The following is a 288,358-nucleotide window of genomic DNA, read 5'->3' on the forward strand; positions in this document are numbered from 1 at the left end:
AAAGGGCTGGAAAATTGAATTCAGATACTTTGGTTTTAAATAGCATTGAAGAGAGGTCTGACGTGGTTTGTGTCTTATAAAAACCCTCAAAATTTCAACAACACTTTTTTAAAATAAAAGTTTGGCAAAATTATTAAAAATACAGAGAAAATAAACCTTTCTTCTGTGTAGTCCACTTCCTAATGCAGATTTGAGTAATCATAATGAGTCCACTGAATGACACTCACGTTTTGGCACATGTGAGATTGAAAATAAAAAACCTGTGAAAGTACATAGTACATTTAATATATTTTAAGGATTTTTGCTTGAGGTTTATTTCCTAATGACTTTGCATAGAAGTTTTTTCCATGTAACTAAAGCCATACTTAGAAATTTATTTTTCACAGCTAAGAATGTCATCATAACTTCAATTTTGCCTTAAAAATAATGGTGAGATTTGACTTTTTATATGCTTTTATTTCTTCAGGATTATAAACAGCGATTTTTTAAATTTCTCTCTGCTATTGAGATGTGTCAAAGAATTTCAAAGACAAACAAAATTTTGCCATTGAAAGCAAAATTCCTACACTGTCAGGCAACCCTTGTTTTAGACGTTAAGGCTGAGTTTTTATTTTGCAAATTATTTGTGTAAGAGAAAGCATGAAAAAGCCCAACTCAGTTATATTCAGACTCAGTTTAACAAGGCACTATGCACCCTGAACTAGTATAAAAGCTGATCCAATTATGAGCAGGAGGTTGTACTACAGGAGGGCTCCAGAGGTCCCTTCCAACCCAAATTATTCTATGTTGCTAAAATAAAATATTTTAACTTCACAATTTCTATTTTTTCTAGACTTATGTGAATTTAGACTTCTTCCAGATTTTAACAATTAAAAAAAATCAAAACTAGGCTCAGAGTTCATTAATCTTTTCATTATTACCAGTTACAATAAATAAATCTGCTACCTTCAACTGGAGGGCTAGAAAATAATTAAAAATTACAAGACCTCTTGGTATCACTTTAAGAAGAGTGAACAAATTCTGAAGAGGAATCTTCACAAGCTATTTTGCTAATTCACTTACTGTGTAAGAAGGCATAACAGAACGAGCAAGACGTCTTGGATCATATCATAGCCAAGCTTTATTCTGTAGCAGCTTCAATATACTAAGAAAAACCTTACGTCTTTATTGCTCAAAACCATTGCGCTGCAGCGAACTGAAATTGCCTGGTACTTTAAACATACTTGCATGGAGAAATTTCTGTAATATGAGTTTTTCACTTGATATTATCAATCAATGGAACATTTAAGAATACAAAAAGAGGAGAAGCGTGGCAGAGCAGGTTGAGGTGGGCTCCCAAGTACAGAGCTGAGGTCTCCCTTTTGCCTGCACTTAGGGAATGCACCATTGCACACATACAGTCCCCAGAGGAGTCAAGCAGGAGGCAAGTCTTATTTATTCCAGAATCCATGAATAAGTGGAAATTGTTTGTTTTGTTAAGCCATAGATCAATCTTCAAAGCCTATTTCTTTTAGCATGGCTCCTGTGGGTTTTCAGGAGCTAGAACTATCCCGCCTGTGACTGAGAGTGACCTAGAGTGACTGTTTCTGTGTCTCAGGCACAAAGAGTTGTTATCAGAAGATGAAAGGACAAAAATTGCAATAACATTTACTGATTACATGGCCTCATCACTTTTCTTTTGAATGCACATTCAACGCTATGCCAAGATGTCATCCAGTGTCAGTGTCTACGATTCCTTTTGGTCCACATGACTTCTCCATTCATTTGCTCTCCTATGGGTTAAGGTTCTGCCTTGTCTACAAATACAGAACCAGAGGAGGAGAAAAAAAGCAGTTATCCAGACAGGATAAGAGAAGTTGTGTTCCCATCCTGTATACATGGAAACCTGAGAGAAATTTGTACCAGGCCAGGATGAAGTTTACAGCATCAAAATTCCACAAAAGTCCTAACACCTAATGTTTACTGTTGGACATTTGTTCATCTCCTGAAAAACACTGGTTAAAAAACCCGACACCAATACTTTTTAACTTCATCTCCCTAATCCCTAATTATAAAATGTGATTATCAAAGAACAAAGAATTTTCTCTACTGTCTTTATAATGTACAATTTACATATTACCCCATCGTCCCAGTACACTAATTTTTAAAGGGCACTAAAATATGATAATAACAAGTATTATGCTTGCTGATGTATTATGAAATGTATCCCATTAGTCACTTTATATCTGAAAGGCAGAAAAAATTTCAGCCTAGCAACAGAAAGGCTTTTAGGATTAAAAAAATATTTGGCAGGCAGTAGGCGTGTTAAACTATGCCAGGAGGAACCCAATTGGAGGTTTCTAGAGACAACAGGAGCATAAATAAGTTGCCATCCATGTCGCCCACTACAGAGCTGGAAGTCAAAGCTTTGTCACCTGAAGGAGCAGAAGAAAAGAAAAGGACAGCCTGGTGGCAGCTGTGGCCTGGCTCTGAGATCCTTGGGAGGAACTGCTGCCCTCCAAAGCCACAGAGAGAAACAAGGCAGCAGATATTCTAGCTCACCTGAGCCCCACTGTGCCATGCTCCTGCTTGTCATGTGGGCCACAATAAAGATACCTCGCTTCCTTATCTTAGAAAACCTGATCCACTACCAAAAATGCTTAATTAATGATGGTGCTGATGAGACAGACTGAGGGATTCTTGCTAATGGTTCTTTTTTCCCTCCTACATAGGAAAATAGTTAGTGCTAGAGATTTTACTGGAAAGCAGAGCAAGCAGAACACTTCCATTTTGGACACAAAGCAAGCCAGGCAAAGGGCAAGAATTTTTCCTGCTCTTTATTTATATCAATAATTACCTAGAAAAGTTTGGGTTTTTTTTGCTGTGATCTCTAACTTATTCTGGAGCAGGAATGTCCTTGATTAGCCAAGCAAAGGCTTTTCCCATGAGAAATGTGTTTTAATCACACTAAAAATTTAATTCAATCCTTTTTGGTTTGGACAAGGAGCTCTTTCAGCAGAAGAGGAGCATGCAACCAGCGAGACTCCATGTATAGCTTAAGACTGACCTGCTAAAGAGAAATAGGCAGCAAAATTTCATTTTCCAGGTGTGTCCAAGCTCAGGACCAAGCAGTTCAGAAGGAAGACAGGGAACTTCTACAGGCTTTATTGAAGATGAGAAATTGAAGATGAGGATATTCAAAGCAGGACACATACCTCAGCCACACGGTGCTATATTCCCTAAAGTCATCATAAAAGGTGATAGAAACATTGCTTTCTCCACTTTTGAAGGAACACTGCTTTCATGTCTGAACACAGCAAGTAAAATGAGCAAAATGAATATCAACTGGAAGGATATAAACCTATTAGAAAGCATCCAGAGGAAGACCACCAAGACTATTAGAGGGATGGAGCACTCTCCCCTGAGGAAAGGCTAGAAGAATTGGGATTTTTTCATCCTGGAAAAGAGAAGGTTTTGGGATGACCCAGTCGTGACCTTCCATCACCTAAAAGAAGCCTACAGGAAAGATGGAGAGAGACTCTTTACTAGAAAATGTAGTGACAGGATAAGGGGAATTGGCTTTTAGCTGAAGAGAATAAATTTAGGTTAGGTATTGGGAAGAAATTTTTTATTGTGAGGGTGGTGAGGCACTGGAACAGGTTGTCCAGAGAAGCTGTTGATGCCCCATTCCTCAAAGTATTCAAGGACAGGTTGGAAGGAGCTGGAAGCAATTTGGTCTACTGGAAGGTGCCCCTGCCCACAGCAGGGAGGTTGGAACTAAATGATCTTTAAGGTCCCTTCCAACCCAAAACATTCTGTGGACCTGTGATTCCATCGAATGAGCATAATGAATGCATGTCACCCTCAGTCCTGGGGAGAGCTGGCCTATTCAAGGACACTCTTTCTGCTTCACACTGCAGGCCAGCAGAAGGAGGAAGGAGGCCTGAGAAAGGACAAGCTACACCTGCAGGAGTCAATGTTCCTGCTCTCAGTGGGAGAGGAAGGTGTTTGCCTTATTTCACTGGCAGTGAGTGACAGTATTTGTGCCAAATCTTTGGGAAAGGCTCTATGCTGCACAAGAGGGCAGCAGGGTTACTGAACTGAGTGTTTCACAACACTGACAAACAAAGAAACACTGTCTGTGCCCCTTGCAACCTGGCTCCCAAATGCCAAGCACAAGTGGCCTGGTGGCACCCCCATGAAGGATTCCAGTGAACAAAACAGCACTGGGCAGGGGAAAATGGTCTGCTGTTGGTTATCTGAGAAGCTTTCAGATGCTTCTTTACTTATTTCCACTTAGTAAAGAGGGTGCTGGAACTGATAAACCTCTGCCTGGAGTGAAACCCTTCCCACCTTCTTATGTTAAACAAAACCCACTTTACTCTAGTTTGGAGACAAGTCGTAAGCAGTAATTTGAGGACATCTAAAATGGCTGTGCACTTTCCTTCTGTTCAGCCCAGTCTTTGTGTTCCCTATCATGACTTAGGTAGGGCAAACACAGGCAGACAAAACACGGGCTGAAACCTGCCATCAGAGCTCGGCCCCATCACACAACCAGTGCCCGAGGCTGGAATTCGATCATGAGAGAGCTAATAATAACAACACACAGCAAAGAGCAGAGTACCTTGCTGCTGTTGCTGAAAGCATGAAAAATACCATCTTAATTTAGAGACTTATTATGGCATATTATGGCAGGGCATGCTGACAAACATGGAGCAAGCTAGAAGTGCTATGCTATGGTACGTACTCTTATTGCAATAATAATAATGATAATAATACTGATAAAAATACCTGATGAAAATACAGAAAAAAAAAAAAAAGGAAATTCTGCTGTTTATTCAACAATAAAGAGGAAAACTATTACATCCACAAAATACTCTCTCTTTATAGTGGGCAAAAATAAACTGAAATAAGTAACTTTTCTGCTTTTGAAAGCCTGTTAAATGCCCCCTTGGCCTGAAGAATATTTCACACAAATTATTCTGATCTTTTTCAGATTTGTATTTCATCATTGTTCATATATCCATTTTGCTAAATTTTATTTTTAAAACCAGTAAAGCTCACACTCAAAGAAACCCAGGAACTTCAAAGCCTGGTGGCATTTCATGGCTTTCATTTTATCTAGATTTGAGAAAAAAAAACTTTTAAACTCTTAAGACATTGCTGTGAGCTTAGTTAGGATGCAGTGCTTGCATACATGTCAGAGGCAGCAGCACATGTGCAGGACCCCTCAGTTTGCTAGGCTGCCTTCTTGTGCTGCTCCAGCTGGGGAAGCAGAGGGGTGCTGAAGATCTGATGCTGGGTTGAAGTAGGATCTCAGCTTCACCCAGCCTGAAATTCCTTGCTTCTCCCTGCCCTTGGCTCTCAGCAAACCAGGAACAGGACAGGTGAAGAAACTTAGGCATATCATGGGGTTCCTGTCTTTGGACATCCCTCAAGGCCATCACTGGTACTCTGCACCAGGACTCCCCAGTGCCATGCTGGATTCAGGCTGTTCTTTGCTTTTTCATAGGATCTCCTATAAAGCCACTGTAGTACAGGAGAAGGTTGCACCACCACCAGCACTGTCTGAGCTTTCCACATGCACCCTGGGAGGTGACCTGCATTTCATTTAACAGCAGCTTATAATTATTATCTGGGGTTTCTTAGCGAAATACTAGAGAAATCCTAAATTTGGTTGGAAAAAGATCAGCCTTTTCTGTTTGCAGTTACTTGCTGAAGAGATTATTCTCGGGAGTTATAAACCATTCTCCAGCAAGGAAGGAGTGTTTGGGATTTCCAGCATTAATGCTCCTAAGAAATCATTTGGCTGTCACTAACGTTATGTAAATAGATGGTTCATGTTTATATTCTACAAAATGCATTTACAAGAAAAAGGCTGACTAATTCAGAGGTCAGCTTCTAATTCAAGGTTAGTGCTCAACAGTTTTTTAACCCTGCCAAATAAAACCACTAAAGGCTAAATTAAAACCACGTGCTCTAACTTACCTTTATGTAGTTAGTGATATAAAGAGGGTGGAAGCAATTTTGCTGTCAAATTTAATGCCTCTGTCCAAGTAGTGAAGTAAAACATCCTACAGGAGCTTTTGCACAAGGACACACATCAAGGGTGCCTGACCTAGAACGTGTCAAGTGCTTGAGTACGTGAAAACCACATTTCAATGACCTGCCACTGTTATAGACTAGAAGCTTTATTTCCTAGGAATACATTGAAATAAATAGCAATTTAATGAACAAATCATCTTGGTATAGGGAAAAAAAATATCAGCATGAAGACATTTGACCCATACTATATGGTAATATTGGAGATGGTTGCCAATTTTCTGAAAATACCAGCTTCTAAAGTTTGTACCAGCATTTTATTCTTCCTTCTAGCCATTTATTTATTACTGCTTAAATGTTATACAGTCTTTGAAATTTCACTTAAAACTGAAATGAAAACTAAACTCCACTCCTTTTCATTAGATTCTCTGGTGTAAACAAAACTTTAAATTCATCTATCACCTAAAAACATTTTGCCTGGAGAGAGTGAGAGTGCTCATCTGCGGACTTGAGCAGAAAGTCAGTGATGCTGTTCAACTTCTGCCAGAATACAAGCAGGGTGCAATGTTTCTGTTCAGCTCCATGAACATGCTCCCAAATGGTTCAAGGACTGAGGTCTAGCTGGCCCCACCTCTCAGTCCCTCTGTGTCTAAGAAACATTTGGCCCAGGACTGTGAATGTGTGTCAGGGTGACAAAAACCCAAGCAGATGTAGTGCTTGCTGAGCAGTGGGACTGAGGTATGCAGGCAACTCCCATGCAGAGCCAGCCTGGTCAGGAGCTTCCCAGCTCCTTGGCTTCTGAGCTCTGGACTCTGCTTGGGGTCATGTAACCTCCCTCACAGGTCCCAAACAACACTTCTGGTGCTTACAGTTGCAGAAGAAAACCTTTGGTTTATGAATGGAGAATTCAGCTGTGTGGCATTCATCTGTAGAGCCAGTCAGCTCAGAAAGGTTTCTTTCTGGCAAAATTATTGTGGTTATCTGACTTTGAAGTGTATAAAATACAAGTTGGATTATGAAAAAAATAAAAAAATGTTTTCACTTCATGGCCTCAGTAAAAACAATCACTTAGATTGTATTATGGAAGTTTGCATCTGTTCCACAGCATCAAAAATGTCACCTGTCCAAGAGCTCAAGTTTCCCACAAAGTCCAGTTGTTATAAAACGCTTAAATATCTCAGTGGCCCAGTGCATACTACAGACTACAGGTGCTGAAGGAAATACAAATCACAGCCAACTGTAGAATGTGTCTCCAATTCAGTGAAGGCCAGGAAATAAAGAACATCCATTTCTTTAACTGCACTGGGCAAGGACAGCATGGGCATATGGTGGCTGAATGCAGGGCTGGGTTTGCAGTGCTGGCAGCCTGCTTCCACCTGGGTCAGGACTCCTCTGCAGGAGGGCTCCTTGCACAGGCAGTGCAAGGGTGGATGTGTCAAATGATTCTCCCAGGTGCTGGGTATTTGTGTTACCTGGAGATGCATCCTGCTTGAAATAGAAATAACAGGGATGGCTCCAGGTTCAAGGCACTGGCTCAGACACTGAAGTGACACCACAGCCTGAAAATGACTGAATCTGTTCAGAGCAAAACAAAGATCTCACAACTAAGTGCTAAGTATTCACCCTCTCAAAATGATTTCTCAGATGCTGAACCTCATGTTTCTGCTGAAGTCTCTCTTATTTCCCAAACCTTTGTCTCACTTCAGACTTTATGTTCACATTGTACCTTTAAACCCAATGAATCCTATATTTCTTTGCTAAACTGAACTATCACTGAATGTAAAAAGATCCAGTATGTGCCCAGACTAGATGTGGTGACACCCCAAGAACTGCTGCTACAGTCATCTCATATGCAAATGTTTTTGTCTCTAAAAATGGTGACCACATGCTTTTATTGTAGGCTCAGTACTGTCTGTAGGTCAACCACAGGGGTGGGACCCAGCACTGAAGGAGAATAATCAGAGGATTTATTATCTAACATTGAGCCTATATAACTTTAATAACTCTCATTGCATCTGTACCCAGATTCTGACCATGACTATAGTGGTAACATGACTTCCATGATGCAGGATATGCTGACTGCAAAGGAAGAGCTTTAGGTTTTTGGATTAAGTGGAGAAACGGTTTTGAGTGGATCAGCCAAGATAGCAATAATTGTTATGAGGCTTAACGTAGCTTGTGCAGAAAATATTTCTCAATTGCTTATGGTGGATTGTCAGATGTAAGAGCAGGCAAATTGAGCAGATTGTGAAAATAATCTTAGCGTAGCTTCCAACAACAGAAGTTAAACTTTTCTGTTGCTAAGAAATGTGAAATTACAAAAAGCAGTAATACCAGTTGTTCAGTACCAACAAAAGCATAAAATATTGTTAGCTGCAGTTATTCATTATACATTATCTGATTAAAAGAACTTGATAAGTAGCATTTTCCAAGGCTTGCCCTTAGATAAAATTATGTTTTGGCAGAAAAGGTGTTCTGTATTGACATATATTGCATACTGAGAAAACAGTTTTAAAAACTTTACTGAAGAGAGCATATTTTTCCTGCTGCTCACTAAAGACTCACATCATATTAAAACACTTCCAAAGGTTTTTCATTACTTGAAAACACTTCCAAAGGTTTTTCATTATTTGAACAGGGACTCATCACTTATTTGTCTGAGCAATTTCAATATGGTAATGTAGCAGTGATAGAAATTAGAAAAAAAAACCCCCAAACAATAAACAAGATTACAACCAAATTATATGTATTTCAATACTATCCTTAGCTGTAGATGCCAGTATTAATTCTGGGAGTTGCTACTTTCTAAAAATTTAATGAAAAATGAGAGTAAATGATTGCTGCCAGGTACCTGTTGAAATTATATATATTGCATACATCCATAATAGATGATCATTTAATCTTCATTTAATCTTGAAGATTATTCTTAGCTTTTAATCATTTAGGGTGTTTAATTATCTCTCCAAATGTCAGAATTACCAACCTTTGTCAAACTTCAGTTTACAGGAGTGATAAGGCAAGCCTTCACACGGCAGTTTATCTCTATACCCTAAAGTTGAAAGATCTTAAAATGTTTTCCAGCTAATAGAAGTTCTTTTTGTACAGTAGTTAAGAATTGCTCAATTGTAATTTTAAAAATTCCTTAAGGATGAGTTAGACGGTGATGAAGGAAAGACATTTTTGGTGACTGAATACTCCTTATCTTCACCTCACACTATCCTAAAAGTTTGACTGCTCTAATTTTCAAGCTATCAAATCTTTTATGTGCTAAAGCATAAATCATGCATTATTAGAAGTATGAATTACAAGAATAGTTCATTTATTTGGTGTTCTATATACTCTTTATCTAAAATGCATTATATGGTTAATTTTTTTTCATTTGGTAATATTCATTAAGTCTCAAACTCTTCTTTCAGAGAATAAAATTGTTTCAACCTGATTGAGACATTTTATCTGGGGAGAGAAAAGAGTTACTCTCTTAAAAAAATCCACAATAATCAGAAAATGTTTTGATACTTGAATGGGATGCTTGATGCTTGAATCCTGTGTATAAGGGATGTTCTTTACTGGGAGATCCATTCAAGAGAGTGTGCAGGCCTCAGGAGTCTCCCAATGGAAAACAGTCACATATTCTTCCTTCAGAAATGTGAGTTTTTCAATTTCTTAGAACATGTGAAATGTGTTATATTCCTTTCACTGTTGCATCTGAGGCTGTGACTATTTTCTTCATATGCACATAGCTGGAAAGAGTGTGGAAATCTATTGAAGGCGAACTCTATTTAATGTTGAGCTTTCAAATTAAATGATCTTCATTATAGAAGTAAATAATTTTATCACTTAATTTTTTTTTGTAAATATATGATTATAGCACTAAGACAATGCATATAATTTTACCAATAAAGTGAACCTTATCAGAGTGGAATGCCACAGTGGAGACAAGGGGACATTTCCACCTTGAAGAAAATCAGACAAAACTTGAAAGGCAAAATAGAATTTTTCTGAAATGTCCTTTAAAATAATGTTCCTAATTCCTACCTGAAATGGTGGCCTACCTGCCCAAGAATGCTACTTTCAGGACAGATGATTTGTTCTACAATGAAAACACAGTGTAAGCCTGCACTCATGCTTTTTAGTTTAGTCCTAGGACCTGGGGATTTGTTTTTTGTTTTCAAGTGTCACTAAATCTTTCTCCCTGCCCCTCTGCTGCAAGATTAATTATTTTCTGTACAAGGGCCCTTCTTTCAAAGTCCTCCATTATTCTGTTTTGACCATTCTGGGGAACTTATCCAAGTCAACAGAAAGACAGCCTTTATCTCAGAGAGGCTGTTCATGAAGTGGATGGTTTCATATATTGCTGGGAGAGAATTGCCTTAACATCGCTTATTCACACTGCTGTGCCAGGTGCATCCACTTACATGGCTCAAAATGCTGCTACCACCACATCCTCTGCTGCCAAGACCATTATGTGCTCCGAGAGATGGAGCAAGAGGCAGGACTTAGATCTTCTCTGCTGGGAAGCAGAGGGAGAGAGACCGATCTTTGTGTCTCAAAAGAAAAAAAAATCTGCTGTAGGAAGCCTTTTAACTCGCTGCGGCTCTGCTACTGTGAGCGCTTCGGAAGAAGATGGGGAGGAAAATAGCAGGAGTTTAGAACAAGATTCTGCTCTGCATCACTGCCCCAAGATACTGTAAAGAGGACAAAGGGAAACTGGGATATAAATAGAGAATGACATTTTCCTTGCATTGTCCACAATGAATACATTTGTACATGAACAAAATCGTTGGAACGAGTCAACATGCATGCCTGATGCTGAAGAAAAGCTTGTTTGTGCTCAGTACATTGAAGACATTGTTCGAAAATAGTTCATCCTTTTGTAAATATTGCCTCGGCATTGGTGCCAGGGTCGCTGTTGCTTTGCGCTATCAGCTGAATAAGTGTCAGTCATGCACATGCTGCTGGGAGAAATTTTAATACGGGCACCAGATTTAAAAGCAGAAAAATATCCTCTTAAGGACTGTCCCCTTCATTTGTAGTTAATACTCCCTGCTTTACCCTTAGTCTTCTTTCTTCAAAACTTACACAATTTTCTCAAAACTAAAGGGTGTTTCATACATGTCACCAGGAAGTAAAACTTGCCCTATCCCTCAGGCACTGCTAATGTACGTACAGAAAGCAGATTTCCCTTTCTGACAAAACCCTGGTAGGAGGAAACCTTGCCTTTGCTTTTCATCTGCAGTGAAACAACTACAGCAGACACAGGCAATGCTCCCTCCTTGTGCTAAGTGGCTGAGGTCAGCTGAGTGGTGCCACGATGGAAATCTTGGCTCTTCAGTTTGTTTGCTGTTTTCTGGAAAGATATTTACGTGGTAACAACCCTTTTCTTCAGAAGTTTTGAGAATCCAGCAAAACAAAAACTTGCACCACATGTAAAACCAAATCTACAAAATTAATACAGTATGTTCTGCATCCTGCAAAAGCTTTCTTGTATCCCTGAGCAGAAGGAAAATATGATGAACAAGATATATCCGTATTCATCCCCATACCCAGATTTTTTGGCAAAATAAACCAAAATCTGAAACTACAAAATATGTACGATCCTCCAGCATCTCACACTATCCCTATGATAAAGTCAAATAGATGAGGGGAAAGTGAACTAGTGACTTGGAAAGAAAAAGAAAAAAAATAAATGGAAAAGCTGAAAATTATACCTTGAAAACATTCTATGGTGTCCAGGCAAGTTTGAAAATGTTTCTCTGCCCTAAATAAGGTATAGTTCAATTTCAAATAAGATGTGGTAGAAGCTATTCTAACAGGCTTACACAGTGTCTGAATATAATGATGCCACACATCCTGAAGATTACTATACTCTGCCACTCTGTGCTTTTATCTCTATGGCCATGCCCCAGGGTTAAAAAGGTTCAGATCCTCCAGGCCTCCAGATATTTTGCAGGTGGAAAAGGGAGTTTCATTAGGCTGACAGAAAAGGGACATCACATGTGTTTTTCTTGCAGCCTAGTTAAGTTGTACTGTGCTCACCCACCTTCACCTGGGCAAAAGAGCGAGACACCCAATCTGCTCCTGGCTGGTAGGACAGGGCTGAGGGAATACAAGTCCTGCTGTGCTGCTGGCTTGCTTGGAGACAGTGGGCAACTTCTGAGAGAGCCCTCTGGGAAGGATGGTGGAGTTGCTCGGAAGCTGGGGAGGCTGGAACCAAGTACTCTTTAAGGTCCTCTTCAACCTGCCCCACTCCATGATTCCATGATCCGTGATCACCCCAGGAATCCCATTTTCTGAGTGCTTTAGTTCAACAACTGCTTTTATGCATTTGAACTCTGCCTGCATTTATGGCACAGAAGATGTACTGTTCTGGCCGTTCCCAGTTCAGATAGACTTGTCCTGTTACCACTTTGTTTACAGCTGTGGTGGGTTTTTGCTATGTTATTTCCTTTTGTTTTTTGACATGTTAATACAATAATAAAGTTTTCACATTGTGCTGTCTCCTAAAAAAAGGGTAAAATAATCTATAGATCAAGGATGAATGTCCAAAGATTGTACTAATTAATTAATGGAAAATTTACTTCATATCTTGTAATAATGATTTCCTACAAATTACTCCAACATATATCACTTAAGGCTTTCTGATAAATACTTTAATTAAAGCAATTTTTATGTTTTCTAATTCAGGTCTGCCATCCAGTAGCAGTTTGGAGATTATGAAATACTAGATAATTGCCTGCAAAACTGTTGCACCTATTTGTTAGTCTAGAAGTAGTATCACAGTGCACCCCAAACTAAAACATGCATGTGCTTTCACACATGAGTCAACTAACAATGGTAAAAAGTATATAATTGAAAAAAATAAAGGCAGGCCACTAAAATTCATGGTTTGGTCTTTATTATTACTATTACTTAAATAATTTGTGGCTACTGCACCAGGTGATGAATGGATTTTTTTTTTTTAGATTGGTTCTGTAAGTTTTGGAACTAAAATGACTGCTCAAAACCAGCTACACTAGCCAAATTGCTTTTGTTTGAGCTCTGGACACCTTGAGCTCTCATTTCAGTGTAGGTCTCTGCACATTTTCCAGCACTGAAATGGGCCTAGGATTCCATCCTTCTTCTCTCAATGGTTCAAAAATAATAAGAAAACCTAGGGGTTAAAGCAAAATCCTTTTGCAGTTGAATTATGTTGACTAGAAATGTGAATTTAAATCAGAACAAGAATCCATTTCTGTAGCAATCACTGCAGTGATTGGCTTTTGTATATGGTAGAATTTAGCAGACTTTTTGAGTAAAATTTGTAAATTTTATTCAAAAAAATTCGAGTGAAAAAGTTCCTTCAGTACAGCAGAAAACAGAAGATCAAGAAGTTGCCATTGTAGAAGTGAGGACTGATTACTCATTGTGGACTGAGTAATCAAGGAGACAGTATATATCTATCTTAAGTAGGTATAGCTTGCCTTCCTAATTGCATTTTGCAGTGGGAATAGAGCCTCAACCTTCTTCTGTATTTCTGATAAGCAGAATGGAATTTTATCCATATCTTCATAGGACAGAATGATAGCAAAAATATTGCAATACAATGGAGTTATTTCAAAATACTGCTTCTCTCAGTATTAGGTGATTCATCGATAACCATAAATGCAAATATTCAGGAGAAAGTAGTCTCAACAAAGGAACATCCTATCCTATGCCCTGGGAGTGATTTAAAGTAAACCATTTTATTAATAGGATTCCAGCAGTAGCCTATACAATGCTTTACCACTGTCTTTAGATGACACTCTGACATCACAAATACAATATATTATTAATTATAATTTGCTTTTAGCATCCAGGTGTCCCACTTCAGACCAGGGACCTTTCCTCTAAGCACTGTAAAAATTCATTAAAAATGTGTCTTGAAAGATTAAGATGAGTATCTGGCTACATCTTGGCCTTGATTGCAAAAGAGCACTGTCAAGCATCTTAATAACGTATTTACTGATGTTCAACTAGATGCTAGAGAACAAAATTGATCACCACACTTAAAAATATTTGCTGCTGCCTTACAGTAGTGAAAAATGTTACTATTCATCATGCATATGGCAGAACCCTTGGCTTAACACCAGTTCCTGCAATCACCCTCCACACCTTGTGGAGGAGCTGCCAAGTGCATCCAACCCTGCTTCTCCTCAGCTACAGTTTTCCATGTGTCCCTGAGCAGCTATGACAGGGAATGTTGTTGAAGTCTGAGAACAGAAGCCCCTCAAAAAACTATGCCCTCCCTGTCCATCTACAGGTTAACAGATTGAATGGTCTCTCTTGCTTATCAATAGTTTTTAGCATGGCATTGAACAACTGCTTTACCTTTATAGATTTGATGAACGAGGATAAAAGAGGGGAAAAGGGGTGCAAATGGGAGTCAAACTATGATCAGACTATTCTGCATACTCACCTTCATCAATCCTTATCACGTTACCAGTAGTGCCATAGCTATCTCCTCTTATGTTGATTTTTTTTCCTTTTGGCTTTTCTGAAGGTGGGGAAAAAGCCTGTGAAGCCAACTTGTTTTCCTTTAGTGCAGTGGGTATTCTTTGTTTGTCTGATATAGGCTTTCTAGCATTTATTTTGCAATGTTTTTTAAACACATGTGTTGCCATGCCTTTGCGCTGAAGGCAGACAAACCAAAGAAACATGCGCAACACTTAGAAAGTAGTAAAGTTTCACACAGCACTATGAGTTTTGGTTTTTTTTGGGTTTTTTTTTTTTTTTTAGATTTTGCTCCCTGTCCCTTTCTTTGCAATTCCTTATGTTTTGCATGCTTTTTGAACTACTGCCAAGTTGTGCGTTGATGTTTTTGTGGCAGCATTTATTGGAGCCTCACAAAGCTGCTCTGGAGGGGTAGGAGCTAGCCAAGACCTCTCTGTGTATTACAGGGCATTTATCCACAGCAAGGCTCATCTGCTATTTTCTTGCTCAGTCACTCCCTTTTACAGCCACATCCCTCATCCTCTCCTCATGCTCACAGTAATCTATGCATTTTCATTCTTGCCCCCTCACAGAACATTTCTGAGCATGGTGGTGAAGGGGCTCTGCTACTGGACTCCTATCACTGCAAAAAAGTGATCATTTGTTTCTGACCTTTGCTTCCTCTCTTTTGTGTGATGTTTGTCCATGTGAGAAGCTGTCTCTTTGCCTATGCAGCTTAAGGTTTTTGAGACCCTCTGGTAAAAAATGTAAATTGTCTTTCTTTAATACCAGATCTCCCCTCTGCACAGAGGGACTTGTGAGGCGTTGCCTCCCTTTGCAAAAGCTGCCTGCCTCTTCTCCTGTATCATACTGGTTTTCTTCAAAATACTTTTTTGATATAGTTAATAGTGGTTATTTATATATATATATATATATATGTAACCAGCCAGCTAGATGTTCTTTTCTGATATCTCTATTTGGGCATAACTTCAGGTTTTTAAAGGATGCTTTTTAACTTGTAGCAACCCTGACCAAGTTGGTTAGCTATGTTCACATTCTTTTTAAGACTTTGTAAAACCTCCAAGATATGATTAGCCCTGGGCTGGAATAGAAGTGAAGTGTGAAAGTCTTGGAGAAGTAAATTGCAGGATTTAGAGATTCTTATATGTATGGTCTTCTCAGCTATATGCTGAAGACTCCAAGAAAATCCATGTTTTACTGTCTCTGTGAGTGAGCTTCACTGTGAATCCTTTTGTTGGAGGCGAAATGGCAAAAAAAATTAAGTTTTGTTCTGAGTTTCTTTATTTCTGGGTAGGCAAACTTGGTCCTTGAATCCAAGCACAAGAGCAGTCACCTCAACTAAGATTTTAGAAGTAATGAAAGTTTAAGAGGAGGAAAAACTGGGACGGCCCATCAAAAACTTGGATGGAAGGATGTGTGGGATAAAACTGGGTAAACAGAAGAAAAGATAAACACTACAAAGCTTTCCTAATAACAGATTATGACACACTAGCCAGACACAAAAATGCACCAAACTCTACTTTCTACATCAAGGAAGTGAGTCAACCTAATCTGACTGGACTTCAGGAAAACATTTGTTAGTATGCTACTTGAAAAAAAAAAAAATAAACTGAGGAAGATAGCAGTTGCTAAATTAACTCTTAATATGAATAAAAGCTTGCAAAGTAGTTTGTAAGGGAAAGTCTCAAGGTAGCCGAAAGTAGATAGTGAATTTCCTTAAGGAACAATCTCAGATAGATCTTATTAGCTATTTTCACTGACAACTTTAAATTTGGAATGATCAACTGAGGATACAAAGCTGGGGTACTGCCTGCACAAAGTGGGGCTGGAATATTGTATAACAATGGGCATGAAAGTCATTTTACATTATGAGCTTGACTCAGTACCCTGGAACTCTGCCTATACCAAACTTAGGAAAAGTTCTTCAGTATGGTATTTTCACTATAAAGACAAACCAAGTGGTTTAGTAGTTCCACAGGCACAGAAGTAAAATATATAAAATAAAATTACTATATAAAAATTCCACAATAGAAATGTCATGTACCCAGTTCCAAGGGAAGGCAAAAACCCCAAAATATAAAAAAAACCCCTATTTTTGATTGCTTAATTAGAGACAGTCATAATGGTAGCTAACTTCCACAAACATGACAAAAATCCTCCAGATTCTTCTATTAAAAGAAGCAAAAAAGAAAATTCTTATTTTTAGATGTTATTCAAGAGTGCCACACAAGCCTTGTACATCCGTTCCTCCTTCAATTTCACAGGCATCACCTGTAAACTGGAGATTAACCTACAAGATTAACAGAAACAATATAATGAGACACTAAGTCCATCTCCTCTGTTGTTCCTATAAAAATATTTCAGAATTTGGTCGCTTGCTCCCAGAGCTGTCAAATGAAGCCAGTGCAGGACAATGAGTCAGAAGTGCTGTACAAATTCTGGAAGGCTTACCTGAACTAACACACTGTGATGTGCTGAAGGTAACCTAATCCTGGACACAGCTCTGTTTCATGAGCCAAGCTAGCTCACCTGCAGTGCCCTGTGCTGTATCGTGTGTGTGTTCCAGCTCACGTCCATAGTCGTGCAAAGTGCAGAGATTCCCAAACAAATCTGGACATGCCAGGAAATTCAGGGGAAGCCCGTGGCTTGTATGAGAATGATGGCACCCTTTCATTAAAAAAACCTTTTGACACCCTTGTCATGCAATACCAGTATGATAGTGCACAGGTCAAGGTCACAAGCTAGGAATGAAGAATGTTTGCTGTCATCCATAAAAAAAGGTTAAGTTGGATGTTTCGGTCAATCCTTAAGACTTTTAAGATGTTGAAAGCAGATAGCTTTAACATAAAAATAAATATATTAAAAATCAAAATATTAGTTGCTTTGTATCTAGAAGGCATAGGAAGGTATTAACGACACCGTAAGAGGCAGTAGCAACATCTCATCTGGATCACTGTGCTTACTTCTAACCCCACAGATTAAAAAAGATTACTGGAATTTGAGATAAAAAGGAGGGTTAGAAGAACGGTTAGTGAAAAGCACCCTTCTCTGTGATAGGTACAGCACAGCTGGTTTGGCTGAACTCAGGCTGAGCAGGTTTTGGCAGTAAACTGAAAAACCCAGGGGAGGACACACGGAAACGGATTTTATACCAGGTGAGAGAAATGCTCTTTAAACTGAAGTTGAAGACCTTGCAGAATGTGAGAAGTTTAACTGGTCATGATACATATGATCTGAAATCTTTAACCGTGAAGAGGAACAAATAAACAGGCAAGCTGATGGCAGGGGATAGCTTCAAGATGGAGTCCAGTGTCTCTGCATGTTAAGTTGAAGAGTGCAACACGGCTGCCTGCGATAGAGAGGATTAGCCCCACAGCAGAGGAGGTCTTCTCCAGTCCTGCCCACTTTGTCAAGGACAAAGCTGGCTATGAAAGTTCTGATTTTCAAAACACTTATCAAATTTACCCACTTGTCACCGGCCAGTTTATCACCACCCGCTATCTTATACTCAGTGTTACACAAGAGTGTAAATTAATGTGGAGTGCAATACTCCTAATTATTACAGTTGGAACAAATGGGGCCATGCATATGCAAATATCCAATTAGTCACATTGTGGTTGTCTGTCTGTAGAAATACCCTGTGTGACTATGAAATCATACTGCCTGCTTTGGCTTATACAATGATGTGTGTTGCTGCGAGTCTTGCATAAGGAGAATTAGTCCTTCTGTTTTAATAATACTGTACCATTCTGCTCAATTCTGAGCCCTTAATCTTGCATCACAGTGCAACACTGTAACAGCAACACATAATTGCCTATTTTTCCAATTTTCTATTTTGTTAAATGCTAATTCCTGACCTCTGCTGAATGTATACAGTGGCCTATCTTGACACAATATTAGATTAATCTTAACTGAAAAGAGTTTCAGTGCAGCTGTAATAGAAAAAAGAATATGACTTCACCTACCCAGGAATTTCGGGTTTCAGTCTCCTTTTCTCAGAAGAATGTAATTGTTTCACTATGACACATTTGTAGTTTCATGAGTTCTGTTTGTTTTAGCCTGAGATGACCTGGCCTTATTAGTTCCTTCTACACCCTCCAGTTTTGGTGGGGTCCCAAGGGCCTCCTTAGTGGTATTGCAAAAGGAAATCCCCATAAACCACATGAATCCCTAAAAAAAGCTGATGGCACAACTGAGCATCTCTGTTCGGGCAGGCAGCGTCCTCCCCTTGCGCAGCGCTGCCACGGGTGTTGATCACAGCCCTGCAGAGACAGAGGACAGCACAGCAGCCTGTAGGTTCTGCTTGCTCTCCAAGACTGAAAGGCCACCCTCACCCAGAGCACTTTTTCTGTATTTCCTCAATTTTAAGATACCTCTTTGCTGTGATTTGCAACATCATCACTGTGGTGCTTCTGTAATTTACAGATAAAGGATGACAGAAATGTGGTTTGGAGGACTGGGTACGATATAGGGTTGTGTTCACTAAGGCTGGCATGATACCTGCCTTTCTGCTCAATTTGTAGGGCTAACTGGTTTCTGAATTATCACTACTTTGTTTTGAGGAGCATCAGCAATGGATTGATAAATAAATGTGTTTCTGTCGTTTTATAAATACCTCTACCTTTTCTCCAGAATACAATAATTCCTTATCTTACTGCTTATACACAGCAATTTAGATTACTCCTAATTACTAACTAATTTTATGGTTAATGTCACCTCCTTCCTCCTCTCCCTAGATGCAGACATGTATATTCTTACATACATACGCATACCTCATCAAAATTATTTCAGCATAAGCATGAATACCACGAACCAAAAGTTTGGCATCCCTGCTACAGTGAAAGATGACTGCCACCTATGGGTAAGAGCTCATGTTAACATATTTTGGTAAAATTTTAATATTATTCTTTTTAGTTAATTCAGTTTGTAATTATCTATCAGGACAGAGTTCTGATTAATTTGCTTATATTTTGTCAACAACAATCACTGAAAATCATCCTCTGAAAGTTAGGTATTAAACCAACTCCCATATGAAGGAGCATCAGCTTTATGATGAATAAAAAAATAGGGTACGACGTTCTTATTTTTCTTATTGTGAATAAAGACTACATTGAAGTGCTCTAATTCCCTATGCAAAGAAAAACGATTTATTGCTATGCAGGTAGGTACAACATGTTAGATAAAGCTGTATTTAATGACGACTATAATTTTAAAGTTAGCCATCTCAAGGTTTTAATATTTTGCTTGCTGTTTCTTTTACTAAATACATACAACTAGCTTAGATGTGCAGTTCCATGAGAATGTATGTATAATCAGCATGTCATAGTAATTTTATTTTCAAAATTTTTCATTTTTCATAGTAAAATGAAAGCTAAGTGGGGGAAGGGAGGCAGTAGAAAAATATATGTCCCGATTACGTAAGCCTCAATTTTTCTGATAATCAATCTGCACAGCATTTACCTAGAAAATTCAAAAGAAAGTACAGACTGGAAAGAAAAATTTATCATATCAAAAATACTTTTTTCTGATTCAGTTTTCAGGTGCATAAAAGCAAACAGCCTGATAATTCTGTATATCCGACTACCAAAGAGAAAAGCGCTCGATTACGGCTGCTATACTGTGGTAAGCTGCATTAAAATGGACATTACAATCTCTTTCTCAGAAATACCATACATAAAAATTGCTGGAAGTCTAGCAAATTAATACACATATTTCAGTTTGGGAAAAAATCTTTTTGCTCCAGTAAACAGAAACTAATTGTAGCCATAATATTTCTCCCTTTCGGGGCTGGGACATAGTATTTCTGAAGGAAGAGAGACAAACTTAACAAAAGAGAAAACTATATTAAAAGAGAGAGCAACAAATACAAACAAAGAATAAGTCCAATACTGATTTTTTTTTAAATCTCCCTTTTAAAGTAATCTTAGTCCCGGGCTCCAGTAAACAGAAACTAATTGTAGTCATAATATTTCTCCCTTTCAGGGCTGGGACATAGTATTTCTGAAGGAAGAGAGACAAACTTAACAAAAGAGAAAACTATATTAAAAGAGAGAGCAACAAATACAAACAAAGAATAAGTCCAATACTGATTTTTTTTTAAATCTCCCTTTTAAAGTAATCTTAGTCCCGGGCCTTCTCATTTGTATTGTACTTTGCTAAATATGATAATTGGCCTACCTACAAAACCCCACATCAGTATTACACTAGTGCTTATCTCCTCCATTTTCACAACATAAAATTAATACTGTAATAAATTAATACTATATTATAAACATGCCAAATATTGTAAAAGTGGTTAGTAAATGTTGCTCAGATATCTGAGGTTCACACATCACCATTTCATGCTTGCTTTCTAACGGCATTGGTACCCTTTATAATCTACGTAACTCAGACGCCTGCGGTAAAATCTTTGTGCTTCATAGAAAAAAAAAACATCTTCTAGGTAAAGTCACTGCTCCACAGTACTATATTAATGATGTATTTTCCTGACGTATTTTAGGCCAAAAATAGCATTCTTCAATTTACTTCCTTGTGTCCACTTTGGCTACCAAATCAAACTGTCACCAGTCCAGTAACATTTCCCTGTATTTTCAAACCATGTTTAAACTTAAACCACTCAGTCTCCTTTGATGGGAACTTCATATCAGACAGAAATTACTCCTTAGCACATTTGATGAATCCAGCTTAAAATAAAACACCAGAACTGCATGAACGTCTGTGACAAATTACTTGCCTCAGTCATCTTGCTCTTTTTTATTTAATCTCCCACTGGAGTACACTATTTCATAGGTACACTATTTTTTAGTGCAGACCTCCTCCCACCAACCTACTGCTTGCAAAAGGAATTAAAAAAAATATTTTCCATGTGTTATACCAAAATCTGAACAGATTATACTTTAACCTTCCAAAATAACTAGAAGTAGGAAAATGGAAATAAACAAATAAGCTAGTAACTCAAATTTACAAAAGCAACAAAAAGGTAAAGAAATGTAGAAATGCAATAAAGCATTGTTAAATTAAAAGATCTGCTAATGGAATATGAAACAAACTCTCCTTTCCTGGTGACACGTTGCTGAGTTACTACCTGCATATCCTACTAGTAAAAAGGAAGAGAAAATATTTTTTAGTCAGTATGACAAATTTTGAGATATTCCTGTTTCAGTCTCTTTAAAACCAAGGCCATCTTAAAAGACAGGGTATTCAACAAGATCTACATTATATTGGAAAACCCAGAAAGGTTTTTCCTGATTTTTTGCCGCCAGTGATCTCTGTGTTTTACAGAGGGGAAAAAAAAATATCCACAAATAAGGCGGCATTCTTAATTCTCTGAAGTGCTTGCTGTTAATTTTATACCCTTACAGAATGACCAGTAAAATTCACCTTTCCAAGTAAGGAAATACAGAACATTGTATCATAGCTTTTAAAAATGATACTTTCAGTTCTATAGAGATGTCTCATCAATTTCACTTGAATGCTGCTTATACTATATAACACAGATTTTACTTTAAATAATAGTACTTAATGCCCATATGGATTTTTTGTTACCTAATAGCTTTGCTAGATTGGTCATGGATTTTTTTACTGTGCTATGTCTTTTTTCAGTACTTAGTTATATGCCTGCATTCTCCAACAGACATTCAAAATACTACTGCATTCTGGTCTATGTCACTGTTTTGACACTGAAGTGCATTCAGATACTCATAATGTCCTTATAGAGGCAAGTAAACAAATAAACAAAAAAAACAAACAACAGGTTACCTTTTGATGTTCTGGAATGAATGGGATTTATTCTAATGGGATAAAACCTGTTTGTTCATAATAACTTAGTTTGTAGCTGAGAAAGAGAGCAACACCCCTGGAATCACTTCACTGAAAATTCCAGAAATGCAAGGAGTTTTACAAAAAGTCTGCAGTTACCTTGTATTGAAAGTAACCATGCAGAGCTGACAGTAGCAAGGACTTGCATAACAAGGACTTGGAGGAAGGCTTAGTACTATCCATGCCGGAGTGATTTAAAGAGAATGAAGGCACGTATTTCTTTATGATGCATTATGTAACAACAGAGAGGGTAATGTGAGGCATTCAAAAAACTGCAGGACCCACACTTGATCTCATTCTTGTTATTTATCAGACAAATATTTAATAGTTCTTCTAGAAGAAGGCTTATGAAACACCAAGCATAGGAATGTTATCCGGTATAAATTAGTATGAAATGTTTTAGGTGACGTAGTCTATGTTTTGTACATCTTTAGGAAAATGTAATAGGCCCTATAATTCATCTGCTTCAAACTTCTGCAATACATGCAATCTCAGATAAAAATGTCAAAATCAGTGATAGCTGGACCTTCTGGTTCACATTAGTGAAGAAAAAACTGCTGTTGAGCTGACACATTGATAGATTACGAGTTCTGCTGGAGAATAGCTAAAAATGGTGATTCAATCTTGTCGCTACTATGTAAGAAGAATAACAGAAGTGGTGATGATACTCATGATATCATGTCTTTTATCAAACTCCTAAAGGGTATTGGTGCATTGAACATATTCTCTTCCTGAGAGCTTCTGGTTCCAAAAAAATACCTGTGTAAGTAAATGAAACTAAATAAGCCTATTAAAAACCAGGATCACTTTGTGCCCTAAATTTATTTAAACATTAATATAAATAGCAGATTGTAAAAAGACTTTTTTTTCTTGCGGGGTGGGGGGGGGTCCTCTCTCTTTCTCTCTCACCGTTTTTTTTTTTTTTTACAGTAGAGATGCTGGTCTTGTAATGACAAAATGGAGAGCTAGGAGGATTATGAAACACAAGTAACATGAAGGGCAAATCTGACTGAAAGAGAGGGAGAATATTATTCCAACTATTTAAAACTTCACTGTGTTTCTTTACTAACTTAAATCAATACAGGTCCCCTGAAATCTATATGGTGATACCGATGCATCCAAGATGCATGCAAGATAATGCGAATCATCATCTTCTGTTAGGACAGTAAATAAAAACACTTGTATAATCATCTTTTCTGAACAGCTCCCAAATCTTTAGTTATGCAAAACAGAACTTTTAAATCAGGCACCTTAAGTGCTTCTGCTATTCTACCCATGGTCCTCTGTTACGTGAAACTTATGTGGTCGTTAATGCTGAAGTGAAGTCAGGTTTAAACACTGACTTCTGTTCCTCGGTGCTTCATACTTCCCTGTGCTGCTGCAAATCACCATGGAAAGCTCAAGATGGAGGGAACAGGGCCTGGGTGGCTTTTGCCTTCCTCCCACAAAGATCACAAAATGCTCCTGGCGCTTGCTTCCGACACATCCAAGGAGTTCTGCAACATCAGAAGGGGAAACAGGGCTTCACAGTCCTCATCTTTCACTGACAGGAAAAACAGGTAAGGAGAAGGAGGAAACAGAAACATGGGGGAGGATGGGGGTAACGATTTCAATTTAGAGGCTCCCCTTTTCTAAAGGGAAAGAAACCTTGACACAAACTTCATCACATCAAAGAGACGTAGACAGGTAGGCACCTCAGATTTCTGATAACTCGGTGGGTTTGTTTCAGGGAAAGATTAAGCATTCATTTGATTTTTAGTTTTACATTTACTGGGGCATCTACAGCAAGAATTTGCAGCTTCTCCTGCAATAATTAATGTTTCATGTTGCATAGAAATTTCTGATTACATAAAATAAACCCTCTCCAACAAAACTGTGACTTAAGCTGTGTTCTTAATTTGATGATGAATGGAGAAGAAAAGCAGCAAGGCAGAAAGTTTATCACCCTACACTAAAATATTGGGAGAACCAGAAACTGAAATCAATTTTAAAAAAGCAAAAATGTCTCAGCCTTGTTCCATATTTTTCCTGCAATTCTTACACATGCATTTGCCTTTTGAGTATGCAGGCCGACATCTTTAGGATATTCAGGCAACGAATTAACACACTGTAGATACGGGAAAGAATTAAGTCAGAAATATTTGTGGAGCGTGAAGCAGTAAACAGTAACCAAGAAGAAATATTTTACGTAATGCTATCATGGCTTGACAGCAAAGTAGATTTATACCGTGTTCTTTCAAGCTAGTAAGCTTGGTAACAAGTGAAATGGGTTAAATTTTCTGAGTTTGGAATGCAACTGATTTATGTTTGTTCCACAGTGCTACGCAGCTCTTAAATGTACGAGCTCCTGCGGATGAAAGTCTGCTTTTAGGACAGGCCCCGCAGTGACAGGCTGCGGCACGGCAGGGAGAAGCCCAGGTAATTCTGGCGGGGCAGCGGCTGGCGATGCAGGACGCAGCAGGTACCCAGCCATCCAGCCAGCCCGCTTTACGTAAGGACTTCATTTTCGTTCGGCTACATCTCGCCGCCGCGCGAGGCACGGGAGAGAAGGCTATTCCATCTCCCCGTGCAGCCCCATCCCCTGTGCCAGGCCCAATGACCGCATCCTCGCACGTTTTAATTTTTTAATTTTTTTTTTTTTTTTCTCCTCTCCAAACAGCACATCTACACAGTGGCGTTTACCTATTCGCTCGCGCCGTGGCTGCCACGCAACCTATCTGGGCGGCCGGCTGGCACAGCCCGCGGTCACCGGAGCGATGCCGAAGAGGAAACTCCCGGTCCCCCTCCGGGCGAGGGGCGCGCTGCCGGCCGGCTCCGGGCGGGCCGCTCTCCCTCCTCGGCGGCGGGTGTGCTCCGCTCCGCGGCCAGCGGCGGCCAGCGTCCATTGCAGTCGGCGGCTCCGCGTCCGGAGTCCAGGGGCTCCGGCAGCCAGCGGGGGCACCCGGCCCCCGCTCCCCTAAACACCGCTGGCCAGGTGCGTTTATTTCTCAGCCCGTCCTCTTCCCACAAATCCACCGTCTGCGGCCGCCGGGCCCCAGCAGCAGCCCGGCCAGCCCCCGAGTCAGCACCGATCGCTCTCCCCTCTCGCTCTCTCTTTCCCTCTCGTTTCAAGCTCTCCCCGAGGAGGAAAGAGCACGGCGGGGCCGCTCGTCCTGCATTTCACCGCGCGGGAGACGCCGCCGCCGCCGGAGCGCTTAAAACAAAGCGGAGAACAGTCACTTTCCACACTGCTCCCTTCCTCCCCGCGCCGAGTAACGCGGCTGGAGAGGGGAGCTCGCCTAGTAGGGCTGAAAACCAAGGGGGGGGCGAAGGCAGGAGAACCCACCCACCCAGCCCGGAGCCCCCCGGCTGCTCCCCGTTCCCGGCGCATCCCGGCGCACCTGACAGCCCGCCGCGCGCGCTGTATTTCCCTCCCTTAGCGACAGGGGAGGCGCGCGCCGGCCGCGGCCCCGCCATTGGCGGAGCGCGGCGGCGCGGCGCGGCCATTGGCTGCGGCGGCGGCCAATGGGGCGCGCTGTATCCGGGAGGCAGCGGCTGCGGAGCTATTTAAATCCTGCCCGGTGATGTCAGCGCGGGCGGCGCGGGGGGAGCGCCGGGCAGGGCCGCGGGAGCGCCGGCGGCCGCCGCCCCGCCTGTCAGGCCGCGTTAGGAGCGGCGCGGCCGCCGCCCCCTCCGCGGGCAGCGGAGCGGGAGGGGCCCGGCGCACCTGCGCGGCCGGCCCGCCTGCCTCACCGACCTGGCCGCGCTCCGCTCCCCGCCTTCACGTCCCCGCTGACTTGCCGCGGTGTCGCTCCTGGAGGGCGCGGGTTAATCCGGGGGGGCTGGGTGCGATCGCTGGTTGCGCGAGTGTCGCGCTAAGCCCTCGCTCGCAGAGAAAGCAGAATGGCAACTCCGCGCTGAGTACACTTCTGCCAGCTGTTCTGCGCGGAGGTGCCCTCGCTGTGCTTTATTTGTCCCTAGTGCCTCTGTGACACTGAGCCCCCCAACTCAGAAAGGACATTGAGGGTCTGAGTCCAGAGAAGGGCAATGCAGCTGGTGAAGGGTCTGCAACATCAGTCCTGTGAGGAGCAGCTGAGGGAGCTGGGGGTGCTTAGCCTGGAGAAAAGGAGGCTCAGGGAGGGCTTATTGCTCTCTAGAGCCACCTGAAATAAGGATGTAGGCAGGTGGGGTCGGTCTCTTCTCCCAGGCAACCACTGGCAAGATAAGGCGCAGCCTCAAGCTGTGCCAGGGGAGGTTTAGACAACACGAAGAATTTCTTCACAGAAATGTTGATTAGACATTGGAATAGACTGCTAAGGGACAGGGTGGAATCACTGCCCCTGGAATTGTGATGGAAACTTCCCCATGCTGTGACCAAAATGCAGGCATCTTACTTTACACAAAGGTGTGTCACCCACGATGGGAACACACAGCTACAAGATTTTCTCAGTTTGCAGATGGTAGTGTGTTGTGACTATAGATTTTTGGCCCATTTAACTACAACCATTTTGGTTGCCCAAAAATGTGTGTTAAGCTATGTTGCTGCAGAAGGTCAGGTGACATGTGGAAGTGGTTCCCTAGAAGCAATCCTGTGATATGATTGAGATAAATGCAGAGGAGGTCACTGAGCTGAATATTGTTGATGCCAAAAAAAGATTTATCACAAAGAATTTAGGACCAAAAGCCAGGAAGAAGGAGGCTGTTACTGAAAGCATGTTTGTTTCTTTGCTGTAGCAAGGTATGGCAACAGAGGTAGAGGATGACAGAAGAAGACTGATCATGGAGGTGGCTTCTGTGAGGTTAGGGATGGCATGTCATAACGTGGGGTCCTCAAGATTATATTCTTTTAAGGACATTCTTCCACTGAGAGTCAGATGGAAGAATGCAAGAGCCTCTTTCAGGAATTGACTCCATGTGCCTTTTCAGTCCCATTGGTATTTCCTTGTTTTCCCTATTTGGGAGGCTGCTTGGAATAAAGATTAACTCACTACACTGAGTGTGTTGTTTATGTATTGTATTTGTCCATTAATGCCACCATACTCCAGATTTTCTGTAAGTTACGAACAAGACTCAGGAATAATATTTTTTGTTGTTTTGACTGTACTTCCCCCCCCCCCCCCCTTGAACCCCCCCCATCGTCCCCCCAGTTCCCAGCTCTATGATTTCCAGGGGAAGCATTACCTTCCTCTAAAATATCAAATCAGCATTGGCAAGAGATGAAAAGCTGGGTAGAGGTTTTCATGGTGGCCCTGCTCTTGACACATGCATCTTGCTCAAATGCTTAGAGCTAGTGATGAGATCTGATTTGAGAAGAAATTCTTCTTTAACGTGGCCTGTTGCATTTGAGGTTAAAAAAAAAAAAAAAGGGTAAGAGGGAAGCATTCACCCTACTCAGCAAGATGGAATGTGGTTAATTTTGTAAAAGAAACTTGGGTATTTTGGGGACAAGAACTTCTGGAGAGAGCCCTCACCCTGGAGCAGTATAAACCTTAAATCTGTTGGCAGAACAGTGGAGTGGAAGAGGTTAATATATGTAAATGGAAGACAAATGGATATTTCTGGACTTTACAGCTATGGCATAAACTTACAGGGGTGGGAAAGAATATGAAGAGTTCATCTCATCTATCCCATGATTTTACTACCATAAAGCATGATCCAATCTCTCCATCTCTTTCCTGGTAAATACCCAAATTATGCAAATACATTTAGGGATGAAACTTAATAACCTCCCCATGCATCTGTTTGAGTTCTCTGCTTTCCTTAGGTTAGGACAGTCTAGTTCTCTTTTTATGACCCTGAGAGACTGGAATCTCTGACTCTTCCCCATTTAGTTCCACGCATCTGCTTAAGAAAGGTGTGGAGAAAAAGACCAGTAGTTATGTCAACATTTTGTTATGGTTTTATTTTTTTTGTTCCTAAACAAGCATGGTGAATTAGCAAAATTAATGGCAGGTGAAATTTACAGCCCTGGGAAAGTAGCACACACTACAGGGGAAGATGGATGGATGGTGATGAAGTGATGATGTCAGCTCTAAAGAGAAAGGTAGGGACAGCTGAGTGCAGCGCCACTGAAAAAAGGAAAAGAAAAATCCCAACCTCCAAATTTTAGCATTTGTAAGGAAAGGGATGCTGAATTATGAGCAATAAAATGCTACTGTAAATGATACTCCCTGGACATTACAGTGTGTACCAGTACCTCAGCTTCAGAGTTTTGAAAGGTGTACAAAGATCACTGCTAGAGCTAGGTAAACAGAGACATGGAGAAACTAGAAAGGCATATGAGTAGCTGAAGCTCAGATGAGGCAGAACTCATCTGGAAATCCTTTCCCAGTCTAGACACTGCTTCTTCCTGGCCAATCTTTAGAAATCATTCCTGCTCCAGACTAGTGATACATAATACTGTCGTTTTTCCTGTTAAGAACACATTTTGCAGAAGGGTCTATAACATGGTATAGGATTCAGCTGAATTCAGGCTGCAAGATGGGGTCACTGCAGTCCTCTGCTTTAAAACATTGCCGATAAAAATCTTACTTTAAATTTTCTGGTCAGGACTAGTGAAGCTTTTTAATTTTTAAATGTGTTTTGTGTGGAAAATCCCTCTGTTAAATAATTAGCAAATGCTCTGAGCATTACTGCATATTTTATATTTCATCTGCCTGGAAGAAATGGACAGTTCTGTTGCTATAGATTAACCACCATTTATTTTGTAATCCTCTGCTGGAAGAGAGAGACTTCTTATTTTTTCTTATTTCTTTTGCATACAGTTACTCAAGAAATGGGGCTGGACAGATGAAGGGTTTAGCCATACCTTTTCTTCTATTCCCAGCCCCAGTGGACATCTGAGTTTACAAAAAAAAAAAAAAAATCTGCATAAACTGCAAATGTGAAAACCAGAGACTGAGTGGTTCAGCAGTACAAAGGATTCAAGTGCTTGATCTTATTCTCTTGGCAGGCATTGGCTAGGATGGCTTGTTTATTTTACCTTTTACATAGCCTTATTCCACATTTTAGTGTAAATTTTCCTCAGGCAGAAAAAAATCATTGTGGTTGCATGAATTAGTCTTAGGTACCAATGGACACTAATTGTGTTTAAAAGGAAGAATTCCACATAAAAAGCTGTTCAGATTTAACCCTTTTTTCTCTCAGAAGTGGTGTTACAAACTATTCTTTTAATGGAACGAAGAATAAGATCACCTTTCAAGTAATTTTGATTATCAGATCTGTGTTCCTGAGGCTCTTTGAATGGGAGGTTGTGTCAGAAGTGTGGCCCTGGCTCTGCTGTGGGCATTTCTGTACATCTCATTTCTGTTAGGCTATACCAGCAGGTCTTGGTGTGGCAGAGTGGTAACTGTCACATCTGTTTTCCTAGAGAGTTGTTTTATCCCATCTTCAAGACAAACTTTGAATTCTGACATAGTTTTATATCCTTAGCACTGCAATGGGCAGCACCATTCCTGAAGGAAAAAGTGCTTAAATTTTCATGTGTGTTGGACCCAACAGCCCTCCTGGCAGTCTGCAGGAGCCTTTAGTCTGCCAGGAGATGCAGGTGTGGGTTCCTCAGCCTGAAGGAATTGCTCTAGATTGCAGAACATAGACAAACATTGATTAACCAAACATGCCTACAACACACAGAAGTTCTCTAAGAGTATAAGCTAACTTTCTAGTCTTCTCCCATAGTGTAGCACCAATAGCTCAAGTCTCTAAGCAGACCTCTACTTATTTTTACAGGCCCTGCTAAGGTGGCTGCTCCAGTTTGGTTTGTAAGCTGTGTTACACAGAAAGTGGTTGCCTATGGGTGCTGTCTCTGCACTGGGGCTCAGTCATGTATTTTGCCCACATCAGTTTCTTCCACAATGTTGCCTGGTTAGCACTTGCAACAAGCATCCTGTGAAGCCTTTGGAAAAGTCTCTTCCAGCTTGCTGGAACACACTGGTTGCTTTTGACCATCATGGAATATAAAGGGGATGTTTGCAGTGGTTCTCAGTGGTCTGTGAAGGACCAGGTCCCTAGTCAGGCCAATGAGGATTGCAGGGAAGAATCAAGGGCTTGGATAAAATTAATTCTCCATTCTGGCAATCAGACTGGGGAAATGTGTGTTTCCTTGCAGCCCTGCTGCAGTTTGTGCAATCTCTTCTATATCCAAAACACTGCTGAGACTGATGCCAATGAAAATAACAGGCAGAAACATTTTTAACATTTATGCTGCTCATTTGCAATTCAAGTATGATGAACTCCTGAGTGCTGAAAAGCAGGGAGCAGAATAGAATGGACAGATCTGTTTATGAGGACTTCAGAAGTTATTTACTCTGAGATTTAGACGATTGTTTTAATGTTATCAATCAGCATTTCCAAAATAATGTTGAACTGTAACTTTCCTGTTGTGATAAAGCTGAATGACTAGAATCTGGATGCTTTTTTTGTTATTAGGTTGGCTCCACATATCAAAAGGCATGGGACACCAAAGAAACCTGTAAGAATGTGTTTGAAATAGCATAAGGAGGAATTCTACGTAGTATTTCCTAGGTACGATGTTCCTAAAGAAATTAAAAATTTTACTTTATTCTTTCACAAAACTTAGCTCTATGTGTATAACAAAGTCTGTTTTTAAGTATTGGCTTGTTTGAGCAACTACTTTTAGATTTGGGATGAAGTATAATGTGATGTGATAGCATGTCAGTGGGCAGTATTAATCTCTGCATAATTTTCCATAAAGGGTATGGAACTTGAGAGAAATGTCCTTTTACAATCCCCTATAATGAAGGGGGAAGCTTGTCAGCTGATTTGCCCAGTATGTGGATTATTTTTGTTTATAAGAGTTAGCTGTCACATTGCACTGTGGTCTTTCTTCTCCTCACAATCCTGAAAAACAGATTATTCAATCACTAGCATAAAATTTTAAGTCCAGAGATGACTCTTACAGTAAATACCAGTGTGACATTTAATATAAATTCTTGCCTAAAAATATCTGCAATATATCTTAGATCCTATAGGTATGCATATGTATGTATTGGTACTAGAGGATGATGTAGTTGGACAGTTGAGCACCATGTTCCAAAAAAGTAAAGCCATGTAAAGTACTCATCACCTCTTCATCATCTGAGCATATGCAGACACCTACCATTTTTGTGACACTGTTTTAATCCTATGTGGAATGTCTTCATGAAGGCAGCTGCATTTTTAGCATACATGGAAGATTACTGAGCTCATCACCGAGCTATTTCCAGTCAAGAATGCAAAACAGCAGAGATGGTTATTGTCCACTTCTTTCCTAATGGACATATATTTAGAGGATAGAGTACTTGGTGAGGAAATCAGACTTTCAGCACCATCAGACAACAATTCCCACTTATTACATGACGGATTTCACCTTAGTGGCATGAGTGGAATCATGACACATCCTCTTCCATGGTTTTCAGAGTTGATTTATAGTCTCTACCATGATTGCACAGGACTGTTTTCCTTTCTATGACCACTTAAAATGCCATTCTCTTCTGGTTTCTGTGGAATTCAAGGTTTGTAGTAAGGAAAGGGATAATTTTAACACAAGAGCTGAAATTGTGTCTGACTCTTGAACAGATAGAGAAGAATATCTCTAGTGCTATTTCCATAAGTCTTTAATTTCTAAGATAAAACTATATATTTATTCTCTGGTACCAACTTCTCTTGCATCCTTTAAATAACTCTTCTGTTAGGAGTTTTAAAGCACACAGTGCTTTTAATTTAATTCAATTCAGCATGAGGGAGAAGTGTGTATCAAATTTAAGGACCCAAATGGAATCATCAACCACTCACAAGGCAAGAAAGCATTTACAGCTTCTTCTCCTGGGCAATAATCCAGAACACTGACAAGCTACTGGGTTAACTTGTCCCACCCAATACAGAAGCCCCTGGAGTGAATCCAGCATTATTTAAGTGTGAGCTGTGTCCATGCGTTTGATTGGTGTGTTGTTTTGTTTTTCCACAGGAATCATAACTCATTTGCACAAACAATCCCTTGTCCATAATGAATACACATACCAGGATTTATAACAGATAAATTAAATGAGATGTGCTCAGAAGACAGCAAAGCATGCAGTAGAAGAAAGGAAAAGAAGTGCCCTTTTCATTCTGCCTGATAAGAATGATCACTCAGAGCAGGATATAATTTTAATTTCTAAGTTATCGAAATGCCCAGATCAAAAAAGGAAAACAAAGAGAAAACAGGTCACTATGGGCACATAGGTATCACAAATGCTTTGGTATCTTGCTTTTGTGTTGCATTCAATATCCGATTGTACAGCATACAGCACTAAAGCACACAGCATTTATAAAGATGTCATTAAAGAATGAGACAGTCTAGGCTGCAGGAAACAGAAAGAAAAAACCTATTTCCACTTAATAATTTGCCTGAATCTTACATGACTTTTTCCAGGGCAAGAAAAACAATGACTGTTAAACAAGTGGGAATTGAGCTGCTGCTCAAAGAAAGGGGTGCAACTCTATATGGCATCATTAAAAAATGAGAGCCAAAGAAGTAGTGATCTGCTGCAGACAGCTGAGGGTGTGTGTTACTCTTCAAATTAATTTAGGTAAATTTAATTTATCCATAAATCAGCTATGATAAGATGCTGGAGATGGATAACCATGTTATAGGTGTGGGTGGGAATAATAAGCACAGCAAAATAAGCTGGTTAGGTATGTGGAGAAGTGTGTTGTTGGACCATCCTGTGAGACGCTTCATCTACCTGAATTCTCATATATAAACTTGCGTCATGTGCTGTTGATCAGGCAGAATTCAAATTCTGAAAAGTCTGAGCTGTGGCAGTCTCTGGCTTTGTGTGATTGCCAAAAAACACCCAGTATGGAGCACTTGGTAGCATCCTAACCTCTATTTTCTATTTGTTATGACTACATGGTGCTGTTTCATGGCAATTTGGAAGTTATTTGAAGGACTCTGGAGAAGGGAGGCTGAATGGCATATGGCATTAGAGTGGACCCAGCAACTGCTGGAAGATACAAGAGGATTCACAGGGGAGGAGAAGAGCAGAAGGCATTGGAGAGAAGCCAAAGTGAACAAGCATGGAGTGCAAAGAATGAACAGAGGGGTACCATTATGGTATAGTTTAAGATGTTACCCAGGGCTCCTTGGACCTCTGGGAAGCTGAACAGTCCTCTTTGCTTAGCATGGCGACCTAATTGTCTATGTGTTTTATCTGTAGTATTTCTAGAATACAAGTAATGTGCAAGCTGTACTGCAATGTGGAGATAAGTAATAAAGGCAATTCATCTGCTGGATCTGCAGATGCTGATGCCTGAGGTCACTCATAACCTTCTCTGTGCCCAGCAGGAGAGGAGGAAGTGTAGTAAAGAAGAGTCATACTGCACTTGGTTCCATGGTTCAAACAGCTACAGCTGTCAAACAATAGTGTTTCTTGTTTTGGAGTTAGCTTGGGCTAAAACTCTTCAGGCCTACTTTCCTGGGGCAAGCCTCCAAGCTACAATGCTGTTAGGAATTTGCAGCTTAAATCTCCTTGGCAGAAGTTGCCATTTTTCAGCTTTTGTGGCAGCGGAGTAGGTTCCTGAGAATGGTAAAGGAAATCTCAGAAGGTATTCGTGAGACACCTGGGCGATACCTGTGGGGAAGAAATCTGTGAGAAGCCAGCAGGATGTCATGGGTCTGCAGTAGACCTGCAATGAAAGGGAGGCTTTACTCAGTTTCTTTCCCTTTTCTCAATATGTTCTCATCTTTTCCTCTTCAGGGGTGGCTCCTCATGTTCTTGGGAGATTTGAGCTTTTTTCTGAGGCCCACAACTGTCTACTTCCCACCTTATAGCTGTTTTCCTCTGTCAAGTCATGTGTACCTTGAAAAGCCTTCCTTGTGGCTCTAATATTAATAGCCTCTAATAGAACCTGTAGTCTCTAATTAATCTCTGCTGAAAAGAAGAGAATGTTGGTGTGGCTCCTGTTACAGAGCAAAGAGGAGGAAAAAGGTGAATGGGGATTATTTAGGCCAGAACAGCAGGTTCTGTATCCCAAGGCACAGTCCCTTACAGTCTTCAGCTGCCCCTGCTGGGCAGACCACACACAAGTAGTAAAACTAATGTTGGAGGCTCACAGTTCAATCTTCATTATGTTGCTGTGTAGTTGTCAGGGATTAACTTTTGTTAGGTAAAGCATGAGCAGGCAAGTCTTATTAAGAAAGCATGACTGGTAGCAGTAGCAGAACTAACCTAATACAAGAACACTTGCTCAATGACTCAGTGTACCCATCATCAAACAACACTAGAATGAAGAATGAAGCTACAGCCAGTAAAAATCAGCCAACCTGGATGGTGCTCTCTACCTCATGAAACTCATCTTCCTCAACCTGAAGGGCAGTAACAGAGCCCTACCTTCAGAGACATCTGCGACCAAGCCTGTGTAGCTGGAACCTGCACAATTAATGCTGCTCCTCCCATCTATTGACAATTACTGGTCTTGTCAGCAAGGAGAGGGGAAGTAGAGATAGCCACTCTTCCATAACTTTGTAGTGTCCTTTGCGTTATTAATCACTCATTCATAGAGGTAATGAACAGTAACACTCCTTCCCACATATCCAGTTATTGCACAATAATTATTGTGCAATTCAGCCCATCCTGACCTAAACCACAAGATGCTGAAGTCTCTTGAGTCAGTTTAAGACTGTCTTGTAGGTTTCAACTAGGATCAATTAATGGTAGGTATTTTCTGCATGCTCTCTGCAAACTCCTGTTCCAGTTCCTGCCCTTTGCCTTTGAGGTCTGTTTTCCAGTGGAGTGATGGGCAGGCAGTGGTGGGTATTGGATACACCAGGACCATAGCTCAGTGGAAAGAGCCCTGATGGACACAGTAGCCTCTTTTATATCTACACCTTTGTGTGTAAGTAGAGGTTACATTTATATAGCTTTGCATCTAGATTAAATGTGCAGCATCCACTTGCTAACTCAATGTGCATGGATGGAATAAAACATTTTCCTCTTCATTCCAGACCTGTTTTCTAGCCAAACTAGAATCTTGGCCAGTTGATGTATCTACCTCATGGATAATGTCCACTGTCTCCCAGCATAAACAAACCATAGCTATATGTATTTCCTGCTAGTTAAACTGATTTAAATGACTAATCATCTCTTCTAATTCATGTATTGCCTTTGGTCCTCATAACCTTGTTAGAATCAGGTGGGATGGTTTTCTTTATCTCTTCCACAACCCATCCTCCCTCTGGGGAGCTATCTTCTGTTAATGAGCCATTGAGTCTCACTGGTAAAATTACATCATTCTGTTGTGAGATGCTCCACCCAGGGGGAGGAGCCAAGCATCCCAACCTGGATATAATCTGAGATCTGGAATACCTTTTGGAATTTCCTTTGGAAATCCAAAGGATTTCCTCTGGGAATCCTTTTCCACTGGATTCCCAGAGGAACAGCCTTTTTTCTACTAGATTCTCAGAGGAAGACCAGGCCCATGTACACCAGCACTGGACCTTCAGAGGAAAACCACATCTTTCTACAGAATCACTGCTTCAACATCTCTCACTCCAGGAGGACTGCAGCCATCATTTAATCAGGCTGCTACCAACACCCTGACCAACAAGGTGTCAAGTCATATTCTGTCAGTGTTGTTTGTATTTCTGCATTTTTATTTTTCCTAATACAGAACTGTTATTCCTACTCACGTATCTTTGCCTGACAGCCCCTTAATTTCAAAATTATAATAATTCAGAAGGAGGGGATTTACATTTTCTATTCCAAGAGAGGCTCCTGACTTCCTTAGCAGACACCTGTCTTTTCAAACCAAGACATCATAGTAGTTACTTCATAGATACCATCTCTTTCTACCTCTGTATCTACCTCTCCTTTTCCTAATAATTAAATTGCAAAATCTTTGTGACTGAGAACCTTGTCATGTTGCTCTCTATTTAGAGAGATGTCTATTACAATTGGCTTATCAGTCATGACTGGAATTCTTAGGTGGTAGTGAAATAAATTTTTTTAAAAAAATTAATTATGTATTTATTCAAAAATACCATGTATTTTAAGGGAGTATTTTAGGATATTTGAGTGGAATATTCCTGAAAATACAAATGTCAGTGATTCAGGATTCTATCCATAAAATGGTTTCTCTATCACTCCAATTGCCATGAAGTTTTTCTTTTTACTTTGTTTGTAAAGTCAATATTAAACACTTTTAGTGTTTATCTGGACTCTCACCATAGGACTATAAACTGGATCAACCTTCACTGTGGGAATGCAGTGGTATTAGGACAGAGCAGTTGCAAAAGCTCAGCAACTGTGTATTCTTTTAGATACTTAAAGTAATAGAATTTCTAAGCTGTATAATCTCACCAGATTCTTAAAGGACACCATCTGTCTGTACCATCACAAAAGTCCAAGTATGCCCTCCCCCTCCCAAAAAATGCAAGATGTTTTTAATCATAACTGTTGAATGTATTTTCACAATTCAAGAAATTTAACAATGTTTTTGAAGATGAAAGAACACCAACAAAACTGAGAAACAGATTGTGGGCCTTTCTTCCCTAGACCTGATGGGAATGTGGAATTTGAATAATGTTTGTCCTCCTTTGTTCTCCCAGCTCAGGAACACCATTCTTCCTGTACTACGGACAAAATCATAATATAGATCTCTCGATGTACTGTGGGAATAACAGAGCAGGAAACAGAAGTTAAATATTTACAGCTGACTGAGTCCTACTCTGCTTGTCTGTATCCAAGATAGCAAAGGAGCCATTCTCAGAATGTTGTGTTCCTTGTCAGAGAGGCTTCCTATACTCTCAGACACCATCACTCCATCTCCTTTCTCAACAGTACCATTAAATTGTGTGCTGGCATGGCTTTCTGTGGAAATCCCTTATGCACAAAAATGAGTAGAATGATAATGACAGCAAAGTGCCTCAAGCTGAAGTATCAGGATGCAGTTTCACAATTCGCCTACACTGCTCTTAGTCCATTTTGCTATATCCTTCCCCTGTGCCCTACACCTGCCAGCAGCAAAAGTGGTCCTACAATTACATACAGACTGATCAGCCACGCTAGACATACAAATCTGGCAAAGCCAGCTGATTTTGGAGAGGGCAGAATCTGTTTTCTGTTTAGGCAGATCCCTTGCCCCCTACACAGCCCTGTGAGAGTCAGCACCAACACAACAAGAGGGCAGGGACAGGACATAAGGTTGTCTGTATCTTTAGCAGCAATGCAGATGACTTAAGTTGGTAAAATCTCCCACTAGAAAAGGCATGAGAACAGACTGATAAAAATGAATTTAGAAATTGCCAGGACTTGACAGTATCTATTCTTCAATTTCAGCATGGTTAAAATATGAAACTGCTCTATTACTTTTTGTGGTGTCCACTTGAATTGGGAGCAGGAATTGAAGATGAAGGCCTTGTGATATTTTTGGTAAGCATAAGCCAATATATCTGATTTCTGCACAAAGAAAATAAACTAAAACTATAACCAAAACTAGAACTAGTGTATACAGCAGGTGGATAGAACATGAAGAGTCAATATGGATTTATCACAGGGAAGTTGTACTTCAAAAATCTATTAGAGTCCTTTATGCTGAGTGTATGAAAGTAAACAAGGAGCTGAGAGGGGATCCACTTTGGCTTTCAAAATACTGTTGACCAGGTCCCTCAGTAAAAGCCAATAAAAAATAAGTTTGATGAAGCAAGAAACTGTGCAGCAATGGATAAAAATACAAGTGTTTACACAATAAAGATTTGCTTCAATGTCACTGTTATTAGCTTTTCATTACCCAGTGAAAAGGTGAAGAATACTATATAGTGATGAGGTTTACTGATGATACTAAGTTCTTTAGCATACTAAAATCAAAAGCCAGGTATAAGGTGTTGCAAGAGAGCACTACGAATTGCTGAATGAGAAAAGAGCCAACAAAATTAGGTAAACATAAGCAAATCTTAACTTTTCAATACAGACTAGTAGTTTCTAAACATCACTAACATTCAAGAAGGAGGCTATAGAATCATTTTGACCAGTTTGATTAAAATAGTCACTGTTCAAAGGTAACCACAAGGAAAGAAACTGAGATTAAGCAGAAAAGCATTGTTAAAGCACTCTACTTTTCTCTATCTCAGATTTTTCTAGGTTACAATGAAGATCAAGAGGAATGATAAAGCTGTGGAACATTTTCATCTGAGGAGATAGTAAATGAAAAGTAAACAGACAAAGATGTTTCTATTTGGAGAAAGGGTAATTGAAGGGATACTATGAAGGAAATCTATGAAATTGTTACTGGTATTACTGCAGATAGAGAGCAATCACATAGAACTTCTCACAATAAGATAATTGAATGGGAGTCTATAAAATTGTCATTTGGCAGGTTCAAAACACAAGGAAGTATTTTTTTCCATAAAATAGAATTGAATGTAGAATAAACCTGTTGTTTATGGTAATAAAACTGAGAATGTAGGTTAAAAAAGGAATCAGAGCCATCTTGGAGACAAGCCCATTGAAGACTATTATGCAGTGGTTTAGAAATAAATCTCCAACTTGGAACTGTTGGGAGCTACAGGATATACCCTGGAAAGAATTGATTTGTATGTCTAATGAGCTTTTCATTAGCATCCACAATTGGCCACTGTGGGAAAGAGGGAACTGACCTACAAAGACCTCTGGTCTGTCCAAGTACAGACATTTTAACCTCTACTTTCCAAACACAGTAAATTACTTTAATGAGGCCTCTAATATCAGCCACATAATGTGAGGTTAGCACAGGTAGGCAATATTTTAGATATTACTCCATATTGCCTTGATTAACAGCTACGAAATATCCAAAGGGCATTCTTCAGCATCATTCAAGTGGAACTGGTCTTATGCCATGGATGCAACAAACCCCTGTATGAGACCAGAGCACTTTCTCCTGGTAAACACCATGACATATGTTTTTATCAGGCACTAATTCGGGGGAGAATTAATTTTTATAAAGTTATTACATTTGAGTGTCCTAGTTATGTCAAAATATAGAGCTGGGGGCTTCTTAATTTATACAAATGTTGCTAAACATTTATTTTCAGGTTTTCAGTCTGGTGGATAATAAAAAAATGACTACTCACCAAACTTGGAGCATTAAATTGAGGCTGTTTTTTTGGCAGCTCTTCATAGAGGGATTAATATTACTGGAAAAGCTTTGTTTCTCAGCAATACCTCCTTAAAAACAGCTTCCTCTGAACACATATTTCTATTTTATTGAGAAAAGGAAATACAGTATTAGAAATCAATGTTTTTAAAGGGTAATTTAAAGAAATCTATCTTGGCAGATGCTGAAATATTTTCAATTTAAAACAAATAGTATTTCTGTCATCCAGTTGGATTTTTTAAATTAGACCATTACTCCTTGATAAGTTAATTAAAAAACAGAAAGATACTCAACCAATCTAAAAAAGCATATTGATGAAAGTATAGAGCACATGTCTAAAAACTACTTTTACTGATTTATGGGTGAAATTTTACTTTTTTAGATGAAAAAACCTTGTCTCCAATGTCTTAAATCATAGGGGAAAATGCTCAATTTTTCACCCTATCACACCTAATGTTTTACATTGGTACACTGATGGACTATTGTTTCCCTGTGCTATCATCCATTATAAAAAGTGACAGCATCATAATTGAAATTATTTAAAATATGTTGCATTTAGATAATTCTTTACTTTGCTATAAATATGACTACACAAGGAATGCTGCTACTGGAAATTGCTAGGATGAGCTACCAAAATGGAATTATTGCTCAGTAGGCCATATTCCTCTGGGAGTAGGAAATGAAAAATATCAGAACCTCCTTTGAAACGCAGAAAGGTCAGAAGAATGGAATGAACATTTTTTATTGTGTCTGAGATGCAGACAAGGGAAGCATGGAGTATGTTGCAACCATGGATTGAAATGTTTCCAGATCCATCAAATGAATCCGGGTCTCACCAAAATCCCTGATAAGTCTTTCAGCTGAGTGAAGTTACAATATCACCCCAAAGATTTTGGGGTAAAAGGAAGTAAAACTTAAAAAAAAAAATTGCACTGTGTGATTAGCTTCGTAATCTCTGCCCATGGATGTCCCTGTAACTGTGATGCATGGCTGCATTTTGTGCTTTTTACAGTAAGAACTTGCCAAGGTACCCCGTGGGAATCCTTCTGGATTAGTGCTGGGGTCTGAGCCAAAGTCATGACAGGTATCAGTCTAAGAATTTAACAAAATAAATAGTGGCAAGCCAGAACCCAAATTAAATGCCATCTATGAGCAACTTACCCATATAGAAACTGTCCCACAGAGCCAACAGCTATTGCTGTCCTAAAGTGAACAGGCAGATTTAGCATTTTCAGATACTGTAATATTTTACAGAATTTCACACAACTGGGCAACTGGTGAAAAAGAACCTGGCCAACTTCAGAAAAATGGCAGAAATAACAAATCTTTGGATGTTACGTCCATGAAACTGTACAGTATCTGAAAAGGCTAAATTTATTTGTCCACTTTAGGGCAGCAAGATCTTGGAGTAAGAAAATATTTATCATATTATAAATGTATTCAACAGAACTGGCCCTAGAATTGAATCTGGAGGAACACTGCTGGTGACTGGTCACCAGCCAGTTTTAAGCACACCCCTTTAATAAAAATCCTTAGACTGTTCAACACCAGGTGAAATCCTATGAAACTTTAACAAAAAAGCTTTCACAGAAAACTTCTGTACTTCAAATACAGGAAAGAAAGAAAGGGGAAAAAAGTATGGGATACAACAAAAACCACAATTTTCAATATACTGTCTACTGATAATTTTAAAAACACAGAACTTTTGAAAAAGCAGGCAATTTTATTAATTAGATGTGAAGTCTCCTTTATATAAAGCTTTCCATATTGCTGCTCACATCAATACTATCTCATAGAAAACAGCAACCTACAAATTACAATATTGCTTACTTTCCTAAATGTGGAGTAAAATTTAGGCAGACACTATGCCTTGGTTGTACACCTCCATTCCCTCCTTCTGACAAACAGTAATACAAGTACCACTGTAAAGTTTGTAACTTTATGCTGTTATATGAGAATAATCAAGGGACAAATTTTCTCCATTATCAGAAAGGATCCAGTTGTGTCCAGCATCATCTCCAGATGTTTAGCCACATCTACACCTCAGTGTATGCTGCAATAGGAGATTTAAGATTGACCAGTCTGGCCATTTATTTAAAAGTTGTATGGCAGGTGAACATATTTTACCATGTATACCTGCAATTATGAAAGTAATTAAGTAGCACAGGTAAGCCCAAGAAGCCCCTCAAATAAAACCCCTTGGACTCACAATGTTATTGTAATTAGCTGTCTGTCTTAGTAGGTTGTCTGTTTTTTCCATCTGCCCTGTGTGCTAGGAATGACAACCCATAATTTGACAAAAAATATTTTACATGATTTCTTACTGAGACAAGGACTTATTTTCATTTTTTCCCAGTTCTTTCTTTCCTTTGCTTTTAATTACAAATCTTCATGGTAGTGAGAGACAAAGTAATGATCTTCACTCCTTCCATTTAAAGAGAAAACCTGTCTGGTGATATTAGTTTTATCTTTACCTTACAAAGTGACATAGTCTAAGGACCCTGAAAGGCAGGTATGTCAGCTCTGCGGTTTTGGTTTGGGATTGTTCCAGGTTAGACAACTTTACAAATACCCTAATTACAACTGTGGAACAGTTTGCATTTTGATATAAATTAAATCCCTGTCTGTAAGCGTGGACTTCTAATTTCCACAGAGGAAAAATGGAAGTCAGTAGTTCTATATGAAAAATAAACATAAGCTGCATTGAAAATTGGACTTTGGATCATTATTCAATGGTTCACATTAACATGCATTAGGGAAGTTACTGTGAGCATGGTAGCAGCATTGTGAGTCCAGGTTCCAGTTCTGTCACTTGCTTGTGGCTTTTCAGAAGGAGTTTCTTGTGTTGCTTCATGGTGGAGCAATGTGCAAGGTCAAGTGGGGAGTGTCACTGAAATTCTGTGTTAGGCACTGTGCCTGGGTTAGGAGAATGTGGCTGAGTCCATTATCAGGGATTTGACTCCTTTATTTATCATAGTTATTAATGTACCAACTCAAAAGGTCAAGTGACTCACATGAGAATCTCACTTTTCATTTGAAGAAAAATGTGTCCCTAGACTTGTGCTTATGGAGAAAAGATAAAAATGTAAATGTGCAAAGGCTTAAGAAGTAGAACGATACTTTAAAAATCATTAAAAGACACACTAAACATGAAGAGTTTTTGATGTGACGTTATGATCTAGGGGATGAATTAATGACTTTTGAGTCAAGGATAGAAAATAATTGGATAGACAATAGAAAAAGAAGTGGAGCAATCTCCCAAAATACTAATTAGTTAAAGAGCTGTTCCCACGTGTTTAAAACTTGAGATAATATTTTATTGTCTGCTGCTGTAGACTGTGACCCTTCTGGCTGTTATCTCACTTCAGTCAGCCGTAATTTTGCTGACCAATAACTTGGCATTTGTAGATCCACAACAGTAGATCCACAAAAGACACATTTGTCCATGCAGCACCAAATAGCTCTTCCACAAAGGCCTCAAGACCTGCTTCAGGGCTGGTGCCTCTCACCAATCAATTAAATAAGCTTATTTTTATTTTAAAAATTAACTCAGATTTTACATGAAATACAGGAGAGCTGTGTGATATGGTTTGCTATGCAATATCTATCCATGGTCAGGCCTGAAATAAAATTTTGGTTAGAGTTTGTTCTGAATAGTGAAATGCTGGAGCAAAACGTGAAGTAGTTTAGTGAGCTTTCAGCTACTACAAAGATCTAGTAGAAAGAAAAGAGGCTGAAGAACTTGACTGAATGTGAGAACTCTGGGTAAAATTTTCACAGTTGCCCCTACTCCAGCTTTTTGCAAGTCCTAAGTCTCTTGGTACAACTCTAACTAATCTGTTGCTGAAAGCATTCCTGTTCCACCTCTGAGTATCCTGTCAAGAGCTTCCCACAGGCTTGGTGATGGAACAGTCAGGTACAAATCATGGTATCTTGCAAAGTGAAGTGTTTTCTTATTAGCACTTGACATTGCTGGCTGAGTATGAAGAGAGAATTTCTCTACCAACCTTGATGACTCCAAAATTCCCTTTTGATCAACCAGTGGTTTGATTTTGAAGGGAAGGGCATAGCTGTTTCAAAAGTGAAGTTTAGTGGTTCTTCATAAATGCCTTCCATTTCACATCCTTTCATGTCAGGCGAAACCTCAATATCTCAGAAGTTTCCAAAAGTTGCTTTCTAAAAATCACGTAATTAGAAATTTTCTTTTAGTGACTATATATCCGTACTTTTGACTTTGAACCACTTCTCTGTGGTTCTGCTTAATTTTTTTGGTTCATCTATCACTTGCAGACTGATAACACCTTGGTGTCTAGTCATGGCCAACTGGGTCTTTATAATGTGAGATGATGATGATGTATAAACACACTTAGCAAAATGATGTTCTATCCCAGAGACAACTGTTGTTGAAAACAATCCTAAATATGACTGTACACCTGAGAAAGGAAGAGGATTATTGGTCAACAGACTACCATAAAACAAAAGAGACTGTCTTTAGCTTGGCAGAAATTTATCTTTTGTCACATATTTGCAGCCTCAGGGTTGCCGCTGTGCGATAAAAGATCCTTATTTGCTTCTTACATTTATTAATATTATGTCGTTCTACTCGCATCACAGCTGGAGAATGTTAGAAAGTATTTGGGAGCTTACTGAACAAAACTCTTTCTGTCTTTCCCTTCTGTGGGCTTCATCCAGGAGCAGTAAGTGGAGAGCTGAAATGTAGAAAAGAACTGTCTGTAAAAGATGTGTGATAAAAGAAGACAGCTAAGAGAAATACTGGAACTTTTAAACCCCTCCCACTTAGCAATGTTGTTTCTTGCACCTTCAGTTTCATCTGCTTCTCACAGACTATCTATCCTACCAAATATGCCTACCTTTCAAAATTACCCCAGCTTTGGACTGGAGGTAGCAGCAGCTGCAAGACCCCATAGGGTGTGATTATCTGTCTCCTGTTGATTATGTTTAAACATATGCTAAACTGCAAAGGTAATTTTTCTAGCGTGACTCTGGAGTACACTAAATGATAGTCTTGTTACCAACTGACCTCCTGTACCTGACAGAGATGAAACATCTTGGGCAAATTTTCATTGCTTGAATCTTTGCCAAATCCTTTTAATATGTGAAGGACTTGATCACTTTTAAACTGGTGATGTAGTACAAGCAAGATTCAGTTGTTTGATGCCAAGACGTCTGCTTGATTTTTGCAGTAAAGGAGCAGAAATTCAAAACCACTATGGGAAGGGCAAAAGAAAACATATCTGTACAGATCTTTGTCAATAGCGTAATCTGATTCCTCAGTACATCCTGCCTGGAAAAGGTTGAGTGATGCTGCAGCAGCCAGCAATACAATGGCCATGCTACCTCACGTGATGAAAAGCCACTATCTGTGTCCATGGCTTATCATGAGAAGCATAACCTCAACTTTCAAAATAAAGAATATACTTTTTAAAGTATTCATACTGAGGAAATTAAAGTAAATTAGATCATGTTGTAGTGTTGGTTTTAGCAACTTGTACTTACTCTGCTTTGAACATATATAGACTTAAACATACCTGAAAAATCTCACTAAATCTACAGTAGGGCTATTTTGGAGTTTCTTTCATGCTCCATTGGCTATTAACATTTCACAGCATGTCACAACAGGCCATTCTGATTCTAGTGAGCCTTGCTGAATGGGAATTTTTGTATTATTTAAGAGCAATTCATGGCACTGCCTATGTTCTTTATCACGTCCTCAGAAATAGGAATGATGATAGGTTATGTCTCAAAAGATAAGGAATCTTCCACTACATACCCTCTGTCTACAGTGAGTTCTCTAGATGTTGCACATGAGGTTCACCAGGAAAATTCATCATGGCATGTTACCTACTTTATTTATCCATTCCACTTGATACACCTACTAAAAATAGTTGTTCTTGAATGAATGAGTCTTGCACTCTCACATGTGTCAGTCTACAGGATCTAATTCTGTAGATAATTTTACAAAATTGAAGAGTCATAAGATGAATGGGCTGCATTCACCTACTAAATGGGAAACTATATCCTCCAGGGATATTTTGATGATTTAAAAATATCTTAGGATACACGTCAATTAAAAGGAAAAAGGAAGAGAAAGAATTCCATACACCCTTTCATGCTTATTTCCTCTTCTTCATTGTTGTTTCCCTTTTATTGCATCTATCCTCAGATAACCTTTCTGTCACCAAATCAATTTTGCCATTTTATATATTTTCTTTTGTCTTCTTTACTTTTGCATCTTTGTTGTGGTTTAATCTGACAAACAGCTAAACATCACACAGCCACTCGCTCACTCACTCACTCACTCACTCACTCACTCACTCACTCACTCACTCTTCCCCACCTCAGTGGGATGGTGGAGGGAGCTGGATAAGAAAAATAAAATTCATAGGCTGAGATAAAGATGGGTTTTATAGGATAGAAAAAGAAAAAAAAAATTAAAAGACTATGCAAAACAAATGTTGTGCCATGCAGTTGCTCTCCACCTGCTGACTGATGCCCAGCCAGTTCCTGAGTAGCAGCTCCTGGCCACCTTTCCCCCTGGTTTATAAACTGAGCATGACACTATGTGGTACAGAACGTTCCCTTTGCCAATTCACCTTGTGCAGTTGTGTCTCCTCCCAGCTTCTTGTGCCCTCTGGCCTGCTTGCTGGTAGGATGGTGGGAGAAGCAGAAAAGGCCTTCCTTGTCTTTGTATAGCAACATCTAAAGCATCTCCATGTTATCAACATCATTCTCATCCTAAATCCAAGCCAGCACACTGTGGCAGTTACTAGGAAGAAAATCAACTCTATCCCAGCTCAAACCAGTACAATGTTCTAGATTACACTACAGCTATGTGAGAAAATATTTCTACTTATTTCCAGGCATTCTCTGTATTTTTATTATTAATAACAATGAAATTGGAACCAAGTTCAGCATCAACCAATAGCTGATTAGTGGTCGTAGTATTTCTGATAAAAATGAGCAGATAACAGTGAAACTTTGATGGAGAGGGTAATGATTATAAAATTTTGCTCATGTTTTCAGCTTTTGTTGATACTTTAAGTAAAGAAATAGATAGCTGAATTTAACAGCTTCTCACCACTAGAATGGTTTTCTTGACACTATGACTGAAAACTGCAGAGAGGAGACCACAGAAAAACTTGCAAAACCTAAGCTTTAGGTTTAACATTGGCTTAACATTTAAGCTTGGTTTAACATTGACAATAAATGTTCTGTGCACTGAGACAGAAAGAATGGGACAAATTGTGATTTGCTGGGCATAGGAACAAGGACAGAAGGAAAAATAAGTCTTTCACACAGTCTTTCCTTTCTGTGCTCAGAGGCAGGTTGTAGAATACAAGAAATGATGAAAAACAGCAGCTGCAAAAATACTGAGCAGGCCAGCCTTTCTTCAGAGGTGGTGCTGAGCAGGTCAGCAAGGCTGCAAACTGAGGTGGGTTTAGAACAAGTATGAAAAGAATACATCTGCAACAGTCACAAGGTCATGCAAATACCACTCAAGTATCCATGAATATTTGAACTGCAACTGATGCCAGAAATTAAACTGGTTTTTCTTTCAATGTAATTCTACAGGTTAAAATATATTTTTGTACAGAGGATCAATCCCCACAGGAAAGTGTATGTTCCAAAATGACAAAGAACGCCCTTTTCCTAAGTTTATTTATCATGGGATAGAAATGTCCACACAGGCAACTTTACATTCATAATTATATTGTAAGATTTTTAGTGGTTCATTTTTTCAATAAGTCAAGTCTCAAAATGATTACTTGATGGAAAACCCCCAAATCTTTGAGGAAGAACAGGAACAATATTAATATTGCTCTGTTCTGGAGATGGTACCCTTGTGTGCAAAATCCATTGCCCTCTTTGGCAAATCTGGACCATCACACAAAGCACTGTCACCAATAAAGCACTGTGATTGGCAATTTAGGAGAGAAATGTGATGCCATCAGAAAGGAACCCGAAGAAGCAGCAAAGATGGTAGCCAGAAAATTATATATCAACAGTACTATTTCTACAAATAATGGTTTCCAAACTTTTCCATGAGGCATTAACAGCTCTTTAAGGGATAATCTTTATTGCTTTGTAATGTACAAAGCAATAAACAGCTGCTGAGATTGATTAATAGCCAAAGCAAAGTTGAGGCATGTAATCAATCTAAAAAGCCATTTATGGTGAATATACTACAAAGCAATAGAGATTATTGCTGTTGCACAACAAACCATAACAGAAAACACACACACACACACACACACACACACACACACACACACACACACACACAGAGTTGTTTTTTTTTTAAGGCTTGCAGTGCTAGGCTGCCTTTTACTTGAGCTTTTCTCTTTAACGAAGGCAGGCAACTGGCCTATAGCAAGCAATCTAATGGGAAAGGTAATGCTTTAAGAACTTCAGTGTTATCTAAAGGAGAAATAATATTTAGTTTTTTAGTTCTATAGCTAGAAATACAAAATTCCAAATTCCACAGTTATTCCCCATGTCCTTGGTAATGGTACTGCTATTCATATTACCAGGAAAAAAAAAATTATTAGCTTACCAATCAAAAAATCATCTAATTCATGCAAATGCAGTGCTTATTTAGAAATGAAGGCTGTTTACTTTTGTGGGATATTTTTATGAATGGCTACTAAATCACTTCAATTTTTTTTCAGAATAACACTGAATGAAACAACAGGCTTTCAGCTTCAGTTATTTCCAGCAACTTCCCCACCTCATTCTTTTAATAGAACTTTAATACAGCTCTTATTATAGTTTGGTTTATGACTCCTCTAGTCTTCCTGGGAGGCTGTTTCAGAGTCTTATCTCTCTACTAGTTTTAAACCTTTTAAAAAATTTGCATTCTGATTTTTCCAGGTCAGATAATGCTCATTTGTTCCTGAACATAAATAAAGTATAAATTGCTTTTTATCTTCTTTAAAGAGATGGTATGAACAGAGTCTCTCACCCTTCCCTTTGGCAGAATAAACAAGCTGTGCCACTGTAACTTTATGGCATGAATTTTACAGGCTTGTCCCTGGATCAGTCTCACCACCCTCCTGTACACTCATCCCAGTCTCAGTCTCGCTCCTGGATGTGGGTGCTCTGGATGGCACCGAGCTACAGAGGTAGTGCCTCCTCCTTACACACACTACTGGAAATATCTAGTAGACCTAAGGATCAAATTTGCCTTTTCCACATCCCCTTAACATTTGAAGCCAGTGGTTAACTTGTACTTCCAGGCACAACTCGCATATTTCTGTTTCTGAACTGATGACCTTGCAGCTTATGACAGAAATTTGTATTAGTACAGAAGGGCACAAGCTTGCAATTTACGCTATTACGTTTCAGTCCATTTTTATTACTCTAGTTCTCAAGGTTATTCGGGTCTTCCTTTATCATATTGCCATCCCTTTCCTTATTAACTATGTCTCCCACTTCCATGTCATCAGCAAATTTTATTAACAAATTCTGTCTTCCTATTCTAAGGTAATGAATAAAAATATGACTGAAGAGTTATCCTTGAAGAACTCTTGGTAAAATACCACTCAAAGTCAGGCATCACAACAGTAGGAACTGAGTTCTCCAATTTCACAATTACAAGAAATACAATTCAGCTCAATGAAAATTAATTTTTGGATCCTAGTGGATCTAAACGTTCCGAACTGTTGTCTTCAAAAATCTGAAACTACTTCATATCTGTAACTACCAAAATTCTAATAACACCTATTTAAAATAATAAAATAAGGATTTTCATAAATACATGTACATACCTCTTTTCTGATATAAAAATTTGGAGTATAAGAATTGTACTCATGATGTAGTGGTCCCTTTGGTTGTTTCTAAGCATTTGACTCTGTTAAAACAATTGTTTTAAAGTTATTATTGCCATAGCAGGCAATTTTTCCATTTATTCTGCCTTTTATTTAATTTTTATCACCTTCATACTATTCCTGCAAGTCACAACTTCCCTGCAGAAGACCATCTCCAGATTTGAGATTACATTCTTCATGAATTCCTTTTCTCTGTGGATCTGAAATTTGAAATTTTCTCATGTTTCCATTTTCAGCAGCCATACTATTCTTCTTTCAGGAAATACTGGACTGGACCTAGATTCATGGCCTTCGTAGCCCTTCTCTACTTTTTATCTTTTTTTTTTTCTTTTTCCAGCTGGGGAGTTCAGTGTCAGCAAAATCAATTACAATCTTTTGATAATTATCAGTGATATTTCTTTTGTTCCTGCTGGTATTTATTGTCAAAGGGATTGTCACAGAAGTGCATGACCTTTTGTCAAAAATTTTAGAGAAAATTCCCACTTACAGCAGCCAAAGTGAAGCTCATACCTATCTCTGCTGTGTCTAACCCTACACTTGTGCTCAGGAGGCATCCCAAGGCTGTGCACACCACCGCTGCTGCTGCTGCTGGCTTTGTTTGAACTAGAAAGTTCTAGTAGCAGAAGTTCTGCTGGCATGTGGCACTGACATAGCTGTTTTGGCAGGATATGTTCACATTTGGCTGTTTTTTAAAGATGCAGTATGTCCTCAGATCATCAGGATTTTATCAGCAAGAGAAATCTGGTGCTGTGGGAGATAAACCCAGAGTACCTTGTGCCACATTTTGTAGATTGCTTTCTGGTAATTCTTTGCAGCATGTTGTGGAGCTGCACTGTATACTGTGAGGTACAATGTCCCATCTTAAAGTCTCTGTAAATACTGGGTCAGATTTAAAAATGCTTTTCTGTCTTGTACAATAACCTATTATTATATGCATTGTTTCTCCATATTGCAGACTTCTCACTGCCAGAAACCAAGATTATTCAACAGCAGAGCTCTCTTGTTCATTTAGGACACATGAAAGAAGTCTTTCATATCCAAACAGGAGCTTAAAATATTGGGTACTGTGGGCAAGTGGGATATAGATACAATGAATGATAGCTAACTATTTGTAGTAAAAATTTGTTGAACTACAAAACCAAACTGTAGATTCAAGACATACTCTAAACACTGGATGAGGGAAAGTTTCAGGGTTGGATGTAAAGTTTGTGTTATCCTCACAGCACATTCACTCTGAGTTAACAGCTGCTTACAGAAAAGACAGTGGGGAAATAGGTGGTGCAGCATTCTGGAAAGTGGTGCCTGTCTGGGCATTTTGGCATTATTTGAGGTGCTCAGACTCCAGTAAGATACACAAAATTAAGTATTTCCTGCTGCACAGTCTTTTCATGCTGGGTAATGTACTGGAAATCAGAGATGAACTTGATATGAGCTTTGCTGATTGTGGTGGAACAGTAAATAAGGTTTATGTCCAGTTCGGTCCCTTCTTGTTTTGAATACATAAAATGAAAGCCGTGCTTCTCAATGGTGATCTCTCTAGAGAGCATTTTATATTAATGTTGTTTGTGAGAAAGCCCATGCTCTCCTTTCCATCTATACTGTTGTCATTAATAGAGCTACAAAGCCAACCCTGGCAGCAAAGACAAGGCAGATCTGGTTGGCAAATGTTTGTGAAAAAAACCCCACTGTATCTGGAAAAAATAACACCGAACCACAAACCTTTAATTTAGCAATCTTCTGCAAAACACATGAAGGGTCTCATAGGGTCCCTGCATTTCAGTAGAGTTTCATCCTGTTTCCTGAATTCAACACAAAGACCGTGGAAATGCTTTGTATTTTTCCATAACATTTCCAGGTATTAGAGACAAGTGTGTGAGAGACGTCCAAAGTTTCCTTCATTTGCTTCACGTCTGTCGCAAGGGCTCTGAAGACCCCTAACAGGAGTTCTGGCCTGGCCGAGGTGGATACGGACGCTTGCCAAGTGACTGTTTGCAGGTGCACTCGCTGTGCTTCTACAGAACGTTGCATTTAAGCAGGTTGTGACATGCAGTGGCTTGTCCCTGCATGCCAGCACCTGCTTCACAGACCAAAGGGCTCTTCACAATAGCCCATCAATCTTCCCCACCTTCTGGCCAGAGGCCACTCGCTTTGGCTAAACACTATATAAACTGTAACCTTTTGGGAAGACTTTGGTTAACCCCCACGGATGACGACGAATCCATGTGGCTGGCCCACTGAGGACCTCGTCTTGGTGGTGGTAGCTATATTCCCTTTCCCCTCTTTTCCCTCTATTCTTTACTTCCTTTTCCTCTCCCCTCTATCGCATTTGTTGTTGGTACCAAAATAAAGGTGCATTTGTTGTGATTAAACTGATAGTCTCCTGCCATTTGCCTTTTTGCACTTTTGGGATCAGTTAACAAACCATCACGACACCCCGCATGAGTGGATCGTGACACAACTGGATTCCTTAGATAGCTATTATAGATGTATAATATACAACTGGATGGAAAACACATAGAGCTTAGAGACCAGCATGGAACCTACTGGACTTGTGCTTAACCACACCTGTAAAGCAAGTTCCAAACAATGAGACTGACATGTTATAGACCTGCAGCACGTGTGGTCTGCAGGCAGCCTCTGTGTACATGAAAATAGGCCGAGAGAGTTGGGTTGTTCAGCCAGTAGAAGAGAAGGCTCTGGGGAGACCTTATGGCATTTTCCAGTACCTAAAGAGGGCTACAAGAAATCTGGAGAGGATCTTTTTAAAAGGGTATGTAATTTCTAACCCCCATATCTCAAGTGGATAAAGGGGAATGGCTTTAAACTGGAAGAGAACAGGTTTAGATTAGATTTTAGGAAGAAACTCTTTACTGTGAGGGTGGTGAGACACTAGAACAGGTTGCTCATAGAAGTTGTGGATGCCCCATCCCTGAAAGTGTTCAAGGCCAGATTAGATGGGGCTTGGAGCAATCTGGTCAAGTGGAAGATGCTCCTGCCCATTGCAGGGAGTTGGAACTAGATGATGTTTAAGGTCCTTTCCAACCCAAACCATTCTATGGTCCTATGACTTTTTGAACTTTGACTGAAAACTACTATTTCAGCAATCTTAACATGCTCTCCCACCAGATACAATTTGACAGGAGAATCTGTTTGGAGGAAAGGCAAGAGATGCTGATGTAGATACCTTGAGAAAGCAAGTAAGATCACCGTGTTGTGTTACACCATGGTGTTTATGCACCAGCTCTATTCAGCGAATCTCCTTACTCAGTTAGCTCCTTAATGGGTTCTGTGTCTCAACAGTTTTGACTTTATCCACATCTCTGTGCCCAAAAATCCATTCCAATTTAGTCAGTTCTTGGTCTTCATCACAGGCTTCTGTGAATTTTAAGTGCACTGTCCGAGCTCATTATGCTCCATAATGCATGCACAGCCATTGTAAGTTGTGCAAACAACAAAATGCTCATGAAAGATACACTTTGTATCACTAAACTTAAGGTTGTGTCTTGTGACAAAAAAAATGCCCTTTCTTTTTCAGCCTTCACTGGTTCTTAATTTGCTCTTTAGGCTCTACTTTGGATTGCAACCTTCACATTTTTCTTCCAAATTTATTTATTCTTCAAAAAAAAAGTCTGTTTCTCCAATACTTCTTCCTGTTTGGCTTGAAGAAATTTGGGTCTTAAATTGACAAGGAGCACCAAAGTCATGGGGAGTTCTGTTGATCTAGCTTTTTCAAAAGGCAGAGTAGAGGAAAATCAAGCATTTCACTAACATGCCAGGGATTTCCAGTCACTGGCAGAGGCAGCAGAAATATCAGGAAATCCATGAAAGCAATCATTGATGTAGGGACAATTGCATAGTGGGTGTGCAGCTGGTAGATTGCTCAGAATGCTTAGTTAGCTGGTACAAGAAGTCTTTGCATACTGTGTGTCAGCACAAACATGGGTAAAACTGAAGCACATTTTACTTGGGAAGCTGGAGAAATCTCAGCTTTTGGCTGGAGGGTTGAGTACTGAGCATGGAGGGAATCAACTGCTGGTCAGAGAGAGGGTAAGGGGTAGAGTTTTCAGGATGCAGTGGTCAAACCACACTAAGCAATACAAGGTAGAGATTGATCATGACTATTTCCAAAATCTAAAATTTCAGCCAAATCTGAATAAGATTTTAAGAATTTTTTTTATGTTTACATCACAGAATCTTTAAGGTTTGAAAAAATCTCTGGAGATCACCTAGTCCAACCCCCTTGCTCAAAGTAGTTACCTAGATAAGGTTGCTCAGGGACTTTTTCAATCAATTTTTAATATCACCAAAGGTGGAGACCATACAAGCTCTATGAACAACCTGATTTAGTGCTTGAGATGTTTAGAGATAACCATTGCCATCACAGAAATTTGGTTTCATGGAGTTCCATGTATTTCAATTTGTGCCTTCTTTCTTTTGTTCTTTCACTGTGCAACACCAAGAAGTCTGTCTCCATCTTCTTTGCACCCTTCCTTCAGATACACACGGATAAGTCCCCACCAGAGCTTCCTCTTCTCCAGGCTAAACAGTCCCAGCTCTCTCAACCTTTCCTCATACTAAAGATGCTTCATTCCCTTAGTCATCTTAGTGGCCCTTCTCCAGACTGCAGTATGTCCCTGGTGTACTGGGGACACCATGACTGGACCCAGCACTGCAGCTCTGGCCTCACTGGTGCTGCACAGAAGGAAAGGATCACTTTTGTCTACCTTCTGGCAGTGCTTTTCCTAATGCAGCCCAAGAGGCTGTTGGCCACATCTGCAGCAAGTGGCAAATTGCTGGTTCAATTTATGTCAGCTTGCATCCCCAGGTCGTTTTCTGCCAAGCTTCTTTCCAGCCAGTTGACCCCCAGCATGTACTGGTGCACGGGGTTATTCCCCTCGAGGTGCAGGACTTCACATTTCCCTTTTTTGTGCTTCTTGAGATCCCTCTTGGCCAGTTCTCCAGCCTGTTCAGGTCCCTTTGAATGGCAGCACAGGCATCTGACATACCAGTCACTCCACCCTCTTTTATACAATCTGTAAACTTGCTGAGGGCACACCCTGAGGATGAATGGTCCCCAGCTGCATTTTGTGTGGCCAATCTCAACCCTTTGAGCTCTGCAGTTCTGCCAAATTTAGTGCAGCTCCATATCCATCCTAATAGCTCATGCTTCATCAGTTTGTCTGTCAGAGTGTAATGGGATACAATCAAAAGCCTTACTTAAGATAAACAGCGTACACTGCTTTCTCTTTACCCATCAACTAGTCATCTCATCATATACCCAGCTCTCTTTCCTGTGACAGATTTCCCTGCTGCATGTAATGGAGATCTTCATAAACTTGCTTTGTTAAGACTTATTAGGCCACTTGATATAGGAGTTGCTTCTAACTGATAAAAAATGAACAGCTCCACCTGCCTTTGTAATGATCTACAAGTGATACAAAACATTGAGCTTATTTAACAGCACATACCAGATGGTTTATGCAAGGTTGAATATGACAGTAAGATTTTTGTCCAGATTGGGGGTGGGACTGTTGTTTTATTTTGAAAAAGAGGAAAGAAATACGGACAAATGGGGGATGCATTGCCACTTGTGTTGCTCAAATTGTACTGGAGGCTGCTTTTACAGGTCAGCAGCTAGAAGCAGTAAATGTGGTCAATGAACTCTCAGTGGGCAAAGTGCTTAACACTGTTAACTCATTCTGAATTGCACTGGTATGTTTGGATATTTAGGTAAGTTTCATCTCTATACAGATTTAAGTTAGTCAGACCAAAACCTGAGACTGGATACCGGCACAAAATCCCTTTCATTATTTTCAAATCAAACAAAAACTTTTTTAAAAAAGCAATTTGAATGAATATGACATAATTGAATACTTTTTCATTAAATATTTTTTCATTAGTGAGGCAGAAATGTTCAGAACACACTGCTTTTACCTTAGCAATCACTTCAGCAAATACTAGCTTACCTAGACCAAGTCAATTTATAGGCTTTGATGATACTTCCATCCTAGAGCACTGTTACTGCCAACAAGACTTAATTATGTATCCACATTTAAAAGTGGTGCTGAGAGAGCTCCTTCAATAAAAAGCACAGGATAGAAAGGATTTAAGTGAGAAAGCTATAACAGTTGAGACATAGCCGAGACATCACAAAAGAAATATTTGCTATAATTGCTAAAGCTCAGCAAATGAATAAAATTTAACTCTTCAAATTGATGACCTAGAAAATAGAGAGGAGAAATAATGTGCATATGAAAAGGATTACAAAAGAAGCCAAGAAAGGAGGCTTAGTGGGTTTAACTGGGTGGATTTAAAAATTGTTTAAAGAATGATGAGATAACAGTAATAAGAAATTCAAACTGGCTTTACCAGGAAACAGATCTACACATTTTTCTGTGAAACTTCCCTTGTATTATTTCAATAAAAGATAAGTTCAGAAGAAAGTAACAGAAAATGAGCTAACTGTGAATGATCTGAAAATAGCATAAATACATGCACGCACACACATTCTTTTGGCTTTTAAAGAAGAATATATAGAGAAAAGCAGGTACAATAATAACAAGGTTTTCATTACTTCTGAGGTATTGAACTTGGCTGCCAAAGAAAGAGGACTAGATGTCTAATAATTAGAGATAAAGTAGAAGCTAGCAGAGATAATAGCATGTGTTATGTAAACCAGGTAGCGTTACACACGGAGATCTTTTTACTGCTATCATAAAGCCTGTCAGAATCAAAAAAGGAACTAGAAGAGGATATTTTTCTAGAACAGAGGGGCATAACAAAACTTGTAATAAAAATCAGAAAGACAAATTTAAAATATCCACAAGGTTCTTATGTAGCAAACAAGAAAAAGTTACATTAGCAAGCGATTAGTAAAAGGAACTTCAAACTGGTAAGAGAGAGATATACATTTACATATAAATATATGTAGAGGATGAATTTATTCAGGGAGTGCTTTTGGATATATCTGAAGTATATAATAAAGGAACAAAGGAAGAAATTTGGTCAGATGGAGCTGTATTTGTTGTGCTTTTCTATTATTCACAGAGGTAACAACTATCCTCCTACAGCAGTTTTTAGATAAATTTCAAAACGCATTCAGAGATAGTGAACAAAGTCAGCCACAAACAACCCACTTGCCACAAAAGGCCTGTCTTTGTTGCTGCTACATGTCTGGAGATTTTCTGATACAAGCTGTGATCACATTACTCATTGCAAAAAAAAACAGGAGGGACACGAGGGAGCTGTTCAGGGAGCATCTGGTTCACCTGACCAACGGGACCCAAACCTGGAGGTAGATGCATTTTTGGTGAGACCTTGGCAGGAGGCAGCCTGGGGAAGCCACTGCAAGTGACCCATTTGTGCCACTCCAACAAAGCTATCTGGCATGTGGGACACATGTATGTGAAGCTCTGCTACAGCCAATGCAAAAATGTCCATCTTTTGGCCCTCCAGAGAACAGGAGGCAAGTGGGAGATATGACAGCACTTCTGGCCTGCCAGAGAATCAGTAACGTGAGCAATCCAACCTTCACTGCCTGACCAGAATGATCCCAGGTACAGGACAGGAGTTTATGGCTGCAGCTACACCGTGTCTCAGACCCTGATTTCTTACTTTGGAAAACTTTCAATGTCTCCATTTTGGACCTGTAAATCTGAGCTCAGAGAGAAGATATTACGATGATGCTGACACCTGAAGAGTCAGAAATAGCCAACAACTCACCCAGAGAGTTACAGAGAATGAGAAGGGGGTTGGGAAACAGTCTTGTCTTATCAGTGAAACAGGCATCATAGTATAGCTTTAAAGGACTGACCCTGAACACAGGATCACCTGGGCTTTTATCCAATAGTCTGGGGTCATCCTGTGAGTGTTCAGCTCCTGCTGTGTCATCTGTCTATTGTCACTTGCTGGGTCTTTGGTCACCTGTCTGGCCACAGGTCCAGTGCCCTTTATAATGCAAGGAATCAGTGTCAGTTCACAGCCTCTTGATTCTAGCCACCATGGAGACTCAACCACCACTGACCACCAACTTAAGAAACCCACCAACTCAAAAGAAATGAAAGATTGAGCATGAGGACTAATTAGCATGAGAAGCAAGAAAATCATTAAACCAATAGAAGGTTAAATACTAATAGAAGAATTTGCCAATGAACAGTGATTTGTTTGCTAAAATGTACATTTAGTGTAAGTGAAATGGATTGCCCATGGTGGTGGTGGAGTCCCTGACACTTTGAGTGACACTTAATGCCATGGTCTAGTTGACCTGGTGGTATTCAGTCGTAAGTTGGACTCAATGACCTCAGAAGTCTTCTCCAAGCTAATTGATTCTGTGATTCCGTAAATTTTTGAGAATCTGAGTTGATTTATGTAACACTTCCACCTTGCACTCTGCAAAGGACCAAGAACGTCTCCTGGCTAAACTGGACCCCGTATTTGTATTTAGCATCCCTAAACTGGCAACAACAGCAGGTCACCCCGAGTAACTTCTGCCAGCTATGCCCTGGGTTTGTGCCAGCCGCCACCATGCTGTCCATAAACGTGGGCCAGGACTGGCCACGGGGGAGAGAGAGCGCTACACCAGGAACCCCCTGTCCTGCGGGCCAGTGACGCGGCAGAAGCACGCACGGGCACTGCCCCTGGGACCTGGGCACGCCGTCCCGGGGATGCGGGCACGCCGTGCCTGGGATCCGGGCCCGCCGTGCCTGGGATGCGGGCACGCCGTGCCTGGGATGTGGGCACATCCTCCCTGCGATGCGGGCACGCCGTGCCTGGGATCCGGGCCCGCCGTGCCTGGGATGCGGGCACGCCGTGCCTGGGATGTGGGCACATCCTCCCTGCGATGCGGGCACGCCGTGCCTGGGATCCGGGCCCGCCGTGCCTGGGATGCGGGCACGCCGTCCCGGGGATGTGGGCACATCCTCCCTGCGATCCGGGCATGCCGTCCCGGGGATGTGGGCACATCCTCCCTGCGATCCGGGCATGCGGTCCCGGGAATGCGGGCACATCCTCCCTGGGATGCGGGCATGCCGTCCCGGGGATGCGGGCACATCCTCCCTGGGATGCGGGCATGCCGTCCCGGGGATGCGGGCACATCCTCCCTGGGATGCGGGCATGCCGTCCCGGGAATGCGAGCACATCCTCCCAGGGATGCGGGCACATCCTCCCTGGGATGCGGGCATGCCGTCCCGGGAATGCGGGCACATCCTCCCTGGGATGCGGGCATGCCGTCCCGGGAATGCGGGCACATCCTCCCTGGGATGCGGGCATGCCGTCCCGGGAATGCGGGCACATCCTCCCTGGGATGCGGGCCCGCCGTTGCCAGCAGGCAGCGGCCGCGCCGCGCACGCGCCCGCAGGTGGCCGCGCATGCGCGTCGGGCGGCCCCGCGGCGCGCGCGGTTGCCGTGGGAACGGCGGGCGGCCGGGCGAGGCCGGGGCCCTGCGGAGGCGCCGGCGGGCCCCGACCGAGCGCGCCGGGCAGCGCCCGCTCCCCCCCGGCCGTAGTGCTCGTCCCTGGGGTGCCGCCCGGCCGGGCGGGGGCGAAGGGCGGACTGTTGCGGTAAGTCGGGCGGGAGGCTTTGAAAAGCGGCCCGGAGACCGATAATCCCTGTGCCGCTTCCCGGCAGCTTTCCCGTGCTCGGGAGAGAAGCATGATTGCCAGGTGTGGGCTGGGACAGCGTTACTCCACAGGTGCTGCTTATTTTGGGGGGTTCCTCTGGGACGTGTTGTCCCACGGCTGCCCTGGAAACCTAACTCCACTGAGAACTCAACTCTCGTTAACTCCGTTCTTGCTTCTCTTTGATAGCGGTTTCTCTGCGTCAAAATTTCACCGGGGTGAAAGTGCATCACTTGTGATTGGTAAGTTTCTCTTAATCAGAATTATGTCTAATAATAGCTATAGTTTACATATTCCTGAAAGGAGGATCTGGTGAGGTGAGAGCCTATCTCTACCGTGCCTGCAGTGAAAGGACTAGAGGAAATGGCCTTAAACTGAGATGGGGAAGATGCAGATTAGATATTAGAAAAAGAAAATTCACTGTAAGGATGGCCATGCAGTGGAATAGGTCAGCCAGGAAGGTGATGGAGTCACCATCCTTAGGAGGCCATCTGGATCTGGCGCTGGATGATGTGGTTTAGAGGTTACAGGGGCAGTGTGCAGTTGGCTGTTGGACTTGATGATGTTAAAGGTCTCTTCCAACCTCAAAGATTCTGGGATTCTTACTAAACCTGCACCTGTGTGCTGTTCTAGAGATTTGCTAGGCAGACAGAACATGGAGTCAGATGTCAGAGAGCAGAGTTCATAGCTTGAATGCAGGGCTTCTCCTCACTGTACTTAGTGATTGCAGATACACCCACTCTGCACCCTGGCAATTAAATGGCACTGGACTTGAGATGGGAAAGAGGATGGTAGAGGCAGTGTGAGATGGTAGATGCCATATCTGATGTAGTCAGCCACGTGTCTCTCACCTTGATTGAACTGAGATAAGAGCTGTGAGAGTACGGCTGTCTCACTTGTGGACTTTGCTGGGACTAATGTGTAGATCCTGTACTGCTATCTACTTCTTTAAAATCTTCTGTACAGCAACAACCAGACTTCTGGAGTGAACAACTGGCGAATAAAGACAAGAGCCCAAGTATGGCTTCTCAGACGCTGCTGTGATACTCTTCTACCTCCCAGCAGAGAGTCATAGAGGAGCTCTTCAGGTGCAAGTTAAAGGCTGTTTGGGAAATGGTGATAGTAGAGAGGGACAAGATTTGTATGCACCAGTTATACTGTCCCCATTGGCACTGCAGCCTTCCCTCTGTTTCCTGCTGGGACTGGGGAACAAAATTACAGAATCACAGAATAGGCTGAGTTGGAAGGGACTCACAGTGATCATGAAATACAGCTCCCAGCCCTGCACAGGACTATTGCCAACTGCATCAGACGTAAGGCCTACAGAAAAGACCTTCCAGCTAAGGTCCAAATTCTGGCTCACAGTAGTTGGGGGAATAGGGAATGATAATCTACCTTGCTTTTTCCAGTGAGAACTGACTGTATAAATTTTTCTAAACAGACAGCTGTAGTGGAACTCTACTGTTTTTTTAATCACATTGTAATAGAGGGAAGACTAAGGAGCAGAGAGAAAAAAATTCAATCACAGTGAAGACAAGTAATATATTAATGGTAGTTGGAAATACTAAAACCACTGATAGTCTCAGGCTCCTGATCTGTGCCTGAGGTTTTTTAAATTATGTATCATTTAGTGAAAGAGGTTGGGGCAGTTCTCCTTAGCATCCAATTTTGTGTTGGATGTGCAACAATGAAAGACACTGCCAGAATGTGCAGGCTCTCAAAGAAAGAAGAAGCAGCTGGAAAAGTTCAGCAGCAGAACAGGAAGAATTGAACTAAGAAGCTAAGGATATAAGATTTTTCTTTTTACTCCATAGTTTAGAAATAACCCAGGTGATGGTGTCTGATCTACTGTCAGTTCATTGTCATAAACTGTGTGAGAGAATAGAAGTTACCAGATGGTTTGAGTCACAGTGCAGAGGAATTTTGCATGGTGTAAGACTCACAATGAGTTTGCTATAAAATGACAAGGATATTATCTACAGAGAACTGCATCATGATAGTGATGGATTGTGGGTCCAGGGGGTTATGGACCAAGTCTGTCACTGCCCAATGCATTTCCCAGAAACTACAGCAGGACAGAATGCTCACTGGAAATTTGGGTTTATAACTTTATATTAGTGTTATCTTTCTTTGCTTGTGTTTGGGTGTGGGTTTGGGAGTAATTTCTTTCAGAGGAAAAAAAATGGCTTGCCTGTTCTTCCTTGTTTCTGCTTATCAATTGCTGATAACTGTTCTTCAGTTACTGATAATGATGCCTCTGACATATTAGGAAGCTGCCTTTGGTAAGGTTGATAATATATATTGGGTTTTTCCTGAATTGGAAAAACCTATCACTTTGCAGCATATTATTGAATTCCTGTTTTGGCTGTGATGTTTCCTAAGTAACTGGGTGTCAAGAAAAAGATTTTCAATGGAATTGTAGAGGACCACATCTGGCCCATGAAGCACAGTGATGTATTTTAGTATCCTGTGAAAAAACTGAAGGTAGATCCTCCATGTCACATACTTTCTGTTTTTGAATATTTTCCTACAGAACTGAGGAATAGAGAGAAAATGCATTATCAGTTATTATTTCCCACTATTTCAGCACTGACTAGGATTTACTGTGGTAGCATAACCAGTGAGGAATTAATAATGTGTAATTTAAAACTAGCATAATACTTTGTGCCATTCACATATATTTTCCAGTGTTCTTCCTGTGAAGTACTTTGCAGAGGAATGCAAGCTTCAAAGACTGAAAATAGAAGAAAAGCAGAACCATTCTACTGGCTGTCAGCAGCAAAGCCTAAGACCAGTTCTGAGATTGTAAATGAAGCCAGAGATGCTTTGCGAACAGTAAAAACTCAAAGACCATTCTCACCTACAGATGAACAAAGGAAACTTCTTGGGTCTCACTCTTCACTGTATCATCAAAATAGATGCCCTGTACTGTTTAGGTACTGTGACTTTAAGATTTTTTCAAATATCCTTTAGCAGCAAGAGATTTGGTACTGTAATTATGCTTCCGGTGGTTATTTTCCCTGTGTTAATCTGTATTCCTAATCACATCCTTTGCCTTCTTCTAATGATCTTTACTGTTGGTGTTAATCTAGATGTCCAGGAACTTTCTCTGGATTAGAGCTACCAGAGGGAGTCACTACACTAGTTTTGAATGTGGAGAATAGTATAAGAAAATAGTCTGTTACTTACCTTTTCTTGAGACAATTGAACACTTTTAATTGAGATAGTCTTCAGTTTTTTCCTAGAACATGTGAAAGCTTCCTTGTTTCCTATAACCCATGTGCTAGATCTTTTTTCAGAGCCTTCTGAGATCTTTTAAATATGAAGTTTTAGGTCCTGCAGTTTGAAATGCTCATTTTTAAAGTTTTTACTACCTTAAAATTATTTCTAGGTGGAATTTTGTTAACATGAGGTGCTCTTGTCACTTTTCCTTTCTTCCCTTTCCCCATATTCACTGGCAAAGGGAAGAAGCATGCAGTTAAAAAAAACCAGCTGATCACACAGCTCTGGGTCTGTTTTATTCTAACAATGTTTCATTTCTTCATTAGTCTTGATACATCCAGTTATGATTCATCTGAATCAAGACCAAATTCTGGTGTTCGTCTAAGTCCACTGACTCATGTAAGTACTCTGGAAATAACTCAGTACTGATATAAAAATATGTGCCTTGGTAGTGTTAGGAAAATAAATGATTTAAAGGCATTTGGGAAAAATGGAGGCTTGTTGTAACATTAGTCTGAGACTTAAAAAGTCAGTTTTGTAATTTTTCCCCCAAAAGAAATCCCAAAATAATTTAACTACTTAAATATTGCTATATTGCTTTGTGATTCTAAGTGACATTAACAATAATCGGAAGACTGATACTTGAATCAGCTTTCTTGTGTAAGTTTACTAAAATAGGTGAAGTTCGTGAGCATGAACATGTGCCAACAGCGTGCCCTTGCTGTTAGAATGTGGCTGATGGTATCTGGGGCTGTATTAAGGAGGAGTGTTGGCAGCAGGTTGAGGGAAATGGTTCTTCCCCTCTAGTCCACACTGGTAAGGGCACGCCTGGAGTGCTGCATGCAGTCCTGGGTTCCACAGTACAAGACTGACATAGAGCTACTGGAGGGAATCTGATGAACAGCCCCAAAGGTGATGAAGGGACAGGGAGACATCAGCCTGGAGAACACCAAGGGAGGACCTTATCCATGGTTGTAAATATCTGAAAGGTGGGTGCAAAGAGGATGGGGCCAGCCTCTTTGCAGTGACTGGACCAGAGGCAGAGGGTGGAGACTGGGACACAGGAGGTTTCCTCTGAACCTCAGGAAGCAGTTTTCCTGCTGTGATGGTGATGAGGCCTCGGCACAGGTTGCCCAGAGATCTTCAAAAGCTTCTTGGGCATGGTCCTGGGCAACTTAGTTTATTTAGGTGTCTGTAGTTGAATATGGGGCTTGGGCCTCCAGAAATCCTTTCCAACCTCATCTATTCCATGTTTCTGTGAACAGTAACTTGAAGGTAACTAGGTTGCTTTCTATTTGGCTTACATTTCTATAAAATGTCACAATTGTAATTTATTTCAAAACAGGTAGAGGTCCTTTAAGAACCTCTTTTTTTCCTCTGCAAAAGCTGTGAATTTCTTTCAATTTATAAGTGTATCTGCTCTTTCACAGTTTTTTTATATTTAGTCTTTAAATATAAAATTAAGTCGCAACTGTTTGTTTAGTACCTGAGATAACAGAGCATGCTATAGCAATTAAATTTGCATGCTGTATACATTGCTTTTTCCAGACAGGAACCTTTAGGAAATTAGAGGAAATAGCCAAGAAATTTTATGCTTTAGTAATTTGGATAAGGGAATGTATTTACATGAATCAAGTTTAAAAATTGTGAGCATACTTCTATTTAGATTAAGTATATCTACATTTTCATTTAAGAACTGGTGTTAAATTTTCATGTATTTTGTGTGTGAGAGTGGAAAAAAGTTAGCGAAAACTACCGACCAATGCAAAACCTGCTTTTTTTTTTTTTTTTCTTATCAATGGATTTAAGTTAATACACTGTAAATTAAGAGTTTGTATTAATCATGGTGGTTGTAAGTAGTCAGTCTCACCTGTTGGCTCCTTATTACTATGGAGAGCTCTGCAAGATCGGCTGGAAACTTTTTTCTTTATTTATTTTAAGGAAATTGGTATTGATTTTAGAGGTCAACGCTTTTATGTGGGTCAAGGACACAAAAAGTGCTTGGTACTAGAGATCCAGAGACTTGATCACCTTTTCTAAGGTGCAAGATACTGACATAAAACTAGGAGTTTCACGTTTCTGGATCTGCATGATTTGTCTCAGTGTGATAGAAAGTAGAACATATTTGGAGTGTTTTGGAAATACTGTTTTAATGTCCAAAGGCAAATCAAAGAATAGATATATCTCTAGAATTGTTAGCTATAGTCATTGGTACAATATTTTCTTTGATAAATAAGCTTGATGCAGATGTAGTTAAATGAGTACTTATGAGGAATAAATAATTCTGAGTTGTTCTACTCAAGCTAGGTTTTTTTTTCTGCACCCCTGAATGCTGGCTTTCTGTGGTGATAATGGTATAGACATCTGGTTTGTTTGGTGCAGTGGTATAATTAGATTCAGGATGTGAAAATTTCTTAATGAGCAAGCTAGTGTAACTTCTGTTCTATTTTGAACTTAGCCCTTTCTTAGAAGTTATGTGGCTTTCTTTTTTTTTAGTTTTTTACTTAAATGAAAATTAAATTATCTGTGCTTTTGTTGAAAAGTCTTTTTTATTTTTGTCACAGAAACCAGTAGTAATAATTTCTGAAAAACAAGATGAAGCTTCTTCTGTTTTCCATCCAACACCACCTGCTGATGCTGCAGAGGTTAGAAAAGTCAGCAGTGCTTGCAAAGGCTTATTTAGAGCAACTTCTCTGAAAGATTTATTTTCTGCTAAGGTGGTTCCTCTGGATCAGAGTAAGAATGTTTTGATACATATTATTTGCTGGAAAGATAACTGCATGATGGGTTTTAATATTGGTAATTACATTAATTATTAATACATTAAAGGACTTGTGTGTCCTTTCAGTGTGAATTCTGGAAGTATTTAAATGGGTGTAAGGCAGTTTTGAAACTGTGGTTTCCCAAAATAATGCTGGCTTGCACTACTGAAAATGAGTTGAAAATTACTCAGGTACCTCTTCTTCCTATAGGTTTCCAAGTAATTGAATTTTACTGAAAGTTCTCATCAGTGAGTAAAATTAACATTACAAGTGGACATGCTTAAAGAGATAATGAGAGGCCATCATCTACGGAGAATCCCTGACAGATTATTGAGCCTAAAATGAGGAATAAAAAGGAATTATATGTTTTGACAGGCCTCCAACTACATCATATTTGTTGTTAAGAGTTTCTTTACTGGGGATTTAATAAAGGTCACCAAATGTGGGATTTAAAAGTAATTTTCTTGAAGATGGGAAATGGAATCTTGGCTTCCTCCATGCTGGCTCATAATAAAGTGTGCTGTGAGTCTCTATTTCAGAAGACTCATTTATAGTGACAGTTCTTACATTGTCTGGGATTGTTACTTTACATGATAAACTTAATATCTCACTTTTTACCTACTAAACTTGACTTCATTTTTATTTATTTGTTCTATAAATATGTCTTCATATAATGTGTCACTTCATGTAGCCTTAATAAGCTGATGTTACTAATTGAAGAAGTTGAGAAGCTAGTGTATTTGTAACCTGCCTTGGTCTCTTGCCCTTTGGGATCATGCAAAAGTTATATGAGGCGTTTTATTTGTGGAGGTTCTTCTTGTGTGTACATAGAAGCTACCTTTTTCCTGAGTTCCTTCATAATATTCAGGTCCTGAAATACAATCACTTTTTTCTCAAGGTGCAGTCCACCTGTTTGTAAAAGGGAAATAAAGAAGATTAAATATTAAAACTTTAAACACAACCCCAGAAGACTAAGAAATACTGTTCAGAAGAAGACATTGACTACCTTACTCTTAATAGTCTTAAGCTTTCTCACCTTTTAAATTGATACAAGCAAATTTTGATAATGTAACACAAGCAGTAATTAATAACACTTGAACAAAATGTGTTCTCTTTGACCATTTCAGATGAAGTGAAGCTTGATTTTGAAGAGCCAACCATGATGATGAATAATTTTGACAGAAGTAATAATAACTGCTTAGCAGAACAGAAGTTGTACACATCATTTAATGATGAGAGTAGACAATTAATTTGTTATGGGAATACCAGCAGATCAGGAAGTGAAGACTCCATGGAAGAGACACCAGGAACATTTTCACTTCAGCTTCAAGGAGAAAGGTCAGCATTGGTCAAGTATGGTAATGTGTATCTTCCATACAACCTTCTTCCTAGATACTCAATTATGCAAGTATCAAAATGCTTAAAATGAATGTAATTTGAAGGTAACATTACATATGCTTCAAAATGGAACTGTGTTTAGATTATTAGAAAAATTTACATTTATTCTTTTAGGAAGTTTCTGCATTCAAGTGACTGATTTGTAAAATATTGTTGGTAGAAATTTGTTCTGTATGATCTGTTTGATCATTAACATTCCAAAACCAAGTATTTTAAACACTGTGTGTAAAATCCTCAAGTGTAAATTTGATGTGCTTGCTTTTGTAGTTTAGTCCTGTTATTCTAAGGTGCTATATCATCTTCACTTAGCTTGACAGATGAGTAGAGTCATGCTTTCAGTTCTGGTATATGATCATACACCGAAACCAGGCTTAAACTCTTTAGCAATAGAAGCAGAATTTTTTGTGACTTTGAATTTTTAGTTCTTTTTCTGAGCAAAAAGGTGTAAGAGATTAATGAGACCTGCATGCTTGCAGTCTGTTTTTACTGGCTGGACCTGGAATGTCATATCCATTCTTTAATTCATAAGTTATTTGTTTTTCTTTTGATTCAGTTGTGAATTCTTGCACAGGGAGGAATAGTCCTGTGGCATTATGTATAGTTGGTGTTTCAGTTGCTGCATTAGAAATCAGATGAACAATTGTTTCTTGCTAATAACATTGACAGATCTGGCAATCTCAGCAACAAAGAATGAAAAACACTTCATTTTCAAAACACATCCTTGTAAAACTTGTTCACTATTAAAAATATGTATTTGCCAGTAGGTATCTTCTTTCTAGCATGTTTGTATGCTTAGGGAAAGGTTATTTCCCTGGATATTCTTAAGCACCTTTGATATTAAAGATTATGTTCTTAGTTTTGTAAAATGAAAGGCCTTTCATTTACTGACTTGCTGATAGCACTTAATAATTCAAGCAAATTTTGTCCATTGAGGCTGTTATAGTAAATTATACATAACAGAGCTATCATAGCCCTCTTTTATATTAAACTATAAGGAGAATTTTAAAAAAAGACATATTCTAAAAGAATGAAGACTTGTAGCAAAGAAAAAACTCCATGACTGTGGAGGAAAAATGAGAAAATAAGAGCAGAGGTGAAAAATGTAGGTAAAAAAAAAAGAAATTTAAGCACCAAAGAAAATACTTTACTGCAATATAATTCTCTTTAAAATCAGTGATCTAATAACTTCTTAGATAAAGACTATCTAAGACTAAAGACTGTAGTTGGACTGTCATACTACATAAAGTACTGTATTTTAAATTTTGTTTAAGAAAAGTTCGGTGTGAAGTACTTCAGTGTTGTAGTGGAAATGAGTAGTTCCTTTTGTGGAATATGCATCCTGCTGTGTTCAGTTCTGCTTTTTGTTTGGGTTGCTGTTTTGGTTGATGGTGTCCAAGTGCCTCTAACAGGAAAGGATCAGTTGATATTTTGCTAATTCAAAAGAATAACCTTCCTTCTCAGTCATCATTTTAAAACTTGCATGTATAATTGACCAGCTAACCCATTAGGCATGCTTCCTGTCTGTTCAAAATTGTACACTTCTCCTTATAAGAACAAGAGCTCTGCAAATTTTTGCTTTTGCATTTTGTTACTGGTGCTTTTTGCAATCATGAATCTCATACATCAGTTAAATTAGATCTCAAATTACTGGCTTAACATAATACAAAAAATTGTTTTCCAATATTGTTCTGACTAGTTTTCTCCAAAATGGAAGGGGAATATACATTCCTTCATCTTTCTGTGTTGAATGCAAGATCTGTATTTTTGAATGGCCCATTTTTATTTCTCCTGTGAGCTGTGGATGATTTCTTGAGTCACAGCTGATTTTTGCCAGTGCTTAGAAAGTGAAGCTTCCTGACACCATTTAGGTGCTCATATGGCTTAGAGCACCACATATATCTGCAGTGCTGCAAGATGCACAGGAAAAATACAAAATGCTTTCCCTTTAGCCACAGACAAAGGTCTCTCATTTTGTATCAGCCCAAGCGGTTCATCCCATCACATGATGGGATAGGTGTGGATAATCTCAGCTGCTCTCATATATTCTAACTCCTTGCTAAAACCAAAGAGCACATTGCTTCAGTGTTTGTGTATGATACTACACAAGTCAGGCAGATCACCTTGTTCTCTGTGCTTTTGTGAGTTCAGAGATGTCATTCTTCATCTGACAAGGCAGTTGAAAGGTACCACAAACCTAGCCTTCCGTATGGTTTGCTGAGTTTGGTCTCCATGATAGTTGTATATAAAAGGCTCCAGAACCATAGAGGGCCTGTTGCAGTGAGAGATTTGGCATTCTTTCTCAGTAGAGCATGTTTACTAGATGATTGATGATTGTAAGCTTAGATTACATCTGGTTCTGTATCATAAATACTTGAGGCATCTTGTGTAGGGTTACAAGATGTTTTCTATTTAAAGTACATTGCATTCAGGAGTAATAGGATGAAAGCTTAAAGGAATGTCAAACCTTTTATTCCCTAGTGTTGTGTCATTCTCTATATGAAGCAGGTGTCAACCTCAGTTCTGTGTCACAGTGACTTAAAATCCTTGCAGGAATTAAGCAAGAGGATTGTAGAAATAGTACACTTCATACAGGGAAAGGCGTGTGGGACTCCCCTTTCCCTACAATTCCTATACATGTACTGAAATAACTTCCCTAGTAAAACCATTTTTCTGCTAACGAGGGAACAGCAGAGCATGGCAAAATAGCATGGCAGATTCCTGACTTTAGTGCTATTATATTTATTTTAAAGAGAACAGAACGGAGGTATTCTAGTCCAGCAAGAGACTTGATCACTTTCTATCTCACATTCTTTTGTTGTCCCAAAGACTGAAGAAAGGAATGAACAGTGCTCATGAAATCACACCTGCCTTATAAAGGTACTGGGGGAAAAAAAGAAAAGGACCTTTTGAGGGGAAAAGTAATTTGCCATTTTGTTTGCAATTCTGTTTTGCAAATGACAATCTAGATGTAACAGAATAGGTATATTAATTGCATCAGATTGAATTTATTGGCATGTTGCCTCAGGAAAGCTAGAAACAAGTTCTGGTAATCATAAGGAAGCTCAGTTGTTTTTACATCTTCCTCTAACCATTGTGCCTTGCCATCTATTATGATTGCTATAGAAGTGAAACTTCTAAAATGTTTTCTGCATTCATATATTTCAAGAGAAGTGTCAACAGTGATGGCAGATTTGCTGATGAAGAGCAACAGTTTCCTGGGTGTGAAAGAATGACGACTTTTTTTTTTCCTACTCCAATATTCTGAAAGCTTAGATGTCATTCCAGGACTTCTTAAAAGCAGAGGTACCTTGAGTGAGGAAGAGTTTGGAGGCAAACAGTTCATTTCCAAGTGGCCTGTTCTTTTTTTAATAAGTGAGTTTTATAAAGTGCTACAAAAAGATCAGAAGGTACTGTAAAGAAGATATACTGTGTCTTGTTTTCTCACCATTGCTGTCTTTATTAAATGCCTGTTTTACAGTATCCTTGAAATATATTCATCTTCCATGAGAGTAGTTTTCTTGTGCTTTTTTAGAGTTTTGGAATATTTAAATAGGAAATGATAAAAGCAAAGGTTTAAATGATAAAATGAATCATATATTCATAGAATAGAGTGGATTGGAGGGGAACACTGGAAATTACTTCTCTCTGGTTGCTTAAACTACCTTCACATCTGTGCTCAGAATACATATTCTTTTTCTCTTCAAAGAAAAGGATTCCCATGGATGAGAGAGATTTTTTTTTTCCTGAGTGGAACACCCATTCTTTTTTGTTCTGGATGATTTTTTGAAATGAGTGACGTGGTGTGGCTGTTGGTTTGAAGTATGGTGTAGCTGACTCCAGACTTTTTTCAGAATTTTTATCTTTTTTCTTTGTTTTTAAATTATGTATATTGACAACTTTTGGAATTCTCATAAACACAGGGAAACAGGAAATTAACCTGCTCCCAACTAATCTTTATCTATTTCTGCCTCAGTTCCACTGGCTATTTGGACCACTGATTTCAGAAAGAAACAATTGAGTGGTGGGAAATCCTTCACAGGTGGAGCTTTCTACAGTGTTTTCTAGATCGTGACACCTACCCTTTCAAGAAAGTACCTGGTTTGGTATAGGGTTAAGGGACACTGAGAGAACATCAGGAAAGAAGAATTATTTTTTTCAGAACTTATTATATCTAAAGAAAAGTGTATGAGGTAACTGTTACCTCTGGTCTCTGAGCTCACAAAAGAGACAATGGAGTTTAGGCTTATTTTTACTGTGTACTCTAAACAGTCTTTCCCCACTCTAGCACTTAGTTTCAGGCCAGTGCCATTGGTCTCCAAATCTGGGAGATCTAGGTCTCGAGAGTCCTTAATACCAATTGAATTGCAATTCTGGAATGGGCAAGTGTGCCATGCAAAGGATAGAGAAGGAATGTCAGTTCAGTCTAGGTAGACCTGTAGTAACAATGGATTTAAATTTATTTTCTGTTTAGAAATGCAATGTTTATTCAATATTCAAGTTAGGAAGATGATGAGGATGTGTTTTTCAGAGTCAAATATATTTAGGCTAGTGATTTAGATATTTTTTGTGGTTAGAATTAGACTTTCGGTTGTCTGGTTGCCTAAAGATACTCTGTCACAAATAGATACTGTTAATATTTTCAATATTAAACAGAATATGCAAAGACTGTGAAGAATAAAAAGGATAAGGATAGAGGTTTATCATCAACCTTGATTATTCTTTTAAGTCATATTGTTTAACTTGTACATGAGGTTCTCCATCAATAGCCTGTATAAATAAGAAATGCTGTGTTTTTTTATTGCTGGGGTTGTCATACGAAATGAGTGAGCTATTCCCAAGACTGTGTTTACAGAATTGTTATTTACTCATCTTTAGGATGACTCAGAGACTTGGTCTATTTGTCAATATATTTTTACAAATTACATTGTCTTTCTACTAGTTATATTTTCTCATATCAGTGGTATCAGTTATACACATGATTATAGTTTTCACTCCCTTTGTTTTTTTCTCTTCTTATGATGTTCCTTATCCCCTACAGTTCCTGAAATAATTTCAGGACATCTATATTACCAGTTTTTAAATTATTTTCATGCTTTTCAGAAGTTTTGTGGTTGAGAAATAAAACTAACTCAAATTGTGTGTAATTGGCTTAATACTTCATTTTATATCTCTTTTAGCTGTCTGCCAGTAATTTCGTCTCCATTGTTTTTTTGAAAAGGAAAATAGTCTTTAAAAATTGAGCTATTATACTGTTTTTTTTTTTTCCTTTGAGGCTTATTTTCAGATTGTGTTTATCTGTCTTGTTTGTTCTTCAGATGACATCACAAAATGGAAGTTTCTGTGATAGCTGAGCAAAATTGGGACAGATTCTCTTAAGTGGCTCAGTGAAGGTCAATTCTTTGTCTAAGAGGATAGGGTGCTTTTCAAGTGCTAAGTTATGGGTCAGGAAGAAGTCAGTTGGTTTGTAATAAAAAACATATTCCCTACTATTCAAATAATGAAAGACAATACCAGAAACTAATTCTGATGTCCTCCTGGCAACATAAAATATCTGGATAGTATAATGAAATTGGAATAAAGGGATTAATGAGAAATGCAAATGTTAATTGGTATGTGGAAAAATTAATTTCTGTGAGAGTAAATGACAAAACTAAGTACTAATTTTTCTCATTTTGCCAAAAGCTAAAAACACTTTCTACTAGTTGCTTTGGCAAAAACACTTGAATGTTGCTTATATTTCTTTTCAAAGTCTACAGGGCAATGTCTTGTTGTTAACATCAGTAATTTTGGTTTAGAGTTAGAACTCTTGTTTCTTGGTCACTAAACACAGTGGAATAATCATTGGAGCAGGGGATTGTGTTCTGAAGCAGTGGCTCCTAAAAGCATTGCGTAAATGAGCCTGCTCTGAGAAGATTCATTGCAGTTTCTTGCACTTGTTGCAGCTCTGCATCTGACTCCTCCCCTTCTTTGCCTTGGGGCCCTTCCACCTTTTTGTCCCTGCTGCTGACTCAGGGTTTGCTCCAATGTCCTTAGTGCCCTAATTCCCTGGATCACCATTAGCTCCTTTAACTTTCTTTTTGAGACAAAGCTGCTGAGTTTGTCTGTGCCCTGATAAACTTGGTCTAGAGCCCTAAGTATCTTTGCACAGTGCTCCACAGTGCTCCTGCCAAGAGATCAGACGGGCTGTTCATGAGACCACAGTTCTGAACAATATTTTAAAAAGTGCTAACTGGCAATCAACAATCCATTGGCTGATACACCAGAGGGTGCTGAACCAGAGGAGGCTCAGCAGGCTGTAGAAATGGTTTGACAGGAATGTGATGCAGTTTAATAAAGCCAAGTGCAAAGTCCTGCATCTGGCTGGGCAGGAGCAACCGTGGGCCCTCCCTGGGGAGCGATATATATATATATATTCACACTGGGAGCAATCCAACTGGGAGGCAGCTTTGCAGAAAAAGACCTGGAGGTCCTGGTGTACACCAAATTCATAGAACAGGATAGGAGAGACCTCTGAAGATCATCTGGTCCATCTCTTTGTGGAAAAGAGAGTGAATGAGATTATCTAGTACCCTGTTCAATTGTGTCTTGAAAAACTCTGTTACACCTGAGCTGCTCCAGGCTCCCCAGTGCAATGGAGATATTGAAATTACTGGAGGGAATCCAGCTACTAAAATGTGAAGGAATCCTTTGTATGAGGAAAGGCTGAGAGATCTGGAACTGTTTATGGTGGAGAAGAGAAGGCTTGGCAGGGGTTCTTTTCAACATGATTCAGTACCTGGAGGGAGGGTGCATTGTGACACCATCACTGATTTTGTGACAAGAGCTCTTTCTTCTCCCCCATGGCAAGCACTCAAAACAGGCAAAACTACTTACCTGTGATGGTTCTTTTAAAGGATTTATTGGTTGTATATACTTCCACAACACCTCCTTGCAGCTTTTCCCTTTGTAGTCCATATAGAATTGTGAATCTTGGGTTGAAAGAACAAGAACGCTCAACTGCGTAAATAGCCAAATAATCCTTATCAACATAAGGCATGCCATCCTGGACAATGCTAGCAATAAAAATAAACCCAGATTACAGTGTAGATGTGTAGTCACACTCTGAATATACAGGTGAGTAAAATCTCAAATAACATTCTTTCTAAATGGCCTGTCTGTTTAAGGATTATCCACAATCAAGGTAACTGAGCTCTGATCTAGTCTGGAAGAACACCTTTGTGCCTAGTAGTCATTTTGATACATCTGGCTTGCCTGAACAGGCCCCCAAGACCTACTTAGCATTGCTTGAAATTTGTTCTTCCTAATACTTAGTGAAATGTCTTGATTTTTGGGTGTACATATAAATTGGTCTGGCTTTCCAATGCATACAACGTATGTTGGTAAAGTAAGATGTTCAGTGCTTGTATTTATGTGTCAACAGTCTGCATCTACTGCAGTGCCTACACTTCTTTTAGAGCTTTGTGAAAAGTTAGAAATTGCTCTCCTAGACTTCTGCAAACCTGAAAACATTGATATATCAAGGATCCAAAATAAAATTTGTAAAAATTTCAGTAACATTTTTGGGTTTTAAGTAAACTAGAAAAAGGAGTTTTGTTGGAGCTGAAGAGGATGTAATGAAGGAAAATATACTGGGGAGAAACTGAATGACTATGAGGGGAAAATGGAAGAAAAAATTTTGGTTACCTTATCAAAATAAAGACCAAATATAAAAGGGCTCTAAGGTTAAACAATTTAAACTATCTGGAGCTTAGATTTCCTTCTGAGGAACTAACTTAAAGATAAGAATGGTGGTTCTATAGATATAGGAAGGGCTCTGCAGTTACAGATGTGTAGAAATCGTGTGGTCATAATTAGAGTTCTTTGGCTTAATAAAAAGGGCATGTTTAAAAATGGAAAAGAAATCTGTTTCCAGACATCAGATTGTGTCTACAGTCTAGGGCTTCCTTACAGCATTTACTCGGGGCATACTATGCACAGTCTGTGTGTTGGTAGCTCTCTGCCTTTTTAAGAATCTGTTCAGGTCCTGGTTTACTTGGGATAGTCCCAGTTCTTGTCTGCTTTAGGAGAGGGTTCATAGATCCAATTTATGTGGGTACAAAGAAGAGGCTCATAACATCTGGATGAGCAAAGTTGTGTAAGACTTTGGAACTTGCAGAAGGAGATACTGTGGGGCTTATGATGTTTTCTGTCCCCACTGCCCTCATCTTTTTCTCATTCCCCTTTATTCCTTCTCTTCTCTTTGAAGAGTAACCTGTATCTTCTTTGTTCTTTATTACACTATCTCAGTTGCTGTGCTTCTCTGTTCTTCTCCCACTTTGTTGTCTAGTTTGGATTCCCAAAGCTGTAAGGATATGTAAGATTTTACAGGATCCTTACTGTGAGGAGAGGGTAATGTTAAGAGGGAATGCCTTGAAGCTGGACAATTCAGAAAAGATGGTCACATTCACTTTTTGTTCTAGTTGAGCTTTGCTACCTCACTGACCACAGATGCTTGATAGATAAAATTCTGAAGAGAAGAATTAACTTGTTAGTATTAGGCCATATGTCCCTCTTAACTGGTAACTAAATAATCGGGCACCAGCCATACGCCTCTACCAATAATTAATAAAAATTAAACAAAGGAGTAAGTCTCTGGCTTGGTGGCTATCTGCAGTGTCTTAGGTTATAGCAATACAATGAAACTATTTTTAATTGTCTCCCTCTTTTTAATACACTCGAGGTAGTGTCTGGGAATGTCCCTGCTTATCAGTGCCCTGTGCTCAGGCATTTGTTAAGGAAAATATCACCTTTCCTGGGACAAAACTGTAGCAGGGGTGATGCTAAGGGTCTAAATCTGCGGGACAGTGTGAGACAAAGTTCAGGCCCCTTGCCAGGTGCTGTTTGGCAGGCAGGGAGGTAGCCAGATTCTCAGATGTTTAAGGTGCGGTATGAGGAAGGAGCCCAAGCATTGTTCCTTCATTGGGATCTTTCACATTTGTAATTCTAACCTTGCTGCTGTTTGCAGCTTCTTTGGAGATTACTATTTCAATTCTTTGCCTCTGGGATATAGTTCAGAGAAATGTCGTTTGCCCTGGAATACCATGGAAGGGTGAGAGTTTACTGTTACTTTTTTACAGGTTTACTATTAACAAGAGGCTCATGGCAAGAACAAGCAGATAAATGTCTAAACATGCAGAATTTCTTAATAAATGCAGCTTTCACTTAATTATCCATTCTTTCACCAGGGAAAATACAGAACAGGTATTGGGTCTGGCTGAGAGAGAGTTCATTTTCCCTGGAGCAGCCCTCACAATGCCTGTGCTTTGCATTGTAGGGTATTGTTGATAACACACCAGCAGCTGGCTACTGCTGAGCAGCACTCCACAGCATCAGTGCTGTCTCTCCAACTTCAGCCTGTCACCAGTGGGCTCAGGGTAGGCAAGGTGTTTTGAGGGGACATAACCAGGACAGCTGGTCCTGGTAAGACAGCTGGTGCTGTCTCCTCAGCAGTGAAAATTAGGACAAAGGAAGTGAGGGGGCATTTGTTATTATGAGATTTGTCCTCCAGAGCAATCACTGAATACTCAAGCCCTACTTCCTTGGAAGTGGCTGGACGTTGCCTGCTGAGCATAAGTCTTTTGTTTTTCTTCGCTTCTGCAAGTGGCCTTTGCTTTTGTTTTATTAAACTGTTTCTGTCTTGGCCCACGGGATTTTTTCCATCTTGTTTCTATCCTCGGTCCTGCTGAAAAGAGTGAAAAGAGTGGTGTGATTGGGCACCTGACATCTGTCCAAGGTCAACCCACCACACCACACTACTCCAGGACTGGCTCACTTTCCTTTTGGAAGTCCTCACACTCTATATTCAAGAAAGCAGTGCTCTTCATTGAGGCTACTATGGTTTCTTTCATATGAGAAGGACAAAAATTACCCAGTTGCCAAGTTCTTTTTCTTCTGTAAATCATTAGAGCCTCTGTCAGTTGATTTCTTGATGAGGCCCTTATCAGATGATCAGATTTCTGCCAATTGACTTTGTTTCCAAGGCAACTACTCTCTTGACAAGCCAGTTCCTTTCAATAGTAGGTGACATACTTTTTATAATAGGTTGATTATATTTTAACTGCATTGTTCTTAATAAGATACTTCTATTTAAATTTCAATCCCAAATGAAAATGTAAAGATAACAAACCAAAAGTCTGTGTAACTAAAATGAAGTTGGCAGAGTGGTAAAGATACATGAACAGATTTTATAATCTCTCACAGAATTTCTAAATTGTACATGTTCCCTAATGATAAGCCTGCCCATGAACCATTCCCATTTATATAGGTATTCAGTGTATTCATTTTCTGAAAATAATGGAAGTTTGGGTGACTTACGAGGATGTTTCCCAGAAGCATAGATGGTTGTACTACTAGTATTCACAGAACAATTTTTTTTCCTACTAATTTAAGTCTCTAAACTGGTTTATACTGGTGTTTTTTAAACAACAGATTCCAACCCAACTTCTTTTCATGCACAATTGACATGATCTTGCTCTGCATCTCACACACATTGTGTTTCTCTCTGGTAAGTTAACTCATCCTTTGCTTCAGTGGCTTTTTATATTAATCTGCTTTTGCTTCCCACAAAACTCATAGGATTGTCTTTGAGTTTCTTGGATTCATCCTGGATTTACATTTTCAGGGAAGAGGCACAGATAGGATATAGTTACAAAACTCTTTCTCTGAAGAGAGCAAATTCAAACATCCATATACATATAGGCATGTAGTATCATCATGCCTACACGCAATTCTGAAGGTACTGAATTCTGAATATAGCTATGTTTAGTATAAGGTGACTGAAGTTGTTCTCTTGCTTATTCAGTGTCCCTTCAAGTTCTAGTCTTGATTTCAGAGATGGCTGAAGCTTGCAGAAACATTTCTGAAACTTAAAATTTGTAAGACAAGGCATTCACAGAAATTTTTGTTTCTACAATACACTGAACTGTCTGTAGTGTGTGCTCTAAACCCCTTCTTTCTTAGAGATGTCAGACAATTTTAGAGGGGCAAGCACTTGTCTTTTTTATTTTATACAGTATTGCCTCCCCAGAGGAGTAGCCTTTTCTGTATGTGAGCTGAAATAATTTCACGGTAGTTTGTGTAAGCATTCGGATTTTGGAGCACTTAAATCCTCATACTGTAAAAATAAAGCATTATTCACTGTTAGCCATAATGAAGCAACTGATCCTCTATAATGTGATTGCTTGGGAAATTTCTCACTGATAACAGTGACCTATCCAGTCCCTTTTGCAAGGAACTGATCTTGCAGGAGCTCTGTCTTTTATTCTGTCTCCATCTGTTGATAGTTGATAGGATGACTTACATCTTCTGTCTGGACTGACAGACAGGATTTAGGCACCAATCCAGCAAACTATTTAAACAACAGTTTAGTTTTAAGTCTTAGAGTAACTAAATTACCTGGTTAAAAAAAATTGAAATAACATTGCTAACAGGTTTCAATAATTTTTAGAATGGAGTTCAGGAGATTAGGTTGTATTGGTACATTAACTTTAAATGGAATAAGATATGTTAAATTAAACATACACTGAGAATAGAAAACATAGATTAAGACTTTCCTCTTTAGTACAGGAGAAAAGATTCCAGTTTGATAGCAGAGTCTACATTGTGTGTAGCCAGGCAAACAGAATAAATAAATAAATAAATTTATTATAGAGGTATGTATGTATTAGTTTCCTCTGTCCAAAGACTGATCATAAAATCAGCAGGAATTATAGCATTACTTTGTAAAACAGTAGAAATGGCAACATACCTGTTTCTTGTACTAACAGAACTAGGGACCACTGCAGTTAGCAATAATTCACTGGCAGACACAGAAATTCTAATATATACTTTAAAGGTTACTCAGGTGTTTGTTTCTTTGAAAGGTCTACTCATTAAATGTTATAAAAGTGTTCATCCTGTCAGAAAAAAAATACTGTCCTTGTGAATGGATGAACTTAGAGTTTTAAGCTATTTGAGTTTTATATTAATTTAATAATGCTGATGGGTAAAATAGAAGTTGCCTCTTTCTGAATTTAATTTGGTTAATCTTTCATTTTATTGAGCAAGCAGAAATGCTTCGTTTTTGTGTTCCATAATGGTGACCTCTTGTGGTGTGAATATGCTAGACCTCTTGTGGTGTGAATATGCTAGTATTTCTGAAGGAGCTTTCTCTAATACATAGGGGAGGAGGTTGTTTTTACATGTAACTTTTAATGAACGGCTAACTTACTAACTTAGTAAAATAATATAATCTTTTCTAATTAGTTATTAATATGCACAACTCAATGCCTGTGAAAGAACAAGCATTTTGAGCACAGTTTTCTGATAATGCTTTTGTGTTTTCATATTGTATCTTTTAGTGACCAGATGGAAGATCCTGGTAAAAAGTCATCACAGCTGAGGTCTTCAGGCCCGAAGAGAAGAATAACAGGTACAAGGGATTTCAATCTCCATTCAAAAAATGTAAAATGCAGTCAAATAGAAATAATCTAATTCTTGTGATTTTTCAGTATTGTTCTTTATTTTTTTTGGTGTTCTAGATATATTGTGTTTGCTTGCTCTTCTTAGTGAAGAGAAACACTATTCAAGAGATCTTCACTCTAAATACCTGTTGGTATTTTCTATCTTGCTTTTCCCATATCTAGGCTTAAGAATTTGCCAGTCCATTAATACCTTATTTGCCCATCACTTTTTGTAATCTGCCACAGTTGCAGAGAAACTAATAAAATTATGCCAGTATGTGTTATCTGAAGAAACAGATTTTGGATTGCTCTTTAGGGATGCATTTGCTAATTTTACATAACAGATTTTAATAATATTTCCTCATAGCTAGCACATTTCATACATCACAAGTGCATATTTGAGAGTCTTGTATGGTAATCTGAAGTTGCTATTGTGCTATTATTTTTCTTTATTACTATTTTTCTAGAACTGAGGAATTCTGTTATTCCAGATTGTTCTGGAAAAGGCTGTACTGTACTCTGCTCTCATTTCCTTATGAGGAGCAGAGAGTATTTACCATATCATGAGAGTTAGTACACTTATAAGCCTTTTAATTTGTTTGTGCTATTTTATTTATGTTACTGAAAATATAAAGTGTGTTTTTAGGATTGTCTTTTTTTATGTCTAGTTTTCTTAACATTTTAGCATCCTTAGTTTGTGCATGCTTCATCTTCTATCCCACAATAAAGAGTGGGATAGCACTAGGAATTCTCCATAATTTCTTCTTTACAATGGTATTATGGGTGAAGTGTTCATTTACAAATTATTTTTATTTTCTGATATGAATTGTGTTTATGCTTTGACATTTTAGAGGGGAGGTAAACTGTTTTAATATTGATCTATTTGTGGCCACTCATTATTCAGTGAAAAGGCTAAACATTATAAGTCAGGCAGTACTCAGCTTTTGAAAGCTCAGTGTTGCTAAGGCTCTTGTATTTACATGCTAAAAACAGCAACCAATAAATGTAGACTGATTAGTGATTTTTTTTTTTTACCACAATGCAAAGCAGCGGTTAAGACCTATGAAAAACTGAGACAACCAACTTGAACTTGCTGCATTCTTTTGCTTGAGTATTTTTTCTGTTGAATTGTGGTTTGCTCTATTAGAAAGTTCTAGACAGCTTCTGCAATATTTTAAATATAGCTTGTACCCTAACTTCATCAGCAGTTTAAAAAATCTCCCAGGACTGAGACACGTACAATTTAGTAATGTTGCTTTACTTTATAGTCATGTACTGTCTAGTCCTTCTTACTGCTAGGATTAATATTGTTCAGTAAAAGCTGATTATCTTCTTTTTTATTTAGGTATAAGAGCTACTTTTAAAAAAAATTATGCCATTATGACTTTCAGTTTGCTGTATTCTTCTGATGAATATGAGACATGTGAAGCAGAGTAGTACAAAAAAGCATCTGTTCTTTTCATTCTGAACTGAAAATTAAATGGATTTGGTAATTTTTTTTTTTAAGTGAGAAGTTTGGCTCTATCTGCAAATGCATGCCTGAAGTTTCTATTTCTTGCCTAATGAAGTTAAGTATCTGTGGAGTTAAAAAGCCAGCCCCATCTTTCAGTTTAAGAGAGGTAGCTACAGGTAGAAAATAAAAGAAATAATTGAGTCAATATGTGGGTTTTGTGGCAGGAAGGAAGAGTGCACGCTATTGTAGTGTTCTCATTTCAGCTGTACTTTCACATTATCCAGAGCAGAATTTTCACTTCATTACAAACACTGCATAGTGTTTTATTAATTAGACTACTCATCAATTTAAATGAGATTGTCAGCTCATTTGATCTAGAAAATAAAAATGCTATGCAAAATAATAAGACTAATAATATTTGCTAATAACATGTACTTACATATAATATATATGTAACAAGTATAGTGTATTACTTATCAAACAGCAGGATTTTTATAATCATGTGAAATAGGTATATTTGATAGATTAAACGTGTGTAAGATGTAGGTAGACAGTTAATATTGACCAAAAAAAGAGTCTGGATTATTTGCTAAAGAGCAAGCTTCTAAAATAGGAAGTTTTTAATTGTTTTACTGTTCCAAGTAATGCCTGTAGACAGTCACTGTTTTAAGGTCTGAGATACTGTTCTTGTGATGCACCTCTTATTATTAGTGTTCTCAGGTAGTATAGTAGTTTGTGTGTTCTTTCATATTTCTTTCTTGTTAGGAATTTACACTGCCCTTTAAATGCAAGAGCTAGTAATGAACAACAGGAGATATTTTCAGACAAATCCATCACTTAAAGAAATTTGTATAATCCAGTCTTAATGGCTTTCTTAACATTATTTAGTAGAGTTGTATGACTTTTATTTCTCTATTAAAAAAAAAATCAAAGCAGAAACAACAAACCAGACCCTGTCTTTATAACAACTTTGCTTGCCTACAAGATAAAGAGCTTAACCCAGTCTTGAACTCCAAATACATGCCTATATGCACCTTGTAAGCAACTGCTAGATCCTTTACATCTTGAGTTTCACAGAAACTCTGGCTCTCCATCTGTAGTGGCCCAATGGTCAAGGCCAGAATTTTGTCACTTCACAAAATACTAGGTGGAGGTGTAAAGGATGTTCAGCAAGTCAGGATAATTTGCAGTGATACTGCATCCATATGAAAACGAATCTTGATTTCCATTTTTTAATAAATTGTGTTTTCACCCTCTTCCTTGTCCAATCTGAAAACAGATCCATGCTCCCAGTCTTGTTTCCAGAAAAATTCTAGTCCACTGGTTTTTAGTTCCACCAATTTTTGACATGATGTCTGTGATACATTTTTTTTAATTTTATTTTTGAAGCCAAGTATAAAAAAAGCTTAAATAATTTTTAAAACTCTCTTTGTGAAGTAGGCAAGGTTTCTGATAGTGAAGAGTAGTTTTCTTTGAGTCACAAGGATATTTGGCTGAGAGTGGCCAAGAACAGTGGGACTTGGTTTCCTTCAAGATTTCTGACATGTTTTTTGGAGGCAAAATATCTTTCACCTATCTATAGTTTACTAATAATTTCACAGATTGTTGTGTGACAAACTGCTGAATGCAATGAAGAATAGGAAAACCCACACATTTTATAAAAGTTTAGTCATGAAGTTCGCAAAACTAATTGCATGAAGTAGTTAGAATTGCTAACAGGATGTAATAACTAACAGGACTTTTAACCTGTCAGTTAATCGAGCTTAGTGTTATATCATGCATATGTACTAGATAAAATTCTACAATCCTAGAGGACTGTCTATAGTATGCATTTTTTAAGCAAATAATAAGCTGTCATGTGAACACAGAGCTGAGAAATAGCAGGACACTTTGATGTTTAAGTAGTCATTATCTTCCAATTCAGTGATCAGATGAAACATTAATGTCAGCGAACAAAAGCTTTACAGTACAGCTTTACTTATCAAACCACTTATCCATCTAGTTTTGTTTAAAATGTTTGTTTTTGAGAACATGTAAATAAAAGAAAATCTTTAATTCATAGAATAACCCAGAATATAGCAAAACGTGACGTTTTTAGAGTTTTTTCTGACTAATGAATGAAGTATTTGTAGCTATTTATTATTGTAGAAATTGAAACCTTCACTGAATGTGTGCTTTTGTTTTGAATGTATTTTGAAGGTTTAAAGGATGAAACAAGGATAAGTGAATGGGAAGAGGAAGATTTCTTTTGGCATACAAGGATTCTACCAATTCTTCGTGAACTGGAAAAAAGTGGGTAATGCTGCTCTGAAAGAGTGTATTTTCTGTACTGTTTCTTGCAGGAAATGTGATACTCATTTTTGTTTACAACAAAATAATAACAGTAATTGGGGTATGTGGTCTTTTATGCTTTCATATATGTGGGAACTCAAAATGTCTCTCAGACATTTTTAGAGGTTCCAGGCCTTGGTCAGAAGCATTCTAGACCCTGGCAGACAGCTGAAAAACAACTGTGATTTTGAGTTTGAGCCATGGAATGAATTACCAACTTTGGAGGTGGAACAAGCAATCACAAAAGGTTAGATAGTATAGTAAAAGTAGTTACAAAGTAGAGGGGAAATTTTTTTAGTACTGTACAGGGGGGTTTTAGCACATGTACAGGGGGGTTTTAGCACATGTACAGGGGGGTTTTCACTTTGTACATGGGGGTCAGAAGTTCTAAGATGGAGGAAAGTGGGCTGAACCCATCCTTCTTCCTTCTTCTTCCTTACCTCCATGTTCTTGGTGATGTTGGCACTCACAGATTGGTTTAGAGTAGAAAAACACTTGGCAACGTAGGTAGTAGGTATTGGGGAATAATTGTAAACATGTTATACGTAATATATCTTATAAAAGATAGCAGCAACCCTGGGCGGGGGGAGAGACGAAGAAGACAGCAGATAGAGAGGATGTCAGGGTGTGTGTGTGCCTCTACCCAGGCCACTGATCAAATAGCCGCAGTCCAAGAACATAATCTGTTAGATAACTAGCAATAAACTGCCTTGAGACCGAACAGCTAAGCCTGCAGAGTTTTTCTTTGGAAGCATGGGTTGGAGGAGGAATTTCACCACCACATGTGGCCCCAAAACAAGTCTGGGGTTCCCACACATATATTCAGTGACTTCACAGTGTAAAACTGGCGTGGACAGTCTAGGTAGCCCTGCTTGAGCACAGCGGTTTTACCAGATGACTTTCAGAGGTCATTTTTCAACCTTACCTATTCTGTGACCCTGTAAAAAACCCCGAAACTGCTTTAGAGAAGATCTTCTCTTGTCTGATTAAATTACCTTATTTTAGACAACATAGCTCTGCCAGGTTAGCAGTCAGTGTTGAGCTAATAATTTTAAGAATAAATTACTGCACAGATTCACCACTACTTTAACCATAGACTGTATTGAAGGTCTCAATCCATTTAAAAAAAACTAAGGAAATCTAAATGTAAATTTCTATTTGTGATTAAAGTGTAGATGTGCCAGAAAAGTATGTAATGACTCAGAATACTGAAGCAAAAATTAGTAAATTAAGTATAGCATGAAGGTTAAACTCTGGAATGCATTTTTCATTGAATAAGTTGTTCAGTTGCCTTCTGTAGATACTGTGTTTATCTGAATGGTAGGAATATAGAAAGTAGATTTGTTTTTACAAGTAGTTCTGTTTTGCAGGATCTTTAATAGTGTTTGTAATAGCATGGTACAGATAAGAATTTTTTTTGCATAGTTTTGCATATGTTCATGAGTATGAAACACCTGTACAGTACTAAGTGATTCCCAATATGTGTAATTGTTTAAAAAAGACAGGATTCTCATTCCCACATCTGTCACTGATGTATAGAAAAAAGTGATCGGGAAATTTAAAAACAGCTGTGTAACTTCACATTTTCCTTGCTTAATGCCAAGAGTGTCAAATATCAGCCGCTGAGTTACAGTTTTGCATGGTGAAATGGTCTTTATTTGTAAGCAAAATAAAATTTAGAGGTAAAATCTAATAATGTCTTTCCCTTGTCATGAATGTAGCTAAGGAAAATCAGTTTTCATGCCCCTTTTCCTCAGTCTTCACTTGATTTGGTTAGTGTACTGGGGTTTTCCTAGCTTTTATAAAAATCTGATTATAGCTTAGTTTTTCTAATAATAGATGACATTTTCTAATGATACTTTCTAACCATTGATTGAATGTAGTACTACGTATTCCTTTAGATCTGAGTTTTGCTACTTCTTGAATATTAACACAAATTGTAACTGAATTGCATCATTGCCTCCTGCAACTGTGTGATAAATTGCTTTATTTAGACTATTTACTGCATAATTCTTAAGAATATTAGAATTCCATACTTGAAATGCTTTGAGTGGGTCTGTTGGTAATTTAATGTTTTTTAATTTCATGTGCAGTACCTTTCAGCTAATTCCCTCCATGTGAACTTTGGTCATGTTTAGTTTTTCATATATTAATAGAGAAGGCTTTTTCTTCACCTTCCTCATACAAAAATATTTGCAGAAGCCTTTCCATGCAAAAAAAAAATCTGAAGTTAACCTGGAATTTACTTAATTCTTCTGAATATGATGTGCTTGAGTTGTTTATAATATGAAAAAAAAAAACCAACCCTAAAGTCTCTTTTTCTAGAGGAACAAATAAGTTGTTTTGTTGCATTCCAATGCTCAGGAGGTTAAGCTTTAAAATGCCCCATGGGATGAGTGATTAATAATTTTTGTTGTTAATTTTGATGAAATGGAGTGTAAGACCTTTCAGTTTTGGTTCCTTGCCACCCCTGTTTCACAGCTTACTGAAGCAGAGCATTTAGAATCATGCTAAATTTTGTTAAATTTTCTGTCATGATGGGAATAGAAATGGAATAGTTATTGCTGTTCATTGAGTGTGATGATTACAAATTGAGAACTTCCAGCTTCTTCTTCTTCTCAGTCTCAGAGATTGGTCGTTGAATCTGCTTGCAGGTTTGGGGCCTCAGACATATTTTTTGTTATAATTTCCTGTCCAAATATATTTAATCACAAGTGCTTTGCCTCCTTGAATATGACTTTATTAGCTGTGAAGTACACCCTGAGTAAATGCAGAGTTTATACTGCCCATTCATGGGGATTTATGTGGAGGATGTGTCACCTAATGGACAAAAGCAAATGTAAGAAAATCTTTAAAAAATCTCACTTTTCAATTTAAAAAATAGACAAGACTTTTCCTTTGCTCTGTAAAGTAAAAATGTACATGATTCCATTGTGTTGAGATACAGTTTTTGTAATTCTGTTTTATTTTTGTGTATTTTAAGCAGAGTCTCAGGGACTTGGGTTAGGAAGTAGATGACGTTTTTGTCAGCTGGACAAGATTCCACTAATATGTCTTGCACCTCTACATTGAAGCGTTGTAGCAAGTTTCTACATTAACTTTTTTTTTAATCCCAGCAAGGTTTGATATATAAATTTATGTATATAGGGAGAAAAATGCTCATTAACTATCCCTTTTTCACATCTAATGTTTTGGTGGAGTGCTTTGAAGAATGTTTTCAGAGACACAGTTTAGTAGTAGACACTTGGTCAATCTGATTATTGAGCATCAAAGGTGAGTTTCATTTTAGCTGTAGGTATTATTTTGGCTCAATGACTTCTTGGTTTGAGTCTCCTTTTTTGCCAAAGCAGAATAAAATTATTTCTGGGGATCACCTTATCATGTGAAGACATTTATTTGGTGTCTTATTTTTGTTGTTGTGCTACCTGTTCTTTATTTTGTTTTTCTGTGTCTTCATGTATTGAGATGTTCTGGATAAAGTGACATTGATAATTATTTTTTATTTTTCTCTCCTCTCCTACACCCTCCAAGGAGAAAACAATATAGAACACCTTTGTCTAACTTGTACCAAGCTGCATCAAGCATTGGGTGAGGGAAATATGCTTGGAAAAAGGTTTAAAAGAAGAAACATCCTTCTGAAGACATTATATAAACTTGTAGACATTGATTCAGATCCACTTTCCCTGAAGCTGGCAAAGATTATTCTGGCTGTAAGTGTTTTGAAATGCTCTTTGGTAGACAGTGAAGCTCAAAATCATGAATTACAGCTTGCATTTAATTTTTTATTTCATACTTGTAAACTGTGTCTAAACAAACCCTTTCCTAAGTGCAGTTTACTACCACAGGGATACTAGTCTGCCATCCATCTAGATCAGCACGTTTGGCTTATTTTCTGCAGAGAAGTTACATCTTGGGCAGGAAGGAGGGGCACAAAATAGAATAGTTGGTGTATGGTGACAGGAATATTGTATAGGCATGGACAAGAGACAGTGTCCTAAACTGGGATACACATGCAAGTATTTAAAAAACCCAATGATTATAAAATGTACACATGGAACTGAAGCTTAGTTTTTGAATAATACCTTGATCTTGTTCTGAAAATACCAAAATGAAGGGTTTTGGTTTTGTTTTTTTTTTTTTTGAAGGTGAGTGAATGTAAATAATCGTTTTCTTTAATATTTCTGGTTAAAACTCTCAGTTAAATTTTATGCTTTAGAACTTCTGTGTTCATGTTCTACAAAGCATGTATGTACAGTCATTGGTGAAAGGATACCCACTAAAATTGTGTTTTAGGAATCCGAGTAATTTGTGTGTGTTGCAGGAGACATGTTCTCCTATAAGGTAGTGTAAGTTATTTTGTTGAGAGGGTACAGTTACATACTCAGATACCACAGAGATGTTAAGTGGTGCTTATTAAAAAGAAAGGTTCCTTTACAGACATTTTTCTGTGTAATTTTTCAAAAAGCATGAACCTAGAAGAAATTGCCCTTGAAATGCAGAGGAAAGGAAGAGAGATGTCATTGTATTTTACCACCTTTATTTTCCTTTAACAATCTCTCATCAAAAGATTGTGAGAATAAATTTCCTTATGATATGTACTGTTGTACTGGAGGTCTTTGTGGTAAGGCCATAGATGCCAAACCACTGATTTCCATACAGAATTTCCTTCTAAGAGAATTGGAGAAAGTCCTGCAAGTTATTGGTATACTACTTGTTTATATTAATACATTAAAAGTTAAAACCAGTTATTTTAAAGCCAGCACAGTTTGCTAAATAGAGTTTTAAATACCTGAATTTCAGGTTATTTCAATTTCCTTTAATTTTTCATACATAGTTTGTTTTAATGTGTTGTTAGGATTTCAGCTGTAATTTTAATAGTTCTGTGAGAATACAAGTTGCCATGGTGTCTGAACTTGTAGAATGTTATGGTGCATTTTTGTATGCAGATTTTAGTTGTGATTTTATGTCTTTTAATTTCTTTGCAGATGAAAGTAGATGGAAAAAATCTTCTTAGTGTTTGCAAGCTAATATTTAAAATTTGTAGGAATGAAAAAAATTATTTCATAATTCAAAACGATACATTATTGGGTATGTATTCTTTCTTGTCTGTATGTTAAATGTTGAAATTCAACAGTTAAAGTTGTTCATCTCTGAAAAAAAATATTTTCAGAGTTAACTTAGTCACAGACTAAAAATTGCCTGCCTAGGTCAAACTAATGGTTGGTCTAGTCCAGTGGTCACTGTCTAAGTAACGATGGGGATGGGGAATGCTGTTTAGAGGGAGCACAGGAGCCTGTGTGTTTTCTGTGATGTGTCCCCAGCACTACTCCAGCATCCAGAACTGTTCTGTTCTATTAGGGACATTGCATGGTGTATCTCCTTACCTGATCCCTTTTTAGTCGCTGTTTATACATCTTTTGTTAATTCATTGGCCTTTTTGGATTTTCTGATTCTGTCTCCCTCTATGATGTCACAGAACAATTTCCAGAAATCCTCTGTGTGCTGTTTTAAATCTATATATTTTTCTTTAATATAAAATAATAATAAATAAAATAAAATAATATATATTTTTATAAAAATAATTGTCTTTATCCTCCTGTTTGTAGTTTTGCAGGATTTGTAAGAGTTTGTACAGTCAACTTACCTTTCACCTTCAGTATTTTGTAAAAGACAGTCTTAAATGTCTGTCTTCTCATTTTCAAGACTGAGGCATCTCAGCCTCTTAGTTCTTTGAACAGATATTGTGTCATTCACTTGTTTTATAAGTCCTTCTCTGTACCTTCTCAAACTCAAGTGGATCCTTCTTGAGATTTATGATAGAACAAAACTATCTGTAGAATTCAAGCTCTGCACCAAATTTTGTAGAAATGAAATAATGCTGACTGTGGTGTTGGCCATCATCAGGGAAAATCTTGAAAATAGTCATTGTTTTTTTAATATTTTTATAGCTGCTGCTGCACATTGAGCCAATGGTTTTGCAGAACTGTCAGCAATGGCTCTAAATCTTTTGTGTTTGTAAGAGTGTTTGTATCATGAATACTGCCCACCCCTTGTAAATATGAGAAATATGAAGAAAATTAAAGTGTGCAAATGATACTCAGTATTGATTGAAAGTAATTCCTTTCATTAAAACTTTAGTATGTTTTATTAATGTAGGCCTTGTTCTTGCAAGCAGTTATTGCATGTGAATTAGTTAAGGCATATGTGTATTAGTTAAGGCAATATACACAAATATATGTGTATATTTGCTTGAATAGTTGAGAGTATTCCTGGTCTTAAAGTTTAGTACACAATTGTCAGAAATGAAGACACACCTTTCAGGTGGTAAGGAAAGGACTCACAGGAAACAGAACAGCTGGGTTAACTCTGGATGCTGAAAAGTAGTTTTGTAGAGATCAGCATCATACACAGCATTTGAGCAAGTCACATTTTGCTCTCACATTTCCATCCTTATTCACTTTTCTTTCACTTGCTCTTCTTTCCCTGTATTTTAAAAAGTAGTGAAGGAAACAGCATTGCTAGGTGTCGTTTTATTTGTTTATTCACTCTTTGTCTGTTGACACTAATAAATACTTATACTTCCACCTTGTCCTGGAAGAAGACATGGCCCTGGCCTATTATCACATCTGCCCAGATCCCTTTTGCTGTCACTGGGTTATAGATTCAATTTCTTTTTCTTCTTCTGTCCCTCTGAACTATTTATGTGCAGTGCAGCAGCTCCAGTAGAAGAAATAAGTTAATCCTTCATCCCAGAACAGACAACTGTTCAAGACCCTGTTTGATATTGTGCAGAGCAGGAACCTGTGAAACTGAGGTCTCACATTGCCACAACCCAAGTGATTTAATTGGTGAGGGCAGGATTTTGGACAAGAGCCTAGAGTGTGTACTTCATTCATATACATATATGTGTGGAGAAACTTGCAGCTTCAGTTGAGACAGAAAAAAATTTTTAAATCTCTTCAGTTTAATGATGTAGGAAAATGTTTTTCTTCAACTGGAACTGAGTGGAACATAGGAAGCAGAAATAAATATCACTTTGACTCAGTTACTAGAAGTTTAAAAGTATAATGTTGGTTAGGATTACTTATTTATTTAAGATACCCCACTAAATTCAGAATGTCTCAATTTGACTGCAAAAGATACCTTGGCCATGTGTTAACTGTAAATGTTAACATTTCAGATGTCTGACAGTGGTTGCCTACATAAAAAGTAAATCTAAAAAGACTATGAACAGATTTCAAATGTGAGAGTTGAATTTGGCCCCTGTGCCTCTTAGTGATCCATTTGAGATGCCTTAAGACACTGGATTTTTAAGGAAGTAATGGGAAGTACACAAAATTCGAGGCACACACAATCACTTTTGCAAATCTTGACTGAGGATTTCAATGATTCCTGCTATGTGTTTTCAGCTTACACTGGCTCTTGAAGTCTAGGAGAACAAAAGTCAGGCTCATTCTCTTATTCATCAATAATTGTTTCTTGGTTTCAGTCCAAATATCCAATTTTTCTAGACCACTTATTAGAAATGTAAGAGTTCAATCTGAGGGTGTTTTCCAATTGTTAATCTCTTTAATGAGTATCAAATATAAATTTTAATATTAGGCTTTCTGAATAATGATTTTCCTTTTAGATTATTTGTTGCAGGTTCTGGGGAATGAAGATATACAAACAAACCATGAAGCTCTTGTCTATTGCATGGCAGCTATAAAAGTCATGTCCGAAAAGGAAGTACTTCGTTTTAAAATGGTCAGCAAAGGAGCAGTTGAAATGTTTCTGGAATTAATGAAGCAGATTAATAACATAAAAGAACATGACACATATTTTTCCAAGTTGGGCCACTTATTAGTCCAGGTTAGCATTTACTTTTATTTCTAAAAGTATGTACTTCAAGGGCAAATTAAAAATTTAATTAGAGGAGATAAGCTAACCCTGTGTGCTACTGACAGAGTTGTACCTATATTTCAATAGATTTATTTTTAAGAAATTGAATTGTTCAGGACCTAATATAATTATTATAATAATATATTAATTATTAATTATATTAATATAATAATATATTATTATAATATAATATAATTAGCACAGATATTTGTGTATAGTCAATTTTAAAGGCTTTAGAAATTCTGAAGTTAATAGAAATATTTTTATACCTAATAAATCGGTTTCTCATTACTACTTTATTGTGCTGACTATTCTGGATAAAAATGTGTTCTCTATCTAAGTTCTTGAAACTGAAATAATAAATACAAACTGGTTTTGCAATACTCTAGGAGATTACAAAAAGCTTTTTTATTACAAGAAAAACAGCTTTTTATTACAAGAATAATATATTTTTTAAATGTATAGGGGAATACAGCTGTGTCTCTTTGACAAAGTGTTTTTGAAGGAAAACACTTTGTAAGGAATGTAAGGCAAAAGTAGCTGCAAAAGCAAACACTTTTTGAATCTTTTGAAGGCAGTAGGCTCAAAACTGTTTTCACATACAAACCACCTTGATAAGTGGTGGCTCTCAAAATTAATCCTTGTCCCTAAAACATTTTAAACCCATGTATTTTAGAAACACTGTGGGGTGGCTATTGTGTTTACCAAGGATTTGCCAGGTAGATTCCTGGCATTTGTTTGGAAGTTACTGATGTAATGTTTAGCAAATGGTTGAACTGTAAACTTTCAGGTACTTCATAGGAAAATACATTGTACAATTTTCTGAGGTAGCATTTGCACTAGATTTGTCAGCTAATTATGCCACATTTCTTTAATTCTCTACTAATTTATAAGCACAGGATTTTATACTTCTTGACATTATATGAGAAAACAGATAGCCTGCATCATCACATTACTATTGGTGATTTTTGTCTGATCTTTTTAGTCTTAGTAATAAAACTAATGAATCAAATTATTTCCAGGATTTTGGCTGTCTGCCTGATATTCCTCACAACTTTGCAGGAATGTTTTTCTTCCATTATTTGCCTGAGGATAAATTTACATTTTTTTTAATCAAAGGTTTTGTTTGCAAATGTCTAAAAGGAAAATGTTGTATTTTATGCTTTCTTTAAAAATCCCTCATATCTCTGCTTTTTTTCAGTACAAATAGAAGTATAGCAAAACTGCTTTGTACTGTTTGAATAGACTGGCTGTTTCTAAGAAGTGCTTGAGTGTTTTGTGGAGAAGTCAGTACTGACAGCTGTCTCTTACTGAGATTGCTCTTTCACTTGTTTGTGTTCTCTTCTGTAATAGTACAGATACTTCGGTTTTGTTCCTCTTGTGAGAAAAAATAGTGATTCCTACTTCTGTGGAATGCCTGTGTGACTTTCTCATATTGGTTCCTTCAACAAATCCATGTGCACTACTTCCTTCATGTGAGTTAATTGATCAGTCATCATAAACAGATGAACGAGGAGTTCTGTTTAAGGGAAGGTTGAAGAAAGTTTCTTCTGTGATCAATGTCTTCAGAATAAAGTTTTTGTAACATGCTGCATCTTGTAGCAAAAGATCAAATAGCCAGTGATGTACAGAAATCTTCAGTATTAGAAAGCAAATTATATTGGAGGAGAAAAACACTTTAAATAGTCCGTGGTCTCTGAAGGAAGCACTGGTATCTCTTAGCCTTGGTAACTGAGGTATCCCATTTAACTGGGACCAACTCTTCATTCTTTAACTGTATAATTGCACAATCACCAGATGGCAGTGTTATACATAATCTTGCTAGATCCTTTTTGTGTGAATAGAATCCCTATCTGATTTCTTCATTCTTCCACAATGTTTTGGTTTTTTTTTAAGAAATCATATAATACAAGAATAAAATTGTTTGTAATTTTTTTTTTTCCCTTAACAGAGGACATGAAATCAGGGTCAACTTTGATTAATTTTATGTTGCTTAACCTAACAGTCTGTTAATATTTATACAAAATACAGTAATGCTTACTCAAAAACCAAAATTTTTGAAGAGTCACTGTCAAGACTTAATAAGTACTCCTTGTTCCTTAATTCAAAAGCACTTAAATGTCTTCTCCTTTAAAAATAGCATTTGTCAGCAGTTAAATTTTCTGTTTGGGTGAATTTGATCTTTCCTATGGCAACATAAGGATTATGCTAAAGACAATTGTTACACGTTTCTCTCTGAAACATAGGGTCTGCTTGAAGCAATCACAATATCTCTAGAATTCAGCTGCTAGCTTCTATTACTTTTCAAACTGTACTCTTCAAGTTTCAGTTGCACATTAACTGTGTTTTGTGGATATATACTTCTGTGAACTGGTGAATGCTGTTTTCCTGCACATTTAAGTGTATGTTATTTTGCATTGCTTTTCCTTTCCAACCTGTCTTTGTCTGAGGATGTCTTTTGATAGAATTTACTACTTGAGGATTTTGAACCATCTAACTGTATCAAGCATCAAAAAATTTTACTCTCTTTTAGACACCTATGTACCATCATCTATTGATATATTTTTTTCCATTATCCAACATGTAAGTCTCTTTGCTGCAGTGAAAGCTCTTGTCTGGGTTTGAACACTTTTAATATGTGGCTTATCCTTCATTTCCTTTATTGTGTGTATTGAAACTTATCTAGAATTCAACAAATATCATCCTAGGCCGACTGTGAACATCTTGTATGTAAGCACTGAATGGGGTCGCCTGTCTCTATTCCATGTGACAGGAATTTTTCTACCAAAACTTTCAAAAAGCAAAGTATTTTATCAGAATATATTTATTAAAATGTATCTCCACTACTGTGTTTATTTTTGAAGCATCATGACTTGAGAAGGAATGTTCATCTGAATTTTTTTTTTGCAGTTGTTGCAGATGTCTTCTTAAAATGAGCGATATGAAGCAATTAGTTTCTGTAGGTTCAGATTCTCGGTATTATGAATATAGTATAAATTGCATTTTTAGTGCTGAAGTTAAATCCATTCACATATCATATTATCACATATTTTTTTCGCTCTATGCTTTGTTTTTCCATTTTGTCATGTTGCATCTCCTGTTGCTCCATTACAGAGCATCATGGTAGTTGCGGAAGACTTGCACTCTGTCAAATTTGTTGAAGTAGGACAGCAAATTTGAAACCTGATGGATAATGGACAGAATATGCATAGAGTCCTATGTGCAAAAGCTGAAACACAGCATCTTAACCTGCTCTTTGTCAAGAGTTTTCCTTTAAAATTAGCAATTACATATCACTGGATAAGCAGTCCAATTTAGTGATAAAATGCTTAATTTCCAGTTTTTTGTGATAAGAAACGATAGTTTTTGTGCCTTATCAAACTACATTCAAAACCAAATTGAAGTTAATAACTTCTCTCTGAATAAGAAAACTTTGAAGAATTCCCATATTCACATAAGATTGAATGACTCCACATTCATTTTATAGTAAGTTCTGGATTAGATCAAAATTAAGTTAAATGTCATTGCCTGTCTGACCTTGTCATTTGAATACTCTTGCCTTGGAAGAGAACCAGAATAATTCAAAATATGCAATAGGTGATGCATTTTGTACATCTACCAGTGTTAGATTATGCTTTTAGCTCCTTGAAATAGAACAGTATCATGTGAAAATACTTTGGTTTCTTCAACTAGACTTGAGCACTTAAGCTTTTCATTTTTATATTGTTCATACAGTGGATTTCTTTTATCATGATTAACTTTAAATTTTGTAATTAGAATAAATCTGACTGTGTTTTAAAATCAATTCATTTTAGTTTGCAGTTTAAAGTTATCATCAAAAATATTTTTAAGATTTAAACATAAATTTGCAATACTAAGATTTATTGAAGAATTATGCAAAAAATTACTTTAACCATCCACAACATTTCACCTAATTCCAGTTGGTACATGGCTGTATACATGCAAGATTTTAAAGCATATGTAAGAACGTGTGCTCCACATAGAAGGAGTTTACATTCAGGCAAAGACCAGTGTCAGTGTTACATCTTCAGTTATCCCAAACACACCATCTTGCTGCCTGCACGTTTCCTGTTATTTATTGGTTTATGCATGCCTGCAGCATGTTACCGGGGCATGCTTTAGGTGCTAGAAATGAGAGCGGAGCTTTGCCGAGTTGTCCGAGCAGCGCTGTGCCGTGAGCAGCCGTGGTTAACGTGTGTTCAACGCTCCGTGTGCAGCTGGCAGCCGCTCTGCGGATCCTGGCTACCTGCGCCCTGTCGCGGCGCCGGCTCAGCCCCGGCCGTGCCATCCCCGAGCTCTGCGTGGCGCTGGAGCGGCGCAGCAGCGACAAGGACGTGTGCCTCTGGATTGTCAGCGTCCTCAGGTACGTGCGAACGCGCTCTGTCCGCCGGCAGGTCCCTCTCCCTTGAAGGAGGCAGGACCAAGCGCTAAGATGGCAAGATTTACACGGAACTCTTTTTTAAAAAGCTCTGCGTAGCTTTTAATGACATTCTATGTTGTGTCTCTGTACAGACTTGGATTCATTATCCCCATGAAAAATATTTTGTTGTATTGTGTCGTTCTTTGAGCCCACCGATTCTGATAGAGTTTTTTAAAGTACACTTTCTTATATTTTAAAGCTGCATAAATTATTATGTATTTATTAAGCCTGGTTTAAGCCATGTTTGAAAAAAATTAATGAGAGAAATTACACGACGAGCTGTGTATTGTGAAATAAAATACACAAGAGGGAAAATGTGACCAGTGTTCATTGTTTTGAGGTATTACAGAGTGTTTGAGGAGATTAATCCCTGGGATCAGGGCTTGAGTGTGCAGATGGAAGTGCTGAAAGAATCTCAGTTTTATGAGCAGTTCCCAAGTTGTGTTTTTTAGAGGGAGATCAGTATGACTTAGTCACCACAAAGACCATTCTGTAGTCTGAACAGTTTCTCAGTCAAAAGTCTTGAAGTTACCAAGCATCAGCTTGCAGTATTCAGTGCTAGATGGACTTGCAAACAATGCAAGGATTTGGAACATGTTGTGAAATCGGTTGTTGGTAATTTCAGGAATAGTGGGATTATAAATGCAATTTATGAATGATGTGCTGGATGAAGTATTTGCCATTGCTGCTTTTTACTGCATTGAGTCATGTTGCCTGTGGCTCTGTTCAATGAGATTCTGTTATGGACTTCTCCTCCTGTTCAAGTGCTCCAAATTATCCATCACATTCTCCTTTGTGGATGAGGTTGAGTTGTGCTTGAACAGTGGCTATGTAAGGGGCTGGCACTCTTTCCTCCCCCCAGCTGAAGCCAGGCAAATCTGCCCCTTTGCTGTTTGAGCTACCTGTAAAGCATGTGAATGGCTTCCCCAATTCCATGCTACCTTGTTCACATCTGTCTCTAGTTTTGTTCCTAAAAATAAGGTCTAGCAATGATTACAGCACTTTGAGCATATTTACTTCTTCTGAGGAGGGAGCATTTCTTTTACTTGGAAATGCCATGAAAAGTGGGATAACGACTTTATAATTAAGTGTAATTGATATTGACACTGTAATTCTGATAAGGACATTTACTTGATATAGAATTCAATATGGAGAAAAAATACCTTACTTAAAGTTTCCTACTGCTTCATTTTTTTTCCCCTTAAGATTAGAACTACATGCTCCAAGAATACAAATTAGCTATAAAAATAAATTTAATCAGCTTCCTGGAAATTGCAGTCACAAAAAAAATTATACTATGCAGTAAAGAGCTCAGATTTGAATTTTGTTTTGTCTTCTAGTGTTACAAAATTATTATTTTCTCAATCAACTTTAGACAGCTTCTTTGCAGAGAATGTGTTCAATCCATTCAGAATATTCATTCAATAAGACTGTAAATCTTCCTGAAATAAGTTGTAATTGAACATCAACAGAGATATTTTCTGGTTTTGACTACGTAAGAAGTAAGATGTTATCCAAGCTTGTTCTGTTACTGTATTTTTATGGTGTGACCAAAGCATGTCCAGTTCCCTGCTTTGGCAATGGTCAAGGTGAGCAGTGTAGGACTGGAGCAGCTGTTAGGAAATGTGCAGAGATAAATCCTGCCTGTAAGCAGGCACAGTCTCTGTATTTGCTGGTGAGAGATGTGTTCTCATAGTGCTGTTGCTGGGCTCTACTAGATGTGCACTAGGAAGGGACCCCTTATTTCCTCTCATCTGACTTCCCACATCATCTTGGAATTCCAGTTCTCCCCTTTAGCACTAAGACGTGCCGGTGTTAGCATACTGTGCCCATATGGCAAGCAGGTTGGGAAGCTCCTTATGTTTGCTTGTTCCCGTGGTTCACTGTGGCAAGGATAGCTAGGCTTCTGTTGTGCTCTTATATAACTGCACATGTCTCTGCTAGAAGTCAGAGTATTGGAATTCACTTCATTTGTTGAAAAATACAGCTCTGAGAATCAAAAGCAACTTTGTAAAAAATGTTTTGTGGAAAAAAAGTAGTTTCGTTCATTTATATATTTTTTTTTCTTTTATAGCAAACTTTCTACCTACAGTGACTTCTGTGCAGCTTTAGCAGACTGCTCCAGATGTTACATTGTATTTTTAGCCCTTCTAAACAAATACCAGAAGCAGCAGGTCAGTTTTTCATCTCTTGATTTTTGTATATTAATCCTCTGATGTGTCTGTATTACTGTGTATAAGCTTATTTTCAGTGTCCTACTTTTATGCATTTACCAAATAAAAATTTTAAATGGTTGACAGCATTTCTAAGTAGTAAATAATTGTAATGAAATAATTTAGATTAACAATTCAAAGCAATACAGAGGACAGTTGATTAACTTGTCTATCCATGTGTAGAAACAGTCCTTTGAGTACCTACTTTTTTCCTAGTTTTAAGAAATATTTTTTAAAGTAAAAAGCTATTTGAGTATTTAATTGTTGGAAATTTTTTGGCTTCCTCCCATTTTCCTCACCTGCAAAACAAGCATGACTTTTCTAGAGCTAAGCAATGTGAAAACAGAGGAAAATATGTTCTTTGCTGTCACGTAAAAAGGGGAGATTTACTCAATCCCTTTGTGTCTAATTAGTCTGTCAGAGCCCCAGGAAAGCCGTGACCCTTGTGCCCAGCCAGTCTGTCATTGTCCCATTATGGGACCCTTCACTAAGCAGTCCTACTGGATCTGTTCCACTGACTTATTTAGGGTCTCACACCTAACAGAGGAACTTCCTCTTGGGTCTCCTGCTTTACCCACTATGGGCAGAGGGCAGTGCCCTTGGAGGACTCACACTAACAGTTTGCAGAATAACATTCTTTATTAATAGAATTGTGAAAGGTTAAGGTTTAAGACTTGACAGTGATAGTATCAGACTGCAAAAAATATATTCAAAGCTATATTCTAATTTAAAGCAATGTACTAACAAGCTCTAATCCCCAATAAAAGCTGGTCTGAGACAATCATTCAGCATGTAGAGATCACATTTCTTATGCAGTAGGCATAGGGAGAAGATAGATTCAGCTTGTCAACTGATCCCAGAAGTTACAATGGAGTCTTCCCCAATTCTCCCTATTCATAACTCATTTTTATACATTTTCTTTATGCTTAGATGGAACTTGAGTGGCTTTTGTCCTGCCTCTTAATCAGTGAGGGGTGGTTGTACTAGGGGGTGGATCTCTCAGGATGGTACCCAAGATAACCTTGGGATGGGTACATGCGTTTCATCCAAGCAGAATGATTTCATAACAGTTGCTGATTCAAGAGCAGGACATTTTCCTTTATCTCCCTTGGTTTTCAGCTGCTATGGGGCTTATCAACTAGAAAGTACCACTGAGTTCCCTCCTCTGCAAAGCTTTCAACACAGTGCCTGGCCATGGTGTCTCCACTGTGCTCCACCCTCTGTTGGATCCCCCTTAGATTGCATAATGTGTGGGAGGTCAGATGTGCTGACCATATTTCGTCCAAGGAGTACAACTGTATTTTTCCCTGTGACTTCCATACCATTATCTTTTTACTCTCAGTCATCTTCCCATACTCTCTAACTGTGTAAGATATCAAAATGTATCTCTCCTTTACCAGAGAAAATCACATGCCTGGAATACTGCATTTGGGATATTCATATAGAAACAAATCTTTAGACTTTGTCAAAATGCCTCATATCAGGTAGTAAAATTCTGAGTATAGTTGCTGCCAACTTTATTAGAACTCCAAGGGGGTTGCTGTATTGTCCTGCTGTATCACAGTGATCTTCTCTACATTTACTGAAGCACTGGGTTCTCAGAGCTTGGTGCAGGATCCCAGTCTTACAGATTGGTGCATTGGTAAGAGTGGAGTGCCCTGTGTAGGGCAAATTACTCAGCTCTATTGCCAGGTAAGTTTTAAGAAGAATATAATTTTTATCTAAAGCATAGATGTTTAAAGGTGGAATAAGGATTCAAAACAGAGAATATTAAATTACATTAAGATCAGTCTTAAAAGTAAGGAATTTTCTTGACTGGTCCATCATCTAAACTAGTTAGAGATCATTTAGTTATCCTATACAATTTATCCCAGGGTTGGTAAATCTTGGGGATTTGCTGGAAGGAGGTCTTTTGGGTTGCTATCACTGAAGGTAACTAGATTGGTTATGCTGAACAATACTCTTGCTCCTGCCAAATAAAAAAATAATTTGTTCCTTTGCTGTTTACCAGCATCCCTGTTTTCTGTGATAATGCACATGGAAGAAGAACAAAGATTAAGTTGTTTCTCCTAAATATCTGCTGTAGCATATCTGAATATTTCTAGGTTAACACTGCTCTTGCATAATTTAATCTTCAAAGACACTTTAGTAAAATACTATGTAAATACTATGTAAATAACATGAAAAATGTCAAAGGCATTATATTTTCCTAGATTTATAGTTGTTCTTCCTTGTGACCATTGTATTAAAAACTCAACAAATTATGGAACCAAGAATAGGGATCTTTAATTAAATAACACCTTTCTTCTAAATTTAATCTGACATTTTAAGGGTAGTTTTTCTAGGTTCCTGGGATAATAGGTTTGTGTCATAATGAATTGTAGGCTCATATCTACCTCAAATTGTGTGTTATTATTTAGTATTCAGAATTTAGCTTCTTATTTGTCTATTAAGTGGTCTTGAAATACATCTTTCTTCACCAGGTTAGCATTGCATTTTGTGTTAAATTGTTAGTTGTTTTATCAAATTACAAATGAGTCAAGAAGTAGCTTGTGTATTAAAAAAAACCCTCAGCTATTACATTGTGTTGATTATATATTAAATGTCTTCAGAATAATTATTTCTTACTACAGTTTTGAAACAAGCATGCAATTGTCAGTTGTCAGCTTAGTGAAGCCCTGCAGAAACAAAAAGGATATAGATAATGGAATGCACCACTTTTTCTGTAGTATATAATAAACTCTCAAGCTGTGTGGAGTGCAAATGTTTTTCCTGAGGTGTAGTTGGCACTGCTAAACTTTTTTTTTTTTAAATGCTGGCATCTAATGAGTTACAGTATGAGTTAGTATGTGTTGAAAATAAATGAAGTAATAGCAGTGTGAGTAAAGTTGTCTGCTGTGGGAAGAATCAAAGAAAAGAAAAAATCATCATTATTTAAGCATTAAAAATCTTCAGGACTAAAAACTGATATGTGAGGAAAGGAAATGTCTGTGCATGTGTTTTTCTGAGTTTTCAGTTTGCAGATTTTGTGGGATCAGGTTTTTTACTGGCAGTCATAGTGGCAAGAAACACAGGGGAAGAAATATAGGAAAGCCAGCATTCAGACTTTCTCAAGGGCTGTCATAATTGTGACTTTAATTATTAAATACTGTGAAAGTAAAAATGGGAGCACTGGAAATAGGCTTAATGACTGGCACCCACACCACATACTGAATTCCACAGCTGCAACCCAAATCATCTCAGTTCTTTGCTCCACACTGCAGTTACAGCTCTTTTCCATTTTTTCTCAGCTCATTTTCTCTCCTGGGTGAAAGAGTCAGAAGGAATGGAAGAGTAATGATTCAACTCTATGAAGAAGACTTTTGGGGAAATTGAGTTGGCAAGACTTGATAATACCATGTGTCATAGTCTTAGGTAGGGAATACAGAAGACTGGAAAAACTGAATCTTCAGGGCAGGACTGGGGAAGTCAACTGGGCTTTTACACACATCTGAAGTGTGTATTCATGGTTGGCTTTGGACCTTGCTTGTGTGGAGTAACAAAAAATCCTTGGTGGTTGCCACATGCAGTCAAAACTGCCGGAAGTGTTTGTGTAGAGCCTCTGTCTTGCAGGATAAGCTTTGCATGATTCTGTTTCTAGTCATCATTGTAGACTTCTGCCCATCTCAAGAAATCATCTAGCAGGGTTCCACTTTCCCACATAATTATCATCTCTAAGCTTTCCAGATAAACTGCACAAAGAGTGACTTTCTCAGGCTATGGTCAATGTCACAAGTCACAAGCAGGCCACGCTTTTGGAACAGAGACATTGCCTAAATAGGACTGTAGCTTCTGTCAATAAGCCAGGCACTACCTGAGCTTAGGTGGCATTTTGGGGCCCTGCCAGCTTCCGTGTAATGTTTTATCAGTTAGGAGTCTGTTTTCAATCCTAAGAGATCAAACACGGGGTGTGATACTAAAACTTGTATAGGAGCAATCTTACGCCTGTTGTATAGAAAGGTCCCCTTACACTGTAGCGTATCCTAATTTTGAAATTGGGAAGCATTTGTTTAAGAGTCTGACATCACTGGATACAGTAATTGTCTATTCAGCAAAATGATAATTACATTGGATCACATGAACAGTTCATCCAGTCTGCTCTTGATACTCGGCAATGGTGAGATTCAGATGTCTGGAGAACAGTAAAAATGGAGCAGGCTTGTATGATACTTCCTGTGTGTACTTACCAAACCTCCAACTCTTTCCAGTTTGGAAACACTCTCAGCCAGTGTATTAAATAAACCTCAGCTGACTTATTTTCTATGAAATTTTGCAGTCTCTCTTCTACCCCATATAAACTTTTAACATGTCAAAGATCATTGACAAGGAGTTGCATAGCAAACAATTCCTTTTGCTTATTCTGAATTTTGCCTTTGCTGTCTTTATTTGATGCCTTCTGGTTCTTGTATTGCAGATGTGGTAAAGCCTGTTGTTCATTTCACAACTCCCTTGATTTTCTAAGTGTTTATCCTACCCTCTTCAAGTTACCTCTTTTCCATGCTGAAGAATCCTTACTTAGCCCTTCCTGATAGAGAAACTGTTCCATGCCATGGTGTATCTTGCTTTTCTCATAACATTTTCCAGTCCTGATTCCTGTCTCTATTTTTGAGAGGAAGAAACCAGAACACAGCACTTAAGATGTGGCCATGTAATAGGTTTACATGCTTGCATAAATTTATTTCGCAATAATTCCCAATACTTTATTTGCTTTCTTGATCTGTAATCATTAAACTCTGTCATTAACTCCAAGATTGCTCTATAGGTGAATATGGTTGGTTTAAAGGCGCTAATTTTATGCATGAAGATATGTTTGCTCTGTTCTTTTCCTGTATAAATTCATGCATTTAAATTTCATCTGCTCTTTTATTTACCAGCTGACTACAAATCTTTTTCAGCTCTTGAGTCGGCCTTCATCTTTGGTACTTTGACTATCATGGTGAAGTCAGTACATTCTTCCATATCACTGCTGCTGCCCATTTTCTGTGTTTATGGACAAATTAAATACAACAGATCCCAGCACAAATCCTTGGGAATTCCACTGGTCATCTTCCACCACTGCAGAAACTGCTAATTGGGTCAGCACCGGATGTAAAACTCTGTTTTGCATCTTCTAGTCATTTATCTATACCAGGACATTCTCCCTTACAATATGATTCCTTAGTTTCATTAGTATTTTGGTGAATGACTTTGTTAAAAGTCTCCTGGAAAGTCACATGGGTGGTATCAGATGGGTCTCTTTTACGCATGTTTGTTAATCTCTTCAAAGAACTCAATAAATGCATGAGTCAGAATTTAGAAGTTTTAAAGCTGATTGTGTTTATCTGGCTGTCCACTCATTTTTTTGTTCTTTTTTTCTTTTGTGGTCTCTTCTAATTTATTTGGTCCAGATACCAGACTTCATTCTCACTTGGAATCTTTTCATGCTTGTTACAGTTTTAGGAGGTTGCATAGTGCTGTTAGTAATTAAGCTGTTCAATTAATTAGTTATTTTAGAACTGTTGGATAATTATCCACTCCTGGTGATTGGTTACTCTTTGTTTGGTCAGTATGTTCCTTAAAGTTGATTGTGGTTGCTTCAGTTTTGGACAGATGGCTCTGATGAGCCTTCCCTGGAGAGTGCTGTCGCATTGAGATCTCCTAGTGGCTTCCAGAGTGGGCATGAATCAATGCAAAGAGCTCATTTAGCTTCTCTGCAACTATATTTTTTTCTCTCAGTGCTCCTGTTTTATCCTGATCATCAATTAGTTCTTCAGATTCTGGCAAACTTCCCAGTCCTGATACATTTGAAAAGATTTATTATTATTTTTGCATCTCTTGCATCAGCTAGAAGAACTGCACTTATTTTCAATTATAATTTGCACATTGCTTTACCTGGTTGATTTAGCAATCTGTTTGTCAGAAACGATTTATTAAGTGAAGAGATGTTGCCTTGTCATCCTCTGTAGGAACTTGTCCATATTTATCAGGTTCACTGTGCCTGGGTTTGCCCAGCTTCCTTCCCAAATGCTCTACCAGGTAGTGGCTCACAAATCAGCTTATTGTCTTCTGTGAGCAAGCAGGCTTTTGCTTATGAGACTTGCTCTTGTCTCTCCCAAAGAAAAAGCCTTGTTTCAGGGCTGTTGAATGTCCTTTTTGCTCATGGGAGTGCTGCTGTGGGGAAGGTTGTCTCATGTGAGGCCTCTTAAGTGCAGGGAATTTTCCCACTGTGTTTCTGGCTTTATTGATTAGGCAAAGCCTCATGTGATGTCATCAGTGGTGGTGACTGGTCTTTCTGCCTGCTTTTGGTTGGTTTATGGATAACTCTGTGATGAGCTCCCAAGAACCCACCATCTCTCTGTTTCAGTCAGCTGTAGAACATAAATCAGGTAGTGCCCAAAAGCAACCACAGGCTCTTCTTTATACAGTGTAGTGCAGCACCTGTGTTTAGTTCAGGTACACATTTGCCTTTTAAATACTTTGAGAGTGTTATTGGTACTCTGCTCAGTGCCATCACAGTCTTCTGAGTTTCCAAAGGGGTTTTGTATTTATATTGTACTGGGGGCAATGGTGTGTTCCTGTGTCTACCACTTGCTTCTAAATAAATAGTTATCCAGTGCTGACCCAAGTGCTCTTTGTGTTTTGGTTACTCATTTTTTCCTCTGTGCCATCCCTCATTTGGACTGAGGAGAGCTGTTTGTGTGACAGCATGATACATCATGTCAGAGAACTGACCCAGCTTCCAATAACCCTTAAACGGAAAAAAAGAACCCCAGCACTTTCCTGGTTATCATCTACATTACTTTCCTGTCTAGTTTGTTGAACAGTTGTACAAGTGCTTCCTTGATCCCAAATACTGAGGAAGCAATGTGGGAGAGGAAAGAAACTCTGTATGGAAAGGAGATTGAGTGCTGTGAATGCCACTACTTGTGCTAAAATGCTTGTCAAGGTAACCCTACAAAGAACTTGCATTGATTATGTGGTTCTTTGCTCCTACATTTGCTAGTACATATTTTCAGTTGTATTCTTCCTCAGTGTAGCTTAACATTATAATAGTGCCTAGGACAATATAGAAAAGGAAATTAATCAGTAATGTAATTGATCATTAAAGAGCAAAAAATAAAAAATTTTCTATAGTGTTTTGTGTGTGTACTTGCATATTCATAACTGATCAATCATTCTCTCTGAATTTGCTTTTTTTTCCAAGAAGGAAGTAACGATTCTAGGATAGATATTCTGACAACTCTGAAGGAATTTCCCTGCTGATAAAGCTGAATAACTACAGAAGGTCACTCTTTCCCTACAGTATGATTCCTGAGTGTGTTGAGCTGAAAAGTGTATGTGCATCTTCCTAAAGCTTTAGTTATGATTTTTTTTCTTTTTTGGCTGAAAGAAAAAGCAAAAATGTTAAGAAGAGTGCAGAATATTTCATTTGTACACTGAGTGTAAAATTATCAGAAATACAGTGTTCAAAGTTTGTAATGAACCAGTCTTCACTGGCATGCATCATACAGAAACCTGCTTGTTCTGGTGTATCAAAAGATACAAGTGAGTGTATATAGTTACTAGATAGGTAAACAATTGAATATCAATAATAATAATAAGATATTACTGCTTGGTGAGACACTGTTATGAAAATATGTTATTGTATTTTTTTATTTAATTTCTCTAAACAATGCTGGAAGCTTGGGAACACCTCTAAAAAAGCTGAAATAATTTCTAGAGTTAAAATGCCCTGAGGAGATTAATTTATCCATGACAAAGGTCAGACCATTAGCAAGCTGCCCATTAATAGAATCTACACAAGACATTTCTGTTAGAAGACCAGTCTTTAATACAGAAAAAAAAAAACCAAAAAAAAAAAAAGAGCTGGTAAGAAATAGGGGCTAAAGTTGTTCAAATTTAAAGTCGTAATAAGAATAAAGATTGTAACCTGGGAGATCAGCATTCATTGGAGCAATACTGTGGAGGATATGGTTTTGAACTTTTATTTTCCAGTTACTTTAATTTCTGAAATACTGTATTTTTTTTTAGAGAGCCAGCACAGTTTTTCATCAAATATTGTTCTGGTGACAGTGTGCTTGCTTTTCTTCTTTACCTTTCCCAGGTCTCCAGGTGTCCACAAACTTAAGCACAAGTTCTTGATTACAGAAATTCACCAAGTGCAAATGAAGCCTTTTCTGAAAAGTTTAGCTGAACAGACGAAAAATTGGGATGTAGAAATTATTGGGTAGGGTTCTGTGGTGTGTATACACTTAAGTATAATTACATTTTATTAATGGTCTCTGCTGCTCCTCAAATGCATTAATATTTGGGGGGAAGGAAGGTCTCTTTACTGACAAGGTACTCCCTGCTGTCACTGTGGCAAAACTTCTCCCTGCTCCTTATTTCACATTACTTAGTCAGGAGGCTCTCTATTTGTTTTTGATACTTCCAGTGTGTTCTACACCACTGCCTTCTCCACTTTTTTTTTTATTCTTTAAATTGAGTTTCATATTGTGGCAGCTGTCATTTCTGGGGTTGAACAGAATTTTTCCCAGCTAGAATGTCACTTCAAGATGAATCTTTACTGCATTTGGAAGAGATTTCCTCCGGGTTAGTATAACTACAGGAATTTTGCCTATAATTAGACTATTAAGCCCTGCAGAGAAAACTCCCAAGTTTTCTTTCCAAGGTGCATAATAAAGCAGAAATACAAATTTGGAAGTGAAGTGCACATTCAATTTGAATGAGAAGCAGGGCAGGTTGTAGAATTTTGACTAACTCCAGTGAAATTTGTGTAACATGGAGAGCAGATTTCATTTACAGCTGAATAGGAACTCAGCTGCTGGCATCTGACCTTTTGTTTTGTACTATCCCACTCATTCTGAGGGCCCAGACACCAAATAAAGTAACGACAGGTACTTGGCCAGCATTCACAGGTTCTAGATTAGACTGTCCTTCCTTATTGATCTTGTTTTAGTTAGAAGCTACTGACCTAATTTACTTTGCTTTCCTCCCTTACTGATAAGGATACCTGTACAGTCTGTACTTGTGCTCATCATGCTTACACTGAAAGGCAGGTATACTTTAATTGCCAAGATAAACTGTTGTCAGGTTCTGTGACTCAGCAGGTCCATGGGGTACCTTTGCTACTTGGGCAGTGCAAGGAAGAGAGTTTTAGAAGTAGGTAAGTAAAAAAAACTTCCACATCCGTGACGATCAAGTGTTTTTGTGTCAGTTGCCAGAAAAATACAAGTTAAATGCTGATGGAGTATGTGGTGCTATTGCCACCTCAAGACTCAAACAGTTTCTTTACAGATAGGAAGCAAATAAAAAGATCTTCTCAATATTTTCTTGATTTTTTGTTCAAATTTACTTGTGTAGGTGAAGCTGTGTGCTCTCGTATATAGCATTCCACTCAGGTTTTAGTACACTCTGTGTTCATCATGTCTTACATGAATGCTTCACTATAAAAAGATTAAGTAATTGAGTGTAATTCCTATCTTTAATGTAGTTTGTCTTTAGTGCAATACATGTCTAAACTTCTATATGACATAGATTGATCTGATAAATGTAATTTTTCTGTAAGTGTGAAAGAATGTCTGAAATTCCATATGCACTTAATACTCCAAATATGTGGAAATGCACAGTAATGTCATTTATTATATTGATTTTTTGCTATGTACAGAAAAGCCCATGGGCCTTGCACAGGTTTAGTCTTGCAAGCAGTTTCAAAATATCATGTAGCTTTGCATGTAATTTTTTACACAGGCAGTCTAAGATGGTGTTTCTTACTCTTGCAGTCCTTACCCATGAGCATTTAAAGAAATATAGCCAAAGAAATAATACAAATCCTTGAGCATTGTACTGTTCAGGAGAAGTTGTACAGCTTTCCTCTTTGACCTTGCTAGTTAAAATTTCACTGGAAGATTATGCAGCTTTGGTACTATTCTATTAAAGCCGGATGTGCTTAGCTAAAAAAGAAGTATTTTATAAGTTTGTTTTGCTGGGCTGTAGGTGGAAAGCACAGCTGAGATCACACTTCTCAAAATATCAGTTGATTGCTGTGCGGTACCTGTTTGTCTCTTTCCTGATTGGGTAGAGCTGTTGCTGGGCTGATAGCATTTTGACCAAAATTAGAAAGTCAATATAAACGAGTCAAACTAGATTGCCTGCTTTTTTCAGTTCTCTCTTCTGATTCATCAGTTGTTTGTTTCAAATTTTTACAGCCTTTGTGAGCTGGGTGTTGTGCCAGCAAAGGTGAAAGCTCTTAGTGGTTAGTCATTAAGAATATTCATAAAAAAATGTCATGATAACATTTAGATCCTAACAAAATTGTGATGCCTAGTTAAAAAAAAATAAAAGTGGAAGTGGGTCCTACAGAATGATATTATTAAATACATGAATGTGAATTTCCTCACGTAGGAGACTGCTGCTTCTCATGTTCAGGCATAGCACTCATCTTCCCAAGAGGATGTTATTGCCAGTATCTTGAGTCAGTGACTTAGGATCTGGAACTTACTGATGAAGGCATGTATGAAAGGAGGAATTGCTGCCTAAACATCTCTTTTCCTTCAGTATTAGCTTGTATACTTTAACAAGTTAGACTGTGCCTGGTTAACTTATGTTACTAATACCAGAGAGGGTTAGAATATGTGTAAGTGTAATTATGATATTTGAAGAAAAATAATGTAATAATTGTTTAGTAAAATTCTAGGTTAGTGCAGGTACAGCAGGTTAGCAGCTAGAGGTAGATGGTTCTCATGTACTTGAAGAAATGCTGTTACTTTACCTGCACCATTAAGCTAAAACTACAGGCTTTTTAAAAAGATGAGTTGATTTTGATGCAAGTGACAGAGGGAAATGTTTCAAGTAGTTTAAACTTGAGTTACTTTAGACTTTCAGATTTTTTTTTCTTGTCACACACTGGTGGATGAGAAAAAGATACCATTCAGTTAGGATCCACTGCTCTTGCCACTAATAGCTTGTATCTCAGTACGTACAAAATGAAAGGCTAGAAAGTGCTTTAGGAGAGCAACTTGGTGAAATCATGAGATCTCAAGATACCTTACAAAGATAGAAAGTAGGTCTCAGCAATGGTAAAAACAAAAGGGTAGGAAGAGCATATAAAATCAGAAAAAAACCCATGCAGAGCACAATATGAGGTGCAACTACAAAGGGACATGAAAAGAAACAAAACTTCTTATAGTATAAAGGGAGACTACAACAAGGAAATAATTGCTTTGGTGTTTAGAAGAAGCTGAGTATTACTGGCAGATACAGTGAACAGTGAAGTGTGAAATGCCTTTTTTTTTTTTTTTTTTTTTTCTGCTTTTTTCTGAAAGGTTTATGCATGGCCAAATGAATAATCTCTGGTTTAGCCTGGATTATTTCCTTTTGTCTCTAAAAAAAAGCTGAAGCATATTAAATGCCATCAAACCAGATTATGAAGTTTACCTTTTGGTGTTTACAAAAGGACAGAAAGGGGATCCCAATCTCTGTGATTCTTGAAAAGTTATGAAGAATTGCAAGGTTGTAGGGTGCCTGTTTTTAAAAGGAGAAAGAGAAGGAACTGAGGAATGACAGACCAGTCAATTTAGATTGTATTTCTGGTAAAAATCAGGAACAAATAATTCAGGTATCTGTAAGCAATTAGAATGAACAACAAAATTAATAAAACCTAATTTGAATTCAACAGTAACAAGTCAAGGGGAAGGCATTTAACCTCTACAATGGTTACCAAGCCTAGAAAAGGAAATACTTTGGTCTCTTCCTGTCACAGCTGACACTTTCTTACTTGAAAGATCAGTAAATTCTGTCCCATATTATTATTCTAGTTATATAAAGTGTGGTTTTAAGATGTTTTAAGATTACTGTGGGCTTGGTAAAAATAGATGGCCTCTACTAAGTATATCACATTAATAATTACTCCAGTAGTGTAGTAGTTCTGTCAGATGTTTTTGATTTCTTCTGTAAATCAGGTTATGAAACCTGGTAGCATAAAAAATTATTTCTAGCTGCTGTATTTGGCATTCCTTCAGTTGTTCTGGATGTGCTGTTATCTGAATTGCGAAGCAAATTAAGTATTATCTTCTTTTTAAGCAGCTGCCACCTTCTGATGTTTTCCATGTAACATGATTTGGTTTTTTATTTTGTTACAGGATTTGGTTATCCGGATCATCTTCATTCTTGGTAATTTAACAGCAAGGAATGACCAATCCCGGGAGCAATTTTTTAAAGAAAAAGAAAGTGTTAACACCTTGACATCATTATTCCAAACCTACTATGAACTTGATTTGAATGCACTGACATGGCACGATGATAGAAAAGCAAAAAAACACCTAAAGTATCCTTCAGAAGCAGAAGATGTTCTCATAAAACTGATAAGAGTGCTGGCCAACCTCTCCATTCACCCTAGAGTAGGCGCAGCTCTGGCAGCTGCCCAGCCTGTTGTAGGATTACTTGTTACAGTACTAGGTAATCAAATTTGTGTTGTGTTTGTTATCTTCATTCAGCCTGTAAGGAGAGTTTAAGACTTTCCATTGCAAAAACCCCCAAAGTCAATTGGCTGATGTTCATAAACTGTTTTATGTAGAAGGCCTGCTTGAGATAGTGGTAGCGTTGGTACTTTGGTACTGACTTTTCAGTATCTGGGAAAAGGTGTTGTAGAAGTCTTTAATTCAGTGATCAGATTTGCAGATAGGATCATTAAAGATAAGAAAACAAATTTTATTTTAAACAGAGTTCACTGAGAGTTAATATATAAGGAAAGTTTGTTCTTATCAGGTGCTATATAGATATGTTTGGTGGTGGTTTGTTTTTTTAAAGGTTTGCATTTTTTGTGACTCTTGGATTATTTATTGTTTCTGTTCTCTGTATCCATAACTTTGAGCCTCTTCAACAAAATTTCTCTTACTTTTTTCCTTTTTCAGTCTTCCAACCTTTTATCTCTTTCAGATGGAAGAGTGTCTCCCTCCAAATGGAGGATTAGGACTGCAGTTCCTTTACCACTTACTGATCTCCTTGTAAATCTAATTACAGACTAGGACTGGTGTGTTCTGCCCATAACAGTTTAACTGTGACAAGATACATGTTAAACAGTTCAGTATATTTTACTGTGTAATGAGAACATTAAATATTGTGTTAAGGTAATCAACCTGATTGTACACTGTCTTACCAATCATGAGGGTAGAGACAAGTCAAGACTCACAACTGGGTTCTGTCTCATGGGTTGAAACTGTCTTAATGATTTTGTAAGTGCTTTTGACCTTTAAAGCTACTTTCTGCTACCCTCTCCTCTTCTTGAGCACTCTATCAGTCAGTTTACTACAAAATATTCTGTCTCTATGAATTTACTTACCCCTATTTCCTTCACTCTTGGCTTCTGAGGCCGGAGGCCTCGGACAAATAAGTCTTTCAAACTTTACACAGGTTAACATTCTGTCAGGAACTCTGAGAGAAAAATATTTAAAATACTGTTGAAGGGATTTTTTACCCTTTTTTTTCATAGATACCTGACAGTTCACTGTAGTAGTCCTTGGCATTTCTCCATGTCTGTCACACAGCCCTGTTTCTGCATGTGGACTCTCTTCAGCGCCATCTTAAAACAGCAAAGAGGATTTGTAAAATGTCTTAACTAACTAAATGTGAAGCTGTGTTGCCTGAGTCACAATGATTTTTGTAAATTAATAATGGGAAATAATGGGTTTGTATTGCCATTTTTGGATCAGGTGTTCATGTTGGTTTCTTCCATGTTACTGAACAACAGAAGGTTTGACTGTAGTAGTGGCCATGTAAACTATTACTCAGTTTGCTTCTGGGATCTAATGCATTGCAAAATTAGATATACGTGTGTGTTTATCAACATATGCTTATGTTTTGGGTTTTTTTTTTTTATTCTTAGAATACAAGTCAGTTAATGCCTGTGAAGAGTTGGTTCTCAATGCTGCAACAACAATCAACAATTTGTCCTACTACCAAGTGGAGAATTCTGCAGTTCAAGACAAGAAGCTACACATTGCTGAAAGTAAGGACTTTTAAGCAAGTACTTTTTATATAGCGTTTAGAAAGCAGAAACATTTTGACATAACAGAAAATAAAGACATGTAACATTTTGTGGTATTGTATTGCAGGAGCATAAAGTTCATAGGGCTAAATTCTTTCAATAACGATTTCCCATTTTTCTTGAAAACTATGACTTACATGAAAATAGTTGGGTTGTTCATGAAACTCCTTTTCCTCTGCAAAGGAATTTGCTGTATTGTTTTTTGTTCAGCAATTTTTGCCAGACTTTTTTCAAAATCCATATACCTGAGCCAAAATAATCGTCTTGCTTTTTCCTTCTAATCACAGTATGGCAAGAGTGTTTTTCTTCTTGCTACTTTCTATACTTGTCAAATCAGATTTCTGTCTGTTTCTGGCTTGTAAATCCATTGGCAATGTTGTATTGAGTAATTCTCTCCCCTCTGACATTGTGGACTACAATCAGTTATGTGTAGGAGCTGTGCTGACTTCTGGGACTATTGTGTTAATGTTGTACAAAAGGTAGAGAGGCTGAGTCTTTCATCTCTCTGTCTCAATAGACCAGACACTGGGGAGAGACAGAACCTGAAGTTCACACAACAGGTAGAATGAGGAATAGGAAAAACTATCCTTGTTGTCAGCCCAGTGCCTGGACTGGTAGACATCATATTCTCTGTAGGTAACATTTCTGCTGTTCTGTCACGGCTCATTTTATCACCTATAAGCCCGCTGCCTCTTGTTGCTGGTTGGAAACAAATTACTTCTGTCCTGTTTGTTGGCATGTGGAGCTAGTCCCATCACCTTCCTGAACTGAGGAAAGAGGAAAGCTTTTGGTGCAAGACCAGTAGGCTTTCTTCTCCTGCAGGCGTTTTGAGAATACTTGCTGTTTGATATGAGTGGTAGACAAAATCCCTTCAGATGTCATTTAAGACAAGTTTAAGGTGTGTTCAGTATTGCAACATCCAGAGGCAGAAGTAATGAGGACAAAGCCAACCTCCCTTCTATATTTTTTTCTCTCTTCTGTCGTATGAAGAGCTAAGAGTTGACTTATTTTGAATCCTCTGTGTGATGGACTGATTTTAGTGTTTTGCTTTGTACTCACAGAAGACTGATAAATGTAACTTCTGCAACTTCACTCCTCTGCTGTGTACCAAAATCCTCCATGATGGTAGCTCTTTCTAGGAAGTGCTGAAGGTCTCATTCCTACTGAAGCACACACTGATCATATGTGAAACTGCTAAGCAGAAAAGCAGCAAAGAAGTCCATGCTTCAGATTGGGACAATATTAAGTAGCTGTTAGAGAAAATGTGTGTTCAGAGAAACTGAGAGAAAAGAGAGCTATGTCAGAAAATAATTTGAGCTTTAGGAGACATCCCACCATAAGACTATCTGTTCAGGATCTAAATCAATTCTCTTATATATTATAACATTTTTTAAATTATGTTTTCCTGGATTTTCACATGAACCCACTCAAAACTGCATAGCAAAACTGGCTCACATTATTACAACTGTGCTTAGACTGTCTCCATATCTCCTATATCTCCTCGTTTGTTTCTTTGCATTTAGTCCTATATTGGAGCTCTTTGTTTTATCTTCAAAGCTGTACACAATTTTGTTCTTGTTCTACCATCAGCTTACCCTCTTTGCTACCACCAGACAGACAGACAACTGCCTCCATTTATTACATTTATTGCTGCTGCTGTTTGCATTCTGATATTCATTGATAAAATAAGAGCCATGTATTTGTGATTTACGAATTTTATTTCTCTGCAAACCAACAGTGCTTTTGAAGCTGTTAATGAGTGACAATATGGATGCAGTTGTGGAGGCTGTCAGAGTCTTTGGCAATCTTTCCCAGCATCATGAGATCCGTGACTTCATCATGCAGAAAAAGAGTGAGTTACTTTTGCATTTGTAGGAGTTCTATTTTTAAATGTCCATGGTTTTAAAAAGAAAAGATTGTTAATAAGCTGTCTCAGTTAAAGGGTACAATCAATCTTCCCTGATGTTTTGCAAATTAGGCAAACACTAGAATCCAATAATAGTCGTTATAAACACAATTTTATTTCAGTTTCATTAAAATGGCACTTGCACAAGGTAAATGCTACAAAACCCCTGTTTTTCCTAAAGTTTTAAATTTGAAATTTCCCTTTACTCAAATAGCTTTTCAGATCCTGCAGGTTAGTAGTGATATGATATAAAATTGAAATCCAACTAAAATCTCATTTATCTTCATAATCTCAGATTTTTGATTCCCATATTCGACCACTTGTTAGCACTTCGTAACGTGTGGCTAGGATGTGAATGCCTCAGCAAAGACCTGTTTGCCTCGGGTTGAAGTAGGATGCAAGTCTTCTTTGCTTTGGGTATCTAAAGAGCTTTGGGGAAAATGGCACACAGAGGGTGTGTCATCAGCTTAGACACCAGTTTACTGTAAATGTTTTGGTTTTTTTGGTTTGCTTCTTGGTGCTGAACATGAGGTGATCATATCACAGTATGCAACTCTTTATTGCAAGGGTGGCACATCACCCTTAGTAGCTAGTTACTGGTGAACAGTCTCAGTCAAAGGACTAAATTTTCCAGCTAGAAGAGACTGTGGTGTTGGTGTGCCAAGCTCAGGAATTGCTGAGAGGCTTCCTCTCAGTGAGGCCAGCCCAGCTCCCTGGCTGGGGCTGGCTCCACAGCTCCACAGTCAGTGCCAGCAGGTGCTGTGGGATGCTGGTCCCACAGAGCCCCAGGCTGCTGCACTTGCAGCTGGACTTGGTGCAGTCTGGGAAATCCCTGCACTCACAGGGGAAAGAACTTCCCCCTCTGAGTGCCAGATGCCAAATCCTTGCAGTTTCTGCTGGGATGGAGAGGGGGGGTGATACTTTCAAGAAATAAGCTGCAATTCAATTTGGTCAACTTAGCCTCTTCTGATGGGATTTTAACATTCCTTTGGTGTATATTTATTACTAGAATTCTTGGTTTGTTGATTTGGAAACTGGTGTTCAGCATGATGTTGCTCTGTCATGTGCCTCCTCTACAAATGTCGCGGTAATACACAACAAGGGTGAATTTTTGGGTAGCATATTCTGCATTAGACTGCTTTCTAATTAGTGTGCTGTAATGCCACTTGTATGGTAAATCCATCTTCCTAGTAATATTGTTTCCTTCTTTAAAATCCAGTATACAAGTTCATGATTGCTTTGCTGGATTCCAAGAACCGAGAGGTGTGTTTTCCTGCCTGTGGAGTTCTGCTCAATCTCACAGTAGATGAGAACAAACGAGCTTTTCTCATGGAAGAAGGAGGAATTGGAAAGTAAGTTCCTGATTGTGCTTGAGAAAAGGTAATTTTGAGGCGTTTGGCCAGAAAGTTCCAATTGGATTGTTTTTTTCTGGGGCCAGTAGTTTGTAATAAAGATGTGGATAGTGGATACTTAGTATCTAAAATTCTTGGAGAACCAGCTTTTCATAGAAGCCAATCCCACAAAAAAGTCTTACAAAGACCCTCTGTGATGTAGCAGCAGAGGGTACCTTAGAAGAAAGCAACTCATGTCTGGCTTTTCAGCAGCTGCTTGTGCTTGGCTTAACTAGATCCTAGGTGGGCTACAGTGAACAGCATAGTCAGTGTGTGTCTGAGGCAAGTGTGAGGATACTTCAGGAACTGATAAACCACATGGTCCCTTGCAATTTTTGTAACCACTTGGTGCTGTAGGGAAAACTACCTGATGTAGCCATGCTTGGCCGGGAACAGCTCCTGAGTCTCCTCTCTCTGGGACTACAAGTTTAAGGCACTATAACATTGTAAGGGGTATTAGACCTTGAAAAACCACCATGGATGCAACACTTGTGGCTTTGATGTTCAGATAATAGCAGATCCAGCTTAATTGGAGCAACATGAAAAATCATGTTCTGTGCTTGTAAAGCAGTTGGGACAGCCCAGAGTTATGAAACAATAAGCCTCCCTTTGAAATGCTTTCCTGTTCATACATAATATAATTACTTTTTTATACACTGTAAGCAATTAATAGTCTTCTTGTCCTTCCTTCTCATATTCTAGTTAACTTACAATATAAAGCTGGAAAAGGAGAATAAAAATAAGTTGCTGACAAAATGAATAATAAGTGTGAGAAATCTGTATTATATAAAATATTCTGTAGCCTATAGAATCTTATAAATTCAGAATTTCCTATACTGTGTCTGAAAATTTGTGAGGGAAAGAACAAAAAAAAATAACAGCATGGAATGAATCTAGAGAATTTGGTAGTGATTGTTAAGGAGATCATCCTGACTGTGCCAAACCAGCTCTATGGATTTTTGGAACTGAGGTTATTGTACCAATATATAGTGGCCCAAAGAAAATAGAGAATTAGTCTTTTCAGAGAGTTAAATTTAAAAAGAAAAATTAGTGCAAATTATTTTGGCTTTTCATTAGATGCCTCCTGTTGTTCCACAAGGACTGCCTTCAGAGAGGAGAAAGAAAGCAAACCTCTTTTTGAGTGGTCTTCAATGACTGATATTTTCAGCCATATCTGAATATAATAGTTATCCTGTACTAATCAACAGATTATAAATCTTTCTGTGGAGAAGTGAGGGAAGGAGGGGGTCCTAAGGTTGAAGAAAAGGTAGTTCTTTGATCATGGAAGTAGCAAATTCATTTGGATTTGTGTTGGTTTTTTTTGTTTGTTTTTCTTTTTTTTTTTGGTTGTTGGTTTTTTTTTTGGGTTTTTTGTTTTGTTTTGGTTGTTTTGGTTTTGTTTTTTTTTTAATGATGATTTGCTGTGTAGTCACATGGGTATCCTGGCTGAAGCTTTTTCTGCATTCCCAACGCCTTTTCCAGATGAATCATTTGTGCCTGATAAAGTTTGGCTCGGATTGCAATCTCTGCTTTAGTGGTAGCCACAGATTTGGGACAGTCCCATATTGTAGTGAAATTTGATGGAATTTTAGTATCTTTGAAATGGTTACATTTTCAAAGTATGTGAGTGAAATTGGTCAGGTGGGTTAGAAAGTTACAGAGGATGGGCAGCTGCAGGCAGGAACACGTGTAGACAAAAGGCATGTTCACATCCTTGGGGAGCTACACTAAATGAAAAGGGGCAAGTTACTGAGGAAAAAAGTAGCATCTGAAGTTTATTAATGTAGAATTTTCCTGCAAACTTCCATGGAGCTTGCGTATATTTCTAGACTGCCAGATTTTGAAGAGCTGAGGAGTAAATTCCATGGAACAAACCACTGGTTTTGTTTGGTACTGACAGGTTGGTTGACTGCTTACAAGACTTTGGGCCAGCAGACTGGCAGCTCTCGTGTTTGATCTGCAAAACCCTGTGGAACTACAGTGAGAACATGGCGAGCACGGCCTCCTGCTTCAGCGGAAACACCGAGGCGCTGCTGATGCTGCTCACAGCACTTCTAGGTGAGACCTGTAGTCTTGGCCTCTTTTCCTCAATGAAAGAAATGGAAGGAGCAAAATTAAAGCAGGATTAGTTTGGGTGGGAAGTCTGTCCTGCAGCTTTATTGGGTAGCCAGTGTGGACTGTCTAGCAACACAGTGGCCCCTGTGCAGCACACACTGGGCCCCTGGGGATCACGGCATTTCTGGGGTGCAGCAGGCTGACTTTGATGCCTGGCCACCTTTCTTGTCTCTCCATGGTCTCCTTGTGGGCAAGGACAACATCTGGTCCCTAAAGCCAGGAAGGGTGTGCTCTTTGCTTCACAAGGCTGAAAGGTTAATGTAAGGACCTTCATTTGCTTACCCAGTGGGATTTTTTCATCCAGGCATTTACTTTTGCTTCAAATTTTACATAGTTCAGTGGCTGTGTAATAGTCCTGTAGTCAGTATATATAATTTTCCTCCTTTAATTTTTGAGCAATGCTTTGCTTATGATTTTATTTTGGGTAGGTCATATGCAATTTTCTTGAAAAAATCTTTAAAATACAAATCGAATTGAAAGAAACTAACTATATTTGATATGGTTTTAATTGGAAATCGATTAAAGATGTATACTTACTGTTAGACCCAGACAGAACATGAAATCTCATGGTCTCTTTTGTTGTAGACAATCAGAAAAGTGGGTGGATTTGTGAGGACTTTTTTCCAGTTACAGCAGAATTACTGATATTCGCTGCTGTAATAGTTCCTTGTATTACATTCCTTGCTGTGATGGACTTTATCTTAATGTGTGCAGCAATTCCATCTATTTATCCGAAAATAGCAGTGTTTCAAGGTTATTACTGCACTTCTTAACATTCTGCAAGAGATCTACAAACTTTACAGCCACAATCATGCTTGAATTTTCTGGTATACAGCAAGGGGTATATATCTTTGTTTTAGAAAGTATATGCTTATGTGCTTTTGTTTTCCTATGCATTTAACACTGCTTATTGAAGCAATTGATTTGACTGAAGAGTTCAGGCTGGATAGCAATTGTAACTCTCATTGTATAGTATAACTTTCATCAACTGGAAGTTTGTGTACAATTGCAATTGCAGTTAGAGTATGCAGCTGTAATGGTAATTAATTAGGAAGAGGTTAGAATTAAATCAGAAGGCCAGTCATTCTTCACAGTCATTCTTCTAGTCAGAACAGGAGCTGTAGAAAAAGCACATCTTATTCATTGGATCTGGTTCCTCTGTGTGCAGAGAGCCAACAAATCTTAGTAATAGCAGCTGGTTAATATTGTCCTACATCTTCCTTCTCCCATTGTGTCCAGTAACAGCCTTGAACTGTCATTGCTCTGATTCTATCATTCAGGAAGCAGAAGGCAACTGCTGAAAGCCAGTGAACTGTACTTGAGCGTCAGCACACCCTCAGGAAGCGGAAAAAGTGGAGCATGGCACAGCAGACACCTCACTTCACCTGCTGTGCTTGGCCTCCTCCCTTTTATTTTTCCCTTCCCCATCTGGCACAGGATGACAAAAGATACAAGGAAGCAAAAGGGAATAGAAGTGGCCTGGAAAGATGTTGTGCCCAAGAGAAAGGCTGGACAAAGGGCACTGTTTGTTTTTCTTTTTCCCTGCCTGATCCCAGCAGCCTGGGATGCAGTGGCCTTGCTTTCCAATGGCACTTGTCATTCACCTTCTTTCAGCTGGTTGACTTTCATGTCACTCTGCTAGCTCAGAGCTTCTGGAGGCTGCTGTTCCCAAGCCCCTGGCAGCAGCTTTGCCTTGGCTCAGGCCCACACGAGCAGTGATGGAGATGAGCTTCTGTCTTGGGAACATTCTTCTGTTTGGTCATTCACTGAAAAGAAAGTTTCTCCCTCTCTCTCCAGACATTTTCTTGTGCTTTTACCTCCACTATCAATTCCAGGAGGTTATTTTGGAATCTCAGTCCATGTGAACTCTTACATGCCATGACAGAGCTTCCAGGGCTGCCAGCCTCTGTCTTGTTGGTATTTCAAGGATGGGCAGCCCTTGCAGACTGCAGGAGTCTGCACTCTAGTCTACAGTTTCCTCCACAGTATGCAGGCCCGCTGTGTTTGTCTTGTTCCTGGGCTTGCAGCCAGCACATATACTCTTTGGCCAGGACCCAATATTGCTGGTTTTTGAGGAGAGTCGTGGGAAAATTCAATTATCTGAGGATGCACAGCTTGCATATGGAACACTGATCCTCGCTGATCCCCAGCGCTACTCACGTTCTGCTTTGGGGAATTTACTGTTTCAGTTCAACACTTCGGCTTTGAACTGCTTCTGACCTTTGTTCTTGTAGGCTGGAATTCTTGACCTCAGTGATTTCATAAATATTCAGTCGACTTCTGGGGAGCACAGCTGTCTAATAAAAGGGAGAAATGCCTCTCACTCTGTGTTTGTACAGAGTTAATTTGGGTAGAAAAAAGCAGGAGTAGGCAAAGCAATTCTCCTTTAAAACAAATCCCATAATCCCTTATTTTTCACTTCAGGGTCTCTGGCTTCTCTGCTGCTGAGATTGATTTTAGGTATGTTGGGTTACTGTGCCATTGATATGACAAGAGCTAATGGCACAGGTTGCAATAAGACAAAATTCCAATTAAACATTAGGAAGAGATTTCCATCCTGGTGGGAATTAAGCTCTGGAACAAGCTGCTGTCCTAGAAGGTGTTAAGTACTCAACAGTATACAGACTAGAGCAAACTGATACATGGTGACTCTGCTCCAGAGATTTTTTCCCAACTTAAATTGTCCTATGACATCATCAAATATAGATTTGATGTCAAAGGCTGGATTTTGTCTCTGATTACAAGCTTTCTTCCTGCAGAGATATGACATCCTTCTTGAAAGAATGGGTGTTCTTTTCTTCTTTATTTTATTACAGAAAGACTCTAAATGTCATCTCCTTATGTAGAATCTCTTCTGCAGTCTTTCTCACAATCAGCCTCTGTTTAATTTTGGTAGTTGCAGTGTAGTGGCACAGGAGCCAAGTACTGCTTGCAGTTGCTGGTAACTTTGTGTGAGCTGGAGCCCATCTCCACACACAGGAATGTCATTTCTTCCTCCATACCTGTCTTAGCTCAGCCCATCTGATCTGCACAGGCACCTTGGCATGCTTTTGGATGGGAGTAAGTGCTGTTGGAGCATCTCTTTTTTACATAAAGTTTGACTCAAAATGTGGGTAACTGAAGTTTCTGTTCAGCCCCAAGTTGCCTAAGCCTGCTGTAACTGTGCAATAAGCTCCCTTGCAGAGTTATTTATTTAACACATTGTGAATCTGGTGCTTTTTCATAGTGTAGGCCATGGGTTAAGTATTGCTCATTTGGAGCAGGATTCTACCTTCATTTTAGGTCTGTTTATGGTCTAAAGCCTGTCAAATATCCTTCTGTTAAACTGTGTGGAAACATTTGTTCACATTATCAGTTGTGTTTGTGGATTCCTGATTCAGGAGAATGCTTCTGGTTAAAGACTGATTTGTATTTTCTCTAAGTGTTGATCTTTTTGCCATATTAAATGCTAAGCAGAATGGAGGGGGAAAAATTACTGATGACTTCCTTTCATTCTTAACATTGTCTTTAATAAAGATTGTCCTGCTGTTTTATTTTTGAAATTTGCAATGAAAGGAGGGCATCAGTAAATACAGTAAGTACCATGGCTCAAGTTCCTTCAGTGTGAGAGTAGATACAGCTTGAAAATGTCTCCAGATTAGAAGAGCAATTTGGGACAGAAAAAACATAGTTGTAATTAGATGACTGGATTGCTTACCTCAGCAAAATTGCTGTGGGCAGTATTGAACCCTGGGTACTTTCCAGACTGACAGTCACAGTAAATGATCAGTCTCTGAGACAGTTTTTGTCTCAGAGACACCTGTGAGGTGTGAGAATAGAAGAACTTGCAGTACCATTTTCACTGTTCTACTGGCATTACCATCCTTTATTTTCACTTAAATCTAAGACCCTCAAAGAGTGATGCTTAACTTATCTCAAGTGCAGTTGTTCCTAAGCCACCAGCTACACAGCTGGTAAGCTGTGTCACAAAATATGTAGTTGAGTATATTTTTATTTGGAACTGATGAGAGTATTTCCTTGATTACAGATGAAGAGGTAGAGTTGGAGTGCAGCCTTGACAGAGATATAAAGGACTGCCAAAGAGTATATTGGGAAAGAGAGTTCAAGCCCGTGGCAGAAAAACTTCTTGACAGAATTCAAAGCCATCACTCTTCAGCTGAGTCTATCACTCCCTTTTAATCAGTCGGGGTGTTTTTGTCAGGTAAGTTGTATATTTCTTATATACCTGTACATTGCCAGTGATAAGCTTGTTGGAGAGCATGACTTTTTAAAAAAAGTCAGAAAAGCCTGGCATTTATGTACTGGATGCTATCTTCTGAAGAGCTTGTATGAAATCTTTGCATGTGTAATTACTTTTTACAATATAACTGAGCTGATGAAGCAGCTGTTCAGTGTGACTTGTCTAGTAATTGCATTGTTTCTTGACTGGAAAAATAAAACAAAAATATTTGCTGAACTTCTACTTTTTAAAAGGTAAGTTATGAGTGAGTACTTGGACCTCTGTGGTACCAAAAATGCTGTGCAAATGAATGTTATGTGTCAGGAGTCACATCTTACCTACAGACTTTGACATGCTTTTACCTTAAGAAACTTCTGTGACAGAGTAACCCGGTGCTATTGGGGCACTGTCCTGTGTTCCTTTATGAGCTTCACTCTTCAGATCAAACACAGTCGGTGGTCAGAGCAGTCACCCCCTTTTCCTTCTGACACTCGGGACAAGGGTCTAGGGTATCCCAGCTAACCCAGCTGCTGCCTTGATACTTGTGGGATGTAGGTCCAGCTGTGCTGGTCTTTCTTGAATTGGGACTTCCCATCTTTAGGCAAAACACCTATATCCCTGATGTCAGAGAATTTCAGTTGGTCCCACACTCCCAGGAGCCGCCTGTGTGCCTTGTCTCAGATTTCTTAGCCAGCTGTCTCCCCTGAGCCTGTGTTTCCATCTGTGGGACCGTAACAGGCCTCTTTCTCCCTGTTCCCCCTGACTGCTGCTGGCTTGTTTATTGCTCAGTTTTCATCCTTGCAGCTTGTAGCCCATGGATTAGCTCAGCAGGTGCATCACTGGCCTCGAGTGTTAACAGCCCAGTTGGCCACAGCGAGCTTTACAGACCTGACCCATTTCTCTCTTTCCTGACCTCAGATTACTGAGAATAAGCAGCTGTGCAGGGGCTCCTGCTCCTGCGGGTCAGCAGCATCGCGCTGGGCCATGTGCAGCAGGAACTGCTCCAGCTCCTCTCTGGGAGAGGCTGGAGGAATTTGTTGGGAGGCAGTGATTCCTAGCTCCCTCAGTGGCACTGTTCTCTCTACCTTTGGTAGTGGCGAGACCTCTGCATCCAGGTTAGGAGAGAGAGGCTAGGAAGTAGTGCCATGGTAGAAGGGCAGCAAGACTTCTTTCCTAGTTTAGATCCCTGCTTTTATGGGGCAGGGAAAGGGATATTTTGTGGTCCAGGTTTTGGGAGTGATGAGGAGGAAACTTCAGTGAAAGTGATAAAATTTGCTCCATTCTTTGTGTCTCAGCAGCTCAGGTGTTACTTGTGCCCAGTAAGGCTCAGGCCCTGCTTTGGGAGCTGGTGTGGTGGCAGCCTCTGTCACGGCAATCCACAGGAGAAAAGTGCTCAGTATTCAGTGTGGTTTGGCTCCAACAACAGCTCTGCTCAGCTCAGAAATATCTCAATTATCATCCCTTCTTTTGCCATTTTAATTTTAGCTGAAGTTGAAGGGAAGATAAATGGCTTCAATGTCCCATTTGTTTCTGGGAGAAAAGAATGGATTTGCTTTGAGAGAGTATTAAAGAAAGGATGACGGGTAAGCAGTCCCTATGGGGAAGAAGCTGGAGGCATTTGTTCCTGGCATGTGTGTCACAGAAAGGCAGGCAAACATCCAGCTGTGCAGGGCAGGGTGGGAGCACTGGAAAAGGCCCCGGTGGCTAAGCCCAGTTAGCAGGACTAATCGGAATTGACAAGGGCTGACTCTGTCAGAAAGCAGTTGATACTGATGGCTGACTCAAGTCAAGGTGGTCCTTGGATAATTAAGATGTGCTCAAATACAACATTAATTATGTCAGTTATTACTGATCAAACTATAACGAAGAGCCTGAAGCACTGAGTCTGCAGCTGGGCAGAGCTGGGGTTCCTGGGGCAGCCACCATGTGTGAGCTCTGGCCTTTGTACAGGAAGAGGCACCTTCAGAGTAGCTGATTGAGAAGAGAGGGTGGCAGAGGACTCCTGAGCACTCCTCTGGTTGAGCTATACCAGCCTCTGTCTTTCCCTGGAGATAAGCCTGTGAGCAGTAAGAAGCAGCACCAGAATGCTGGATTTCAGGTGTGTTCTTATGGCATAATTTACCATTTGGGTACCTCTGCCACAGACCTCAGTGCAGCAGCTCTCTGGTGTCCAGGAGCCCTTTCCTGTTGTCCTCTGGGGAGAGCTGCCAGCACAACAGCTGAGGTACTTGAGAGGCTGCTGCACTTCACAGCCATGGGCAGGGAGCTGGGATTGCCTGCAGGTTGTGGCTTGTTTTCTGATGGCAGCTGTGACCAGATAAAGCCATTCACACATGGATCCACTGCAGTGTTTACTGCTTGAAAAGTGAGAGGGCACTTGGATGTGGCTGAAAGCGTAGGATGAAAACGGCCAGTTTATGTTTCTTGGAAAAATTCATGTCTACCTTTGACCTCAGAAAGCACTGGGAGACTCAAGCACTGCAGAAACTTTTCACAGACTGGAAAGGCACAACTCAGTTGTACAATGCCCTTAAGACAGGAAAGTTTTGCTCTGTTTTTGGAACATTAAAAATCCTGTATTTTCAGTTAAAAGGAAGCACCAGATGCTTCCTGTTAGTCACAATTTTTGACAGTTTATTAATCTTTCTCCCCTAGATCTTTTTAGATATTTTAACTTCTTGGACTGTAAACTTAAAACTGTTCTCAGAAAGTTCTGTAGAAAGAGAAACCAGTCTGAGCTGAGACCCACGCAAGAGGACAGACATTAAACTGCTTATGGTCTTGGGAAAATCCATTTTGCATAATCACAGAAAAATCTTAGAATCAGCTGAGTTGGAAAGGACCCATCAGCATAATCAAGTCAAATTCCTGGTCCTGCACCAGACACCCCAAGAATCACACCTTGTGCCTGAGAGCTTTGTCCAAATGGGTGAAAATATCAGCAGTACACAAGAAGTGTTCCCAGTACAGTTAGTGAAGCTCTGGCTCTGTTTTTAAACTTCTCCTCCCACCATTTTAGACTCAGTTAAAAAAATTCATGGGTCATGATTTTAACTGTTTGCTCAGTTACTGTTTGAAACATTTAAAATGGTCTTAGAAAACCAGTAGGAACAGAAGCCTAAAGTTAAACCACACAGAAACACCAAGAGAAAAAGTTGTTACCTTTATTTCAAAAATACCAGTAATACTGACAAATTTAAAAAGCAATTCACACTCATACAAAAGTATTCATGTGTTCTCCAAAACCACTGTATATTAAACGTCAGCATTTTAATCACGTTTTGATTTACTAAAAATAGATGTTTTTTAGCCTAGTTATTTAAGCAACTGCAAAAATCATTAAGACCAGCATTGGGCATGTAATACAGTAGGACTGTTTGGCAGTCTAGAACAACATTCCCACGCCTTTTCCTAGCTCCTTCTTGGTTCATCCATGAAAAGGAGTATGAGAAGCTACTCGACACTTTGTGTAGGTAGATCTCTAAGAAGCTCTGAGGACTCCAGTCCCCTTCTTTCCATAGGAAGACCATTGCACTTTGGAGCTCACAAAATAATGCTGAACAAACATCCTGTTTTTAAGGCTAGACTAGTTGAGAAAATTGACTGCTATCTTTCAAATTATCAGTGTGGACAGAAGAGGTTTAGTTCTGATTAAACAGGGAATCTAAATAACAAGGCTTTTTTGAAACCACACACAGTAAAGGCTCAGACAATAGCAGTGCTCACTTTCACTTCTAGCTCAACTGGAACAGCCTGGGTCTGTTCACTCCACCTGCACAAATAGCAGCATCAAGATTTTCTAAAATTATTCTCGTAGGGAAAGCAAATGTCATCAAGTCCCAGTTCTTTTCGCACTCTGACTCCTGCAGTATTTGCCTTAACACAAGATCTATGTATCTATGGTTTGCTATATTGCCACAAGTTCAGAGAATGTCCCGGGCTGTCTAAAGCCAAAATACCATGAGCAGGCAGCACTTCTGCACAACCCTGTCTGTCAACCGCCAAGCATTCGCTGCCCAGCGGCAGCAATGATATTCCAAACATGGAAATAGCTGAAACTAAAGGAGTTATGGCACAATGGGCATCTTAACTTATAGCTACTGTTGGTCCTGAGGCTTCGTATCCTCCTCTGCCATACTGCAGCTGCAGAACATTCCAACGTCGACAGGCAGCCAGAGACATCAGGTCATATAGCGAGTAATAGCTCTCAGAGCATAAAGTAGTTCGGCTTGCATCCGAGCTTCTACCAGAAGCAAATTTACATGGACCTTCAGGAGAGAGAAGAAGTTCCGCTGTAGCACCGTGCTCACCACCACGTGCTGCAGCCAAAGGACGCCTGGGGGCTGTGGGTGTTGTGCTGGTGCAGCAGCAGCAGGGGAGCACTGCCTGTGTCACCAGCCACACCTCACTGTGGAGCTCACTGACGGGGGCAGAGGAACCAATGCCACACTCGGTACTGTGGCACTGGCTCACAGGCACACTTACAAAGGGCCAGGGCCATAGGGAGAGGAAATTATCCTTTATCAGACTTTAGCTGGAAAAAACAGACAAGCTTTCAAGCACGCAAGCCCTTCTTTGGAGCACAATATGCACAGCTTGTTCAGTTTCAATGAGGCTAATAATTAAAGGCAGAAGGGTAGTGAGTATCTGTGGAGCAGAGGGGGGTGCTAGCAAAGGTAGGGGTGATAAGGACATTTGCCCCCAAGGACTGAGAAAGAAACAGAGAGAGCTTCCACCTGAAAAACACAGAGTGGTTGGTCAAGGTGAAGCACCAGAAAAACTCTCAAGTGTCATAAACCCTCTATCTCTACTGAGACACAGGTGTTTAGTAGCTCCTGGAGCTAAGAATTTCAGTTCCCCAGATCATCTCCTCAATGCCTTTACTGCATTTCTTTTAGGATGAAATCAAAAACTTGTTGGGGGGAGGGTGTGAAAGTATTTTTTCACTGACAGCAGGTTGCTCTGAGTTTGCTCTGGCATGTACAGGTTGTATGTGGTTTAATTTGCATAATATCTGTGAAGATGTAGGTTATTGCGTTCAGTGACACATATGTGAATGAGCCTTTGCTTTTAATGGCTATGGAGATGCAAAGTTTTGGGCTTTAAAGAAAGATTTGTGTGCTTGGAATGTTCATCTATCACAGTCTAACCAAATCATAGATAGTGTCGTACTTGAACAATCTTAAATCATTGTAGTTACAGGACCCTGCTTTAAGGGGTTTATCAAGAAATAGAGCCTTTAGTAATATGAGCATTAATGATTTCTGCATCTTTATGTTTCAGCATTGACTTTAAGTGAGGTCAAGAAATACCTTTCAAAAGAAAAACTGAAGGATATAAACTTAATGGATTCAATATCTGGGAGCTGACAGCAGGAAATGTGACTGGGAGGTGTAATTCAGGCTGTAACCCAGCAGCAGAGCTTTTAGGCTTTGATTAAAAAACTGTTTTGGGACTATCCATGCCAGAAGGGCTAGGGGACTGGAAACACCCTGGGCCAGCCAGAGACCTGTTCCAGGTCTGCTGCCAAGAGATGGATGGATCGTGCACCACTTTGCTGCCTCTCTGGGATACAGGCAGTACTGACTGCAGTTGAGGTGAAGCTGTACCAATCTCATGTCTAACCCCCTGTACTTCTCAGAGCTTGCCCACTCCATGTCAGCTGTTAGCCAGCACACAGGCAGGAGGAAAGGGGAGGTTATTTCAGCCTGGGAACACAACACTTCCCAATGACTTGACTGTGAGCAGAACACCAGGAGCACCAGCTAAAGCTTAAGCTGTGTGGCAGTGGCTGCCAGGGAGACACTGATCTGGGGCCCGTGGCTGTCTCTCAGCATGCACACCAACTGTACCTTCTCAGAGTGTTCAAACTGTCTCCAGAAGCTATCATACATTCTTTTTGTGGTCTTTTCAGGAGTGCAAACCACAGTCTTGATATAAACTTTAAAGCTGCGGTCCAACAACTGATTAATTTCACCATAGTCATAATCATCATATCTGTTTGGAATTGAAAGAAAACACTTTCATTTTCAAGCAGCAGTCATTACACTTGCATTGTTTCTAAGTTCCTATGGCAAAACAAATTATTGGGTAAGTGTAACACCAGTGGCCCTCCTCCATAAACAAAAGTATGTTTAAAAATATGTGCATGCTTGCTTAATAAATAGTTCTGGTTCATCCCAAGCAATAAAAGCCAATGCATTTAGAGCAAAAACAGTAAAACTGACCTTATTCCAAACATACAATGAATATAGTTCCAAATAGCTCGTCTTAGCATTGAGGTATCCACATCTTTGTGCATGGCCATTGTGTTGTAAGTCAGATTATAAGCAATATGGAACTTCTCATCAAGTAGTTGTCCCACATCTGGATAAAGACGATTAACCAAGGAATAGCCGTGGTCTTCCCAGGAATAATCCTTCGAATAAGTAAAAATGAAGAATTGAGCATTTCAGAAATGAACTTGTGGAGACCCAGAGCTTTAATATAGTTAAACATCCCAGGGCAGATAATCCAATGGGGATGGGGGTTGTTAATTTGTTGGCTTAATTTAAGCCTCACCCATGGGGGCAGTGAGAACAAAGCCATTTCCAGGTTTGGTATCTGGTACAATGAGCAGGTTGTTCCCTAAGCCTCCTGATGGCAGCCCCCAGCCTTTACCTGAACACGAAAGGTGGGCACATGCATTCCGTGTCTGGAGAAGTCTTTGTAACCATAGCTCGTATCCTCAAAGTGGCGAGACACATCTCTTGTTGCTGCAGATTCTTCATCTTCTGTTAATGTCAAATAGAATTTCACACAATTTGTAAGGAACAAATTGGAAGTGTATGAGCAGAACTCCTGCAGAAGAATGGGTCTCTGTGCTTTTTAATCAAAAATACATTTTCACTGGACTACCTGTATTAAGATTCTCTGGTACAGCTCTGTGACTGCAGCTATGGTGTTCAGAGGCAACTCCAGGAAAAACACTCAGGTTTTTTTCTTACAGACAAACATCTTTTTTGCCCTTCTGTTGTACTGCAGTCTTCACCCTGAATCTAGGGGAAGTTTTCCCCCTAACTCAAGAGGTCTGTAAAAATGTCAGGGGAAAAATTTGGTTTGGAACAGAGCTTATTAAAAGAGAGACTTTGAGACTCTCATGCCAAGTGTGTCTCAGAGGAAATTGTATTGAAGAGGCCATTACAACCCTAAACTTTTAATAGATTTTGCCTCTCAGTCATCTGAAAAGTAATGTTTCATACACTTAAATAGCAAAGCACATCAAGTGTCTTGTTTTAGAGCATCTTGCAAGATGCATAAATATCCCGTGAAACTTCTAAAACTCTCCAGAGAGAGTCCATTTCTTCTGGAGATTTCTATTAAACACAATTCTGGTCAGAGAGTGTTTTGGTGTGTCTGTGAGCAGCCACAAATCTTGGCACTACTTTGCTTTTAAGTGTTCCTGAGAGAAATCAAGGCATCCCTAATCTTGATTCCTTCAAAGAAATGGTAATGTTTGTGTGACATCTAATAGCACTTCTTTTTCCTTTTGCAGGAATATTTCTACAAATAATTTGGAAAAGTCTTAATAAATACATATACAGACTACATCTGCGCTACCTGAAGAGCACACAAACATGCTTTCTCTCTTCTCTCTTTCAAAACGTGTGGCCATCTCTTCTTGGCTGGCTTCCTCTTCATCTCTGCACTCCTGCAGCTGCTTCATCTTCTCCATAAGAGCTTCAACTTCACAGACAGACTCTGTAGACTAAAAAGAAGAGAAAGACATTTCAATTTTATGCAACAGGAACTGACAATGATGGCAGAAATTGCCAAGCCAGAAAGTTTAAACACAACTGAAATCCTTTACATCTTTAAATAAAGATTTTTCAAAGAGCACAGTTTTTGAAAGAAACCTGTACTGACACAATGGCTTACATTTAGTCATCATCTTTTCTTAATTAGACCCCTGGTATTTTTAGCATGATTTAATAATCACAGCATTTTGGAACAAGTTGTTCTCACACTAAAATTAGTTTCTCTTAGTCTAAATGTTCAGCAACTGAAAAACAAGGAGCTGTAACAGAAATTCTGATAGAGGAAGTAACCACAATTTACCACCCAACTGTATTTTTCTCCTCCTCTGCTCAGAGAAGAAACATTTAAGGAAAAAGGAAGATGAGTATAAGTGCAGATTTAATGAAGCCTCGAAAGCCAGTGCAAGATAATCGTCTTTCACAAGAGTTGTTTTAACACCACAGGAATTCAGTTATTGATCTTGTAAACATTCATCAGCACCAAAGTAGAGTAAAATTATCTTTAATTTATACAGTTCTGCCCCTTTCCTCCCTGCCTTCTGCAGTTTGGTCCTTCAGAGAGCCAGCAAGCTCCATCAAACAAATTTAAATGCCACCCACACCACTGCAGTAAAATATCACAGGCAAGGATTTTGCAGTGAGAACACCCTCATGGCTGTTCTTAAACCAACATTTAGTTCACATAATTGTTTTCACCAAGGGAAAACAAGTCCAGATCAGCATAACTGCTGCAGGCAGGAGAGAGTGTTTTAAAGAGAGTCACAAAGTTGTGAATGATCCGTTAAAAATGGTCCATTGTGTGATGCATGACAAACACCTCAAGGCAAAAAAGTCAGAGCCTGAAACCAAAGGAAGAGCCAACTTTCCACTGCACTGATGAAAAAAGCATTCCTGGCCACTGCTGCTTAGGACACTGTCATGAACTAGCTGAGGCTGGGACTCATCGAAGTTCATCTTTATGCATGACAAGTAGAAAAAAAACCAGAGATTATGAGATTGTGTCTGCTTCTGCCTTTGGTAGCTTTCCCCAGCTTCCAGGTATCATTTCAGCTCCTCCTAAATGCATTTTTTCAATATGCACACCTGGATTAGGCCATCAACCTCACTCTCAAAAGAATGAAAAGAGACAGGCACCCTCCACATATTAAGTTTACAAAGAAATTACTATTGTTGGAAGAAATTGTTTGTTCAGACAGACACTTACTGGAATACTTCCAGCTGGGCTGGCATGGATTTCATCCACCCCGTGGTAACCATTTGTTATATCACATATGCAATAATTACTGACAGAGGGGGGCCTGAAGGTGTGACCCCCTTCACAGTCGATCTCTGGGCTGATCCCACAGCCAAACGTGAAGGAAGCAAGGGAGTGGTAGTGTGTAAGGAGAACGACTGCATGGATCAGCTCTGCCAGGGACCAGCTGTTCTCTTCTGTCTTCAGAAGTTGCTTTAAAAACAATGCAAAACAAAAGTATTAATTCGTTTGACCCCACCTTAATGCAGTTTATCAACGCATTGCTTTGTCAGCTAAAATTACTTTGCTGACATCCAAACATGCTTCCTAACTCTCTGCTGCCATTAGTGTGCTCAGTGACCTGCCAGACACAGACCTGCATGGTTACGCCACAAAGGACACAACTTCTCTCCCCTCTCTGTCCCTGGGCAGTTGAGTAAGTTGGAGTTTCTGTTTTGCACCATGTGGTTTCTATCAAGGCCATATTGACTTGCATTGAAATTTCACACCTCTGATGAAGGTGCAACCACAACTGTTGCATGTTTGTTCAAGTGGTCTTTACAACATCAGAAAAGCCAGGCAACTCCTTGCAGATCAGCTGTGTAAAAACCTGGCACAGGCTCCCTCCACCTTGTCCCTGTGGGTGGAATGCTCTAGATTTGACAAGAAGCTTCAAACCCCAACTTCCCCTTCAGGCAGGAAAGTGTGGGAGGTTTGGGGCCTTCTGGCAAAGCCTGTGCCTTCCCCCACAGCACAGCGTCCTGCCTCAGCTGGACCTGCCACCACCTCTCACCCAGCCAGGCAGCACAGAGGAAGTTCCAGCATCCACGTTCTCCTTGCTGCAGGCACAGAGGAGAGCAGCAGGGGTGGAAGAAGCAGCCCCTTGGTGGTTTGTTGGTGCTGCAATCCTGGCTGTCCTATACCACCACCACTCCCCCGGGCAGCTCTGCCAGCCTGTTCTCTCCATCCCACCTGAAAACTTATCACTTGAACTGGCAGCAAGCCAGACAAAAATGTGGTGGCTGGTGTTCTGCCTGACCTCTGGCAGCATCTCAGAAACACCCGGGGGTTCTAACTACTGAAAGTGCACAGCTTGAGGAGGGAGGTGCACACCTGAGCACATATTCACTGCACCAACAGAATTCCAACATGACAGAGAAATTTCAGGGTGTTGTAAATTAAATTTGTTACTCATTTAACAGCCATTATCCTGTTAGTTTTACACAACAGGGCACAAGTGATAATAGATCATGCAGTGATGTAGCACTGAAATCAAAGTCATACCACAGAACATCTTTCACCCTGTCTGACTCTGAATCCCAAGAATCTGTGGCTGCTTTACTGAAAAAAGGAGACATTCACATTACTCCATGAAAGACCTACCTCAATATGTTCCTTGGTGATAAGCCAGGGTCGGTGAGCCAACATTTTGTTCAGTTCTCCTAAATTTTGCAATTTTTGAGGTGCGTTTTCCAGACCATTCAACCATTTAGGGTCTCCACCGACATGAAGGAAGTCATTCACGTGGAGGTTAACAAGGTAAGAGCACTGATGTCGTGCTGCAGCCTAGAAAGGAAAACAGTGTGATACAGAAACAATTACAGAAAGTTAGTACTTTATGACAAATACCATGAGGCATCATTTCCTCAAAACATCCAAGAATAAGACTTGCACTGATCAAAGACTCAATAAAAAAAGATTTCTGAGATTAACACATCAACTTGTTTTGATTATTGCTCTTGCAACATAAATATCCCTTGTTCATACACACGATCATTATGCTGGCTACAGGTGCAACATGCCTATACCCAGAGAGAAATATAGGCATGGATTTACTGCATGTCCTGAAGCAAGTAATCCATACTGCATCTTTACCAGCAACAATCAAAAGCGGGTTTTAGATTGCATATGGCAGGAGAGACTACGGGCAGCTTCTCAGCAAAGAAAGGCTCAGTATCATTTACTCAACCCTTTCTACATCAAATTAAGACACAGCCCAAAACTTTAATTCAACTTCAGCAAGCAAAGATCATTGAATTGGCAGATTAAAAGTTAGAAATTAACCACTTTTGGCAGAAAACTTGCTCAGAATGTACATATTCAGAAATGGCACAATGGGACCAACTATTGAGTTAGAAGTATATGTGACAGGACACACACAAAAACAAGCTTTCTTGAGAAACAGTTTCTGAGATACTAAGGAAGCCAATAACAAACAATTATATCATTTCTATAGCATGCTTTTCCTCTTTTTCTCACAGTCCTACCAAATCTATGAACATAAAGTGCTGATCTTCTGAAACCATCTGTAAAGCACACACCAACAAACCTACTCTGCTTTTCCCTTAGCTGCTGGTGAAATGCCTTTCCAGCTAGAAACTGCAAGACACAGCAACAGCTGCTCTCAGACCGGGCTGGAGGCACGGCCAGCGTGGCGGTTCCTGCCGGGTGCGTACCATTATCCCGATGTAGTGCCGGTAATGGAGCGGGAGCGGGCCGTCCATTTGCAGGAGATAGTGCTGAGTTTTTAGAAAGCTTTCGAGATACTGTGGGTGGAAAACCATCACCAAGGTGACGTTGTCCAGTCGGCCCAGCGTGGCAAAAGACTCTGCAAACAGCGTGTGCATCGTGGCGTCCTCCTTTCCCACCTGAATTGTCTGATTGGAGAGAAGGAGCAATGAGCAATATTGTCCAAGTACCACCAGTAAAATATTGAATAAATACATTACTGCAGAACCCAGAGGCCCCAAGTGAAAAGATTTATACTATAAATCTATTAATGGCGTTAAATCAGTGCACATAAGGCACATTAAGTCCCTGTAATACTCTCATTTAGGAGATCACAAGTGGTTATACCAGCAAAAGGAGATTTTTGGCTTTAGTCTCTCTCTAATACAATGCTGACTTCTCCTTTTTTTAACTTTCACCTTCACTTTCTTGAATACCCCAGGTTGATCTTAGTTTATTATAACTAAAAGCTAATTGAATCATCACTTCTACGGGAAAAACAGGGAAAGAAGCAAAAAGTTGGCTAAAGTGACAAGAGAGGAAAAAAAAAGGAAATTGAAAAAGATTAAAATTCCTAGGAAACCACAGGCATATTACTAACTTTTCCTCTGCTCCAAATTCTCTTACCAGACAATCAGGAGAGAAGCAGCAGAAATGCTCATCCACAGCACTCTGAAGCTTGTCAGATTCTTCAGAGTGGTAGAGGCAGCTCAAGAAAAAGCAGTCCCAGAGCAGAGGGGCAGGTACCTTGTGGACCAGTAGGAAATTACATCCGGATGTTCACAAGGAAACAGTATTGGGTTTCTCTCATACTAGATAGCAGCATGGGAGGAGTCATAACTATTCCAAAGCTCCCCAAGGCTCTCACTGTTCTGTACCTAGAACTGTGGCCAAAGTCTCAGGACTGAATGTGATCTCTCCTGAAAATATTTTGCAGATCAGCAGCTGTCCTGAAACCATTGTGGGCTACTACTAAAATTATGTTCCTTAAAAGCATAAAGTTCACTATGTACTTGAAAACACCACCACACCTCCTTCTCAGGGATGAATCTGCTTGGTCCGTGTCCCAGTGGTCTAGGAATTCTTATTCCAAGTTCCTAGAAAAGAAAATTACACCACCTCAGCATTTAGTTATAAACAACTTTTTAGCTGTGGTTGCAAGAAAGAAAAGAGTACTCCGTTCAGAGCTGGGCTTATTTGGGTACTTGTGGTACTCTTGCACGGGCACTTTTACTAGTACTGTTTGTACAAATGCAAATCATTTTTTTTTACAAGTGCTTTAAAATTAGCTGTGCTTGTTTACAGCACACTGCCCCACTCCAGCAACAAAAAGTTCAACAACAAAGGCCCTGTCAACCAAAGAAAACACAGATTTATATGCATGCACACACAAAAACACACTACAGGCTGGTTCACAGAAAATTCTGCATAAAGCATATTTTGGCAGGGTGTCCAGGACAAGGAGTTCCGAACATGCCGGCTGCTGTGTGGTTATGCCACTGATACAAAACGAGGCTGCTGTGTGTGTGTACATCCGCAGTTCGCCAGCACACAACACCCTGTGCATCTGTCAGGAAATGAAACAGCTGTAACCCTAATCAGATTTCTTCTTCCCAACCTCAAAGAGCACTTAAGTTTCTGAAAGTACCTGATCTACATTTGCATCTGCTTTCTTTTCAAGATAGGATAAAAAGCTATTCACATTTACAGAGAAGGAGGGAGGGAGGGGAATTTACTTAATGAGAAGAGCAGCAGCCACATCCTTGCACCCGCTTGTGTGGATGTGTTACCTTACAGGGAAGGTAGAGGCTGGATAACCCTGGCAGTTTACTACCTGTCCTCTCCTTCAGCCAGATGAAGTTTTCTGACAGGCTTATGGCACCCTGGGCCTTTGCTGAAGCCAAGGAGCAAATATATGGAAGACTTGGGTGCATTTGTGTCCTGCCCATTAACATGGTTCCCTTTGGAAGTGGGGGAGCCATGTGTTCCGGGCAGTCTCTCTAGCACAGCAGAGAGACTCTGAGAAGGCACAGCAGGTTCCAGGGGGCAGGTACCAAAGCAGGACATGGCCTCACTTCACAATTTCACACATGCCCCCCACACCATCGTTGCAGAGGCTCCTCTGCCACGTGTGTGGCACTCACTGCAAGCCAGCTCTCCTGAGGGGATTGCTCCCCAGTGAGCAGGTTGGCTTCCCCCGGAAAGATGGGAGCCCTGCCAGCTGATGGCGTGGCACTCTCAGATGGAGGGAGACCTGGGATTAAAGCCGAGGATGGAGCTGAGTGCTAAACACTAGGCATTTATAAACTAATGGTTTGGGTTCCTTACTTGTGCCTTCTTTCCCAATCATCTTTTAGAACATATGCATTGCCTCTGTTCCATAGCCAAACCCACCCATTTTGTGACCATACCAACTTCTCAAGCAGGTTTAGAGGAATAAACACCAAGTACTGAGCCAGTTCAGCCCATACAGAGCAGAGGGCACCTTCAGCTGGTCCAGGCCTCAGCGCAGATGATTCCCCAAGAGCTGCTTGCCAAATGCAGTTGTTTACTTTGTCACATTTTCCCCACATAGGTAAAGGCTGTTATAAATATGCAATACTTAGTAGTGGTTGCACTCACTATTGCACTTTTTTTCTCTTTGTCTGCGGTTTCTATTTGCACAAGTTTCACTGTATGAGAAGCAATTTTATTAATCAGTTACTGTTTCCTGAACTTTCTCCTAAGATTAAAAAACAGCTTCAGAGAGCTGGAAACAATGAGTGCAGGCCTAAGTGGCAACTGCTGAACTTTTTAGACTCTGACAGTCTCCTTAAATCCCAAAGACAGATGCCTTAATTTCTCAAGTTTTACTTGGATAAAATAAGATCAAAGGGCATCTCTTACAAATAGTCTTTTCACTTTTTCCCCCTCAGTATAGCTTTTTCCTGCTATGGGTCCCAACACACACAAGCAAATTTTGCCTGTCAGCCAAGCAATGCCACTTGTAGGATGGAATTTACCAAAATCTCTCTTTAAAACTTCAGCAGAGCTTCTTATTTTGGCTATTTACACTCGAAAAACATCCTATAGCCAAACAACAGCAGGCAAAAAGAGAAATAATTTAAATTGTAAACAGGATTTAATTTAGCAGATGTCTGCAGTTTGCCAGATCAAGCCCTCCAAGATAAATACCTTGAAGTTTAATTCTTGAACAACTGTTTTTCAGTTTTTCCTTTTCCCAGAACAGTTAGAGGGAGGAAAAAACCTCCAAACCCAGATTTAAGAACCTGAGATCAGCAGACTGCTGATGTATTTTGCTTCACAATCTAAAATACATCACAATCAATACACTTCTGTTTATTAAAGGATACAGAGGTCAAACTTACAGTTGCACAGCACGTAACAGGTTATATTACTCAACCATCCAAACCCTCACTGCAAAGTGACTTAAGAGGTTTTTTAACAATTAAATGAATTGCTTTGTTTTCCACCAGGAGAGGGATCATCCCCCTAATATCATGGCACCAGCCTAGTACATGAGAAGCTTGGGGTCAAGGCTCTGTTTTGACAGAGATGTAACAAAGGATTTGTGAAGATGAGCCTGTTTCCCATCTGCAAAAAGGGGGTTTCTTCCAGAGGGTGCTGAGAACAGAAGCAACTTGCCATGAGGTGCATGCTTAACACAGTCATGAGAGCTGTGTAAAATCTGACCTGTTAGAAGCCTTTTGAAAACTTGTTCTTCAGTTACAAGCTATGGCAGACCTTTCAAAATCTATTTTTCTCTCTTTTTCAGAAGCAGCATTTAATCAAGTTCTCCTAGTACTTCAGAAATAGCTGTGTGCTTCCAGCATCCCAGCATTTCAAATACTTGATAACACAGTAACAATTCTCCAAACAGCCCTAGTGAATCTCTCCTTTGTCCTGAACGTATGTCTATGCTTCATGATATCCTTCATTAAACCTCCATCTTCCAAATATACTCAACTCAGGGAGCAACACTCTCCCTCACGAGGCAAGACCTGCATCCTGACCAGATGCACCATTACCTCACTCTCCTGCACCTTTCTCTTAAAGCACCATCTCACTTGAAGTACTTGGTGAAGAAGCTGTGTCTAGGACAAGCAGCAGCTGGAAAAAAAGCCTGTATTCCTTTTGGTCATTCCAAAAGTATAAGCAACTTCCATGCAATTGCAGACCACAGAACTGCACACCAAAGTGACCTACTTAGTGACATATTCTCTGCATCAAACTTCTCCTGGCTCCTTTCCTCCTGTTTGTCAACCTCATCAGACCACTTTCATTCAGTCTAGAAACTCTGCAGCTAAAAACAGCTCAAAGCTCAGCAGAAAGCCAACCACAACTGAGGCTTTAGGTGCAAATAAATAATAACAATAACAATAATAACAATAATGATGATGGTGATGCATCAGAGGCACTCCATCTTCAAAGCCAGAACATAAAACTAAGGTGGCTGCGAAACTGAGCACCAAGGGTGGAACACGTAAGCACCTAGGAACTCAAGCTAATGGAAGGAGGTGGGCCATGCTGGATGGCAATCCACTTCACTGCTCACCTTCCAGACATATCTTGACAGAAAAGCAAGACTTTAGCCATGTAAGTGCTGTATTGCTGTGTTGACAGAGACAACCTCTTCCCCCTTGTGTAATGTAACTTGTATTTCTGTATAGCCACTATTATTATTTCCATAGGAACTATGCTCATCAGGTACCCATCATTTCTCAATTTACACATTCCTCACCACTGCCATATCAGCCCAGCATCACATCTCATGCATTTAGGTAATGCAAGATTCCTGTGAGGTAGGACAAGCACATTATCTCCCATCAAGGTGAAAAAAAATCCCTCAGAAATTAAAAAGCTACACATCTTAGAGAAGCTGCTACAGAGCTGAGATCTCTGAAGTCACAGGCTAATGCCCTATCAGACTGTGTGTCTGTTCAGAGACTTCTCAGCCAGGAAATGCTTTATGCAAATTTACACTAAGAAAAAGCACTGCAGAGCTGAGACAGAAAAGTTAATGAGACCACTCTGCAAGCTTAATTATATACTTCCCAGTCACCACTTACTCTCACCAGTCTGGCTCAATTAGTACATCCAACTCCACAAGGACAACCAGACCAAAAGCCTGTACTGCCTGCACATACATGCTCAGGGAAGACCACTCTAAAGCCTCAGACATGTAAGTTCACACAATGTAGAGCTTTTCTGTATCTTACAGAAAAGCCCAATCCAGCTCAATTTATCTGATCCAGCCCAATATTTAGGTAGCTTTTTTAAGCCTCTTGACAGGAACATCATTACTGTCAAACTTATGTAAAAGCCTGACATAAAAAATTGAACTGCAGTGGTGTGGAAGAGGTTTGTAAACATTTACAGTACAACACACATTACCTCTGCTAGTAATAGAACATCAACTGCTTTCATTCTGAATCTCTTAAAAAAAAAAAAGTCCTAGTCTAAGCAGACACACAGTATCTGAAATTTCACCTAGAAACACTGAAAACAGAACTAAACTACAAACCAGGTCACAGAGACTCTGGAACACGAACATCTATCTAACCTAAGCTACAGTTTTTCCTCTGTTGTACGCCTAAAATGCTTTTTCAGATCCTTGTTGGTCCCTCACTACTGGCTCCTTGCAGCTAGAGCTCTTCCCCTTATCCCAAAACCTCTCCCAAAACTCCATGGTAGTTTTGTCCAATGAATTTGGGGACTGTTACCAAACTTCTAATTTTCAGTCATTCAGGACTGATGAGCTATGATCCACAATGCTCACTCAGACTACTTCCCTGGTGTTAGCACAGTGAGTCATTTTGCTCCCCTCAAGTACAGTCAATACCACTATCAAGTCTTCCAGATTTGTATCTACCAGAAAGACTTATTTACATACTTAACTTACGCCGTCTCTAAATGGCAAAGGGAACATTTTACCATAGACAAGCCGCAGGCAAAGTAAAATTATAATTATCAATTTACTTCACTAAACTACATTTGAGTTAACATCTTTATCTGAATCATCTATGTCCTGATTAAGCATTAAGTGCTGCTAGATTCAAACAAAATTATATGAAAATCACACCCCAGAATACAATATAAAACAATCTAATGTAATGAACCAGAGAAGGGAAATGAGATTGAGGTGAATTTTTTGGAGGTAATATTTTTTCTAGATAACCAGTCATCATTTTACATAATCTAAGTGCTTTCCTACCCAAGCTTAGGGTTAAGAAAGGCACAATGAGCTGTGAGTTAAAAACTCTTCAACACAATCTCCCGGTAGAATTAACTCCTCCAGCATGCCTGTGCTGAAAATTCACATTAGTATAATATGATGAGCATTTGAAGCATGGGCATTAAAAATACACATTTAGGGCTTTATAAGCTTATAGGATGAAATGCTCTTAAGCATTTAAGTGCCCAAGAAGGTTGTGAAGCATTTCCAAGGGAGACTTGGCACTTACCAGTCTAAGAGGCTTCATGCTGCTCCTGCTGCTGTGCTTACTGTGAACTGTCTGGTTCCTACTTCCTTTTTAAAGGCCACTGACAGCAAAACCTCACTGGTGGTGACACTGAGGCTACAAGTGAAGTTTCCTTGTTTAGCACCTTAACAACAAGGACTGGCACAACTGGCCCCACAGGACAAGCTCTCCCCAAACTGATACATACTCAGCTTAAAAACTGTATTTTCAGTTCTGCTAAATGCAGTAGCTACTGTAGTTTCCATACTGGTCAGAAAACTTTTAGGAAGGAGGGAATTACGAACAAAGAGTGGTGATTAAATATATTTCTTTTTCTACACACAGAGAAATCCTACATATTTTCTAAATGTGGGGCTATGCAGAGCTGGTAATTTTTCCTATTTTATTTGTCTACTTAATCCTGAAGTAGCTGCAATTCTTGTGGCTTTCCCAAATAAACCATGATTCATATTAAAATGACAGAAAAAATTTATCCTAGAAATGCTCATGTACTTTAAATTTTTGTACTGGTTCTGTTCGCTGGGTGTTTCAGACTGTCATTCAGCTGAATCAACAGACATGTCTCCACTTGTACGGATTTAAAGAACTGGGAACAAGCACTCCCCCTCTGTTACAAAGCGCTTTGTTACACAGACCTAGCACTCTTCACTGGAATTAGAGCATGGCAAATGCTGAACTGTTCCTCTTTCATATAGAGTGCATTATTCTTACATGAATTTAAAGACGTAAATGGCTTAAATTTCATTATAATTTCTCTGAATGTCTCAAAGCCCTTTGAAATACCCGATTTTAAAAACATATCCATCTAGTTTATGTGACTTGATTCAAGACAGAAATCAAGGCAAGGGAGAGTGTGCCCAAGATCACACACCTTGTTCACCTTGTAGGAATAAAAGTAAAGCCCAGACTCCTCTATCTCCATCTCTAGCACCTCTTTGGTAATTTCCTAGGACTGATCGGTTCCTGCAGGTTCAGCTGCAGCAGTCTCAAGGTGCGTGCCTGTGTGCTACCTCCTCTTACTCAGCATCAACAGCTCTTCCTGAAGCACTTGTTCGACACAACTGCCTAGAGTCCACAACTCAGTTTTCTTTTGATATGAGCTCATTGAAACCGAGGCTGAGTTTCAATGATTAGTGCCTAGCTTTGTTATATGGCACTTCTGTAATGAAACAGAAAGCATTAAAGGGCAAAGGATTTCGAATGAATGCCTGCAATTTAATTTCCCTGCTGTAAACACTATTTACATACCAATAAATTGGTGACACAGAAGGAAACAGTCTAAATGCGACAGTAACCGTTTGCATTACATAGACTGTACTGCTGGATTAAGTCAAAGCAAAGCCCATATTCATATATATATATATATATATCCATGAAGTACTGGGTTACTCTAAATCAGAAAAATACAAAACAGGGTCTGCCGCAATCTACACCAGTTCTGAGGATTTAAAAGTTTCCTTTAAAAGACGGATCTTAACTTGGTGACACTAAGAAATTTACAAGAGAGATCCAAATCAGCAGGTTTATTCCTGCTAAAAATAATGCTCTTGACTTGCATTTGTTTATAATTACAGCCTGCTCTTCTCCACGAGAAACACAGGACCAGCCTTACTGTTTCAAAAGGATAATCCAAACCTATGCAAGAACGATGTAAACGACTGGCAATTCCGGGGCACAAACCACCTGGACGAGCCCGAGAACTCTGCAGAAGCACCCGGTTAGCACACACACCAGCGGAACACAGCCCTCCTGCCACCGCAGCCAGCACTGCTTATCCCGCGGCTGAAGAGGACCTGCGAACCCCGAACGACACCCTCCCGCAGGGAAACGCCGCTGCTGCCTCCTCAGCCCCGCGGATGATCCGCAGGGGCTGCCCGGTCCCCGCTCCCCCTTCCAGCAGGGATTTCTCTGGGTGATGCGCCCGGGGAGAGAGACCCCCGTCCCTGGGGGTCTCAGCGCCGCGGGGACAGGGCCCCGCGAGTACCTGGTGCTGCCGGCCCGGCCTCGCCACCCTCGGGCCGGGCTGCGCGGCTGGGGCCGGGCTCGCCGCTCTCGCAGCCCCGCCGGGCTCCGCCCAGCGCCGCCGGGGCGGTGCAGCCGCGGCCGCCCGCCCGCTGCCGGGGCGGGGCGGCGGCCGGGGCGCTGCCCCGCCGGGCACCGGCGCTCGCCGCGGCCCCGCGGCTGCTCCCTGTGCCCGGGAGTGGCACCAAATGCCCCGGGCGGGGACACAAGAGGCAGCCCCCGTCCAGTCCACCCCGGCCCGGCAGGACAGCCTCGAGCCCCGGACCCCTCGGCTCCGTTCCGCTCTCCTCCCCGAAAGAGAGGCACTCCTTGGACGATGCTTTCCGCCCCCCTCTCTTGTTCCTTATGCAAGAGTTTCTACCTTCTCTTTAAGCAACAAAATAATTACGGCTTTTAAACCGAGAAATCGCAGGAGGTTCACATTTTGCAGATATTTGTGTGACTAAGTGCGTTGCTGCTGCAGAAATCTGGCCTCCTGCCTATTCCCAAGATCATAACAATCCTGGGCAAACATATGTTTTGCAATCGTATCAGCAAAACACTCAGCCTTTGTTTGCAGCAGGCTGTGCTGCGCCTGCCGACCCCCCAGGACTGTAAACTCTGCCAGATGCCTCGCATCTCCCACCTCTTTTGGTCTCGGATTTTCTGTCATCAGTTATTTCAGAAGAAACAAGCCCCTGAGCTGGCCCAGGTGATTTTTACTTCTTTTATCTTTCACAACATTATAAGATCTATAAAGCTACATTCTGTTAGATAGTTTTATTTCAAATAATTTGAATGAAAATAAAATATGGTAGACACCAAGAGGAGATCTACTGTTGCAGTTTTCATGGGAGAAGGGCCAGGACAGCTCTGAACCCCTGAACACACTCACCTGGGAGAGGAAGGCTTCTGCCTACAATTCAGGCTGTGTGGTTTTGAGCTGTACCAAGTTATCTTAACAACCAAGCAGGGAAATTCCATGACACTGAACTTTACACTTCTGTTAAATGTAAAACTGAACACTGCAAAATTGCACACAAACTGTTCCTGTTATCAAACCTAGCAGCTAAATGCAGAAAACACTGAGGACAGTGCTCTCAGGGGAACATGGCAACATGACATAAGGCAGCACTTCTGCACATCTCTAATTCTTGAGCCTTAAAGGCTTTCTTTCCTCTCCTGATTTCCAACACCACCGTGCCTCTGGTTCATGCAATTAATGCTAGAGAACCAAGGGATACTCTACTGCTGAAGGCTTAGCAGCAGTTACAAGATTAAATTACACAGAGATGTCGAAGTACCACAGTTCCATCCTTATCTGGGGCCTTGGATTGAAAATGCTAAGTTTCTCCAGAAGAAACTGAGTGTCCTTACCTACTTGCACTTTATAAAATGCTCAACAGAAGCATGGAGAAAGAATGATGCAATACTGGCAGAGAAGATTGCATTTTGTGAGCTAATAAAATAAACTAATGAAGAACAGTGTTTAATTTCCATTGCTTACTTCCTTGCTTCAGGCCAAGGTATAACAAAAAGGTGGCATGAGCTCCTCTTTAAGAAAAGGCAGAGAACTGGCTAGCACTCAGGAAAACTATTGAAAGGGAGAGAAATTACCTGAAAGCTGAAACACAAGAAGATGCCTCACCATAAGAAGCCTCCCTGGATGACAGACAAATGGTCATCCCCTAGAATGAATTTGTTAATACCCTTGGAAGAAGGGGTGGGAGAGGAGGAGAACTCCCTCACTTCCCAAGTGGTTTTGTCCCCCTGTGGTTATTTGTACTGCCTGGGTATTTGTGAGGAAGACTGTTTATATTAACAGTTGTTCCCACACAAAGAACCTTGGCAGATACAGATTCTTTTCTGGCATCGTCCAAGGGAAATTCTCTCTCTTTAAACAACCAGCTCAACAACAGAAGGTAGGAAATTGTATCGTGTTCTCCGCTTTCTCTGTCAGGAGAGATGGAGGCAGTGACAGCATGTCAGAAAAACTGTGTACAAAGGGGAAGTGGAAGTTGCACAGCCACAGCAAACAAGTAATAATGGACTTAAAAGCTCTCCCATATGGCCAGAGTACACAAGCCCTGCTCAGACCCCAGGTATGGCTCTGCCTTAGCAGAATCCCATCACCCAGCTTGCTGCAAGCCCTTTCTCCACTCCAGCCCTCACACAAGTATTTCCAAAGTTCAACTCCTTCAAACTAAAGAGCCCACACAAACGTGAGCCCCCTGCTCAACTATAAATCAGTATACACAATTGCAGACTGAAATTATTCCTATTGGTGAGCTAATATGACCAGTTACATGAACAATTTCATAACAGAATATGGAACAGAGCTCACTTGGGTACTGATGAGTGCAAACTACAGTGCAGCTGGGGAACAGGGGGACAGATCCATGGTTTGGTTTGCATAACTGGAGCGTTCCCCTGGGGAAACACAACAGTATATTTGACCATGTATCGATGAAAGCAAACAGATCTAGTGAAATGCTCCTATGGGAAAACACAACAGATGTTTAACATGAAAATATCGATAGATACTGAGTTCCTTTCACCCAGAAAGAGTGCATGAGATATACTCAAAGCAAACACCACTTACAGCATGGAAGCACACTCCTTCATAGCAAGCATATGCATAGAGGTTGGCAATTAACATCTGTGCACTCTAAGTTATCAAAGATGCAATTTTTTTTCCTTATTGCTACATTTAAAGAAAAGCCCTGGGGAAGCTAAAATGAGACCAACCAGCTACAGTGTGCAAAGCCTAATCCAGCAAACAAAAATGTCTGCACTTTGCTGCTTTAAGTTGAAACAGTTCTGTTTCAGCCCAGTAGGGCAACTTTTTGAGTCAAGTGCAGCACAAACATATGACTCCAAAGAACTGGCGAACCTAGATCTTAAATTCTTTCCATAGAAAAGCCATCCAGGCAGAAGCACTTGAAGTGCCAGTTAGTGCAATGTCCTGGATATCAAATTAGTATCTTGGAGGATGATCAGATGATTCTTTCCCAGGAACATTTACAAGTAAAACCAGGTTATTCTTTGGGGCTCAGAGCTGATTTGTGTTAGTTTTACCTCCACCTAATATGGTGCCTTAATGAAGTCACCAGGTGTTTCAGCAATGACTAAGCAGCCCCACACTGGCCACTATGAACATTTCCCTTTGGATTCCTCATTCTTTGCTGTCCACAGCCACTACCCTTTTCATAACAAATTTCATTTGTGTCTATTAATCTCTTCTATCCCTTGATTATACATTTTTTATTTCTCAAACAGCAAAAATCTTTATCATGATAACAATAAGGTACAGGAATCAAACCATTCATTACTGTGATTAAAGAATTTAAATTAAATAGAAGAACATACTATTTTAGCATGCAAGTAAAAAAAAAAATATGGCCAGTATTTGAAAGCATTCCTCTTGATTTAACCTTAATCTGATTGTCTGATTTAAAAAAAAAATCATTCTATTATTAGAATTGATACACAGTTCTAGGGAAGAGAATAAACTGTATTCTTTGTACAATCTAAATTCTTGCTGTATTTGTCAAAAAGGATCAACCCTTTAGGAATGTCGCTACACCTGATACTTTTATTATAATAACAACAAAAACAAGTTGTTTATTAGAATGGAGGGCTGACAAGTGGCCACATCAGGAGATAAGTTTAGCCTAATACACAGAATCTTTCCTCTTGTAGTTTTTAGAATTGTAAGGTTGGCTAAGACCAAACTTTTTACCCTATTCATACATTCAATTTTTTGTCTTTTCTTCAAACCTTATCTGCCCACAAAATGCTGTTTTTCTATTTCTAGACCCTGCTTAAAGGCTGCTTTCTTAATGGATGCATCTTCAGCATTAATAGGCAAACGACTTGCAAGTGATCATGCTTGTTTGTGAGCAATTATAAATCAGGTCATTCATTCCTAGACCACTGTATTTCCCACCAAAGACACCATCTTTTCTCTCAGAGCTGCAAGAGGCTGTGGGACTCCTTTATTTCACCTGAGCTGTTATCACAATTGATTGACTTGAACTCACCAATCTGCAAGAACTCCAGTGGTTTTATTTGTTTCCTGAACTATTTAGTTCGTCACTTAGGATTCCTACTGCCCCCAAAGAGTCCTTCTGGTAATTTCTACCTTTAAGATATCTACAGCTCACTCCCACCTCTAAACCACAAGTTGTTTTGTTTTTAATGTCAGCACAGCTTATCCAAATTTAACATTCTGTTCTGCAGTTATTAGCTAGAAGAAGTACAAAGTTTAATTTAGGGAGCTATAAGAAGTTTAGATCTTGAGATTATTCGTGCTTTGGCAAGGACAGAAAAACAAAAGTATGGTTTCTAAGACTCCTGTAAATAGGTAGATTAAAGATGCATATCTAAAGCTTAGAAGATTGAAAGAGTGCCTTACCAGATTACCCTTCCCCTTTCTTATGAGGGTACACAGCACTTCCTAGGCTGATAGGGTGCAGCTGACCTATCAAAGTTGTTTGTCTGGCTGGCTGTGGGTTCTGCTGCTTCTGTTCTGAGGTGGCTCCAGACTCACACACCACGTAAGAATACGCAGGTTAACAAGTTCCCCCAGATCCAGCTCTCCCAAAATCAAAGTCTTTGTCAGCTAGTTTCAAAGCTGACCTTGGTATCTCACAGGTGACTTCTGAAGTACAGGGTGTATAGAGAGGGGACTGGGCTGTCCAGCTGCACATTGTCACCACTCCCTGGGGAATGGAATGTCTGCAGGCTGACAGTCACTCTGAAGTCTCTCAGTACTAAATAAACATTAAGGTTAAACAAAACTAGTTTAACCTTAATAAAAGAGTGTATTTGGAGTTCAGACAAGAAAAATAAAACTTAGCTTACAGCTGTCTAGAACTGGCTTGGCATAAATAGGTCACCTCTCTTTCCTTTAGTAGCAAACTGCTGGGTTCACACCAATGCCAAACATATTTCACAGCTCCTTGAAGCTGGCATACATTCTACCATCTTACATGGATGTCCCTTGTCCCCTAGATGAATACTGAAAAGGGATGAATATGATGTGTCCACTGAGTGAAAATTCACCCTTAGGAACTTCCTGCAGCTCCTCATCCTCATGACTGATTCAGTGAGACAATTCAATACCTTACTTGCTATGCTGCCTGGAATGCTGTCTGACCCTGCATCACCACTCTTATGTAAAGCTGCTCTTGGAAGGCCTGTCCTGCAGGGATAGAAGTGTCCCTATCACTCACTGAGAAATCAACTGCCAACAAACCTTTTACACAAAGCAAACATATGTCTTCAAAGCAAGGGAAGGTCAGCTGAATCATCTCTGAATTTAAGGCTTCTGTTTTTTTGGGTTTTTTTTTTTTGTTTTTTTTTTTTTTTTTAATTGCATTTAACCTCAGAAATATTCTTTAAATGAAAATGAAAGAAAAAAAACCAGCAAAATGTTTTTTACTAGCTTCCAACAGAAATAAGACACAACAGCAAGCACATGGGAAGAAAGACAAGGCCTTTAGGAGTACTGGAGTGTTATACTTGGCTTACTGGAACTGGCTGAGACCATGACAGCAAGTGACCCAGAGCTGCAGTGCTGTGAGTTTACAGCCAGCGTGCAGGAAATGCTGTGCAAGTGTCCTATAAAGAAATTGTATCTAAAACCTGCTCTCATATTCTGGAACATACAGGCATGCAACCCAGAAGTGCATCTTACTAGAAGCTTTTTGCCATCTTTACTCCTAGGGGCTCAAGTGTGTTTCTTGAAAATTGCTTCATGCTCTGACCTGAGGCTCATGCCTGACTTTATTCTGCTGGTACAACATATAGAAAGCTTACTTTTGCAGACCCTTCACTAAGAAACAAACAAGAAATTTATAAAATACTTTGTTAAGAAGTCAAGTCAACATTTAATCTCATATATATTCATGCTGCATTCAAAAATGAAGATATTTTTGTGTGTTTTCTTTTTGTGTGTGTGTTTTGTTGTTTGTTTTTTGGTTTTTTTAAAATAAATTCAATGTTTTCCCCACAAAACCACAAGTAACAAGAATGGAATATGACAAAATGTCATGCCATTTAGTGTACCTCAAGACTCAGCTATTTATCTGTAGCTTGATTTTATAATGAGATAAATTAAGTGAAATAGGACTAAATTAATAATGTCAATTACTGATAGAGACTCAGGAACCCTTCTGTCAGTAACTGCACTTTGGGGAACTGTTTTGTGGCTTCTTGCATTTGCCACTTTCAGGCACATGCTCATAGTGCCTAACAGCAGAAGACAGGAAGACAAAAAGAAAAATCAGTTCTTTTATTTTTGGTTTTCACAGTCTAGCTGTGTCCCACATAATGTCAATTTTTTTTTAATCTTATTTTATTATTTTTTTTTTTTTTAGTCTGGGAATTCTGGAGAAATATCACAGTTTTTTATTAGGGGAAGAAAATCAAATAACCATAAAGCTATATTCCCCTTGAACTGTCTGTAATGACCTATCTTGTTAGGGGGGTTGCAAGTTCCTCTACTGAATCTCTCTCCTTATTTACTTAATATATGGAGCCAAGTACAACACTATCATATAAGATTTATCAACTCCTTTAGAACAGTATCTTGGCAAAAAGTTAAGTACAGAAGTAAACAACATCATCATGGAAGAGCAACCCATATCATTGATTTAATGACAGCCATTAAGAAAACAGATCATTCTCTAGGTACTATTCAACAACTGATTGTTATAAGTTAAGGAGATAACACCAGATCTGTCATTTTCATATCAGATCTGTTTCTTTTTGCTTTTGTACTCAGAGACAAACCCATTAAGACCTCTTCATGAAGAGAAACATAAAAAATACTCAGATGAATCATGCATTTCCTGTAATTTTTTGGCAATTTTTACTGGTGTTTTGTTTAAATTCAGACAGCACTGTGATCTTCATTATTCCCATTTTCAGAAGACATGGCTAAGATTTTTGAAACAAATAAATTTTTGCCCTTTGCTTTCTAAATCAGAAGAACTGAGAAAAGCACTGCTTTCCTGCTGATACAAACCCTGAAAGATCTGGCCCGTCTCCTACTCAGGAATCGATACCATTTGCTACAGCGGGTCTTACTATGTTGCTTCTTGCAGCAATATGTAATTTCTTCCTCTTACAGTGAGTTTAGAGGTCACTGACCCTCGCTGGGGGCACACAGCAGGGAGCAGAAGCCTCCCAGCCCATAGGAGCCACCCCTGTGACCAGGGCCAGCCAACACCCGCTCTGATGAGCCCCAGCAAGCTGCAGTGCCTCTGCCAACACGTGCTTCAAGGACGGGGAACACGTGTCCCTGTTTAACACAGCACAACTTCTGCATCCTGCTAAATCCTGGGTAACATCAGAGCTTGGAGAGCTCCCTCAAGGCCCCTGGGACAAACTGACCTGCGACAAGCTCCTGTGGGACTATCACCCTCCTGCTGCCACCGCCACCTTGGCACTTTTCCACTGGCCACAAAAGCTTGGGGTCCCCACAGGACAACTGCAAAGTCACAGGAGATTTCTGCAACTGAGCTGCTCGGGACTGAATAAACCCATATACTCTTCTGGACTTTGTAACATTGCTGTCTGCAATACTGTCATCTAAAACATGCAACTGTTAATACCTTCCCCCATCTACCTTCCCAAAAACATATTTTGTAGGGCAACTAAGCCAAAACAGCCTTGAAACCAATTCTAGCACTTTCTGTTCAAATACTGTTATGATTTTTGTTTTTATTTTTTAAAGTTAACCACAGTACTGGAACCTAGCCTTAAATCCACTGTTTGTTATAATCATAATTTTAAATCAACCACTTGCTGTTGTGAGAGAAGAAAGGCCACCTACCACTGCCTACCTGCCTACTTTGTATACAGCATTTTAAACCCATCATAGATTCTGTCAGTCTTGGGAAAGGCCAGCGGTGACTTTATAGCCCCTCAAATTCACACATGCTGAAACCACACACAAAATACATATAAGCAGATGTGCTGTGGGAGACACAATGCTCTCAGATTTCTTTATCAAAAGAAGGATCTTGTAATCAAGTATCTTGCAATCAAGCTACCATTGAAGCCTGATTAACAGCAATTTTCAAATGTAAAATAAGTAAATAAAGTACAAGTAAGTAAATGAAAATGCACACATACCATACTGAACACACACCACTATACTAAGAAAGGATAAAAATAGGAGCTGATAAACCTGGATATGAAGCTGTACGCATGCAAACACTTTCTCATTTTGTCAGTGAAGCTACAAATCCATGCCTGACCCTCTGCTCCTCACCAGCATGACAACAGCCCTCTGGACACTCAGCAGGGATTCCAAATCAGCAAAACAGAACAGAAAACTTGGGCAGAACTGGACCACATTTCCCCCACTGATAAATGATCACTGAAGCCCGTAAACTAAAATGTTAGCAAAAAACTCTGGTTCATTTTCTAACTTGCCTATATTACTAACAACAGCAGAGATGATGACTTTATCGGGGTATGTTTATCATCTTCCTGAGATGTCCTCTTGAGAAAGACTACCAGAAAAATAATTCATTCTATTATTTTTCTAAATGTAAATTTCATTCAAATAACAAATTATAACTTAATGGGAAATGCAACTTGAAAGAAAATCTTATGTCCCATCACACTCCTCTGAAGCTGGTAGGGTGAAACTAAACCAAATTTGGATTACAGCAAACAAGGGCCAGAGGCCAACTCTTTAGACCTGCAGCAAATAAGGAGTTATTCGGCAAAGCATAGGTCTGGAGATGTCAAGGATCACTGCACAATAACGAAAACATACAAGACTGAGACAAGTTCCAGAGAAATCATTTTGGTGAGTCTAGACCAGAGAAACCAGAGTCAGGATTGTCATGAGGATTTGAACCACCACTGACTGGCAGGGCAGAATTCAGGCTTTGGGCTAAGGAATGAGAGATAACTCCTTTGCATCATCTCTCTAGATTTAAACTTAAGCCTAGTGAGGGTCATTTTGCTAAGGCAAGGTGTTTGCATGTCCACAGCCAGCAGCTGAAGTGCAGAAGTTGTACTAATCAGGATCCAGAAAGGGAGGTTTAAATGTGGCAAATGAGAGAGCTCCCTGAGTCCCCTCTTGTAACAACAAGAGGCTGATTCTATGTTCTGAAAGAATAAAAAAAATAAAACCCTGTGTACCTGAATTCACACTGCAATATCATCTGTATTCTTTCTTCCATGTACAAGGGCCACATTTTCTACAATGGATTCTTCCTCAGGGCTATAGAACAATAATGCAGCATTACACACACAGGCAGGCACTTTCTTCATAGCTGTCCTGCTCTAATTATTTTGTTGAAATACAATCATTGCTGGGAGGGAATGTTTTAAACTGGAGTCACTTGAGACTTCAGGTTGTTCCTGGCAACACATTGCCCTGGCTGAGGGAAATGGTCTTGTACAAGCAACCAAAATTAATCGTCTGACCATGCCTAAGCTGACCTGAACAGGAAAGAATGATAACCCCCATATATGCTTGTACAGCAAGTATGTTAGGAGTGAAGGACTTTGCCCAGTTTCACATGATACAGCAACTGGACAAATTCTCCTAACGGCTCTGAACCTCAAACACAGGCTGCTCTGAAAGCAGAGGGAAGAAGAAATTAGCTGGGAAGCTGCTTTGCAGGGAGAAACTCCATTTAAAAAATGACAGGATAGGGTTAGAATGTTTCTGCATGGCAATGTGGGCACAGCCCAGGTGGGCAGCATAGATGATGTTAAATCAACAAATTTTGAAAAAACATGAAATGTAACTGCAGTGTATTTGGAACCATTTTAGTTCCCTGGGTACTGCCAGTGACTTCCTAAGTATAATTTTTGTAACAGCTCTGAACCTGCTCCAAAAATATCAGACACCTGTGTGTATGCATGCAGCCATCATTTTACAGACTGTAACCGGCTACCAGAAGTCCCAGATGACCAAATTCCTTTTTTTCCTTGTCTATGCCATCTTCCAGGAGGGAAGGGGATGGCAGGGGTGGAAGGGACAGGAATATCTGTGGGTAATGGGCAGTCCTATTTATGAAGTCCTAAAAACAGACTGGCTCTCTGCATGGGTACTCACTGATGAAAAAAATCAACCCACAAGTGCCTGCTTTGCCTCATAACAAGACAGACGTTCACATAAAACAAAACACACATTTAGATTTTTGGCTCAATATTCTTGTCTCTGAATTGTTGCTCTGCATATCAATAAATGATCCTTTGTTTTGAAAAAGCCTTACCAGCCACAAATTTCCCCAGAGAGGGACATCCTCAGGCACTGACAGGCCTGCCTGCTAATAAGTAACCAACACATATGGGATTGATGGCACAAATCCAGGTCTGAGTATAGAGGAATCACAAGAATACTGGCCAAGAGAGAGTTTAAGTTAAAAAGGTATCCGGATACAAGAATGACAGAAAAGTACTGGATACAGTTACCCTACAAAACTTGCTATGCTGCCTTGCATGCCAGCTTGTTGACATTTATGTAGCTATTAAAATCGAGAGAACAACCACAAACAAGTCACTATGCAAAACTTTTTTTCTAAAAGTACAATGTTAAGGAACATTGGACACAATGGTATCCAAGCCAGTCTTAAAGCAATCGGCCTCACATTGAGAGTTACTGGCTAACAATTCTCAGTCAACAGTAGCTAAAAACATTAAATCCCAAGCACCTAGAGCATGGGAACGACTGCAGTCTATTTAAAAGTCAGGAATATCAAAAAGCTGCAGCAGAAACAGAAGACTGGACTTGGCAAGTAAATGCCTTTTCCACTCCTTTTTAGACAAACTTCCTTGATGGAAGTTGTCCATTTTAAAGGAATTGAATTTTGCATTTGAGTATCCTATTAAATACTTAACTAAATATGGTTACAACTTTTTTATAAAATACAAGAATATAGAAACTTTTTTTTTTTTTTCATGAAGTTTGTTGACAGACTGGATCAACAGCACTTACATTAGTTTTCAAACAGTAAATAAAGCCTCTAAAAGCAATTTTATTTCATGTTTTCTCTGTTAACTAGCAAAGTATCAACTAAATGCTATTGACATTGATCCTGCTATTTTGGTCACTATCAGATTTGAAGGAATACAGCTGCACCCATTTTCCCATATATTTTATACCAGTGTCTCCCTAAATGTTTCCTTCCTCTCACCATATTAAACTTCCACCAACTGTTGGAGAAGCTCCCCAGCTGCCTTTGACTTAATATGAACTTCCTCATCAGACTGTCTACAACCTTTAACCCATGTTTCCAGTAGTCTCAGGGGGCAAAGGGAGTGGGCAGTTGCTCAGAAAGCTTGTAACTAACCGAACATTGTGAAAGGAACATGAAGGCAACTACAGTCAACAAATTAGATTTGAAGATTTTAAGTAAAGTGCCTGAAAAGACAGCACATATTTTTAGTCTGGTAACAACCTCAACCATTACATAAATGTATTTGCCCATCAACCTGGAAAGCCCATGGTTCCTTTGGTAGAAGGGTGCTTGATCTCCACGGTTTGCTGCTTAAAAACAACAGTCTTCATCAAGCAAAGTGTCTCATCTTAGATGCCCTTGAACCAATTTGAAAACTTATTAAAGCAGCATTGCAATTATGTGAAAAGTATCTGGAAAAGACCCAGCAAAAAAAAAAGCTTCAAAGGTTTTCAATTAACTTCCAAGTGGTATTTCCAAGAATTGGCATGTCTGTTCCATACTGTGAAATAGTTTTCCAACTGTTTCCTTTGCCCAGTATTTTTCCAAACTGACTAGTACAGCCAAGCACAGCTAGGCAACTCAGAAGAGTGCACAGTGAAAGACATTTCAGAAGAACCCTGGGTTCATGACCTATTTTATGTAATGGAAATATGCTTAAATATGATTCTAATGTAGATATAAGAACTCTGCACATTGAGATCATATTGACCTATGTGTGGCTCTCTTATGTGCCAGTAAGGCTTGTACATCATGTTCTTCCCTGATAGGAGGCCCCTTCAACAAAATGAGGTTCAAAGTTTACAACACAAAAGCCAGTTTTCTGCTGCTTTATTGTTTTCAGTCTCTCCTGACCCTACTGCTTCCCAAACTAGCTCAGCTTTTCAATGACATGAGAACTAGAAGGAGCTAGAGCAGTGTACCAAGATTTCAGGACAATGCCCTAAAACCAAAGCCCCCCAGTTCTCCCCTAAACTTCCATCTGCAAAGCCTTTCTTTCACATTATGGACTAGTCTCATCTCTGCTCTGCTATAGGTTGCTGCTATTAAAAAACAATTCTAACTCATTATTACTTTGGTGATGTCTCCTTATTGAAGCCACTTGAAGATTGAAGATATCTGGTCTGCCCCAGGAAAAACAAAGTCCAGGAGATTTTATCTAAATTTTAGCTCCTTATGAAGCTAAAACTTGCACAAGTTCAATAAATACAGGCTTTGTCTCAGCTATCTGTGGTTGTATTACACCACAACTTACTTCTGCCTTGGAAGCACTAGGAAGGTAGAGGCTGAAAACTCTCCATGTACACATGTAAAAGTAGAAGGAAACAGGCTGCACTCGTCCCCAGTGCCTAACAGCTGGATCCACTAATGACTAAGGACAGGGGAGAGAGCAAAGCCAGAAAAGGCAGTTTGTGGACACAGAGGATGGCAAACCAGAGCCTTAGGCATAGAGAGCAATAATGAACTTGATCCAGAACCAAGGACTCCTAGGGAAAGGCATCCCTGTACTTCCTGGGCTTAGGGTAGCCCCCCCCCACCCCCCCCATATGGGGACTCACCCAGGACAGCAGCCTTGTAAACTGCTGTGTAGTCTATCAGGAACTAGTGGAAACCATCTCTCTCAGACTAAAAGCAGCTTTTAGGGGGTGAAATCTGGTGTGATTCAACTTCATTGAAGTTTCAAATAGTGGAAGTTTAAGATAGGGCAGGGACTTCATGGAAAACATGGGTTTACCTGAGTCTGTGACCAAAATACAACTAAATCCTTCCCAATGGTCTGAGAGCTTTTCTGTATAATCTGTTCAGATGAATTCAATTTGTAGAATTGAACTTCCAAGTTTTATTAATAAGCACAGCTGCTGGCAAACAGAAACACACAAATCTGATGTGAAAGTAAATTGGTAGCCTATCTATTCCTTCCACTGTGGCTACTGTATTTGTTTTCTCTCTTTGGACAAACACTCACCCAAACTTGGGACAATTCCAGCTAGTTACATCAGCAGTTTATACAGCAGTAGTTACAGACAAAAACCAGCCTTCATATTACTCTCTGGACTTTATTACCATTTCCTTCTAAAATCTGCAGCATTAGCCACAACCTTGTATGTTATTAAATCTATAGCATCTGAAAAAGTAAATTGAGATGCTTTTATTTTTCATCTTCAGAACAAATAAATCAGAGTTCCACAGAGCATCTAATTATCACAGAGATGTTCAGGGACATCATATTATCATCAACTTTGCAATTAACACTACAGGCCAGTGACAAATGATGCAGGAGTACCTCATAACATAATTTAACAAAAACAGTCAAGTCCCAAAGCAAAGAGGGAATCAAAGCCTTTCAGATGGCAGGAAATAATGGCCAGCTGGCAAGAGATTTAATGAATACAACAGCATTCAGCAGCAACTTGAAAACTGTCTGCTTTGGTACAGCTGAGTTATTAAAGAAATCTCCATTTATAAACAGTGTTGATGGGATTTAAACAGCCTGTGTAAGAAGGATTAAAAGTAAATTGAAAAGTCTGTACAGATAAGAAAGCAAAAAGAAACTGTGCCCTTGAATTCTGTACATAGTGATTAACCTTATCTCTGTCTCCTGGCAGTAAGCAGGGGTAAAACAGGCTGCCTTATGCTGGTAAGGTGGGCTCTGCATTAGGGCTATTTAATGCTTGTACAGCGCTTTGAGCTCTACTGTCCCTTCACTCTCCCCCTCTCCGTTTTTCCAAACTGTGTACTAAAAATAATCTTTTGCCATCCCACCAGTTCCATTTAGCAGATATCAAAGAGACACATAAATTGTATGAGTCTTTCCAAGCATGCTATAATGATTAGGTTTTTCCTTCCTTTATGTAATTGATGATCTTACTATTCTCTGTTAGACTTTTATAACTGTACACTTTCAATATAAAGCAGTGTAAATATTGACAATGGAGATCGGCAAGTGGGGATTTTTGGGAGAAGGAGGGAGATGAGAACTTATTTTTAAGGGTTTTCTTCCTCTTACTTCCAGAATATCCTGTAATATTCTGCTTTACCCAAGAATTCTTATGGCTCTTAATTTATGTATCACTTCTGAGAATAAGACAACAGAAAGGAACACAGAACTAGCTCTTTTCAGTCCTTAATCCCTCCCCTATCCTTCCCCTTGTTCTCATCCCACCCAAAATCCAGCCTATTCTGGTAACATAAGTTGCCTATTTCTGACGTGCCTTTTGTAAAACGGCCAAAGCCAAAGAGCATTTTAGGTGAAAATGTACAATGCCACATCTTGTCTTGGTTTCCCTTGCCTGTAACATAGCCTAACATTTGATTTGCTTCCTTTGGTCCTGTCCAGGATACAATAAGAGCTTTATGAAAAAGCTCTGTAAGAATCTGGGCCATTGATTTGAACAAGGACTATTTAGCCATGACACAGCACCAAAGAGAGCTGCTCCACATGCCAGCTCTAGAAGCAGCATTGCCCTTTCAGCACAGGGCTCTTAACAGGAGTGCAGCAAAGCTGGCACCCAGGTTATCTCCTGGCACAGTCCTTCACCTCATTGTACCAGCCTGCCAGAGCTAGTTCAGGTGTGTCCAACGCTGCACCACAAAACATGATGTAAACATATTCCAATTACTTATCTGTGGCATTTATCAACCTGGTTTTTTCCAAGGCATTGCAGAAACCACTTCATAAACATAACCAGAATATTACTCGCAGAAGGGGAAAGCTATTCCACTGGGAGGTAATATTTAAAAAACAAACAAACAAGCCACAGATATTTATGAGTACATTTCCACCCCAGATTTGCATGGAGGCAATGAAGAACATCAATATACAATTGCCCTAGGAAGATTCAATGAACTTTTATTCAATCAGCTGTGTTTGCATAAACCTGCATAAAAATACAGAGTAAGAACTATATTGTCACTCAAAACACATTTGTGACTATTCATTTTGCAGCAATGTTTTTATGATCCAGTCCTCACTCTGGATGACATACTCAGGGAGTCCTCACTGGGGATATAGAAATAAACTTAGCAAAACCAATCCCTCCTAAAAGCTCATCACCCTTTTATGTAGTTCCTACTGAAAAAAGGAGGGTTTCTTGGTACTTTATTCTGTTTGGGCTGCAAAGTCAGCATAGGCAAGACAGCCAGGTCTCCCTATTTGTTGGGGTTCCTTCCATCTTTGTATGACACTAAAAAGGATTCGATTGCCTTTCTGTGAGAGCTGTGAAAGATGAGGTGAACCTTAAAATCTGAAAAACCACCTTACATCTGAATGTAGTCAGGCAGCTGCCTCATTGAAACATCAAGAGCATCAGTCACAGCTCCCCTGCCTCAATGCACGTACCTAAGAGGATTATGGTCTAAAAACGTGCAGTTTGGCTCCTTTGCTGTAACCTCATGATGTTATTTGGGCATTTATGAATAGCCAGATCTCTGTGCAGATGAGCTGCTAATAACATGGCATGTACCAATCACACTGCAAAGCAAGTGATCTAGCCAGCTTGTGTAAACACAGCTCAGCCACAGAAATATGACAAGTTTCTCAGCATGCTTAAGGTTATTCCATGAAGAATATTTAGTCTGTTGCCTGGAAACACATAAATAGGGCTTTTGGGGGTTCCCCTCCAATTTTTAATGAAGAAAATTTAGGCCAAGAATTCCTTCAAAGAAGGGGGTTTCCTATTGTGGTAATTTAGCATACCATATTCTGAAGATTAACTTTTCTAAACAGCATTTCCAAATCCATCAATCTTCCTTTCTGAACACCTATTTCCATTAGGAAGTATTCTTCTGTTATAGCTAAGAACTGATGGCACTTCCAGTATTTGAACAAATGTACACTGCTGGAATTAAGACCACTTCTCCCCATGAATGCATTTTATTAAAGTACTTTTTAAAGCTTTCTGGACATGACAGTACAACCGAATTTAAATTCTGAAAGACAAAAAAGTCCAAACCTGTTGAAAGAAGCTATAAATATCTGTTACCTTCTTCCTTAAATCAATAAATATTTCTTACTTGTTGGCAAACTGGTAGGAAAATAAAGCCTTTGGTTATTCATGAAGTCTACCATTAAAAACCAAGAATGGGTAGATTCAACTGTCTCATGGTCTCATGGAGAAACAGCTAAACACCAGTTCCGTGCAGATTAGAAGAGGGTAAATCGTATTTACCACCATTTAATCTCCCTTATACTACATCTTCCATTATTAATACTTAAAAACAGAATTCTATTTCATATGGAGCAGTGTTAAGGACAGAAATTCCATTCAGAGTAAATATGGTCACTCTATATGAAATTTCTGGTTTGCAAAATATTTACCAAAGAATCCTATAAGAAAATAAAGTTTATTTTTATATAATTTGTTTCATTATTTCAACCAAAGCAGTTGGAAAACTACAGGGGGCAAGCTCTACTTCAGATCAGGCTTAGAAGCTTATCTGCTTTTATCAGTTGCATGAGCTCATCTAAGAAAAGTAAGCATCTCTCCCCAGAAGTCTGATTTGCTGTTATAACAGCTACAACACTATTTTTATTCAAAAAGAAAGAACAAGTTCAGAGTGTTTGCTAAATGTTTTTAGTTGGCTTTTTCCCTCCCCATCAAAACAGCAAATAATTATTTCCTGAAAGTTTCCACTGCTATAAATACTAGAACAGGAGAAGCAATAGGGGTCAGACAATTTATTTTAGATATATACTCTGCATTAAGTGGGATTTCAAAGAAAAATGGTATGATAAAGAGGTTTAGCCAACAGCTTTGGCTAAACAGCCAAAGATATTTTGATGCAACTTTGTAAAATGAGCAGCTATTTATTTTCAATATATAGTTATTGAACTCTGCCTGGCTCACCTGATGAGTGCAAAAAATTGATGGACAAATGACAGAAAATTATTACATATTCTTTAGTATTTTAATGTCCATAACCACGAAGAAAAACACACCTTGAAATTTGAAAATTTGTACAGCACACCATGCAGAGTATTTTAGAAACAAACATGAGGAAAAATGTCCCAGCTGTAGAAAAAGGACAGATGGGACCCCTGAAAGCCTACTCAAGACCAACCTCCTATTTCAGTAGAATCAACTGCAGCTTTGTCATCCTGACAGATGTTTGCCTAACCTGACAGAAATGCCATCAGCCCTTCAGTAAAGGAGTGCTTAAGTAACCTTATTATTAAGAACTATATATTACCTGATACCATTATCTGAATGAATCTGTGAACAAAGAATGACTCTTCAGTGTTATAAAAATTATCTTCTATTACTGCTGAATAATTTAAAACACCACCAGTTCTCAAAGAACATATTGTTAAGAAAGACTTTTATTATGTTCCTGCAGTGTGATTCAGCTGCTCAATTGTCTTTTTATCCAGATATAAAGCGAAACAAACTCAAATCTAGAAGCAAAGTGCATCAAATATAATGCATGACAGAATGGAAGTGACAACAGGTATTTCAGCTTGTGTGGCTCAAAGCATTATTGTTTGTTGTTCTCAATTCTTTTATGGCTTCAGTGGATTTGTGACGGAGAAATAGAGGGATGAGGATAAAGAATAGGATGATTTAAAATTTCTAAGGAACAACTGTTTTGTGATAAACTTTTCACTTTTCAGAGCACGGGAATGAAGCTCCTAGGAATAGCAACTGTACACAATCTTACTGCACCTTAGAACAATGCTTTGCAGAGGATGGGGGATTAAAAGAGGTCTATTCCTACTCTATAAGAAAACTGGTTGCAGTACACCATTAGCAAAGGATGGTTCCAAAATCTTAGATCCCATCTCTAGTCAACCCTACTTTTTGCGCCAGCTCTTGCTGATTTTTGAGAACTTCTTGTCCTTCTCCAGCAGCCCCACTATTAGTTACTCTGTCAGGGAGAGATTACTTCTTCAGAGACAGATAAGTAATGACCTTGGACAGCAAGTTTGTTACTTCATCTTTGCCTCAGAAGATGGGCACACAATGTTCTACTTTTTTCTGTGCAACCCTTGTTACTGAAGAAAACAAGTAGTGGCTCACATACTGCTGTCTCCTCCAGACTGAAGAAGCCAAGTGATCTCAACTCCTCATAAGGCTTCCCCTCCAGACCCTTCACTATCCTCATGGCCCTCCTCTGGATGGTCTCTAATAGCTTCATATCCTCATATCCTTCTTGCATTGTAGTGCCCAAAACTGCACACAGGACTTGAGACAAGGCCGCAGCAGCACAGACTAAAGCGGGACAATCCTCTCCCTTGCCTTGCTGGCCCAGGGAGAGGCTCCTCTCTGTGCTTCCTTAGCAGTGGCTTAAGTTTAGATGGAACTTTCCACCTGCACTCTCCTCTATTGTTTCTTTCAGTGGTAATTTACTGCAATTATATCCCCATTCCCTGCTCACACGAACTCTGCCAACAGAAAGCAATCCTGTCCTACATCCTGGAAGGCCCATATATTTTTTTCCTCACAGAATAGATGTCATCACATCAAAGAACAGTGATGATTATCAGCAAGCCTCTCAAGGCACACACAAAGGCAAACAAAAACACACTGCTGTTTAATAAGTCTTGTTGAGGACCCTCAGTATAGTTACAAAAATTCACACAAAAGCAGGACCAATGAGTCTCCACACAAGACTTCTCCCAAATGCATGATGGTCAGATTTCAAAAAACTAGTCACAGGTGATAAAAAGAAGGAATGTGTGGAACCCCTTTTCAAGTTTTCACAGGTAGAGGTGAAACATGAAGTCCAAGACCCCAGCCAGTATAAGATGTAGGTAATGGATGGATAACAGTAGGGTTTTGCAGGAGTTTTACTTAAGTCAGTGTGAAAGGGTATTTCTAACACTAGTACAAATGAAATTCAGGGTAGAAGGGAAAAGGGCTCAAGGACATTTTAAATGTATGCAACTATAAAAACCAACCCTCCAGGACAAAAAAGAAGGAAACTTTTGTATTGTGTTTGTTGGATTTTGTCTGTCATATACCCACGTTAAAAAAGCGGTTTGTTCCTGTACCCACCTCCGTACCCCTATGGTCCCACCCCTGTCAATCTCCCTTAAACCTGCCCCCTGTCTCTCAAGTCTCCTCCTCAGTGCCCTGTCTGTCACTCGACGTCCCATCACATTTAACTGGAAGCTTCCATTGAGGGCGTTGAGTGATTGGATGAGGGCCAGGGACCCCTCCCCTGACTTTCCCTGATTTGTTGTTACCCCTATCCCTCACCGCAAGAGCCACCCCCTAATTCCTCCCCTTTGGTTGTGGAGAAATCCACTCCCCTTTCCCCTCCCTGGTTTATAATCTGTTGCAATCTCCTTCTTGGGCTCTTGCTGGCTGGTTGTGTTCAGAGATAGTTGTGCTCTCATGAGCTCAAATGAACCTTTGGATTTGCACCCCCATCAAGAGTTGCCTCTTCTTTCCAGTGGGTCAGCTGTCCTTCAACCCACAAAGGCACTACCTGAAGCTCTGCGGGTGCAACAGGAGTGCCCTCCACTGTCCATTGCGCCCTTCTAGCCGGGCTGCTCGGACAGTCTCCGAGCGGGCACAACAGCAGCAAACAATGCTGAGTGCAGCTCTGAAAGGCAGTGCTGTAGCTGACAGGAGCACCCTTCCCACCACTGGAGCCTTGGGGTACCCTAATTTGTGAATATTTGCACATGTGTGTACACAATGGCACAGTAAAGACAGGGAAAGAACATGGCTGGGAAACTGTAGGTCTCTTAACACCCAATGTCCCTTTTCTTTTATCCTACATTTAACCTAGGACTGCCTGTCTCCTTTCAAGAACTCCTTAAAGAAAAACATTTTGCCTGTAGTTATACACACAAGCCATATTTCCATCTTTGTTTGTCAATCGCTGATAGGTTTTCTTCTCTGTTAAACTGGCTTCCTATTCACCATTATGGCTCAGTTTGAGGCAATGATTAGGCACTTCAGTCTGTATGGAATAATTTCCTATGAAAAGTCTTAGACACTTTTTCCTACTTTAAAAAAAAACTTAAAATCTTATTGGAGAGCAGCAAAAACAAAATATCATGCCAAAGCAGTTACCACAGTGGAAACACAGTCAATGATTACGACGTCTGGGAACTGCCACAACATAACAATAAATTAATACCTGGGGAAAAAGACTAAACCCCATTGTTTATTGAATTATAATATGAATTAGTATAGCAATCCATAAAGGAACAAGAGGCTATATATGTGATCAAATTCAATATGAAATCTCTTTCTAAAAATATCTGATACTTATTATTGTCATATTTAAATAATTGATCTTATTTACTCAAGCACTGTACTTATCTGAAACTGAAAGCTTACCTTACAATTAAAAGAGGCAATTCTTTTCCTACAGTTAGCATCTCAAAGAATTCTCTTCTGCTTAAAAATGTAGTTGGGCTCCATCTGCATTATTTATTTGCCCTTGCACTATATCTGAATGATTCTATAGGAAATATACTTAAGTTCACAAACAAAGCATTTTTAAAAACAGTTTCCTACAGTTGTACAGCTGAGCTTGCAAATTCATCCAGGTCCAAAAGTCTAAAGTACACCTCTACAGACCATCAGTGCAAGAAGGTGTCTGAACAAAAGCCAGATTCAGTGCAGAAAGCATGTAACTGTGACAGTGTTTTCACCATTTCAAAGCTAATAAATTCTGGCTCTTAAAATGAGAAACAGGTCTAATACTTCCTGGAAGACATTCAACCGTAATGAAGGTCAAGTTATATCCCAGATGCATACCTGCAATTTCACTCTGTTTGTGTCATTAATGACCATACAAAACTAAAAATGGCATCAGATTTCAAGCAGCTAAAATGGCTTTGCTGATGCTGCTCAACCCTGGACAATTCATTCTTGCTCTACTGGGGAGTTCAATGACCTAACAGGATTAAAAAGCAGTGAGCATTCCCGAAGATACGCTCAGCAGATAGCTGTACTGTGAAAGGAGATAAGATCTGTTGAGAAGGCAGTCTTTCCATGGCCTTAGCTATATGCAGTATTTGTAGGTAAACTGCTACTGATTGTTTGAAATGGGTTTGGTTAAACTGCCACAAGTTATGTCCATATCTTTTTAAACGCCATTTATATATGGCTTAAACAAGAAAGAGATAAAACCAAATGAAAAAGAAGCTTTTATAACCTAGTGTACATTTATTTACATCAAGATTCAAACCAGCTTAAACTTTAATGATGGCTGGGTAAGGAATAGCATTTGCAAAACAGACTACAGACAAAACTATGCAAACATTGTTCTTGCAGTACTGTCAAGTCAGCTTGGGAACAGCTACTGCTGTGGTTTCCTTGTGAAAGTGTAAGCACCTTAGGATCTGATAAGAGACACTGTAGGAGTGTATTATAATAAAGACAGAATTTCAGTTCCAATTCTTCATCCTCATAAATTCTCTAGGGTAGCAAAAGCCCCATAGGACATAGGTGCAAGTAATTCTGGGCTTTAAACATGAAAACTACAGGTATGAAGCTAAAGTAATTGCATGTGATGCAATACTAGCTGACCCAACCAAGACTTCAAACTCTGTCCCTTTTCAGCTTCAGCAAAGAAATTTATGAAAAGCTTAGCTTCCAAAATAGAAAATTTAAATCTGCATAATCTAAATATCTGCATGTTATTTACTTGTAATTCAAAATTAGCATACAGTTCTGTGTAACTGGACTCCAAGGATTCTGCTGGATTACTGATGTCTATTTATTCTTGAAATGGTAATTTCAAACAATGAGTATAAATTAGTTTCTTTTCTGTCCTCTCCCAAGAATCACACACTCAGCCATTACCTGGACATCCAGAAAGTCTATATATTGATGAAACAGTCTCCTTTATTTCTCATATATGATAGTACACCTTCTAAACCAGAATTTTTACCTGAACTGTAGTAATATGGTTTCAGAGGGATGCGTAATCAAACCATGAAGGGGAAATGGCTCTCTCTGCTTCAGGTATCTTCAGGTACAAAGAAGTTACAGAACTGACAAATCGTAAACCTCAAAAACAAAGAAACCTGCTTGTTGTATAGTCTGTGTGATAAGAGCTCAAACCAGTAAATTTTGGTATACTCTGTAGTTAATCTCTGGACATACCTCCTATGATAAATACTTACCTAATAAGAATAGTTTCATGCATATACTTTTTCAAAACATCAGTTGGAGACAATCAATTCAAAACAACCAATGAAGACACTGGTTATGTTATTGCAAAAACATATGCTTCATTGCTCAATGAGTCTAGTACAAAAGTTTAAATAGATCTGCAGTAGTCTTTAAAGGAGACAAGAAAGCCTGTGTGATGTGCTGCTCTTCCCCCTTCAAAAAAATGGGAGAGGTAAAGGAAGTTTTACTTGACAAGCTTAGAAATTTAGGTTTGTTTACCTGAGACTCTAGAAAACTAGCACAGCTACACTGCAATTTTCAACAAGTTCAGCTCTGGCCATAAATTACAGTGGATACAGCCCAGCAGGTGTGACTCATTCCTCTTGCAACTCTGCTTTAACATCTAAAAGGCCCTGCTCATCAGCCTGATTTCAGGAAAATCATATTTTTTGCACACCTGCCTAATGATGACAAGTAGAATTCCAGGCTTTTGTTCTGCTCAGGTCCCCACCTCCTAAGACCTGATGTGCCCAGCTGTGTCAAAGGCATGTGAGTACAAGTGTCTCCGGTTTACGGGTCAGCCTTGTTGATGAGCACTTTCCTCAAGTCTCTTTGGTCCTCTGGTCCAGTGCTAGGCCACAGGACTTCACTACTAGACAATAATACTCATCTGGGCAAGCAAAAGGAGAAAATTACAATAAAGACTGGCTATAAAAGGATTTAATTCTGGATGAGAAGGGGATTTACAGAAAATTAGTGAAGAAGGAACCACTGGTAGGCTTCACTGATCTTTCATTAAGAAAAGATACATTCTTTTTTACTTAATAAACAGAAATTCATTGCAAAGATTAGAGGCAAAATGCAGAATGATATCTCAAAAACTTAAATATATTTACAGTTGTATTGATAGTTTAAATTAATATGATGCAATCATTCCTTTGTAATGGAACTTTTATACTCTGAAGATTTCTCTTTTCATTTTCAACTTAATCAGACAAAATTGTCAAAATCTATTAGCAAGAAAAGCTGATTTTAAAAACTGGAAATTTAAAGATTCACTTAAGAAATTAATATTAAATGCACCTGCATAAACAAAAAAATCTAAATCATTAATTATCTTAAAAAATTTCTGTAATTCAACTGATTGTAAAATTGCTTTAGTAGACAATTCAAAGCTATTTGATAAATAGAGGGACTACTACACTATATAAATGCTAATCATAAACTGACAAGACTTTCTTCCATGAAAGTGTCTAAAAGGCTGTAGGTCAGAAATCTGGTTTTTAAGTTTTTGTGTTAACCATAATGAAATCTGTGAGCATGTGTGAACACAACATGTACTTTTTAAGTAAAAGGATTTTTCTGACAAGCTACAAAAGCCATAGCTGACTTCCTGCTCTTTCATTGGACCTAAATAATATTTCAAGGCAAATAAAAAAAAGGGTGGACATTTCTGCTTCTCCAGGAAAACATTAGTACAACCCATCTAACATCCATTTAAAGAGTTCAGCTATGAAGGTAAAGATAATCTGATAGTATCCTAGAAATTCTTGTCTGGATCTTCTGTCCATATTCCACTTAAAAACAATATTATCCTTACTTGCTTATTGTATTTTGTCTATATTGTTAATGGTCAAAAATAACTTGAATTATTTGGTACAGCTTCTATTCCCACTAGCATATGCAATTAAGACCTTATAGGGTGTTGTAACACAGGCAAACAAGGTCATATGGCTATATCATGGAACACAGACTTTCATGGCCCTGAAAGAAAAAAATTGTCAAAACCTCAGAATTTCAGCATCTATTAAAACCAAAAATTTTGAAATTCTGGGATGAAGTAATAAGTGAATAGAAAATTACAAAAAGGCAACATAACAAAACCATCGGAATTTCCTTTTTGAATCCTCAAAGTTCAACATCAACACAGAAGACAGAAAGTCAGTCTAAACAGAAGAAGCTTAGCCACTTTAAAAAATTACCTATATTTCACCTTAAATATATACAGAATTGACTGAAATGGCTAGTTCTGTTTTCAAGATTTTATGGAAGATGGGCAAAGCACCAAAAACTAGAGAAAAAAGAAACAATGCTTTCATTTAAAGATGAAAACAAAAAAAAAAAAAAAAAAAAAAAGGAACCAGTTGAGCCAGCTAGCTGAATGTCAATTCCTAAAAGGAGAAAAAATAGCAAAGCACTTTCTAAGTGCCTAGTCTTGACACACATGTTGAGGACAGATTCTGAAACATTTCTAACACAGATAATAGGTTTGACCACAGTAAGGCACATGCTGATGGTAGTCTTTAAAACAGTCAGATAAACTTTTCACACACAGCTTAGATATGGTAATTGTTCCTTCTCTAAGGCACTTCAACAGACCTAATAGCTCTCTTCAGCACCTTCCCTACCTTCTCTGTTCTGTGGTTCTGTGAAAATGCATTTTAATTTAGCTATCCCGAACATAAGGACAAAGAAAATAATCAACATGCACAGTTGGGAAAGTAATTTGGAAAGCACTGTCTCCAGAAGGAACATTGGGAACTGCAGCTTGGGCTCCACTGTGTATTTGTTACTGTGCTTCAGCTGCCTAGAAGGCTAATTTGAGCTAAAATATATAAAAGTAGAAATATCAGGTAAAACAAACAACTCCCTTTCCTGCAAACACTATGGCAATCTGATTGTTTATCAGATTTTTCAGTGTCAGAATTTACTTAAAAATACTGGAGGGATTTTTAAGGCTCTTGTCCATTTACTAAAGAAAGGGGAGCCTCTCAGTACACATCTTGAAAACCACACTATAGGCAAATTACAGAGGCTGAGAGATTACTTGATATTTTTGCATATGCACATGTATACTTTTACATATACACACACCTTTATGACTTATTAAGATGTCTAAGAAGAAAAAAAAGATTGGGGAAAAAAATTAAGATTTTTTTCAGATTCATAAATTAACTCACGGAAAACCATAATGAGTAGAAATTAACATTACACAAATGTATCTTACAGTGGTACCACTTTCTAGCAGCAAGAAAATTATTCTGAAAGCTCTTAGTACAGAAAATGGACATAATTGCTTCAATTTTTAAGTAAATTTAGATACTTTTCAGAAACTTAAATTACATTCAGCTTCTGGGAGAGAAACAAAATTTTCTGACCTACACACACAAGATGGAATCAGATTATCACAATCCTCTAACCTGGCCTAGAAGTCTGAACACTTCTTTCTCTCAGCTTCTGTGAGATGCTTCATAGTGTGTGCATTTTGCAGCAGAAGGGACTCAAGACAAAAGTGCCCTGATTCAAAGACAGAGAGAAAGAACACTGAGGCACCTGAAAAAAGGTACCTCAAAGGCAACAGTCATACAAAAATAACTCTTAGATTCCACAAAGAAAGGCACTTTAACACTTGGCAATAGGAAAACTCAAATAATCCTATGGAAAGGAAAGATGCAAGGAGAAAAATCAACATATCAGAAGGAAGATGACTGCTATCCATCAGGGAAGAAATTGTCATCTGCCTCTTGAAAAGGCTCTGGGCTCGAAATATGTGTGAGAGAAATAAAATTCATCTGCTGTCCTAGCCTGGGCTGCCTGACATGTTTCAAGTTAATAGTACTTCAGGCTTTCTGCAGTCCCTCCATAGGCTCAGACTTGCCTGACAAAGCCGTTCCAAAGTCAGGGACATTACAAAAAGCAAGCATTTTATTGTTATTGCTGTACTGATTAATCCATGTCCAAACCTACCCTGCATATTATATACAGTCTTTGTTTACATTTTATTACTGTACAAGTTGTTCCAAAGGAATCTTTCCCTTCCCTACAGTAACAACCAAGGAAAAAAAATTCCATTAATACATTATGTTTCCAAGTGTGGTAATTGTCATAACAATTTAACCTCCAGTCCATCCTAACAACCATTGCTAGAACAAATTCTCCCTTTGGCCAGTAATGCATCAAGTCTCACTCCAAAATACTGTCAAGGCTGCTACTGGATACTCAGCAGAAGACTTCAGCAATGGTAGCAATTTGTACTACCTGTCTGCTAAAGAAAATTTAATACTGCCAGTTCAGGCAGTATCTTTTCTGTGACAGCAAAATAGCATATTTGACATGTTTATAACTTTCAACTCTCAGACTTAAAGTCTCAGTATTTCCATCATAATGTTGTCCCAAATAAATAGTAATAATGAAATTTTGTATGTCAAAGTAAATTATAAAGTGGCTGGAAAACAGAACCTAAGTTAAAAATAATTAGTTTTTTTTAGAATAAGACAATGTAGAAAGGATTCTTAAAAATTTAATAATGAGAAAGATTTATTATGTACAAACACATACAGGATTCCAGGAGCCAAAACTAGATGTTTACTCAGAGAACAGGAGACCCTTAAGACATTTTTGCTGTTTTGGAAGACAGAATATGTTAAGCTAAAATAAACACAAAATACATGCATACTCTGTATCTTCAGATCAGTATATTAGATAAGTAAGTATGTTACACATTTCCTAGGACTTTCAGATCATTATGAATCAATGAATGATTGACTGAACAGTACATCCAGCACCCATGGAATAGAGGGTGATATGGAAAGGTGCCCTTTAAAAAACAGTCCTAGAGCAGCTCAGTCCTGAAGTCCAACTTCTGCCTGAATGAAATTTTGAATTCCTGGGACAGAAAGATAAAACCTTGTTCTACATGATATGGAAACAACAGAACATGTAAGAATTGAGATCTAGGAAGAAATATACATGTATCAGAGATACGCAGGGAAGAAGCAATTACAATATAACACTCATTACAGAACTGAATAATGAAGAGCAGGAAAACATCAGCAAAGCATACAAGAAAAGGGCAGGCTGAGTATGTTAAAACTCTTCTGGAGCTGAGCCATCTAACAAACATGGGAAACATTCTGAGAGATAAAATGCTCCACAAAGTGTACTGAGACAAAGTGTTTCTTTAGGAGATGGGGGATTTTTGTAAGGTAGGTTTGGCTCCTCTTTGCAATGTTGGGTACATTATAGCTGCTTAAACATCTGGCCAATTAATATTATGATCTTCTAAAACTTCTAACTTTATCAAAACAACTAAAAATATGATTTTAAATGTTCATAACAGTGGAATTAGACTTCATATGTCTTATAAACAGTACTTCCTATACAGAAGAACAATACAGTATCACTTAAGCAAAAGCCTAAATGACAGTACAGCCCATTACATTAAAACAGAAGCATTCTCTATTCTGGAGAACTGCATTTAATGTAGATATTTAACATTCACTTATATTTATCGAGCTCCAATTAAATGTTGCAAACATTTTTGTTCATTTTTAAGCCAGAAATGAAACCTGTAATTCTTATTTATTACCCAAGTGACACATTAGCAGCAGTACCTCCTTACTGAGCTAGGCTGTAACAAGTATTAAAAGAAAGCATCTGTCAGCTGAACAAGCAAACCAGGAGTTGTCTGCTTCAGGCAATATTTCATTTCCACATGAAAGTTAAGAACATGTGCACCCACCTTGGAAAAACAACTCTAAACTTGGCAAAACACACGGAGTATAGGTTTATTTTTTACCAATACCAACAGTGTATAATTGTTTCTCAGTCAAACTACTTTAACCAGCCATTAGAAAAACTCCTGGGAGACTAAATACTCAGTCCTCCAGAATCAGGTTTGAATTTTCTACTTAACATCAAATTCGTGTTGTGATGCTGTTATTCTGGGAAGCAAACTAACATTTTCTATCTTTTTTTCCATGCCCTGAATCCATGGGCAATGAAACAGTACTAATAGGCTTGTATTTTAATTGCTGGTACAAAACTATTCAGTCAACCATTTACTGGTTCATAAGGCTCTGAAAGTCCTAGGAAATGTTTAACATCTTTATTTTTATGATTTCCATATGTAAATTAAAATAGGGGTTAATTACCAATTAAATTTCCTCTCCTCCCCCCTTGATGAAGAGATACAGTACAGAGCTTTCACTGTAGGATAAAGTGGATGAAAATGATTAAAATAGAACTTGCTGTACAGTTGCTCAGAACCACAATGTTGCTTTCTGCAGTTTCAGCATTTCCAGAATGTGGAGGAAAGCATAAATAGACTACAACAATGAAACAGAGCTCCACCAGAGATCTGAGACAATGTGTGCAAACACAGGAACTTCCCTTTTTCAACTCTTGGTAGTCCTTGATTCACAGAATATCCTGTATCAAAAAGTTTAGATAATAGAAAGTTGGACATGGGAAAGTGGTAAATTTCTTTGACTGAAATTTGAGTTTATATTCTCAGAATTTAACTGGACAGTGACTGTGGTGAGGATTGCATTTTCTATGCAATTGAAAAGAATGTCAACACTCAGGTGAACAGGTTGCATGAATGATTTTCAACACAAACAACACCTGCATAAACTCCCACTAAGATCCAAGCCTGCAAACTTTGGCACTGTGGCATAATGCTGCTGCTGCTGGGGTACAAGGATCTTTACACACAAGTAGAAGTTTCTTTACACTTAGCAAACTGTTAGAGTTCAGAGATCCCAGTGAACAGCAACAGTTATATCCATGGTCCAACTGTAATATTTGCCCCCCTGCCCCGCAACTCCAAAGAAAGGGAGAAGCTACCACGTCTTCACAATTAGACTGCAGATTTGAAGACAGAGCCCAGTTTTACCCTTACACCTCCACTCTCACTACTGATCTGACAGCTTCCTCCAACTCCTAAGCAATGCTGGCAACTGCTGCAGTTTTTAGAGGCTTGTAACTGCACAAAGGCAAATCCTTCTTTTTAACACTTGTAGGCTTGACAAATATGAGTGGTAGCCATGAGGAAAAATAAAATTCCTCTTGTGTAGTTCAAGTGCTCCTGTCAAATATCAAAAGATCTGCTTAAAAAAATGGATAGACTCTCTAAAAGAAAAGGTCCTAACAACTCTTTCCAAGGAAATGTCAGGGCATATCTATGCAGGTTTTGCACAAGGTGATGTCTCAGTAATGCAAACCAACACTAGTTTAGAAAGATATATGGGTAGGGTATAGCTATAAAACTCTCAAATTAAGTCATAATAATGACAAGACAAAAGCACTTCTATTGTTACAGTTTATAGCTGCGGATAAAATGGACAATAGTTTGTAGTGCAGAAATTTTAGACTAACAGAAATATTTCTGGGTAGTAGCATTATGAAACAGAAAAAAATACTGAAAACTCTGCAAATAAGCAAAAAAACTGAAAATCATCTTGATATAGGGTGATTTCCATAATCTATTTGATCTATAAACCAACAAACCAAAACTATTGACCCACGCACTTCCTCCCGAATCAAACCATATTCAGTGTCTTATCCAGCTCTGATTTAGTACCTCAAACAGTAGAACAGTCACTCTTACATATATTTATTTTGTGGCATTTCATTCTTTTCCTTCAACTGCTCAGTACAGAGAGGTTACATACACCTGTCTGCAGAAGTAAGGTGAGGAGGGGGTTTAAGCTACAGTATCTGGAGCTTTTGCAATGATTGAAAAAACTGTTTATATATTTTTGCCTTAGTTTCTACTTGGAGCAGAGCGATATAATTGAATCCAATCCCTCTGTGTGGAAGGCAATTATTTATCAGCTTCCTTTTGGCAAAGAATTCTTTCACTTCTTATTTTAAAAGACTGACAGTACCAAGGTGTTTCCTGCTCAGCCATTTATCACAGCAGGCTTATAATTTATTTAAACAAGAAAAATAAGATAAAAAGGATATCACAGAATTGCAATGCCCCACAGTAAAGGGAATGCAATCCTAATAGCCACCAAGACAGGTTTCTAATGCTGAAGATTCTCCTGCCAAAGCAAGCACTGTTAATCCCTGTTGAGTCAGAGCACTGCACAGACTGCTGATGTATTCAGGAATTACTGCCCCCTGCTCATTGCCCCAGTTACAGTGTCCACAGTATTATGAACAATTGACATGTAACACCAGAGATTACCACCAGCTGCATATGCACACATGTACAAACACTCCACACCATGCTACTAAAACACCACATTTCTTCTGTCAGGTCTCACCTTCTCAGAGGTGTGCACATGCTGTTCCAAAAAATAGTCTGAACAAATGAACACTTTTACCTTAATTTCTAGATTAACATTCTTTGTTGTGAGAAACAATTAACACCAGCTGATGGAGCTATTACTTTGGTTGAGTTTTGAAATGAGTAGAAAGTTTACAGTAAGTTTGAAGTCACTAAAGACTTGATGTTTTTTTTTTTTTTTTGCCAACACAAGAGGGATGTTCCTACTTCCTCCATGAAACATACAAGTAAATTCCAGAATTCATTAGATGTTTGTGCTCTGCCTATTCCCTGAGCTGCATGATAGATCCTGGACAAGTAAGCATAATTGAAGCTAAACATTTCCAGCATTCAAGAATAAAATGTTGACCTTTATCATCTGAAAGAAATCCAATTTTTAAAAAAAAAAACTTCACCTTTCCCTTTAAGTTTTAAAAGAAGAAACTTACACACAGGGGATTTTGAAATTTTTCCTCTTAAATGTATCTTTATTATTTGTAAATTCCTGCATCCTGTCAGCACAAGGAATTAATCAGTTTTCTCTGAGCTTTTCCATTTTCCAAGCCAAACATCTGCACTTGCCTTCCCCCATCTGTTGTTCTTCTTGTTGACTTAGTTTACCACCTCAATCGCAACTTCCTTTTCAGTTTCACTAGACAATAGATTGCAGTTCTTGTGAATGAGGTTGCCTTCTGTCTTTTCTATCATTCCAGCCTTCCCCTTCACTAGCCTGAAGTGATAAGAAGAAACACCACTAGCAAAGGCTCGTTTACTTTGCTTTAAAAGAGAAATTTATTGTTTTATTCTCAGTAACTCTCCATCCTAGTTTTACCAAGATTAAGATATGCAAAAATACTAAGACAAATACAAAGACAAGCCAAGAGCAAGGCCTCATATATATATAATATGTATGTATGTATACACATAAACACTTGTTTTCAAGCAGACTAGGAAGGCCATTTAAAAGCAACACAAACACATTCCTACAAACCACTGTAACTATTGTTAAACATTTACTTGGTTTTGCCTGTGTGCAGTGTTACCCAATAGGCCATTTCCATTGTATTTAATAAAGTAAGTGTGATGAGAAGCTACAATAGACAAAGTTGTCAATTCATGACACATTTTAGTCACATACGTGTTGTCCAGATTATACAAACCTCTATATGCAAGAATCTTAAATTAAAAATAAAACAAATCTGTAGTATGTGAATCCTATAGGCTGAAGGGCTTTAGTGCAAAAAACAAAGCCTACAGCCTATTTCTGTAAGTCTCACTGTTTTGGGAGTTGCTAGGAGCCAGAAATGGATCAGCAGATCAGACTGAGGAACAGAACTTTCCCAACTGCAGACTCAGCAGCTTCAAAACCAAACCCCCCCACCGTTTTATCATATTGATCTACATTAAAATAGAAGACCTAAAAGAATTTTCTTAAACTACAGTAAAAGAAAAATTTAATAATTCCTGATATCCTAGCAACTAACATACATTATCAAACTCCGAAGTGTATTTCTTGGGAATTTTTTGTTATTATTGGAATGGTGTGTGAGCAACTGGAACTGTAAATCTCATGCCAACAGTTAATTCCATATTGACTTGACTCACACAATGATGTTAAACCATTTCTACACAGACTTTCAGTTATGCCTTCAGTAGGACCCTCCTTTGCCATTACCAGCACATCAGTGCCTTACAGCAGTATGCAAAGTATCATGTAATTCCGTTAAGGAATCCAAATTCCTCTCTAACCCATTTTCCAGGAAGAGGAATACTATGTGTAATATTTTCTTCTAATTTTTGATTTATTTTTTAAATTAGAAGCAGCAAGGTGAATGTGTTCTTTTTGCACTTACAGGGGAAAAGAACATTTGGGAATGTCCTTGAACATACTTGTTTCCCCATGGGCATTTAATTAATAATCTAGGAACACTCACCTCCAAAATAAATAACTATATATGCTTCCAAAGTTCCCACTATGTTTTTAATCACAGTCTTGGGGTTTTAGCCTTTTGCCATCTAAGGACTCCTTTAACAATGCTAAGCCTTGTGTTTCTTTTAAGTATTGAAAACAACTGGTGATCTGACAAAATCCAGGACTACTCTACAAATTGAAAAGAAAGAAATTACAAAGTTTAGTTGTTAAAACTAGAGATGTGACACAGTTTAGGTCACTGTGAGGTGACAGCCTCTCTGAATAAACAATAAACACACCAACACTAAACTCTTTCCTATCAGTATCTCTAGATATCTATCACTCAGTGTTTCTAAATTGTTAAAAGTAACTTCTTACTTTACTGATTTGTCCAAGAACTGTAAAATGTTATCTGAGTAACACATTCACCTCTGCAGATAAATTCTGTTTGAATCTGAGAGGGGAACAGAAGCCAAAGGTCCTATTTTAAACTCCTTAAAATATAATTCTGACATTTTTTACTTCACTCTTCCTATTTTTATTTACAATCCTCCACACATGAGGAGGACTCAAAACACTGTTCTCCTGAAAACCATAGCTACCCCAGCCACTCCAGGGTTTCTTTTTGTTGCCCACTTCTCATTTCATGTATGTTGAACAGAGGACTAAGAAAAAGCATGCAGCCACTAACAACCCTCCTTGGGACACCTTCAGCAAGGGGCAACCTGTGAAACAGGTGCTTCACTCTCTGTCTCCTCATTTACATCTTTGACACTTGGCCTTCTTTCTACTTGCAAGTGCAATCCTCTCCCAACAGCATGGCTCACTGCATTTTTGAGGGAGGGATACTCTTATTTTTGGGACAAAGGCACAGTCATCCCCTTGGTTAGTGCTAACAACAGCAACCAGTACCAGAGGCCCATAAAACAGGGAAAAGTAGAGGTCTCACAGCCCACTTGCCTTAAGGCACTCCCTGCCTGCCTCCAGCAACCTGCCACTCAGAGAGAGCCACAGTTGGGCAGCACATTTTCACACCCTTCCAAAAAACCTCTCCCAGGTTCTGTGCAGTTGTCTGAACCAGCATAAGCTACTAGGAGACATACTGGCCTACACAAACAAAGTTTCAAGGGGTAGCTGTGCCTTATTTAAGAAAAATATTTTTAAAAGAAGTAATCTCATTTTACTTGTGAACTACCACCCAACCAGGATATTGAAAGCCTTTTATTCTTTCATATAAGGTGGAAACAGCAAAATACTGTTCCCATTCTCTAACAGAATTTAGACTTTTCTAATATGAATGGACAGCTCTCTTGTCATTTCACTGTTTTCTGAATAGCAAACACATAGAGCACAACCTTGTAAAATAAGAATTTACTTCCCCTTACATGCATATCTTGCAGTTGTCAGTCTGAAATGTCACCTGCTATCCAATCACACTTTTTGAAGCTCTCTGCTACCAGCTTCCCATTTTACTAACCAATGTACTATCACCATTTTAAGAAGGTTAAGAGACTGTCAATTAGGATAACAAAACAAGAACTCTAAAAATTGTCTCACTAGCTCTTTTATGCCTGAGGAGAAAATGAAGAGATGTATCTTTCTTTCCACAAAAGTGACTAAACAGCAGCAACACTTATGTAAAGGGGAGAGCACAGTTTAACATTTTCATATGCAATATACTATTATAATACTATAATCATGAAACTCCCTTTCAAATTTAGTTCTGAAAGCACAGGTTCATCCTTCAGTCTCGCTAAGTCTCGGGATATGCAAACATAACAGTGGTAAGCCAAAGAAACCCTAAATTGTTGTATCAGCACTAAGGCACAGATATAAAAGGCTATTTTCAGGACTTCCTACAGCTTACAAAAGAGAAGCATCCAGATGAGCCCTTTTTTAAAGCAAGTCTTCAGAAATCTCTGCAGCACTGAACAAGATTCCCTCCTTCACACAGATCCCTTAATTACCCTAGTTTGAAGATATTCCAATTAATAGCTAGAAAGTGAGCATAAAAGGAAATGAGGCTGCTAGCTCTCCCATTCCTATCCAACAGGAAGAAAGTTTTCTTTAGAGAAAAAGTTACTTTTGCTTGTTATCTAACTGATAACCAATAAAAAAACTAGAAATCCACAATACCATTACCATACCACTCCTCCATTTGCAGCTGTGGAATTCCATATTTTTTTTTAAAGCTTCCAAGGAAGGCTTTTGTCAGTCACTTTTCTGGGTTTAGATTTTAAACAAACAATTAAAAAGACTTCTGCATTAGGCAATTTAAAGTATCTTCTGCTAGTAATTCCTCCATAATTGTGAATTATTTTTGCTCCTCACTTTGCTCCAAAGAGCAAGGAATTTTAATAGGAAAATGTGAAAGCTTATAAAACTATCACTGAGGGGGCAAAGATTTAAGAAGGGAATGTTTAATATTAATTCAGCAATACCAATAAGGTATCACAGCTGGTCTTTTAAAAATCTCAACAGTTAATTCTGTATAGATCAGGAAAATAAATGCATTTTCAAAAGCTGATTGGCAATTTAAATATTACTAACTACTGCCTTTATCCACGTTTAAATATAACGGAAGCAAATCCAATTATTCAGGGAGGAGGGAAAAAACTGAACTTGGGTTTCAAGACCTTTCTGGTAGTTAGCCTCTCTTGCCTTTAATATTCCCTCTCATCTATTTCCATTTTAATTCTCCTCTGTATCATTGCCTCTTCTTCTGAAGGCAGTAACTCCTACAGTCAATAATCCTGTTTGGTGCTTGTCCAAATCTTTGTTACTTGATAACAACCACCAGTTCCTGCTTCACGAACTAGCCTTTCACAGCCTTCTGCTTCTGTATGCATCCCATGTGAACCACAACGAAAGTCATATGTGTTTTCCATATAATTTTCTACCTTTTTTTTTTTTTTGAGAGAGAGGAAGTAGGTTAATGAGTTCTGATGTATTCAGTTATGCCAGATACTTACTCAGCTGGAACATTCACTGCAGATGATCAAATCACTCATTCAGTTGTGGTCTGGAGTTATTTTACATAGGGCATCAAAATAGTTTAAATCCTTAACTTAAAAAAAAAAAAAATTCCAAGAAAATTCCAGATCTATTTAAATTGATTAACATAATAAAAAAAAGAAACTCATAAAACATGATCAGAAATAGCAACTTGATATTTACAAAAATAATGAAACACAGTACTGCAAGTGTAAACATTTTATTACTAAGCAGACATAAAAACAGCTTCAAAATAATAACTGCCTTTAGTATAAGCTGAGGTCAATACATTATAAAATCTGAAAACAACTTTCAGCTCTAGTTAAGATGCAAGAAAGTTCTCAGATATATAGTCACACAGAAAAATTCAAACAACACATCTAGACAACTTGCACAGGCATGATTTTCTCAGGAGAAAGTGAGGAAAAAACAAAAAAACACCACCAAATAAAACCCCAAAAACTTGAATTCATTCCACTCATCTAAAATACTAAATCTGTTCTAGAGAGGCTAACTTGTTTTTTCTGGTTTATTTGGATATTAAATGCAAGACAAAAGATCTCTAGGGGAAATGTAAAAGATTGTATCTTATTTTTAGAAAACAAACAGATTCCAGAGGTGTGTTCCCACCCAGCCAATCCCGAGGCTGTCGTGCAGCTCTGCCACCTCTCTGAGCCCAATCACAGCCACGAAGGGAAACTCGTTTTGCAGTTTGTCTCGGCAGTGCTGATGATGAATGGCTGCTTCAGGGGAAGAGATCAAGCTGTGCGGTAAATCTTCCTATTTGTTCCATCTGCTTTTCTATTTTAAACAGCTGCAGTGATCACTCTGGCACCCTACATTAAGTACACGTGAATTTCGTAAGAGAAAACATTTCTATAAGTGAAAACATGACCTAGGGAGAACAAACCTTTCTCAAACTGAACACTGCAACGTCTTCAAACAGATGCAGAAATTTACTATTATTTTGTATTTGCCTTCCAGAAAAGATACGGCATAATCATAGCTCAATTTTACAGCTTTTACAAGGTCTACTTTGCAGCCATAGCTGATTTCAAGATCATGGTGTTCTCCACTATCCATCCTCCTGTCTAGCTCCACTTTGCAATACAACTTGTAAGATGGCAGAAGTAATATGCAGAGTATGCTTACTAAAATATGCAACTCAAATATACTAAAACCTAACCTGTAAGCCTTATTTATAACTGTGCTGAGGTTGTACTAAGGTATGCCAATCCAGACTGGCTCCAAAGGTCACCATTTTAAAGGAATGCTTTCAATAAAGCCCATTACTGATTTTAAGCTAAAAAGACTGGTTAACATACTAAGACAAGGCTCAGGTTTGGGTGTTTTCTTCCTTTGGTTACAAACACCATTCTTGACTGGTCAGATTCCAGTGTGGCCAAATGCTGCTTTCATTTATACTTTCACTGTGTTGTTCTTTATCTCCTGACATACTGTGCAGCACTGCTGTGTTCTGCTAAACAGCTTCCTCACTTCTCAAAGCTAGCTTCATTTCAAATGCCAGCAAAAAAAAGTTTACTGTCTTGATAAGAGCATCTACCCTACCCCCAAACTGAAATGTTTTCGGATTCTAAGGAAGGAGAATGCTAACACATATAGATGCAAATATTATAACATGGTTCTTTTCGTATTACTATTTCTCTCCCCCACCCTTAAATTCAGTTTCTTTGAAAGTTTGAATATGTTTAGCCACTTCTGAATTAAAGTAAGTGAAAAGTGAAATGGCAATACAATTAAATTGCAAATAGCAGCATTATAGGCTGCATTTTCAAAGTCTCACAAGAAATTAAAACACCTCTTCGATAACTTCCACCATACTCTATCTGTGGATGATTTTCTTCACATTAATATGTCATGCTATATAAGTTTTCTAAAGTGCAATGGTATATAGGAGTTAGCAGAAAATATTTCAACTTCAACTAAATATACTTCTGTAAATACATCCTATCAGCTTTTCACACAACTCAAAACTATTGTGAAGTTCCATGAGCATTATTTACATTTTACAGATAAGCAAACTGAAGTGGGGCTATAACTTGTCCAAGATCACATGGCAAATTAGAGTGGCAAGCCCAGGCCATTCCTAGAACTGTTAAGCCCATTTCAATATTGTTGAAGCAGGAGAAGGTACATTTTGAGGAGAAATGCCAGAGGAAGATTTCTTAGTAAGGAGTCAGAGAATACCCATGGTGCCAAGTTCTTGGGAGATCAAAGTCTCGATTATATTTCTGTCCCCTCCTTGCAATAAGACAACTTGCTGACAGTGTCTTTCAACAGCAGGACACAGGCATGTGAATTTGACACCAAGTTGGCAAAGGCTTCAGAAGTTAAGATTTGATCTTAAAGGCTAACTACAGTATCTTTTGATTAGCAGAATTTAAAGCTGACATGTTTATACATTCAATATATAACTTTGCAAATACAATGACTGAAAAACAAAATAACCACAATCCTAGCACTAATCTTAGGAAGAAATCAAAATTGAGAACTGCCTGTACAGTATCTATTATTTCATACGTTTCATTTTAAAGAAGATTTTAATATTTAAGTAAGTTTTAAGGCTGAGACAATTAGCACCTTAAAGGAGAATTTCAGGAAAGGAATTATAATTTTCTGTATTCAGACAGACCTAAAGTAGACATTTTGAATATTATTCTAATGGTGACACAATACATGGTTAAATCATGCTACCAAGGTGTTTTATTTTGATTCACCATTAAGGACTGTAAAAATTGTGCAAAAAGCCTCTGCACAACCAGCATGAAAAAAACAGGTCACAGTAACAAAACAAAACCCTGAACAAAGCAGAAAGATTCTACTTACCTGCTTTCAGCAGTGTTTTAGATCTATGCAGATAATCCTAAATTGTCATACTATGTCAAGGAGCTGCAACACTAAATTGTGACCTCCCTCAGGCTGACAGTTTTTCTTGTATTTGGGATTTCAAACAGTTGAACTTCATTTACTTTATTTCCTCACCTCCCACCCCCATGTCCTGCCTCAGCAGTACCTCCTTCTGTTATGCTACTGTGCGTCAGCAGGATGAGTTCCTGCAGCCCTGCATGCTGCATGATGCAAGAATGTGCAATCTGGAACGGCTGTTATCGATACACTCCCAGCAAGGTATCTGCCTTATGGACACACAAAGTTGGGCAAATCCTGTCTGTACAGTCAATACAGAAATCAATATCTTTATGTTGTAAGCACCAGTGGCAATTAACAGCTCTTTAAAAACAAATTTTTGATTTCATGATGCAACATGAAAGTTGGCAAAATGTGACACTGTAGGAAAATACTATGATAATGGCAAAGTAGGAAGCAAGACCAATGAGATAACGATGACAGAACAGGGAAGAGAAAAGCTGAAAGGAGTTCAGTTTAGGATACACTAAGGTAGTCATCAAGTCATCAGACATGAATATGATCTATGCCCAGACAGCAGAGACAGAAAATGGAATCTGAAATTCAGAGACCAGAGATGGTCTACCTCAAAGAAAATTAATATGGAAAACATTGATGAGTTTGATAGTGCAGAGTAAGTGTAAAAAAAGCTACAACAATAATACCCTGCACATATAATTAACATGAACACAGAGAATTTGCACAAACACACTAGAGTCAAAAATCTGAATTAGCCTAGGACTAAAGGCATTTATTGAATGGATTTTACCATTCACATTGCTTCCTTTTTTAAATTCTGCCAATCTAATATTTGCAAGTTCCGCTCTTTCCTTACAATCCCTGGCTGTAAAGCTTAGTGAAGTGACTGACTGCTAACTGCCAAGTATACTTGTGCCTTAGCAGGATATAGGCACTTCATTCCAATAACGTGATTTTATTTGGCAGTTGGCACAAAGCAGGCATTAGGGTTATGATTCAGTACTTGGTTGTCTCAACAATCTAATGCTGAATGAACTTTTATCTCCCTAGCATTTGGTATGTTAAAACAGGCAAAAAGGTTTCTAAAACTCTTTTTTTTTCTACAGAAATCTTCATATTTCACAGGGCACTTTTCAAGGACAAGAACACTAAACAGCCAGAGGTGCATAAATGCCAAAGCAATATTTATTGTGTTACTATTAGCTACACTTTCTCCTAATACCTCTCTCTACTGCCCCATATAAACTCTGACACACAGCTCTCACTGAAAAATACTGCTCGCTTTGAAAATATTCTCAAAGCTTCATGTTCTCACAACCTTCATAGATCACAGAATTTTCCTTTCCCTGAGCATAGCAGTGAAGGGAAAATAAAACTGAACAAGCATCAGAATATTCTTCCTAGCTTCACAAGCTACTGTGTTGCTCTCCCTCACCAACCTGTACTTCTCCATTCCCCACTCCAGAAACTGTAACTAGACTTCCTCCCTTGTTTCAGCTCTGTCTCCAGAGAAGCAAGCAAGCAGCACCCATTACAACCCCTGCTCAGCTCTGAGCACTGCTCCCAGCATGGCTGCACAAAGCTCTGCCTGGCTCCAAACTCACCTGAAACATTAAGTCCAAAAGCTTCTGTCCTCTGACAGGCTGGTATCTTGAGCCAGAGGTTCAACCTGCTAGACTGTCCTCTGCTGAAAGCCACATACTCCAAGAAGGATGAAAAGAAGTCCTAGAAGAAATCTAGGAATCCTAGAAGAAATCACTAGAAGAAATGGTTGTATTTGAGTTTGGACTGTGTCCTCATTCCATGAAAGCCTAATGCCAGAGTTCAGTACTTGTCTTCCCCTTCAGATTATAGAGTGGTTTTTCCAAAAGGTAAAAACAAACTCACAAACCAGCACTTGGACAATGTAAATTGTGGGTGCTCAAAGCTATTCCTGAATTCTGGTCCAAGTACAGATCTAACTACACTCACTAATACCTCTATAAATCACCTCTTTCCAAATCAGCTGGGTCTAGTAATGCATAAGGGATCCACAAGAAGCAAGTCACTGTGGGATAGAGTAAATTAATAAATGTCCAGCATTTAAATTGGGGATATTCCCAGATTTCCAGCAGGAAGAAATCAAGCAGACCTGTACACAAGCACAGCCTTACCAACTTCCGTTTTGCACAAACTGCTGTTTTCCCTTGTTCCACTCCCAAAGTATAATGATCTACAATACAAGGACTGACTCCATCTTTTCAAGGACATTGATAACTTAATGTTAAAAGGAAAACTATGGGGGTTTTGTTTCCCTTTGGTTTTGTTGCTTGTTTTTCTATTTTGAAGATTAAAACTTCACAGAAGAGGGAAGGAATCGCCAAAAAGGAAGCCTGCTAACCTGGCAATGGGCCAGCCTTTGGTTTTATGCTAGTTATTCTAGAAACAACAACGAACCAAACAAAAAACCCTAGAATCTTTTGAAATTCCATATTTATAACTCCAGGTTTCTGCTGTTTGTAAAAGCTTTTACAACTAGGAGGCCACTAAACAGTCACCCCAGGTATCATATAACTAATTCATGTCACTTGGGGAAGGTAGGGAGAAAACTATTAGCTCAGTCTTGTGGGAAAACAGGGAAGAACTGGCCATCATCAGCCACCTTCTTTAATCTACTGCCAATAGATTAAACCAATAGTTGTCTACGGCACCACTTGATGTTTGGTATTTGCTACATTTCCTTCCTTTCCAAAATCCTCTAAGAAAATGTTTTGAAGATGCTGGAATATAGGTTTTAGCATGCAGGCATGCTTTAACACAAATGGAAAAGTAAACATTAATAAGACCTGTTTTCATAATAAATTCACATAACTGCAAACAATCAATTTACCACCATTTTATGAGTTAAATCCTGTCACTTCAGCCACAGCAACTGACTGCATGCTCCCTATTTGATCCATTTTACACACCAAGTCAGACAAGTCAGTTTTTATAGATGAGCTACTCCAAAGTTAACAATAATTTAGTTCATGTGCAATCATGGGAAATTACCCTAAAATCAGAAGGCCTGAGTGTGAAAGGAAGTGTTAGCATCTATCTTGTGAGTTCAGTCACAGAGAAACATTTAAGGGCTCTTCAGGTTGCAGATTTTCATGGTACTGTTCATGAAACTTCTGGCATTTCACAATGTCCATGGCCATCCACTGTGCGCAAGATTCAACTGCACACATATCTATGTTTGAAAAAAGGTCTATTAAACAGAGTAGAAGCACAGTGTCACTAAAGAGACATGTACTTCATCTCCTATTGTTTGATATAATTAGGAGACGGGGAAATAAAAAGGCCTCTGCACATTTAATGTATGCTATTATGTCATCTAGTTGCATGCTTGCTTGAGGCTTACTTCATTTGGCCTGAATATAAACTTGGAAGAACTTCAGGTTCTTTTAATGTTAATGATCTAGTTCCTGCATAATACAGTCAAATGAAAAAGCTTGACATGGAAAAACTTAAATAGCAACAAGAATACACAGTTCTCTTCAAGAAGAATTTCAACCTCAGCCTCTATAAAACTCAAGCCAGTGTACAATACTTGTTGATACTGTTTTGCTCTTCCTTTAGACTGTCCTGCTGGTTCTGCAATCCTGTTTCAGCCAGTTTCAGTTTAGCTGCAGTAGTGCAGGTTACTCACATCTCGCTGCACTTGGATTTTTAAAGCAAGTTGCAAATCCACTAGAGACCAATTATTTTCTTTCTAGGTGCCAAACTGCTCTGTGAAGTCTTACACAAACACCCATTGATAATTTAAAGAGCTGTTCTTTTCCCTTCATGGGAACTTCTAGATGCAAACATCTTTCTCTGAAACTAAAGATAAATAGAATACTCATAAAAAATACCAAGAGACACCCAGTTTTGGTTCAAACCTCCAAGAGGTGGCAGTCAGTTATAACAGTGCCCTCACATGTGAGGGGATATGAATTAGAAGAAGTCTGGAGATCTAGGGAGAGAAAAGTTCTCAAGCCTTCAGGACCCTCAAGAAAACAATACTTTCCAGCATGTGGGGATAACTGCCCTCATGCATTAGGACAGACTGGGTACTACAAACATGTGCAAGAAACAAATGACAAAACATCTCCACTTTCAACTGCTTTTTCAGATGCTTTTGAGTTGAAAGTTTCATGTGCATTCTCACCACAGGAACATAATAAAGGCATTTTAGTTATCTAGTGTAGAAACCTCTAAATAGTATTTCAAGGAAGTACCACCTTAGTGGAATGTCAAATTTACAAATACAATAAATACTGCGCAATGATGTTGAAGACAACATTTCTTCAAGTGTCTGAATCTCTTAGCAAAGATCACACTTCGCTCTATTACCCAGGAACACAAGTTATCTTTTCTACAGTTACACAGACATTGAGGAGAGTAATCAATCTTAACTAACATTCACAAAACCTGTAGGTCAAGTTGGAAGTCACCTAAGTTAACCAACAGGAAGCACTGAAGACAGGAGTGCCTTATCAGTTTCATCTCTCACTGTGCTAGAGCTTTCTATTCACCACAAAAAGGCAACTGCATCTATTCATGACCACAACCTCAAGCCGAGAGACTGGTGCTCTCACCTCAGCATTGAGATCACTTAAACAAGATAGAGGCCAGGTACAAGTCATTAATGGGCCCAAGGTGACTTCACCTCCTCTCTAGATAAACTGTTTCATGATGTTGACACAGCCAGCACTTCCAACTGCATTAGTCCTGCTTTACATGCAATTCTTAACTTATTCACAGGCCCGGAAATGAGAGCAAAAGCTACTTCAATTCTCTCATCTTGGGAGCCCAGGCATGTAAAGGACATGACTTTCAACCACCTCAGGGAGAAAAGATGCTGAACCCAGAGTCCCCACTCTTTGGAAATGTTCTAACCACTAAGCTATTTCTCAGGAGTGGGAGGGGCAGCTCTGGTTTGTTTTGTGCAAAGCCCATCTGATAGGTCTTCAGTAAACATGCTCCAAGAACACCATGTTCTGCAAGCCCTGAGAGGAGATAGAAGGACACATTTAACTTCTGGATCCACAATGAGCTTACTAGAGCACAGGCATGGAACTACTGCTCACTTCCAGATCTGAAACACCCTTAAGCACGGCTGAACATCTGATGAAGTTCTGCCTAGATGCTCACTGACTTTGGCTAAAGGGATAGAAGGATCCTGAGTTTTGAAGTTCTGAGTTGGGTCATAAACACAAGCTTCCTGAACTCAGCTCCTGTCTTTAGACTGCGTAATTGTCTTTCAGTGACTTAGTGAAAACCAGAACCTTTGTCTTGACAAATAATTATAACACAGGACAGAGGAACTCCTACGTTGGTTGCTGTAAGTGCAGAAATCTGAAGTTATCTTATTCCATTCAAAAAAAAAAAACAACAAAAAAACAACGAACAAACAAACCCCCAAAACCCAACCAACCAACAAAACAAACAAACAAAAAAACCCCCCAAAAAAGCCCAACCAAAAAAAAAACCCTCATCACCTGTACTATAAAAATATTAGGTTTGAAAAGCAAAGCATTCTGATACTAGCAAGTACCAGAAGTTAAATCTATCTAGATTGTGTCAACTTTCAATTTTCAAGTTTTTATTCTACTGTAGGGAGAACATTTTCCTGTTAGAGTTACTTTTTCTTATAGTGCCATCTGTTGCAGAACCTCACCTCTTTTATTGTTATTATGAATGATATATCGATGATAAAGCAGGGGCCAACTTGTCAATGAAAATACTGCATAGTAAGCTCTGTCACAATGTATGACATAAATGCATCCCAAGCGGTTGAACTATCATTTCTCTGTAGGAGGCTGTAAGAAACAGTAAGTAAAAAGTGTAAGAAACAGTAGAGCATGGCATCTGAAAATACCTCCAAGATACAAGCTAACTCTTTCAGTTGCATACATATAGTAACAGAGTTCAAAAAATTGAAAGAGTATTTGCATCTAAGAGACCATAAGCTCCAGCCCCCTTCTTTCACTAAAAATGCCACCCATGCATTAGACACTGGTAGTAAATCTCTGGGGACACAAGCAGTCTTTGGGTCATTGCTACAGACAGGGTTGAATTAGGCACCTTTCCCACTGGATGTGGCCTTGCCATACAGCAGGATAAAACCTAAAATGCAGCCAGGAAGTTTCACCGTGCAGGGTCCCTCTGAGCACACACCAGCCACTCCTGTGCACCACAGTCACACAGCAAAGATATAGCTTCTTCTAGCTAGTGAGGACTGCCAAAGAATTCTATTTTCTACTGTCTCTAACAATTAACAGTACTTGAATAGATTTTAGCTTGACAATGCGGTAATTTTACTCTGTTTGGAACAAATAAAAAACCACCAACAAATAGCAACACTACCACACAACACATTATTTTACTTAAGATAATGCAGTTCAGCAGAAAAAAATAATTTTATTCCAGATATAGCTTAAACATGTTTATGGGTTAATTTTGTTTAACAGGAACTAGTTTTAAAAGTCCTAAAACCTTAAATGCCAGCCCTCTCTTCCCAACTAGAATCTACTCTTTTGTTGAATCTGTTCTTAGAAAAACTGGTTAGGTGCCATGTGTTAGTTTAAAATTCTTCTCGGATAAGCTCTAAATTAAAGTTAAGAGTTATTCATCAGATCTTCTAATAGTTTCATTTCCCCTAAAGTCCTTCATATAGATCCATTGCTAGATCCTTCAGAAAAAGAAAACAGACTGATTATGGCTATTATTTTCACTTAGTACCTCCACTAGTATTTTCTGGTTAGAACAGGGGAAGTCTATGTCATAGCCAGCAACAGAAGACACCATCATACATACTCATGACTGATTTCCTTCACAAACCTCAGCTTTTTGACCCCAACTCTTTCAGTTATTAAAACATGACTGTAGTTGGGTAGAGGATTTTTTCCCATTGTTGTTTTGGCTTTGGGATTTTTTTTAATACACGGCAGTGTATGCCTCCTGTGCTCAGATGTGGTGACTTCGTGCAGTGAGTGCCTTTTTCCTTCAGTTTTGTTTTTTTAAAAGACATATTGATGCCAAGGCTTCATTAACAATACAGAGGTAATATCAGGGAAGTTTCAGTTGGAGATTAATGTCTTACAAAACTGAAATAGTGACAATCATGAATTAAAATAGAAACAGAAATGAAACTTGAATATAGTGGTGGTTATTTATAAGTAATATATAAGGTGCTGATTCACCTACTACCACAAATTTCTTATCCATCAATGAATGCTTTTCTTCTTCTTTTCCTATAACTGTGTCAATCATCACTGCTTTAAGTCAGTTACTTTTATGTTATTTCTAAAGAAAACTAGCAAGATATCATAACCAACAAAAAAATACCTAAAAATATGCCCCATCTCAAGAAGTTTTCACATTACTATTCTGCAAACAGAAATAGCATGAGACAAAAAGGACAAAAGTTTCATTTTTCAAGAGTTTTAGAGTAATACATCTCAGTTTATATTGATGTCACTTCAAACAAATCAAAACCTTCAAACAACAAAACATGAGACATGAAGTCTCCCCCAAGTGTTCCTTCAAATTCATTACATCTTCCTGGAGCAGGTGCACCAGCTTAAGTTCATTCTATGTGGAATTCTGTGAAGCATGTACAAGTAAGGAATGTCTACTGACTGCTGTGGCAACTGGCACACCTGGTAGCCCACACTGAACCAATTTAGTCCTGAAAATACTGCAGCTGCATTCATATGACATTACCTTCAACCTCCCAGGCCCTGCTGAAAGGTACATCACACATATAGACACACTGTGCTTCCAGGCTCCATATGGCCCATCCAAAACTTGCTTCCTGCATCTCTCTACTCACAGTGTAACTTCTCAGATTAAGAGACAAGTGTGAGTGTCAGCTTGGCACAGTGATCACACTTATGGCCACTGGAACTCCAGGAAACCTGTAAGAGGAGACACATGACTGTTCATAACAAATGGAAGTACTAAGAGAATTTTGAAACAGAGTCCTGCAGCAATGTTTCAAAATGCTTCTGGACAGACCTACCAGCACAAGGGCCTCAACCCTGCAAGCACATGTATGCTTCACTCTACCACACAGGAGCAGCCATTCAAGCAATTTAGGGCTGTTCCCAGGAATAACAGGCAGACGGGATTTTTTTTTCAGGATAATGTACACAAGACTTTTAATTAAATACCTGCTAGTTTATTTTTAGATCATGTGATGGTATTAATGTATGTACCCTCAGTAAAGCAGTTCCCTCCAAATGTGACAGGAAATGCCCAAAATACTACTGCTAAAATAATAAATACTTCAGAAAATTATCAAGGAAAAAAATCCCCCAAATCCTACCACAACAATCTAATTAAACAGATGTGTTTAATATCATAGTAAGTTTCACCTGAATAAAGAAAAAACGTTTTCCTCTTGTAGTATAAAAAAAAAAAAATGGTGTCCTATTTCTGTAGCACAACACACTCTTCAAAAAAAGATCCCAGAAGCTGAACTTTAGAAAAGCCATGTAAACATGTATTTCATCCTAATTTTCTGAAGTCAACATATTTAGAAGTATTCTAAAAAGAAAGAGAAGATCAATACTTAATGTTATGATTGGAGAAATTATTTTAGCATATTTCATTCTTCACCAAAATTCTTATTCAACTCACCTCATTAATCTGACTGGATTACCACTACTCAGGTTAAATCCTTCACACACCTTACAGGGCCTTCAAAGCTTCCTCACTACTTTGGTTTTAATATAAAGAACTTTTGGACTGAAGTAAATAAATTTCACAACATCTGGACAAAATGTGGTTTTTTCCAAACTTGATGATATTTTAAGACCTCAGGTACTTACTTCTCAATGTGACATCTTTTCAATAAAAATGACCTTTAGGGCCAAGTTAAATTTTGAGATGAGGCAGAGCAAGTTTCAAACTCCAGTTCAGTACAGATCCCACTCACTCATACATCCAAGGCAAATGCTCTAAGATTTTTACAACTTTAAATGAAAGCATAAAACTCCTAATGCTTGAGAAGATTTACTTTGTCTGTTCAACTGCCTTCACAGGTCACTTACCTGAGAGGCAAACCAGAGACTGGAATATGAGACCTTCATGTTCATAGTTTTTGGCTAATCTAAATGTATTTTATTTCCTATTCTTCGTAGGACTTTCAGTCATAATTGAGGAAGCCTTTCCCTGCAAGCACTTTGTCAAAAGTAGAACATTTTCACAAAAATGAGGGTTTTTTTGAGATATCAATCAACTTTGTAACAACCAAATAAACACTTATATTCTAGCAAATTCTAAATTTCACTCTCAAGAAAACACACCAAAGAACTAGTTCCAATATCGTGGTGAGTTGATGCTGGCTGCACGCCAATTCTCCACCAAAGCTGCTCTATCCCTCCCATCTTCTGCTAGACAGGGACACAGCATGTAATAAAAGAAGCTCATAGGCCAAGGTAAGGACAGGGAGAGATCATTCACTCACCAGTTACCATCACAGGCAAAACATACTTGATTTGGGGAAATTAACTTAAATTATTAATAAATCAAAGTAAGATAATGAGAAATAAGTTCAAAATTTCAAGCATCTTATCCCCCCACTACCCCACCTTCCTCCTGGGTTTAACTTCCCTCACAGGGAACAGGGTTGTGGTCAGATGCATTGGCTCTTCTATTCCTTCCTCCCCTGCTCCAGAGGTCCCTCCCCACAGGAGGCAGTTCTCCATGAACTTCTCCAAAGTGCATCCTTCCTCAGGGCTGCAGTTCTTCATGAACTGCTCCAGTTTGGGTCCCTTCCAGTGGAGTAGAGCAAGGACTGCTCCAGCATGGATCTCCCTCAGGGTCACAAATCCTGCCAGCAAAACCTTTGCAGCTCCATTCTCCACAGGGCCACAGGTGCTGCCAGGAGCCTGCTACAGCCAGTTCCAAGACTTCCTCAGGCACGCACCTGCTCTGGTGTGGAATCCTCCACACCCTGTAGGTGGAGATCTGCTCCACTACAGACTTCCACTGGGACATCCTGCCTCATCATGGTCTGGACCATGGGCTGCAATGGAATCTCAGCTCCAGTCCCTAAAACACCACTTCCCCCTCCTTCTTCACTGCCCTTGTCTGCAGAGCTGTTTCTCTCACATATTCCTCCTTTCTCTTACTTCAGTTACTGTTACCCAGGACTTTTTCCCCTTTCTTAAAATACATTATCCCAGAGGTACCACCACTGTCACTGATGGGCTCGGCCTTGGCCAGTGGCAGGCCCATCCTGGAGCCAATTGGACATTTGGGAAATTTTCAGCAGCTTCTCACAGAAGTCTCCCCCGTAGCTGTCTCCCCCAAAACCTTGCCATGAAAACCCAATACAAATACAGAGCCAAGGGGGTAAAAAAAAAATAAAATCCATTCTTTATTAAATAATCTGTTCCACACATTGCCTGGACTTCATCTCCACTACAAGAGAGAAACAAAAAAGATCGCTGTAAGAGCCTTCAAGAAATTTAGAATTTGCATCAATAATGAGAGCATTCCCTTTAGGATGCTCTCCTGCAGATGATGCCAGATTTCTAAATCAGACTCTGTGAAGAGTCATAATCCCATCAAATTACATGAAGGAAAGCAACTGCTACAAAGACATAATAGCAATTTCTCTTCTATATTTTCTTATAGACTAGCAGACTATCCTTAGCAGACTATTGTTGCAACAGAATATTATACAGCATGCTGCTTCAATTATTTATCATTCTATAACATTCAGAATTTTTAAGAACTCAACTTCTTAGAAGCTTCCCCTTGCCATTTCATCTCAGGGTTCAGACTTCTTAAAACCACAAACTATGTAAGAGATATTACACTATTTTGAAAAGAAAGTAGTTTAAAGACTTTATTATCCATGTGAAAACTGTCTTAGTCTGTTGGAGATGGAGAGCTTGATTTCAATAAGCATCAAAATCTACCATTGTTCCAGATAAAGGAATCTAGTCTCAAATCAGGCTATTAAATTATATTACCCCTGGCTTCTATTACATATAGAAGGAGAAGATATTTCACATGATACTATCCCTAGGAAAATCACTTCATTCTATTTCAAAATTAATTATGCTTGGCTTAAGAATTTAGAGCTAGTTCTTTGTTAGATTGCCTCTTATATTGTATATACATAATAAAAACTTACAGCACATGCTCTTTCCAGTTTGATTTCCACCTACATTTCTTAGCAGTTTTGTACAACAAAGGAGCTCAATGCTCCTGCCTAGTTGGATTGTCTGCTCTTACTTTTAAACAAATATTCCAGTAGTCCTGTAGCAAGATACTATACCCTGGAAAGTAGTCAAGCAACATGGACAATGTCCTATTTGCATAGCTATCAGTTGTGGGCTGAGCTCAGGCCATGTCCTGGTTTTGGTGTTGAACTATGCTAAAACAGTCTGGCTAACTGACCCCAAATCAGTATCCTGATAGCAAGGCAAAGATTTGGCAGACAAACTGCTAAACTGACCCGGCAGACATGGGACTGGCAGCGGTGACTTGATACTACGAAAGGCCAGTCCACTTTCATAAGGTAAGGTTTCTCTAGCATATTCCTTCTTGACCCTCCTCAATTTAAGAGAGAGATCTGCCCATGAGCATTGGTAGAGGGAGTTACATCCACATCTACTTAATTATTCCCTCTTTCAAGTTTTAATATAATTGCTTTGCAATAGTGCACTGTACTATCCTATACATACACTACAAGCAGTTCTAGCTTTTATACTGTGCAGGAAAGAATTCTGGGGCTAAGATTGGATCCAGCCACACCTGGACCCCTCTCTGAGATGGAGTTTAGAAAGCAATGAGTTTCTTTCAGCACTCGTGGTTCAACAGCAGGACTTGTCACTCCACCGTCAACAAGTACATAGAACAAATGTTTAGAAGATTAGTATTCATTTTTCTGCTGAAGTTTTGACTCACATGATGATAGACTTGTATGTTTGTTTCTGTTACAGAACCAAGAAGGTGTCTCCTTACAGCTGTCTAAAACAGCTACATATGGAAAGAAAAACTTCACACCAGACCATCACACAGGACAGACCAGACAGGTTATATGAGCAAAGGATAACCTGGGATAAGTTTGCACTAAAGCCACACACTTCAAACAAAACTTCAAGCTTTGGCCCTCCCACACCAGTATCCCTGACACACATTCTCAGATTATATCTTTGAAGATATTTTATTCCTCAAAAGGCATTTTTATTCATAGTTATTGTTAAACAGGGAATTTGTGAGTCTGAGTGAGTGTGCAACTAGAGAAATTTTAAGTTTCCCAACACAATCAAGAAAAGGTTTAGAAGATAGTATTAAAATCTGATTTTAGTCTCTGCAAAATGCATTAGCTTTTTGACCTCAGGACATCTTCCCAAGTATTTTTTAGCAACTATATTTTGAGGGAACAGACAGCAAGTCATTTAGCTTCCATGTGAGATTTCTAGCAGGACTTTGAACTGTAACCTCCCCCCAGAACATGCGGATGTGGAACACACTGCACTGCAGACCTTGGGCTCTGAGAGGAAGAACATAGGTGGAAGCCACATATATGGGAAGTACACCTTACAGCTTACCTTGTACAGCTTACCAGTACAAAATTAATTTTTGCCTCATGAAGCAGCCATATTTTCACTGCCCTTAGGAGTAATGCTCTGCACACTGAATTCAGAGTGTATAGAACCAGCACTTTTTCCAAGTCTTCTCTCACTACATGCACACATACAGAAAACTCTAAAAAGTAGAGTTCTTTCTAAAAAGAAAGAACACAAAACAGTCTATGCTTCAATCTCAGGTATTCATTTAATGCATAAGCTACAAAGAGTTAACTACTACCCTTGGAATCTAAAATTAAGATTTTTACATTGTGCATTAAAAATGGTATCTTCTGCATTAATAAACAGCTTTCAATCCTAGTGAAACCTTACTCAAAACTTGAATCCTTTAACAGAAAGGCCTGACACTGAATAATGAAAGAAGCAACATTTGACATTTCCAATTTACACTTACTCTTCTGACAGATTATAGACAATATCAGCCAAGCAGAGTTGCCGTGTTCTGAATACCTAGAAAAGCAGAACACTACAAGCCAAAATACCAATATGCCCTCTAAAAGCCAGGCAAATACTTTTCCATTTGGCTTATTTTCCTTCCTCATGGAACAGAATAATAGCAATAAAAATGTCAGAATTAAGATTCTCTTACAGAACACTATTTATACATCAATTTCTAGGTAAATATAAGCAACCATTACAATCATAACTCTTAAAAACAAAATGTAACCTAGGTGAAGTTATAAAGTTTCCAAAACTTTTTCTGTAACACAAGTAGGAAGGACAGAATAGACACAAAGGAAGCTACAGCAAATATCAAAAGCATATCCTGGTAAAGCTTTATCTCATAATAGGGTGAGCTCCAGAAAACGTTTTGTGCACCACAGTTGCCAAATATTTAGTACTGTTAAAGGGACATAAGCTTGCACTCAGCACTGACTTGAAATTCACAGAAATAGTTTTTCTTAAATTTCTTCCTTTGTTCCATCTTTCTTCTACATGGGTATCAGTGTGAAACTAGTTCAGAACTAAAATTTAAATAAATGGAAAATCCAAAGAAGCAGTTTAATCTGAGTGGAATGTGCTGTTGGCAAACAGGCTGGATTTAAAGCTAAAAGTTTTGTAGCACCAGAACACCAGCAACAAGGTCAGCAACAAGCTACAGTGGAAAAAAAGCTTTCAGAAAAGAGGTTCTCCTCCTCCCAAAAACAACCACCATCCCCTCTCCTCCCAAAAAAAGAAAACAAATGCAAAAAAACCTAAAAAAACCCACAAAAAAACCCACAAAACCAAAATTGCACACAGGAAAGGCTTCAAAGCTTTAAATAAGTTTGCATTTTCAAATGTGCTGCTCCTTTGAATAAATGTCATATTATTCCATCTTTACTCTCTAGGAGTTAAGAAATCCTTGACAAAAATATTTGTCTCAGAAGAAAACTGTTTAAAAACAATTCAATAGCACTCAGCAATATCCCAGGGAGAGTATTTTGGTGGAGAGGTGATTACATTTTGAGTCTCAAAGCTAAGGCCCACAAAGCCAGTCAGCTATTTAGGCAGGGAAAGGACTTGCCAGGAACGACCTGCAACTAAGAAAACTTTATTACTGACTCCAAAAGGCATAGAATAGTGAAACAAAGTTACAATTTTACACTAATTCACATGGGGAAAAAAAAAAACCCTAAGTGTTTTCAGAAGCAGTTTTCTGTGCTTTTCTACACTACAGTGCCTGAATTGTAAGGAAGTTCTTGCAGTTGCACAGAAGGGACACATTATCAGATTACATAAGTAGCATCACCTCTATTTTTAAAATACCAGCCCAGTATATTTTTGGGTAATATTCTTGCACTACAACAGAGAACTGGGTGATACTTTTAACCCAAAATTGCATGAAAGAATAAACTTGGTTACTACCTAAAGCTGAAGTAAGGAAAATGGTAAATTGTTTACTAGGTTTAAATAAAACTAAACCAGTTCACCTCCCCAAACCAACTTTTGGCAGTAATTAACATAAGCTTAAGGAAAAAATACACAAAGGGAAAAAAATACAAAGTCACTGAAAACATCATAAAGGCAGTAAACAAGAAAAAATGCCACCACTTAACTTTATGGATTTAATTCATTTATGTAGCTTCAAGTGAAGATTTCCATATTTCCATTGATTTCTTGAGAGAGACCTAAGCTTTTCCCACCCTCCAATTCCCATTAAACTGTAAACAATTTACTGGAATAGAAAACCATACTGACAGCAAATCATATTTTTGGAAATTTAAATAGTCGGTATCCACAGGAAAATATCATCAAGCTTTCAAAACCTTTTTTCCTGGCCCACAATGGTATATTCAGTAATTTTCCACTGTGTTTATTTTAAAAGGAGAAACTCTGACCTGAAGAAAAACTCAAGAGTAAGATGACAAAACAGCAAGTGCTTCTTCAGTGCTCACTTTGCACTTGTCACAGTAAGATAACATAATTTTCTTTAAAGTAATATGCTTTGGTCAGGCTAACAGAAGATACATTATTTTACATAACCTAGAAGTCCATACTTTTTTTTTTTTACTTATTATATACTAATTTACAAAACATTGCAAAATCTTAGAGCTTTTCCCTTTACTTGAACATCTCCTCAAGATACATAAATTTTCCCCATTTGTGAGCAAAAAGCACCCAAATGTATGCCAGGAGCCCAAAATGAAGACAGTTATTTACTAATAAACAGGACAAACAAATTGTATTATAAAAACCACCAAAAATATAAATAAATTGGCTTTTTGGAAACTTAGAGCAGAACTAGGAAAATCAATGCAGAGAGGGGAAGGATCACTGCTACCCATACACTGTTTAAGTCAGAGCAAGAAAAACTATTTCACATAGAGACCTAAGTTGACACTAGAATATGAGTGCAGACTGGAGAAGATCATATCCAGTTATTAGTTGAAATGAACAGCCAACTTCTAAAATTACCTCTAGAAAGAGAAGCAGAATCAAAAGAAAGTTTAAAAAAATCTAAAAAAGCATTCATGTGACTTAGTGACTGCTAGATCAGGAGAACAGATGCTGCTATTTACAAAATGCATTCAAGCTGAAGCATTTCTGGTTCCTACAGATCTCTAGGTATTAGCTCCTACTTAAAAAACCAAAAAAGACAGGAAAGAAATCTTTTTTTAAGTAAGCCACCAATGTACATCCTATAATTGCTTACTTCATTACTAAAAAGCAAGAGAGAAGGAAACATTTGTGTTTGATTTCTTCAGTTTTAAAGCATTTCAGTGCAGTCAAAAAAATATCAACCAAGGTGTTGCCAGAAGCGTGCTTCACGCTTCACTTACTTTGAAAATAAAAATTCTAGTTATCATGTCCTGAAAATAAATTCAGCAGAATCACATAAATTCACAAATTTACAGATCAAGTAATTTCAAACAATTCTAAGGAAAAGCTGACTAAGCAAAGCTCATTTCCATACATGAAGAGCTACATACTGTTAGCATGGAAAATTATGGAAAAGCTCCAAACACAGAAACAGCATTAGAAGTTCCCCAGATGCCCTAATTCGCATCACTTTGAGAATCTCCACTTTTTTCAAGCAATTCCTTATTCCAGCCAAAGACATTCCCAAGGTCAGGCAATTCTGGAGTTGACAAGCTCAGCAAGAGAAAATTTTCCTTCATCTCTCTCAAAAGACTGAAGCCTTACAAAAGAAGGCAAGTAGGCTGAAGGAGGGAAGAGTCAGATAAGGCCATGTGAGTTTTATTGAGCATTTAAGTCTTTAAGAAATATGTTCACATGCATGCTTAGAATATTCCTTGCCATGTCAAGATTAATTCTTCTCCATTAACATCAGCCTCACCCCACACATGTGATACAGACTCATCATCAGAACATGTTTACAATAAATACTGCAGAGGCAGCAGACGCCGTAAATAAGACTAATAATTTTAAAGCATCATGTCAGTATTCTCTCTCAATTTGAGAAAAGCAAGAGTATTAAACACCACCAAAAAAGCCCATAACAAACAGATGATTTCTAAACTAGTGATCTTGTAAAGCACCATGTGGATTTTGAAGGGAGAACTCTACAATGAAAAATCCATTCCATCCAATGGCTGGAAGAGACAGAACATGGTTCTGCTGTTAAGTGAACTCACAAAAAAGGATGTTTTAATTCACTGTATAGAAGAGCACTATGGGAAACAGGAACCCATTTGGGTATTAGGATTGTGCAGAGGGACTAGTCAGCTTCCAGACAGACCAGATTCACCAGCACCAGTGAGGATACCATATTTAAATTCTTAAAATTGAATAGACTATAAATTTCAACTGAGACAGCTTTCTGTGGTGGCTGACCAACAGTAAACATCACAGGGGAACATCCCTATCATGCAGCAGGACACGGTTAAATTAACTTGGACAAAAATCCTAAACCTAACAGATCTGCCTAGCTAGAGATCTCAAAGTTCACTAAAGAAAACTACTAGTGTTGTACAGGAAGGCTAAAAAAGACTTTAGACAAAGTTATAAAGTCATTTTTCAAAGATTACCCCCAATAAGATTAAAGATTTGGAAAGTTAGGCAGTCTTCCATAACACCACTCATCAGGATAACCATTTAGGAGCAATGAGCATCATTTTCACCCTCATTACTCTTAACAAGCATGCACTACAGAGCTAAAACACAAAGCAAAGAGCGCATTCTCTTGTGAATTCGTATTGCTAGAATAAATATAACAATGAAACAAAAAAGTAACTCCTATTTTATCCTTTATGGATGCACACAGGGGAATTACTACCTCTTCTCCTGGCAGAGTCTTTATTTGTCCTACCACAGTGGCAGAGCCACAATGTCTGCTTTGGCTATGACTAGAAGTCTTCCCATCCTTTCTGGATGCTCATTTAATTTAAATGATACAAGTATTTTGCCAGGATTTGGAAAGGAAGGATATTCCCTTCCATGTCCTCTGCCAAACAAGCCTAGACTCCAATCTACAAGGTTTGAAGACAAAAAGATATATTAGGCTCCTCACATGACCCCTTCTCTTCTATACCATAACAGCCCTTGGCAAACTGTGGAATTCTGATACATTTATCCACTAAAGCAGCAGGCCTGAGAAAACAAAGAGATAATCAAAACCACCTCTTCAAGCCCACCTGATGTTTTTATGTATGAGACAGATTTCAGACCACAGGTTTGAGCACTATTTGTCAGGTAAACACAGTCTTGAATATCAAAGGAAAAGAACTTAGTTCTTTAAGTCCCTCCAAGCAGTTACCATTACAAAACACAGAAATGAAAAATCATCCAGCTAGCAATGCTCTGCCTTTCCCAGGGAGAGATCAAATAAGCACCTCACTCCTGCCTGACATTTAAGAACAGTTTAGATCTAGTGATGAGCATGACTGAATAGTCTATCCTAATATTTACATTTTCTCCAAATGTCCAAACCAAGTCTTTCTGTAATTTAGATCCATTGATCATTCATTCTAACTCATTTTCGCTTTGTTTTTGCAGCAGGATTTTCATACCTTTTCATCCCATTTCTTTGGGAACATATTATCTTCAGCCTCCTTGTAGCCAACCACACCACCACTAAGTACTTCAAACTTTCTTCACAAAAAAACTCCAAAGGACTAGAAGATATGATACAAGCTCACATTAAAGTAATTTTAAATTATATGATTGCTCTCTATTCTTACTCTCCCTCCCAGCTCGTAATTTATTCAACAAAGCATAAAAGTCTTGTTAATCAAGACTTTGCTGGATAGGACCTTTTAGAGCCTGTACCAAGTACTTGTTACCTGATCTCGCTTGCCTTCTGGGGATGGTTTTCCAGTTAATTTTACTCTCTAAAGTGTAGCTTATAGATCACAATTCCCCAGCTTGTTAATAAGGCTATCATGTGAACATTGAGGACATCAGTTTATCAATTTATTAATATAATAGAATCTCTCTGTACCACAAGGCATGTTACTCCATCACAGAAGCAGCAGCAATGCTGGATTTAAAAGAATTTATCCTGGCTAAGTCTGCTTTGGCTGTTGCTCAACTTCTTTTCCTAGGCACTAAAAATGTGTTTCAACACAGATTAAATATTTTTTCTCTGAGCTACAGTTAAAATCTATCAGCTTTCTCTTCATCCCATCCCATTCAGCCCAGACTGAAGAGGTATGCACCAATTAATCTAAGTCTGCTACTTCCCTCCACTATCTTAAAATTGCAATCCACTACATGAGATCACTTCAGCTAGTTGCTTTTTTAAGCACCCTGGAATTAATTTCACCAGCCCTACCAGATTTAAAATCTGTTGCTTATCCAAGCAACCTACGGGTCTTCCCCCCACCCTCCAGCCTAGGAAGGTACTATCTATGCTTTTATCATGGCTATTGACTACACAGGCCGGATTAACCGTTTCAAAAAACATTCCAATCACCTCAGCATTATCTGTTAATCCACTCATCTGTGGATCTTTTATTTCTTGCTTTCTTCCAATATTCATTTTAGCTATGCCTCTGTATGTTTTTGACCACCCTAGCTTTATTCATACATCTTTCTGCACCTTGTATGTTTCTTTTGTTACATCAATGAAAAGATCAAGAGACAGCAAAGTTATTTTTTCATTACTAATTTTCCCCTTCAGTGCAAGTGTTTGGTATCATTAGACTACTCAAAGAGGTAGACATCGTTTCTTTCTTCCTTATAGTTGCCCCATCAAGCTCTGTGTACCAAATACTCTGCTTTTTGACACCTACGGGTTTTATTCTGCTGTTGTCATCTTTTATCCCACGTAGACTACCATCTCCTTGCACCTGCAGAACCTGCCCTCCATCTCTTTGTATTCTCTTTGTTTATGAAGAGAATGAATTTACACACCCATGGATAGCAGTATGTTCTGCTGAGTTTTCTCCACTGAATGGTTACAAGAGATTTGAATTATCAAATCTCATCCTTTCAGTGATTCTTCTCCAGCTACAGACAGACACCTTGTACTTATATTCCACTCATACATATCTGATTGATCCAACAGAAGCTGGCAGAAGACTTTTAATGAGCATGTGTTTAGACATTCTGCTGCTACTCTTTCCCAATATATTTGTGTTGGTGTGTGGACACCCAGCACACTGGGAGGAATGACGCACTACTCTGCAAGGTCATAGGCACTGTGCTATAAATACATGCAAAACACCCCATGAGCAAGAATCTACCAAGAACCTATGATACATATTGGGGGGTTTACCTCAAAAACTATTCATCAAACATTTTCAAATGCAAACGTTTAAACTGTTTTCACTTGGTTAAACTATTGCAATTGAAATATCTTTAAAACATTTTTTAAATTATCTATTGAGGTCAAAGTGGCTTTAGGAACTTGCTTTTATTAATAAAAGCAAAAATTAGAAAGAAGAGGACTCATTTGTTGACACTGTCTTTATAATAACCCTTACAAAAAAAGTCATTTATTCTAAATGGGAAAACACATGTATTCTCTCAGGTAAAAAAAGTATATGTTATTATTCATATATAGACATATAGCCTACAATGAGAAAACTCATTATCCCAAACATAATTCAAATCAACAGGAATTTATAATTAATTCTATAGATTGTGATACAAGCAATATTATTTATTAATAATATCATTATTAATGCTATTTATTAATAGCAAATAAGAAAGCTGCACACTTAGCATTCCACCATATATCACAGAAATTTTTATCCAGGGGGAAAAAACCCCAAAACATAACAAAGGCAGACTTAGAGGGATGCCATGCTGACACAGGCTGCTGCCAAGCCTGCAGCCTACACCAGCCATATAATGCACTCTACCAACCTGCTCCAGACACAAAGCTGCAAAACCACCAGGAGCACCAGTCACTCATGCCTAAATATTTGCTGACGGCCCCAACAGGCAAGAGGGCACTAACTCAAAGAAAGAAATAGCAATCAGACCACAGGGAAAAATCTAATATTTGATTTCCTCACTGATTTATGCTGGAAGCAAATCTGAAAGATAAATAAAGTACATTTTGCAGTTCTCCATATTGAGGCAGCTGGGGTGGGCAGGAATAAAAAGAAATATATGAGTACAGTCTCAGAGTTCTAGTCTAGGATGGACCATTCCAGAAGAGAGAGAATGAGGGGAGCCCCAGTTCACAGGAGAACTTCTGGGTTTGAAGTTGCCCCTCCTGCCCTAGGCTCTATATCATTTAATAACTTTAGACAGCATAATTGTACATATTGGTGTGGACTTCAGTATTGTTTCAGATTCCAAAACAGGGAGATAACGTAACACAAGTGTTGATGCTATTCTGAATGGGATTGCACATTTTTATGTTACTAACCTTTGGAAGCACTGCTGAAAGTTCTCTGTGGTGATAATATTTAATTTAATAGTTTGCTCTATCTGCCATCTTCACTGCAGGGATTTGAACAATATTATTCTTGGTCATTAATCAACCGAAAACCATTTCATGCCTGACAATAGTCCTTAGCACCCAAAACAGAACACTTGCACTGGATTATTTCTCCAACAAATGTGGATCCAAAGATTACAATGAAAATTTTCATTTATGAGTACAGACACAAGAACTAAGATTTGCCACTCTTAAATTCATGAAATACAGAATACTCCTCTCAGATCTATGCTTCTGAAAAGGAAAATTTACAAAAGCAGCTTTTAAAAATTTTCTTAAAATAATATTCTATTTTATTTTGCTTAACTTGCTGGAAAACTTTTACTGCACCTTGTGTGTATACAATTGGTTTCACAGCTATTAAACCTTTCAAACCTATGGTTTATTAATCAAAGCAGCAAGGATCACGGCATTTGAACTTGCATTTGCTGTATGAAGATGGACATTTTCTGCCAGAACTTTTTGCCCTAGTTATAAAAAAAAAAAACAGTAACAAAGTTTCTAAACCACACTAATAGTTGAACATGCCACTAACTTCAAATGCATAAAAACTTAAAAGGGAGTCATCCAGTCCTGTATTCTGACCTCACCCCAAAATTTAGGCGAGAGATCACCATCTGTTTGTTTTTGGAATAGATTCTGATATCTTGAACCTGACAAAAACAAGTCTTCCCTTAGCAGTCTGTTGCAGTAACTCATCATTCTCACTGGTAACAGACTCACTTCTCATATGAACCTTTAACAGGGAAAATGCCAGATTAAAGTTTTCAACTCAGTATTCAAGTTTGGGGTGGTTGTTTGTTTCACTGGCTTTGGTTTTTAAAGAAAAGCTGTCAAGCTTTCCACTTAGACCACATGAAACCATCAGCTTTGAGAAAAACTGCACACACAGCCTAAACTGGGTAAAATAAGTTACACTGTATTAATCACACTGCACAGTACTGAGAAGTTAGACAAAATAAACAGAGACTCTTTCAGCTCCAATAACTCAAACCCAGAATGTGTTTCTATATATATGATAACATATAATGGGTTTTATATTATACATATTTATGCATATAATGTATAAATTATTATACCTATAGTACTTTCATATATTGTTATTATGTTTCCCTGGATTCCCCTATATTCAACCTGTTAAAGTTCAGGCAGAAAAAGCACAGTAGTGACAATCAGGCAGCTATCTCCATGCACAGCTCTCTATTCATTTGTGATTAAAAGAAATAGCTGAATTTCCTTTTCCTATTCTTCAGTTAAAAGTAATATCTTTAGCCAGTGCTGTTGGACCCGTTGATACAAGAACTCCAAGACCTGAGCAAAAACCAGAGGTGAGCAAGACAATCGCAATGCAAGTAACTATAATTAGACTGTAAGAGTGGAAGAGTACAAAGTAACATTTATTTTTGTTAGCATTAGGTCAGTAAATGTATTCCTCTATTGGCTAGGCTGCATATGAGCTATGAAAAAAAAAATAATTTGGATCATATTGATGCCAGTGGAGAAACTATTTACCAATAAACAACAAGAAGGGCATTCTGATGGGCTCTGCCTTAACAACAAGCTCATATGGCTTTTAAAAGCTCCAAAACTTCCCATTTATATTTTCAATTGGCAACACTAATATCAGTACCCAAATCCTTCCTGCTTTTCGTTTAAAGTTAACCAGGTAATACCACAGCACTTATACAGACTGAAACTAGAGTGTTAAAGTTGTCATTTTAGTGCTTCCTTGGGGATGCCCCAACTTTCCAGCCATTCATTGCCAAGTCCTCTCTGGTGGATTCCACTGAAAGACTTCGTGCTTTTTCACAGAATAGTTAGGGTTGGAAGGGACCTCTGGAGATCATCCAGTCCAACCTCACTGCCAAGGCAGGGTCACCTAGAGCAGGTGACACAGGAACGCATCCAAGTGTTTTTCAAGTGTCTTCAGTAAGATATTCCACCCCCTCCCCCCGCCGCCTTTCAACAACGCTTTTCCAAATGTTTCTCTGGGGAGAGAGCCGTAGGGGTGGGGAGCACTTAGCAAGTATTAATTGCAGGAATAAACCTGACAGGGTGGATCAGCCGCCCCCCTCGTCGCACAGGTGTAACCCGAAGGCGCCCTGCGCGGGACGGGGCCGGGAGAGCCCCCGCCCGGTCCCAAAGCCGAAGGGGTGGTCAGCCGCGCTCACCTGCACCCCGCCGAGGATCGCCTCGCTCTTCTCCCTCACGTCGGGGAAGGGGCACCTCTTGGACAGCATGAGCAGGCGGGCCAGCGCCTCGCCCAGCCCGTCGCGGGCGGCCGCCCCGGAGGCGATGCTCTCTGCGCGGCGGAGCACGGCTTGCCCGATGGTGTCCAGGGCGGCACCGCGGGCGGCGGCGTCCCGGCTGCACAGCCCGTCCCAGCGCACCTCGCCCTCCCGCTCCTCCATGGGGCCGCTCGGCCGCTGCTCCCCCGCCGCAGCCGCCGCCTCCTCCCGCTCAGCAGCCCCGGCGCGGCCGCCCCATGGCGGGCTCCCGGCAGCCGCCAGCCCGCCCACACAGACGACGACGAGCGCGGCCGCGGCGAGCGCAGAGCCCGCTGCCCGCGCCGCATGGGGGGCAGCGCGGGCCGGTGCCCCCGACAGCCGCCGCCGCCCTCCCGCGCCGGGGCTGCCGAGCCAGCGGAGCCGCTGGGGCTTCGCCTTTCCCGACCGGGAGAGGGGCGGCCACCACCCCACGGCGCCGGCGGCTCCTCCTCCCTGCCCCGGGCATGGAGGGAAGGGGCGGCCCCGGCCCTGCCTCTCTCGGGGCGGCCCCTCAGCCCGCCCCGCCGGGGCCGCCACCGACCCCCGGCAGTCCCCTCGCTCGGGGTTGGGGGAGACAGCCCCGCCCAGCACGGGGAACCCGCATGACGGACACGCCGCTCAGCCAATCGCCTTTCAGCGCTCGCGGCCGGGGGGCCCAATTGCGGCGGGGAGCGGCCGTTCCAGGGGGCTGCTGGGATATGTAGTCCGGCCAAAGGGCCGTCCTGTGGCCCTCGCGCGGGAAGACCACGTGTCCCGGCAGGCAGCGCGGCGCGCGGCCGGGATCCCGCCGGAGGTGGCTCGCTCGCTGGGATGCACGCACGGTATTCCCGCCGTCCTGTTTGGTGCGGGCCTGGGGGATTCTGCGGTCTATCGCAGCAGGCTATGGAGCGCCGATGGCTGGCGGCAGCCGGGGGTGAAGCAGTCCTGGGATGTGTCCTAAGCGAGCGCGTCAGCGGGAGCGGAAGGACCGTCGGTGCTAGCGAAACGCATCCCGTCACACTTGGGATGGAGGAGAGATGGGAGGGGCGGGGAAATCCCCGTAATATTCACATTGAGCCACAGTTCAGCGGTGTTTTTATCCAGATTAATTCCAGGGGATTTTTTTAAATCCCAGTTGTGCAGGAGCTGATGAACCTGGAGAAGAGAAGGCTCGGGGGGAATCTTGGCCGCGCATATATCCGGACATTTATTTGTGCCTAGAAGGAAGGTGCAGTGAGGATGGAGCCAGGATGTTCTCGGTGGTGCTCAGTGCCGGTATCAGAGGCGTGGGACTCAAACTGAAACACAGGAGCTTCCCTCTGAACATCAGGAAGCACGTTTTTTACTGTGGGGGTGACCAAGCGCTGGCACGGGTTGCCCAGGGAGGTTGTGGACTTGCTATCCTTGGGGATGCTCAAAAGCTGCCTGGACACGGGGCAGCCTGGGTAGCTGTCTCCGGGTGGTCCTGCTTGAGGAGGGGGGGGTTTGGACCAGAGGATCTCCAGAAGTCCGTGCCAAACTCAGCCGTTCTGTGATTAAGTGTAATTTGCCACTAAAGAGGCTGGTATTGCTGCTTGCCTTGCTTTTCCTGCAGAGGCAAAAAGAAAGAAGCTGCTGTTGATAAATTTATATTTTCAGCCAAGTCAGTTCCTTGATCCAGTTCACCTCTTGGCAGTGAAGAGGAGAAGAAAACAAGTGCAGAACTGTTTGCAGCTGTCACATTGAAGCACTAAAATTTTGAGTGTACAGAAAGGCAAAAGAATACTTGGGAGTAAATTAGAAACAGGACATTGGGCCTACATAGGGGCTTGCATAATTATTTTTAACTTCTCATGTACACATTTCCCACTCTAAAATTCGGATGTCAAAACTGAAGTTAAATGCAGAATGAGATTCTCTTATGCCACAGAAAGACACAGAAACCACTTCTGAGTCTAGGAACAGAGCCTGGGCAGGTTCACCAACACCATTCATCTTCAGCTTTCTTCTTTGTACAGAATCTGATTTCTTTATCCGCCATCGCTTTTTCTTCTGGAACAGTTTCTTTAAAACGTGCATTTACCTGTACCTTTGAAGGAAGACTGGTCTCTTTTTTTCCCATAAAATCCTTTCTGCAAGGAGGCTGCATTGCCATTGTTCAGGAGGGTGGACAGGCCTGGACTGCTTCATGCAGCTTCTTCCTCCAGGCCTTTGGCACCCTCGTGAACAATGCATCTGCTGAAATCAGCACTACCTGTAATAAATATGAGTCTTGACTTCTCTAAGCACTTGAGGCCTCCACCCACCATAACTGATGGGTTCAAAGAAAATAGTTCTTCCAGTGCTTTTTATGTTGTTGAAGGGATTTTTTTTGTTTGTTTCTTCTGTTTTTTACATTAGCTACCAGTTCAGCTTCCCATCCCATTCTGTTGTCACTCATTATGGTCTCCCATTTTCCCATGAATGGGCATGTCACATCTGTTTGCTTTATTTCTATCTATATTTTGATCTCCAGAAGATGGCTAGATCTTATTTTTCCCATCATGAGTTGTTGGGTGCCTCTGACAATGACAACATACATCCAAGATCATAAGAGTGAACCAGATTCAGAGCTGGAGCTTTGGTGTTTTAGACTTTGGTACAGCTGTATTCACACACTGAATGCCAAGATTGATTGAAAGTCACAGCACTGCCTTTTATCTTTTAGAAGCTGTTTTTTCCACTGGCTCCAAATGAACTCTGGCTACAGGAAACAGATTGTGAAACTGGCTCCAAGGCCTAAACTTCAGATTTCAGCCCTTTGTTTTATAGATTTTAATGTAGTACTTAGGGAATAGCAATGAGGATGGCTTTATTTTTTTTCCAAACCAAATCTCTGCAGTTTTATGATACCAGGTCAGGCTTCTTTATGCACTGCAAGACATTGTGGAAATCAAGGTCAGAGGCTACCAGTGGAATTAATCAGAGCCCAAAGTTAGGGCAATGTGTTTGTTTGATTTGTGTGTTCACTGACTGCAGTTAATATGCTTGTTTTTGATCCCTAAAGAACGGATAAGAGAGAGGCAGAATTATGAAGGAAACAATCTGGCAACTCATCCAGAATTGCAGCAGTTGAGTTTTCAAAATGATAAGCTGAAGAAAAACAAATTTGTGGCTGTTTTAAATCTCAGTATTTCCTTCCTTCATGATTTATCAACTTCCTTTTTTTTTTTTTTAAACTAGATAAGGACTTCTATAGCCTTCTTTAGACTTCTATAGCAGATGACATCCAACAGCAGAATTATTTTTGAAAATACAATGTCTAGTAATAGTATTCATGTTCTTTCTAAGATACAAGATCTAAAATACATTATATTTAGTTTTAAAAGTTCATTCCAGTTTCTGTATGTCACAAAAGAGCACTTTTCTCAAGCATGCATTTAGTCAAATACTGGAGAACTAATAATAACACAGTAAAACTTGTGCAGTCTAGAAGGAACTGCTTTTTAAATTAAATTCCTTCAACTGTTTTCCTTTACACTTGATTTTCTTAAGGCTTACTTCATTCCAATTGCTAAATACCTAAATACTTGGATGAGTCTTCAAAAAGTTCACCCACCCTTTTTAGATCTGTGTTTTGGCATGTTGCCACAATAAATGGTACTCCAGATTAAAATGCATTTTCCTTCACAACTACCCTCTGAGAAAACAAAGTTCTGTGACTCCTGTTTTGCAAAGAGACACCAAAAGGCCGGAGGCTGCTCCTCTACTGCCTTTGAACCCAAGCACCAAGTTTGGTGTCAAGTCCAAGCCATTTTGTCTAGGAGATGTGGCCTTTTTTTGCTTCTGAGCATGTGTTTGTACATCTAATCTGTTTTGCCCTATTATGTGTTGCAGGTGTACATTTGCACCAAACCCTGCCACCCTGCCTCCTTAGAGGTCACAAATACAGCAGAGATGGTTAAATTAAACACCAGCTTCTTCTTAGGAGACCAAATCTTCCATGCAGCAAGTCTGTGGAGTAGTTTAAGCTGGGGAGTGGGTTGCTTTGAGAAGAGCTGGGCTATGAACTAGAACTAGGCCAGAACTACAGGCCACTTAAAGTCCTGCTGGACGTTGACAGCTCTCTAACTATACTTCACTGCATCTACTCCACTGTATAAATGTAACCTGAAACACTGAGAACTAGGAAAACAGTATGGGTAAACTGAAAGTGCAGTTCTGAAAAACTCCTCTGAGCAGCCACCTGAACTCTTGTTATTCTGTTTCTGGATAGAAATGTTTAGAATTTCCCCAGCCTGGGCACCTTGCAACCTGTCTCCTCTTTGTTCCCATTTGTGGTCTAGGAAGTAGGTGGAGCAGCTCTAAGAGAGCTGAGTGGAACCTCTCCAAGCCCAGCAAGTCAGGGTCTTCTGTCCTAGGCACAGATGGCTTCAGTGCCTGCCAGAATTTGCTAGAGTGCTCACCTTCAGTACTGTAACCTGGGGATTGAAGAATTGCCTTTTAGCTCAAAGGCATTTATATTAACACCTCCTAACTATCAGGAGAGTGTCCCAGGTGCTCAGGAGGATTGCAAAACAAAAGGGAACCATTCATCACCTGGCTTGTTGAATTTGTGCCCTACTGGAAGGGATGGCAAATGAGTGGCACTAGTGTGAAGTAGAAGAGACACAGGGATCTGTAGACAGTTATTCCTGGTTTCTGATCACTTTTCCCAGGCCAGTGCTGTTTTTTTATCCAGGAACTGTTTACTACAGAAATGCATAAATTAACCCCAGGACCCGTTTTGATGATTGAACTAGATAGAACTCCTTGTTTTACTCTGTCTTTTTCCTCAGCTGTCTTGTCCTTGTTCGAGCCTCACATGCTTTTTGGAGCAGGGTCATAACTTCAAACGAAAAGGTGGTGACTCCCTGTTTCCTTCCTGCTCTTCCTCCTCCCAGTCTAGCATGGTGGTCAGGGATGAGGCATGAATGCTCCCCAGGAACTCCCACTTCCTGGCCAATGCTCTGACCACTGGGTAGCAGCACAGAGAAGGTGGACACTGTTTCCTCCAGCTGCACTTTAAAAGAAAAGGAACATTGCTTATTGGGAATTTTATATCTGCTGACAGCCCAAAAGGCCTTTTAAGCGCCTTTGGCAAGCTGTTAACACCGACCTTGGTGTTTTCCAGCAATAACACAAAGAAAAATGCTGTGACCAGCAGCCACATGAACTGAAGTCACAGACCAGAAAAGCTACAGAGACTCTTTATTCATTGTTTTAAAGAATAGGTTTTGGCACTCACTGGTAAAAGAGGACTCCAAATTCTGAGTCCAAAGAAGATAAAGGTGCCAAGCACCAGGGTGGGACTTCACCCACGTCTGTATTCATAGAGTTTCCTCATCCTGAAACAAAGCTCTTGTTAGCTCCTCACTGAGCTTGTTGCTTGTTTTGGATCTATACCTGCATTTCTTTTTCATGCAGGGGATGTAAGCCTGTCATTACCACACAGCCCCAAGGCTGAAAGGCTCATGTATCCTGAAACATCAGTCCCTTATTAGTCCAAATCCTCTGATTTATTAAGGTCACACAGAAAGGCAAGAATGTAAGTCAAGAACCTAGAGATCCACTAAATTTTCTTCATATATGCATAACTATTTGCATTCAGAAACTGCACATAGTTAACAGGGAAAAAATGCCTATTAAAAACTTTATAATCAATTGAAGTTAGTTTTCTGCCTGCAGCATTGCACAGGATTTTGTAGCACTTTAGTCAGATTTGCTTTTTCTGTATCTCCAAAGCCGTGCAAGTTTAAATATACAGATTATATGAAACAAGTAATGCCTTTGACAGTTTTAAGTTTCCCCAGGCAACTCAGGGCAGAAGTAGTGAAAAAACCATTTCTAGACAAACTATTTGGCATTAATACCTAGAATATTGTGACTGAGAATGTATGCAATGAGAATGTTAGAATTGCTATGATTATTCTGAGTCATGTAAACTGGTGATATTTTTAAAAATCATTCTTCAACAAAATAGGTCTCCAAAATAGGTCTCCAAGATTGAAGAGTTACTTGAGGAGTTGCTTTCATTTTTTCTGCATATTTAAAGGCAACTATTTCAGACAAAATATGATTTTGGGAATAATTTCTTGCCTGGAGTGAACCTTATCTTTTCCTTTTCCTTGCTAACTTTTTTTTTCCTCATTCTGTTTCTTAGGCTGCCTGATGTACAAATGCAGAATGGAGTTTTTTGTTCCTTTCCAGGTGCCTAGCTATCGGCACCACAGGAATATATGAAAAACATGTAGGCGTGGTAGTTGGTAGAAAGAGACAAATCCTACGAATAATTACCCTCTTTGTGTTTCTCTGCTCATCCATGTCAAGCTTTTGTGGTTATCTGTCTAAAATCTGCCTCCTACTCCATCTTCAGGCTAGGTTAAAGGATAGTGGATGAAGAGACTGACACTTTCCCTGAGAAAGTATTGATAAAAACAGAAGTTTACTTTAAAAATAAATTCTGAAGCAACAGTGGGGACACAATCTGTGTCTTTCATCTGCCTAGAGGGCAAGTTACAATGTTCAAAACCATCTTTCAGTGATACCATTAAATATTTGAGATATAAAAGGTGAAAATTATCATGCAGTAAAAGTGTTTACTGTGAATGAGTCAACACCTGCAATAATCACCCCCTACCATCTTATATTTCTTCACTATGATTGTCATTTCAACCTACCCTTATATTTGCCCTGCCCTACCCTAATATGCGTTTTCCTTTTTGCATTTGCCTTTCTAATATCTAATTATTCTGCCTGTGCAGAGATATAGTCCTTTATACTGGCATGAGTTACCCTTGAAAACCTTCCCTTTACACGACAGCAAACCTTCCTCTTTTTTTTTTTTTTTTTTTTTTTTTTTTTTTTTTTTTTTTCCAAGGGTGTATTGCCAAAGCCAGTAATTTCTTTCTGCCTTCCAATTTATCAGGACACACCAAAATAAAGAAACTACATATGGAAGACTGTGGGGGATGGCATCAGCAGGAAATAACGGGACAGAAAAAGTAGCCTTTTCCATTCTTCACATAGAGTACTGAGAAGAACACCTTAGATCTCCACATTAGTCAGTATACTAAGGGCAAGCAGGATCTCTGGATTTTAAGTATAAAAAGAATAAACTTGATTGTTAATCTTGGTGATGGCGGGGGGGCAAGTGGGTATTTTTACTTTGAAAAAAATCCTAGCTTTTTGTACTAGAAGAGGGAGTAGGACAAAAGGAATACCAAATGGCAAAGGGCAAGAAACAAAGCAATAGGATCATGTAAATCCAATAAAGAGAGGAGATGAGGGACAAACCCCAAATGTAACAGAAGGTAAATGAAAGAAGAGGAACAGAACTGTGGGTGAAATGAGGAAGAGTATTAGTGATGATTTATAGTATTTGGGTTTTGTTTGATGCTTATTACAAAAATATTATGTTTAATTACTTTGGTCAGATTGAAGATATATAAATGTAATTATTTTGATAGCACTGTATTACAGGCTAAATGTTTTCATGCTAAGATAGCAATTATTTCTAGGTAGGAATTTGCAGTCTTGTTCCTCTAAAGTTCAGTTATCATCTGCACATAGAGGTTAAAGCAATTTACACCAACTTGATTTCCCCACCAAGGGTTGATCGTGAGTGTATCATGTGCTTTTGGATGAAGGCCCAGGTGGATGAGGAATTTGGTCTGCTGCACTCATAGAAGAAAACAGCCAAACTCTAATAATATTTTGACCCAAGTTTGCATGCTTGATGCACTGCCAGGTTAGAATCCTTTCCCCAGAAATTGTTTAAAAATCACAATTTTTTTTTTATTTACTAGGTTGTTTCTTTACCTTGATCACAAAATAATCATGTAACTCATTCTGCTTTCTTTCTTCCTCTTTTTTATTTTTTGTTTGTATTCTTGTTCTCTCTTTTCTCTGTAACAAACAGGAACTAGAGAAATATCAGTGTAAATGCTTAGAAATTAAATGCTGACATAGTGAAAAGTCTTAAGAGTTTTGGGCGTTTGTTGGGTTGTTTATGGTTTGGAGTTTTTTGTATTAAAATGCCAGGTTTTATCCTACTTAACAATACATACGATGTCATGAGAAAACAGAGAATGCCATTTCTTTTCCTTTTCTTCCAAGAATGAAAAACAATGATTGTATGAAAGTTCTGTGTAGCACTTGATACTCCGAACGGATGGTCTTTGCTACAGTAGTATCAAAGAAGAGACTGGAAATTTAACCTTTTATGTATCCAGTTCTGAGACTGCCAGTGTGTCTTGCAGTTTGTGCAAAAAACTGCCACCCATGGATTTGGCTGTGTCAGTTTTTCAAAACACTCCCAGGTTCCTTAATTTCTCTAATAAATTTTTGCCATTTTTTATGGACTTATTTAAAGTGGAAGTTGACAAAACTTAAAAAACACATTTAAATGCTTTATTGATTCAGTGAGGTTTCACTTCTTCTTAGTTCTGCAGCTGCTACCATTTCATGTCTAACCCACTTAAATTAAAAGAGACATGGAAGTATCAGCTGCTTAGATATGTCCTGAGCATTGTCATGTGTGTCAGTCTGATTAAAGTGGTTGTGTCAGGATGCTAGAGACTGGGTGTTCCCAGAACAACAATGCAATTTGCCCACAACATTATTTATTTCTTTTTTTTCCTCTGTGTAAGGGCTGTTCTTTGTCTGCTGGGAATAAGGCTGAGTGTTGCAGCATAGCTAGTACAGCTGACCAAGCTTTTCTCCCAGTTCTCAAAGGAAAGTGAAAGGGGAAAAAATACACTAGTTTAGATTGTGTCACAAAAATGGCTTCTCACATAACCATTAGCCAGCAAGACTTGGCTCAAGTAGACAAGGCAGCAGCCAGAATTTTGGGAGCTTCTTGGTATTGCCTGTGTTTGGGCAGTTCTTTAGACCTTCTCTTATGTCAGATAAACTGAATCAATCTTTGGTTCCTCTAAGACTTGGTTTTCAGTTATCAAAAAAAAAAAAAAAAAAAAAAAACAAAAAAAAACCCCACAATAAATTGTGCATGCCGGTAGGTCAGGCCAGAAGATAGGTATCTTTGTATTTCTTTCTGAAAAATGCTTTGATCTCCTTTTTATTTTTCCTCTTTAAAGGTTTTCTAACATCATCTCTTTCTTTGGTTCTAAAAGGTTGCCATCACAGCAATTTGAATGAACCAGTGTCCCTGTGAGATAGCAAACATCAGAGAATTTAGTGGAAGTATCCCTTAATTATCACATTATTAATTTAGTGTGTCTTTTGGGAGACTGTTAAGCCAGGATTATTCCTTGAGTCTGTAATTATTTACATGTGGGAAAAGCTTTTCCATATGCTGCTTTACAACATGAGACGTAATTGTATGTGTGGCAAAATGTTTCTGAACTTTTCACTTGAGGAGCCTTTTTTTGAAACTTTGTAATGCAGTGGCTTGCATTCAAGGGGGAGAAACACAGGGGAAGGGTGGAGGATGATGAAGAAGTCATAAGTGGTCTTTCTGTAACATTTGGGATTTCAGATGTGTTCAATAATTCTTCACTGTTAGTATACTTGCTTGGGCCAGACAGCAGTAACTAAAATGTCAATTGATTTTTACAGCAGCCCAATCCAGTACTCTGGAATTTACTGCAGGCCATATTCAGCAAAAGTAAATAGAAATGGTATAAAGGTAAATGGTATTTTAGATTAATCTGATGAAATGGGAAATTTTCTGTTTATCTTAAGGTACCAAACTCCAGTTTGCTTGCTGTTTTCTGAGTCATGAATGTCACATATACAGGGATGGACCTGGTGGGCTTGCTCCCCAGCGTACTTTATGCAAGCTCACTCTCAGCCTGCATGTGATGCTGAGCCAAGAGGCAGAAGTGGTCCCATGGAAGGGACCAGCCCTTCTCATGCTCACATCCCCAGGGCTGAGCGCTCCAGCTGCAGCAAGGCAAGAGGTGGACAGAGTATTTGCATTAATGCAGTGCTGTCACAGAGCTAATGTGCTGTGCCTGGCATCGTGCACCATGCACACGGTTTCAAATGTGTGGCACAGAACTCCATGAGCTTCCTAGCTCAGACCTGGAGAAAAACATAGCTGGCTTTCCCAGGCTGATGTTTAATCACAGAATATTCATGGCAGGGACCCATGGACGCAACACAGTTACCCATGCTTGATGCAGCCGGTGTTGGAACCAGTTACTCTGTATTTTTCAGGGTAAAATAACACCGGGTGTCTGAGCATTGCTACTGCATCCACCAACACACGCTGTGCTTTTTCCCATTAAAAAACCCAAAGGGCCATTGTTGACTCCAGATACGACCTGCACAGCACAAGTGCTTCACCCTGCTCACCACAGCAGTGTAGGCTGCTGAGGTGGGAATGAGGCATTTCTTCCTTCTTCCCCTCCCCTCTGCATGTAACTGGGGTATTTGGTCAGCCTCTGTTTAATATGCATACCTCTCTCTTGGCTCTTGCCCAAACTCAAAGGAGTGCACTGCTTTCCTCAACCAAGGGCTTGTCTAAACAACGATATTCTGGCTGCTTTAATGAGTGTTGTTGTGCTAAATGCCCCTAAGCCTTGTGGAGTTACGTTAGTACAGACATTACTGTTTGGGAAGCAATATCTGCTTTGAAGCACCTCTCTAGGGCTGTGTACGAGGTATCCATGGCAATAGCACCATGGAATAAGAGAGTGATTTAAGCTTGCTGAATAAGACTTTTTAAAAAGCAAACCTGGTTGAGATGGTTTTATAGAAGCTTAAATACTTGGGGGGGGAAGTTGTGGTAGGACAGTTGCCGCTCAAGCATACGTCAAACTACTTAATTATTTCCTGATATGTTTCTTGTTGCAGTGGGCTGGAAGTGGCCATGATGTTTAGTGATGTCTTGGTGGTGTAGAGTGACCTGGTCCTTTTCCTGGTGTTCATGTCTTTACCTGAGGTCTGCATTGGTGTAGACATTCCTCCTGTGCAGTTTGGTTGCTATAAACTCTGTTTACCTGCTGAGATATTAGGACTTGTCTACACCAGAGCACCTCAACCAGGGTAATTATGCTGACACAGCCTCAAAGCACTATAGCAACCATGCCCTCAGCTGATCCACACAGCCTCTGTATCTGAGGAAGCTGTGGTAAAGCAGGGCGTCCCTAACTGTGTCTGCAGCAGAATTTCTGCAAACACAGGTGTCTCGGTCCTGTGGTGTTTTCTTTCACACCCTTTGCTGAGCCTGTGCTCTTAGGAGCAGCTTGGGGAGCTCCCCCCACCAGCTGGAGGGTGTTTATTTTCACATTAAAGTTGTGGGGTTTTTGTGCTGAAGCCCACTCGGGATTAGCTGAATCACCACCACCAGGCAGGTGAGCTGGCCTCTTCTCTTTCACTTCCCTTTGGTTTCACTTGCAGAACTAAAGGGGTTTTATTTCCCTTTCTGCTAAATAGGTGTCCCCCATGCCTCCCCCACCTTTGTATTACTGAGCTTGTCCACAAACTCTCAAATATTCTGCTTCTTTATTCCCTCCTTTTTTCATTATTTGATTCAGACCACTGCTCTCCTTACAACTGTCCACAGACCCATCTCCTTGGAAACAGCAGAAACTTGTGTATGTGAAAGTAATAAGGAAAGCAATTGATGTGTAGCTGTGCAGGCATGCAGGGGAGCCATGCTCCACTGGAGGATGTTGGAAAAGCGAGTCTCCACTTAGGCTGACTGCCAGAAGGTTGGATGGTGTAAGCAAAAACCACCTTCTTCCTCTGCTGTTTCCAAAGTTGCCTTTTATTCACAGTGATGGTAGGAAAATTCTTGCTTGTGCATATGCTCACTTTTATGGACTTTTTTTTACAAGTCTTTTTCATCACCAATGTGAAGGGGTTGAATAGCAGCAGGAAAATTTTTACGTATTGCTTATCTTATTTTCTGGAACTCCTTGCTGATGCACTGTGCCATGCCAGGGCTATCTCCTCTCATGTCTTGGCCCTGACCACCTCTGTGGCCACAGGACTTTCTCATCCATGTTTTGAAGTTTCTGCTGCTCCTTCTGCTGCTTTGTGCCTTTCACTGCCATTGCCCATTGTGCTGTTGGACATGGTTGATAAACCTGGCCAGCTGTTATGGTCAGCTGGCTGGTCTTTCCCAGTCCTTAAGGACAGAGGTAGGGAGGCCCATGAACAGCTTTTGTGGCCACGAATGTGATGGGGTCACCAGACAGTGATCCACCTCTTCCAAATGATGGTGGGCTACCTGACTGTCTGCTGCTGCCTACCCAGCACTGAGACCTTGTGGCCTGGCCTTGACTAAGATGGCAGCAGGGCCCCATGGACAAATCTTTGGAAAAGACCTGTGGCACAAGGGTAATCTAGATAGACTCCCTCTTTGGGACCGAGTGGGGCTGCTCTGAATAGTGTGACCTCGGGGGTGTTAGCGCACAAAAGTGGTGATGGCTGGGAGGCCCCAAGTCAAGCAAGCCCTCATGAAGAGTTGCTCATGTCTGTGATGACAGTTTGGAGGAAGAAAGAAGGATTTCTGCTTGCCTTCAGTATAGTGCATACCTTGAAGAGGCAGTGTGTCTGGAAGATTTTTTGTTTGTTTGTTTTTTATACAGCCTTTGGAACAGGCTGTAAGAGCTGCAAGTGCTCCTAGAAACATTTTTGTTACTGTAAACTTTTTCCCTTGTTTGCCACCTAGTATGAATGGCTTCTCCTGGTGTGTGCTTCATCAGCAGGCTCTAGTCTTGGTCTCTTTCTTCCTTGTGTTACTAAATACCTCCTTTGGGTGATTGTCTTGGGGACTAGCATCTGTAAATAGCCTTACTCAGGTAGGAAGACTGTACTAGTTGCATGCTTTGTATTTTAAACACAAGTGATACAACAATCATAATTCTTATATCACTGATCCTTCAAATAAGCTGTTTTTCTATTAGCTGAAGCTGTATAGACTCTTTGCTTCTTACACTGTACCAAAAGCAATGCTTGATTCTACTTTGATAGGTAACTGCAGGATGATTTCAAACTTGCTTTGACTTCCTAGAGGTTGTATTAGCCTAAAGCACTTTCTGCACATTTCAGTGTCCATGTCTTGAGTATCAAGAAATATTTCTACTTGACAGGGTGTGAACTGTCTCAAATGTGCTTCTCATAAAACAAAGAATGTGAAGGGGTGGAACACAAAGGGAGTGAAGAAACAGGACTTAATACATGCGCCTGATAATGGAGATAATACTGAGGATATTGCATATTAAATATCCTCCTGTTATCTCAACACTAAATGAGGAGAACTTTATTAGGTAATAAGGGTTCATTATTTACTGTATGTAATTTGGTTTTACATCCAAAAAGATGGGAAGAGGAGCACTAAGGAGACAGCACTATGGAAACAGGCTGTAAAACCTGGAATGTTTGCTCTGCAGGGAGCACTTAGAGTTAAGACATTGAAGTCTGTAAAACAGTTAGTAGAAAATGCTCTTGATACTTGGGTTTTTAAAGTACAAAAAATAGCATAAGTTATTAGAAAGCACCTAGAAAAATCTTGGAAAATTTTGGTCGGTCAAAGTGAGCTGTGTTTTTTAGTGTTACGAAAGATATTGTTTTGGAACTGCATTAAAAGGCAGGGTTCTTCTGGTGGGGTGTGGATATTATTATTGTTGATCTTGTTGTTATTACTATTATTATTATTTTGGTGTACATTATCTGGTTTGATATAAACAGAGCCAGGAACAACCCAGTGACATACTTCTGAAAAAAAGGCCTTTTAAAGAAATAATGTCATTAAATGTCTCTCTACAGGCTATGGATACTGAATCAAAGAACAGTTTCATAGGAAGTTTTCTTCAACCACCAGATTGGAGGTTTCCTGCAGCCTTTGTTTGTGTAGAATCAAAGTTGGCAGCTGCTGCTGGTGACAAGCCTTCTCTCCCAAATAACCAAGGTATAGCCAAAATATGTCCTTAAAACAGTCTTTTTAATTGTTCCATGTGAAATCTCTTGAGCAAGCTCCCCATCCTATTTGACTGAGTTCAATGACTTGCTGCAGTTATCAGTCTGACATTAAGACAGGATGTATATGTGTCCTGAGGGAGTAGTCTCCCTGAAGTCATACATCTAGAATGGAAACCTCTGCAAATCTTCTAACATCCTTGTAAACTTTGGCTTTGAAATTTGTTTAACTTAAAATCGTCAGACTTCCTCTTAAAGCAAGAGAGAATGCTTGAAACTCAGTAGAAGTAGTTCATGACTTCAAATGAAGTAAAAAAAAAGATCATTAGTATGGTGCAGTAACCTGAAAATGGCTTTGCATAGTGCCATTTGACTGCTTACAGCTTAAAATCACTTCTAAGGGCTTTTTTTTTTTTTTGGTGTTTTTTATTTTGTTTTTTCATTTTGTTTTGTTTGGGGTTTTTTGCATGGTATGTTTCCTTGGGAGAACTTTTGAACAGCTCAGACTCCCAGGAAAGTTAGCAGCATGAAAGTTAGTCCCTATGAAATATGGTTGTCATGTGCCTTAGTGACTACTCTCTGGAGCTCACAAGGCAACTGCTCGGTGGCTTAGCATATCTGGAGTGCCTGGGGAATCTTAAGTCCATACTTGGACTTACTATCATAGACAACTTTGCTACCTTGCACAGACATAGCCTATGAGTGTGCATGTGATCATTTTTCTTCACCTGAAAAATTAGTGATTTCTGTAGTTATCTTATTTCATACAGAGTTTGGGCTTTTTTGGATTGCAGTGATCAGTTTAGTGCTATGTAGCTAAGTGGTTAAGGAAATGTTTGTCATGACAATAGAAAGATGGAAAAGGTGGTCCCACTTCATCCTTCTGCTTTCTGGTATTTCCTTTTTGGTTTGTTTTGAGTTTTTTGTTTGATGTTTGTTTGGCTTTTTGCTGTTTTATGGTTTGGTTTGGGGTTTTTTTGTTTGTTTTTAATGGATCTGTGACAATATGGTGAAAGTTGTTACAGAGGTAGCAATATTTGATGGTATTCTTTTGATGAGAGAGTTTGGAATAAAGAAACTGTCAATTATAAAATGTGAGAAAATAAGCCCCTGACATGTTGCAGGACATGGCTTAAGCTTCCACAGATGTGTATGCTTTATGCGAGCTAGCAGACTTTTTCTTGTAGCTGAAATTGCAGCTTTTATTTTTGGTATAATTCAACACATACTGATTTGAGGCTGAAAACAAAATCTTCCAGACTGGTTTCCATGGTTTAAAGAATCATCAAATACAAGATAACAAGATATTAGATGTTGAAACATTACCATTTGAAACAATAAAGTATTTAACAATGTATCCTTTGCTAAATTGTCCTTTTTATCTACTTTCTCCCCCTGTTGTGAGCATGCTTTCTCTTTTTAATCTGTCCAGGCCAGTTGCCTTACCCTAAAAACTTATGACCTCACTTGGGTGCCTGTGATCTCTGCTTCTATTTAAAGACAAGGCCCAAGGGTTTATTATATTCTACTTGCTTATTTTTGTGCTTGCTGCCATTTGGAGTGAAAATAGTTTTGCTTATAGGGCCGGAGCTTCATACCTCAGTTAATGCAGGAAATACATCCATTTTCTCCCATTTATGTTCTGCGTATGTTAGTGTACAGCTGGGGAATATTATTAATTTTGGGAGTGATACTAGGAAGAAAATCCAGGTAGTATATTTCAATGTGAAGTATTTTCTAATAATGATAATCATCATCAAATAGGAGCTGTTACTTAAGGCGTAGCTGTTGTGTTGTTTGCTAGCTGTAGTGGCAGCCCTGAAAGCTCTGCAGGAAAAGATCCGCCACCTAGAGCTGGAGAAGTCACAGGCTGAAGATAAACTGTGCAGCCTCTCCAGAGCAGCTGCTCAGTACAAGAAGATCTTAGAGCACAAATCCTACGAGAAGGATGCAGCACATCAAGAGCTGATGCAACAGAGGAAAGGTATTTCTTTGGAGTGATAAGGTGTAGCCACAGCAACACTAAGACTGTATAATCCAGGGAGTGTTTTGTCTTGAAAAACTGCTAATTAGTGCAACTTCCTTTAATTTTTTGCTTCAGAACTGAGGAGGGACAGGAGCTTGATAATTGTGGATCAAGTTGAGGTATTTTTTACATATATCAACCAAGTATTACATAAGCCATAAAGCAATTTTAAAGACTAATGATGTTTCAGGTGGTAAGTTTACTCCTACAATAAGCAAGCAGCTGCTTACATAACACTGCTAGCTTGAGAAAAGATAGAAGAAGAGAAGATTCTCCTTTCTCAGATTCTGGTTAGGTATCTGCTGATACAAATCAAAGTTACTGCAGTGCTCATGCCTTTGGAATTAGACACTAGCTTTGGAAAAACATTTTGATTTTAATGTCTTATATATAACATACATTTTAACCTCATTACTTGTACAGACTAACAAAACTGTTCTTGCGTGTTTTGAAGCCAGAGAATTCTTCAATGATATGACAGTGGCTAAATCTGTAGCTCTCTTTGCTGTACTGAATGTCTTGTTTCTTTCTGTAGATTCATATATGCAGTTAAATGCAGCACAATCCCGCTGCTCCCTGCTGGAGAAACAGCTGGATTACATGAGAAAGATGGTTTCCAGTGCAGAACTGGAAAAGAAAATGATTTTAGAACAACAGGTGAAGTCCTTTAGCATAATAACGAAGTAGTGACTTAGTTCAAAGGTATAGAAATGTGCAGGATCTGAAGTTTTTTGTAGTCATTGTTTTTCCTGAGGTCTGCTCAGGCTGTTAGCAAACAGAAGCAATTTAGTGTATGGCTGATGACAACTGTTCAATGAATTGTATGAAAAGCTCCCTGGGTGGAACTCCTAATGAGCAAAGCCATGCTAATACTTGCACACTTGGTAGACAAAAAAGCTGCTGGAAGCTTAAGTCGTCTTTGTTTGCCTGGTATTTTTCATCACTTTGCAATTTAAAAAATATGGAATTTAAACTAATTAAACACCTTTATTCTGGTGTGGGGTGGTTTGGTGGGGTTTTTTTTCTGTCTGAAACAATTTCAGTCAGTTGCCAATTCCATTCTTGCTTATTTTCTCCAGGCTCAGCTTCAGAAAGAGGAAGATCAGAACCGGTTGGAACTGCATGCAAAACTTGAAAAGCTTGAAATGCTAGAAAAAGAGTGTCTTAAAGTTACTGCTGCTCAGAGAATTGCTCAAGTAAGTTGCACAGAATGACAATCTGAAAGTCATTTGGTATCATTTTATGGCATACTATTAATAGTGCTAAGTTTTGTAAAAGTTACCTCTGTTGAAGCATATCTGACTGAATGCCACGTTGGCTTCGTGTGCATGAGTCTTTTTTCAGTCTGGGCTTTAAAAATTCATACTGTCCAGTTTTATCCTCATATTACAATTGTGAGCTCCTCCAGACTTCTGATTCAGCATGACAATTTGAAGTGGGACTTAGCATTCTTGCCTTCAAATTCAGGACAAGATCAAACACTTAGAAGAAAAGCTGTGTAAAGAAGAGCATCGGCATAAGCTAATACAAGACAAAACTACTCAGGTAGACTGAAAATATTTTATCTTATGTTTTAGTACTGAAGAAAGCTATTCTCTCTGTTCAAAATGCCCTTCTTGTTTTATTACATTTTAACTCCTCATGTTCATTACCCAGGCAGAACTGCTGGAATAATTTATAAGCTACATATTAGAAAGCTTGCCAGGTGTGTTTTGTATCTCAATGAAGAAAGGTTCTACTTGGGTTTGTATTACTGATACAGTTCATCAGCCTCAACACTGCTCTAAGTGACGCAGGTGGAAAATTAATTTCTAGAAAATCTGTAACTGAATCGGGTTAACTTAATTTTCAGTAACTCAAAAATGTCACATATGAAACCATATGAGGTTGGCTATTATGTTTGTTTTCCTCTCTTTGTTAAGATCTGTAGAAATCTAATACATAGGGCTGAACTTGGAAAATCCTTAATCTGTGATGTGTTGTTCATCAAATGAGATCTTGTATAATTCATTATTCTGTGAAGCCATAATCGGTTTGTTGGGCCAGCATCCATCTGAGAGAGGAGTATTTGCAAAGAGAGCAAAATGATGAAACCTTTTGTTAAAGGGGCAAGGCATTCCAAACCTCACTTTGTGCTTAAGTAGCAACCAGCTTGAAAGAGAGACCAATTGTGGGGGAATTCCCTTGGGGTGAGGTGGGGGCTGCAGTGCTGAAGAGTAATATTGGAAAGTAAGCAAAGTTGATGCCTTAATTTAATTAATTAGTGCTGTCAGCTCTTACACTTCATCCAAGGATGATGGGTTTTCATCAACCCAGGAAGCTTTAAATAACATGCAGATTTGCAGCCCAGATGTCTGACCATCTCCAGAATCCAGCAGAATGACACAGTGGAAAACTTGTAGATTTTTGGTTTCTTGCTTAGACTGCATACTGCTGCAGAGCAAAAGGCCTAGTACAGAGATTTTATCTTCTGAGAAACATAGTAAGAATGACTCTCCCAGAGCAGATAGTCTAAACATTTGGTCAAGAAAGGACTTAGATGCAGTAAACTGAGTCCTAAAGTAGTGTTAGTACCATCTTAATACACTGCAGGATGGATTTAGGTCTGTTGGATCTGAGCTGGGAAGCACAGGGTGTGGTGTAGTTCACTTCCTCTTGATGACAGAAAAGACAGAATATTCTCACTTTAGTGGTGGACCTCCAGCATTGTTTAGCTGGAACTGTAACACATGGCAAAACAGTCCTTGTCCTGTGTTTAATTGGGGATGATTATCATCCTGTTTATCATGGGCCTTGATAGCAATTTTGAACCACCAAGTAGTATAAGGTCCAGCAGGTTTGACCTTAATGTAACACAGACAGTCCTCAGATTGTAGGAGTCAAATGTTCATATAATTTGGATTTTATGATCAGATCCTCAGCATGTGGCAGGATTGGCTTATCTCAGTTGCTGGTTGTCACAGTGGAAAAATACAGCTGCTGCTGCAACTGAATATGAAAATGAGGAATACTAAGAGCTGCAAGATCTGCCTGATACCCCACCTTCCTAGTAATCTGTTCAGGTTTTAAGAGTAGCTTATGCCTTCCAAGGACAATTAATAGTGCCCTTAATTGGTTCTTATCCATGCATGAAAGAGAATTAATTTAACCTTGCTATTTCACACTTCTAATATCACATTAAATGGCTGTTTTCTTTTTTGCTTATTGCCACAGCTTCAAACAGGATTTGATATAAACAGAGTTTTGATGTCTTCAGTAACATCTCAACATGAACCTGAAAAGGCAAATGGGAAGAACAAAAAACTTAGGAAGGTAATGTGGAAATTTTATTAGCATATTATTGCTGATAGCATCTGACTCGCACAGACTGGAATTTGTGAAAAACAGTGATGTAAGAGGCACTTGATTCATCTGCTGCACTTTACTTCTAAAGTGACAAACAGTGCTGAATAACTCTTTTTAGCCTCTTTTTTCTTTCCTTCATTAATTAAAATGGTACTGTGGCTGGTAGGACATCACAGGAAAACCTTCCCTTATCAGCTTGACAGTTACCTCTGTTAAAATCTTGCTGCCGTCCCCCATGTCCTGTCTTAGCTCCCTTTCAGTTTACCTGGGAAAAATTGTTTCCAAAGGAGTTTTGGCTCAGCATCTTAAGGTGGTGTGTTCTGGAGGCATTCCTGAAATCAAGAGAATTTATTTTGCAACATATGTTACAGATCAGTTAAAATTTTGCAACTGTGGTTTTGAAAACTTAAGTAAATAGGTTCAATTCCTTTAATGTTAGCCTAATTGTTAAACAATCTCCCACATGCATATGGAATAAAATTTACTTGTGTCAGCTATTGGAAAGTCTTATTTGTTACACATACAGGAGGGATTTTTTTTTTTTTTAACCAGAAGAAAACTGAGGTGATGCATTTCACTTTGTATTTACTTGAATTTTACTTACTGAAAAAAAGGTTTAAGATTGTACTCTTGAGTTAGCAGATTGGAATTTTTTCTTATATTTTCTTATGGCAGAGAAATCCTACAATGAAGAAAATGCAGCTTTCACAATTATATGTAAAGGCTGGTGAACTACCTTTTGTGGCTGGGAAGGTAGGTGAAAACCACTGTTGTCACTAAAGTGACATCTACAGTTTGAGTAAGGCTGTGTAGTAGTTAATTACTTCTGTAAGCCGCTGATCTTTCTTCTTTAAGTCTGTCAGCTCCAGCCACTCTGTCAGTGCAAACGTACAGAGTGTGCTGCACATTATGAAGCATCGCAATCCCTGTGTCTCATCACGAGCACAAAGAGGAGCTACAGCTGGGATTTCAGGGCACAGTGCACTTACAAAATCTGTATCCTCTTGTTCCACATCACCCACTGCCACCAGGAGCTTTTCAGACCTTCTGCTGGCCTTTCAAGACAAGCTGGGCCAAATGAGCTCGTGAGTACCCATTGTTGGTGTTGTGTAAACGTGACTTCAGCAGTAGCCCTGAGAAGTGGCGAGGTGCTGTAGTCGAGCCCAGCCTGTTTTTGTTATAGGACTGCTTGTTGACAGAATGACCCAAGCAGGCTTGACTAGTAGGATTTTTCTCATTCAAAAAATTCTTTCTATCCTGGTGTTTCACTGGTCTTGTTTTTCTGCCTCCACAGCCTGTATTTAAACAAGCTGCTACTGAAGTAGCAGCTACAGCAAATGATAAGCCTTTCAGACCTGTGCTTCTTAGACATTTTAAACATTTTCTGAGATATACAGAGTAAATCAAAATTTTTCTCCTGGAGAAGGCTGCAAAGCTGGTGCTGATATTGAGTAGGCCTGCAGGATACAGTCAGTCTGGTTGGTGGAATGGGTTAGTACAGCTCTGGCATGAACAGTCCTGTCACAACATCTCTCCTGTTCCTTTGTACTCACTCCATGTTCTTTCCTTACCTGTGTACCTGCTGGGTCTTTGTGCTGAGTCAGTCTGGTGCTCGTACCCTTTACTTGTTGATAGCAGAACTTGCTGATCCTGTAAGGGGTTGTGAAAGAGGGATGGTCTCCTGCCAGAAAATGGGCAGGGTGTGGAAGAAGCTAACACTTTAGATGGGAGTGTATGTATCTTTCTAGCCATGCAAGTAAATGTGGATTACAACCTGTTGTGTTCTTAGGCATCTTCCCATTAATGCAGGCTTGTGGGACTGTGGGCCAAAGCTCTGTAGCTGGTCGTAGCAGACATGTCAACATGATGAGCTGTCATTTGAACAGAGGAGGATGTACTGATTAAACCAGTTAGGATGTTGATGCTGATTTGAAATCCTTGATGTGGTAAAATTTAAACTGGCAAGCAATCTAGTGTTCAAAAAGCAATGTCTAGCTTACTCTTGGCAGTTCAAGGACAATTTTGTTTTTAATATAGCAACAACAAGTTGCTTCAATGAAACTGTCAAGGAGAAGCCATTAGTCAGAAGTCAGAAAAGAAGCTCTGACCTTTGTAAAGGGATTACTTATCTAAGAGGGGATCTCTGGCTTCAACTTGTTCAGGTATCTGGGTATCAAAATCTACACAGTTTCTTTTACTTAATCTAGTTAGTTTAATTAAACAGCCCACTTTGCTGTAGATCTTTTTGAGTAGAATATTTGAATTTGAGTAATTTGTGAGAAAAATTGTAACTTGAATGTACTAATTTAAAAAATCCTTCCATGTATTACACTAAGCCTTCAAAGTCTGTGCTAAATTGGCAGGAAGTGAAAATGTACTGCATAGCTGCTGTTCACTTTTCATTTTTCACACTGTTACATATGTAGTTGTTATGCCTGTGGGAAGAAGGAGAAGTAAGATGGACATCAGCTAAAAATTTGTAATGAGAAAATCAGACTCACAGGAAAACCTTTTCCCTTTCTCATGTTAATATATTCCAGATTAATGTGTATTGTGTCAGAATGGAAATAATGCTAAATCTCTGTACTCTGCACGAAATGACTAGGAACTCCTGCAGGAAGAAATCCTAGAGACTGTATCATGAATACTTAGATTGCCATTCTTTAATAGTGAGCATCAAGAACTTCTGGAGCAGATACGGGAGACTCAAGACTCCCAAGCTCATGAAGACCTGGAACAGGAGCTGGATTGCCTCATAAAACAAATGGAGATGAAAGAAAAACAAATATCCAAGCTGAAAAAGCATCAGGCTACTGTAAGAATGAAATGTAAACTCTCTAGCTACTAACATTTTTGTTGAAACGCTGCCACAACTCTGCCTCCTGTTGTCATCAGCTAGAATGTCACTGCAATGTTTCAAGCCAGGATGTTCCAGTATGTGTGATTATAATTAGACTGCTGGTTCATATTTTTGTACCTACAATTTCTTCATTTGATCAAGAAAAAGTGCTAGTACTTACAACTGCCAGTTATGAATATATGCTGGTGGGAAAGCTTCCTGCCCTGTGGCAGTTCTGCAGTACAGAGCTCAGTTGCACTGTCTGTCACTTCTGCTCACCATGTTAAGACAAACTGTTGAAATTTCATTTCTTTATATCCTATCCCTCAGGGGAATGAGAAAATAGAAGCTGTAATTTCTGTACAGACAGGATTAAATGTCTTTTATATTACTGAAACTTTGAAGCTTTTTTTGTTAACTAGTCTGTTGACCAGAGCTTCTCCAAAATCATAGCTGGGCAAGCCTTTCAGTTTTCTTTAACCTTTAAACTGCCAACATTCTCTCAGTATTTAGTTTAGAGCCATAGATAACAACTTTTCATACATGCCCATATAAAATCCCTCTTCTGTAGTTGAACAGCCTAACTCTTTTGTAGCAATTTGGTTTGGGCATATGATTAAACATTCAATCCATAGTTCAGTCTGATTGTTTCTGTTTTTTCATCTTATGTTTCAAGATAAATACTCACCTGAGAACTTTGCTTATACAGGAAACAGAACAAAATTCAGTGTGAGACCTTATGAAAAGAGGAGGATATAGTTAATTTAAATCAGTTTTATTCATATTCATATTCATATTCATATTCATATTCATATTCATATTCATTTTTAATGGATTTTACTTCCTTAAACTTTTTATTGTCCATGTAATTGCAAGCATAGAGATGCTTTATGTCATAGCAGACATGTCAGACTTGCATATTAGCAATATGGACAAAGGGCATTGACTGCTGAGTTCTCACTGCCTCTCTTGGCAGTGTCAGCTGTTTTTTCTTTTTGATAAAACTCTTATATTCTTGAAGACCCAACAATTAAGGTGTTCTCTTTTCCTCAAAATCTTGCTGTTTTCATCCTCAGGAACCTAAGCCACTGGGCAACAACTGCACCTTGGTTTCTTTCTTTTGTATATCTTTATGGCCACAGTTTGTTTTGGGATGATGAAGAGTAGCACCTACAATGCGGTGCAACCTTGTTGTCATCTTTGCCTCTTACCAGTGTGCAGATCTTCTGGCAAGTACTCCATGCTCTGGTACAGCCTGGTCAGAGCACACCCTTAGGGTCTTGCTGTAAATAGTAGTGTCTGTATGATTACTGTCCATGCATATATCAATACAGGCCATTCCTCTAACTCCCTGGCCTGTATTTTTTTTTTTTTCTGGTGCTTTTGCACACAGACATTTCCATTTGTATTTTATACAGGCCAGTCTTAATATTTCTAACGCTTATTTCTTTTTTGAGAACCTGCCATACTAAAAGTGCCATGCTAATCTCTGTGTTTCACAGTTAATAATATGTTCTAGAAAGCAATTAAAGTTAATTATTTTTAGAAATGGACTTAAAGCCTAAATTGGCATTTGGAATGCTTCCAGCCTAATTTTATCTTTGGGAAGTGACCTTTTCATGCCAAGTGCAAGTCAAGGCTCATTATTTGACATTTAAAAACATTCTTTAGCAATTAACCCTATTTATTCTGTTTTCCATTTTTGTTAAGGAGGCTTCAAAATAAGCTTCTTAGATCCAGTAACTGATAATTAACAGCATACGTTTTAGAGGTTTATTGTTTTTTTAGAAGTTTATTGCTTTTTTTTATTAGGGTAGTACAATCTGAAATGGAAATAAACTGTTGTAAATATAGATTATTAAGAGATGATGTTCCAGCTGTCTCAATAAAGCATTTTTATATTAAGAGTGATGGGATTCAACAACTAGTTAAGTGTGGGTGAGGTCATTTTTCTGTGGTGGTTTCTTTATGGGCAAGGTCAGTTTTCTGTTAAGTGAGACAAGTGTGCAAGGTTACAAAGATTAAACTTTTCTTTTTTTTAAAATGTCTCTTAGTCATCTGTAGTTTGGAGTTCAGTAGAAGTCCAGTCATCTCTACAGCTGTGGGTCTTTGGAGTATGTAACATGCTAATTAGTAATTTTTTTTTTTTCCTAGGTGCAGAAATTAAAGAGAAAAACTCAGAAATTGAAGCAAGGGGCAACTCATGTCGAACTAAAGTGTGATGAACAAAAGGAAGCAAATGAGATTGCAGTCACTGTAAAGGAAAGTATTTCTAAACCTTGTCCCCGACAGAAGAGCAGAAGTTCTCTTCAGCTGCTAAAAGCTGTGCAGCAACTTCAGCTATCTCTGAAAAAAGATTATGTCATCTAAGAAGAAGAGTTCTGAAGTTTGTTATGTTTGAAGTTTTTGAAGTTGTCTGACATGTAATAAATTTTTAGTTGCACAAAATACCTCTTAAACTGGATACAGTAGACATGTACATTCTAAACTGCCTACTCTCCAGCAGGTCAGTTTGTTCACCTTAGAATTAATTTTCATGTAGTGTAGCTATAACTCAACTACACTTCCTTGTAATGAAGTGTTTTAATGGACTAATCAAATGTTACTATTTGTTAACTTCTCAAATAAAATTTTATACTTCTTTTACACTGTATGTGATCTTTCATGTCCTATTTCCCTGGCTACCAAGGAGGTATTCAGAGCTTGCTTTTCTAGAATGACTTGTGCTAGTCTTCTGTACAAATAAAAACAAAGGTGTTCCTTTCTCTAATAACTGAATTTTCAGATCACTGTGAATGAGGAAGAATAAGTATTTATATATGTTTTCATTATTATTATTACTATTTTAGAAACTCTATTGACAGTGTTAGGGACAGCTGGGGTCTAGAAGCACAACCCATGACCTGGTTTAGCCACGAGAGTATGGGAGTGTTCTTGATATGTGCGTGGGAGAGGCCACTGCCAAGTGCTTGAGTGCTTATCTTCTCTTTAATAGAACCTGCTTCTAGAACAGTATACAGTGACTGAGCAGGAGACTGTCATAGAGGATTCCTTCAGCTGTGTACCTGTTACCAATCTTCTTATTTATGAATTATTTCTAGCTTAGAAAAGTGCTTTGTATGTTTAAAGCTGCTTAGACAAAATTCAAAGCATGGTATTTTTTTGTGGTGCAGATAGCTTTTCTGAGATAGTTTATGCACTTCTAAATGCTGGAATCACTGATACTGGTAGGGATAGGGTACATAAATCTCTCTGGCTCCCTCTGTACCTCGACCTCATCTTTTTGTTGACTACAGAATCCTGGGGAGAGGGTGTTATTTTGGAGCTGGAGAAGCAGGGCCCTGGTTCCCCACTTGGGCAGAAGCTGTGGTGGAGAGCTGCAACTTTGGATCTATCAACCAGATACTGAATGGGGCAGTCTTTCAATGATGGCAGCATTGAATAGTGAGTCTTCAAAATGTGTGTACTGACAGGGGCTGTGCAGCCCCAGAAAAAAATTTGTGTTTGCCCTGCTGTCGGGTGAGTGGCTGAGAGATCCAACCCAGATACAAAGAAACTGTATCCCAAACCAGTTTTATTGCTTGAAGAAAAGCATAAAGTTTTTTTTCAGACTGTATCTTGGGAGGGAGGAGTAGGGTAGGAGGTCAGGTTGTGTATTTATCTATTAGCATATTCACAGTTCGAGGCAGTTATCAGTCATGTAAAATAAATCTTCAAAGAAATATCTGTCAGAGAATAATTGTCTAGAAGCTGCATTAGGAAGGTGAGCTTGTGCACAACTGTGGTGAAGTTCAGCTCCATGAGAATTAGGCAGATCACAGTGAATTTTGCTGGGATCAAATGCTTCATGTCTTTATGCTTCAAAAATGTTCTGGCCTAGAACTCCATAAACATACATTTGGAGAAAGCACAGTGGTCAGAGCAGGCTTCTTCACAAGAACAATATGTTTTTGGCTTAGTAAGTGCTTACTCTATTATTTTGCAAATCCCTGTTTTGATTTATATCCTGCATGTTTTTGTTTTCTTCTCAGATGAAACTGTATCTATCTTTTTTTTTATTAATGGTTTGGATCTAGCTTTGCAAGGGAGCAGACAAAAACACACAGTCATTCCAAAAAAAAGACTTATCAGTTATTTATTTGAGATCTGGGTTCTTTTGCGCCAAGTTATCCAAAATTGCAGCAACAGGCTTTATTGGTATTTGAATCAAGGGTTGTATTTTATGGTTAGATATCAAGGAAAGCAAACAAAAGATGTAGGCCAAACTGTGTGATTAAAAATACAGACCAACAAATTGCATCCAACAATAGTTGATTTTCCTGTTGCTAATGTATGCTAGCATGATTTAATGGCTTGTTACTTGAGCCTGCTGGAAAGACTTTGTCCAAGTACAAAAGATATTCAGTTTGAGCATGTGTGTTACAATCTTCTAAATAGTAAAGCTGGAGCTTGGACTAGCTATAAATCCAGTGTGTTCTGGGAATAGAAGCTGGCAAAAACACTCAGAGCTAAATAATCAGGGCAGGATCTTGCTGGGATTTGGATACTGGCTGACATAACTAAGTACAGATGTTTATGTGGACTGAAATACATTCCCAGAATAAGAATATTGTACAAACACATGATTATTTTATAGCAGGAAAAAAAAGCCAAGGAAATGAGGACAATAAAACAAGCACTCTTATTTTTGATGAAGGACGTTCTGTTTTCTCTCTGCTTGCCTGTACTGAAGTGCCTCTACTGTGGCACCTACTGGGGCCTGTTGAAGCTTCTGCAAATTGCTTTGGTTGTGGCTCTGGTGCTTACCTGAAAGTCTCCATGGGCTCCCACATGGGTGCCACAGTCTGTCTTAGATGAGAGGAGAAGGGAGAAGCAAACATTTCTGAAAGTGTTACTCTCAGGGAACAGCTGAAACAGGTCAGATTAATCTTATTCCAAATGCCTGGTCATTAGTTTTATAGCCATTATCTGTGTTATTTTTATCTGAACTTCACATAGTGGCATCATTTCTCTTGATTCCTTCTTATTTATACAACTGAAGAACTGCCTACTCTTTATTTTCCTTAGCAATTTTTAATTTAGCTGTTGTTTCTTGCTTTAGTTTGGACCTCCCAGCCCTTATTTTGGGCTTCCCTGCTGTGACTTTAGCTGCACCAGTGAATTTTTTTTGGGGTCATGATTGTATCAACTGTTCAATATACACATGGGAGCCAGGAATGCTGGCTTTTTCATTGTGTGTTTACCACAAATTATGGTTGAAATTGAATGGAATATCAAAACATAAACTTGAAATGAACATGAAATGAATCCATAAAACATAGACATGAAGTGAATCCATTTCATGTTGTATATTATTAGGAAAACTCTAGATCTCCCTGGCAAATCAAGTGTGCCCTTCTTAGCGTGAAGAGGAAGCAGCTTCAAAACATAATACTGCAATGTATAAACAGAGTGGTTGCATAGGAGACTTTCCTTGGCAATTATGAGATGAAAGCCAAGATGTGTCCAAGTTTGGCATTACACTTCAAGGAAGCTGTAGACTACTTGGAGAATATGTGGAGGGAAAACAGAGGTGAAGAACACTTGACTAAGACAATTGAGACAAAAAAGAAAGGAACCAGATTTACACCTCCACTCTGTTTTCTCTAGGTTATAAATCTTAAGAAACATGGGATATTGCTGTAAAGGTGAAGGGAATAAAGTTCTGTTTGCACTTATGTATAGGACATATAATAGTGGGCTAAAAATCAAGCTTTCCAAAGATAGTGTGAACTAAACACTGACATCTAGGCTAGGATGTTGTTGACCATCTGTAATGGCCATCCATTTTTAAGAACAGAATAAACAAATACCTAAGGGAACAGATTTACTTTTTCCTGCCCAAGAGCAGTGAAGGTAGTAGATGGATCATAAAACCCATTCTGGTCCTACCTCTTTAGGGCTCTGAAGTGTTCCAGCAGTTGCCATGTTTTGCTTTTGGGTGAAATCTAGGGGGCCTTTTTTAATGGTCCAGATTTTCACCTGTGGTTTTAATTTTCACACATTAATTTTTCTCAAATAGATAAAAATTATGTAGTATATGCTTCTTGTAAGTATATTTATCATAGAATCTTAGACTATCTCAGGATGGAAATGAGCCATAAGAACCAAAGATTCTAATACCCTACTCCTTGCAGGACTACCTAAAGCTAAACCAAATGACCAGAAGTGTCATCCAGATGCTGCTTGAACTCAGACAGATTTGGTGCCATGACCATTTCCCTGGCAGCTTGGTCCAGTGACAGACCACCCTCTGGCTGAAGAGTCTTTTCCTAGTGACCAGTGTTGATACATGAGAATTAAAAACCAGTTCTCCTCCAAAAGTTTTCTCAGCTCCCCCTTCTGTGACACAGCCATACTAGGAAGGTGGCAGAATTGTAAAGGATGTTTGTCAAGGAACTCCACTGCATAGCTGTGCATTGTAATATGTATTTATGGTATTGACAAGTATCCAGATGGACTTTTTAAAGGCTTACACAAAAACAAAAAAAAAACCCAAAAAACAAGAAAACAAAACAAAACACAAAAAAGAACAAAAAAAAAAAGAGAAGAATAAATAAATTCTGCTCTTTTAATATAGTCTTTTCATATCATTAAACTTACTCACTCATAAATTCACTATCTGAGCTGCATTGAGCCTGACAAATGTTTGGATTATACCAGCTTATGTGTAGCATCCTCTTGAACATTTTTTTTCCCCTATTGCTCTGTTGGAATTCCAAAGGATGCATCTTGTTTCAGAGAAGAAAGAGAGGTAATACTGAAGAAAGGCTTATAGACAGGTAAATAAAATGCACACTGGTTTAAAAAATAAACCTCTTAGATCTGCCAAGAAGTAACTGAAAATTAAAACCAGAGAAAGAAACATGATTTTTGAAATCTGGGCCTGTAAAGGCAGAATAGGAAGAGTCATAATGCTGTTTTCACTGTAGTAAAACAGCATAACCCTTTTCATCTGAGTAGTACTGTGGACCTGGTTCTGCAACATTTATTTATGTGACATCTCAGTTAAATTCAATGCCTAATAATTCTTTCTGTATTTACCACTTTAGAAAACCATTTTTTAATTTTTTTTTTTATTTTATTCAACGTATGCTCCTTTTGCATGTGCCAGAAGCAAATGCCCTTGTTATTCGGGCTGCTGTCATGCAGAGGGAGTTAGAGAGCTGGAAATATCCCGAAGAAGGGAGCACAGGATAGTACTGCTGCTGCTCCAGGTTGAGCTTCTGCTGACTGAGGACCCAGCAGGTTGCACTGTGCATATTTGAAAGCAAAACCAATATGAACTCCTTCATGAAAACAAGCATGAAAATGCCAGTATTCGCAGTTCCATTGCACAAAATGAACATTTTTTTTCTATTTATTGAAAAGATGGGAATCTATGCCAGACCCAATGGGCTAGGCCAAGGTTCTCTTAATTCCTTTTTTTTTTTCTTTTGTTTTGTTTTGGTTTGGTTTTGTGCTGTTCTAGTACATCTATGTTGCTGGTTGGTTTTATTTTCAGTTTTTAAGTGGGTTTCAAATTTGTAGGTTCTGTGATCTGAATTCTGCCATTTTCTTGGTATGAACTGTTTTGGTTTCTTTATACCTGTAATACTTCCACTGTGTCAGCTTAAGGGAAGTACATTTCATGAATAAGTTTAATAGCACAGTGGTGTTTGATGGCTGATTAGCTGTTGTTTGGTGTTACTTTCTGATGCTAATGATGATATATATGCTCTTTAAGTTTCCTATTATATCAAGATGCTATTGTTTTTGAATGTGGGATATGATGGTTATTTCTGATTTTATTCCAGTTTTTTGCAGGCAGAATTACTCAGCTAGTCCAGAGTAAATATTTGCAGATCCTAAGATGGAAGAGATTTTGTACACACAGCAGTGTTATTGGACAGTTTTATCCCCTTTATCAGGAGGGAACCAAACCTAGGATCTGTCATGCATACATCTAGTCCAGCAGCTCTTCATGAAAAACAGTGTGTCAGCAATGGCTTTTTTCCCACACAAATAAAAAGCTATTAACATTGAGGGTAATTTGTCTCTAGACTTTCACTCTCAGGTGTCTATTTATGATCAGAATTAGCTGCTCAGCAAGATTCACTATTGGGACTGAAATTCCCTTTTCCTCATTGGGTTGGAAATAACATTGTAAGCACCTAGGAAGAAAATAAACCTTTGAGATTACTCTAAGGCAAGGATTCTTCATGCAGTGGGAATGCAATGGCCTTCTAGTTAACACAGGAAGAATATACAGAAGTACAAAAGTAACAGCCTCTTTTTTATATACATAAGCAGAAGCAATTCAGTCACATCAAGAAGGAGCACAGCAATGCAGTTCAGAGGGCTGCAAGGACTTCAGTGGCAAGGAAAAGTTCCTGACAGGAAAGAAAAATCCAGTGAATGTAGTGATGCAGGAAGATTCACGCCTAGTAGTTATAGTGTGTCACCTACACACTCATTTTGTTTCATTTTGTTACTAAATTTGCTACTGAAGAGTTTATATGCTTTCTGAATTAGTAAGGAAAATAAGGTGTGTTCTTAAGTCAAATTTTCTAGCATTTGCCTATTTCTCATAGAATGAATGTGGTTGATGATAAATATTCTGATGCGGTTCAAGACAATTGGGAAAAATTAAGAAGTGCTTTAGACAGGAATTCAGATATTTTTAATACTGATGTGATTCCCTGTTCAAGGGTTTTAAGAAGAAATTGTGAATTATCAACTTTCCTTTAAAACCAGAGTCCTACAGATAATGCATTTGTTTATATGTATTTTCTGAGAAAGGTTAATACTGCAAATGTTGCCATCCTTGGTTTGTATGCTTGAGAACTCTGGAGTGTGGCTTTTAAAGTCAGCAGGAATCCTAGAAATGTGGTGCTCAGATTCCAGAGTCTGGAGCCCTGACTCTACAGTGGTTGCTCCTCTGGACTTACTGTGTCTTGGACTGCAGAAATAGGCAGTTCAGAAGGATATTTGTGGGATCGACTTGGTAAAGAAGCCAAGATACTGTCTCAGTTATGCCAAATCCTGAAACCAATCCTTCCAATTTTCTGCAACAATATTATTTGAAATATTTCTGTGGGTGGCCTGTTTTTGGATAAACTAAGAGAAGAAGTCTCTTGTGTAAAGACTTATGCTGAAGTATCTCTAAGAGTCTTTAGATTTTCACTCTAAACTGTCTGCTAATTATGAGAATTAGCTGCTCAGCGAGATTCACTATTGGGACTGGGTATCTAGGAGTATCTGCTTGTGGTTATTCTCAGCTTCTCCTTCCTTTTGAAGGAAGGGAGGGAATTGTTGACATAGAATTACTCATATGAGTGGTACTTAGCAAGAAAAGCAGCATTCCTGCTGCAGAATGTTTAAAACCTAGGATGTAATCCATGGTGTTACAGAGTAGGAACTGTGTGAAACTGTAGCAGTTCACAGGATTGTCTCTGGAAAAGTGCAACCCTTCTCTTCTGGGAACTAGGCAGGACTATGCCTTGTCCTTGCAGGTGAGGAGTGGGCTACCCAGGATGGAAGAATGAAAAGTGCTGTAACTTGTCCTCCCTGTCTCCTTTCTCCACCAAAAATCTCTAGGAGATGTACCTGTGGATTGGCACAGGGGAGGAAGGCGCAGCCCTTGGCCCAAGTGGGACTGTCTAACCAGTGACAATTGACTGTGCTAAGGAAAGTACAGCTTAACCTGGGGCAGATAAGGGGTCTGTAGCATTTAGTTAGTGGCTCTGACTAGTCTAACTGGTAGTGCAGGTGTAACCATTTTTCACTCCTTAACCCAAAGGGGTTCATTGGTGGGGAGACACAGCTGCACTACCACAGGAGTACAGTGCTACCAGGGCAGGAAGAGCAGGGTTAAACTCTTTGTCCCAAATGCAGCCTTTTGAATCTGCCACATTTCTCTTATACGAGCAGGATAGAAAGAGAGATGATCCATGATCTTGGATACAATGGGCTAATAATGTACAGAAAAGGGAGCAAGACCTACAACATTACAAAGTTCACCTGAGCCACTCTGTGGAGTAGACCTTTATTAGCATTAACAGCAACTCAGATGAGCTCTGGATCATTTTGATCTTCAATATCTGGTTATCTAATATTTGAAGAACAGTTTCATCTTGCCATCATAAGTGTCATTCATCTGCTATCTAGATCTGAGCATCATAGATGAAACAACAGAATGATTAGACAAGACATTAAAAACAAAGCTGAAATAAAGCATGGAGCAGAAACACAGATGGCCCGTATAGATTAAAGAATGAGATAAAAATTGTATTACATATAGTTCCAGTAAACCTTAAGAGTTGTGCTGAATTTTAGCAAATTCTGTCTTACGTATTAGAATCATTACACATATATGCAATACTCACCAATACTGGATAAAGAAGGATCAGCTGATACTTACATAGACTTTCAAAGGTCTCTGGAAAACTAGTAGCAGAAAAAGTGTTATTCTTTGTTATGGTTTGGCCTAAGACAAAAAGCAAGCAAGCAACCAACCAAACAAACCCCCAGTATTAAATATACCCATCAAAGAGCTGAGAAAATGCAAGAAAATATGACAAAACTTAAAGTAACACAGGAGTTTTGGCTCTTCAAGGATGAAGTAATACTGGTATCCTTCAAAGCCTTGAGCAAGCCTGAGGTGATGTAAAGAAGGATTTCTCCTGAATTTTCTTCTTATAATGGTTGTTATGATCCCAACAGACTGTTCAACACCAGGCCAGATCCAGCCACCTCTGGATACCCTTGTTTCAGAAGCTGGCAATAGCAGCTTCGTGCCAGAATCAGATAGCAGAGGAGTAGTAACCCTGAAATAGTAACATACTTGAAGTTCTCATGGCATGTGAAGATTTGGGAGGTGTGTGTGTGTGAGAAGAATGTTGTACATGACTGAGCAGGGCCCTGTTCGGACAGAAGGATTTGTTAGCTGATGTCTTTTCCTAGAGGATAGGCACTCCTCCAAGGACTGTGGAGGTGCCTTGACCTCCAACAGCTGTTTGTCTTTTGGGGTCTGGCAGAAGACCCTTTATTAAAAAGGATATGAAAATAACAAAAATCCACACAACATGGATTTCCCCTGCCATCATATTCCGTTCTCTGATATTCTTCTGCTTCGGGATAAAAAAACCCAGGGAATTAAGTCATGGTGTGGATGAAAAGTAAAGGGCACTGACAGCATTGCTTTCAGACATCTTGCACTCATGTTTCTTAAAGTGTTATTCTCCAGCTGGTCTGATTATGGCTTTTTTGCAGAGTCCTACCACAAGGACAATGGTTTCACTCTGCCCTGGCACAACACTGAAACCAAGGAGCTGAAATCTCAGTTCCAACTTCTGCTTTCTCACTCTGATATTGACTGTAACTTTAAGAATCTCAATAACTCACTGATGAGATTGGACCTCTTTTCCCTAGTAACTGAAATGTACTTCCCAATGGTAAAAAAAAAAAAAAAGAAAAGAAAAAAAAGAAAGAAAGAAAGAAAGAAAGAAAAAGTCTTTAAAAGCATGGATGAAAGTCCCATTTTATTACAAGTCAGTGTTTTGCATCACAGAATATAAGATTGTGTTATTTTTGCTCTTGACAGGAAGCAGCAGAAAGGCTCAACTCACACCCCCTAAGTTCTAATAACTGCTCATATTTGTATTTTCAGTATCTTGGCTTTGAGGCTGTACCTTTATTCCCTCAGGTCTCACTAGCGTTTTCTGTGCATTTTCTCGAGTTTTCCTGCCTTTGTTTGATGTCTCCCTGAGCTGTGGTCCTCCCACTAGAGGTCGGCTGCAGCACATCATCACCCAGCCTCCACAGTTCTCAGAATACCAGCAGAAAAACTCTTTTATTGTCATCCAAAAGGGCCAAACAAAAATCTCCACTGTGTGCCCAGAGTCGAAAAGAGTTGTGTAGCTGTTAAACAGAAAGAACAGACTGCTTTTAAATGCATGACTTGCCTTACAAACTGCACCTTGAATGAGCACAGGTGATCACCTGAAAAGGACAAAGGTTTGATTGCATAAACTGATCTGTAACACTTTCCTCAAATTAGCATTTGAGCTATCAGAGATAAGCACAGACAGATGTGTTTACCCAACTAGGCAATGATGTACACTGCCTTCATTGTAAACTGGCTTATTTTGTGGTTTTAGTTTTTGAACAGGACTTTCAAGTATACCTTCTGGGCTAATGCTATTCTTACCAAAGCCATTGATAAGAAATGTGCTATTAACTTTGGTTGAAAGACAGTGGTTTTGAAAATCCTGTTTTTTTTATTTGGAGGTGCCAGAAATAGCAGCAGGGAGTTTCATTGTGTCTGCAGGAAAAGAAAAGAAACACAGAACCAGAATGTTTCCTTTGCCCCTTTACCACTCCACTTATTTTCATCCCTTTTTTTGGCTGATAATATGCAGAATTGCTTTACTCTAGGATTTCATATCCAGCTTAGGAAATTTATATCAGTACCATCTCCTTTTGTGCTTTAGGTTTTGCAAAACTTTAGAAGTATCTGCTGCAGACAACAGACTATGAGAACATTTCTAGCTTATGTTGCAGAAGTTTCACAGTCAGAGAGCTGGGGCATGCTAGTTTCTGCCAGGACTTTGGAAAAGAGAAACCACAAGATTCAGGTCCTTAGTCAAATGTAATAATGAGGAACTTTCCTTTTTCAGTTGTGTTAGTTCTAACTAGTCTTCAGGATGTACCAAGATATATTTCAGCAATTAAAATCTAAAACATTTCTTTTGACAAATGGAGGGATGATTTTTTAAAATAATTCAGGCCTTATCAAACTTATCAACAAAAGTTCTGTACAAACTACAGTATTTCTGTACTACAATAGTTAAGAATCCCTCTTCATATCTGCTGAAAATACAAACTGAGTGTGTTGCTCTTGCTTTACTATATATTGCCTCCTGTATAAAAACACATAGCAATATTCGTAAGTTTTGTGGTTACTTTTATGTCAACCAGATTAATCCTAAAGTAGATCCCTGGCAGCAAAAACATTTGATGAAACTGCAAGAGTAGAAAAAATGAGATAAATGGATGGACCTTCCTTCTAAATCTGTAGAGATAATATAAGTGAATAAAATGAGTTAATTTGAAGTTATTTTAATTTATTTATTGGACACTTCCAGGGAAATTGAAAGCTCTAGAGAAAGGTTGCCTCAGGTTTATGTATCATGCGCTTATGCTTGAATTCATAAAGATCCATTACAAAGATGCTATAGAGATATTTTTTCCTCCTCTTTCCCAGTTCAGGAATTTCAAAAGGCAGCTCAAACACTTGCATAAATATTCAAAAGCTCTGAAGTTCACCCAAGGCAAGTCAAAATCAGTGCTTGAATTTGTGTCATAGGAATTGCTCGGAACAGCTCTTTTTGTAATGTGACCAGGGTTCAGACCTGTGCTCTAAAGACAAGGTGAGATGCTCCTTGCACAAAGCACAAGTTGTTGGGGCACAATGTGTTCCAGGGAGTGGCTACTGAGTGTCTCTATTTTAGTTCTCTTGACTATAGTGATACAATGTCATTTTGGGACATTTGGAGGATGTGCTACCTGCCACCCAGCCTCCTTGGAAAAATGGCAATGTGTCTTCAGAAATCACCTCTAACACCTCTCATCCCTTTGTCCTAATTGCACCTTATTCAGCATGTGTACCCTTCAGGGCTGACCTGCACCTGCCCAGCAAGAGCTGCTCATTCACCCCTGCTATGGATGCTTGAAGGAGATTCAGGGTATGACAGGCTGGTCACGTGTGCTGGGGTCTTGCCACATTTTCCCAGTGAAATTGGAGCAGGTCTGGTATCCTCGTCTGTAAAACTGGTAAAACAGGAGTGTTCTGCCTCCAAAACAAGAGGAAAACAAATGTAATTAAGATGGTGAACTGCTGCTATAGAGCTGGATCTATACAAATATCTCATCAAGTGACACTGATATGGTGTCAGAGCATGAGGTTACTGCCTCTCATCCCCTGGGTGAGCCTAAAGCACTATGAAAATAAGAACACCTTGTAGCTCACCTTCCTACATAGAATAAATGCCTTCTCTGAAACTGTGGAGGAGTTGTGCCCCTATGTGCCCTTTTCTATCAATAGTCACATTCCTGACAAATGGAAAGTCCTTGGTGTGCTATCTCTTTCTTCTTTTATTACTCATGTGATGTCTTCAGCACATGTGAGGCTGTTTCAGCCCAGAAATGTTGCTGAGCTCCTAAGTTTTCTATTCCCAAAGAACCACTGCTGCAGTCCATCCAACTACTTCTGTGCCCAGGCTTGAAGATCCCTGCTGTAGTTGTGGTAGCAGTAGCCGTGGATGTGTTTGAGCGTGGGCAAGCTTTCCTTTGGGACCCTTGTTGGGTGGTAGCCATTTAGTAGAGAAGTAGTAAAGGATCAGAAATTGTTGATTCCCAACCAATGGGAAAGTGAATAAAGTAAATAGTTGGGAAACTAATGGAAATGTAATTTCCATAGAGTTTGATATTTAATTTGCATTTTTATTAAAGGCTTCTTGGTCCCCTGCCTCCCCTCCTCCTTTAATGTTGTTTTTTTTTCTGTGTTAAGTGAGGTCTTATGAAGCTCCTGTTCTTAATATCCTTGGAATTCCTGTAATGCTTTGCTAGAAGTTGTATCAAAAAGATTTTATGGATACAAATAACTGATAAAACATGACTATGTTCTTCAAATTATACTTCTGATTAAAGTGGCAATTAAAAAAACTCCTGCAAGGTGAGATGTGTGTTTTTACAATTACTTTTGTACTATTATTAATCTTATTTAACCTAGAGTTTGGCAGTACTCTGTAATATTCTCACTGGTTCCTACTTAACATTCATTATTCCTTTTGTGGGTCTTGCAAAGCATGTGAGAGAGGACTTGTCTTAAATTGCAGAATTCAGAAACTGGATATGAAGGCTTTACAGCTGAATTTGGCTGTACAATATTTTAACTAATGTAATGGGTTTGATTCTGATGATACTCAGAAAGATTAGGTGTTCATGGCCTTTAAAAAAAGATTAGAACAGAAATAAGTTTTCTTTTATGATCCATCTATTCAGACCTTTTCCTCATGCCAGATACTTCACAAAGAAGCCATTCTTTCAAAACTTGCTACAGCAGGTAGTTTTTCTGGAAAGCTTGGGTACAAGCCATCATCACGAACAGAAGTAAAACTGGCTTTGCTGCTCACTGAGACAATGAAAGAAAAAAAGATCATTCTCCTTGCTTTTTCTATAGTGATTTGCTCACCAGATATAGTATATTTGATTTTGATCATCATCACTCCTTAACAATGAGAGGTAACAGAAAATGAGAGAGGTAGTCCCTTCCCCTCATAAATCTTAGAAAAAATAGAAAAAATAAGACACACTTTTGCATTCTTTCCAATCTGGTGAATTTCCTCCACATGCTATAACAGGCAAATCCATTCTACATTTTCACCTCGGAGAGGGGGCAGCAGAGAACTTTCTCAAAAGAGAATCAGTCAGGAGTGCTGCAGAGGCCAGATGCTCTAAATTTCTCTTGACTCACTGTGGGATGGGGTCTGGTGTGCTGACTCATTGGCCTTGTGAATCTTTTGTCTGTATTTGGTGTGAGAGTGATGGAGGATCTCCAGCAACATGCAGCAGCATTGCTTGAAACACATCCTGTGTGGTCAAATTCTACTACTTCTTTTCATGCCACTGGATAGTAGAGCTATGATTATGTCTGGAAGAAGTTCCACCAGATACTTAGAAGGGTGGAAATTATGGATAATGGACAATTTACACATCAAGCATTTGTCATATTTGATAGAAGGGTTCTGTAACAGATTTCTCATTGGACACCAGACTCCCCTTTTTCAAAATTCGGTCTCCTGATATGCTGCTAAGCAGGAGCTGCCCAGCTGCAGTCTATGGTGATGTGCCAAAGTGTCCTCTGCTCCTTGTGCTCACCAGCTCCAGTACAGCACAAGCCGTGTGAGACGGCACCTCTGTGAAAAGAACAAGGGATGTGCCTGTAGCAGGGCTCTGGTGAGGATTTAGCCACAGGAAGTGTGCCCTGGTATTTACTGAAGGGTAATGGTCTTAGGGAATGGCTTAGCATGTGTGTATGGCAGGGAGGGCAGGAAGGATGGCGGCATGACCTGTCTGCTAGAAGCCATTCAGCAGCTGAGCACCTGGGGAGCCGAGAGCAAATGTCTGCTTTGCGCAGGGGCAGGTGTGGTAGCGAGTTCCTCCTCTAAAGGAGGAAGTGGCATCTGTGGACATGGCCTCACAGAGGCTCAGAAGCTGCAAGAAGTCTCCACGTTTTGTAGAGGGGGAGAAAAAGCCCAAATGGCCTCACTGTGGGGGTAGTGAATGAAAAGTAGGACCTACTTCTCTGGCATCTGGGGAAGTTACAGTATCTGTGTGGCAAGCTCTATGACTAATTCTCTGAATATGAAGCTATCCCTTTGATGCACGTGGGCTTTGATTCCCTATTTCTTTATTGTTTGGACTCAGAAGCCCTTCACAGCTGCTGCATTTTGCTCAGAAGGGTTACTTCCCAGAAGTTTTTGTATCGACAGCCCAAAGTTCATTTTGGCTCGCTCTACCAATGCCTGCACCAGTGGGCCTTGGTGACAAGGTAAGAAAAAACTGAAAAATCTCCTCACTTTGCTGCTCTTTTTTGAAGAGGAAAGGTCTCAGCTACTGGAGCTGAGGCAGCCTTAATGTTAATGAGAAGGTCTTGAGCCCATGTGCTTGGCCAGCATCAATCATGGCAGTAATACAAGAACAGGGGAAAGGGAACAGAGAAAAAGAGAAAGCATTTAGTCTCACGCATTTCCTCTTTCCTGCTGATTAATCTCTCCCAAGCTTGATACCAGCTCTCTGTTAAAAAATATAACCACATTTTTTTGTTAGGAAAATTTCCCACCTACAAAAAAATAGTGAAGGTCTTCCTACCTCAGGCTGACCCAGACCAGGAAATATTCAATCAATAAATGAAAACTTCAGAAAAAAAAAGGACTCCAAACATTGGATTGACTCATGCAAGCAACATGAAAATTAATGAAAAAAAAGGGAAAAAAAGGAACAAAACCAGGTTTGCCCAGTGCATCTTTTCTCAAGGGCACTAAATCCACAGTTGGGTTGGAAAAGAGTAGCTGATTGAGGGCAATGCAAGGAATGTGACTGATCTAAATTTCAAAACAGCCTAGTCATCAAGGTTATTGAAGAGCTAGGATTAGATCCTCCACAAAGGAAAAAAAGGTGCTGTCCAGGTTTCTCTCTTTTAAAATCAAACTTTATCTGCTAGCCAAAAATGTGCCATCACTTTTTTCCTCATATCACTCACGTTTTTCAGACAGCATTGTCTGTTCTTTTGGATTGGAAATTTTAAATGGAAATGCTTCATCCCATGCTTAGTCCATATACTTACCATGATATTTAACAGAGATGCACAATTAATGCTATTGATTCAGGAAAACATAGTTTAAGATTATTTGACCTCATGCTAATTTAAGAAATAGAGATGGAAGGACCTAGAGTTTCTCAGATTTAAGCAATTAGACCTTTAGTGTCAATGAGAATAGGATGAGTGAGGATGATCATACTAAGATAGAGAAATTGGTTCACAGATAATCTGTCATTGCAAGGATTATGTAAAGAATTCATTGCTTGACAGTTTGTCATCAAGATTTGCTTGGATTGAAGGAATTCTTGGAGACAATACGCTCATGATGTCAACTTGCAAATTTACAGAACTGCCAACGTAGTCCTAAATTTATCTGTGCTACTTCTATTAGAAGCTTCATTGCAATATCTTATGTTGAGCAGGATAAATTTGACAAGCACCCATTTGTAAAGATACATTAACAGGATTTTCTGTAATCAGAAAAAAACAAGGCCAAGATTAATGCTAAACCTTTAGCACACTGAAAAGGATTCCAATTTATGCCACCCAAATAAATTTGGTTAGAGAAGATATAAGAATTTTTCTTATCTACTAGATTGTCTGAGACAATGAAATGGATAATGCCAAGTAAATCACTGTCCATAATGATCCACAATTAATAAATACTGCATGACTCACAGAGGTCTTCTCCTATACACTGATACTAATGCCAGTTTAATTCCACTGATGCTGGAAGAGTAACTCCTGATGTTTGTGAAAAGGCCTTGGAATTGATACCAAGGCAGGCATAGCTGTTTTCTTGCTTGCTGTTCTTCTGCTATTCTTTTACTACACTGTTGAGTGTGCTCAAAAGAAGTGAGGAAAAAATCCCAAACTAAGTATTTAATGTAATTTTACAGAATGTTGGAGAGAGCGTTTAATATATGCTTGTTCTGGGGATATTGTGTATATGTCACAATAAAACTTTCCTACAGCCTAGTCTGATGTTACTTCTTTGTTGCACACTATGATTTTACCCCATGCTGCTCCTGTGACCTGCTGGAGCCCAGAAATTAGTTTTGCTTTTATGTCTGGAGGAAACAGGATGAACTAGGAGGTCAAACATGTTGCTAGCCATAGCTGTACTGAGGTTTTAGTGAAACAGATGTTCTGAATTTCTTCGGAAAATTCCCTTGGTTTGTCCCTTGCCACAGCCTTGTCTTTGAAACAGGGGCAGCACTTTCATACAGCCCAAGGACAAAGCACTAAGGACTGAAAAGGAATAGAATATTGTAGAGTTATACGCTGTGATAATTTCACTGCTGGATGGATTATTAATTTAATCCGGTATGGATCTTCCTTCTTTTTCCTTTTTCTTATGATAAAGTCTATGCATAAAACTGCTTGTGTATGTATATATTTAATAAAGCCCAAAACAAGGGAAAACAATGTTATCAATATATTAACAGAAGCAGTAGTGCCATCCTTTTTCCTTATTCTATACTGCAGGTTTCCATGATTTTCAGTTCTGTAGGCAGCACCAGTCTTCTGTTAGACAACAGATATAGCCAAGCTGTTTGTTTTGGAAAGGTTCTGAAATCTCCCTTAATAGTAAAAAATGGAATTACATTTTTCCTGACAGGAAAAAGGTATAGCTATACAGGCATCCTGCAGCTGCTTGGGCTAGAAGGTGACACAGCTACTGCTCAAAGGGACCACATGGTGAGAAGAGCCTACTTGTCCCATCTTTTCCTATGTTCCCTGAGGAGTATGTGAGCTAATGGTAAAGAAAATTGACATAAAATCTGCAGAGATCAGAGTTAGTATTTTTAAGATGGTCATCCCACTGAAAATGCACCTGTTGACTTGTTCCAGTAAATGTACCTGAGGATCCTTAAGTATTTCAGGTCTATGGAGAGAACACTCACCATATGTGCTTGCTGGCCACTCCTTAAAGAGTTGCCTAAATCCCAGCACAGAAGATGCTGCCAAAGGAGGCACTGGGGTTTTTGGTGACCTGAGTTCTCAGCCACATGTTCAGTACACGCCAAGGTGAGGTACCACCCAAGTCTTCCAAAGCACGTTCTTCACCAGGAGTACCCTACCCAGTGCTCTGAATCTCTCCCTGCCAGTTGTGTTCTGATCAGTTGCTGAATGATCTGAGGGATTCAGGGTAACCCATTCCTCAGAACCCCATGTCTTGCCCTTACCAACTAAAACTTGTATTTACCTTGGTTTGTAATAAACCTGACAAACTTCAGGCATGTAGAAATGCAAAATAATGACTTCCAGATAAACATTCACTTACATGGGTGCTGCTGGTTGTGCTTAAACTACAACCTCTCCAAGTGTGGGACTATAATACAGCATAGATGATCCTGAAAAATCCAAGGCATTTTGCAATTTATGTAAATGCTTGTTTAAGTAACTCTTAATGACTTCTAAAATGTACTATTAGATTTAGGTAGACCTTAGGACTTACTGGTTTTTAATCTTGAATGAGGGTATGTGGCCAAAGTGAGATAATTTGTACATATACTTGACAAATTTGAAAAAAACAATGACAAATGTAATTCCTAAGGCTTATCAAACTTTCAGTCTCCACATTTTTTTGTGGAACACCGCAGAAGTGTGATATTAGTGGTCTTATGTGAGGTATATAGTATTTTGTCTTTTGAGATGTAGAATTTCTGCTACTTAACACCCATCCCAAAGTTCTCATGTAGAAAACCTGAAGAAGCATATTAGTATTCTAAAATATTTATTACTCATATTTATTTCTTATTTACTGAAAACTTGTTTGTGTGTTTTTCTCCATAGAAACATATAGAAGTAAACACAAATACAGAAGAACTGTGGCTATAACCAAAAAGGAAGTAGGCTTCCAGCCCTGATTTTTTTTTGTGTAAGACTTCAAACATTCCATCCACCATGCCCCAGGAAAAAACAAAAGAACCGCATCAAAAAACCCAAACAACCACAACAACAACAACAACAAAAAACCCAAAAAACCCAACAAAACTAACAAAGAAGCAAACAAAATAAACAAAAACCAAAATAAACAACAGCAAAAAATCAAACTAACCAAACAAAAAAGAAAAAACAAACAAAAAAAACCCCAAACCCACACCACCTTCATCCAGAAATGAAAAATCCTCAACTTCTTTGAAAATAAACAAAATGTGGGGGACAGACATATATATTTTTAAGTATCTTTAGTTTTATTTCTAATGTGATCACATTTATCCTTTAAAAATATAATCAGTAAAATTCCTAAATGAGAGCTAATTGGAACTAGAAAATTGTATTTTTCCACAAAAGAAATGTTGAACAGAGTGCTCCAGCATTTTCAAATTTTCAAGTCAGAAAAAGTAATTTCAAAACTTTTGCTTTCCCATGGGAGGTGTTAGCTTTCCAGGGAGCAAGTGCTGGGAGAAAATCTCCTGAATTCTAGATAATATATATTTGTTTTCATTCCTTTTTTTTTTTTTCAGTGGCAGAAGAAATGATGCAAAGACCAGTTCTGACCTTCCATGTAGGCAATCTCTGATCTGGAGACTAGATGTGAAATACTTCAGAGAGTCCTCACAATGAGAGAGACATTATTGCACAGGGGCCTTTCTTTCCCCTGGACTAATACATGGATATGGATATATACTCTTGAACTTTAACTAAAACCTAGATAAATATTTACTAATCTGATTACGTTTATTTGGCAGTGAATTTAGAAGCAGAGGCAACAGTATTTCCTTAACAACAGTCTCTAATGTGTTTTGTTTGTTTTGGTTTTTTTTTAATATACTGCACAGACTGTCTTTAAAGAACTGGAACAACAGGAAAGCCAATTTACTAGCAACCTACTTGAGACCTACCAAACATGTAGGTAGCATGTGTTATAAACACAAAATGTATGGCATTGTTTCTTAAATACATTATCATTTAATCAATGCTCTTAATTGGAGGAGAACCTGTGTTATGAATCCCTCCACACTGTAAGCTGTGAGCCAGTGTGGCAGTTCAGGACACATTCTATCTGAAATTGAGACTTAGTCAGTGTTGCACACCCTATAGCAGACTGCTGGGATGATCAGAGGTGTGGGTTACACTGACAGCAGTGGGTTCCATTGACACTGCAAACCAATGAATAACATCATGTTAAAACCATTTTCTGTTCCACTTTGAAATTCAGCTTGGAAGAAAGTAGCTAAGACATATGTTGGTGTGTAGGTGTTGCTTTATAACCCAAACACAATTTATTAAGCCCCAGTAAGCTTTGGCAGAATGAGAGGAGAAACCCAAAACCTGCAGAGAAAAAAAAAAAAAAAATCACACAAATACCCAGTTTCTTGCTTTGCTGCTAAGATATTTATAGGCATAAGTAGTACTTAGAAGGCTTGGGTAGTCTCTTTAAAATATGACTCCCAAAACAAGCACAACATGGAGAAGTCTTAATTTCTTCTTTTGGTTTTTTTTGGGTTTTTTTTTTGTTTGTTTGGTTTTTTTGTGGTTGTTGTTTGTTTGTTCGTTTGTTTTTGTTTGGGTTTTTTTTTGTTGTTTTTTTTGTTGTGTTTTTTTTTTTTTTTTACTGAAATATCTCTAGCTTTGTAGCCACATACCCCTTTTGCAAAGTGCAGTAGTCTTGACTGAGATGTTCAGGACTAGGAGCAGGAATTGCCCAAAAAAAGAGTCCAGATCTTGAAAGGGGGGGTACTTCAATGAATGTTTTTTCAGTGAATGATATTTCAATGAATGTTGTTTAAAAACACAATCAAAAACCTCTTCTATCTGCTATAGTGAAGTCAGCCCAGAATATGCTCAGTTATTTACCTCAATCAAGTTGGGTTTAATTCTTCTATAAAGGGCTTTGATTTAACCTTTAGCAAACTCTGCACCCCACCATTAAGAGCAGTGCAACAGATAGTGTGTTCAAAAGAATAAGGAAAGAACAGAGTGCAGAGAATTGTATCAGAAAAGGAAAGGAATCTGGCCAGGCTGATCCAATATGATGTTCAAATGAGGTGAACATTTTTCAGGGGTGCCTCATAAACTCTGGTAAAGATTGAATTCTGATTCAGCATAGGCTTGTGAAGCTGGCAAGCTGTTCATCCCAGCATGTTTGAATTTGACTAAGGTTTCAATGGCTAAGGCAAATAGCTCTTCCTTTTCTCCATCCTTTCTGTGAATAGAATTTGAGACACCTGGGAAGCAGTGGAGATCCTGTCAAGGCAGATGTTAGGACAGACAGTGGAAAAAGGAAGTCTGCAGTACAGCATGTATCATTATTTGGCACTGAAGGGAGAATAAAGGTGCATTGCACACCAAGAAATAGCAAAACACAAGGAAAACCAGGACCTTGCATTTGCTTGCTAGATTCTTACATGGAGAACCATTAAAAAAATTTCCATGGTTGTACCCTTATACCAAGTGCTTGTTTATACTGGAAGATTAACTTCAGTAATTATGCACCAGTGATGTATGTATGTAATTCTCTTTGTGGCACTCTTGGTCAAGAAGCAGAATCTTTTGAAAATGAACACCACTTCTGCTGACTGCAGTACTGGATTCTTGCCTGGGGTGTTACCAGCCTAACTAATGACTCACTGCTAAGGTAGACAATTCTGTCTTAAACATGCTGATGGGTCTTCTAGAAAAAAAAAAGTCATTGTTAAACTAATCTACTGAACAAGTTCTGATGTCACAGCCATTTGGGACACCAGTCAAGAGTTTTCCTTTTAATTAGTGCTAAAGTCCTTGCCTTGTGTGAGCTTATCTTCAAATGTTACAAGTGGAACTTAGCCAGGAAGGCTTTAAAAACATGTTGACATTGAATATCAGAATTTAAGACTTTTTTTCAAACTTTAGCTAAATTAGAAGAAAGAAGAAAAGTTCTACCTTAGTTCAAGAGCTGATCTTTTGCAGTTTAATGCCTTCTTGGTGCTTTTTGTGAATTTATATAGCTGAAGGAAAAACTAGGCACAATAAAAAATGCATACAGTATGTCTTACTCTGTGACAATATCAATGAACCCACAGTGTAGGTCTTACCTGTACAAAAGTAATATTTCAGTGATATTTTATTTAGTTGTTTTCTGCTAGTGACAAAACACCATGTTCCAAGGCCAGATCAACTCTAAGGTTGATTATACAGAATTGATGTCTGTGCAGAGCTGGCTGCTGTTCCCTGGGTGTCTCTTTTTCATGGCACAGGTCCACAGCACTCAGTTCATGGAGTTTCCAGAGGTGGAAAACCATGACAACTCCTAGACTGGTGAGGATGGATATATTCACACACAGGACCAGTAAGGGTTTTACATAATTTATGATGTGAATATAGAGAACTGAAAGGAGGTTGGGAACAGCTGCTGCTTGTGACCAGACAGTACATCAAAAAGATAAATATAAGATACCCACAGGTTGAAAAACCTATGTTAGGTTTGCTCTTTTCTAGGTAGGCCAAGTCCATGACTCTAATTGTTGCTGTACTTCTGCAAGAGTAAGTGCTGACTCTATTTCTGGGACCTTTCTTTATCCTTCTAGTTAGTTAGATGATGAATGTTCCACAAAGACCTAACTGAACATGTGGAATTGGTTGTCACATATAGTTAATATCACAGTTTTGCACTTTTTCAGGGTCATAGACAACAAAGTCACCCTGGAGGGAATAATAACAGAGAAGGGACATTTACTGATGTAGTTCAGTAATATAATGAGTGAACACATCTAGAAACAGGGAGTTGGAAAAGCAAAATGTTATTTTTTTCTGATTATATTTTAATTTATGTACTGAATTTCTTTTTCCACAGAACTATATTTAACTTCCTACCATTTTAAACTTTTCTCAGTTGTAAATTAAGATCCACACATTACTTGATGTTTCAGACTTTCTTTTTCTTAAACAGTAAGATCTGAGTAAAGTCAGACTATTACAGATTTCTAAATAAGACCAGGTGTACTTCTAGAAGGGTGAGGAGGAAGAAGCTTGGAAACTTCATGGCTGATTTTTAACTCTTCAGCTCCAAACTTTTCAGATTCACTCTACTTGATTTATAATTTATTGTCAAAAATAGCTCTAATTTAGATAGCAATACAACCAAAACCACAAATGCATCAATTCTTTATGGATTTCTCATGGAGTGATAGTATTGAAACATTAGTAGTGTTGGTTTTTCCTCCTTTCACAGTAATTTTGAAATTACGAAGACTGACTTTTCTGATACTTTGCTATCTGAAAAGAAAGTCTACCCCCTTGATTCACTCTCTGTCCCTATACCTCCTAGTAAGATTTATCTTTGAGCAGTCTGTGCTGCTTTTCATTGATTGGAGAGTGAAGGTGAAGGGATGAGGATGATACCAACAGGATTTTGTCTGTAAACAATTAAGTTTTTCTTCACTTTCCTCTCCTTGTTTTCTTTTGTTCTCTCTGGCTTTATGTTTCTTGATGTGTGCCTTTTGAAGTTGAACCTCACAAAGAATATTTGTTAAACGATGATGGAAGAGATATGTTTACACCAAATGGCTGGTGTGCTTGCTCCTTCCCTCGTAGAATACTCTGGGGTGCTCCAAAGCTTATGGAACTTGAAATCTTTTCCTGGCCTGGGGTTCCCTGCAAGCAAAAACTGTGCTATAAATAAACCAAATTATCATAAACCCTGGGACCGAAGGCATGTGGAAATCCCTGTGATACTGACATCTGCTTGTTTTCTCCTTTTTTGGTTTGTCATAGGCAACGTAACTTGTGAGCAATTCAGTGGCACCAAGCCAATCCTTGGCTGGGCACACGCCTCTATGTATCAATGTGCTATGCTGCTTGACCTCTGGACCTGTGAAACTGCCCTCCTGGAAAAAAAGGGTATAGATGACTTTTGCTCTGAAAAGTGATTTGATTTGCTATCAGTTTGCTTTGGGTTGCGTAAAGATTCCCTTTCAATGTTTCCTGTTGTGAATATGTATGGATGCTAGAGCCATCAAATATATATATTCTATAAATATCACCCTATATTTTCTATAATTTTTAAAAATTGTTATTTAATCTGAGAAAAAAGTCTCACACTTTATTATGTAGTTGGGAAAAACAACGAACAAAGCAGCACTAAAACGTGTATTAAGCAATGAGTAGCATTGTTATTCACTAGGGCTGCTGCCTAGAGGGCTCTGCCCTTCCTCTCTATGAATCTGGAGATGTGACTGTATTTTACCATTGCCCATGGAAGCATAAAGTGTTTCTGACCAAGAAAGACTTCAGTGTTGAAAGGTGAAGATTGGACAAGTTGAGAGGAATGGACCTAGAGAAGCTTGCAAGGGTATTTCTGCCTAGGGGACTCAGCAGTCTCAAGAACAATGATGTGAGTGTCAGGAGGTGGAAAGGGGTGGATAAACCACTTCAAAAGCAGGGAGAAATGGCACTAATTGAGGTCATCTTCACACACTTGAACTGTTTTGTTCTCAGTCCTGGAATAACACAGGGCAGCTCTCAGAATAAGAATAATAGAGGGTGTTATGGAATCTCCCGGGTATCCTTGAGGAGGCTTTAAATAGAAAACCTTTTAAAACTAAAAGTATGTAGTTTAGAAATTCTCCTAAGGCCACACTTCTGTTTCCATGGGTGTTACAGAGCTGTATAAAAGACTATCTAATTGCCTAGTTCACTAAGCTTCTGCCCTCATCCCAACAGACTTCACTTCTCATTGCTGTATGATCATGCTACCTCTGTGAATCTACCTTTCATTTTTATCATGGGTCTTCTGTACAAGGAAACTCGATTTATTTTATAAAGAAAAAACTCCAGCTAGAGAATAATGAAATCTCTACAGCAACAATACAGTAATTTTCTTCCAGAAGTGTCAAAGAATATATTCTGGAATTGCTCCCATAACCCAGCTATCTAAGCAGGATTAAATGTACAGATGTGCTGTTGCCGGAGGCCTCACTTTCAGCTGAAATTTTAGCTAGCTTTCTTTCCATCTGGGACAGAGTTCATGTAGAAGAATAAGGAAACAAAAGCACTTTGTCCAGCAGCTTCACTTAGCCAATACAAAACTTGCTATCAGTCTATTGCTCAAGCATTCTCTTAGCTTCCTCAAAACAGTTCAGGTCAGCCAGGTCTACATCAGAGAAACTGAGTGTTGAAAACTGCATTTTCAGCAACCGGGTTACCTCCTAAGCCTTTCTGCATCTTCCTCTTCCAGAATCTTTTGGTTTCAGTATGGAAAGTAATCTGAATGCTTTTCTATTAAGTGTGAATGCAAAAGAGTCAGATCTGGATCACTGTATAGTGACATTACTGGTATGTCCAGAAGGAAGAGCACTAGTTCGTATTTTCAATCTCCTAATTACCATTTGACCAAAAAGTACTACAATGCCATCTCAAGAGTTCACATACGCCATTGTTCTTAGAACATTTTCTGACCTAAGCTGTGGGCATTTGTAATTAAAATTTTTATTTAACAAGAACTTAGAGTTGGTAGAGGAGCCTAAAGAGGATTTGAGTCTTTGTGCATCTTTAATTACACCCTCATTTAATTTGGAATTTCTCCAAAAATATAAAGTAACAGTGACAGTCACTGCCAAATGTGGTAATGGAAAGTCTTGGAAGAGTCAACAGGTTTCAGGCTGAGGGAAATGGAGCTCTTCATATATATGAAAATTGATTAGTTGTCAAAAGAAGCAGGTGTTTTTAAAGCATATGTCAAAAGAAGCAGGTGTTTTTAAAGTTGTACACCGCCTGTTACTTTTTAAAAAGAAAAATATGTATCATAAAAATCTTCATATTTCAGTAGAAAAAACCCAAAAGTTAACTTTGCAAGATTTGGAAGAAATTTCTTGCATGAGTAATTTATTCTATATTCTGTTCTTGAGCCTTCTGATGAAGCATTCAGTAATATCCTGTACCATAAACATGATGCTGCACCAGTTTACTGGTGGTTTGATACAGGCAACAACTTCAATGTTCAGAAATCTTCCCCCCACCAAAAAAAAGAATATTTGGGCAAATAAACATTTCTAAATGTGCTTCTGAGTATATCTTCAGCTTTTTAATGTTTACTTTGAGGTTTCTCAGAATGCTTTGGACCCAGAGGAAAGACTTACTTTGGCCTGAGCAATGAGTGACATCATGCATAAACATCCAGGGTTTGACCTTGAGCTTCAATGTATGTTAACGCCTACAAAGATGAATGTATGTGTTTGCACCTTCACCCACTGCTGAGGGACATAGCAAACCAACAAGTAGGTTGAATGTACAAAGTAGCCATCTTGGGCAAGTAGATTAAATCCATAATGGAAAACTTTGATTAAAGCCTGCATGGATTTACAGTGTTAAGGTGAGTCAGTACTAATTTAAAAATGAAGTCCATGGATGTTTTGTAAATAGAAGGCCTGAAGCTCAAGAGTAGTAAGCTGTCATTTCCTCATCATAAAAAACAAAACATTGGAAAGATCGCAGAGTTCACATGTCATGTAAAAGCCCCATCTGCTGCTGTTTGAAACAACTAGAAACAGCATTTGAGAGGCATGGAAGGTAAATAAAATTATAATATTTTTCTGTAATGCAGTGGATAAGGAACTATTCATGTTTAGAGCTGTTGGAGGGCCATCAGCCCTCCAAGAGAGACTTTAAAGACAGTATAAACAAAGCTTGTATTTGTGGTTCACTTTGAAAAAATTCAGATAGCTGGGAATTCCCGTGCTAATAATTAAAGCACAGCATTTCAAATCCTCACATTTTCTTCAGGTCTAAAAATCTTTCTCAGCTTTCAGTTGTATCCTGTCACAGGGTATTTCCTTTCCAGGGCTTTGATTTTGGAGGCTACAGGTTGGGAAGTTAATTAGCTAACTTTTGTAGCCTGGCTTTTAGTCCAAAGACAGAAGCTGGGGGTTTGGTACAAAAGGCACCTGTTGTGCTGCTGTTGCCACCAGTGCTTCCACATTACTAGCAACAAAAATGAAAAGTTGCCAGCATGAATGGATCTCAAATTTTGTTCTGAGACACTATGAAAGACTCAAAATAATTTTAATATGAATGATTCATGATTCATCTAGAGTGGGTACACAGACAATGGACATGAAAATTTTTACAGATATAGATATGGATATAGAATAGAAATTTTTCTAACTTCAATTTAAATAAAGAATAAATGATTTTTGCATTGATTTCTAGCTATATGTGAATTTTGTTGGCTAATGTCACTGTGTTTATTGGTAGGTTTTATGTAAAGGCCCAGAGAGAATATATCCACAACACTTGTTTGCTTCTAGAACACATCTGACAGAGCCAATGTCATGCAGCTCCAAGATGGACCCACTGCTGGTCAGTGCCGAGTCCCTCAGTGACAGTTGTAGCGCCTCTGGGATAACAGATTTAGGAAGGGAGGAAAAAACCTGTACAACAGCAATTACAGGCAGAGAGAAGTGAGAAGAAACAGCCTGGCAGACACCAAGGTGAGTGGCGCAGGAGTGGGAGGAGGTGCTCCAGGTGCCAGAGCAGAGATTCCTCCACAGCCCCTGGTGCAGAGCATGGGGAGGCAGTTGTGCCCCTGCAGCCCAGGGAGGTCCATGGTGGAGCACAGATCCACCTGCAGCCCCTGGAGAACCCCACACCAGAGCAGGCTGATGCCTGCAAGGCTGGGAGCCTGTGGGAAGCCTGTGCTGGAGCAGGCTCCTGGCAGGACCTATGGCCTCATGGAGAGAGGAGCCCACAATAAAATGGGCTTGCTGGCAGGATTTGTGACCTTTGAGGGGACCCATGCTGGGGCAGTTTGTGAAGAACTGCAGCCTGAAGAAAGGGCTTGGGCTGGAAAAGTTTGTGGGGGACTGTCTCCTGTGGGAAAGACCCCATGCAGAAGAGCATGAGGAATCCTGCCACTGAAGAGGAAGGAGTGGCAAAGACAACATGTGATGAACTCATTGCAGTTCCCAGTCCCTGTCCCCTTGCCATGCTTGTAGGGGGAGGTAGAAATAATCAGGAGTGGAGTAGAGCCTAGGAAGAAGGAAGAGGTGAGAGGAAGCTCTTTTAAGATTTGGGGTTTTTTTTCATTACCCTACTTTGATTTTTGATGTCAATATTAATTTTCCCTGAGTCACGTCTGTTTTGCCTATGAAAATAACTAGTGAGATCTCTAGTCCCTATCTCTCCCTATGAGAATTTTGCTATATCATCTTTCTCCTGCCCTGCTGAGGAGTGGAGTGATAGACCAGCTTTGTGGACACTTGGCATCCAGCCACCACATTGATTATAAAAAATTTAGGATCCAACACCCAAAAGTAAGACTGTTTGAAAAAACTGCAGTCTTATAGTGAATCAAGCAACAGATAAAAAGTCTCACACTGTTTAGATACCCAGAAAAAAAAAAAGAAAAAGTGACTCCTCCCCCACCAGCTTTATACTGCCCTTTCATGACAATGGATTTGGTAATTGCATCTTGCAGTGCACTGGGGCATCATTATTCCTATGGGTATAATGATGGAAGCAATTACTGAGGTTGGCCTGCATCAGTATTTTGACCTGGTGGTGCAACTTTCCCTGCCCTTTGGCCACAGCCTGTTGCCCATCTGAGTACAGCTGCCCCGCTGGGTGTGTAAGCACTGTGATTTCACATATGGAACCCACCCGTGACCTGCAGTACAAGCCTGCCCTCGCTCCCGATCCCGTGTGCAACACTGTGGGTTATGCAAGCAGCCACAGAGCAGCTGATACACACCCAGAAGCCAAGAGCTCCTTGCCTCAGGTCCCTTCTGGATTACTGCCTCTGTCTTGAGCCCCTTGCCCATATTCCTCTCCTCACAGCCCCTGTGATTTTGTGTTGCTTATCTAAGGGTTTATTTCCAAATGCATGCAGTTTTAATGGGCAGGCATGATCATAGTAGATGTGACAATGTGGTTAATAAACCATGTCAGCTAACAAAAGAGAATTTTAAACATTTTCTGTTTTCATTAGCAAATGAGACTGCTTAGATGTGTTCCAATATAATTACATTTATTATGGCTTCAGTTCTGTTTTCATATTTGATGTTTGATATCTGATGTGCACTAAAGCATTGCAGTTTATTTTTGCAAATGAACCATTTGCAAGGTTTCATATGTAGATAATTTATAAAAGCCTTATTTAAGACCTTTTTATTCTTTGTTTTTGTTGGGTTTAAGTTCTACTTTGAGGAACATTTATTTAGCTGTAGTTTCACCCCTCTCTTAGTTTGGTGCACTCAATCCCCAAAGCTCTTCAGTATGTCTACAAGGAATTCCACAGCATCTACAGGCCAAAACCAGATGACAAAGGAAATAATCCAGAAAAGTAAGTACTGCAGCAAATAATTGATAAGTGGCTAACTATGGAAAACCCATAGTTCTTGGATTCCAAAGGACGTAAGTCCCATTTTTCTTATATTAGTAATAACTCTTTCAAGTCGAATGCCCCAGTGTGATCTTGCTAGTTTAATTACATTTCCTGGTTCAATTCTAGCTATGCGATCCTTAATTTATTTATCTATTGCTTAAGATTGGTGAATATACATTCTATACATTCACCTTATATATTCTATATTCACCCTTAAAACAAGATTTTTTTTCTTGCAAATGACCACAGAAAGGTAGAACTCTTGATCTCATAGTGGCAGGAAGTAAAAACAATCAGCTTAATGAGAAGGAAAATATACATGTTTAATACTGATGTGAGGTCATGATATGTCTACAGATTTTTTGCTTGTGTGTTTGTACAGTCAAAAAAAAAAAAAAGACTTGACATTAAAGCAAATATTGTTATAGTTGAAGCAAATTATCACTATATCTACCATTTCCTGGTAGGACTCCAAATTTGGTTGCGTATAATTTAGATAAATGCTAATTATTGTGAATTAAATTACTGACATTGGATGCCTCTAGCAGGTCGGCAATTTTTAATTAGTCAGCTTAGTTGCTGCCTGTTACTTCCCCTGTCCTCACTGGAAACAGGAAAGATGCTGTTCTCCTTGTAACAGTTGTGTGAAGAAGTGTGTAAAGATGAATTTCTTGTCCCACCCGTCCAGAGTCATAGAGTTACAAAAGCATATTGTAAAGTACTGGGTAGAGGGGACAGAACAAAGCTGAACAGCTTCTGACACTGAAGTTTGGGGTGATGTCTTTCCAAACTCTTTTTTTTTCAGTATAGTTGTGAAGGAGTGGGGAATGGCTGGTGTTGAAATCTAAGCATTTATTACTAATAACTGCGTGGCTGTGTTACATTTTCTTATGATCTGTGATTCATTGGTCACAAGTGGCAAAGTCTGAAGCCACTCAGCCATAGCAGTGGCCACATCTGCCATCTGCTGCGGCCAGGTGGCCCAGCTGTACAGGCTGGGACAGGCACAGAGAAGGAGCATCTTTCTATGCGCAGAGTCAGGATTCCTGACTCCACTTCCACAGCACAACATTCCACAGCTGATGGACCATTGTCTTTTCAGCTTCCATGTGACCAGTCTGCAGCTTTTGATAATTCTTATTTTCTGGAGTTTCTGTTCTTTTGGAGGCTTCCATCATAATAAAAAAGGAGTCCAGCTCTGCAGACCATGGGTGTTTGCTGTTCCCATTTTGGGAGCATCATAGGTACACTGTGCATGTGCTGCGATCTGCACAGTCTTTGGAGGAGGAATGGCCTCACCTGGTAATAAGTGAACCAGGTTACAGAGGTATTTATACTTTAGAGAGGTGTATACAGATGAAATCCTACTGCATTTTGATTCAAAAGGTAAATATCTTGCATTAGATGCAAAAAATAGATAAAATAGCATTTGTTATGGATAAAATAAGCTTTGAGCAAAGACAGGTTTATAGATTCAGTGTCTTTTACCTTCAAAGCAAAAGAAAAAATGCCAGCATATTTTTAGGAGCCAGAATAGGTCAGAGTAGGCACAGTTCTGGCCTTGCATGGGTGGCAAGTCAGAAACAAATCCAGTAACAATTTACGATTGATTTTTGAATGATTCCCTAAAGTATCTAAAGGCCTTTGTTATCTGTATGTAAATTATTTCTGTTTCCTTTTTTATTATTCCTCTTTGTTAGCAGTTGTTTGCTGAGGTATTAATAGAAGACCCTGTGTTGGTGTAAAAAATTGCTTTGTCACTATTAGAGATGGAAGCAGACAAAAAGTCAGGCAGAAGAAAACTGTTCTTTATCCTGGATTCCTGCTGCACTCTCCTGGACCTTGTCACACTCTGCCATTGGCAGATGAAGGAGGTAACAGAGGAGGTATGGTTAGCTAGTTAGATGAGGTGATTTCAGAGCATCTGTAGGGGAAAAAAATTACTCCTTTTAAATAGACCACCTACTATAGTTGGAAAAAAATGCAGAGAGCAGGAGACTGCTTGCATTTTTATTGTGGGAGCTGTTTGCCTGCATGTGGAGATGGGGAAATGGGCTTAGTTCCAAAAGTTAAGGCCATGATGCTCCTCAAAGCTTGACAGGAGAAACTCTCTCCAGTGAAAATACCAAAATTCTGTCAAAAGGAGCAGGTGGAATTCACTAATCAATAAAATGCAAAGATGCATCCTTCTGCTAGGTTTTCCACACTAAAATATTTTAACAGCCTTTTTATGAAAGGTAATGCAATATAAGAAGAGAGACACAGGAAGTGCAAATTTTGTTCACCACCAGAGGTAGGAAAATATCAAAATTTCTCTAGCTCTGCTGATCTTCACAATGATAATGAAATAAGATAGACAAGGTAAGTCAGTGTTATTTATGGAGTTATCAGCTGGAGGAGATGACAATTGGTACAGGAAGACAAAGAAGATAAGGACTGAGGTAATGGGGAGACTACAAAAGGAAATGTTGAACTGCTGTCTTGGAGGCAGGTTATTGGTGAAAATTCTTCTTGTTCAGCTCCATACTGCTCGACACTTTTATTAATGATGTCAGTAGAAAACATAAGGAAGTGTTATTAAATCTAGGACATTGCAATGCTGGCAGATAAAACTGATATGGGAAATAAATGGAATACCTTGCATGAAGAACTCACAGTTCTAAGGATTAGAGCAGTAGAGAGGAGATAAGCATCAAAAACACAAATCTTGAGGTTATGAATAATAATAGAAAATTCTCCTGTTGGCTTTGAGCTTATTACTTGGAAACAACAGAGGAGGAGAAAGAACTGGGTGTAGAGCTAACCATGGGATGATTGTAAACTGCCAACATATCACAACTGTGATGGGCAGGAAAGCCATTATTCCTTACTGTGAGTCAGGCAATGAGTTTATAGATAGAGGGGAAATTGATGCCTGTATGTGGTTCTGGTAAGGCCTTACCTGCATTATTATGTATAATTTGGAGATTTGTGTTCAGGTAAGATCAATTCAGCCTGGAATGGGGGCAAAGATGATATACTGGCATGCTGGGGCAAAATAGAGGACACATTTTATAAAAGCAAATGAAATAGATTGGCTTGTTTATCCTAGCAAAAATGAAGGCTGAGAGAAGATTTTTCTCCATAAATACACCAGAAAGATAAGCACTGAGAATGGAGGGAAGCAATTAAACTAAAGGCCAATTTTGGCAGCAGAACAAATGGATCTCATCACTGTGAATAAATTTAATCTTGAAATTAATAGGGGATTTCTAAGAATCAGACAACAAAGTCCTGGAAGGGAAAGAGCAAACAGTAGGAAACTAACAGTTTTAAAGTGGGGCTTGATTCATTTATGGAAAGGATTTGTGGGATGTGACTGCTTGCAATAGCAAAGCTGGGTATGTAGGATAGATGACATTTCAATCACCCTTTCAATCACCCTTTCTCTAACTTTCCTTTTAAAAATTCAGAGTCGGTATCAAAAAATCAGCAACATTTATTTTCAGCAGTTGAAAACCTAGACATCTTTAAGATATGTGAACCATGACCACTCAACTTAGTTTGACGGAAAATCTAATTTTCTGTTACAACTCTTTTTCATTGAAATAAGAACTTCTTGAACTATAATCTCACATGTGGAACTTTCTTGATCAAACTAAAAGACAGGTTAATCTACTTCATCCAACAAATTCCATGAAGCAAAGAGGTCTCTTTTCTTGGGAGTTTTTTTTCTTGTTTGGATACTCCACTTTCTAATAAGATAGATATTCTAGTTAAGCTGGTTGAGATTTTCCTTCAATTATACACATGCATGCATACAAACACATTTTCTGGTAATTAATAGGGGGTAAGGTTATACAGAAACTTTTCACTTACCTTTTTTCATGAAACCTGTAGGAACTTAGTATCTTGAAAATTCTGTCTCTGTATCAGATTTCATTAATACTCACCAATTGCTATAGATGTAATCTAGAGCAGACAGATAGGCAGTCCAGATCACTCCCTGGCTACATTTCTTTGGGGAGAGGACTAACAGGATATACTTACCTGAGGTGATTTACTCCCTGAGAAATAGCAGTAAATTGTCATTTTACAGTATGAGAATGGAGTGGAAAGTTATGACAGACAGCAAGATCTCAGATGAATATGTTAGACCAGTAAGCATAATATTATCTTCATTTTAGAGAAAATTGTTAGGTCAGTCTAAATATTAATATAAACCTACATAGCTTATTTAATGTGGTACTTGAAGGGGATGTTTTTACATCTTTTGATGTGATGAAATTCACAGTTCATTACAGTATGAACTGGTAAAGGCTCAGATTCAGACTGAAACATCAGAAAGGTTAGTGATCTCTTTTCCTGTTATGCAGTCTTAAATGTAGCTAATTTATGGATTCCTCTATCTCATAAAATAGCTTTTGTCAGATCTGTCAGAATTACTCCCATTACTTGATTGTATCCCCATTCCTGGAGTGGAAGGTCACTTACAGTTAAAAGTACACGTTTTTATTGTATGTACTGTTCCTTTCATCCCCCATAGCTTCTTTTTGTTCCTCAGTGTTTCCACAGTTCTCAGTTTCTCAGTATTCCTCTTGTACCATTTGATGACAAGGGACATCCTTTAGTAGAAAACTAGTGCTAGACATAGCAGCTTTAGTCCGAATTTTGTTTCTTTTTAAATTTTGTTTGACACAAATACCTTTTTAATACATTTTATTGCTGTCTATTTTTCCCCTTTACGTGACAAGAACAAGCTGGTGTGTGTGCTGATGACTGTTCTGTATAGGCTCTTTATATGTCTATACTGGTTAATTGAGAGCAACATTTATAATAACAGAGAGCTCTTTGTTGTAAGATCTGGAGTTGATTTTGGCTGTGCCCCATATGATTCTTTATTCATGCATATGGTGTTTTTCATGTATTGTTTTGTCTCCTTCCTTTTTCTTTCCTTTACTTTTTTGGGCAGGGAATGACACCTGATTTTAAAATATTAAGAGCTATGTTTTCTAAGTCCTCTTTGTGTTTTTATCACATTCTCACAGCATAGATTCTCTGTGATCAGATTGTTTGACTGATAAAACACCCAATGTGATGTTAGGAGGAAGCAAGGGAGTATCTTACTCCTTTGCACTCTGTACCAAGAAGTCAAAGCCTTTCTTTCTGACATCTTCTTACACTATATGAGATGAAGCATCACAGGCCAGATCAATATTTCTGTGGTCTTGCATCTGAAGCAGTGCAGTGATTAATCTCTAGGGAGGGAATACTAAAAGCAGAACAGTGCCCAGCTTCTGATACTTGGTGCTTTACAAGTTTCCTGAGCTAGTGTTTGCATCCAGACTATGTGCTTGCTGTCTGCTGATGGACTGCTCTCATAATTCATTAGATGGGGGAGGTTGTGTTAGGATTGTGTCATACTGGGGCTATCTAGTTTCTTAAGTTTTGAATTCTCTGTTTCAATAGTAATAATGTGTATGAGCTCTACTTGTTTGTTCAAGCTTCTTCTCTGGCAGTCAGTCCTCTACCCAATTTTTAATCTAAAATAATGTTATTCATCTCTCTGCCAAAGGCTATCCTTTCTAAATAAGAACAGTTAGCCTATTTCCTTTGGTTTTCCCTTATGCCATTACAGGCTTTCAACTGGCTGCCCTTTGTGAGTGCTGCGTGTGTCAATTGAATGGGCAATCCTGAGCAACCATCAGCTCTCTCGGTAAAACACTTGTTTGCTTTGGATCTATCACACCATTTCAGATGCTGAGAAATATTTTAAGTTGAATGCAGGGGTCTGACTGAAGTGAATATGATGGAGGCAGATTTCTAGATGTGGATTGTTTACAGCAGAAGGAAAGTCAATTTTTCAAATGCATTCATGTGGTTTTTGTTTTTGGTTATATAAGGCTCTTGCAGTGGAAGAAGGTTTGGGGAAGTTCCATTTGTCCATTAATGCATCATTCTAAAGTCAACCACAAAACATCATGAGAACATATTCCTTTTCTTAAAAAACTCCTTTGAAAACAAAAGCATCATCCTAATATCACTAAATTAAGGACCAGAGTGACCAATTCCATTATTGCTCTAAATCTAAAGGGGGAAAGAAATAAAAAGTGCTTCTGAATTTATTGCAATTTTCCTTTTATTCTCAGTTTGGATTCCTTCTGTCATACTCCATGTTGATTAATAATTTTGCTTTTATTGCAGATATTTTCCATGTAGCCTACCAATAAGCATTCAATAAACTGACAATTATATTGGAAAGTTTAGTTTCTGTACAAGTGATCATAAGGCAGGAGAATGATTTAATTTGAAGAATAAGCAAAAGTATGTGTATTATATTATGAAAGAAAATTACTTTAGTCTTCAAAATTATTCTTTTTTTGCATTCTTAATCCTTTTCTCTTTGTACAGGTGTATAAAAACAGTGTGTCATACTGCCAGGTCATAGACATTTCTTCTTTAAAGCTTTCCACAATGTCTCTTTCTTGCCATCAATTCAGTCATAACTTGTACTTTGCAGCATGATGGCCTGTAATTGAAAATTTACCAAGGAAAAAGAAATAGGTTTTATTTGGTACCTATTCCTTTCCCAGCCTGTTTGCACTTGGCTGCAGTCTCTAGTACTCTGCTCTACCAAGTAGAATTGATCATACAACTCACTAAACACAAATGAATGAAATGTTTCCTCAGTCTCTACATTTAGTCATGTTTCAATGATAACAATGCATACAAGTATAACAGAACACCCTCCCTTACTCCTCCTTTCTTTAATTAAGCTGCTGAAGTACTACAAAACAAAGAGCAGTTTGTAAAGTGAGCAGCAGAGGAAATGTCTAACACTGTTTTCCCTTTCCTTAGCTCTTGTGTCTATCTGGAATAAAGAAGATATAATTTATCCTGGCCTCTCAGGTCATTCAGAAACATGCTCTTTGACAGACATTCAGAAAGCCTCCTTGTGTTATTGGATCCATTGGATCCATTGGATCCATAAGCCTCCCCATTGGATCCAGCTTCTGTTTCTGTCCCTGGACAGAAAGGTTAGCAGCATTTTCTTCCTCACACTGCCCTAGTAATAATGGGGTTTGTCAGACTTAACCCTCTGAGCATGTCTGTTAATGCTATTTATAATCAGTTGGGTGGCAGTCCTGCACAATGCTTGGATCAGCATCCCTGATGACTGCAGGAGCTGTAGTGGGTGTGTATTAGCACATGACATAAAAATAAATGGTGTTTTCACATCAGTGATTTATTCAAAGTCTATGAGTTGAGTTAGCGATGAAGCATAGCTAAAAATACACAAGAGAGGACTGATGGAGGTTGGAGATGATTTGTGTTCAAAAGGCACAGTGAAAACTTAAAGCCTGTGGTATGCAAAAGGATGGCAATCACAACCTGACCTTGAAGTATGCATTCTTCTGGTGTAGTGAAACCATGAATTCCCCCTACTTTGCTTTGTCCTGTCTCCCAAAGAGAAGTATGATCAATGCTATTTACAATGGGAAATCTCCATGCCAGCTTGATGCTATGATGTTGGTTCAAAAGCCACCTTCTAAGGTTACCAACATTATTCTTCCTTATATAATATTTTCCTTTTTTTTAACATCCCGCATTTAATATATGGTGTCCAGGAGCTGCCCTTGCTTTATACATGCTTTATACATGTCAAGTTTTCACAGGGCTCTGTGCAGCATTATCTCACACAGCTGTTGTGTCTTTTCCAGAGACAGCTGCCTTACAGTGGTGAGCAAAGTGATCTCACGTGCAATATTCATTCACGTGCAATTCATAAACAAAGAGAGATTATTTGGGGCTTGTTGTGCCTTCTCTGTGCTTATATTGACATCCCTTTCTGTGTTCCTTAGTAGACTTCTTCCATCTCAGCTTCCTCTTGCATCCCTGATGTACCTGATCCCTGTGCTCAATTCCTCACCAGCAGGGAGTATCCTCAGCCCATTCCTGAGTGTAGGAAGTGCCCATGGTTTGCTGTCTAGCCAGGCAAGAAACACTGTGTTTTGCAGCAGGTCTGTAGCTGTGCATGTGCTGACTGCCTGGCTGTGATGCTGGGAACCCAGCTGGCTGCTGCCTCTTGAGAGCTGAGAAAGCCAAACAAAGCTGCCAGGAATCAAACCCTCCTTGCCTTTTCCCTGAGCAGAGTTCTCCTCACTAGCTGAATGATGATTTTGCAAAACTGGAAAGAACTTTTTACCCTCAAGACCTCTGTTCTTATGTCAAATGTATTTAAAATTAGTCAGAGGGTTCAAAAGTTGTTGGAGATGAACCAGCCAAGGGAATCAGGCTAAACCATTTCCTGTGTGACACACCACTAGTTTTTTTCTGAGCTTAAAATTGAAGAATAGATGTTATCGTGACACTCCATTGTCTCATTTTGGGTCACTCAAAACTGCAGTGTAAAGAGGGGAGGGAAAGACTCCACATGCACTGCAGCTGTGACTTGCAAGCTTCTGAGCATGAATTGCTGTTTCTAGAGCAGTGTATGACATACTGTCTTTCCTTGAATTGGAGATAATTGTAAATGAAATTCTAGGGTCAGTACTGCCCCCAGAGACTGTCAGCTGCATCAGTACAGACTTGTTCCACCACTACATGGTTTGCATCCTGTCCCAGGACAGTGATTCTGCACTATATGGAGGAGATCCACTGGCCCAAACAAATTGATACCCTGACAATCCCCCAGGAAAAAGCCTAGTGCTGCGTGGTCAGAGCTGCCCACTCATTGCTGAGCAGGAACCTTCACAGCACTGAAATGCAGCTTTTGGCAGCACACAGCCCATGTCCCTGGGGGGTGCTGCACTCTGCAGCCACTTGGTGAGCACCCAGGCATTGAGACCAGCCGTGCAGCCTCCCTGGGCCAGCCAGGGTCTGCTTCATCCAACAGACTGGTTTCCATTCCCTCTCACAGACATGTCTCCATTTCTCATCAGATCCTGCAGCACTGCAGGCTTCAAGGGGAACTGAGCAACTGGTTGAAAATAATTGATCTTCCAAACATTTGGAGCTCGCTTACTGTCTAAATGCAGACTAGTTTCTTTGCCTCAGAATGGCAGCAACTCTCTTTCATTTTCAGATGTCTCCTCACCTCTGTAAATCATATAGTGGCTGCTGCATCCATTCTGAATCAGTTTTTGCCGATTTACTGTCAGTGGGTATTAGCTAACTTATCAAACTCACATACAGGAGAGAATCAATACAACCAACAGAGGCAGTGATAAGGTGGTCATGCAGCTGTTAGTCGAGTAATACATAAAAATGGAAAAAATCGTGTAAAACCTCCTTATATAGGAAAAGGAGATGGATTCAGGATGTCACAGGCTGTGTCAGCACTGAAGGACCCACTGGTGCTGTGAGTGGTGTAGTTTCCTATCCAAAACAGGGCAAGGTTTGTGGTGATTCCCTTCAGCCTGCGTGAAGGAAAGCTGTTTGTGTGATGCCAAGGGAGCTGTGTGCTCTGCAGCACCTGCCACGGCCTGGCTGGTCGATAGCCAAAACACATGGGCTGTGCCATGGAGGGCACGGGCTTAACCAGGTCAGACTCAATGTGCAATAAGACCTTGTACACACCGTCTGTTTGATAATGGTCTAGAACCTTCAGAATTATGAAATTCCCTGTATTTGAAACCTCAGTGCCCAGCTTTACTATATTGCCTTTGTTTATGAGCTGAACTATTTCTCAGGAAGACACTACTCCTGTCTGCTTATTTACTTCTAAGGCAATTGCTGACCCTTGATTTTTAATATGTTTTATATTCCTTGTGCTCAGAAAAATTGTTCTCTGGACAATAAATCCATTTTCCACAACAGAGCCAAAGCATTCTTTGGTAGACCTATCTGAAAGCTGCCACTAACACAAGTCAAGTTAGTACTTAGTTAAGAGAAGGAAGTCAATCCTCAAAAACGTGGCTTTTTTCCCCTCTTTGATTTTTCCCTTTCCTGCTATACATACAACAATAATTCTCCTTGAGCTGCAGTGGAAGTAGTGTGCTTTTTTTAGCACTCCTGAACTTCAAAGGGCCTGTGACACTTTTAAAATATAACTTAAACTATTTGGAAAACTACCACTTGTTCCTATATGAAAAATAGGATTATTTTAATATACATATGCAAAACTTTCTAAGGCTCCTTCATACCAAGAGCCAATGGGACTTACGGTGGAGTTGTGAGGGGGTGAGTGTAGTTTTTTGTGTTTGTGGGGAGGCAAGCTGATTTTCCAGACAAGCAGCCTAGAAAAACAATTATTTGCACGTATTTGAAAAATGTGGCTATCTGTAAATATTCATATTTTAGTTGCAGCTGACTGAATGCTGAGAATGTAGTCTGATTTATAAATAGGGTGCTGCCTCTATGTCTGCTGCTGCTACAGTGTCATTATGCCTGTGCTCAGTGAGAAATGTTTTTCTTCTGTGATTTTCAATAATCCCAGTGAATTATTATAGCATAAAACCAGAGTAAATGAAAACACACAGAATTTCAAATCTGCAATGGTTTAGTAGGAAGAGCTGCCAGTCTTTATGACAGCAAGCACAGAATTGATGTTCACAATCTTTTAGGAATAATATGTTAAGCCTAACAAGTCAGAGCAGTTCAGCCAATGAAAGAAATCTGGAAATTCTGGAATTGAAATAGGGGATTGGTTGCTTTGATGGCATTCAAGACCAGGTTTATGGGGCTTTGGGCAACCTTGTTTAATGGACAGTGTCCCTGGCTGTGGCAGGGCTGTGTAACTTCTAAGGGCCCTTCTAACTAAAGCCATTCTATGGTTCTATATGACTCTGGTTTCACATTAAAACCCATAGAGAAAACTTTTCATTAACTACAGGAGAAAATCTAGATGTCTCTCAGGAGTTTCTAAACATCATCGAGTTTACAATTGAATACACTGCAAAACTTTGACAAATAATAAGTGGGACAGAATAAGGACATTAAATATGATTTTTCTCTTCCTGTAGAACAGAGATTGGTTTCAATAGTTTTATGCCCACTTACTGCTTCCTGGCTTTTACATGAGGTACTGTGTACTAACAAGATACTGGCAAGACACAGATATATATTTTTTTATATTATTTAGTGCTGATTAGCTGGAAGTTGATAATAGAACACTGTGTGCTAACTGAACCACCTGGTTTGGAGATACAAATAAAAGGGAATTCAATGTGTCTAGTTTGGCTCAGGCAGACTCATGGTTCCTATTACCACTTTAATGCTAGTATGAAGAGGTTTTTTTTTATTTTTTGTTTTGTCATTCTTTCACCATATATTATGCTTGCACTGAAATTAAAAACACATAAACTGTGTGACTTTTTTTCAGAACTCACCTAATCTCTGATAATTGATCCACAAGGCCCTGTGTATTAATATCTGCTATATATAAGGAATCAGTAAAATGCATCTTGTTGGAGAAGTTAGCTAAAGAAGTTGAGTGGTTCAGAAGTAGACTATCAGTTCAACTTTCAAAAGGTGACTCTTCTCAGCTCCCATGCTTCTCTCTTTAGGCTTCCAGAGGCTTTCATTTGCCCTCAGCTGGACAAATAGGCACCTCAAGATAGGATGCTGAACCTTTTCACTCAAAAGAGAGAAGCACTGGGCAGCAGGCTGCAAAGCCCTGTAAGTACATCAGGATGTTCCCAAGTGATTTTGAGAGGGACTGTTGGGTTTTGGCACGCAGGTGAAGTGGCAGCTTTGAGGTAGCATTTGTACTTTCTCAGTGGTTACTTTAAGGGGAAGGGCAAGCCAGTGGCAGGTGTGGAAACTCCAGCAGAGGGGAGGGGGCTGGTATGTGGCCAGATGTCTGGCCAGTGGTCTGGCTCCTTCTTCTGCTGCAGTCTCCCTGTGGTCTCCCATGGGCATGGCTGCAAGCCTCGTGATGGATGGAGAGGGGCATGGAAAACAGCAGCAGTCCACAGGCACAGGACTGACTAAGGCTGTGAATGCTAATAAACATTGCTCCTAAACTATTTCCAGTCTAGGTGAGGACACAAATTCTGGCTGTAGTTCTGCTGATGGGATCAGAATTGCTCTGGGCTTTTGCATATGAAGTGTCCAACTGTGGTCCTAGCTAGAGAGGGACATTTTGTGAGAACGGCTCCTCTAATAAATATTTCTATAAATGTTTTAATTTTAGAAGAAGATGTGATAGTTATTGAAAAATAATAAATGTAAACATACAGTTATGACTATAGATTTTGTCTTTTGCAAGTTCTTATTATTTATCCAGTGTCTAAAGGTGAGAACACAGAACCTGTATTAAACTGCTTGTGATTCTGAATCTTGTGCTGACTGCATTACAGGTTAGGCACAGCCCTTAAGAATTTACCAGGTAGTGAAATCAAACTTCTTTTACACAACTCCCTAATGCCTATTCTGTTTCTAAAATAGCCAGCATATATTATTTAGTTTAATATACTCCTAAGGCTCTTGCCATCTCAATAAGCTTTGTGACTGTACAAGGAAATAACTGCAAGCCGCAGGCTCTTTTGGGGAAATACTACGGAATTTGTGAACAAAACGGTATGAACCAGACTTCAATAAAATAATTTTAGCTGTCTACAGGGCCTGGCATACTGCTTGAAATGTTTTTTAATGTTTAACCTCCTTAAGATTTTGGAGTTTCATAGTTCAGATGTTTGTAATACTGTACATAATCTAGAGGGGTTTTAAAAATTATATTAATAGAAAATGTTACAAGTGTTTTGACTTTGCTAGATTTAGAGTGTGTCTAAGTCCTACATGGTGGTAAGAAGAAAATATTGTCTCTTGATAGGGTAAAGTTTCGAAACTCAAAATAATTATTGTTGAATATTGTCATAAGTAAGCATATCTGATATAGATGTTTAGTGTATGTCTAATAGATGCTTAATATAGACCTAGTACAGCCATTTCCATAAAAATGCATCACAATTTAAATCTAACTCTTGTTCTGAGGTTGTCTTTTTCATGTGGATAGAATGAACTTAGACTCTTCATTCAGAATATTATGAACACACCTGTAAGGTATTTTGCAAGGTGAGGAAAAGAACATTTGCAGTGGTTTAGTGGAATAACATTACAAGGAGTACAAGCCATGCTGATGAGTAGGAAATGTGCTGCTTGGTTTCTTTATGAGGAGAAAGGATCAATGGTGGCATGCTAAGCAACAACACCAACACTTTTTTGGTACTTCAGCAGAAATATGAGATACACATCATTGATATGAGTGATAAATTGTAGTGGAAATAATGTGCAGTAGATCAGAGAATGAATGAGTGGGATGTGCCATCCTGTGAATTCAATACAGCTTGTAAAACAATTTGTGAGAAAACATAAGTTCAAACAGAGTTGGACTTGATTTTATTTTTTAACTGTGTTTATATGTAAATGTTCAGTATTTACTGTTTTTATTCCCAGATAAGTTTATGTTTATGAGACCTTTCTCTTACATACAGTATTTTGAGATTGAGCACAAATGGCAATAGAGAAGAAATTAAAAACAGAAATGGGCTTTTTCTAGTCTATTTTCACTAAGAAATAGACCACATAACCCCATAACCTAGTTTATATGTGTCCTTTCTGCTGGGTGTGAAGCCTGTTTTGAAGCCACCTAGAAGTGTATATTCCACTCTGCCAAAAGCCTGGGCAAGAACACGACATACGGGCAGCATCCAGGAGCCATTTCATATGCCCAGGTATGGAAAGGGGCATCTGAGCAGCCTTGGGAAATACCTTGGCCAGGAGAGTGCTGTGACAGGACAGAAGCTCCAGGAAACTGTGTTCTGCAAATGGGGTGGGTTTGTGTCACACTGCAGGTACAGACTGCTTGTATCCCAGCTAACAGTGGGTGGGCAAGACCACACTGAGGGGACCCCAGGCAGCTTGCAGCCTGGGATTGGAGCAGAATTTCAGCTGATGATGAAATGAAGTCGGACTCGGGGTCACACTGCCAAATCCCCAGTTCTGCAATTAACTCATCATCTCACCTCCTTTCCACTTCCGCTGCCTTATTGTAACTTAAGTATCAGCAGCTACTACAAAGTGGCTACTGTATTATTTTGTGGATTTTTCTAAAGCATTGTAAAGACACATGTAAGATGAAAGGCATTAAATCTAAAATTTACCTTAGTTCTTAAATGCCACCTTCACAATTTTTATCATTCTGGTCATCACAGTACAGAGGAAGCATTGCTTGTAGATTTGGCCATAGAAGATGCCAACAATGTCCATAAAGAAAGAAGTTCAGCAAAGGTAGAGCTTATCTGGGCTGATGATGCCCTGCACAAAATTACACTTTAAATTATACTTTTCTTAGGCTGTGTCATCGTATGTCCCAGCATGCCCTGAGAGGTCAGCTCACTGGGCACTACTATAGCCTAAGGAGCCTCTTAGATGATATCCTTGTCATCAGAGAAAAATCCTGCAGCTAATGCCAGGTGTGCATTACATTTGCAAAAGTATTTCTGGGGGCCATAGTCTTCAGTCAGTGCATGTTGCTAAGTAAGGGTAAATACATATCTGTAAAGGGAGTGATAGTCTGAAAGTACCTTGAGCTGTGTGTTCTGCTAATCTTCAGACAATTTTTGGTGGATGGAGAATATGTACAGAGTCTCCTACAAAACCCAGCATACAGAGAAATGAATATGTTCTTGCTTCTAATCCCAGCAGAAAACAGATAATCTCATTTTCAGGATGTAAATCCACTTCTTTAATGATTAAGCTTAGGTAGTGAGGGTTGTTTACTCTTTAAATTGTATTTATTTAAGATTTTAATTAAACCTGTTAATGAGTTGCAGACATGTGACTTGTTGGAAGTTAGGAAAGGGGAGAAAAATAGCACACAGCATCTTAGGAGATGACCCTGTATCAACTGCTCCTTTGAGAAAGCACAATTTTTTGACCATGTCACAAGGATCTCCTTCCTCAAAACTTGTGTCTAGCAAGGTGTGTCCCTCTGCTGACTCCCTGTGTGACTGTTAGCACCAGCAGACAGATAGATTTAGAAATAGCCCCCCAGCACAATGGTTTTGCTTTTGGTCATCTTGTTCCCCAGCAATAGAGAGGCTCAGCAGGAAACACAGGAAAACACATGTTAAGACTGGGTCAGATGTTTGTGTTGAGGCTGGAAGCTGTAGTTACAAGCCCAGCAAGGTATGAAAGTTGAGAAGGTGCTCGTCAGTCCTCACCTGCTGTTTAACTGCACACCACTTGCAGGCATGTGGAGCTACGCCAGTTTGAGGTAGCTCTTATCTGGCTGGTAGTTGCTGGAAAGTAGCCCCATCACAGGCTTTTTGTACAGGCTGTTTCCTTCCTTTATCTGCCTAGTCTTGTTGGGTGTTGTCTAAGCAGCTGTGTTTTTCCTCAGACTGTCCCGAGAAGCTTTTAAGCTTTATAGTATGTTATGTATTATCATAAAACGTTGTACACAGGCCACTCATAGCACATTTACTCTTAGATTTAGAAAGAGTTTTCTCTGAACACAATAAGAGAAGAGGTAATAGCAATCCTAGAGGAGATTATTTTAGTAGACTTGAGTTTCAAGGTCCTGCTGCCTCCACCTCAGATTGTTTCAGTCTGTGGCTTCAAGAGTCTCAGCATCCTCCTGCCCTGAACTAATTTGGGAGCTAGGACCAAGGGTGGTGGCTTGCCATAGTAACTTTTGATAGTCATCCTAGTTTATCAGAAAGAACTGAATCAAACATGATTTATTTGTACCAAGGAGCTGAGTTAGCTGCAGAACCTATCCACCTGCAGTCTGTGCCATGCACTTCCTGCATGGCACTCCTCTTGGAGTCACAAGGACATCGAGTAAAGAATAAAGCCATGGTGCATTTCAGGAGCATTCATCTTGTGGCAGAGAAGGCATTCCAGACCACTGACTCTGATGGAATGATCAAGACAGAGATCTGCAAGTCCTAATGCTGTACACCCTGATCACATACTGGTTCGTGCCTCTTGAACCTGTAACTTGTTGGCAGCAAGAAAATATTTCAGTACCCTATAATATTTTGTAGATTTCTACTATTACACTTCTTCAAGGAAGTTAATGTGTAACTTATAGATGTTACACATTGTCCTTTTACACTTTAAAATGAAACATCCAAGAAACTGACACATCCTAGAAAACGTGTGTATACATATGAATGCCCTTTTAATTCTTTAAAAGCACTGATTTTTTTTAAGTTGCCTGTTCTTCTCCTGTTCTTTGACACTTCAGTGTGTGGCCCAGCCACACTCACTTTCCTATCACTTTATATACTTGTTTTCTATGCTTCAGATGCAAAGGAAGCTGAGAGCAAAAACCTCACCTACTGAAGGGAGGCAGGTGTGAGGGTGCCCAGAGAGCAGTGAACGTGGGGACAGCTGCAGCATGGGGGATGGCTTCAGTATGGGTTTCAGGGACCCCTGCAGCATGGGGCCACTGCAGCACACCTTTCGCACCTGTGTCAACCTGCCCTGCACAGGCTGCCACAGAAACTGGCACTCACGCCAGAAAGGCAGCTGCAAGTTGCTGGAGAAAAGACCTTAATTAAGAATTGCTCCTGCCCTTTCCACTCCTCTGCTCTTTTTTCATCCCTGCTTTATCAGTTATTACCAGTTAATGTTTCATTTTCTGGTTTTGTTTAACCGAAGGCAAGAAGTACCTCGTAGATAGCAACTGCCAATTAGTTATAATGAAAGCAGAAATTTAGCTTCCAGCTTGTCTGCATTTGGAGGGCTATAGCAGGAGTTAAATCAATTTCTTTCTTATCTTCTGAACTATTCTTGCCATGTGCATTTCTGGTTGCCAGGTGCTTCTGGGGTGAGCAGGCCCTGCTTTTCCTGTCTCTCTCTCCCTTCTTCCCTCTGATAAGGAGCTGCAGATAAGTGGATGGATGGATGGATGGATGGATGGATGGATGGATGGATGGATGGAATGAACAAAGGAATAAACAAACGAGCTACCAGCTACTGACTCTGGGGGAGAAGCAGAAGTTAGTTATAATGTAGATCTCTCTGGAAATATATATATGCATTTCCATAAGACTAAAATTAATTAATGTTAATAGGAACTGTTTGAGAATAGCCCATCTAATTGTAGTCACTTGTATCTGAGAAGAATCCCCTGATCAGGAGATGCTTCAAAGATGACTTGTTTCAGACTCCTGGGTTTGGATGAGATGTTTTGTGTCCTGGAGGATCTTCTTTCTCTCCCCAGAGACTCAGGGGAGGAGCTGACATTGTCAAAATCTGCATTTGGTCAAGTGAATCCTCTTACTTTCCTGACTTTGTCTGTCTTCATGTTACATAGAGTTGAGCTGCAGCAGGGTGAAGGTAAGAGTGTGGACAGTAGTCTGCATCCACCCTTACTGGCTTACCTAGGCCCTAGCAGTGTCTCTGAGTAAAAGGCAGAAGCACTGGGTGCAGCAGAAATGTTACCTTACAGAAGATAGTAAAGAACTCCCACAGCAACTGCTGTCTTAAAAGTAGATGTTGGAAGCAGGATGAAAGAGGACAATGTAGAACTGTGTGCTTAATGCAGTGGTGCCACCCTGTTCTTTCTTTCCCCCAGACTTTTCTTTTGTTCCCAGATCTGGCATATGAAACTAGGTCAAGGCTCTTAGCCATACATATTTTAGAAGTACTAGTCACTCAGTGAGCATGACAAAACATATTGGCATGGAGGGTGGCTAGGGTTTACAGTTTTTTTCTCCACATAATGTGGAAATTCCATTCTATTTGGGATTAAACCGTGTTGTAGCTGTTTCTTGGGAAATGGCACTGCAGGTCTTTCATCTGTTTCCGCACTGATCTAGATTCAGTAGCATGTTCTTTTTTTCTCCCTGAAGAAGCCAGGTGCCAGCCAGAAGAGTGACAAAGTGTTGGGACTCCTCTGCAAACATGGCTATGGAGAAGTCACCCTTAGCGTCCTGCAGTGAGGAGGAGAAGGACAGCATCTGTGACAGGCAGCTCACAGTTCTTGATTGCCAAAATCAGTAACGATGACGCACATCTGGACAGAGTATGTGCTTCTGCCCTGGGAGGAAACCCTGCTCGCCCTGCTTGCTCTCAGCCTGCTAGTATCATTTACGGGTTGTGATGTAAAGCAGAGGAAATGGGGAGTGTGAATACCAATCTCACCCTGAAAAGGATCTGGTTTCCTCAGGTACGGTTTGTGCTTATCATTCTTGCGCAAAAGTTATTAGGTCACAGCTGGTTAAACAAACCCTGCCTAATCATAATTTCCGTGCTTACAAAACAGAGTACTTAACCTTTCATTACTCCTTTCCACCCAAATCAAAGATCTAATTTTTGCATTCAATTTTACTTTGTTCTTTTTTCAGCATAAAATAAAAAGGAAGACATTAAAATCCTGTAAAACTCACTTGGAAAAGACCTGAACTTAATCTCTAAGATTAACTGATGTCTCTTATTTCAGAATGTACTAATTGCATATTGTGCTTCATCTACATGTATATGAAGATAAGAAATGGCATATTGTATATAAAACCAGGAAAATGTGTTATTCATGTAATAAATGGGTTTTTTTCACATTTCCTGCGTAAAAAGTGGGCTGCCCACTAGTAATTACACATCATATTTTAAAATAATGATGTAGATTTTTAATATGTGTCAGTTGCATTGCTCTGACTGTCTCCTGTCCCAGGCAGGAAAAGCACATTCCTGGAGGAAGAGACCCTGAATACCCTCAGTGCAGCAGCTCACATACTTGCTTTATAAATTAGATGATTTAAGAAGTTTCTTCCAAATTTCATTCAAATTCAGCAGGTTTTGAAGAGCAAACCTTTACCTTGTACTCTACACATCATAGCTAAATCATGTTATGTCTAAAATACACTTGCTTCAAATCTGAGAGATAAATCTTATGCTCAAGTAAACTAAAATAAAACCAAAAAAAAATATTTCTGGGAAGTGACAGGCACAAAGAAGCCTCAAAACAATATATACTTCTAGCTCCTTGCAATAATTCCTTCTAACCTCAAATATGCTCTGCTGTCTAAGTATGGACACACATTCCTTAACTTGTAGATAATGACTCACACGAACAAAGTGCTGGTCATGTACAAAACGCTTCAAGAGAAGGTCAGTATTTGTTAATGCTAGAAGAAAATTTGTTCTAGGCACTAAGCCATCCATGGCTTTTCACATGCATTAAAAAATGGTTTACAACTGGATACGGGGAAAAAACAATTACAGTGACAATCCGAACGCAGTCAGTGTGAGCCACAAATGAAGGGTTTTGTTGCAGCTACAAAAGACATGCCAAAGGAAGCATGGCATTGCTCTAACACAGCTCCCTCCTCACCTTTCTCCTTGGCACCAGCCAGGTCATGGCCACCTCAGCCTGAATAAAAGGCTGCATTTACTGCTCTGCTTAGGGTTAGGGTTATGCTTAGGGTTAGGGTTAAGAAACCCACAAAGCCTAGAGCTCCAGGGTCACTGGAACTTCAAAACACATGCCAAGAGCAGCACAGCACTGCCCCAACATTGCTGTCTCCACACCTTTCTCCTTGGCATCAACCGTGTGCTGGCCACCTTCACCTCAGCTCATGCTCCTTTTACTGCTAACTTAGGGTTAGTGTTATGCTTAGGTTTGGTCTTGGTGTTTGGTTTATGCTTTAAGAAAACCACAAAGCGTACAGCTCCAGGAATACTGGAATTTTAAAAGCAGAACTTGCTTCTACAGATGCTCATCATGCTCAATGGCCAACACAAGGTAGGGCAGGGGCACGGAGCTCCCTTCTTCTCTCAGGAGGCAATAACTGCTATGCTGAATCTCAGGAATCACCACAAGAAATCTCTTGTGTGTAGGACTGGGACATGCTGAGGCTAGGACTCTCCCACAACTGTCCAGTTCCAGGATGATGCACAAGCTGTTGTTCATTCCACACAGAGAAACTGCATCCCAGACTTCCAGCCCTCCTGCAACCCAGTCCTGCTCCATCCTGGAGCTGTTCCCTCAACAGGATTCATAAATTAGTTAAAGACTGTGGGCTCCCAGGATTGGACTTGGTGTCTTCCACTCTGGTAGTAATGCATGGGAGATAGCCCTGGGATACAGATACCTGGAGACCAGAATGGAGCAAATCTGATACGAGCTCTTTATGCAAACACATTTTCTGTGATGGATTCAGACTTGTCAATTTAAAATGCTTTGGCCTAATAGGGACATACGCACTGACCATTGTTTGTTTCCTGACCCATTGCATGACAACAATGTTTTCCAGTGCCTACGTGCACAGATTTCACCCTCACTGTGTCACCTTGCACTTTCACTTCCTTTCTCATGGTTTCTGGGGACAAGGCTCTTTAAAAGGCAATGTTCAATTTTCTGCTTTCAGAAGGACCTCTCTGATGGCAATCTTTCAAATTTCTATTCTTGACTGCTCAAAGTTGAGCCAAGTGGGAGGGTTAAGAAGAATTCTGCTACAATTCATCTAACAGGCTTCCCAATTTTCCATTTATTAAATAGTGTATTTAACATTGTTTATGGAATCTGAATTATAGGGGCAGATCTCATGACTAAGAAGATTGCACATGGAATACAGCATCAGTAAACAGGCTGAATAGATCTTGAAAGAGGGGAAAAACGACTGTATTGAAGCAGAAGGTAATCCTCAAGCCTTTAGAGAAAAGCAAAAGTACTTAGCTAATAATAAGTAAAAATAAAGAACAGCAGAAATTTAAAAAAAAAAGTAAAAGAGGAGGGCAAGAGGAAAATGCATGGACAAGGAGAAAAATTTCTTATTTTTTATCTTTTCAGCCTCTGAAATATTATTGCATCCTTATGGCTCACAAAATTCTCTGTAGAGAAGAATTGTATTGATACTCTCAGTTCTCAGCTTCAGTCTGCCCTATTCTGCCTTTAATGCTGCTTCCACAGTATCAGAAAAGATCTCAGCAAGTTAAGTGATACAACCAGATCATGAACCCCCAGCAAATGTTTGCATGCCTTTCAGCCATCCTGCAAACAGCTAGCATTTGAGTCAAGCATTTCTGCCACATTCTACTGGAAGTCACAAGGAAATGTTTTCTTAATATCATCTCATGAGATGCACAATGAGACAAGACATGAGACAGGCTATTGTGCAATTGCAGCCTTACACCAGGATTGCTCGAAGCATGGCACAGGGAAAAAGGGCCTATTTTTTGACTGTAGTGGGAACTCACACACAGAAGAGATGGGGATAAAATAGCACAGAAGTTAAATCCTTTGTTGTATTGCTGCTTTCCTCAAGTGGATCGCATCAAGAGCATCTCTGCTTGGTTGCTGTGAAAAGTACTGTTACAGAAATCTGCCTTTTCACTAATTTCATTTTAAAAATTGTTCCTAGCATTTGTTTTCCATCACAAACAGTCTGAATCTCTCCCCATTCCTTGAACCAAATCTTTATGTAGTTTCTGGTAGACTTAGGTGACTCTTGGAGCCATTCCTCACAAACATTTCCAGAATGGAAGTACTTGGTGAAGTACAGCCTGGAAGTACCTTTCCTCTCCTTCACTTGGTTTTAGACAGTGACCAGCCTGTTCCTGTACCTTTTGCACTAAGTATTTCTTGACAAGAAAGAGCTGGTCCTTTGGTGGACTATGGGGTCTCTGCTTTCTCCAGAAGTCTGGAGATACCAGCAGATCCTCAAAGGGTATCTGCCAGTAGGGCTTCTCTTGAAACCACTCAGGATTTATGAGACAACACTGTTCCCTTTGCTTCTTACCAGCTGGCCAGCAGTGGGTGAAGGCACAACTCAGATCTAGGTCACACGTTCACAGAGATTTCGTTGCAAATATTAAGAGGAGTCCTACACAGAATCTGTACAGTCCCAAACAAACTGAGCTGTCAGAGATACCAGCTTGCTCTGAGCTAACAAAGCCTGACAGTCAGTGTGCTCCTCCACAGCATGGCCATGGCTGCAGGACATCCTCCAGAAGAAAGGACATCACCCCAGTTCTGTATGAGCAACTCTTCAGGCTGCACAGGTATGGCCAGGCAGGAAGGCAAGGTCTCTGAACGTCTGCTTTAATAGCAAATCTCATAACTGTCAGCACAGGGGCCCTTGTGTTACAAACACAAATGAGTTTCAAGTTTTTAGCACCATGGTTCTAAACAACATATGCCCGTGCATAAAAATTGTCTAGCTCTAGCACACTAGAAAAATGCTAGGTATAGGTTTATTATCAACAAAAATGCTCTTTTCTGCCTGAAGAAAGATCAGATGTGATGCAAATGGAAAAAAGGGCTTTTGAACAGAAAGGTGGGAGATTTTTTTCACTTCTGTCCTTTAAAAAAAACAAAGATGGAAAAGTAATCCTAGTTTACTTCCCTCCTGTGTCATCGAATCATCTTGTCTTTCTGTCTTTGGACATAAGTACAAGGCTACTGTCTCACTGTACTTGTATGTTGTAGATTAAATTCATTGCATTGTTGATAGTAACAAATAGAAAAAAATCCTCCATCCATTAAGAGTATCCTCCAAAGAAAATGCATGTGTGCCTAAAAAAATAGAGATGACTCTTTGTAAATAAGAGCAACATTCAATTAGTTATGGGAGTCCCATCTAATATGATGAGGAAAAGGCAACTCAGAGGCCACATTGATACATGATATGTGATACACTCTGCTCTGACTTTGAAAGTAGGCCAGGTATGAGAAAAGAGAGAAGCATTTGTTATCAATCCTTGGGAAAAAACCCAATAAAATTAACTCCAGAATACTTGTCCTGCCAAGATGCTGGGCTACTTCTACTTCCACAGAATAGCTCCTATGTCTTTACCTAGCTACTGTCAGTCATTTAAGGTTGGTCATACCTCAAAGGCATCAGGACATCTTATTCATCAAAGCTCAAAATTTTGCATGCCAGTATTAATCCTGTTTCTCAGTTATGCTAAGTAGGTACTACATGTCATTGGACCTAAATCAAGGTAGAAAATTGTATTCCTATACATTATTGTTTAGGAAAGGCAATATTAGAGGTTAAATCATAGTATCTAGCATTGGATAATTAGCAGAATGGCACTAAAATGGAGAAACATAGACTGAGAACAATTACTTAAAGCTGCCTATTAGCTTGGAACACACTAGTATTGTCAGCAAGACTTATCTTTACTTTCCTTAGCAAGACACCAGCTTTTTTTGCCATGTCATTCAAGGTGCCTTAGAGCACACAGGTGTGTATTTTGGCATTATGTAACTCCATTTGATGCTATATCTGAGAAAACCATTCTGCCTAAATATCTTGCACACAACCATGACAGACATGTTGATCAATAAAAACTGCTGCCAGGTGGTAAGAGAGCTCAGAAGGGTAATTAACCAAAACTGAAAGCTAGTAGAAACGCCAACATCTGTCATGCAGAATAATTCCATTTTAGTGACATCAGTGTGATTAAATTCTGTCTCAGATTTTTATTATTCTTTATATAACCTTCTGTAAAGAATGCTTTCTAGAACTCCTGATGGAGATCGAGTTAATAAGCTGTGATTATGGGAATTTTTTGAATTAGCTGTTAGTGGTTAGATTCTTTGCCCTGTGATAGGGAAGGAGTAAGCAGAGCAGAGGACATTGTTCTCTGAGGAGCTCAAGGCAAATGGAGGAAGGAAGAGTGCCTCTGAGGGTAGGCTTTACTCACCCTGCAGCTTGGAGCATCCAGGAGCTGTGGGAGTCATAGCTGTGAAGCAAATGCTCTCTGAATCACAGAATTACTCAATAGAGGCGCATGCTGCACCCTGTCTGTAACACTCTGGTAGGCTGAAACATACCCTGAGGACTAAAATGTCTCTTGAAAAGGAATCAAAATGTTTGTATTAAAAAAGGAAGTCAGGTGACTTCAAAATTCTCCAAATGCTCTATAGCAGAATTATCTGCACTTCATTTTAATGCAACATGGTGGCAACTAAGAGGGATAGTGGCAGACTTGATTAAAACAAATAGACAGAAACATTAATGACCTAGATACATATTGAAAGTGCCTCTGACTGTGGACATTTACAGCAAAACATATGTCTGAGAGGAATACTCACAGAGAGGAATGTTACTGTAGCTAAATGACTGGATAAAAATTCAGAAGCTCTATTTCCTCCTATTCCTGATATTAAGATAATTTCCTCTATGTAATTTTCAGAAGTGCCTGTCAAACTTCGGAAACTAAGTGACAGGATTCTTGGAGTCCAGAGCTAGGTTCAGCAGGAGCACTTCACACTGATTTTCATGAGACCTGGACTCACACAGAAATGCAGGGCACACCAGTACCCAGCTAAACCATCAAATGCTCATCAAATACAGTTGTACAAGCGCTTCCAAGACCCAGCTGACTCATGCTTGGATTGCATTGTGCTGTGCAATGCCACACATAAAGCTTTTGTTGCACTCTATATGCATCTTGTAAATATATTACTCAACCAAGCTTAGACTGACTTTGTCATTTCATTGCAGCCTCTTTGTCACTCTCAATCCTTCTGTACTTCATTCTCATGCTTTTTAAAAAAAGAGTCCCTGTTTGACCAGTTCTTGCAATATAAAAAGCAATCTACACTGCAACTTTTTCTGTAACTGCACATCCTACTTTGAAAAGCAATTCTGAGGCAAGGATCTTCTTCTTTGTTTTTGTCAAGCACACACAACCACTTTTAAAAGTGACCTGGAGTTTGTACCAGTTGCAGGACTAGCAAGAAAATTACAGAGGCAAATAACATCTTCTGGGATTGAACTTGGCAGAGAAGTTCAAATGAGGTTAAATGTGATTTTAAATGTGATTTAGTGTCACACAAAGCCCAGGTGTGAAGAAAATGGAAACTGCACTGGCAACAAGGAACAAGAAAAATGAGGCATCTGATATTTGCATTTTGTCTAACTTCCTATTAACACACAATTCCTTATTTGAGGAAAACATTTCCCTCATGAATTGCCTTTGTAGCACTTTAACTAGGGAAAAACAGAAATAAAAGCACAAGGTAGTTTTGTCCCCTTGCAAATCTTCAGAAAAGTTCTCAGTCTACAATTACACGCAACTCCACTAAATAGCACAAGTGTGATCACACTGGGTCAGAGCAAAGGTCCATCAGCTCAGAGTCCTGCCTCCCACAGTGATCAAAAGCAGGCTCTTGAGAAGATTACAAAAATCTCCAGAACAAGCATATGATGGTATTTCCCACTGATGTTCTCACGGCCTCCTCAGGCATTTCCTCAGCCAGACATGATTGCTGAATGTTTAATCTTGGTGGATTTTTCTTCCACGAGCCTGTGCAGGCTCCCTCTGTGTCCTATGAACTTTTACCACCCGCCACAAAATGCAGCAAGAAATCCCACAGCCTAATTACAGGCTTTGTGCAAGAAACACCTTGTTTTGTTATTGTTGCTGCTGCTGCTGTTGTTGTTGAGAGCTGGTTACCCTGCTGTTCATCTCTGCACTTTAGACTGGAAAAGACTGTGAGCAAACACCCCTTGTTTATCCCCTGACCTTGACTGACAATTTTACAGGGCTCCCAGTTGTACCTCTTGTTCCATCCAGCAACCTTTCACCATCCATGTGGCTCCTTTGGGAACCTTTCAGAGTTCTCTCTCCTTCCTCAGGTGGCAACCAGAACTGTGTAGGCTTGTCAACACAGATTTATCCAGTGGTGGTGTTATTTTTATTTTTTTTTTACCTAAAGGGAATCAATTTGCTTTTCTTTTTATCACCACTGAGCTGAAATTTTGACAGAATTATTTGTTGTAATTCTGAGATTTTGGTATTGCATAGTGAATGCATTGACATGTAATGATCAAGTCAGAGGCTGCAGTTTTATACACTGGGATTGGTTTATTTCCCCCAGGGACATAATTTTACCAACACACTGAACTCTTCCTTTGAAAGAAAGTTCAACTTTCTGAAGTACACCGTCTTGCTTTAATAATCTGTTTAATCCTGCTGTTTAGCAATCCTTTTTTAAGGATGCTTTCTTTCAGCACCCTTTCTTAAGGCTTTTTTCACCTGAGGTATGCATTTCTTGAATGCTTCCAGTATGTCCCTAAAGGGTGTCCATGCCATCTACAAGGACTGAATTCCCCCAGCTAAGCATTCTGATTTTTTTTTTTTTGAGCAAGTATTCTCCTTTTTATGTAGTCTCTTATTTTGAAGTTGGTATAAGTAGGTAAGTTCTCTACCTGCTTATTAAGCATATTTTGATAGAGGGGATTATAAAATTGGGCATAGATCCCATAGAAAACCAAAAATATTAACTCATAAGTCAACTTCTGTGGCAGCCACCAACCTCCCTGATGTAGCAAACTATGAATCAAAACATAAAGGTGATATAATGCTCAGGTAATAGGACAGATGTACTCAACATGATATGTTAAGATCCTTCAGTGAGGCATGTAAGGATCTTCAGCATTTTTAGTTAAATAAAATTAATGCTTTTCAGTGAAAGGAATATGTCTACACTTACAAGGCACATATTGTGATCTTGGTACAGACACCATGGACAAAATCTAAATTCATCTTCCCTACATTTTTTTTTTCTTTGTGAACTACTGAAAAATGCACCTCTTTATCAAAAAGGTGCCAGTCCCATCCCCAACAAGTTGTAATTCCTACCATAATTGATGCCTGATTGCTGCATCGAACTGTAGAGAGATCACTTATCTGTAAATGGCTAACAGCTGGGATACCCTGCTGAAATTCAGTGGATTCTGGAAGCTGTAAGAATTTTCTGTGTGTCTTGAAGTTCAGTCCCTGCAATCTCAAAAAGAGTAAATTTATCACGTAAGGTGTCAGAAACTGCACATAAAAATATGTCAGTTTTGTAAACTCATTTTTCTTCCAGAGGTTTTGTACTTCAGGACTTTCTCAATTTTTCATCCTCCCCTGTGATGCAGAAGAATCTGTTTAGAACCCCCGCAACATTAATAAAAAACAGGCTTTAAGAATAGAGACTGTGGCAGGTGGAGAATTATGCAGATGAAGTAAAATCAGGGGGGAAAAGGCATAGTAATGGAAAGTTGCATGCCACTCAAAAGAATGGTTCTTTCTTTGGCCTTTCCCATTAAAAAGTTAAATGTTATAAAATGGATGGTAAATCCTACTGACTATCATATTAAGTTTAGGTTTGTCAGACACAAGCAGAATCATATCCAGAGATGGTATTTTGTTTACTCCAAAGACCTAAACTAGATACGACTTGATTAGGGATGAGAGGGACGCCATTTTCAACAGTTTTTTTAATGAAATGTTATTTCAGCTCAATCCTGCAAGCTGCAGAATATTTTCCTACTGAGGCCCCAAAGTTTTTTATTCCCTCTAAGCTTAGGAAAATCTTCTCAAAGCAATGGGTCTCTGCAAGTCATTATTCTTACAAGAGCACCTGCTCTTGCTTGGTGCTTGTAGGAAGTGTGCGCACAGGGCTTGACGGCCTCCCAAGACAGCCCTGGCAGAAGTGATTTAACTCAGAACTACCTGTTATAGAAACTCAATGTTCTCTCTGTCAGACTGAAGGGCCTGCCATCATTCAAGGAAGTTAAATGGTCTGATTTGGAGGAGAGGGAAATTATTCCTCAGCAGCAGCAACCAAAAAGATCTCTTGGTTATGAGCAACGGAGTAAAGCTCTGTACAAGATGTGTTACAGAGACAGCAGAGCACTGCCCATATTTTCTGTTTTAAAAGTGTAGTAGCTAGGCACACATTAGATGTATTCCTCCTACATCTGGTTATGTGGTTTCTCACTGATGATTGAGCTCAGCCTTTTTGAGTGTTTCAAAGTTCATTATGCATGCTAATTTACATGAGCTTTCTCAGTCATATACAAATGAAGTTACTGATATGCACTTGATTGCACAATGAGCACACACCACAGAACAGGAAGTGCTTTTTGTCAGAGAAAATAAACCCACTTCAAACATCAAACATTCATAAGCACAGTAGTAAAATTAAAGCTGTAACAAGTATTTATGATTCACTGACTCCTTTCTTCCTTCCAAAATGAAAATTCAGGAAGATAAATTCGGAACTGATAATAAAAATCTTAGGTAAAAAGAAAAATACATAAAGACCAAGCTGGTCCTTTATATATTTTAAGCAATTATTGAAGACTTTATTGTTTTTATCTAATTGTTGTGATACATTTTTCATTTTGTAACAGATGCCAGGACAAAAAGAAAGCTGTGCAGAGAAACTTTTTACTGCTGGGTTGTATGTGAGCAGCACCAAATGTACAGATATATGAAGAGGAGCATTTCCTAGGGACAGGAAAACAGTCCAGACATGCAGCACTCACACCCACAGAGAAGATTGTATGCATAAAACGCCATGTTTTGAAATTCCAGCTCGTTATACTGTGACAATATTCCAGGGGCTGAAAAGCAAAATGCCAAAAAAGTACTTCAGTACTTGGGACAGGATTATCTGACGTGACCTTCGTTCCCTAATTATCATACTTCAAGTTTAATTGGGCTCCTGCAATCTCAGGCACCTCCAAAGGGACTTAATCTCACTCACAATGAACACATTTTAGCTGAAGGTGTCTTTGCAAGAGTGTCCTGCAGAGGTGTCCAGTGACAGCAGAGGTACCAAAGTGGTGGTGAGGTGCTGGTGGTTACACACCACCTCCCTGTTAACTGCTAAAGAAAAGGCAGGCAAATCCCAGTCCTGCTGTTGTTTGATTTGAATAACAAGCCAAAGTTCTTAGGGAAACCAGTCCTATCTGTCTCCATGCAGGATGACACACACCTCAGCTGTTTCACCCTTTGGAAAGGAAAAGAAATGACACATTTACTATAGCAACCCCAGCCTGCCATTTCAAATCTTCTGGTAAAGACAAAGTCATCACAGGCTGATCAGATGGTTTAACAGGCATTTGCTAAAGCTGGAATAACAGTTTTTGGACCATGTTTTCTATTCCCTGCAGGAGCAGACCTTCCAGGCCTGGTGGGTGCATTGCTTTTCTGTGAGATCATGACAGATCTGTGATGCTGTGGACATGCTGTGGAAACACAACAGCCTTCCTCAAATAAAATGCAGAAGGAAAAAGAAAATAAAAAGGATGAAATTTCATGTTTACTTTATTCTTCACTTGATATTAATCTTCTCCTTTTCCCCCTTTCTCACTATCTGCATTTTACACTCTTTTGCACCTGCTTAAGCACTCAGTATGGGTCACTTTTTAATCCTCTTGGTCACTCCCCAGTCTGGGGTCAGAGGCTCTGGATTTAAGACACAAAAGCAGTTTGGGGAACTTCTTAATTGAGCAAAAGCCAGGATATATGAAACCACATGGTAAAATGCATCCACCATTTCTAGAGTTAGGTGGGAAACTCTGAGAGCAGCTTGCAGAAAAGATAAAGGCACAAATAAAACCTTTCAGATGATCATCCCTAAGTAAACCCACCAAAGTAGCAAATATTTTTGCTTCTTGGGCCACAGCTGCTCCCAGAGACCAAATAAGACCTTGCTGGGATGGTACTGGGGATCCCAGAGCAAATCCAGTCACTGGGTTTTGTTGAGGCTCTGGGTACCACTCCCAGCTGTCACTATTCCATCTAGTGTCACAGCTTCTGGTTAAGAAACTGCTTCCCCCGTGCCTCTTACAATTGCTTTCTTCAGTGTTTACATTTACTCAAACAGACACAGACAGCCTTCCCCCATAGTCCTTTCCCCCAGCTCCCACATGCCAGGGCCCACCAGGTACCACATCCTTCCTGTTCCTTGCCTTATTTCTGCAGAAATAAGTCAACAGGTCAAAAAGGAACTATCTGAAAATTTCAGTGTGCACAGGGACAAGGAAAATACTATACAAACTGGTGGCTGGAAAAAATTTGGAAAATAGGAAATATTTGGGTGGCTTGGTTTTAGTTAACTCACATGTGACATTTAACTTAAAGGACTCTTCATTTCTATTTACTTTAATTTCTCTCTAAAAATCAAGAGGACCAAGGCTTTGTCCCTAACTTTGCTCCCTCTGCGCGGCAGCCCAACCCCAATGTTGCCTTTTTCCCAACCTGGAAATGAAGCTCAAGATACTTTTAGCAAGCAGGTAATGTAAGAGCAGATCTTTATTTTAATACCTTCAGGGACAGTTGAGGAAAGATGTTCACAAAAGTCCATTCCTCAGGGATGAATAATTTTTATACGTTTTAGGAAATTAGCATAATAGATGAAAGGCACCAGTTAGGAGGACAAGTGCTGATGCAATTCTGCTGCGGGTCAAGTCCCTTCTCTGGAGTCCCCTCCTTGGCTCTAGCTCTACTTTGTCCTGAAATATATCTTGAAGAGTTATTCTCAGCCTTGGCTCCCAGGAAGAACCAAGATAGCGCTGGGGCCTTGTACCCTGTGGGGCTTGGAGCTCTGGAATGTGTTTTGTCTTTCTGCCTAGGGAAATGCCATGGAAAATTACTGGGAAAACGAGTCACTAATAAAATAGGCTAGGAAACTACAAATATATGTGCAAAGAATACAGAGAAAATATAAAAGGAAAAAAGAAAAAAAACCCAAACAGCATCACTGGGACCAGCCATTGCCAGTGAGCTGTGCAAAGCAGCAACCCCCTGCCCAGTCCTGCTGTTCTCTGACGCTGCTTTGGGGTATTTGCTACACTTTAGCCTGATGCCATGTGTCCCCCAGGACCCCCAGCTACTTCTACTTCTGCAAGGGTGCTGCCCTTGCTGCTGTTTGTTTGCCTTGTCATACAGGTGCACACTGGTAAAAACTGTTATTCCTTTTCCTATATATTTTCCTGAAAGCCCCATAAATTCATAGTAATAATTTGGAGGAAAGGGAGTCATATTGTCCATTGTTCCCACCTTTCTTGGCAACACCCATCTTTCAAACCAAGACAGGAGAGAGGAATCTGGGGCAGTTCCATGCTACCGTTGGTGTGCCTTTTGTAGTTCCAGTCTGCCTGAAGGTCTAAGTTTTATGGATTTTTAAACCCTAACCCTAAGTGGAGCCCTTTGCTAAGGCTGAGGTGCTCAGCACCTGGGTGGTTCCACGGAGCACGGTGTGAAGGGAGCAATGTTGGGGCAATGCTGTGTGCTTCCCTTGGCATGCCTTTTGTAGTTCCAGTGTCCCTGGAGCTCTGGGCTTTGTAACCCTAACCCTAAGTGAAGCAGTAAAAGCAGCCTTTTGCTGAAGCTGAGGTGGTCATTACATGGCTGGTGCCAAGGAGCAATTTGTGGAGGGAACAACGTTGGGGCAGTGCTATGCTCTTTCACAGCAGGCAATCTGCTAAATGTACTGGATCCAAAACTCCTGCTGTTTCCCTCCTCCAAATCCCCACCCATCTCCTTTCACAGGTAAGAGCTCTCCAATTCCTTCTCTGTGCTCTGTGCTGACCTTTGTGTCATGCCACCAAGTGTTTAAAATGCTGCTTGATTAAAGCAGTAAACTTCAACAAGGGATATGGCTTGCTAATGACTCCTCAGTTTCCAAGAGCACAATGATTGTCTGCCTTGGCACTCAGAAGCACTTAGCAAAGCCATCATTAGATACCAAAGGGAGCAAGGATAGGAGCTGGACAGAGCTTCTTGCTCTATTTGATCAACAGTGCTAGACATGTTCTTACCAGTGACCAAATTTCCTTCTTTTATGTGCTTGACTCCTTAGCTGCTTCCCTTTGCTTTTAGTTTTGTGTTATTATAAACTTAGAGAGACTGAACTATGTGTTAAGGCAGGACCAGCAAAGAAGATACAGACAATCCTGACCCACTTGTAGGTTGAGTGAGCTGAGACTTAACCACATTCTGCATGGACTGGGGACAGGAGCAGGGGAAGACAAAGGAAAGTCAAGGTCCAAGGTCAGTAAATGCAAACACAGTAATTTTGAGATAGAATGTGTGAAATATCCATGTCTCAGTGATTTCAGTGCAGGTGTACTGTGCCCAGCCATGAAAGCCACAGTCAGACAGGTATTGAAGAGGAGGTTTTGATAAGTGAAGTTTAGCAGGGACCCATGGTGGCTGTCAGGAGGGGAGGTCTGGCAGATGTGAGTGACCCCAGAGGCTCTGCAATGTCACCTCTGTCATGTGGCACCAAGTGTGGGTCCTGGGAGAGCCCAAAGCAACAGTAAAACCTTTCCCTGTCCAGAGAGTTCGTGGCACAGCACTAGGCATACAGTCACCCACAAATAATATTAACCTTGATATTCTATGGGAAAATTCTAGAGAAGAATGGCAAGAGAATTACTTTAGTTTAGGCTGCTACTTTTTGCTAGCAAGTTGCTTTAAAAACCACATAGAGCTAAAGTAAAAGCTAAGTATTAAACTTGTTTCTAGCTTCAAAAGCTTCTGGAAAGCCCCAAAATCCACACAATCCATGATGTGCAGAAGAAAATTAATCAAGAGATGACTGTAGACATCTGAAAGAGACAGATGAGTAGCTCTCCCCTCTGGTCAGGAAAATTAAGATACTCTCTCTGGGGAATATGGGAGCTCAGTAAATTTTCTTGGGAAAAGTAGCCTTGCTGCATAAAGGCAGCAAAGCCTTGTCCTGTGTGTCAATGCATTTGCTCTCAGCTCCCCACTGGAGTTTGCAAGCAGGCTGAATTGGACTGATAGGAAATTACTTCTCTACTCCTTTGTGTTGGAGTGTTAATATTTTAGGCATAGGAGAGCAATTTACATGTCAGAAATTTTAATGCTTTAGGTATATCATGTTGATACAATTACTGCATGTGGGCCATTTGAGTATTCATGGACACAAACAGTAAAACAAAGAAAAAGAGGAAATAAAAGGTAAGAAAATGTGACCTACTGCCACTTCTTGTGGTTATAGGAAGTAATAATTAGTGTACAAAAAATGCTAGTTCCAAACAAAAGCCATATTCTTTTCTCAATATTTACAGGGAATTCCAATATACAACTGTGGGCCAGGTCATTATTGACAGAACTGGTCTCTAATGAAATTGCATTTTGGCTTTGATACCAGAATGAATTTGATATTGCTGCTCAACACCGGCTTTGCAATCTGTTTGCAATGACATTTACTTTTTGCAGTAAACATTTTAGGAAAGTTGAGAAGCACTAAGCTATAAAGCATACCCAGTGTCAAATCCCAGGGATTACTGAAGGATCAATACTCTGTGACAGTGATACCCACTGATGTGTGGTTTTATTCTGGAATTTTTTTTTTGGTTTTTTTTTGTTTGTTTGTTTTGTTTTGTTTTCTCCTTCTGTCCCTGCAGAGCTCTGGAAACACAGGGTAAAACAAGACAATTTCTCAGTTGTACACCCACGGATAGTCAAAACAGTTGTTCAAAGATTGACGGATAGCCACCAAGAATCAGATACAGAGGTAAATACTCTGCATTTCCAGCTAAGCAACAGCTAAATCGTGTTTACAGATTTATTTCATAAAGCTCTTGCCAATCAGTGACCTAAAAGAGAAACACATTTCTTAAGATTATGAGCTTAGATGTAGATTATGTTGGTTTGTAATAGCAGCATTGGCACCAAACTTATGCAGTGCCCAGCTGCCTTCTGACAGGTTTATTTCAGCTCTCAGGGCTG

The 288,358-nt window shown here is 39.3% G+C and overlaps 3 protein-coding genes and 1 long non-coding RNA gene across 23 annotated transcripts; 3 read left to right on the forward strand and 1 right to left on the reverse strand.

Annotated features, from left to right (window-relative positions):
* Positions 1 to 58,652: 58,652 nt before the first annotated feature.
* Positions 58,653 to 128,609, forward strand: ARMC2 (armadillo repeat containing 2). Of its 5 annotated transcripts, XM_021553773.4 has the most exons (20): positions 58,653 to 58,801; positions 59,048 to 59,100; positions 61,547 to 61,794; positions 62,407 to 62,479; positions 64,645 to 64,816; positions 65,970 to 66,180; positions 78,618 to 78,688; positions 82,372 to 82,464; positions 86,035 to 86,213; positions 87,489 to 87,591; positions 90,134 to 90,354; positions 94,623 to 94,768; positions 96,900 to 96,999; positions 109,197 to 109,512; positions 110,939 to 111,061; positions 112,839 to 112,952; positions 114,226 to 114,358; positions 116,298 to 116,455; positions 120,540 to 120,713; positions 128,266 to 128,609. In XM_021553773.4, exons 3-19 carry the CDS (start codon positions 61,577 to 61,579, stop codon positions 120,689 to 120,691), a joined length of 2,583 nt encoding a protein of 860 aa, XP_021409448.3. In that variant the 5' UTR covers positions 58,653 to 58,801; positions 59,048 to 59,100; positions 61,547 to 61,576; the 3' UTR covers positions 120,692 to 120,713; positions 128,266 to 128,609. The 5 variants fall into 5 exon arrangements, with proteins under 5 accessions (XP_021409448.3, XP_085431100.1, XP_085431099.1 ...); XM_085574974.1 differs by lacking the exons at positions 120,540 to 120,713; positions 128,266 to 128,609 and having other exon boundaries at positions 114,226 to 114,386; positions 116,298 to 116,418; XM_085574973.1 differs by lacking the exons at positions 94,623 to 94,768; positions 96,900 to 96,999 and having other exon boundaries at positions 58,654 to 58,801.
* Positions 123,882 to 202,392, reverse strand: SESN1 (sestrin 1). Of its 5 annotated transcripts, XM_085574977.1 has the most exons (11): positions 202,042 to 202,170; positions 186,644 to 186,837; positions 133,301 to 133,366; positions 132,218 to 132,418; positions 131,145 to 131,327; positions 129,732 to 129,974; positions 128,331 to 128,478; positions 127,392 to 127,504; positions 126,959 to 127,149; positions 126,584 to 126,728; positions 123,882 to 124,999 (listed from the first exon to the last, which is right to left on the reverse strand). In XM_085574977.1, the coding sequence occupies exons 2-11, from the start codon at positions 186,674 to 186,676 to the stop codon at positions 124,913 to 124,915; spliced, it is 1,410 nt and encodes a 469-aa protein (XP_085431103.1). In that variant the 5' UTR covers positions 186,677 to 186,837; positions 202,042 to 202,170; the 3' UTR covers positions 123,882 to 124,912. The 5 variants fall into 5 exon arrangements, with proteins under 5 accessions (XP_085431103.1, XP_021409443.1, XP_085431105.1 ...); XM_021553768.4 differs by lacking the exon at positions 186,644 to 186,837 and having other exon boundaries at positions 202,042 to 202,386; XM_085574979.1 differs by lacking the exons at positions 186,644 to 186,837; positions 202,042 to 202,170 and adding an exon at positions 180,517 to 184,576.
* Positions 202,393 to 202,895: 503 nt separating this feature from the next.
* Positions 202,896 to 226,869, forward strand: CEP57L1 (centrosomal protein 57 like 1). 12 transcript variants are annotated; one of them, XM_085574982.1, is made up of 12 exons: positions 202,896 to 202,958; positions 203,252 to 213,434; positions 215,857 to 215,998; positions 217,811 to 217,990; positions 218,568 to 218,689; positions 219,112 to 219,228; positions 219,500 to 219,577; positions 221,246 to 221,344; positions 222,053 to 222,130; positions 222,233 to 222,462; positions 224,048 to 224,192; positions 226,371 to 226,869. In XM_085574982.1, the coding sequence occupies exons 3-12, from the start codon at positions 215,860 to 215,862 to the stop codon at positions 226,584 to 226,586; spliced, it is 1,404 nt and encodes a 467-aa protein (XP_085431108.1). In that variant the 5' UTR covers positions 202,896 to 202,958; positions 203,252 to 213,434; positions 215,857 to 215,859; the 3' UTR covers positions 226,587 to 226,869. The 12 variants fall into 12 exon arrangements, with proteins under 12 accessions (XP_085431108.1, XP_085431106.1, XP_021409460.3 ...); XM_085574980.1 differs by having other exon boundaries at positions 202,896 to 213,434; XM_021553785.3 differs by lacking the exon at positions 203,252 to 213,434 and having other exon boundaries at positions 202,896 to 202,979.
* Positions 226,870 to 270,657: 43,788 nt separating this feature from the next.
* Positions 270,658 to 283,908, forward strand: LOC146767877 (uncharacterized). The gene is made up of 2 exons (XR_014953708.1): positions 270,658 to 273,032; positions 283,765 to 283,908. It is a non-coding gene; the product is annotated as an uncharacterized LOC146767877 (long non-coding RNA).
* The last annotated feature ends 4,450 nt before the right edge of the window (positions 283,909 to 288,358 follow it).

Source organism: Lonchura striata, chromosome 3 (genome assembly GCF_050655825.1).
Source record: "Lonchura striata isolate lonStrDom1 chromosome 3, ASM5065582v1, whole genome shotgun sequence".
In the NCBI taxonomy this organism is placed as follows: Eukaryota; Metazoa; Chordata; class Aves; order Passeriformes; family Estrildidae; genus Lonchura; species Lonchura striata.

Bases quoted from the DNA above. Each gene is read 5' to 3' on its own strand.
- ARMC2 (XM_021553773.4), top strand. From the start codon at position 61,577: ATGCAAGCTTCAAAGACTGAAAATAGAAGAAAAGCAGAACCATTCTAC. The intron at 62,480-64,644 runs GTAAGTACTCTG...TTTTTGTCACAG, and splicing joins GTCTAAGTCCACTGACTCAT to AAACCAGTAGTAATAATTTC. The intron at 94,769-96,899 runs GTACGTGCGAAC...TTTCTTTTATAG, and splicing joins TGGATTGTCAGCGTCCTCAG to CAAACTTTCTACCTACAGTG.
- SESN1 (XM_021553768.4), bottom strand. From the start codon at position 202,281: ATGGAGGAGCGGGAGGGCGAGGTGCGCTGGGACGGGCTGTGCAGCCGG. The intron at 127,505-128,330 runs GTAGCGCAGATG...TGACATTAACAG, and splicing joins CATGTTTGTGTGCTCTTCAG to AAGATGAAGAATCTGCAGCA. The intron at 127,150-127,391 runs GTAAAGGCTGGG...ACTTATTCGAAG, and splicing joins TGCCCACCTTTCGTGTTCAG to GATTATTCCTGGGAAGACCA.
- CEP57L1 (XM_085574980.1), top strand. From the start codon at position 215,860: ATGGATACTGAATCAAAGAACAGTTTCATAGGAAGTTTTCTTCAACCA. The intron at 222,131-222,232 runs GTAGGTGAAAAC...TTCTTCTTTAAG, and splicing joins TACCTTTTGTGGCTGGGAAG to TCTGTCAGCTCCAGCCACTC. The intron at 222,463-224,047 runs GTGAGTACCCAT...ATTCTTTAATAG, and splicing joins AAGCTGGGCCAAATGAGCTC to TGAGCATCAAGAACTTCTGG.